Here is a 250,579-nt window from a genome sequence, read left to right on the forward strand (position 1 = left end):
CGGATCCTCCCGCTGATGTCCAGGGGCCGCCGGAGAGGTGAATATAACAATATTTTTTATTTTAATTCTTTATTTTACACTTCCGATACCGATACCCGATATCACAAAAATATCGGATGTCGGTATCGGAATTCCGATACCGCAAGTATCGGCCGATACCCGATACTTGCGGTATCGGAATGCTCAACACTACTCACCAGATATAGAGTTAACTTATCTTCCGACCCTCCAACCGTACTCTATGGTGGACACTTTCCTCCTTCTCCCAACGTGTTTCGTTGTGCTTATCAGGGGAGTACCATGGGGCCAGTATGATCATGTCATCAAGGACACTGTCGTTACACGTAACGTATAAGTTTACTTACATTATAAGTATAAGTATTCATAACGCATAATGTTTGTTCTAAGCACCTTGCACTATGTTATTTTGTGTGTTATTTTTGTTCCATGTTTTAAGGATATTTATTAAAATTTAATTTTTAATCCAAAAACACTGATATTTTCTATTGCTTGGATTATACCACAGGCTAAACCAAATTCTTGGGCTGTCTAGCATGAACTGCGCGTTTGAGATCTCCCCAGAGTGGCTCAATTATATTGAGATCAGGAGACTGAGATGGCCACTCCAGAACCTTCACTTTGTTCTGCTGTAGCCAATGACAGGTCGACTTGGCCTTGTGTTTTGGATCATTGTCATGCTGGTACGTCCAAGTACGTCCCATGTGCAACTTCTGGGCTGATGAGTACAAAGTTGGCTCCAGTATTTGCCAATAACATGCTGCATTCATCTTTCCTTCAACTTTGTCCAAATTTCCGGTGCCTTTGTAGCTCACACATCCCCAAAACATCAGCGATCCACCTCCGTGCTTTACAGTAGGAATGGTGTTCCATTCATTATAGGCCTTGTTGACCTCTCTCCAAATGTAACAATTATAATTATGGCCAAAAAGTTCAATTTTGGTTTCATCACTCCAAATTACATTGTTCCAGAAGTTTTGAGGCTTGTCTCTGTGCAGTTTTGCATATTGTAGGAGAGATACTTTGTGGCATTTGAAAAGTAATGGCTTTCTTCTGGCAATTTAACCGTGCAGCCCATTTTCTTCAAGGGCTTCCTTACTGTACATCTTGAAACAGCCACACCGCTAGTTTTCAGATAGTCCTGTATTTCAGCTGATGTTATTTGTGGGTTTTTCTTTGCATCCCGAACAATTTTCCTGGCATTTGTAGACAACATTTTTGTTGATCTCCCTGACTGTGGTTTTGTCTTTAACAAAACCAAAGAAAAGACAATGTGTGCATAAACCCTAATGAAAATAAATAAGTAAAAAAGTAAGGTCATTAAATAACATAGCATATTTAGTAAACACCGTTTTTGATTAAAAAAGCATAAAACTGTACCACCGCGACAAGTTATACCCAACTGGGACAGTACCTACACTCTCTAATGTTAAAACCTAGTGTGAACAATGGTAGAGAGTCATGGCATCTGAACTGGACACCCAGCTTTGGAGGGACTATATATGAACTGCCCAGCTCAGTGAAAAGGTGGCCACACTCTATTTGTACTGAATACAAAAATACTGAAGAAAAACAGAAAACTGAGCCGGTGTATGACTTGAAAACATGCATGATAAAAAAGCATGTTCACACTGGCCATGGAAACAAACAAAACCAAAGAAAATACATAAACCCTAATGAAATTAAATAAGTAAGAAAGCATGTGCATTAAATAACATAGGGTATTTAGTAAAAAACTGTTCTGATCAAAAAAGCATAAAACTGTCCCACCGCAACACTGTTTTTCCATGGTTTTGTTTTTACAGAGCCCCTGATTTTTCATATGTTAATCACAGTCCTTGGATATCTTTTTGTATCTCTTTCCTGATTTATACAGTTCATAGTAACATAGTAACATAGTAACATAGTTAGTAAGGCCGAAAAAAGACATTTGTCCATCCAGTTCAGCCTATATTCCATCATAATAAATCCCCAGATCTACGTCCTTCTACAGAACCTAATAATTGTATGATACAATATTGTTCTGCTCCAGGAAGACATCCAGGCCTCTCTTGAACCCCTCGACTGAGTTCGCCATCACCACCTCCTCAGGCAAGCAATTCCAGATTCTCACTGCCCTAACAGTAAAGAATCCTCTTCTATGTTGGTGGAAAAACCTTCTCTCCTCCAGACGCAAAGAATGCCCCCTTGTGCCCGTCACCTTCCTTGGTATAAACAGATCCTCAGCGAGATATTTGTATTGTCCCCTTATATACTTATACATGGTTATTAGATCGCCCCTCAGTCGTCTTTTTTCTAGACTAAATAATCCTAATTTCGCTAATCTATCTGGGTATTGTAGTTCTCCCATCCCCTTTATTAATTTTGTTGCCCTCCTTTGTACTCTCTCTAGTTCCATTATATCCTTCCTGAGCACCGGTGCCCAAAACTGGACACAGTACTCCATGTGCGGTCTAACTAGGGATTTGTACAGAGGCAGTATAATGCTCTCATCATGTGTATCCAGACCTCTTTTAATGCACCCCATGATCCTGTTTGCCTTGGCAGCTGCTGCCTGGCACTGGCTGCTCCAGGTAAGTTTATCATTAACTAGGATCCCCAAGTCCTTCTCCCTGTCAGATTTATCCAGTGGTTTCCCGTTCAGTGTGTAATGGTGATATTGATTCCCTCTTCCCATGTGTATAACCTTACATTTATCATTGTTAAACCTCATCTGCCACCTTTCAGCCCAAGTTTCCAACTTATCCAGATCCATCTGTAGCAGAATACTATCTTCTCTTGTATTAACTGCTTTACATAGTTTTGTATCATCTGCAAATATCGATATTTTACTGTGTAAACCTTCTACCAGATCATTAATGAATATGTTGAAGAGAACAGGTCCCAATACTGACCCCTGCGGTACCCCACTGGTCACAGCGACCCAGTTAGAGACTATACCATTTATAACCACCCTCTGCTTTCTATCACTAAGCCAGTTACTAACCCATTTACACACATTTTCCCCCAGACCAAGCATTCTCATTTTGTGTACCAACCTCTTGTGCGGCACGGTATCAAACGCTTTGGAAAAATCGAGATATACCACGTCCAATGACTCACCGTGGTCCAGTCTATAGCTTACCTCTTCATAAAAACTGATTAGATTGGTTTGACAGGAGCGATTTCTCATAAACCCATGCTGATATGGAGTTAAACAGTTATTCTCATTGAGATAATCCAGAATAACATCCCTCAGAAACCCTTCAAATATTTTACCAACAATAGAGGTTAGACTTACTGGCCTATAATTTCCAGGTTCACTTTTAGAGCCCTTTTTGAATACTGGCACCACATTTGCTATGCGCCAGTCCTGCGGAACAGACCCTGTCGCTATAGAGTCCCTAAAAATAAGAAATAATGGTTTATCTATTACATTACTTAGTTCTCTTAGTACTCGTGGGTGTATGCCATCCGGACCTGGAGATTTATCTATTTTAATCTTATTTAGCCGGTTTCGCACCTCTTCTTGGGTTAGATTGGTGACTCTTAATATAGGGTTTTCATTGTTTCTTGGGATTTCACCTAGCATTTCTTTTTCCACCGTGAATACTGTGGAGAAGAAGGTGTTTAATATGTTAGCTTTTTCCTCGTCATCTACAACCATTCTTTCCTCACTATTTTTTAAGGGGCCTACATTTTCAGTTTTTATTCTTTTACTATTGATATAGTTGAAGAACAGTTTGGGATTAGTTTTACTCTCCTTAGCAATGTGCTTCTCTGTTTCCTTTTTGGCAGCTTTAATTAGTTTTTTAGATAAAGTATTTTTCTCCCTATAGTTTTTTAGAGCTTCAGTGGTGCCATCCTGCTTTAGTAGTGCAAATGCTTTCTTTTTACTGTTAATTGCCTGCCTTACTTCTTTGTTTAGCCACATTGGGTTTTTCCTATTTCTAGTCCTTTTATTCCCACAAGGTATAAACCGCTTACACTGCCTATTTAGGATGTTCTTAAACATTTCCCATTTATTATCTGTATTCTCATTTCTGAGGATATTGTCCCAGTCTACCAGATTAAGGGCATCTCTAAGCTGTTCAAACTTTGCCTTCCTAAAGTTCAATGTTTTTGTGACTCCCTGACAAGTCCCCCTAGTGAAAGACAGGTGAAACTGCACAATATTGTGGTCGCTATTTCCTAAATGCCCAACCACCTGCAGATTTGTTATTCTGTCAGGTCTATTAGATAGTATTAGGTCTAAAAGTGCTGCTCCTCTGGTTGGATTCTGCACCAATTGTGAAAGATAATTTTTCTTGGTTATTAGCAGAAACCTGTTGCCTTTATGGGTTTCACAGGTTTCTGTTTCCCAGTTAATATCCGGGTAGTTAAAGTCCCCCATAACCAGGACCTCATTATGGGTTGCAGCTTCATCTATCTGCTTTAGAAGTAGACTTTCCATGGTTTCTGTTATATTTGGGGGTTTGTAACAGACCCCAATGAGAATTTTGTTACCATTTTTCCCTCCATGAATTTCAACCCATATGGACTCGACATCCTCATTCCCTTCGCTAATATCCTCCCTTAAAGTGGACTTTAGACAAGACTTTACATAGAGACAAACCCCTCCTCCTCTCCGATTTTTACGATCCTTTCTAAACAGACTGTAACCCTGTAAGTTAACTGCCCAGTCATAGCTTTCATCTAACCATGTCTCGGTTATTCCCACTATGTCAAAGGTACCTGTAGATATTTCTGCTTCAAGTTCTTCCATCTTGTTTGTCAGGCTTCTGGCGTTTGCGAGCATGCAGTTTAGAGGATTTTGTTTTGTTCCAATCTCCTCACTGTGGATTGTTTTAGAAATGTTCTTACCTCCCTTCTGAGTATGTTTTCCTGGGTCGTCTTTGTTCGAGTCTAATGTTTTTCTTCCCGTCCCCTCTTCTTCTAGTTTAACGCCCTCCTGATGAGTGTAGCGAGTCTTCTGGCGAATGTGTGTTTCCCAGGTTTGTTGAGGTGTAGTCCGTCTCTGGCGAGGAGTCCATCGTACAAGTAATTCACACCGTGGTCCAGGAATCCGAATCCTTGTTGTCTGCACCATCGTCTTAGCCAGTTGTTTGCATCAAGGATCCTGTTCCATCTCCTGGTGCCATGCCCATCTACTGGAAGGATAGAAGAAAAAACTACCTGTGCATCCAGTTCCTTTACTTTCTTCCCCAACTCTTCAAAGTCCTTGCAGATTGTCGGTAGGTCCTTCCTTGCCGTGTCATTGGTGCCAACATGTATCAGAAGAAATGGGTGGACGTCCTTGGAGCTGAAGAGCTTTGGTATCCTATCGGTCACATCCTTGATCATCGCACCTGGAAGGCAGCATACTTCTCTTGCAGTTATGTCCGGTCTGCAGATGGCTGCTTCTGTGCCTCTCAGTAGTGAGTCTCCCACCACCACCACTCTTCGTTGCTTCTTGGCTGTACTTTTTGCTGTCACTTGTTGCTGTGTGCCCTTTTCTTTTTTGCTTGCTGGTATTGCTTCATTCTTAGGTGTGCCATCTTCGTCCTCTACAAAGATTTGATATCGGTTCTTCAGTTGTGTGGTTGGTGATTTCTCCATGGTCTTCTTGCTTCTTTTGGTCACATGCTTCCACTCATCTGCTTTTGGAGGTTCTCTGACACTTTTTGCACCTTCTGTGACCAGTAGAGATGCTTCTGTTCTGTCTAGAAAGTCTTCATTCTCTTTGATGAGTTTCAAAGTTGCTATTCTTTCTTCCAGACCCCGCACCTTTTCTTCTAAAAGGGCCACTAGTCTACACTTCTGACAGGTGAAATTGGATTCTTCTTCTGGTCGATCTGTGAACATGTAGCACATGCTGCAGCTCACCATGTAGGTTGTCACATCTGCCATGTTGCTCCTAGATCCTGCTGACTTGCTGTGTGTTTTCCTTCTTGTGTAATCTACTCAGCCAAGCTCTCTTGCAATAATGTCCTACAGGCAAAAATTCGCGCGCCGTAAGGCGCGCGGTTTGGTGATGCTTTCGAAGCAGCTGGTCCCGGCTGTACCCAACGATCTTCTAGCTTAGGGAGACTTCGCTTCTCCCAGAAGGCACCTGAAATATGCAAATTAGCCTCCTGAAGCTTGAATCCCTGGTTTGGTGATGCTTTCGAAGCAGCTGGTCCCGGCTGTACCCAACGATCTTCTAGCTTAGGGAGACTTCGCTTCTCCCAGAAGGCACCTGGAATATGCAAATTAGCCTCCTGAAGCTTGAATCCCTGGTTTGGTGATGCTTTCGAAGCAGCTGGTCCCGGCTGTACCCAACGATCTTCTAGCTTAGGGAGACTTCGCTTCTCCCAGAAGGCACCTGGAATATGCAAATTAGCCTCCTGAAGCTTGAATCCCTGGTTCAACTACCTTTTTCTGTAGATTCATTGACATTTCTTTTCTTTTCTCATGATTCACAATCCAGAAATGTCAGTGGCTGGATGAAAGATTCAAGAGTCTGTCTGGATCCAGAAACTCACTCAGCTTTTATGCACACACACACACTGATTACAAGCAAACAGGTCACAGGTGAGGATGTTTCCTTTAGCAGCCATTCAAACCCATTTGTATCAACTCCTGTGCATGTTATCAGACCAAAATCACCAGGGTATGTGAAATTTTAATCAGGGCATTTGAATATTTTGAGTTGTCATTATGATTTTAAAAAATAAAACACAGTAGTCTGACAATATATGGTTTCACCTAACCACTAACCATGAGTGGAGAAAAAGTTTTACTGTTATCATTCATATTCTCTGAAAAAAAGGCCAAGAAAGCAAAAATTCTGCCACGTTATGTAAACTTTTGAGCACAGCTGTATCTTTTACTCTATGATGTTATTGACAGAATAATTATTTTGGGCCGATGGGTGAGACCTCTTTAACATAGACTAGATGCTACAAACAATTTGAAAGTGAGATATCCTCTAATGTATGACTTTAGTTACAGATCTGTTGACTAGTGATGAGTAGTGTTGAGCGATACCGTCCGATACTTGAAAATATCGGTATCGGATAGTATCGGCCGATACCCGAAAATTATCGGATATCGCCGATACCGATATCTGATACCAATACAAGTCAAAGGGACACCAAGTATCGGAAGGTATCCTGATGGTTCCCAGGGTCTGAAGGAGAGGAAACTCTCCTTCAGGCCCTGGGATCCATATTAATGTGTAAAATAAAGAATTAAAATAAAAAATATTGATATATTCACCTCTCCGGCGGCCCCTGTGTTATGAAATGTAATTCAGCACCGCAATGGACAAAGGGGTCAGTGCACATACAGTGACCTGGCAATAACCCAAAAAATAAGAACGAGCTCTGAGACGTGGGAACTCTGTTGACCGCAATCCCTAATCCTCTCCAACACAACTAGAGGCAGCCGTGGATTGCGCCTAACGCTACCTATGCAACTCGGCACGGCCTGAGAAACTAGCTAGCCTGAAGATGGAAAATAAGCCTACCTTGCCTCAGAGAAATACCCCAAAGGAAAAGGCAGCCCCCACATATAATGACTGTGAGTTAAGATGAAAAGACAAACGTAGAGATGAAATAGATTTAGCAAAGTGAGGCCCAACTTCCTGAACAGAGCGAGGATAGAAAAGGCAACTTTGCGGTCAACACAAAACCCTACAAAATCCACGCAAAGGGGGCAAAAAGACCCTCCATACCGAACTAACGGCACGGAGGTACACCCTCTGCGTCCCAGAGCTTCCAGCTAGCAGAAAAAACAAATTGACAAGCTGGAATAGAAAAAACAGCAAACAAATAGCAAAGAGGAACTTAGCTATGCAGATAAGCAGGCCACAGGAACACTCCAGGAGGAAACAGGTCCAACACTAGAACATTGACTGGAAGCCAGGATCAAAGCACTAGGTGGAGTTAAGTAGGGTAGCACCTAACGACTTCCCCATATCACCTGAGGAAGGAAACCCAGAAGCCGCAGTACTACTTTCCTCCACAAACGGAAGCTCACAGAGAGAATCAGCCGAAGTACCACTTGTGACCACAAGAGGGAGCTCTGCCACAGAATTCACAACAGTACCCCCCCTTGAGGAGGGGTCACCGAACCCTCACCAGAGCTCCCAGGACGACCAGGATGAGCCATATGAAAGGCACGAACAAGATCGGGAGCATGGACATCAGAGGCAAAGACCCAGGAATTATCTTCCTGAGCATAACCCTTCCACTTAACCAGATACTGGAGTTTCCGTCTAGAAACACGAGAATCCAAAATCTTCTCCACAATATACTCCAACTCCCCCTCCACCAAAACCGGGGCAGGAGGATCAACAGATGGAACTACGGGTGCCACGTATCTCCGCAACAATGACCTATGGAATACGTTATGTATGGAAAAAGAATCTGGAAGGGTCAGATGAAAAGACACAGGATTAAGAACCTCAGAAATCCTATACGGACCAATAAAACGAGGTTTAAACTTAGGAGAGGAAACCTTCATAGGAATATGACGAGAAGATAACCAAACCAAGTCCCCAACCCGAAGTCGGGGACCCACACAGCGTCTGCGATTAGCGAAACGTTGAGCCTTCTCCTGGGACAAGGTCAAATTGTCCACTACATGAGTCCAAATCTGCTGCAACCTGTCCACCACAGTATCCACACCAGGACAGTCCGAAGACTCAACCTGCCCTGAAGAGAAACGAGGATGGAACCCAGAGTTGCAGAAAAACGGTGAAACCAAGGTAGCCGAGCTGGCCCGATTATTAAGGGCGAACTCAGCCAAAGGCAAAAAGGACACCCAGTCATCCTGATCAGCAGAAACAAAGCATCTCAGATATGTTTCCAAGGTCTGATTGGTTCGTTCGGTCTGGCCATTAGTCTGAGGATGGAAAGCCGAGGAAAAAGACAAGTCAATGCCCATCCTACCACAAAAGGCTCGCCAAAACCTCGAAACAAACTGGGAACCTCTGTCAGAAACGAAATTCTCTGGAATGCCATGTAAACGAACCACATGCTGGAAAAACAATGGCACCAAATCAGAAGAGGAAGGCAATTTAGACAAGGGTACCAAATGGACCATCTTAGAGAAGCGATCACAGACCACCCATCTGACATCTTTTGAGAGACGGGAAGATCTGAAATAAAGTGATCTCTGAGGTTCATTGTTCGGTGTTGGCTGGTCATCCTGGAATCTTTGGTACCAGAGAGTTAGTGGCTAGATCCTTTTGGTGGCCGTCTCTGTCGCGGGATGTGCGTTCTTTTGTGCAGTCCTGTGGGATTTGTGCTCGGGCTAAGCCCTGCTGTTCTCGTGCCAGTGGGTTGCTTTTGCCCTTGCCGGTCCCGAAGAGACCTTGGACACATATCTCTATGGATTTTATTTCAGATCTTCCCGTCTCTCAAAAGATGTCAGTCATTTGGGTGGTCTGTGATCGCTTTTCTAAGATGGTCCATCTGGTACCCTTGTCCAAGTTGCCTTCCTCCTCTGATTTGGTGCCATTGTTCTTCCAGCATGTGGTTCGTTTGCATGGCATTCCAGAGAATATCGTTTCTGACAGAGGTTCCCAGTTTGTTTCGAGGTTTTGGCGAGCCTTTTGTGGTAGGATGGGCATTGACTTGTCTTTTTCCTCGGCTTTTCATCCTCAGACTAATGGCCAGACCGAACGAACCAATCAGACCTTGGAAACCTATCTGAGATGCTTTGTTTCTGCCGATCAGGATGACTGGGTGTCCTTTTTGCCTTTGGCTGAGTTCGCCCTTAATAATCGGGCCAGCTCGGCTACCTTGGTTTCGCCATTTTTCTGCAATTCTGGGTTCCATCCTCGTTTCTCTTCAGGACAGGTTGAGTCTTCGGACTGTCCTGGTGTGGATACTGTGGTGGACAGGTTGCAGCAGATTTGGACTCATGTAGTGGACAATTTGACCTTGTCCCAGGAGAAGGCTCAACGTTTCGCTAATCGCAGACGCCGTGTGGGTCCCCGACTTCGTGTTGGGGATCTGGTTTGGTTATCTTCTCGTCATATTCCTATGAAGGTTTCCTCTCCAAAACCTGGAGCCTGGGGGCTCTGGTGAGGGTTCGGTGACCCCTCCTCAAGGGGGGGTACTGTTGTGAATTCTGTGGCAGAGCTCCCTCCTGTGGTCACAAGTGGTACTTCGGCTGATTCTCTCTGGGAGCTTCCGTTTGTGGAGGAAACTGGTACTGCTGCTTCTGAGTTTCCTCCCTCAGGTGATCTGGTGAGGTCGTTAGGTGCTTCTCTACTTAACCCCACCTAATGCTTTGATTCATGCTTCCTGTCAATGTTCCAGTGTTGGACTTGTGTTTCTCTGGATCATTCCTGTGGCCTGCTGCTCTGCATAGCTCAGTGCTTCTTTGCTATTTGTTGCTATTTTTTCTGTCCAGCTTGTCTATTTGTTTTGCTGGAAGCTCTGGGACGCAAAGGGTGTACCTCCGTGCCGTTAGTTCGGTACGGAGGGTCTTTTTGCCCCTTTGCGTGGTTTTCTTTAGGGTTTTGTGTAGACCGCAAAGTTATCTTTCCTATCCTCGTTCTGTCTAGAATATCGGGCCTCACTTTGCTGAATCTATTTCATCCCTACGTTTGTCTTTTCATCTTACTCACAGTCATTATATGTGGGGGGCTGCCTTTTCCTTTGGGGTATTTCTCTGAGGCAAGGTAGGCTTATTTTTTCTATCTTCAGGCTAGTTAGTTTCTCAGGCTGTGCCGAGTTGCATAGGTAGCGTTAGGCGCAATCCACGGCTGCCTCTAGTTGTGTTTGGAGAGGATCAGGGATTGCGGTCTGCAGAGTTCCCACGTCTCAGAGCTCGTTCTATGATTTTGGGTTATTGTCAGATCACTGTATGTGCTCTGACCTCCATGTCCATTGTGATACTGAATTGCCTCTTATAACAGCCATGGCAACCCCAACACTACCACATCATGCAGATTTTGCAACACCAGAAAGCGATTAACCTCCTGATGTGCAGGAGCCATGCACATGGTCAACTGGGTCCAGTACTGAGGCTTATTTTTGGCCAATGGCGTAGCATCAATTCCTCTCAATGGAATAGGACACTGCAAGGGCTCCAAGAAAAACCCACAACGCCTAGCATACTCCAAGTCCATCAAATTCAGAGCAGCGCCTGAGTCCACAAATGGCATGACAGAATAAGATGACAAAGAGCAGATCAAGGTAGCGGACAGAAGAAATTTTGACTGTACCATACCAATGGTGGCAGACCTAGCGAACCGCTTAGTGCGCTCAGGACAATCAGAGATAGCATGAGTGGAATCACCACAGTAGAAACACAACCCATTCAGACGTCTATGTTCTTGCCGTGCAACTCTGGTCCAAGTCCTATCGCACTGCATAGGCTCAGATTTAGGCTCAGGTAATACCGCCAAATGGTGCACAGATTTACGCTCGCGCAAGCGTCGACCGATCTGAATGGCCAAAGACATAGACTCATTCACACCAGCAGGCATAGGAAATCCCACCATGACATCCTTAAGGGCTTCAGAGAGACCTTTTCTGAAAATAACTGCGAGCGCACCTTCATTCCACTGAGTGAGTACAGACCACTTTCTAAATTTCTGACAATATACCTCTATATCATCCTGACCCTGACACAGAGCCAGCAAATTCTTCTCTGCCTGATCCACTGAATTAGGCTCATCGTACAGCAATCCGAGCGCCAGGAAAAACGCATCAATATTACTCAATGCAGGATCCCCTGGCGCCAGGGAAAATGCCCAGTCCTGAGGATCGCCACGCAAAAAAGAAATAACAATCCTCACTTGTTGAACTGGATCACCAGAAGAGCGAGGTTTCAAGGCCAGAAACAGTTTGCAATTATTTTTGAAATTCACAAACTTCGCTCTATCACCATAAAACAAATCAGGAATAGGAATTCTTGGTTCTAACATAGGCTTCTGAACCACCAAATCTTGAACCTTTTGTACATTTATAACGAGATTATCCAATGAAGAGCATAGACCCTGAATATCCATGTCCACACCTGTGTCCTGAATTACCCAAATGTCTAGGGGAAAAAAAAAGGCAAAACACAGTGCAAAGGAAAAAAAAATGGTCTCAGAACTTCTTTTTTCCCTCTATTGGGAATCATTAGTACTTTTGGCTTCCAGTACTGTTATGAAATGTAATTCAGTACCGCAATGGACAAAGGGGTCAGTGCACATACAGTGACCTGGCAATAACCCAAAAAATAAGAACGAGCTCTGAGACGTGAGAACTCTGTTGACCGCAATCCCTAATCCTCTCCAACACAACTAGAGGCAGCCGTGGATTGCGCCTAACGCTACCTATGCAACTCGGCACGGCCTGAGAAACTAGCTAGCCTGAAGATGGAAAATAAGCCTACCTTGCCTCAGAGAAATACCCCAAAGGAAAAGGCAGCCCCCACATATAATGACTGTGAGTTAAGATGAAAAGACAAACGTAGAGATGAAATAGATTTAGCAAAGTGAGGCCCAACTTCCTGAACAGAGCGAGGATAGAAAAGGCAACTTTGCGGTCAACACAAAACCCTACAAAATCCACGCAAAGGGGGCAAAAAGACCCTCCGTACCGAACTAACGGCACGGAGGTACACCCTCTGCGTCCCAGAGCTTCCAGCTAGCAGAAAAAACAAATTGACAAGCTGGAATAGAAAAAACAGCAAACAAATAGCAAAGAGGAACTTAGCTATGCAGATAAGCAGGCCACAGGAACACTCCAGGAGGAAACAGGTCCAACACTAGAACATTGACTGGAAGCCAGGATCAAAGCACTAGGTGGAGTTAAATAGGGTAGCACCTAACGACTTCCCCATATCACCTGAGGAAGGAAACCCAGAAGCCGCAGTACCACTTTCCTCCACAAACGGAAGCTCACAGAGAGAATCAGCCGAAGTATCACTTGTGACCACAAGAGGGAGCTCTGCCACAAAATTCACAACACCCCTAGACATCACCGCGGGTAACCGGCAGGCTTCTTTGTTTAAAATGAGCACGTTTAGGACCCGAGAATGACGTCGCAGCTTCTGAATGGTCGCGTGCCGCTCATGTGACCGCCACGCGACCAATCAGAAGCCGCAACGTCATTCGCAGGTCCTAAATTCCTAGAATGAGGAGTTTAGTGCCTGAGAATGACATCGCGGCTTGTGATTGGTCGCGTGGCGGTCACATGAGCGGCACGCAACCAATCAGAAGCCGTGACGTCATTCTCAGGTCCTAAACGCGCTCATTTTAAACAAAGAAGCCTGCCGGTTACCAGCGGTGATGTCCAGGGGCCGCCGGAGAGGTGAATATATCAATATTTTTTATTTTAATTCTTTATTTTACACATTACTTTGGATCCGATACTGATTCCTGATACCACAAAAGTATCGGAACTCAGTGTTAAGGACTGGCGGAACGCACCAAGTACGAGATGAAATAGAACTAGGTGCGTTCGCAGTCCGAGGTCCACCGTGCAGGTAAAAACCCTGCTGCTAGTAAGACGGACTATATGGCGGTACTATAAGTATACACGCACGGGTTAACTTCACCCTGCGTGAAGGAAGCAATCCTGTTGCGTCACAGGACCGCGGTACCGCACATAGAGCGCGAGCAAGAAGTCAGCAAACTCAACCCCAACTAGGATTGAAGTCCGATTAGACACTTGCTGGCACAACACCGCAACTGGGTGTGTAAGGAAACTAAATAATAATATAAAGGCACAAGAGTGCGTGCGGTGCCACACTGAAGGACGCCACTAACCACCCAGGCTTGGGTCAGGAAAGCGCAGAGCAAGCGCACGGCGCCGTACAGGCGGACACAGCAACTGGTAGCTGTAATGTGTGCTACGTGCTGTAGGATAAGTCGGGCGCTAGATAGCAACCATACACCTTCCGCGAACAGACATTCAATAGGGAAGGTTATTTAAAGAGCGACTTTCACTCACAACACACACACATATTTACAAGACATTACTAGCGCGCATGGCCATGCGGTCATGTGCAGTTTATATAGCTGCAACACAGGAAACAGCTACAGAAGTTTTGCCCTTTCAGGACCTGCCAAAAGGACCAATGGGATGTGCTGCAGTACCTGAGCATGTGACCCTCGATCTCCAACGGGAGATCCTGCCCTGGGCATGCTCAGACAGAGAACTGGCTTCAATGGCAGAAGCAGGAAAAGCAGCAGTAACTCTTCGCACAGAGTCAGACTGAGCGAGACGCTGGGATCGATGTCCCTGCTGAGCAGACTCCACTGTGGCTAAAAAAGAATGGGAGACCGCAGCGGAGACGGATCGAGATTCCCCCTGTGCAGCAGAGGAAACTCGACTCCTAACATTACCCCCCCTCCTAGGGCCCCCCCTCCTTGGGCCTCGCTACGTTCGAAGGCAGCAATGAGCTGCGGAGCCCGAATGTGCTCAACAGGCTCCCAGGACCTGTCCTCGGGGCCATAACCCTTCCAGTCTACCAAATAAATTTTTTTGCCACTTACCACCTTGCACCCCAAAATAGCGTTCACCTCATAATCGTCCGTAGACGAACCCGATGTCCCAGCAGATGACTCGGAAAACCGGGACATATACACGGGTTTCAAGAGGGACACATGAAAGGTGTCGGTGATACCCAGGCGTGGCGGAAGGGCCAAACGATAGACCACAGGATTAACCTGCTCGAGGACCTTGAATGGACCCAAGTAGCGAGGAGCAAATTTAGTGGACTCAACTCGCAGCCTGATGTTACGGGCGGAGAGCCACACCAAGTCGCCAGGAGCAAAGGTCGGAGCGGGGCGCCGATGAGCATCGGTGGAGGACCTCATTCTCTCCTTAGAGGCCCGAATGGCATCCTGAGTGCAGTCCCAAATATCCCGTGCCTCCACAGCCCAGTCTGCTACCCTGGAGTCGGCGGAAGACACGGGCATAGGCACAGGTACCCGTGGATGCTGACCATAGTTGAGGAATGGGGTTTGTCCAGTGGAGTCGGCTACGGCGTTGTTCAGTGCAAACGCTGCCCATGATAGCAAGGATGCCCAGTCATCCTGCCTGGCTGAAACAAAATGTCGCAGGTATGTGACCAAGGTCTGGTTGGCCCTCTCTACCAACCCATTCATCTCGGGATGATATGCGGAAGAGAGATTCAACTCAATACTGAGAAGACGACAAAGCTCTCTCCAGAACCGAGACGCAAACTGGGGAACCCGGTCACTGACAATTTTGTCAGGCATACCATGTAGGCGGAAGATATGTTTAATGAACAACGCTGCCAAGGCCCGTGCAGAAAGTAACCGTGGTAGCGGCACCAAATGCACCATTTTTGAGAAATGATCGGTGATGACCCAAATGATGGTACAGCCGCGAGACTTGGATAAACCCACAGCAAAGTCCATCCCGACCATCTCCCAGGGCCTATCTGCCACCGGCAAGGGATAGAGCAACCCAGCTGGCCTTTGACGCGGAGATTTATTTTTGGCGCAGGAGACACACGCCAGAATATAATCCTTGACATCCCGGACCATATGCGGCCACCAGTACGTCCTCGCCAGTAGCTCAGATGTCCTCTTTGTCCCAAAGTGTCCACCCACCCTGGACGAATGAGCCCAAGAGAGAACCTCCGGTCACAAATTAATGGGCACAAAAGTCTAGCGAAACCGGCGCTATGGTCCTCAGGCTCTCGGAAGGGACAATAAGCTGAGGCTCCTCTTCCTCCTCCTCAGTTGTCATAAGGGAGCGAAAGAGAGCGTCAGCACGGATATTCTTCTCCCTGGCGAGATAATGAAGGGAAAAGTGGAACCGGGAGAAGAACAGGGACCATCTGGCCTGGCGAGAATTTAGCCGTTGGGCTGTTTGCAAATAGACCAAATTTTTGTGGTCCGCGTAAACTTGGAAGGGAAACCGCGCACCTTCCAGAAGGTGTCTCCACTCCGAAAAGGCCAACTTCATTGCTAGCAACTCCCTGTCACCGATGGAGTAGTTTCTCTCCGCTGGCGTGAAGGTCTTAGAGAAGAAGAAGCATGGATGCTTCCGACCTTGAGCATCCTTTTGATAGAGGACTGCTCCAGCACCAACGGACGAGGCATCCACCTCCATTAGGAATGGCTTATCCACATCGGGACGATGTAAGATGGGAGTGCTAGCAAAGTGGGACTTAATAGAAGTTAAGGCCTTGGAGACCTCTTCCGACCACAATTTGGGATTCGCTCCCTTCTTGGTGAGGGCTACCAAGGGAGCTACCAGAGTTGAGAAGTGGGGAATGAACTGGCGGTAATAGTTTATGAACCCCATAAAGCGCTGCACCGCTTTAAGAGAATGGGGCTCTTGCCAGTCCATCACAGCCTGTAGTTTGGCAGGATCCATAGCCAATCCCTGGGCGGAGATGATATAGCCCAGGAAAGGTAAGGACTCCTGCTCAAACATACACTTCTCCAACTTCGCATAAAGGGAGTTTGCCCGTAGGAGGTCGAAGACTCTGCCAACATCTCTCCGGTGGGAGTCAATATCTGGAGAAAAGATGAGAATATCATCCAGATAGACTACAACCGAGGTGGAAAGCATATCCCGGAAGATGTCGTTGACAAAGTCTTGGAAAACGGCAGGTGCATTACAGAGCCCGATGGGCATCACCAGATACTCATAGTGCCCATCTCTGGTGTTAAATGCCGTTTTCCATTCGTCCCCCTCACGGATGCGAATCAGGTTATAAGCACCCCGCAGATCTAGTTTAGTAAACACTCTAGCTCCCCGAAGCCTATCGAAAAGCTCAGATATCAAAGGCAAAGGGTACTTGTTCTTAACGGTGATAGCATTAAGACCCCTGTAGTCTATGCATGGACGTAGTTCTCCATTCTTCTTCTGCACGAAAAAGAACCCTGCCCCAGCAGGTGATGCTGACTTCCTGATGAACCCTCTTGCCAGATTCTCTTGAATGTACTGAGACATTGCCTCCGTTTCCGGGAGAGATAATGGATAGACTCGACCCCCGGGAGGCTCAGCACCAGGCAAGAGATCAATAGGACAGTCATAGGGGCGATGGGGCGGAAGGGTCTCCGCTGCCTTTTTGGAGAACACGTCTGCATAAGACCAATATTGCTTGGGGAGAGAGGAAAGATCTGCGGGTAGCTCTGTAGTAGCAACCTGAACGCACTCTCGATGACACCTGTTCCCACAAGATTCACCCCATCCCAGAATTCTGCCTGAGGACCACTCGATGTGAGGAGAGTGGTACCGTAACCAAGGTATCCCCAAGAGAACCTCATCAATTCCCTCAGGAATGACGAGTAGAGATATAATCTCCTGATGAGATGGTGACATGGACAGAGTAAAAGGGATAGTTTGATGTGTAATCTGTGCGGGCAGTGTCGACCCATTCACCACTCGTACCGTTACTGGTTGAGATAGCATGACCAGAGGAATTGCGTGACGTTGGGCGAAGGCTGAAGACATAAAATTGCCCTCCGCCCCAGAATCCACGCAGAGTTCTACCGAGTGAGAGGATGAGCCCAATGTTATTGTCCCCTTAAAGGACAATTTGGAGGCAAACGTCGCCGTGTCTAGTGCACCTCCACCAACTACCACTAGACGCTGACGTTTCCTCGACCGCTGGAGACATCTGGAGGCAAGATTTCCTGACTGTTGGCAAAGATGACAAATCTGGAGTGCACGAGCGGTCCGGGACTTAGATCCCGCTCGTGACTCTACCACAGGCTCATGGGGCTCAAGAGCCTGGTCTGGAGATTCCAAAGGTTTGGCGAAGGTGGGAGCCAGCCGAAACCTCTGCCTACACTGGGCTCGCTCTAACCTCCGCTCGTGAAAACGGAGATCAATACGAGTGGATAGAGTTATTAATTCCTCCAGTGTGGCGGGAATCTCCCTAGTGGCCAGGGCGTCCTTAACGTGGTCAGCCAGCCCCCTCCAAAATATTGGAATGAGGGCTTTATACAACCACTCCAGCTCAGATGCTAAGGTGTGGAAGTGGACGGCAAAATGACTGACCAAGGACGAGCCCTGAGTAAATGCCAACAATTGGAGCGCCATATCATGGGTGACACGAGGTTCTAAAAAGACCTGTTTCAGAGTGCTCAGAAACAATGGAGCACTCTGCACCACATGATCGCTACGCTCCCATAGCGGCGTAGCCCACTGCAACGCCCTGTCCGATAGAAGAGACACTATAAATCCCACCTTAGCCCGCTCTGTAGGGAAACGAGAGGCCAGAAGCTCGAGATGGATAGAGCACTGACTCACGAAACCCCTACAAGACTTACTGTCACCAGAGAATTTCTCTGGAAGCGGGAGGCGAGTTAGAGTCGGGACAGGATCAGCAGTGGACAAGGTGGCTGCAGCAACACTAGCAGTCTGAACAGTGACAGCAGTGACATCCACAGCTGAGGTTGAACGCTCAAGAGCCGCCAACCGTCCCTCCAGCTGCTGGATGTACCACTGTGAACGCTGATCGTCCATCATTTACTAGCCAGACCTTGGCGCTAGTATTATGTTAAGGACTGGCGGAACGCACCAAGTACGAGATGAAATAGATCTAGGTGCGTTCGCAGTCCGAGGTCCACCGTGCAGGTAAAAACCCTGCTGCTAGTAAGACGGACTATATGGCGGTACTATAAGTATACATGCATGGGTTAACTTCACCCTGCGTGAAGGAAGCGATCCTGTTGCGTCACAGGACCGCGGTACCACACATAGAGCGCGAGCAAGAAGTCAGCGAACTCAACCCCAACTGGGATTGAAGTCCGATTAGACACTTGCTGGCACAACACCGCAACTGGGTGTGTAAGGAAACTAAATAATAATATAAAGGCACAAGAGTGCGTGCAGTGCCGCACTGACGGACGCCACTAACCACCCAGGCTTGGGTCAGGAAAGCGCAGAGCAAGCGCATGGCGCCGTACAGGTGGACACAGCAACTGGTAGCTGTAATGTGTGTTACGTGCTGTTGGATAAGTCGGGCGCTAGATAGCAAACATACACCTTCCGCGAACAGACATTCAATAGGGAGGGTTATTTAAAGAGCGACTTTCACTCACAACACACACACATATTTACAAGACAATACTAGCGCATGGCAGTAGTGTATAAGCGGGTGGTTTCGTCAAACTCAATCTGACAGGTGCCCCGCCCCTATCAAAGTGTATCAAAGTGTGTAACCCCTCCCCTCCCCTTGTTTGACGGCTGGTATCCAGCTGTCCCTCCTTGTTTGATTTCCCCTTTTGATATAGTTTAATATAGTTTAATTTGTTGTAGTTTTGATATTATTCCCGTATTTTGTGGAATAACACATGTTTATAATTATAGCCTAGTCGTGTATTTATTTTACACGTGGTTTATAACACCTTTCTCATTTGTTTATAATAGATTTTATACGTATCCCCGAGTTTGATTCTGTAAGCTTTTGTTTTATTCACAGTGTATTCATATAGTGGAGAACTTAAAGCTGTTTATATGTGTCTCTACTGAACACTATGGTGAACATTAACTAAATGTTTATTTTCCCAAACAGAGAATCTGCTGTGGGTATTTGCAGTGTATTCATATAGTGGAGAACTTAAAGCTGTCTATTTGTTTTTGTAAATGGTGAACACTAACTAAATGGTGAACATTATCTAAATTAGGTTAACTGCGGTTCAGAGGTTCATAACACCTAGGTCAAGCAATTGTTGTTGTATTTGCGTACCCCATAAATGTTTATTTCCACAAACAGAAAAGTTATTGTGTCCTGAAGATGGCATCTGAGGTTATTTGTTATCTACTGAGGCCATTGCAAGCTGTGTTTATTCACATTGTAGCAGGTTTTATCCTTGTGGCTGCCTTATATACACAGAAGAGATATGCACCAATGTCACAACACAAGTTATAATATGACCCAATGTTACAATACAAGTAAGAAGCGGCGTGTTTTATACGAATAAAAACCAAAGACACGATATTGTAAAAAAAATTTAAAAGATTTATTTCTCACGATAAAACAGCATCTCAAAGACATTTCAACACTATAAAAAATTCTTACAGAATATAAAAAGTAAAAACATTACAATACAGTAATATGACAGTACAGTAACAGTACAATGATCAATTACACTTCTTACAAAATAATTAATATAGCGTTACAAGGCGTGTACAGCATTTATCCAGTACATTCTTTACATCGTGAGCCACATGGTTTGTAGCAGCGGTAGAGACCTTTTTTTAGGTAGCAAAGTTCCACGTGTGGTACCTAATGACGGGGAATGTAAAGATTGAATTGTACGGGGTGACGCCGCTAACTTCAGCGGTGTAGATACAGAGCGTGTCTCACTGTTGGTAATTTTTAATTCATCTAAAAGCTTCCTAGTAGCGGGGTTACCCACAACTGTAGACGGCATATTTAGCTCTGACATAGCCTGCATAAATGAATCCCAACCCGGCGGTAAATTTCTACTGTTCAGAGCATGACTCTGCGTTGTACTACGTACCAAATCCAGTAAGTTAGACCCTGGTATTACGGATCCTTTGAAAATAAATTCAGCATTATTATTCCATGCTGTGACATTTTTATTCTGCAGCAGCCTGTTTAGTAAAAATTCAGCATTCTTTTTATATCTTTGGTTTATATGGCCGACAATTTCAGCGATCTCATGATTTTTATCAGAGTCGGTATTTGGCAATTGCTGCTGACCAGGATCAGGAGGGCTAACGAGATTTAAAGCCGTTACTTCTTTTGAGCTGTGCCTCGTATGTACCAAGTAGCGTTGTAGCACAGCGCTATACATTTTAATTTTCACATCATCGGGAATGTCACGACGCTGTAAAATGTCGCTAATCTCACCATCAAGGCGCCGAATAACACTGTCGCGTATGTTATCTGTAGTACCGGGTCTTAGTTTGTCTAGCTCCTGTTTGGGGACTAGATACATTTTCGTTGTATGCTCCATTATCTTCCGGCGATCAGGCTTGTTATTATTGGGATTGCAAAAGCTAAAAGAGGACCGATAAACCCGCCGGCCTGTTTTAGTAGGCGCTTCTTTTTCTTTATGGGCTGAGACCTGTCGCCAGTGATTTTTGCACTTTATTAACATACAACACACAAGAAATAGACATTTAGAACTTATTTATGATTAATATGCGATTATTAGGCATTTAGGACTTATGTTATCATGTTTTTGCACTTTATTAATATGCGGTTATTAGTCATTTAGGACTTATGTTATCATGTTTTTGCACTTTATTAATATGCTGACCACATAGGTCAGGGATTTTTTGTACTTTATTAATATGCGGGCCACAAACACTTCTGCACCCACGGGCGCTTCTCAACCAACCATGCATCCGGTACTCATCAGGCACTGTGAAATAATGCAAAAATACATCTGTGCGCGGCTGTCGGCATCAACATTGTGCTATTATAAGTTTATGGTTCTGTAAAGAACACGCAACACATACAGAACTCACACACACACACAAATACACACAGCACACAACACGCACACATTTCTCAAAATGCCATACACTTCAGAATATATTTGCAATTCACTACGCATGTAACACATATTTCTTCGCCCCACACGCATTTAACAGTCTTTCATATGTATCGCAGAAAGATTTTAGTTCCAACTGCGGGTCAGCGGCTTAAAGAAAAGTTATTGTGGCCTTGATTCTGGGGTAACACATGTTTATAAATATAGCCTAGTCGTGTATTTATTTTACACATGGTTTATAACACATTTCATGGCCTTGATTCTGGGGTAACACATGTTTATAAATATAGCCTAGTCGTGTATTTATTTTACACATGGTTTATAACACATTTCATTTGTTTTTGTTGTTTGATTGTCATGTAAGAAGCGTTGTGTTTTATACGAATATAAAAGTGACACATTCCCATATATTATTACAGCTTTCATTAATTCTACATTATTTTAGCACATATTAATTTTACACTATTAATTTTACAGGAGCCTGTGCTGCCTATAATTTGACTCCTTTTTATACAAAGACATCTAACATATACAGACTTTTAATATTTTTGTGTAAAATCGCGGTCAGACAGGCACAAACACACACACACACACACACACGCACACAACACAGAACCACACACAACAAACACACAGAACCCACACACACACACACACACACACACACACAAGAAATAGACATTTAGGACTTATTTATGTTATTATCTTTATGCACTTTGAATGTGCTGTCTATAATTTGACTCTATCCTTGTTTTGTTGAAAATAACTGGACATACATAAGAAACCGGGCAATATATCTTTATAGAAATAACACTTCTGCACTCTTTGTGTATTTCTATCAGTTTTATTCAGGCATTTATAACACAACATGTTTGATATTGGTAATTTGATTCTGGGAACACATTTTAAGTTACTGCTGCACATGTATTACTGTTTTTCTTGTTTTTTGTGTAAAATTTCGTTGTTGGTTTACAAAGACATTTCTTTGAGAAATGTGTAGCATAACCAATTACCCATCACGGCCACTAGATGGCAGAATATCATATTAATTATTCTGGGATAACATTTCTCTTTGTGCCTATTAATTTTACAGGAGCCTGTGCTGCCTATAATTTGACTCCTTTTTATACAAAGACATCTAACATATACAGACTTTTAATATTTTTGTGTAAAATCGCGGTCAGACAGGCACAAACACACACACACACACACACGCACACAACACAGAACCACACACAACAAACACACAGAACCCACACACACACACACACACACAAGAAATAGACATTTAGGACTTATTTATGTTATTATCTTTATGCACTTTGAATGTGCTGTCTATAATTTGACTCTATCCTTGTTTTGTTGAAAATAACTGGACATACATAAGAAACCGGGCAATATATCTTTATAGAAATAACACTTCTGCACTCTTTGTGTATTTCTATCAGTTTTATTCAGGCATTTATAACACAACATGTTTGATATTGGTAATTTGATTCTGGGAACACATTTTAAGTTACTGCTGCACATGTATTACTGTTTTTCTTGTTTTTTGTGTAAAATTTCGTTGTTGGCTTACAAAGACATTTCTTTGAGAAATGTGTAGCATAACCAATTACCCATCACGGCCACTAGATGGCAGAATATCATATTAATTATTCTGGGATAACATTTCTCTTTGGGCATTTCTATCAGTTTTATTTATGCTTTTATAACACAACATGTCTGCTATTGTTAATTTGATTCGGGGATAACACATGTTTATAAAAATAACGCTATAGCAAGCGGTAATGTCAAATTCTGAAAATAGCCATTTTATATTGAATTACTAACATTTTTCTATTTTAGCGCTGACACAGCCACATATATTATTCCAGCTTTCTTTAATTCTGCATTATTTTATCACATGATGAAAATAGTCATTTATATTGAATTACTGCAGCTCGCGGCGCGTTACCACTGGACTCGTTTCTCAATTAATTTCCCAGCTGACGACGCTATCTATAATTCTGCGTATACCTTAGGCGTGTATTTACATGACAGTGTAATTATTTCTCACAATAAAACAACAGCTCAAATTTTAAGTTAGCTAACAGCATAATGATGACAAATGCATCTTTGCGGAATCTGATAACGACACGCTGAACAAAGGACGGAGCCTGACAAATACACACAACACACAACACGCACATATTATGAAAAATGACAACCATTGTATGTGATTTAAAAGACTTTAGTTAGATTTATCAGGGGTGATTTAGTTTGAAAGCACGCAACTCCTCGGTAATGTCATGTGTTGGACACGCATTTAACAGTCTTTCATATGTATCGCAGAAAGATTTTAGTTCCATCTGTGCGAGTTTGCTTTGAGCGTACTGCGCAGACATGTCAGTAAACATTTTGACATGGTCAGCATCCCACGAAGGACGACATGTGTAAGGTGTATGTACAGCAACTTTCTGCTTTCTACCTACACGGCGTCGGGATACGGTTCGTTTCTTTAGAGGTAATACAGGGGCAAAAACGCTAGAAAAGTCTGCAAGAGCAGTATCTGCAGATTGCACAGTCTGGCACACAGGTATATTGAGGGGCTCTGTGGGTGACCACAGACCCTCGGAGAGCTGTTCAATTTCTCTGTTTTCAGGCGTAACTTGGGGTATGGCGCTTGTGCTATTGGCGGGCCGAGTTATGCGGGGCCTAGCGTTCGGCGCTGCACGTTTCTCTCTTGAAACGTTCGTATATTTCTGATGTGAAATCTTGGGGCTTGGATTCCCGGGTTGTTTTGGTGCAGCGTAGCATTCATCACGATCCACAACACAGATGGGCGAGAGAGATGTTGTTCGCACCGCCGTATTAGCTCTTTGTGGTTGATTCTCTTCAGTGTCGTAATTACGCCGGTGCAAAACTCGTTGTTGAAGAGGCGACGTATCTAAAAGAAAAGATACAAGTGGCGGTTAGCCGCGAAACGGCGCAAAATTGGAAAAGCTAAACGGCGACGCATAGCTATGATCATACGTAATATTTGAAAAGTTAATGGGGACAGGTAGCCATGAAATCATTGTAACAATATTTACATAAACCTGTATAGAGCAGTCCAGATATATACTTACAAGTATGAAGCGGGAATTGTCCCACATCAGCTCCTGGTTTAACGGGAGGCGCAATGCTCAAACTCGCAGAGGCGGGAATATTCTCTTTTTCAAGCTGTATTTTCCGGGCAACTAGATTAGCGGGTGTAAGTAAAAATATAACGATTAGCGAACACAGAATTGATTTTCTACACAAAACTGCAGCGGTGAGAAGAATATATATATATATATATATATATATATATATATTCAAAAATGAATTTTCTGACAGTTAGCTAGCAGCTGTAAGTAAATATGAGTATTACACAAAAGTGAGAATCGACTGTATTTCAAGTGAACAGATACCTTTTCTATTCTTGAAACATCGGCGTAACGAGTTGCCGCGTCTTTTAGGCGCATCGGGTTTCGCTGAAGTTGCAGGGTTCTTGACATCTATGATCTCCACGTCTGAACCCAGCGTATCGCGTGGTTCGGGAACACACCAGTTTTCAGCCATAGCGTCAGATGTCTCCGTGTCAGTATCTGTATGAGAAATTGCGCGTAGTTCGTGTTTACATACAAAGGATTAAAGCAACTGATATAGTATAATATAGTTTTATGGTATAAACATATTTGCGGTGTAAATTAATATAGCAAGACTTATGCCGCTATATATTAATAATTCAGTATTATATTGACGGCTACCGCTATTATTTGTTTTATTAATTTAATCATATATTTATTATGCCATAATTTGTGTAATACAATAGTTAATAGATGCTATAGTTTTACGCCATAAACAGTATATATTAACATAGATAATATATATATATATATATATATATATATTTAGCTTTCTTACATGTGATACATGAAAGATAAATATCTTTGTACCGTGTTACAATGACATTTTTCCCTATCTAAAAGCAAAAAGGTGCTCCTAATTACCCATGATGAGATGAAGAGCAGGCCCATTATCGGCTATCGGCGCCACGGCTTCAATGCGCGCATAATTCTGCGTTATGAAATTATTGCGCCAATCGGGCGACATACACGGCTCTTAAATAAGAAAGAATGCATGAATATATAATTAATATAATTTACTTATAATATAATGACACAATCAGAATGAGTCAATACTCTGTACATTATACGCGTATAATACCGAGTTAATACATGCATTAATTGCATGTATGACTGTGTTCTGGGTGTTACAGCTCTCCGAGGGTCTGTGGTCACCCACAGAGCCCCTCAATATACCTGTGTGCCAGACTGTGCAATCTGCAGATACTGCTCTTGCAGACTTTTCTAGCGTTTTTGCCCCTGTATTACCTCTAAAGAAACGAACCGTATCCCGACGCCGTGTAGGTAGAAAGCAGAAAGTTGCTGTACATACACCTTACACATGTCGTCCTTCGTGGGATGCTGACCATGTCAAAATGTTTACTGACATGTCTGCGCAGTACGCTCAAAGCAAACTCGCACAGATGGAACTAAAATCTTTCTGCGATACATATGAAAGACTGTTAAATGCGTGTCCAACACATGACATTACCGAGGAGTTGCGTGCTTTCAAACTAAATCACCCCTGATAAATCTAACTAAAGTCTTTTAAATCACATACAATGGTTGTCATTTTTCATAATATGTGCGTGTTGTGTGTTGTGTGTATTTGTCAGGCTCCGTCCTTTGTTCAGCGTGTCGTTATCAGATTCCGCAAAGATGCATTTGTCATCATTATGCTGTTAGCTAACTTAAAATTTGAGCTGTTGTTTTATTGTGAGAAATAATTACACTGTCATGTAAATACACGCCTAAGGTATACGCAGAATTATAGATAGCGTCGTCAGCTGGGAAATTAATTGAGAAACGAGTCCAGTGGTAACGCGCCGCGAGCTGCAGTAATTCAATATAAATGACTATTTTCATCATGTGATAAAATAATGCAGAATTAAAGAAAGCTGGAATAATATATGTGGCTGTGTCAGCGCTAAAATAGAAAAATGTTAGTAATTCAATATAAAATGGCTATTTTCAGAATTTGACATTACCGCTTGCTATAGCGTTATTTTTATAAACATGTGTTATCCCCGAATCAAATTAACAATAGCAGACATGTTGTGTTATAAAAGCATAAATAAAACTGATAGAAATGCCCAAAGAGAAATGTTATCCCAGAATAATTAATATGATATTCTGCCATCTAGTGGCCGTGATGGGTAATTGGTTATGCTACACATTTCTCAAAGAAATGTCTTTGTAAGCCAACAACGAAATTTTACACAAAAAACAAGAAAAACAGTAATACATGTGCAGCAGTAACTTAAAATGTGTTCCCAGAATCAAATTACCAATATCAAACATGTTGTGTTATAAATGCCTGAATAAAACTGATAGAAATACACAAAGAGTGCAGAAGTGTTATTTCTATAAAGATATATTGCCCGGTTTCTTATGTATGTCCAGTTATTTTCAACAAAACAAGGATAGAGTCAAATTATAGACAGCACATTCAAAGTGCATAAAGATAATAACATAAATAAGTCCTAAATGTCTATTTCTTGTGTGTGTGTGTGTGTGTGTGGGTTCTGTGTGTTTGTTGTGTGTGGTTCTGTGTTGTGTGCGTGTGTGTGTGTGTGTGTGTTTGTGCCTGTCTGACCGCGATTTTACACAAAAATATTAAAAGTCTGTATATGTTAGATGTCTTTGTATAAAAAGGAGTCAAATTATAGGCAGCACAGGCTCCTGTAAAATTAATAGGCACAAAGAGAAATGTTATCCCAGAATAATTAATATGATATTCTGCCATCTAGTGGCCGTGATGGGTAATTGGTTATGCTACACATTTCTCAAAGAAATGTCTTTGTAAACCAACAACGAAATTTTACACAAAAAACAAGAAAAACAGTAATACATGTGCAGCAGTAACTTAAAATGTGTTCCCAGAATCAAATTACCAATATCAAACATGTTGTGTTATAAATGCCTGAATAAAACTGATAGAAATACACAAAGAGTGCAGAAGTGTTATTTCTATAAAGATATATTGCCCGGTTTCTTATGTATGTCCAGTTATTTTCAACAAAACAAGGATAGAGTCAAATTATAGACAGCACATTCAAAGTGCATAAAGATAATAACATAAATAAGTCCTAAATGTCTATTTCTTGTGTGTGTGTGTGTGTGTGTGTGTGTGTGGGTTCTGTGTGTTTGTTGTGTGTGGTTCTGTGTTGTGTGCGTGTGTGTGTGTGTGTGTGTGTTTGTGCCTGTCTGACCGCGATTTTACACAAAAATATTAAAAGTCTGTATATGTTAGATGTCTTTGTATAAAAAGGAGTCAAATTATAGGCAGCACAGGCTCCTGTAAAATTAATAGTGTAAAATTAATATGTGCTAAAATAATGTAGAATTAATGAAAGCTGTAATAATATATGGGAATGTGTCACTTTTATATTCGTATAAAACACAACGCTTCTTACATGACAATCAAACAACAAAAACAAATGAAATGTGTTATAAACCATGTGTAAAATAAATACACGACTAGGCTATATTTATAAACATGTGTTACCCCAGAATCAAGGCCATGAAATGTGTTATAAACCATGTGTAAAATAAATACACGACTAGGCTATATTTATAAACATGTGTTACCCCAGAATCAAGGCCACAATAACTTTTCTTTAAGCCGCTGACCCGCAGTTGGAACTAAAATCTTTCTGCGATACATATGAAAGACTGTTAAATGCGTGTGGGGCGAAGAAATATGTGTTACATGCGTAGTGAATTGCAAATATATTCTGAAGTGTATGGCATTTTGAGAAATGTGTGCGTGTTGTGTGCTGTGTGTATTTGTGTGTGTGTGTGAGTTCTGTATGTGTTGCGTGTTCTTTACAGAACCATAAACTTATAATAGCACAATGTTGATGCCGACAGCCGCGCACAGATGTATTTTTGCATTATTTCACAGTGCCTGATGAGTACCGGATGCATGGTTGGTTGAGAAGCGCCCGTGGGTGCAGAAGTGTTTGTGGCCCGCATATTAATAAAGTACAAAAAATCCCTGACCTATGTGGTCAGCATATTAATAAAGTGCAAAAACATGATAACATAAGTCCTAAATGACTAATAACCGCATATTAATAAAGTGCAAAAACATGATAACATAAGTCCTAAATGCCTAATAATCGCATATTAATCATAAATAAGTTCTAAATGTCTATTTCTTGTGTGTTGTATGTTAATAAAGTGCAAAAATCACTGGCGACAGGTCTCAGCCCATAAAGAAAAAGAAGCGCCTACTAAAACAGGCCGGCGGGTTTATCGGTCCTCTTTTAGCTTTTGCAATCCCAATAATAACAAGCCTGATCGCCGGAAGATAATGGAGCATACAACGAAAATGTATCTAGTCCCCAAACAGGAGCTAGACAAACTAAGACCCGGTACTACAGATAACATACGCGACAGTGTTATTCGGCGCCTTGATGGTGAGATTAGCGACATTTTACAGCGTCGTGACATTCCCGATGATGTGAAAATTAAAATGTATAGCGCTGTGCTACAACGCTACTTGGTACATACGAGGCACAGCTCAAAAGAAGTAACGGCTTTAAATCTCGTTAGCCCTCCTGATCCTGGTCAGCAGCAATTGCCAAATACCGACTCTGATAAAAATCATGAGATCGCTGAAATTGTCGGCCATATAAACCAAAGATATAAAAAGAATGCTGAATTTTTACTAAACAGGCTGCTGCAGAATAAAAATGTCACAGCATGGAATAATAATGCTGAATTTATTTTCAAAGGATCCGTAATACCAGGGTCTAACTTACTGGATTTGGTACGTAGTACAACGCAGAGTCATGCTCTGAACAGTAGAAATTTACCGCCGGGTTGGGATTCATTTATGCAGGCTATGTCAGAGCTAAATATGCCGTCTACAGTTGTGGGTAACCCCGCTACTAGGAAGCTTTTAGATGAATTAAAAATTACCAACAGTGAGACACGCTCTGTATCTACACCGCTGAAGTTAGCGGCGTCACCCCGTACAATTCAATCTTTACATTCCCCGTCATTAGGTACCACACGTGGAACTTTGCTACCTAAAAAAAGGTCTCTACCGCTGCTACAAACCATGTGGCTCACGATGTAAAGAATGTACTGGATAAATGCTGTACACGCCTTGTAACGCTATATTAATTATTTTGTAAGAAGTGTAATTGATCATTGTACTGTTACTGTACTGTCATATTACTGTATTGTAATGTTTTTACTTTTTATATTCTGTAAGAATTTTTTATAGTGTTGAAATGTCTTTGAGATGCTGTTTTATCGTGAGAAATAAATCTTTTAAATTTTTTTTACAATATCGTGTCTTTGGTTTTTATTCGTATAAAACACGCCGCTTCTTACTTGTATTGTAACATTGGGTCATATTATAACTTGTGTTGTGACATTGGTGCATATCTCTTCTGTGTATATAAGGCAGCCACAAGGATAAAACCTGCTACAATGTGAATAAACACAGCTTGCAATGGCCTCAGTAGATAACAAATAACCTCAGATGCCATCTTCAGGACACAATAACTTTTCTGTTTGTGGAAATAAACATTTATGGGGTACGCAAATACAACAACAATTGCTTGACCTAGGTGTTATGAACCTCTGAACCGCAGTTAACCTAATTTAGATAATGTTCACCATTTAGTTAGTGTTCACCATTTACAAAAACAAATAGACAGCTTTAAGTTCTCCACTATATGAATACACTGCAAATACCCACAGCAGATTCTCTGTTTGGGAAAATAAACATTTAGTTAATGTTCACCATAGTGTTCAGTAGAGACACATATAAACAGCTTTAAGTTCTCCACTATATGAATACACTGTGAATAAAACAAAAGCTTACAGAATCAAACTCGGGGATACGTATAAAATCTATTATAAACAAATGAGAAAGGTGTTATAAACCACGTGTAAAATAAATACACGACTAGGCTATAATTATAAACATGTGTTATTCCACAAAATACGGGAATAATATCAAAACTACAACAAATTAAACTATATTAAACTATATCAAAAGGGGAAATCAAACAAGGAGGGACAGCTGGATACCAGCCGTCAAACAAGGGGAGGGGAGGGGTTACACACTTTGATACACTTTGATAGGGGCGGGGCACCTGTCAGATTGAGTTTGACGAAACCACCCGCTTATACACTACTCATGGCCGTGCGGTCATGCGCAGTTTATATAGTTGCAGCACAGGAAACAGCTACAGAAGTTTTGCCCTTTCAGGACCTGCCAAAAGGACCAATGGGATGTGCTGCAGTACCTGAGCATGTGACCCTCGATCTCCAACGGGAGATCCTGCCCTGAGCATGCTCAGACAGAGAAAAGCAGGACTTAGGTCCAGAAACGTCCACTCGCCGCTGCCAAGCACTGGCTTCAATGGCAGAAGCAGGAAAAGCAAGACGCTGGGATCGATGTCCCTGCTGAGCAGACTCTACTGCGGCTGGAGAAGAATGGGAGACCGCAGCGGAGACAGATCGAGATTCCCCCTGTGCAGCAGAGGAAACTCGACTCCTAACACTCGGTATCGGAATTCCGATACCGCAAGTATCGGCCGATACCCGATACTTGCGGTATCGGAATGCTCAACACTAGTGATGAGCTAATTTGTTCAGAAAACAATCGTCAAATATAAATTCGTCACACATATGGCACATTCGGATTTGTGATCGGAAACACAAGCAAAATGTTATAAAATCGTTAAAAATGTGTGACATTCAGTAAAAAGTGCAGGAAAATATTTGCATTGCCACAAAAGTATTTTCAGCACTTTAGCAACGATAATGGTGGTGTATCATGAGCATTTTGCACATAATTAATGATGGGAGGGGGTTTACAGAGCTAACTTTATGTGTGCACATTGTGGCTAGCCAATCAGGGTGCAGGAAACACCCACAGAGCCCTGACACAACAGCTTGTGTCATTGGCTGCTGAAATCACATGTCCCTCACCATATAAATAGCGGACAACTTGTCTTAGCGCCATTTTGACACTGTAACAGCACAGAGAGGCTGCTCCTGACACTGGCACTGTTAGCAGCAAGATTTTAGCTAGTTAGCTAGGCGATTGTATGTCAGTCAGATAGTGTAGCTAGCTAGTGTCCCGTGTGGCTGTGAAATTTACCTTCCAGCATTTTTTTGGGGACATTACTGAGGTCCACAGACAAAGCCAGCAGGGCATGTCCTACAAATGTGTTGTGCACTGCTTCTATTGTGCTCCATGCAGAAGTATAGCATTCTAAATATTTTATTTTCACTAGCTAAATGTGAAACAGCCTGCTGTATTCTACCTTTCATTTAGTGTTGTGGTGATAGGAACCTGTCTGCAGACCTAAGGCACATTTAAAAAAAATCAATTTTTCCGTTGCAAAGCGTTAGACAGCCCGCCGTATCACACTTTGTCATTTTGTTGGGTTGAAATTAATCTGTAGAGGCCTGGTACAGAGGCCACAAAAAATTCTTCAGTTCCTAGTGTCATACAGTAGGGAACCTGACTTTAAAATAGTTTGCAGCATCTAGTGTGTTAAAGAGGCCTGGTCCAAAGTGGTCCAAACCAACTCAAGTAATCTGCCAACTTAGTAAAAAAAAACTGAGTTGAGGTAAAAAGTGCAATAATTTGACTACTGCATGTATGAACTTTCACATGCGCAAACAACATGTGTTACTGTGGGAATCCCACTGCACTAAAATGTGGACCAGTGGACCTCAACAACCATCAGCCGCCCCATCAATCACATCTGCTGCTTCTTCCTCCTTCTCTAAAACTGTGCCAACTATTGAGACGCACGTCTTCGACCACAGAAACTTGGGTTCTTAACTCGCTCCAGTCACGCACACCGAAAGCGCACAGTCAGCTATAATGTAAATGGACATGCCAGCTCTTTTTGACCAATCTCAGAGAACAAGCAACCCACAAATTTCTCAATCCACTGTAACATCTCTGCCTGCACCTCTCTCATGGTCCAGCTGTTTTTCCAGTTCACCGTACTCTGCCCTATCTCAGCACTGCAGCCTGCCCCCAGTTCCGCAGTTATAGTCAAAAAGATTGTTTCCTCCTAAGCCTGACAAAGTTAAGAGGTGGAAATCCATCATCTCCAAACTGTTGGCCATGAAAACATTGCCTTTCCGCCTGGTAGATGCAGACGGTTTCTGAAAATTGATGGCTGGTGCAGTCCCCTAGTACCAAGTGGCCAGTTGCCATTACTTTTCTAAGAAAGCTGTGTGTGCACTACACCCGCATGTAACATAGTAACATAGTTAGTAAGGCCGAAAAAAGACATTTGTCCATCCAGTTCAGCCTATATTCCATCATAATAAATCCCCAGATCTACGTCCTTCTACAGAACCTAATAATTGTATGATACAATATTGTTCTGCTCCAGGAAGACATCCAGGCCTCTCTTGAACCCCTCGACTGAGTTCGCCATCACCACCTCCTCAGGCAAGCAATTCCAGATTCTCACTGCCCTAACAGTAAAGAATCCTCTTCTATGTTGGTGGAAAAACCTTCTCTCCTCCAGACGCAAAGAATGCCCCCTTGTGCCCGTCACCTTCCTTGGTATAAACAGATCCTCAGCGAGATATTTGTATTGTCCCCTTATATACTTATACATGGTTATTAGATCGCCCCTCAGTCATCTTCTTTCTAGACTAAATAATCCTAATTTCGCTAATCTATCTGGGTATTGTAGTTCTCCCATCCCCTTTATTAATTTTGTTGCCCTCCTTTGTACTCTCTCTAGTTCCATTATATCCTTCCTGAGCACCGGTGCCCAAAACTGGACACAGTACTCCATGTGCGGTCTAACTAGGGATTTGTACAGAGGCAGTATAATGCTCTCATCATGTGTATCCAGACCTCTTTTAATGCACCCCATGATCCTGTTTGCCTTGGCAGCTGCTGCCTGGCACTGGCTGCTCCAGGTAAGTTTATCATGTAGCAGACATCACCATTCCTTGGCTAAATCTCTGTCTGCCAGGGTGCATTTCACCACAGACACTTGGACGAGTAAGCATGGCCAAGGGCGTTACATCTCGCTGATGGGGCACTGGGTGACTCTGCTGGCTGTGGGGGCAGGAGCTGCTCCACAAGTCTTGGAATCCCCAAGACTTACAGGACAAACTTCTATATTTAACACTTCCTCCACTGCTTCAGTCTTCTCCTCTATCCCCTCTAGGGCCTCCACCTGCTCTCTCAACCTCTGCCTTAATGAGACAGATGTTCCAACAGTGCAGAGCGAATCCCCACCACCTCTACAATGCGCAGCCAGGGCTCACCGAAATCAGGCACTATTAAAATTGATAAGCCTTGGAGATCGCAGTCACACAGCTGAAGAGCTGTGGGCAGCTCTCCAGCCTGAGTTTGACCAATGGCTGTCTCCACTGAACCTGCATCCAGGGAAGGCCGTGTCCAATAACAGTGCTAACCTGGTGGTGGCTCTACAGCGAGTCAATCTCACACACGTGCCTTGCATGGCTCACGTCCTCAACCTGATGGTACAGCGCTTTCTCTGCCACTATGCTGGCCTGAGTGAGCTGCTCTAGAAAACATGTAAGCTTTGTGCTCATTTCCGCCCTTTGCACCCCTCTGCTCATCGACTGCATCAACTCAGAGGTTGTTGTCCTTGCCAGTTAACAAGTTCATATGCGATGTGCCGACAGGGTGGAATTTCACTCTGCACATGTTGCAGTGAGCAGCAATGAGAGCTGATGCAGTATGTCATGTCGTATAGCCTGGGCCAATGCAGTACAGACATAGCACATAACATGTTTACACCTCTGTACCCTTCTGCACAGTATTGAACCTAATATAAAAAAAGAATTAGCCTGATCGCTTAATGGCGTAACAAGAAAGAAAGTCAAAACGCCAGAATTACGTTATTTTGGTCGCCGTAACATTGCAGTAAAATGGAATAACCGGCGATCAAAAGATTGTATCTGCACCATGATGGTATCAATAAATTCATCAGCTTGGCGCACAAAAAATAAATCCTCAACCAACTCGAGTTCACGAAAAATGGAGAAGATACGGGTTTTGAAATATGGCACAATTTTTTTTTAACTAACTTTGGAATTTTTTTTCACCACTTAATAAAAAAAAATCTAGACATGTTTGGTGTCTATGAACTCGCCAAGACCTGGAGTATCATGAGGGCAGGTCAGATTTAGTGAACATAGTAAAAAAGCAAAACAAAATTGTGGAATTGTTTTTTTTTTTTATAGCAATGTTTTCCTTGTTTTCCAATACACGATATGTTAAAACCAATGGTGTCGTTCAAAAGTACAACACGATCAGCAAAAAACAAGCCTCACATAAAGGCCGGCGTCACACACAGCGTAAAACAATACGGTCCGTATATTACGGCCGTAATACGCTGAAAAGTCCCGAAAAAAGTGGTCCGTAGCTCCTCCGTAGGCAGGGTGTGTCAGCGTTTTTTGCGCATGGCATCCTCCGTATGTAATCCGTATGGCATCCGTACTGCGTGGTTTTCTCGCAGGCTAGCAAAACCAACATACCGCTATAGAAGTGATCCATGTGTCCCAAAAAGAAAAGAAAATATATATATACTGTATATATATATATATATATATATATATATATATATGTGTGTGTCAGTAGACACATATATTAGAGAGAAAAGCCGGTAATTCAGTGCGGTGTACAGTAAAATCACACTGACAGCTTACAGTAGAATAGGTAGAATAAATGTGTACACATAGAATAGGTATATATATATATATATGTCAGTGAGACACATATATGTATATATATTAATATTTATTCCAGCGCTAGACAGCTTGAAAGCCGGTAATTCAATTACCGGCTTTTTCCTTCTCCTTCCTAAAACCCGACATGATTTGAGACATGGTTTACATACAGTAAACCATGTCTTCTCTCCATTTTTTTTGCAGATTCCACACTACTAATGTCAGTAGTGTGTATCTGCAAAATTTGGCCGTTCTAGCTCTTAAAATAAAGGGTTAAATGGCGGAAAAAATTGGCATGGGCTCCCGCGCAATTTTCTCCGCCAGAGTAGTAAAGCCAGTGACTGAGGGCAGATATTAATAGCCTGGAGAGGGTCCACGGTTATTGGCCCCCCCCTGGCTAAAAACATCTGCCCCCAGCCACCACAGAAAAGGCACATCTGGAAGATGCGCCTATTCTGGCACTTGGCCACTCTCTTCCCATTCCCGTGTAGCGGTGGGATATGGGGTAATGAAGGGTTAATGCCACCTTGCTATTGTAAGGTGACATTAAGCCTAATTAATAATGGAGAGGCGTCAATTATGACACCTATCCATTATTAATCCAATACTAGTAAAGGGTTAAATAAAACACAAACACATTATTTAAAATTATTTTAATGAAATAAAAACAATGGTTGTTGCAGTATTTTATTCAACGCCCAATCCAGTCACTGAAGACCCTCGTTCTGTGAGTAAAAAAACATAATAAACCAACAATATACTTACCCTCCGCAGATCTGTAACGTCCAACGATGTAAATCCTTCTGAAGGGGTTAAAACATTTTGCAGCAAGGAGCTGTGCTAATGCAGGCTGCTCCTCGCTGCAAAACCCCAGGGAATGAGGCTAAAAATAGATCAAGGATCTATATTTAGCTTTATTTGCGGTGAGGCGCCCTCTGCTGGCTGTTCATAGATCGTGGGAAATTACCTAGAAAGCTCCCTGGCTTTCTAGGTAATTTCCCACGATCTATGAACAGCCAGCAGAGGGCGCCTCACCGCAAATAAAGCTAAATATAGATCATTGATCTATTTTTAGCCTCATTCCCTGGGGTTTTGCAGCGAGGAGCAGCCTGCATTAGCACAGCTCCTTGCTGCAAAATGTTTTAACCCCTTCAGAAGGATTTACATCGTTGGACGTTACAGATCTGCGGAGGGTAAGTATTTTGTTGGTTTATTATGTTTTTTTACTCACAGAACGAGGGTCTTCAGTGACTGGATTGGGCGTTGAATAAAATACTGCAACAACCATTGTTTTTATTTCATTAAAATAATTTTAAAAAATGTGTTTGTGTTTTATTTAACCCTTTACTAGTATTGGATTAATAATGGATAGGTGTCATAATTGACGCCTCTCCATTATTAATTAGGCTTAATGTCACCTTACAATAGCAAGGTGGCATTAACCCTTCATTACCCCATATCCCACCGCTACACGGGAATGGGAAGAGAGTGGCCAAGTGCCAGAATAGGCGCATCTTCCAGATGTGCCTTTTCTGGGGTGGCTGGGGGCAGATATTTTTAGCCAGGGGGGGGCCAATAACCGTGGACCCTCTCCAGGCTATTAATATCTGCCCTCAGTCACTGGCTTTACTACTCTGGCGGAGAAAATTGCGCGGGAGCCCACGCCAATTTTTTCCGCCATTTAACCCTTTATTTTAAGAGCTAGAACGGCCAAATTTTGCAGATACACACTACTGACATTAGTAGTGTGGAATCTGCAAAAAAAATGGAGAGAAGACATGGTTTACTGTATGTAAACCATGTCTCAAATCATGTCGGGTTTTAGGAAGGAGAAGGAAAAAGCCGGTAATTGAATTACCGGCTTTCAAGCTGTATAGCGCTGGAATAAATATTAATATATATACATATATGTGTCTCACTGACATATATATATATATATATATATACCTATTCTATGTGTACACATTTATTCTACCTATTCTACTGTAAGCTGTCAGTGTGATTTTACTGTACACCGCACTGAATTGCCGGCTTTTCTCTCTAACAGCGCTGCGTATTTCTCGCAAGTCACACTGCTTGTCCGTGTGTAATCCGTATTTTTCACGCTTCCATAGACTTTCATTGGCGTATTTCTTGCGCAGTACGGTGACAAACGCAGCATGCTGCGATTTTGTACGGCCGTAGAAAGCCGTATAATACTGATCAGTAAAATACGGCAAATAGGAGCAGGGGCATAGAGAATAATTGTGCCGTATTTTTTGCGAGTTTTACGGACGTAGATTCTGCGCTCTTACGTCCGTAAAACTCGCATGTGTGACGGCGGCCAAAAAGTTATGGCTCTGGGAAGAAGGGGAGCAAGAAATGAAAATGCAAAATCAAAACTACCTCTGGTCATTAAGGGGTTAAAGGGCACACCCATCGTAATTATGTACAGTTTACAAGGAAAGGAAGAATCAATTTTTTTTTAAGGTAGTCCATGACGATTTACATGTTATTTTTTTTTTGCAGAAGTAAAGAAATATTTTGTAGTAGTTCACTAAAAATTAAATTTGTAATGTGTCAATTATGATTCCTTTCAAAAGTGGGAACAATGCCCTTTCGCCTTAAGAATGAAGATCTGAAAGCATGCATTTCCAACAGTCAACGTTTTGCTTGATTCTAATGATATACTTGTTAACCCACAAGAATTCCAGCGTCCAATTTAATAATAATATTTATTTTCATATAGTGTTAAAATATTCCGCAGCGCTTTACAGGAAAATATCATTGCTGTCCCTGATAGGGATCACAATCTAGATTCCCTATCCGTATGTCTTTGGAACGTGAAAGGAAACCGGAGTACCCGGAGGAAACCCACGCGAACATCGGGAGAACATAGAAACTCCTTGCAGATGTTGTCAGGACTCTGAACATTTTTTACTTTTTGTGCATTACTGCCCTTTTCCAACATGGCGTCCTTGGTCTCATGTGCACTTGTCTCCCTGCTATAAAACTCCACCCCAGCCTTCAGTCTGTGCTAGATTATTCTGCTCTGCATCCAGCTCCGGATTACTCCCTGCACCTGCACCTGCACCTGCACCTGCACCTGCACCTGCACCTGCACCTGCACCTGCACCTGCACCTGCACCTGCACCTGCACCTGTGAACCTGTGAACCTGTGTTGGAGATCCTTCCACTCTGCGCTGAGTTCCTGCTGCATACACCAGTGTTCAGTAATCCTCCTTCATCTGCTGCTCACGTTACTTCCATCTGCATTTGCTGGACATGTAAGCTGTTTCTGCTCTGCAAAACCTGAGACCATTACCCAGGCCTCCCTGCTTGAGCTAAGATATGATTTGAACTGCCTTATAGCATATCTATCTGTGTCTGGACTAAGTCAAGGATCTATTCGTGTCAAGTTTCCTCAAGAATAACTGTGCTTCATAGACTTTCTGGTTGCTTGCATCTACCTCTGAAGTTTTCTATTGACTGCTAAGCTGCGTTTATTATTTGCACCAAGTGTTGTGGATTTGAGTTTCTCTCTGCACCTGTTTGAATCACCGTGTGTTAATATAAACTTTACCACTTATAAAACTGTGTCCTGTTGTCTTGTTCCACGCAAAGAGTCTCCTGAATTATCCCCTATAATTATTACAGGATACTCTAGCCATAAAAAAAGAGACTGCTGGAACAATGACTGCAGAGAGCAGATTAGAGCAGGTGTTTTCCATAATTAGATCACTGCAGAAAGATGTGGAAGGTCTGCAAAAGCAGTTTGGAAGCTTTGAACACAATCAACAAGTGTTTGGACAAACTTTGCAGGACTTAAGCACCCGTATGGCAGCCCAGGAAAACAAACTTTCTGGCATAGAGTCCCAGTATGGATGGGCTTTTCAGGACATAAGCATGCAAATAGCTGCACAAGTGACTTTACCCTCTGGGCAACCGCCACCAGCTAGCCCACCTAAGTTGCCCCCATTCAGATTTAATGGTGATCACAACAAATTTTGTGGCTTTGTGAATCAATGTATGCTATATTTTTGATGGCATGCTGACCTTTTTCCTACTGATAGATCCAAAGTATTGTGTGTAATAATGCTACTGACCTCACGAGCACTCACCTGGGCGAATCCGATGATTGAGTCTCGTGACCCACGGTTAAATGACTTGGATGATTTCTTGGCCGCTATGGCATTAATGTTTGATGACCCTAATCGCCGTGCAACTGCTGAATATGCTTTGTTGTCTTTACGCCAGGCTAAACGTTCTGTTATTGAGTATGCCACTGAATTCAGGAGATTGGCAGTAGATACTAATTGGGACAGTTATGCACAATTGCCTATTTTTAAAAGGGGTCTGTCTAGTATTATAAAAGATGAACTAGCTCGCTCAGTCACCACAAGAACTAGAGACATTTATACAGCATTGTGTGCGCATAGACATTCGCCATACTGAGCGTGGGCAGGAGAAATTTCTAATCGTATTTCTAACTTTACCCTTCCTTCCAAAGAGCCTGCAGGTAAAACATCTTGGGAGGTGGAGGAGGTGCCCATGCAAATTGATTCCATTCAGAGACGCGAGATCAATGAGCGCCGGGAGCATCGCCTTCGTGAAAGTCTATGTTTCTACTGCGGCCAGTCTGACCACTTCTTGATCAATTGTCCTAAGTGTCCTAGACGGCCTAACAAGGTGCTAGCAGCAATAGGGGAGTATGACAACTGTGATGATGAATCTGACATCTCTGAATGTAGCCTGCCTTTAAACGCTTTATTCCATTCACTTTCTATGACTTCACCCCCCAAGGAGCTGAAGGAAAAGAACTCTCACTGTTCTCTCCCTATTAAGATCCTGTGTTCAGGAAAGTGGATTTCCAGTTCAGCTATGATTGACTCTGGTGCAGGTGGCAATTTCATGGATATCGCATTTGCCAAGGAACATGGTATTAAAATTCAGCAAAGAGCCTCTCCAATTACCATGGAAAGAGTGGATGGGTCACCTTTAATCTCTGGGCCTGTGGATCAGGAGACCGTACCCCTTGAAATTTTGTTGGAGCCTAATCATCAGGAGCAACTTTCTTTCTTGCTAATTTCTTCTCATTTTCTGGCGATTTTTGGCATTCCTTGGTTGCATTCTCAGAACCCAATTATCAACTGGGAGACAAAGGAGATTATCTTTCCAACAAGGAGCAACTCAGCATTAACAGAAGCTGTCCCTGAGTCCACGGCTACGGAACCACATGTACAGGTATCTCCTTTAGCTCCAGAATATAAAGAGTTCTCTGACCTCTGTGACAAGAAGAATGCAGATCAACTTCCTCCACACAGGCATTATGACTGTTCCATTGAGTTGCTTCCTGGGGCAGATATTCCTTTTGGTCACGTATACCCTTTGGCGGCACCTGAGCTTCAAGCCTTAAAGGCGTATATTGATGAAAATCTGGCCAAAGGCTTCATACGTCCTTCTTCCTCACCAGAAGGGGCACCCATTTTTTTTTTTTTGTAAAGAACAAGGATGGGACCCTGAGACCCTGTGTTGACTATTGGGAACTCAATAAGGTAACCGTACGAAACCGTTACCCTTTGCCTCTGATTCCCGAATTACTGGAAAGAGTCCGCCATGCTAAGGTGTTCTCTAAGCTGGATCTTCGTGGGGCTTATAATTTGGTGCGTATTCGTCCAGGGGATGAGTGGAAGACAGCATTCAGATGCCAGTATGGACACTGAATCTCTTGTGATGCCCTTCGGGCTTTGTTACGCCCCTGCAGCATTTCAACACCTTGTTAATGACCTCTTCAGAGATTTGTTGGACCAGTTTGTGGTGATCTATTTGGACGATATACTAATCTTTTCTGACTCTCTACAGGAACATGAAGAACATGTCAAAACTGTTTTAAGACGTCTGAAAGAGAACCAACTGTATATCAAGCCGGAGAAATGCAAGTTCCATCGTTCTGAGATACAGTTCTTGGGTTATATCATCTCTCCCCAGGGGCTGAACATGGAATCTGGTAAGATTTAGGCTATCCTTGACTGGCCGGCACCCAAGAACGTTAAGGAGGTCCAACGTTTTATTGGTTTTGCAAATTTCTACAAACGCTTCATTCAAAATTTTTCTGATATTGTCCGTCCCATTACTTCCTTGACAAAGAAGGAATAGCCCTTTAAGTGGTCATCACAGGCTCAAGAAGCTTTTGATCGGCTGAAGATCTGTTTCACATCAGCACCGCTGTTGATACACCCAGATCCAACACATCCTTTCATCGTGGAGGTGGACGCTTCTGATAATGCTTTGGGGGCTATTCTCTCCCAAAGAACTGGAGAGAAGGGTCTGCTACATCCTTGTGCTTTCTTTTCACGTAGACTAACCTCAGCAGAGAAGAATTACGACATGGGAGACAAGGAATTGCTGGCTATTATTGCGGCTTTCAAAGAATTGAGGAATCATCTGCAAGGAGCTGCACAACAGATCATAGTGTTAACTGACCATCGCAATCTAGAGTTCCTTAGATCCGCTAGATGTCTTTCTCCTCGTCAGGCTCGTTGGAACTTATTCTTAAATCAACTTAACTTTGTTATCTCGTACCGTCCAGGTTCTCGTAATGGGAAGGCTGATGCTTTATCCCGAATCCATGCTGCGGATTCCGTACCTGGAGCCCCGTCCAAGACCATTCTATCTGATGCCAATTTCATTGGAGTTATCCATGATCAGGACTTGTGGAAGGAGTGCAGGGAGGCCTATGAAGGTGATGTATTTCTGGCCAACCCACCTGTGGATATTAATCTTGTCTTTAAGGGTGGCATGTGGTTCAGAGATCGACGCATCTACGTCCCGGAGGTCGTCTGTCTGCAGATCCTCAAGTTGGTACATGACTCAAAGTTGGCTGGTCACAGGGGGGTACAGAAGACACAAGAGTTCCTGAGCCGATTCTTCTGGTGGCCAACTTGCCTGAAGGATACCAAGGACTATGTTCTCTCTTGCAAGGTATATGCCCGTTACAAGACTCCTCATGTGGCACCTACGGGTCTTCTACAACCATTACCTGTTCCATCCCACCCTTGGGGGTCTATATCAATGGACTTTATTGTGGAGCTGCCTACATCGGGGGGCATGAATACAATCATGGTGGTAGTGGATCGCTTGACTAAAGCTGCTCATTTTGTTCCGTGCACCGGCCTCCCCTCTGCTAAAGATACAGTGAACTTGGTTATACAGAATGTCTTTCGGTTGCAAGGGGTGCGGGATGAGATCATCTCTGACCGTGGAGTACAGTTTACTTCAAGATTCTGGAAGGGGTTTTGCTCTGCACTCAATATTAATGTCTGTCTCTCTTCTGCTTACCATCCCCAGACAAATGGTCAGACTGAGCGTACCAACCAGACGCTGGAACAATATCTAAGATGCTATGTCGGCCATCTCCAGGATGATTGGTTGGAGTTGTTGCCGTTAGCGGAATTTTCATATAACAATTCTCAGAGCGCCTCCACTAAATTTACACCTTTCTTTGCCAATCTGGGTTATCATCCGTGTATTTTACCTAGGTCTCCAATTAATTCTCTGGTTCCAGCAGTGGAGGAAAGGCTGACTGCGAAGAGACAAAATCTGGAGGTTCTGAAGGAATCCCTGACCACGGCTCAAGAACGTTATAAGAGATCGGCTGATAGATTCCGTAAACCTGCACCCATGTTCAAGGTAGGAGATTCCGTTTGGTTAGCAACTAAGAATCTGAAGTTAAATGTTCCTTCACAAAAACTTGGACAGAAATTCATTGGCCCTTTCAAGATCAACGGCATTGTGAGCTCTATGGCCTGCCGGCTGAAGCTACCTAGGACAATGAAGGTACACCCAGATTTTCATGTATCTTTACTAAAGCCTGTATCTCCTAATACCTTCCAGGGACGTGTTGTGCCACCTCCGCAGCCTGTGGTGATTGTTGGCAAGAACAATTCGTGGTGGAGGAAATTATTGATTCCAGGATTCGCAGGAATCGGCTCCAATATCTGATAAGATGGCAGGGATATCCCCCTGAGGAAGACTCTTGGGAACCTGTCGAAAACATCAATGCCTAACAAAAGATTTCTCGTTTTCATCAGAGATTCCCTGAGAAACCAGGTCCAGGATCGTCCTGAGGCCGCTTCTAAGGAGGGAGTAATGTCAGGACTCTGAACCTTTTTTTACTTTTTGTGCATTACTGCCCTTTTCCAACATGGCGTCCTTGGTCTCATGTGCACTTGTCTCCCTGCTATAAAACTCCACCCCAGCCTTCAGTCTGTGCTAGATTATTCTGCTCTGCATCCAGCTCCTGATTACTCCCTGGCCTTGCACCTGCACCTGCTCCTGTGAACCTGTGTTGGAGATCCTTCCACTCTGCCCTGAGTTCCTGCTGCATACACCAGTGTTCAGTAATCCTCCTTCATCTGCTACTCGTGTTACTTCCATCTGCATTTGCTGGACATGCAAACTGTTTCTGCTCGGCAAAACCTGAGACCATTAACCAGGCCTCCCTGGTTGAGCTAAGATATGATTTGAACTGCCTAATAGCATATCTATCTGTGTCTGGACTAAGTCAAGGATCTATTCGTGTCAAGTTTCCTCAAGAATAACTGTGCTTCATAGACTTTCTGGTTGCTTGCATCTACCTCTGAAGTTTTCTATTGACTGCTAAGCTGCATTTAATATTTACACCAAGTGTTGTGAACCCAGGACTCCAGTGCTGCAAGGCTGCATTGCTAACCACTAGGGTTGAGCGAAACGGGTCGAACATTTTCAAAAGTCGCCGACTTTTGGCTAAGTCGGGGTTTCATGAAACCCGATCCGACCCCTGTGCGGGGTCGGCCATGCGGTACGCGACTTTCGCGCCAAAGTCGCGTTTCAATGACGCGAAAAGCGCCATTTCTCAGCCAATGAAGGTAAACGCAGAGTGTGGGCAGCGTGATGACATAGGTCCTGGTCCCCACCATCTTTGAGAAGGGCATTGCAGTGATTGGCTTGCTGTCTGCGACGTCACAGGGGCTATAAAGAGGCGTTCCCGCCGACCGCCATCTTACTGCTGCTGATCTGAGCTTAGGGAGAGGTTGCTGCCGCTTTGTCAGAAGCAGGGATAGCGTTAGGCAGGGTCCATTAACCACAAAACCGCTTGTGCTGCAGCGATTTGCACTGTCCAACACCACCCTCGGTGTGCAGGGACAGTGGAAGTTCTTTTTTTTTTTTTTCCCCCTCAGCGCTGTAGCTCATTGGGCTGCCCTAGAAGGCTCCCTGATAGCTGCATTGCTGTGTGTACGCCGCTGTGCAAACCAACTGCTTTTTTCAAAGCACAAATCCTCTTGTTCCTTCCTTTCTGCACAGCTATCTTGTTTGTTTGTCCACACTTTTTATTTCATTTGTGCATCAGTCCACTCCTTATTGCTGCCTGCCATACCTGGCTGAGATTACTGCAGGCAGGGAGATAGTAGCTGCCTGCCATACCTGGCTGAGATTACTGCAGGCAGGGAGATAGTAATTGTAGGACATTCCCTTTTTTTTTTTTTTTTTTTTGGGTGGGAGATTAAGATTGGCAATTTGGCATTTCTGCTAGAGTGCCATCCCTGTGTGTGCCATCTCTCTCACATAGTGGGCCATAGAAAGCCTTTTCATTTTTCTGTATTTTTTTTTGTGGGGTGTATAAATTCTCCCTGATAAAAATACAGTGGGAGATTAATATTAGCCTTTGGGCTTGTGTGCCAGTCCTGAGTGTGCCATCTCTCTCACAAATAGTGGGCCATAGAAAGCCTATTTAATTTTTTTTTGGGTTTTATAAATTTTCCCTGAAAAAAGGGAGATTAATATTGGCCTCTGGGCTTGTGTGCCAGTTGTGAGCGTGCCATCTGTGCCAGCCCTGAGCGTGCCATCTCTCTCACAAATAGTGGGCCATAGAAAGCCTATTTAATTTTTTTTTTGGTTTTATAAATTTTCCCTGAAAAAAGGGAGATTAATATTGGCCTCTGGGCTTGTGTGCCAGTTGTGAGCGTGCCATCTGTGCCAGTTGTGAGCGTGCCATCTCTCTCACAAATAGTGGGCCATAGAAAGCCTATTTAAATATTTTTTTGGTTTTATAAATTCTCCCAGAAAAAAAGGGAGATTAATATTGGCCTCTGGGCTTCTGTGCCAGTCCTGAGCGTGCCATCTGTGCCAGTCCTGAGCGTCCCATCTCTCTCACAAATAGTGGGCCATAGAAAGCCTATTTTTTTTTTTTGGGGGGTTTTAGAAATTCTCCCTGAAAAAAAAAGGGAGATTAATATTGCCCTTTGGGCTTGTGTGCCAGTACTAAGCGTTCCATCTCTCTCTCTCTCTCAGTCAGTGGGCCATAGAACGCCTATTTTTGGTTTTATTTGTTTTCTAAATTCTCCCTGAAAAAATCATTTTATTTTATTTGGTTTCTAAATTCTTCCTGATAAAATCATATTTTTTTTATTATTTTTTTTTCTAAAGTCTCCCTGAAAAAAAAAAAAAAAAACAACCAAAAAAAACAGTGGGAGATTAATATTGGCCTTTCTGCTTGTGTGCCAGTCTTGACTCCTGGGTGTGCCATCTCTCTCTCTCTCTCTCTCTCTCTCTCTCTCTCTCTCCAATTGTGGTCCATAGAAAGCCTATATTTTTTTTCCTTGATTTGGGTTCCAAAATCTACCAGAGAAAATAACTACATCAATCATTGGTAGAAAAATATTGGCCTCTGGGCTTGTGTGCCACTCCTGACTCCTGTGTGCGTCATCTCTCAGTCAGTGGGCCATAGAACGCCTATTTTTGTTTTTATTTGTTTTATAAATTCTCCCTGAAAAAATCATTTTATTTTATTTGGTTTCTAAATTCTTCCTGATAAAATCATATTTTTTTTATTATTTTTTTTTCTAAAGTCTCCCTGAAAAAAAAAAAAAAAAAAACAGTGGGAGATTAATATTGGCCTTTCTGCTTGTGTGCCAGTCTTGACTCCTGTGTGCGTCATCTCTCAGTCAGTGGGCCATAGAACGCCTATTTTTGGTTTTATTTGTTTTATAAATTCTTCCTGAAAAAATCATTTTATTTTATTTGGTTTCTAAATTCTTCCTGATAAAATCATATTTTTTTTATTATTTTTTTTTCTAAAGTCTCCCTGAAAAAAAAAAAAAAAAACAACCAAAAAAAACAGTGGGAGATTAATATTGGCCTTTCTGCTTGTGTGCCAGTCTTGACTCCTGGGTGTGCCATCTCTCTCTCTCTCTCTCTCTCTCTCTCTCTCTCTCCAATTGTGGTCCATAGAAAGCCTATATTTTTTTTCCTTGATTTGGGTTCCAAAATCTACCAGAGAAAATAACTACATCAATCATTGGTAGAAAAATATTGGCCTCTGGGCTTGTGTGCCATTCCTGACTCCTGTGTGCGTCATCTCTCAGTCAGTGGGCCATAGAACGCCTATTTTTGTTTTTATTTGTTTTATAAATTCTCCCTGAAAAAATCATTTTATTTTATTTGGTTTCTAAATTCTTCCTGATAAAATCATATTTTTTTTATTATTTTTTTTTCTAAAGTCTCCCTGAAAAAAAAAAAAAAAAAAACAGTGGGAGATTAATATTGGCCTTTCTGCTTGTGTGCCAGTCTTGACTCCTGTGTGCGTCATCTCTCAGTCAGTGGGCCATAGAACGCCTATTTTTGTTTTTATTTGTTTTATAAATTCTTCCTGAAAAAATCATTTTATTTTATTTGGTTTCTAAATTCTTCCTGATAAAATCATATTTTTTTTATTATTTTTTTTTCTAAAGTCTCCCTGAAAAAAAAAAAAAAAAAAACAGTGGGAGATTAATATTGGCCTTTCTGCTTGTGTGCCAGTCTTGACTCCTGTGTGCGTCATCTCTCAGTCAGTGGGCCATAGAACGCCTATTTTTGGTTTTATTTGTTTTATAAATTCTTCCTGAAAAAATCATTTTATTTTATTTCGTTTCTAAATTCTTCCTGATAAAATCATATTTTTTTTATTATTTTTTTTTCTAAAGTCTCCCTGAAAAAAAAAAAAAAAAACAACCAAAAAAAACAGTGGGAGATTAATATTGGCCTTTCTGCTTGTGTGCCAGTCTTGACTCCTGGGTGTGCCATCTCTCTCTCTCTCTCTCTCTCTCTCTCTCTCTCTCTCCAATTGTGGTCCATAGAAAGCCTATATTTTTTTTCCTTGATTTGGGTTCCAAAATCTACCAGAGAAAATAACTACATCAATCATTGGTAGAAAAATATTGGCCTCTGGGCTTGTGTGCCATTCCTGACTCCTGTGTGCGTCATCTCTCAGTCAGTGGGCCATAGAACGCCTATTTTTGTTTTTATTTGTTTTATAAATTCTCCCTGAAAAAATCATTTTATTTTATTTGGTTTCTAAATTCTTCCTGATAAAATCATATTTTTTTTATTATTTTTTTTTCTAAAGTCTCCCTGAAAAAAAAAAAAAAAAACAACCAAAAAAAACAGTGGGAGATTAATATTGGCCTTTCTGCTTGTGTGCCAGTCTTGACTCCTGGGTGTGCCATCTCTCTCTCTCTCTCTCTCTCTCTCTCTCTCTCTCCAATTGTGGTCCATAGAAAGCCTATATTTTTTTTCCTTGATTTGGGTTCCAAAATCTACCAGAGAAAATAACTCCATCAATCATTGGTAGAAAAATATTGGCCTCTGGGCTTGTGTGCCACTCCTGATTCCTGTGTGCGTCATCTCTCACTCAGTGGCCCATAGAAAGCATATAGTTTGTTACATTTGTTTTCTAAATTCTCCCTGCAAAAATCTATTTTTTTTTTTTTTTTTTGGTGTTTCTAAAGTGTTCCTGAAAAAAATAAAAATAAAAAAAAAATAATAGTGTGACATTAATATTAACATTTGTGCTTCAGTGACAGTCCTGCGTGTGGGGCATCTCTCTAATTTGCAGCCACCAAAAACAGAGTGTGTAACATTGGGCCTGATTTTCGCTGTGGTCTCACCAACCTGTAAAGGGGTAGCTAAATCATACTGAAGTTATAGCTCACCGTGTAAGTTGTGTGACTGCAACAAATAACGTTAGTTTGGTTACGTTTTTAAAACAATGAGGAAGTCTAGTGGAAGAGGTCGTGGCCGGGGGCGTTCATTGTCAGCTGGTAATGAGGGTAGTGGTAGTGGTGGAGCATCAGGTGGTCGTGGGGAAAAAAATATTGCACCTAAGTCTGGAGCTGTGGAGCCAGGTTCGTCGTCCGGCTACACAAGGCCTCGAACGCTCCCTTTTCTGGGATTAGGAAAACCGCTTTTAAAGCCGGAGCAGCAAGAGCAAGTTTTGGCTTATCTTGCTGACTCAGCCTCTAGCTCTTTTGCCTCCTCTCGTGAAACTGGTAAAAGTAAAAGCAGCGCGTCGTTAGTGGATGTTCACGGTCAGGGACAAGTCACTTCCTTGTCCTCTTCAGCAAAAACAACAACAGAGAAGAATGCAGCAGGCGACACAACGGGTTACTCCATGGAGCTCTTTACACATACCGTCCCTGGCTTAGAAAGTGAAGCAGTTAACAGTCCATGCCCATTACAAGTTGAATCTGACATGGAGTGCACTGACGCACAGCCACAGCCAGACTACTATGCTGGTCCTTTGACTCAGACCACAACATTGCCCTCGCAGGGTGCTGATCAAGAATCAGACCCTGATGAGACTATGTTGCCCCATCATGAACGCTATACCACCAAACGACACGGTGACACAGACGAAGTTGCGCAGGAGGTACAAGAAGAGTTATTAGATGACCCAGTTCTTGACCCCGATTGGCAGCCATTGGGGGAACAGGGTGCAGGCGGCAGCAGTTCTGAAGCAGAGGAGGAGGAGGGGCCGCAGCAGGCATCAACATCGCCACAGGTTCCATCTGCCGGGCCCGTATCTTGCCCAAAACGCGTGGCAAAGCCAAAACCTGGTGGAGGACAGCGTGGCCATCCGGTTAAAGCTCAGTCTGCAATGCCTGAAAAGGTATCCGATGCTAGAAAGAGTGCAGTCTGGCATTTTTTTAAACAACATCCAATTGATCAGCGCAAAGTCATCTGTCAAAAATGTTCTACTTCCTTAAGCAGAGGTCAGAATCTGAAAAGTCTCAATACTAGTTGCATGCATAGACATTTAACCACCATGCATTTGAAAGCTTGGACTAACTACCAAACGTCCCTTAAGGTTGTTGCACCCTCGGCCAATGAAGCTAGTCATCAACGCAACATCCCTTCCGGCAGTGTAGGACCACCATTTAGCGCACCACCTGCTGTATCTGTGCAGGTATCTTTGCCAGGCCAAAGCAGTCAGGGTCAGGGAATCACCAGTTTCGTAGTAGGAAACACTGCATCTAGGGCACCGGCGGCAACAATACCATCTCCCACCGTCTCTCAGTCTGCCATGTCCACCGGCACCCCCGCTAGTTCCACGATCTCCAGCTCTCCAGTCCAGCTCACCCTACATGAGACTATGGTTAGAAAAAGGAAATACTTAGCCTCGCATCCGCGTACACAGGGTTTGAACGCCCACATAGCTAGACTAATCTCGTTAGAGATGATGCCCTACCGGTTAATTGAAAGCGAAGCTTTCAAAGACCTGATGGACTACGCTGTACCACGCTACGAGCTACCCAGTCGACACTTTTTTTCCAGAAAAGCCATCCCAGCCCTCCACCAGCATGTTAAAGAGCGCATCGTCCATGCACTCAGGCAATCTGTGAGCACAAAGGTGCACCTGACAACAGATGCATGGACCAGTAGGCATGGCCAGGGACGTTACGTGTCCATCACGGCACACTGGGTAAATGTGGTGGATTCAGGGTCCACAGGGGACAGCAAGTTTGGGACAGTTCTGCCTAGCCCACGGTCTAGTAAACAGTTGTCTGTAGCCGTTCGCACCCCCTCCTCCTCCTCCTCCTCCTCGTCCTCCTGCAGAAGCAAGAGCTCGTCCACAGACCGCAGTCGCACAAACACTCCATCCGCACCTGCCACTGTTGCACACCAGGTCTCCCATTATGGGGCAGCTACTGGCAAACGTCAGCAGGCTGTATTGGCTATGAAGTGTTTGGGCGACAATAGACACACCGCGGAAGTTCTGTCCGAGTTCTTGCAGCAAGAAACGCAGTCGTGGCTGGGCACTGTAGATCTTGAGGCAGGCAAGGTAGTGAGTGATAACGGAAGGAATTTCATGGCTGCCATCTCCCTTTCCCAACTGAAACACATTCCTTGCCTGGCTCACACCTTAAACCTGGTGGTGCAGTGCTTCCTGAAAAGTTATCCGGGGTTATCCGACCTGCTCCTCAAAGTGCGTGGACTTTGCGCACATATCCGCCGTTCGCCTGTACACTCCAGCCGTATGCAGACCTATCAGCGTTCTTTGAACCTTCCCCAGCATCGCCTAATCATAGACGTTGCAACAAGGTGGAACTCAACACTGCACATGCTTCAGAGACTGTGCGAACAGAGGCGGGCTGTTATGTTTTTGTGGGAGGATACACATACACGGGCAGGCAGTAGGATGGCAGACATGGAGTTGTCAGGTGTGCAGTGGTCGAAGATTCAAGACATGTGTCAAGTCCTTCAGTGTTTTGAGGAATGCACACGGCTGGTTAGTGCAGACAACGCCATAATAAGCATGAGCATCCCCCTAATGCGTCTGCTGATGCAAAGTTTGACGCACATAAAGGATCAGACGTCTGCACCAGAGGAAGAGGAAAGCCTTGATGACAGTCAGCGATTGTCTGGTCAGGGCAGTGTACATGACGAGGTACCGGGCGAAGAGGAGGTGGAGGATGAGGAGGATGATGGGGATGAGTATATTTTTAATGAGGAAGCTTTCCCGGGGGCACGGGAAATTGGTGGCGTGGCAAGGCCGGGTTCTGGTTTTTTGAGGGACACAAGTGACGTAGATTTGCCTGCAACTGCCCCTCAACCAAGCACAACCGCAGATTTGACAACGGGAACTTTGGCCCACATGGCGGATTATGCCTTGCGTATCCTCAAAAGGGACACACGCATTACAAAAATGATGAACGATGACGATTACTGGTTGGCCTGCCTCCTTGATCCTCGCTATAAAGGCAAATTGCAAAATATTATGCCACATGAGAACTTGGAACTAATATTAGCAACAAAACAATCAACTCTTGTTGACCGTTTGCTTCTGGCATTCCCTGCACACAGCGCCCGTGATCGTTCTCACACGAGCTCCAGGGGCCAGCAGACCAGAGGTGTTAGAGGGGCAGAAATCAGAAGTGGCGTTGGCCAGAGGGGTTTTCTGACCAGGTTGTGGAGTGATTTTTCTATGACCGCAGACAGGACAGGTACTGCAGCATCAATTCAAAGTGACAGGAGACAACATTTGTCCAGTATGGTTACAAACTATTTTTCATCCCTTATCGACGTTCTCCCTCAACCGTCATTCCCATTTGATTACTGGGCATCCAAATTAGACACCTGGCCAGAATTGGCAGAATATGCATTGCAGGAGCTTGCTTGCCCGGCAGCTAGTGTCCTATCAGAAAGAGTATTCAGTGCTGCAGGTTCAATACTAACAGAAAAAAGGACTCGTCTGGCTACCCAAAATGTAGATGATCTAACCTTCATTAAAATGAACCACAACTGGATTTCAAAATCTTTTGCCCCACCCTGCCCGGCTGACACCTAGCTTTCCTATGAAAAGGTCTTGCCTGTGGACTATTCTGAATGACTTTTCCAATCTCGTAATTTTCTTCACCTGATTGTCCAGCATACGACATGTTTCCACCTCACGAAATGGCCAAACTCCCCACACGGGGCCGTGCTATCGCCACTTTGCGCTTGGACCCTTGAGAGTGCTGTTTGTCTGAAGAGGTGGGTGTGGCCGCTTTTGGTCGACGGCACTGCCACTGGGTCCCTCATAGTACAATAAAGTGTCTCTGGCGGTGGTGGTGCGCACCCAACGTCAGACACACCGTTGTAATATGAGGGGCCCTGTGCCTGTACCGCCGGCCACAAGACAGTTCCCCCCCCAGCTCAAACAGTGCTCTAACACTAGCAAAATTATCTCTCACAGCTTCACCAATGTGTAGTCTAGGCGCTGACATCCTTCAATGCCTGGCACTGACAATACCATTGTTTTGACATTTTTGTTATGTTAGGCCTTCGAAGCCTGTCTGCGGTCCCTTCTTTCTACAACTACTACACTGACCAGGCCACTGCTGGCCGTGTTACCCTGGAACCAATTTAAAAGTGCCTACAGTCAGCCCAATTTTGTTATGTTAGGCCTTCGAAGACTGTCTGCCGTCACTCCTTCCACTAGACTTCCACTGACCATACACTGCTGCCCATGTACCCCTGGAACCAATTTAAAGTGCCTACAGCCAGCCCAATTTTGTTATGTTAGGCCTTCGAAGCCTGTCTGCGGTCACTCCTTCCACTAGACTTCCACTGACCAGACCACTGCTGCCCGTGTACCCCTGCAACCAATTTAAAAGTGCCTACAGCCAGCCCAAGTTTGTTATGTTAGGCCTTGGAAGCCTGTCTGCGGTCACTCCTTCCACTAGACTTCCACTGACCAGACCACTGCTGCCCGTGTACCCCTGGAACCAATTTAAAAGTGCCTACAGCCAGCCCAAGTTTGTTATGTTAGGCCTTCGAAGCCTGTCTGCGGTCACTCCTTCCACTAGACTTCCACAGACCAGACCACTGCTGCCCGTGCACCCCTGGAACTAATTTAAAAGTGCCTACAGCCAGCCCAAGTTTGTTATGTTAGGCCTTGGAAGCCTGTCTGCGGTCACTCCTTCCACTAGACTTCCACTGACCAGACCACTGCTGCCCGTGTACCCCTGGAACCAATTTAAAAGTGCCTACAGCCAGCCCAAGTTTGTTATGTTAGGCCTTGGAAGCCTGTCTGCGGTCACTCCTTCCACTAGACTTCCACTGACCAGACCACTGCTGCCCGTGTACCCCTGGAACCAATTTAAAAGTGCCTACAGCCAGCCCAAGTTTGTTATGTTAGGCCTTCGAAGCCTGTCTGCGGTCACTCCTTCCACTAGACTTCCACAGACCAGACCACTGCTGCCCGTGTACCCCTGGAACCAATTTAAAAGTGCCTACAGCCAGCCCAAGTTTGTTATGTTAGGCCTTGGAAGCCTGTCTGCGGTCACTCCTTCCACTAGACTTCCACTGACCAGACCACTGCTGCCCGTGTACCCCTGGAACCAATTTAAAAGTGCCTACAGCCAGCCCAAGTTTGTTATGTTAGGCCTTCGAAGCCTGTCTGCGGTCACTCCTTCCACTAGACTTCCACAGACCAGACCACTGCTGCCCGTGTACCCCTGGAACCAATTTAAAAGTGCCTACAGCCAGCCCAAGTGTGTTATGTTAGGCCTTGGAAGCCTGTCTGCGGTCACTCCTTCCACTAGACTTCCACTGACCAGACCACTGCTGCCCGTGTACCCCTGGAACCAATTTAAAAGTGCCTACAGCCAGCCCAAGTTTGTTATGTTAGGCCTTGGAAGCCTGTCTGCGGTCACTCCTTCCACTAGACTTCCACTGACCAGACCACTGCTGCCCGTGTACCCCTGGAACCAATTTAAAAGTGCCTACAGCCAGCCCAAGTTTGTTATGTTAGGCCTTCGAAGCCTGTCTGCGGTCACTCCTTCCACTAGACTTCCACAGACCAGACCACTGCTGCCCGTGTACCCCTGGAACCAATTTAAAAGTGCCTACAGCCAGCCCAAGTTTGTTATGTTAGGCCTTGGAAGCCTGTCTGCGGTCACTCCTTCCACTAGACTTCCACTGACCAGACCACTGCTGCCCGTGTACCCCTGGAACCAATTTAAAAGTGCCTACAGCCAGCCCAAGTTTGTTATGTTAGGCCTTGGAAGCCTGTCTGCGGTCACTCCTTCCACTAGACTTCCACTGACCATACACTGCTGCCCATGTACCCCTGGAACAAATTTAAAAGTGCCTACAGCCAGCCCAAGTTTGTTATGTTAGGCCTTCGAAGCCTGTCTGCGTCCCGTTCTTTCAACTACAACTACACTGACCAGGCCACTGATGGCCGTGTTCCCTTGGAACCAATTTTAACTTGCCTACAGCCAGCCCTATGTTATTATGTTAGGCCTTCGAAGCCTGTCTGCGTCCCGTTCTTTCAACTACAACTACACTGACCAGGCCACTGATGGCCGTGTTCCCCTGGAACCAATTTTAACTTGCCTACAGCCAGCCCAATGTTAGGCCTTTGATGCCTGTCTGCCGTCACTCCTTCCACTAGGCCTCCACTGACCTGTCTATTGCTGCCCGTGTACCCCTTGAACCAACATCATTAAATATAAAAAAAATTAATTTGATTATAAAAAATAAGATCGTGTTGAGATCTCAAATGCAGACATTTTAACAATCAAAACAAACACACAACAAATATCTGGAACTGTACTACAAAGGTCCAACAGCTACAATTTCTTTCTCCTGCAAGAAGTTAACTGAAAGTTTTTTGGAGTTGTTAACACAGATATGGCATCCACCGAGTGTTGTCCTGTCGCGTCTCCTTTAAATTATTTCCAATAAGATGTTAAACTATTAATTTAATAAAATCAATAATTAAAAAAAAATTGAGTAAGTCAAAAGCACATTGCAAATAAACATTAATTACAAATCAAGAAGCATGGCGCGTCAGAGGGTGAGTAGATACCGAATAAGAATATAATCACCCTCGGACGCGCAATGCTTATTTACAACAGCCTTCCTTCCTAAGAATCAGCCCTTCCGTGGTGTAGAGAGAGGTTGTGTTACACTCCAAGGTGTTCCCCAGGTTGCCTTTCCTGAGCTTCGATCTTCCGGCTCTCGTTTAGTAGCTGTTGGAAACTACGCTGCATTAGGCCTACTAATTGTGTATGGGTGAAACAGTGGCGCATCTGCGGTCCCTCCTTCCACTAGGCCTCCACTGACCTGTCTACTGCGGCCCGTGTACCCCTTGAACCAACCTAATAAAATATTTAAAAAATTAATTTGATTATAAAAAATAAGATCGTGTTGAGATCTCAAATGCAGACATTTTAACAATCAAAACAAACACACAACAAATATCTGGAACTGTACTACAAAGGTCCAACAGCTACAATTTCTTTCTCCTGCAAGAAGTTAACTGAAAGTTTTTTGGAGTTGTTAACACAGATATGGCATCCACCGAGTGTTGTCCTGTCGCGTCTCCTTTAAATTATTTCCAATAAGATGTTAAACTATTAATTTAATAAAATCAATAATTAAAAAAATAATTGAGTAAGTCAAAAGCACATTGCAAATAAACATTAATTACAAATCAAGAAGCATGGCGCGTCCGAGGGTGAGTAGATACCGAATAAGAATATAATCACCCTCGGACGCGCAATGCTTATTTACAACAGCCTTCCTTCCTAAGAATCAGCCCTTTCGTGGTGTAGAGAGAGGTTGTGTTACACTCCAAGGTGTTCCCCGGGTTGCCTTTCATGAGCTTCGATTTTCCGGCTCTCGTTTAGTAGTTGGTGGAAACTACGCTGCATTAGGCCTACAAATTTGGTATGGGGTGTAGAGACAGGTTGTGTTACACTCCAAGGTTTTCACCAGGTTGCCTTTCCTGAGCTTCGATCTTCATGCTCTCGTTTAGTAGGTGTCGGAAAGTAGGCTGCATTAGGCCTAAAAAATGGGGAATGGGGTGGAGAGAGATGGTGTGTTACACTCCAAGGTGTTCCCCAGGTTTCCTTGCCATTGCTTCGGTCTTCCGACTCTCGTTTAGTAGTTGTAGAAAAGTACACAGCATTAGGCCTACAAAATGGGTATGGGGTGGAGAGAGATGGTGTGTTACACTCCAAGGTGTTCCCCAGGTTGCCTTTCCTGAGCTTCGATCTTCATGCTCTCGTTTAGTAGGTGTCGGAAAGTAGGCTGCATTAGGCCTAAAAAATGGGGAATGGGGTGGAGAGAGATGGTGTGTTACACTCCAAGGTGTTCCCCAGGTTTCCTTGCCATTGCTTCGGTCTTCCGACTCTCGTTTAGTAGTTGTAGAAAAGTACACTGCATTAGGCCTAAAAAATGGGTATGGGGTGGAGAGAGATGGTGTGTTACACTCCAAGGTGTTCCCCAGGTTGCCTTTCCTGAGCTTCGATCTTCATGCTCTCGTTTAGTAGGTGTCGGAAAGTAGGCTGCATTAGGCCTACAAATTGGGTATGGGGTGGAGAGAGATGGTGTGTTACACTCCAAGGTGTTCCCCAGGTTTCCTTGCCATTGCTTCGGTCTTCCGACTCTCGTTTAGTAGTTGTAGAAAAGTACACAGCATTAGGCCTACAAAATGGGTATGGGGTGGAGAGAGATGGTGTGTTACACTCCAAGGTGTTCCCCAGGTTGCCTTTCCTGAGCTTCTATCTTCAGGCTCTCATTAAATTGTGGTTAAATGGAACAACTGCATTTGGCGTACTAGTTGGTTTGGGGCCTACTATCGGTGTCTGCCACTCCTTGCTGTTCTCCTGGTTTCCTGTCCTGAAATACCATTTTCAGCCTCTCGTTAAGTAGTTGTTAATGTTAGACTGCATTTGGCCTACTAGTTGGGTTGGGGCCTACTATCGGTGTCTGCCACTCCTTGCTGTTCTCCTCCACTGAACAAAGCTGTGCCGCCTGTTTACTACGGTTGCCAATTTTGAACTGCATTTCGACTACTTACTGATTTGGCCCTACTCTCTGTGTCAGCCTCTCATTCCAGTTGTCCTCCACTGCAATGCCCCCTGGTTATTCCTGTGTTACCAATTTTGAACTGCATTTAGCCCACTTTCTTCTTTGGGCCTATATCTGTGTTTCCACTTCATCGTGCCCATTGCCCAGCCAGTGATAGATGAGTCTGCTGGTACATTGACCCATAACGCAACATTCCCCGTGCACGCTACACAACAACATTGTGACCCTGCTGAAAGTCAGGTTGCTCTTCCCGCATACCATACCACCTTACACGGGGACAAAGAGGAAGGTGCAGTTGAAAGTGCAGGTTCCTTCATCAGGTGGGGGGAGGAATACTAGTTGGCGACGTCACTGGCACAGGGCCTCTCATAGTACGCAAAAGTGTTGCTGCCGGTGGGAGGCGCCCCCGCCGTGCAAACACACCGCTGTACTTTGAGGGGCCCTGTGCCAGTGCCAATGCCAACGAGTGGGCCCCCCCTGCTTGCTCAGGTTCACAGCACTTGCAAAGTTGAAATACTTACCTCTCCCTCCTCCACTGCCGTGACGTGGTCCAGATTTCCTGGGCCCACTAATTACTTGAACCAGCCCTACCCCCCACAACTTTAGCCAAATGACCCCCAATTTCAAATGCCTTCCAATTATTATAAGGTAAATTACGCTTGACAAGCTTCATTAAGAAGAATGGATGGTTTTGACATTAAAATGGGCACTCTAGGTGTTTTCCTGGCCCCCACTCACTGCCGACTATGCTGCCCCATTGACTTGCATTGGGTTTCGTGTTTCGGTCGATCCCGACTTTACGTCATAATCGGCCGATTTCACTCGACCCGACTTTGGACATAGTCGGGTTTCGCAAAACCCGGCTCGACTCTAAAAAGGTCAAGGTCGCTCAACTCTACTAACCACTGATCCACCGGCATGACCAAGGGTCTTCTTGGTTCTCTTCCCCACCTTCTCTCTTGATGGTCAGTGTCATCATCTTTGTCAGATATTTCACACTGATGGGTAGTCTAATACCCCGTCTTTGACTGGAATAGCTCAGTGTCCTTCTTCACATGCAATTCCTGCTGCTCATCCTGCTCTTTCACTTCTACGGCTGATTCTTGCTTTATATTGCTATATTACAAAGAAATAGATATATAAAAAAACTTTGCATAAGCACACAGTGTAATCACGGAGTTGAAAAAATATCCATCTGCTTCCAAAATCCAGAAAAATTCTTTCAACCACATATTTCATCAACAGAATATTATATCGTTGCTAAACATTCTACTTTTATTGATCATTTCCCGTAGAGATTTTTTGATGTCCTTATTTCTCAGACTGTAGATAATGGGGTTGATCAATGGGGTGAATACAGTATATAGAAGTGATAGGAGTTTACTAAAGTTTAAGGTCTCCTCTCCTTTAGGAAACAGATAAACACTTAATAGAGTAAAGTAGAAGATGGAGACTACAATGAGGTGGGAGCTACAGGTGGAGAAGGCTTTCTGTCTACTGATATTAGACTGGAACCGTACGATGGTGACAACTATATTAATATAAGATATTATAATCACTGTGAGAGGGATGAAGAGGATTGGGAAACACATTATGAAGACCTCCAACTCAATAGCGTAAGTGCTAGAGCAGGCTCTTTCTAGTAAAGGAGCAAGATCACAGAAAAAGTGGTCAATAATATTCGGTCCACAAAACGTCAGCATCGATATTGTTATACAGTCCATCAGTGTAATAGAAAAACCCAGCACCCAACAGATGGCAGCCAACATCACACAGCGGTCACTTGTCATGGTAGAGGTATAATGGAGGGGATTACAGATGGCCACATATCTGTCGTAGGACATCACCGTGAGGAGGAAACATTCAAAAGCTTCTGCTGCACAGAAAAAATAAAACTGAGTGATACAACCAATAACAGTAATGGACGCCCCATTATTCAGTAGGATGTGAAACATGTTGGGGACAATATCTGTGGTCAATAAGATGTCACTGATGGACAGTTGTGAGATGAAGAAGTACATTGGAGTGTGGAGGTTCTTGCTGGTGGACACCAGGGTGATGATCAGGAGATTCCCACACATTGTTCCACAGTAAACCACCAGGAGAATACACAACAAGAAAATAGTTGAGCGTTGGCCATTTTGAAATCCTAATAGGAAAAATTCTGAATTCACAGTCAGATTAATCTCCTGAATAAATAGCAAAATAAAATGTCATTAGCTATAATATCATACAGTGCAAAGCCAGGAATACCGTAACGGTGACATCATGGAGCTATTGGTGGGCACAGTACTGGTGGTATTAGGATAGTTCTAGTAAGTCATAGTCATTATTGCATCTGGGTGTTTAGACAGGATAACGTGGAAGATTAGGGATTCAGACTCCTGTACCTACATCATATCCTGGATATAGATTAACCATAACAAGCATTAGTTATTATACCTTAAGTTATATATAAATAGACACTAATCATTATTAATATTGCTGCTCCCCCAATCTCTCATTGTTTTTCATTTTTTACTGTGATTCTCTGTTCCTGATATTTGGTTTTCTCTTCCTTGTGTATAAATCTGGTCTGTTTAGAGCTGACCTTAACTCTTTTCTCTGAGAGTCTTCCTACAGACCAATTGGATAAAGAGACTAGATTTACAGTGTCTATCGGAAATTTGGTCACCACTGATTCTACTATGGCTTTACGTGTTCTTATCAGAATGGGTACATTGAAGGCAGTGTTGAGCCCTAGGGTTGAGCGAAACGGGTCGAAAATTTTCAAAAGTCGCCGACTTTTGGCAAGGTCGGGTTTCATGAAACCCGACCCGACCCCAGTGTGGGATCGGCCATGAAGTCGGCGATCTTTTGAATCTGGAATCGGAATTCCGAGACCGATTCCCGATATGTTTAAGATATCAGGAATTGTATCGGAATTCAGATTTAAGTGTAAAATAAAGAATTAAATAAAAAATATCACTATACTTACCCTCTGACGCGCCCTGGTAGTAACCGGGAACCTTCCTCCTTTGAATCAGCGCTTCCAGGACCTTGCGGTGACGTCGCGGCTTGTGATTGGTCGCGCGGCAGCCCATGTGACCGCTCGTGCGACCAATCAGAAGCCGTGACGTCACCGAAGGTCCTTCAAGCACTGATTCTTAGGAAGGAAGGCTGTCGGAAAGAAGCAGGGCGCGTCCGAGGGTGAGTATATACCTAATAGGAATATACTCACCCTCGGATGCACCCTGTTTCTTTCCGGCAGCCTTCCTTCCTAAGAATCAGTGCTTGAAGGACCTTCGGTGACGTCACGGCTTCTGATTGGTCGCGCGAGCGGTCACATGGGTCGTCGCGCGACCAATCACAGGCCGCGACGTCATCTAAGGCCCTTCATGCGCTGATTCGAAGGAAAGAAGACTGCCGGTTAGTACCAGGGCGCGTCAGAGGGTGAGTATAGCAATTTTTTTTATTTTAATTCTTTATTTACACTTAAATATGGATCCCAGGGCCTGAAGGAGAGTTTCCTCTCCTTCAGACCCTGGGAACCATGGAAACCCAATGCAACGCATTGGGTTTCGGGTTTCGGCCGACCCTGACCCCGACTTTTTTATAGGATCGGCCGATTTCACTCGACCCGACTTTTGAAAAAGTCGGGTTTCGTGAAATCCGACCCGATCCTATAAAGGTAAAGGTCGCTCAACCCTATTGAGCCCCATTCCGCCAGAATATGGCAAGAACTATTGACAAATTACAATATGTCCTTCATACCTTTAAAATATAGAGGTCAGTCAATTAGGAAAATTGATAGAGCCTTGAAGGTTTTCTCAAGTATAGTCATGAAAACCATCAATCACTATAGTAAAACCAGCTTTTATGACAACCACCCTAATAAAGTAATTCCAATATTAATCGATTTTGAAAAAGATAAGTGCATGGGATTTATCAGCCTCTGACAACACAAATTGATAGCACCTCAGATAACAGCCCTCAAGCATCAAGCAACTGGTATATGTCAATGTCAACTATTTAGAGGAGACTGCAATGAGCAGGAATTTATGATTAAAATGTTGCAAAGAAGCCACTGCTGAGGTTCACAACACAAGAACTGGACATTTGATCTGTTGAAATTGTTACTGTGGTCTGTTGGTTTATAGTAAGAGCTTTTTGGTGCCAACAGCCATGTCTTTGTAAGATGCAGAAAAGGTGTGTAGATGGTTTCTACACATGCCATGCCAATGGAGGGGAGTTGTAAATGGAACGCCGGCCTGGGCCGTGGGGTACTCGGTACTTAAAGGGATGTGTCACGGTGGCGGTGACCCGGTCCATGGCCGTGTGGCCCATGTTAAGGGAAAAGTCTTTAAAGGGGTGAGTGAAATAATAAAGTGACGTCACCTGTGGTGTTCGGTCAGGGATGACCAACGCTGCTTAAAGGGGTCCACTGGAGTGATGTTATGGCAGCTGGGATGGTATGGCTTCCCACAGGTGAAGCTGGGTCCCTAGGGCTCCCGACTTAGTAGGGACAGGTGGTAGGTAGTGTAGAAAGAAACGGAGGACATGGGGTTGCAGTCTCTTTACCTCTTTACTGTGTGATTCAGTCAGCCACTGTCCAGGGTACCAGATCACAGGTGCTGGTGGTGGTCTGGCCAGCTTGGAAGCATCTCAGGAATCCCCCTAACCAGGTGGAGTTGAAAGCCTTCCTTCTAGTGCTATGTTTTTGTAGTCCCTTGCTGCCTTGGGCCTCACACAAGGTCCTCACGTTCTCACTGCCCCCCAGGTTGGTAGTACACTAACCCGTACGACAGGTAACTTGAGCCTTTTTACAGGATCTCTATCACGACCTGGGCTCTATCTGCTACTGTGTCCTCAGGTGTTAATGGTGGACAGGTAACCTGAAATCTAGCTGTCTGCCTGACATTACCCCCACAACCTCAGTCTTCCTGCTACCGGTATCTGCGCACAGCGTGGAGAAAGCTCACTAGCAGCTTCTCTCTCCAGCTCTTCACTTCGCCTTTTGCTTTTTTCCCTCCTATCAGTCTATTTCAAGTTGCTCTGCTCTCTTTCTATCCTTTCCAAGAGCTGCAGAATAACTCGTCTGCATGGCCCCAGCTTTCCTTCCTTACTCCTCACTCTCCTCTCACCAACTGACTAATTCTCCCCAACTGCCTACCAACTGGTTAGCCACTGACTCCTCCTCCCGACCAGAGAGAGCAGCTCCACTGAAGTCAGGTGAAGAGCTCCCCCTTCTGGGCTGGAGTCAGAACGGTGTTGTGTGTGCTGAATACCTGTTAAAGTTAAAGGGATCCTTCCTCACTTCCAAGCATGACATCTCTCTCCCCATGAGGAAAGCAATGCAACTCTAGCAACCAGTTACCTGGGGTGTTACATAAAGGGATGATATAGTAGGGATAGGGTGCATAACTTTAGACATTATTGGTTGTTTATTACAAATTCAAGGCTCATTTTACTAGCACGGCTGCAACAATATGCCATGCCATTTGGTTTGCACTTAGTAGAACCATCATGTGTGTTGGAACAGGGCAATGACCCAGAGAACACTTCTAGGCTATGTAAGAGCTATGTGAACAAGAAGTAGAAGCATGGATTGATGCAACGGATGATGTGGCCTCCACAATACCTGACCTCAACCCAATTGAGATGGTTACAAGGAAAGAGGATAAGACGGTTGGGACTGAACAACGAAGGAAAATCAGCCAACATTGCTAAGAATCTTTGGGAACTCCTTCAAAAACCTGTTAAAAAGCCATCCTAGATATCAACATGATGAAACTGCTTGGGAGAATGCCAAGGTTCATAAAGATATCACAAGAGTAAAAGGGCCTGTTTTGAGGCATCTGAGGTTTACCATATATTCTAAATTGTTTTACTCATGTTTCTTTCCTCCATTCTTATTTACCTTTGTTGTGTCGCTGTCTTTAGCTTGAATTTACAATATGCTCATTCAAGGAAAATAGGGAAAACTATTACATGAACATTTGTGCTCCAACCTTTTACTAGTTTTGTACATAAAGTGAAAAAGGGGCATAACTCAGGAACAGAGAGGAGCAGGAACAAAAAAAGTAAGAAATAAATATGCAAATTTACATCAGGCAAAAAAATTACATGTATATGGCAAATGATAGGTCATCTCTAATGGATAATCGTCAGAGAATAATTTATCATTAGCTAAGCATACACTCTCTGTGGAAGTACAGGTTAACCAGGCAAGACTAATTTTACATAAGCAGATCATTTGAAGTTAGAAGGTACAAATTTGCAAAAATTATTCCCAAAATTTGATTTTCAGTGAATAAACTCATTGTGAATTTCAATACTGTTTCGTCACAGGGCCGCGATACCGCAGAGTGAACGCTAGTGTTTGGTCACAGGACCCTGCCCCAAGGACATGGAGTTAGAGACTCTCTAGACTCACCAGTGCTCGGCGCCGCAACAACGTTGCCTGGGAGAAACCTAACTAATAAAGATTTAGCGCACTGAGTGCACGCAGCGCCGCTCTGGCGGATGCCACTAACCACCCTAGCTAAAGATAGGAAAAGGGCACTAGCTGCGCACAGCACCGCACTGGCGGATGCTGCTTATTTGACACTGCATGCTCATGCCTTGTGCTGGATGACACAATCTGGTGCTAGTCAAACTCAACCACATGAAACAACACTAGGGAGTGGGTTGATTAGGAGCTTTCATCGGATATCTAACACACATACACAATTTTAGTTTTATACTAGCGCATGGCCGAGCTGCCATGCAAACCTTTTATAGCTGCGTTCTTACAGGACCTTCCCAGTGGTCTAATTAGGGCCGCTTCAGGAACTAAACATATGACCCTCCAATGACAGGTCATCCCACGGGCATGCTCAGTTGACCGAAAGCAGAACTTAGTCCCTGGAGCTTCTGTTCGCCGCTGATTACTGCTGGTTACAATAGCTGAACCTGGAAGGGCAGCAGACTACCTCAGACTACCATGATTATTGCCAGTGTAACTTTTTGTTTTAACCCCTTTCTGACATGTGACGTACTATCCCATCGAGGTGGGGTGGGCCCAGATGCCCACCGACGGGATAGTACGTCATAGCAATCGGCCGCGTTCATGGGGGGAGCGTTGCCGTTGCGGCCAGGTGTCAGCTGACTATCGCAGTCGATGTGCTGCCCTTAGTACTGTATGAAAGGTTTTCCAAATTCAGAAGTTCTTCCCTATCTTCTGGATACCGCAGGGTGTCAGCTGATTAGTACAGGTGACATCAGATACTATGTGCGGACACATGTCACAGACCACTTCTGGCACAATAACCCCCAAAACACTGCGATCAAACATGATCGCAGTGTTCCAGGGGCATAGGGAAGCATCGCGCAGGGAGGGGGCTCCCTGCTAGCTTCCCTGAGACTCTTGGTACAACACGATGTGCTCGCGTTGTACCGAGCGTCTCCTCCCTGCAGGCCCCGGATCCAAAACGGCCGTGGGGCTGCATCTGGGTCCTGCAGGGAGGTGGCTTACCAGCGCCTGCTCAGAGCAAGTGCTGTTAAGCCTGCAGCCCTGCTTGTCAGATTTCTGAACTGACACAGTGCTCTGCAAAGTGTCAGATCAGCGATCTGTCACTATAACATGATGTCTAAAAAAAAAAAAAAAAAAATTCAGATCTGTAAAAAAAGTTAAAAAAAAATTCCTAAATTAGAAAAAAAAAAATATATATATTGTTCCCATAAATACATTTATTTATCTAAATAAAAAAAAACAATAAAAGTACACACATTTAGTATCGCTGCGTCTGTAATGACCCGACCTATAGAACTGTCCCACTAGTTAACGCCTTCAGTCAACACCGTAAAAAATAATAAAAAAAGAGGCAAAAAACAACGCTTTATTACAGCCGAACAAAAAGTGGAATTACACGCAATCAAAAAGACTTATATAAATAACCATGGTACCGCTGAAAGCGTCATCTTGTCCCGCAAAAAATGAGCTGCGATACAGCATCATCAGCGAAAAAATAAAAAAGTTATAGTCCTCAGAGTAAAGCGATGCAAAAATAATTATTTTTTCTATAAAATAGTTTTTATCGTATAAAAGCGCCAAAGCATAAAAAAAGATATAAATGAGGTATCGCTGTAATCATACTGACCCGAAGAATAAAACTGCTTTATCCATTTTACCAAACGCGGAACAGTATAAACGCCCCCCAAAATAAATACATGAATAGCTGGTTTTTGGTCATTCTGCCTCACAAAAATCAGAATAAAAAGCGATCAAAAAATTTCACGTGCCGGAAAATGTTTCCAATAAAAACGTCAACTCGTCCCGCAAAAAACAAGACCTCACATGACTCTGTGGACCAAAATATGGAAAAATTATAGCTCTCAAAATGTGGTAATGCAAAAAATATTTTTTGCAATAAAAAGCGTCTTTCAGTGTGTGACGGCTGCCAATCATAAAAATCCGCTAATAAACCCACTATAAAAGTAAATCAAACCCCCCTTCATCACCCCCTTAGTTAGGGAAAAATTAAAAAAATTAAAAAATGTATTTATTTCCATTTTCCCATTAGGGTTAAGGCTAGGGTTAGGTTTAGGGTTAGGGCTAGGGTTAGGGTTGGGGCTAGGATTAGGGTTGGGGTTAAGGTTTGGGTTTGGATTACATTTACGGTTGGGATTAGGGTTAGGGGTGTGGTTAGGGTTGGGATTAGGGTTAAGGGTGTGTTTGGGTTGGGGTTTCAGTTAGAATTGGGGGTTTCCACTGTTTAGGCACATCAGGGGTTCTCCAAATGCAACATGGCGTCCCATCTCAATTCCAGTCAATTTTGCATTGAAAAGTCAAACTGCATTCCGTCCCTAGCGAGCTCTGCCATGCGCCTAAACAGTGGTTTACCCCCACATACGGGGTATCGCCGTACTCAGGACAAAATGCTCAACAACTTTTGAGGTCCAATGTCTTCTCTTACCCTTGGGAAAATAAAACAAATTGGAGCTGAAATAAATTATTTGTGAAAATAAATTAAACATTCCAAAAATTCCTGTGAAACACCTGAAGGGTTAATAAACTTCTTGAATGTGGTTTTGAGCACCTTGAGAGGTGCAATTTTTAGAATGGTGTCACACTTGGTTATTTTCTATCATAAAGACCCCTCAAAATGACTTCAAATGAGATGTGGTCCCTAAGAAAAAATGGTGTTGTAGAAATGAGAAATTGCTAGTCAAATTTTAACCCTTACAACTCCCTAACAAAAAAAAATTTTGTTTCCAAAATTGTGCTGATGTAAAGTAGACATGTGGGAAATGTTACCTATTAAGTTTTTTGTGTGACATATCTCTGTGATTTGAGGGCATAATAATTAAAATTGGGAAAATTGCAAAATTTTCAAAATTTTCGCCAAATTTCTGCTTTTTTTCACAAATAATCGCAGGTAATATCAAAGAAATTTTACCACTGTCATGAAGTACAATATGTAACATAGTAACATAGTAACATAGTTAGTAAGGCCGAAAAAAGACATTTGTCCATCCAGTTCAGCCTATATTCCATTATAATAAATACCCAGATCTACGTCCTTCTACAGAACCTAATTGTATGATACAATATTGTTCTGCTCCAGGAAGACATCCAGGCCTCTCTTGAACCCCCCGACTGAGTTCGCCATCACCACCTCCTCAGGCAAGCAATTCCAGATTCTCACTGCCCTAACAGTAAAGAATCCTCTTCTATGTTGGTGGAAAAACCTTCTCTCCTCCAGACGCAAAGAATGCCCCCTTGTGCCCGTCACCTTCCTTGGTATAAACAGATCCTCAGCGAGATATTTGTATTGTCCCCTTATATACTTATACATGGTTATTAGATCGCCCCTCAGTCGTCTTTTTTCTAGACTAAATAATCCTAATTTCGCTAATCTATCTGGGTATTGTAGTTCTCCCATCCCCTTTATTAATTTTGTTGCCCTCCTTTGTACTCTCTCTAGTTCCATTATATCCTTCCTGAGCACCGGTGCCCAAAACTGGACACAGTACTCCATGTGCGGTCTAACTAGGGATTTGTACAGAGGCAGTATAATGCTCTCATCATGTGTATCCAGACCTCTTTTAATGCACCCCATGATCCTGTTTGCCTTGGCAGCTGCTGCCTGGCACTGGCTGCTCCAGGTAAGTTTATCATTAACTAGGATCCCCAAGTCCTTCTCCCTGTCAGATTTACCCAGTGGTTTCCCATTCAGTGTGTAATGGTGACATTGATTCCTTCTTCCCATGTGTATAACCTTACATTTATCATTGTTAAACCTCATCTGCCACCTTTCAGCCCAAGTTTCCAACTTATCCAGATCCATCTGTAGCAGAATACTATCTTCTCTTGTATTAACTGCTTTACATAGTTTTGTATCATCTGCAAATATCGATATTTTACTGTGTAAACCTTCTACCAGATCATTAATGAATATGTTGAAGAGAACAGGTCCCAATACTGACCCCTGCGGTACCCCACTGGTCACAGCGACCCAGTTAGAGACTATACCATTTATAACCACCCTCTGCTTTCTATCACTAAGCCAGTTACTAACCCATTTACACACATTTTCCCCCAGACCGAGCATTCTCATTTTGTGTACCAACCTCTTGTGCGGCACGGTATCAAACGCTTTGGAAAAATCGAGATATACCACGTCCAATGACTCACCGTGGTCCAGCCTATAGCTTACCTCTTCATAAAAACTGATTAGATTGGTTTGACAGGAGCGATTTCTCATAAACCCATGCTGATATGGAGTTAAACAGTTATTCTCATTGAGATAATCCAGAATAACATCCCTCAGAAACCCTTCAAATATTTTACCAACAATAGAGGTTAGACTTACTGGCCTATAATTTCCAGGTTCACTTTTAGAGCCCTTTTTGAATATTGGCACCACATTTGCTATGCGCCATTCCTGCAGAACAGACCCTGTCGCTATAGAGTCCCTAAAAATAAGAAATAATGGTTTATCTATTACATTACTTAGTTCTCTTAGTACTCGTGGGTGTATGCCATCCGGACCCGGAGATTTATCTATTTTAATCTTATTTAGCCAGTTTCGCACCTCTTCTTGGGTTAGATTGGTGACCCTTAATATAGGGTTTTCATTGTTTCTTGGGATTTCACCTAGCATTTCATTTTCCACCGTGAATACCGTGGAGAAGAAGGTGTTTAATATGTTAGCTTTTTCCTCGTCATCTACAACCATTCTTTCCTCACTATTTTTTAAGGGGCCTACATTTTCAGTTTTTATTCTTTTACTATTGATATAGTTGAAGAACAGTTTGGGATTAGTTTTACTCTCCTTAGCAATGTGCTTCTCTGTTTCCTTTTTGGCAGCTTTAATTAGTTTTTTAGATAAAGTATTTTTCTCCCTATAGTTTTTTAGAGCTTCAATGGTGCCATCCTGCTTTAGTAGTGCAAATGCTTTCTTTTTACTGTTAATTGCCTGTCTTACTTCTTTGTTTAGCCACATTGGGTTTTTCCTATTTCTAGTCCTTTTATTCCCACAAGGTATAAACCGCTTACACTGCCTATTTAGGATGTTCTTAAACATTTTCCATTTATTTTCTGTATTCTTATTTCTGAGGATATTGTCCCAGTCTACCAGATTAAGGGCATCTCTAAGCTGTTCAAACTTTGCCTTCCTAAAGTTCAATGTTTTTGTGACTCCCTGACAAGTCCCCCTAGTGAAAGACAGGTGAAACTGCACAATATTGTGGTCGCTATTTCCTAGATGCCCGACCACCTGCAGATTTGTTATTCTGTCAGGTCTATTAGATAGTATTAGGTCTAAAAGTGCTGCTCCTCTGGTTGGATTCTGCACCAATTGTGAAAGATAATTTTTCTTGGTTATTAGCAGAAACCTGTTGCCTTTATGGGTTTCACAGGTTTCTGTTTCCCAGTTAATATCCAGGTAGTTAAAGTCCCCCATAACCAGGACCTCATTATGGGTTGCAGCTTCATCTATCTGCTTTAGAAGTAGACTTTCCATGGTTTCTGTTATATTTGGCGGTTTGTAACAGACCCCAATGAGAATTTTGTTACCATTTTTCCCTCCATGAATTTCGACCCATATGGACTCGACATCCTCATTTCCTTCGCTAATATCCTCCCTTAAAGTGGACTTTAGACAAGACTTTACATAGAGACAAACCCCTCCTCCTCTCCGATTTTTACGATCCTTTCTAAACAGACTGTAACCCTGTAAGTTAACTGCCCAGTCATAGCTTTCATCTAACCATGTCTCGGTTATTCCCACTATGTCAAAGTTACCTGTAGATATTTCTGCTTCTAGTTCTTCCATCTTGTTTGTCAGGCTTCTGGCGTTTGCAAGCATGCAGTTTAGAGGATTTTGTTTTGTTCCAATCTCCTCGCTGTGGATTGTTTTAGAAATGTTCTTACCTCCCTTCTGAGTTTGTTTTCCTGGATCTTCTTTGTTCAAGAAAACAATGTCAGAATCACCAGGATCCGTTGAAGCGTTCCAGAATTATAACCTCATAAAGAGACAGTCGTCAGAAATGTAAAAATTGGCCCGGTCATTAACCTGCAAACCACCCTTGGGGGTAAAGGGGTTAACATACATTTTGGATACAAGTATATTGTTTTAGTCATTTTTAACACTTAGAAAATCTAGGAAAAATATGTAATCAACCATAAATACTTGCCAGGGTCGTTGTGACAGTCAAAATGAGCGTAATAATAGTGTGATGTGTATATGCCTCCTATGTGACAATCTAAACAGGTGTGACAAAACAAATCTGGGCACTTAAATGCTTTGCTTTACTATATTATTATTTTGGCAATTTTTGCTTAAAGCAGATTAATGCCCCTTGTCCAGCCATAGTGTAAGGATCGGGAGTTCATGTAAAGCTGCAGGAACCAGTTAACTGCCTAAGTATGTAGCAGTACAGACACAGAGGGCTATTAACTGCATAAAGCATATGAGAACATGATGCGAGGAACCTGATTATGGTTTAAGTTTTTTAAATAGGCCACACAGGGATATGTAGGTTAATGCGTTGACGCTGTAAGCCAGTCTGAGCAAATACGATTTTAGGGTACGCTTAAAACCGTGGAGAATGGGGATTAATCATATTAACCTAAGTAGTGCATTCCAAAGAATTGGCACAGCACGTGAAAAGTCTTGGAGACCGGAGTGGGAGGTTCTGATTATTGAGGATGCTAACCTGAGGTCATTATCGGAGCGGAGGGCACGGTTATGGTGGTAGACTGATACCAGGGAGGAGATGTAGGGTGGTGCTGAGCCATGGAGTGCTTTGTGGATGAGGGTAGTAGTTTTGTACTGGATTCTGGAGTGGATGGGTAGCCAGTGTAATGACTGGCACAGGGTAGAGGCATCGGTGTAACGGTTGGTGAGGAATATAATCCTGGCTGCAGCATTCAGGACAGATTGGAGCAGGGAGAGTTTGTTAAGAGGGAGGCCGATTAGTAGAGAGTTACAATAGTCCAGACGAGAATGAATAAGAGAAACAGTAAGAGTTTTTGCAGAGTCGAAAGTAAGAAAAGGGCGAATTCTAGAAATGTTTTTGATGTGCAGATAAGAGCGAGCCAGTGATTGGATGTGGGGGGTGAATGAAAGCTCAGAATCTAGTATCACCCCAAGGCAGCGGGCATGTTGCTTTGGAGTAATGGTGGAACCGCACACGGAGATGGCAATGTCAGGTAAAGGTAGGTTAGTAGAGGGAGAGAACACGAGGAGTTCAGTTTTTGACAGGTTCTGTTTCAGATAGAGGGAGGACATGATGTTAGAGACAGCGGTAAGACGATCACTGGTGTTTTCTATAAAGGCAGGCGAGATGTCAGGAGAAGAAGTGTATAATTGGGTGTCATCAGCATAGAGATGGTACTGGAAACCAAATCTACTGATTGTTTGTCCAACACGGGCAGTATACAAAGAGAAGAAGAGGGGGACTTGGACTGATCCTTGAGGAACCCCAACAGCAAGGGGAAGATGAGAGGAGGAGGAACCTGCAAAAGATGCAGTGAAAGAGCGGTCAGAGAGATAGGAGGAGGACCAGGAGAGAATGGTGTCCTTGAGGCCGATGGAGTGTAGCATACCGTGCCGCACAAGAGGTTGGTACACAAAATGAGAATGCTTGGTCTGGGGGAAAATGTGTGTAAATGGGTTAGTAACTGGCTTAGTGATAGAAAGCAGAGGGTGGTTATAAATGGTATAGTCTCTAACTGGGTCGCTGTGACCAGTGGGGTACCGCAGGGGTCGGTATTGGGACCTGTTATCTTCAACATATTCATTAATGATCTGGTAGAAGGTTTACACAGTAAAATATCGATATTTGCAGATGATACAAAACTATGTAAAGCAGTTAATACAAGAGAAGATAGTATTCTGCTACAGATGGATCTGGATAAGTTGGAAACTTGGGCTGAAAGGTGGCAGATGAGGTTTAACAATGATAAATGTAAGGTTATACACATGGGAAGAAGGAATCAATGTCACCATTACACACTAAATGGGAAACCACTGGTTAAATCTGACAGGGAGAAGGACTTGGGGATCCTAGTTAATGATAAACTTACCTGGAGCAGCCAGTGCCAGGCAGCAGCTGCCAAGGCAAACAGGATCATGGGGTGCATTAAAAGAGGTCTGGATACACATGATGAGAGCATTATACTGCCTCTGTACAAATCCCTAGTTAGACCGCACATGGAGTACTGTGTCCAGTTTTGGGCACCGGTGCTCAGGAAGGATATAATGGAACTAGAGAGAGTACAAAGGAGGGCAACAAAATTAATAAAGGGGATGGGAGAACTACAATACCCAGATAGATTAGCGAAATTAGGATTATTTAGTCTAGAAAAAAGACGACTGAGGGGCGATCTAATAACCATGTATAAGTATATAAGGGGACAATACAAATATCTCGCTGAGGATCTGTTTATACCAAGGAAGGTGACGGGCACAAGGGGGCATTCTTTGCGTCTGGAGGAGAGAAGGTTTTTCCACCAACATAGAAGAGGATTCTTTACTGTTAGGGCAGTGAGAATCTGGAATTGCTTGCCTGAGGAGGTGGTGATGGCGAACTCAGTCGGGGGGTTCAAGAGAGGCCTGGATGTCTTCCTGGAGCAGAACAATATTGTATCATACAATTAGGTTCTGTAGAAGGACGTAGATCTGGGGATTTATTATGATGGAATATAGGCTGAACTGGATGGACAAATGTCTTTTTTCGGCCTTACTAACTATGTTACTATGTTACTATGTTACTATAGTGAGGAGGAGCTGAAGATCCACAGTGTCGAATGCTGAGGAGAGATCTAAGAGAGTTAGCATGGATTAGTGACCATTAGATTTATCTGTTAGTAGATTATTAGAGACTTTAGTGAAGAAGTTTCAGTAGAGTATGAAGAGCTGAAACCAGATTGAAGAGGGTTGAGGAGAGAGTTACCTGAGAGATAGCGGATAAGACGGGAGTGGAGCAGGCATTCGAGGAGCTTAGAGATGAAGGGAAGATTAGAGACAGTGGTTCAAAGTTCAGATCAGCATCCGAACTGGACTCCGAACCCAATAATAGTTGATGGAGACATGAACTTTGTTGTTTTAAAATGGCTGTAAATAAGTAATAGTGTGGGCGATAAAAACTGCAAAATGAATCTGAATAAATATGACAGAATTAAAAAAAATTAAAATCTCATTTCTGCGTTTGTGACTTTCATCTTTACTCACAGTCATTACATGTGGGGGGCTGCCTATTCCTTTGGGGAATTTCTCTGAGGCAAGGTAGGCTTTATTTTCTTCTGTAGGGCTAGCTAGCACTTAGGCTGTGACGAGGCGCCTAGGGAGCGTCAGGAACGCTCCACGGCTATTTCTAGTGTGTGCGATAGGATTAGGGCTTGCGGTCAGCAGAGCTCCCACATCTCAGAGCTTGTCCTGTATGAGTTTAACTATCAGGTCGGGTGCTCCTAACCACCAAGTCATAACAGTCTGTGATCTATTAGAGTACCCAAGTCTTTTTCAAAAGTGCTACTGCTTATTTTTATTCGTCCTATTCTGTTGAAATAATTTTAGTTTTTCTTGCCCAGGTATAGAATCTTGCATTTCTCCCTGTTATATACTGTTCTATTGGTCGCTGCCCATTTTTCAAGCTTATCTAAATGCTTCTGAATCTTCCTGGGTATTCTCTGGTGTTAGCCATGCCTCCCAGCTTTGCATCATCTGCAAATTTGATCAATTTAACTTCCGTAATGAAACACACTGGGGCCAGGACATAGCCTTGTGGTACCTCACTTGAAACATTATTCCAATTGGATGTGCAACTGTTTTTTTACCATTCTTTGATTGTGATCATGTTGTTAAGGAACTGCAACACAGAACTTGGATAGAAGGGGGAAAACTGACCCTGCACTGAGACTAGGCTGATACCCTACGATGGAGTGGGTGACCCATTCCTTGCGAATAGACCCACCGACGATCCTAGGTTAATCTCAGCGAAGACCTATAGATAGAGGGAAGGAGGTCCCTAAAACATCTAAGGACTAGGTATAAAAAACAGGTCACTTCCTAAAAAAAAAACCCAAGAAGGCTGCAGAAACCAACTGAAAACAGAAACTAAGGATAGCAGAACAAGAGGTCCCAGAACTGCTAAAAATCCAACACAGAAAGCTATCAAAGCACCTAGCCAGAACTCTAACGGATTAACACTGTTGTCCAGCAGGGAATGGGAGGCAGGTGCTGGGTAATAAAGGGTGATACAATCACCTGACCTAAGACAACCCAGCACCAGGGGAAAAAGACCAGCAGCCAGAAAACCACAACAAGATGGCAGATGGTCAAAACAAAACAGATTCTAACACATTGAGCCAGTTATGACTCCACCTAACCATAGCCTTGTCCATTCGATACTTGGTAATTTTTTCAATACAAATAGTCCGATATATTTTATCAAATGCTTTGCTAAAGTCAAGATTTACGATTTTACCGCATTTCCCTGATCCATCCAATCAGTGATTCCATCATAGAAGGAAATTAGATTAGTCTGATATGACCTGTTTGCTAGAAACTTATCCTGGCTCTGGTTAATAACTGTATTCTTATCCAAGTACTGACATACATGCTGTTTAATCATTTGTTTAACCCCTTCCCGACCTCCACCGTACTATTACAGCGGAGGTCGGGTCCCCTGCTTTGATGTGGGCTCCGGCGCTAAGCCCACCTCAAAGCCAGGACATATCAGCTGTTTTGAACAGCTGACATGTGCCCACAATAGCAGCGGGTGAAATCGTGATTCATCTGCTGCTATTAACCAGTTAAATGCCGCTGTCAAATGCTGACAGCAGCATTTAACCGGTGCGTCCAGCCACACGGCCGGGAATGATTAACTCGCCGACCCCCGTCACATGATAGGGGGTCGGCGATGCGTCTGGATGGTAACCATAGAGGTCCTTGAGACCTCTATGGTTACTGATGCTGGCCTGCTGTCAGCACCACCCTGTGGTCAGCGCTCATAGCAAAGCTGCATTTCAGCTACGTAGCAGCGATCTAATGATCGCTGCTATATAGCAGAGCCGATCGAGTGGTTCCAGCTTCTAGCTTCCCATGGAGGCTATTGAAGCATGGCAAAAGTTAAAAAAGTTTTAAAAAATATATTGGTGGACCCTATATTAAGGGTCACCAATCTAACCCAAGAAGAGGTGCGAAACCGGCTAAATAAGATTAAAATAGATAAATCTCCGGGTCCGGATGGCATACACCCACGAGTACTAAGAGAACTAAGTAATGTAATAGATAAACCATTATTTCTTATTTTTAGTGACTCTATAGCGACAGGGTCTGTTCCGCAGGACTGGCGCATAGCAAATGTGGTGCCAATATTCAAAAAGGGCTCTAAAAGTGAACCTGGAAATTATAGGCCAGTAAGTCTAACCTCTATTGTTGGTAAAATATTTGAAGGGTTTCTGAGGGATGTTATTCTGGATTATCTCAATGAGAATAACTGTTTAACTCCATATCAGCATGGGTTTATGAGAAATCGCTCCTGTCAAACCAATCTAATCAGTTTTTATGAAGAGGTAAGCTATAGACTGGACCACGGTGAGTCATTGGACGTGGTATATCTCGATTTTTCCAAAGCGTTTGATACCGTGCCGCACAAGAGGTTGGTACACAAAATGAGAATGCTTGGTCTGGGGGAAAATGTGTGTAAATGGGTTAGTAACTGGCTTAGTGATAGAAAGAAGAGGGTGGTTATAAATGGTATAGTCTCTAACTGGGTCGCTGTGACCAGTGGGGTACCGCAGGGGTCAGTATTGGGACCTGTTCTCTTCAACATATTCATTAATGATCTGGTAGAAGGTTTACACAGTAAAATATCGATATTTGCAGATGATACAAAACTATGTAAAGCAGTTAATACAAGAGAAGATAGTATTCTGCTACAGATGGATCTGGATAAGTTGGAAACTTGGGCTGAAAGGTGGCAGATGAGGTTTAACAATGATAAATGTAAGGTTATACACATGGGAAGAGGGAATCAATGTCACCATTACACACTGAACGGGAAACCACTGGGTAAATCTGACAGGGAGAAGGACTTGGGGATCCTAGTTAATGATAAACTTACCTGGAGCAGCCAGTGCCAGGCAGCAGCTGCCAAGGCAAACAGGATCATGGGGTGCATTAAAAGAGGTCTGGATACACATGATGAGAGCATTATACTGCCTCTGTACAAATCCCTAGTTAGACCGCACATGGAGTACTGTGTCCAGTTTTGGGCACCGGTGCTCAGGAAGGATATAATGGAACTAGAGAGAGTACAAAGGAGGGCAACAAAATTAATAAAGGGGATGGGAGAACTACAATACCCAGATAGATTAGCGAAATTAGGATTATTTAGTCTAGAAAAAAGACGACTGAGGGGCGATCTAATAACCATGTATAAGTATATAAGGGGACAATACAAATATCTCGCTGAGGATCTGTTTATACCAAGGAAGGTGACGGGCACAAGGGGGCATTCTTTGCGTCTGGAGGAGAGAAGGTTTTTCCACCAACATAGAAGAGGATTCTTTACTGTTAGGGCAGTGAGAATCTGGAATTGCTTGCCTGAGGAGGTGGTGATGGCGAACTCAGTCGAGGGGTTCAAGAGAGGCCTGGATGTCTTCCTGGAGCAGAACAATATTGTATCATACAATTATTAGGTTCTGTAGAAGGACGTAGATCTGGGTATTTATTATGATGGAATATAGGCTGAACTGGATGGACAAATGTCTTTTTTCGGCCTTACTAACTATGTTACTATGTTACTATGTTAATATGCAAAAAAAATAAAAAATATATAAAAGTTTAAATCACCCCCCTTTCGCCCCATTCAAAATAAAACAATAAAAAAATCAAACCTACACATATTTGGCATCACCGCATTCAGAATCGCCCGATCTATCAATAAAAAAAGGATTAACCTGATCGCTAAACGGTGTAGCGAGAAAAAAAATCGAAACGCCAGAATTACGGTTTTTGGTTGCCGCAACATTGCATTAAAATGTAATAACGGGCGATCAAAAGAACATATCTGCACAAAGTGGTATCCTAAAAAACGTCAGCTTGGCACACAAAAAATAAGCCCTCACCCGACCCAAGATCACGAAAAATAGAGACGCTGTTAGGAGTCGAGTTTCCTCTGCTGCACAGGGGGAATCTCGTTCCGTCTCCGCTGCGGTCTCCCTTTCTCCTCCAGCCGCAGTGGAGTCTGCTCAGCAGGGACGTCGCTCCCAGTGTCTTGCTCGCTCTCACTCTGTACAGAGAGTTACTGCTGCTTCTTCAGCTCCTGCCATTAAAGTCAGTGCTGGTCAGCGGCGAGCGGACTTCCCTGGGACTAAGTCCTTGTTTGCGCACACTGAGCATGCCCAGAGCAAGATCTCCCGTTGGAGATCGAGGTTCATGTGCTCTGGCTCTGCAGCGCATTCCATTGGTCCTCTTGGCAGGCCCTGGAAGGGCAAAGTTTCTGTGGCCACTTCCTGTCCTGCAATTATATAAACTGCGCATGACCGCACGGCCATGCGCTAGTGTACAATTGAATACGTGTGTTTGTTGTGAGTGCAAGTCGTTCATTAAATACCCCTACCCTATTGTATGACTGTTCGCGTATGGAGTATGGCTGCTATCTAGCGCCCGACAAATCACTCAACGTGTCACACACGTATCAGCGTCTATTGCTGTGACCGCCAGTGCGGCGCCACGCGCCAGTAGTGCGCTTCCTGACCCACGTCTGGGTGCTTAGTGGTGCCTGCCAGCACGGCACAGTTCGCACTTCGGTGCTCTAATTATAAGAGTTGCCTAACACACCCTGTTGCGGTGTTGTGCCAGCAAGGGTCTAATCGGACTTCAATCCTAGTTGGGGTTAAGTTCGCTGACTGCTTGCTCGCCTTCTATGTGCGGTACCGCGATCCTGTGATGCAACAGGATCGCTTCCTTCACGTTGGGTGAAGTTTAACCCACGCGAGTATACTTATGAGTACCGCCATATAGTCCGTCATTACTCAGCAGCAGGTTCCATCTCTGCACGGTGGACCCCGGGCTACGAACGCACCGTACACTATCAGTCTTATTATTTGGTGCGTTCCGCTAGCCCTAACATTACACTAGCGCCAGGGTCTGGCTAGTGATGACGGACAAACAGCAATCCTTCCGGTATATCCAGCAGCTGGAGGGTAGGTTGGCGGCTCTCGAGAGCGCGACCTCAGCTGTGGATGTTACCGCAGTTGCTGTACAGGCTGCCAGCGTGGCTGCAGCAACTTTGTCCATTGCCACCCCTGTTCCGACATTTTCTCGCCTCCCGCTGCCAGAAAAATTTTCTGGTGATAGCAAATTTTGTAGGGGATTCGTGAGTCAGTGCTCTATTCACCTCGAGCTCCTGGCTGCACGTTTTCCCACAGAGCGGGCTAAGGTGGGATTTATTGTGTCTCTATTCTCGGACAGGGCGTTGGAATGGGCTACGCCGCTGTGGGAGCGTGGCGATCATGTGGTGCAGAGTGCTCCTCTGTTTTTGAGCACTTTAAAACAGGTCTTTTTAGGACCTCAAGTCACCCATGACACTGCGCTCCAACTGCTGGCATTAACTCAGGGTGAGTCCTTGGTCAGTCATTTTGCCGTCCAATTCCGCACTTTAGCATCAGAGCTGGATTGGTCGGATAAAGCTCTTATCCCCATATTTTGGAGGGGGCTGGCTGACCATGTAAAGGACGCTCTGGCCACTAGGGAGATTCCTGCCACACTGGAGGAGTTAATAACAGTCTCCACTCGAATTGACCTCCGGTTTGAGCGGAGGTTAGAGCGAGCCCAGTGTAGGCAGAGGTTTCGGCTGGCTCCTACTTTCGCCAAACCTCTGGAATCTCCGGTCCTGGTTCCTGATTCACATGAGGCCAGGGAAGTGTCACAAGCGGGACCTAAGTCCCAGACCGCTTGTGCACTCAGGGTCTGTCATGTTTGTCAGCAGTCTGGACATTTAGCCACCAGATGTCCTCAGCGGTCGAGGAAACGTCAGCGTCTAGTGGTCGTAGGTGGAGGTACACTAGACACGGCGACGTTTGCCTCTAAATTGTCCTTTAAGGGGACAATTACTATAGGCTCATTCTCCCACTCGGTAGAGCTCTGCGTGGATTCTGGGGCGGAGGGCAATTTTATGTCTTCTGCCTTCGCCCAACGCCACGCAATACCTCTGGTTATGCTAGCTCAACCTGTAACAGTACGAGTGGTGAATGGGTCGACTCTGCCCTCACAGATAACTCACCAGACCATCCCTTTTACTCTGTCCATGTTGCCATCTCATCAGGAGATTATTTCTCTGCTCGTCATTCCAGAGGGAATTGATGAAGTCCTGTTGGGAATACCTTGGCTACGGTACCACTCTCCTCATATCGAGTGGTCCTCAGGCAGAATTCTGGGATGGGGTGAATCTTGTGGGGGTTGGTGTCAGAGGGAGTGCGTTCAGGTAGCTACAACTGAGGTACCCACAGATCTTTCCTCTCTCCCCAAGCAGTATTGGTCGTATGCAGACGTATTCTCCAAAAAGGCGGCGGAGACCCTTCCGCCCCATCGCCCCTATGACTGTCCTATTGACCTCTTGCCTGGTGCTGAGCCTCCCCGGGGTCGAGTCTATCCGCTATCTCTCCCGGAGACGGAGGCAATATCACAGTACATCCAGGAAAATCTGGCAAGAGGGTTCATCAGGAAGTCAGTATCACCTGCTGGGGCAGGGTTCTTCTTCGTGCAGAAGAAGAGTGGGGAATTGCGTCCATGCATAGACTACAGGGGTCTTAACGCCATCACCGTTAAGAATAAATACCCTTTGCCTTTGATATCTGAACTGTTTGATAGGCTTCGGGGAGCAAGGGTATTTACTAAATTAGATCTGCGGGGTGCTTACAACCTGATTCGCATCCGTGAGGGGGACGAATGGAAGACGGCTTTTAACACCAGGGATGGGCACTATGAATATCTGGTGATGCCCTTTGGGCTCTGTAATGCCCCAGCCGTTTTCCAAGACTTTGTGAATGATATCTTCCGGGATATGCTTTCCACCTCGGTCGTAGTCTATCTGGATGATATTCTCATCTACTCTCCAGATATTGACTCCCACTGGAGAGATGTTTGCAAAGTCTTCGACCTCCTACGGGCAAACTCCCTCTATGCCAAGTTGGAGAAGTGTATGTTTGAGCAGGAGTCCTTACCTTTCCTAGGCTACATCATCTCAGCCCAGGGATTGGCTATGGATCCTGCCAAGCTACAGGCTGTGATGGACTGGCAGGAACCCCATTCTCTTAAAGCGGTGCAGCGCTTTATGGGGTTCATCAATTATTATCGCCAGTTCATCCCGCATTTCTCAACTTTGGTAGCTCCCTTGGTTGCCCTCACCAAGAAGGGGGCGAATCCCAAATTGTGGTCTGAGGAGGTCTCCAAGGCTTTTATCTCTATAAAGTCACACTTCGCTAGCGCTCCCATTCTTCATCGCCCCGATGTTGATAAGCCATTTATCATGGAGGTGGATGCCTCTTCTGTTGGTGCTGGAGCAGTCCTCTTCCAAAAGGATGCTCAAGGTCGGAAGCATCCTTGCTTCTTTTTCTCCAAGACCTTCGCACCAGCAGAGAGGAATTATTCCATCGGGGACAGGGAGTTGCTAGCCATAAAGTTGGCTTTCTCGGAGTGGAGACATCTCTTGGAGGGAGCACGTTTTCCCTTCCAAGTCTTCACAGATCACAAAAATTTGGTGTATCTGCAGACAGTTCAGCGGTTGAATTCTCGCCAGGCCAGATGGTCCTTGTTCTTCTCCCGGTTTCATTTCACCCTCCATTTCCTTTCTGGGGAGAAGAACATTCGGGCCGACGCTCTCTCTCGCTCCGTTGTGTCATCTGCGGAGGAGGAGGAGGAGCCTCGGCTTATTGTCCCCACCGAGAGTTTGAGAACCGTGGCCCCGGTTTTGCTGGAGTCTGTGCCCCCGGGCAAGACTTTTGTTCCGTCTAGCTTGCGACCGGAGGTTCTCTCTTGGGCGCACTTGTCCAGGGTGGGTGGACATTTTGGTACTAAAAGGACATCAGAGTTACTGGCGAGGACATACTGGTGGCCGCATATGGCTCGTGATGTCGCGGAGTACGTTCGGGCATGTGTCTCTTGCGCCAGGAACAAGACTCCTCGGCAACGGCCAGCTGGTTTGCTTTATCCTCTGCCCGTGGCTGACAGGCCCTGGGAGATGGTCGAGATGGACTTTGTGGTTGGCTTACCCAAGTCTCGTAATTGCACCATTATCTGGGTGATCACCGATCATTTTTCCAAAATGGTGCATTTGGTGCCTCTTCCACGGCTACCATCTGCACGGGCGTTGGCTGTCTTGTTTATCAAGCATATCTTTCGCTTACACGGTATGCCAGACAAAATTGTTAGTGACCGGGGTCCCCAGTTTGCGTCTCGATTCTGGAGGGAGCTATGTCGTCTACTCAGTATTGAGTTAAATCTCTCTTCGGCATATCATCCCGAGACGAATGGGTTGGTAGAAAGGGCCAACCAGACTTTGGTCACATATCTGCGACATTTTGTTTCTGCCAGACAGGATGACTGGGCATCCTTGCTACCGTGGGCAGAGTTTGCACTTAACAACGCCGTAGCCGACTCCACCGGTCAGACTCCATTCCTCTTAAATTACGGCCAGCATCCGCGTGTTCCTGTGCCCATGCCTGTGTCTTCCGCTGATCCCAGGGTGGCAGACTGGGCTGTGGAGGCACGGGACATTTGGGATCGCACGCAGGATGCCATTCGGGCCTCCAAGGAGAGAATGAGGTCCTCCGCCGATGTTCATCGGCGCCCCGCTCCGACTTTTGCCCCTGGCGACTTGGTGTGGCTCTCCGCCCGTAACATCAGGCTGAGAGTTGAGTCCACTAAGTTTGCTCCTCGCTACTTCGGTCCCTTCAAGGTTCTCGAACAGGTTAATCCTGTGGTCTACCGCCTGGCTCTTCCTCCACGCTTGGGTATCACAGACACCTTTCATGTGTCCCTCTTGAAACCCGTATACATGTCCCGGTTTTCCGAGTCATCTGCCGGGACATCGGGTTCGTCTACGGACGATTACGAGGTGAACGCTATTTTGGGGTGCAAGGTGGTACGCGGCAAAAAGTTTTATTTGGTGGATTGGAAGGGTTATGGTCCAGAGGACAGGTCTTGGGAGCCTGCTGAAAACATTCGGGCCCCACAGCTCATTGCTGCCTTCGAGCGTAGCGAGGCCCAAGGAGGGGGGGACCCTAGGAGGGGGGGTAATGTTAGGAGTCGAGTTTCCTCTGCTGCACAGGGGGAATCTCGATCTGTCTCCGCTGCGGTCTCCCATTCTCCTCCAGCCGCAGTGGAGTCTGCTCAGCAGGGACGTCGCTCCCAGTGTCTTGCTCGCTCTCACTCTGTACAGAGAGTTACTGCTGCTTCTTCAGCTCCTGCCATTAAAGTCAGTGCTGGTCAGCGGCGAGCGGACTTCCCTGGGACTAAGTCCTTGTTTGCGCACACTGAGCATGCCCAGAGCAAGATCTCCCGTTGGAGATCGAGGGTCATGTGCTCTGGCTCTGCAGCGCATTCCATTGGTCCTCTTGGCAGGCCCTGGAAGGGCAAAGTTTCTAAGGCCACTTCCTGTCCTGCAATTATATAAACTGCGCATGACCGCACGGCCATGCGCTAGTGTACAATTGAATACGTGTGTTTGTTGTGAGTGCAAGTCGTTCATTAAATACCCCTACCCTATTGTATGACTGTTCGCGTATGGAGTATGGCTGCTATCTAGCGCCCGACAAATCACTCAACGTGTCACACACGTATCAGCGTCTATTGCTGTGACCGCCAGTGCGGCGCCACGCGCCAGTAGTGCGCTTCCTGACCCACGTCTGGGTGCTTAGTGGTGCCTGCCAGCACGGCACAGTTCGCACTTCGGTGCTCTAATTATAAGAGTTGCCTAACACACCCAGTTGCGGTGTTGTGCCAGCAAGTGGTCTAATCGGACTTCAATCCTAGTTGGGGTTAAGTTCGCTGACTGCTTGCTCGCCTTCTATGTGCGGTACCGCGATCCTGTGACGCAACAGGATCGCTTCCTTCACGTTGGGTGAAGTTTAACCCACGCGAGTATACTTATGAGTACCGCCATATAGTCCGTCATTACTCAGCAGCAGATTCCATCTCTGCACGGTGGACCCCGGGCTACGAACGCACCGTACACTATCAGTCTTATTATTTGGTGCGTTCCGCTAGCCCTAGCAGACGCTACAGGTAACAGAACATTGCGCAATTTTTTTCTTGTTAGCAAAGTTTGGAATTTTTTTTTTACCACTTAGATAAAATGTAACCTAGACATGTTTGGTGTCTATGAACTCATAATGACCTGAAAAATCATAATATCATTTTTTTTTTCCCGTTTTCTAGTACACAACATGCTAAAAACAATGATGTCGTTGAAAAGTGCAACTTGTCCCACAAAAACAAGCCCTCAGATGGCCATATTGACAGAAAAATAAAAAATATGTTTGCGGGCATTGAAAAAGTTAGTTACCCGTCCATGGAGGAAATCTGGGAAACCTGTTGCTTAAACGGGAAGTGATATGGATTATGCTCACTGGCGCAATGGGTCTATTGGGCTTTAACGACAGGGAGGATATGTCGGTGCTTTTGCATTGAATTGAAGTGTTTGGGGTTCAGTTATATGTTAGTATATTTGGCCTCGGTATTTGATTGGTTTAAAAATGGGTTTATTATTCCTGTTTAAGTGCCATTTTGATTGTTCAGGATTATGTGTAATGACATTGTTTTTAATGTGTGCAATTTTATTGTTTTGTATTTCGTAGTGTGTGGGAGGGGCTTGGCGTGTGGGGGGAGTGTATTGTGGCCGGTATATCTCTCCCCCCCTCAATTCCCTTAACATACTGACCCGTAGAAGCGCAAGCACAGCGCGATATGGCCATCATTTGTTCCTGCTCAAAGCAACTCCTTTTCTTCACCCTCACGACCATGGAATTTTAATGAAGATTGAATAAAATTGGGATTTTAAGATCGGCGAGTGCCTTCTTCATAATTTTGTATGCAATGATGACTTTGTGCATTTTTTCTGAAGAGCACCCGTGATCTCTGTGTGTGTGCTGAAGATAATTTGATTCGTTATACGGCACCTGGGTTCCAGAGTAACCACCTCAGTTTTTCCAGGCAGTGCCGTTCAGCTTTTTTCATTTCTTTTTTGTAGAAAAATAAAAAAGTTATGGCTCTGTGAAGGAGGGGAATGTAAAACGAAAACGCAAAAACGGAAAAGGACAAGGTCGTGAAGGGGAAAGATCTTTTCCTGGTATAGAAGTAAGACTCACTAGCCTGTAATTTCCTGGCTCCGTCTTCTCTTCTTTTTTGAAGATAGGGACAACATTTCTCCTTGTCTAAATAATATTGAATCAGGCGGTAGAGGTCAAAGTGGATGAGGAGTTGGAGTACATGGAAAAGGCAATACTATTTTTATTTATTTTTGGAGGGTTCCCTGAAAACAGGCAGTGTAATAATATGCTGGCAATTCTGTCTCTGTAGAAAGGCCATGTAATACTCTGCACTTTTTGGGGTAAAAGAAAAATGAGGAGAGCATCAAATAGGGGATATGGCCATGTCCCTGGTGTTGGTGTAGTTGCTGTAGGAAGATAGAGGACGAGGTCAATCTGTGTCTGCCTCTCGCCCAAACTAAAAACATTCCTTCGGTGCACACAGGCAACAAGACGTTCTGTGTAATTTTATAGGCCCGAGTACAACTGGATGAATGGTGATGCCAAAACCTGTACAGGTGTTTTTAGATTGGTAAAATATTGCTTAAAAACAGGCAGTGAATTGTTTTGCTTCACAAGTATAATGGTATAATGTCTGTATACTCTTGTTGGCCTCGTCCTCTGCCCAGGAGATGTAGAATGATAAGATTATGTTCTATGTATGGACAGCCATTACACAGTACACTGATGGAGCAGATTTTTAAGATTATCTCAGTGCAGGAATATTTTTTAAACACAAAAATTGTGGAATTTATTTTTATTTCAAGATCTATTAAATAAACAATGTGTTGTTCATGGGAAACCCCCTTTAAGGCAGTTTCATTAAATTAAAACATTAATAAAATTAAAAAACAAAAAACAAAACCAGTGTTGGAGTACTACTCTCTTGGCTCTTCCACCTACACATCCATGTCCATCTCTTCCTCCTCTTGGACCTCTTTCTCCTGGGTCTACATTATAATTTGCTTTTCAGATAATCCTATGTACTTTTAAGTCAGTTCCATAAAATAAAAAAAATGATAATTTGAAGAAAACATAATAAAAAAACCACTGTTGGACAACTCCTCCCTTGCCTCTTCCACCTACACCACCACATCCACCTCCTGGATCTACATTGTCATTTTTGGTTTGGTTAGTTCTATGTTATTTGAAATCAGTTTAATAAAAAAATAAAAAACAAAAAAAAAAGAGAAAAAAAACAAAAACCATGTTGGATCACTCCTCCTTTGCCTCATTTTCTTACATCACCACAATTACTCCCACCTCCATCTCCTCCACTTCTGGGTCAAGCTTCTTATTTTTTATTTATCTTTTATTCTATGTTATGTTAAGTCATTTTCCTACCCTTTTGTTTGCAGGGCAATTGTCCAGCATTTAACCCGATTTTGCTTCCTTTTGCAGCCCCCTCCTAGTCCTTACTATGACCAATTTACCGCCATTTTAAAGCACCAAGCTGTTGACTTCTATTGGGTTAGAGTGCAAGTTCAGTGTCACGTTCGAATATCGAACCGAACTTTGAACTACAGTTCAGCCGAACCTGACAAACCCGAACATCCACTGTTCCGCTCATCTCTAATCAAGACATGAAAATTGAAGTTAAAGGTTTTATGGCACAAACCAGATGCTGTGCTGTCATTGCTCATGGCTGTACCCAAAAGCCATAGGAAGCACTTACAACAATGTAGTGTTCACAATATCATTGTCAATCAACTAAAAAAATCAGCTCTGACTGGATCTGCGCACATCCTACACCAGTGTTCCCCAACTCCAGTCCTGAAAAGCCACCAACAGGTCATGTCTTCACGATTACCTTAGCATTGCCCAGGTGATGATTGCAGCACCTGGACAGGCAATACTTCCATTATTTGTGCAATACTATGGAAATCCTGAAAACATGACCTGTTGGTGGCTCCTAAGGACTGGAGTTGGGGAACACTGGTGTAGGATGTGCGCAGATCCTACACTAATACTTTACAACATCCTGGATTTTTGTGAAGAACCCAATGATGGCCAACAGTCACTAGTGATCTGGCAGAGGAAATGTACAATAACAACAATACTACTACTACTAATAATAATATAGCAATGATTATATCAGTAAAAAAAACTATTATAAAATTATTGCGTTTTCTCACAAAAGAAGTGTACTTACATCAGATTTCATGATTTTCCAATATATTCAAGCCTCTATTATTTTGAATGATGCTGTAATCTCCTGTTTGCTTGAAAATATTCCTATGAATAAAGTTTTGTAATCATGAGTAATCAAGCAGACTTAAAATAAGATAAAGTGAATTTCGTGGTGATCCTCCATGAGGCAATTAGACACAGGCCACAATCACACGGTCAGTATTTGGTCAGTATTTTACATCAGTATTTGTAAGCCATAGCCAGGAGTGGGCGATAAATACAGAAGTGGTGACGTGCTTCCATTATACTTTTCCTTTGATTATTCCACTTCTGATATTATTATTCCACTTCCGCCCCCTGAGGAAGGATTACACCGAAACGCGCGTCGGGGTGGGTTCGAGTCGGCGTGGTCTCCTGCACATACTATCATGTGTATACTGTGATGCCATATAACATATTGTCCACTTGGACTAATATTTATTTATGTATTTTGCATGCATTTAGCGTGATATGTTTCTTGTGGCAGTACATACCTTGTTTGTATGCAGTATTTACCACCCTGCTTTTTGTTTCCATGCTGGATGTTTTTATGTATCCCCCATTTTTACTCCCATATTCTTTGCTGTTTGCTTGTATTTATAATAAATTCTTTCTTTTGCATATACTTTGGACAATGGCACTAGTTTCTTTCAGTGGTTTTGTCACTTCTGATATTGCCTTACAAATACCGATGTAAAATCCTGAACGTGCGAATGTAGCCTTAAAGTAGTGAAGCCATCTGTCCTGATCCTGTGTCTTCCTTAGAGGGAATATGGAAGCTGCACTGTTTCTAGATTTCTATTCACTTCTACGGGAATTACAAATCAGATTATTGCATAATTCATCTCACTCCAATAGTTCTATAGCCACAACCACTTCTAACTAGCCCAGTGATACAAAGGTTCTAACACCAACAATTAATGAGACTGATGTAACAACAGCAGAACCACAAATCCTGAAGATAAAGATGGGACACCTGAAGGAACTGGACACATCCAAGGATAAGTGGACAAGTAAATACAAAATTAGTATAAAAACTCCTCTATCTACACAGCTGATTGGTCATCAACCAATGACATGATGAAAAAACATAAAGATCTAATAAAATAGCATGATAAAGGAGCATAGGAGCAGAGGAAGACTCAAAAATGCAGAATACAGTCATATGTGCCACCACCGGGTTATAGACCAGCAAATATTATAACATAATATAGTTTCCAAATAATATTTTATCCCCTGACATACCTTGTGCTATTCATTACTGGTGTGTTCTTACAGGACTTTGGGCCCCTCAGTCAGTCGGGCCAGGGTGTGACTGATACATCTGATGTCCTGCCATGATCATGGATCTTTCTACTTTCCGAGGGAACAGAACAATTTCCCCATCGTTTCCTCTGTAAGACACAGACAAGACAATGTTATTATTCCGACTCCTCTTTATAAGGATTTTACATCACCAGCCACAGACGTACCATAGAGATTTCTGTACATATGGGAAAAATACAGAATTACGTAATTTACCTTTACAATTAAGGACAAGAATAAAAAAAACGAAAAAGTAAATGATATAACTGGCACCATAACTAAATCAGCAAATGTTGGCGCCTGATACAGTCTACAGAGTGACCTTTCATCCAAATCAAAATCCCCCAAAAATGGGATTGGGAAGTTTCTTCAGACGAGGGCTGTGCCCAAAACATTGAAATTGATTAATATAATACTAAGTCGTAGCTAGTGATCAGCAAATTAGTTCACAATACGATCGCCAACCAGAAATTCAACTCTAATATGTCACATTCGGCTTCGTGATCAGACACAGGAGCAACATTTTATAAAATCGGGAAAAATCATTACTATTCAGAAAAAAGTGCAGTAAAATATTTGTGTTGCCATAAAAGTATTTTCATCACTTTGGCTGCGATAATGTCGGTGTATCATGAGCGTTTGTCCCGTGTTTGATGAGGGGAGGGCGTTTGCAGAGCTCAGAGGCGCGGTGTTCTTGCAAACAGTAATTTTTTTCTAGCTTTAGTTGTGCACATTGCGGCTAGCCAATCAGGGAGCAGGAAACATCCGCAGTGTCCTGACACAATGGCCAGATTCTGAGAAATTCTTCTGAGAGATGTGACTTTTCTCGGGCGACTGCGAGCTACTAATTTTACGCTTGGGTGGCAATAGTCATGGCATCTTACCAGCCTGAGGAGGCTGAGGTTGGTTTCATATTCGTCAGTTTCTTACTCAGCAATTTTTTCATTTCTGTTTTTTATAGGTTTAACAACAAAAAATAATCATCACAATAATAAAACACAACGCAGCGAGGTGCCCTGATGTGAATACACTTAAAAACAGCTACAAAAACATTCAAACTGGCACCAAAATGGGCATCAAAGAGCGTTGATGAAAGGGTTAAAGGACTTTGGGCCACTGATACCACAGTGCAAACAAATAGAACAGGGAGCCCCACATCAAAATCAGGTCTCTTCAGCCTGGCTCAAATGGGTTCTGGGCACCAGAATTGGCATCAAAGTGGGCAAACAGCCCATTTTCACATATTTCAATAAGTAACTGATGCTCTTAAGGGGTTAAATACCTTTGTGCCACTGATACCACAGGGAATACATATAGAATATGGAGCCCCACATCAAAAGCAGGTCTCTTCAGCCTGGCCTAAATGGGTTCCGGGCATCAGAACTGGCATCAAAGTGAGCAAATGGCCCATTTTCACAGATTTGATTAAATATCTGATGTTTTTAAGGGCTTAAATGATTTTGGGCCACTGATACCACAGTGCATACATATAGAATATGGAGCCCCACATCAAAACCTGTAATTCCCATCCTGGCCCAAATGGGTTCTGGGCACCAGAATTAGCATCAGAATTGGCAAACAGCCCATTTTCACATATTTGAATATGTAACTGATGTTTTAAAGGGGTTAAATGCCTTTGGGCCACTGATACCTCAAGGAATACATATAGAATAGGGAGCCACACATCAAAGCAGGTCTTTTCAGCCTGGACCAAATGGGTTCCGGGCATCAGAACTGGCATCAAAATGGGCAAACAGCTCATTTTCACAGATTTGAATAAGTAACTGATGCTCTTAAGGGGTTAAATGCCCTTGGGCCACTGATAGCACAGTGCATACATATAGAACAGGGAGCCCTACATCAAAAACAGGTCTCTGCAGCCTGGCCCAAATGGGTTATGGGCACCAAAACTTGCATCAAAGTGGGCAAACAGCCTATTTTCACAGATTTGAATAAGTAACTGACGTTTTTAAGGGGTTAAATTACTTTGGGCCACTAATACCACAGTCCCGGCGGCCATCTTACGTCAAGCCACACCGGCACCTACACCTACCGCCTTTTTAAGTAAGGGCACACGTCACCGAGCAGCCATTTTAGCTTTGGTAGCATCTGGCATATTCACAAATGGGGATGAGGACAAAGATGAAGATGCGGAAGATGGGATTAAGGAGGAAAAAGTAGAAACCGTCCACCCTCCAACCACATCCTCACAGCAAGAAACAGACACAAGCAGTGAAACAAACCCAAGAGACAGTACAACCGCAGCGGCCCACTACACACCACTAATTTCTATACCCTACTACGTAGATGAGAGCCCAGACAGGACAAAGTCCAAAAGGGGTTCAGACCACCTCCGCATTAGAATAGAGCACCCATCCGTATCAGTTTATTCTCTACCAGACGCAGCATCCGCAACGTGAGCTGAAAGCCCCAGTAAGCTGCTACTCTGGTAAACAGTTTGCCAGACACGGAAGGGCACCCTATGCCTTTCTACAGGAAGATGAGTCAGATACATAAGACACATGCTGCCTCATGGATAGACCTGATTGGACTAGCAGAAATTAAAGCAGGTGACTTCTTCTGGCCCGTTATGGAACCGGCCTTGAGGCCCATAAGAGGTCTACCTGAATACTATCAGTCCTTACCATCAGGACAGGACTTCCTTGACAAGCTCCGGCTTTGGGCTAAGGACCGCCTGGCAGACCAAGTTACCTCCCTGCAGGACACAATGCAGGAGAAAGTTGAGTATGTGGAAAAATTTTACCACAGGCTAAATCATATGTTTATTGATCTAGGATTTGCTCTACTTGACAAAGCCCATCACCAAATTTGGGTGCAGGCCTGTGTGCAGGGTCTCCGAGAGCCAATACGCAAGCAGCTGCAGACCACAAGGCCAGAGTACCGAAAGCTAGATTCAGAAGTGCTCCATACAGTAGCAAAAGGAGTAGAGCTGAATCAACCAGCCAGACCCCGTACCACTCTTCTGTTCTCCCAAGATCCTTCGGACACTGCAAAACCACACAGGCCTAGGGCCATCTGCTACAACTGTGGCAAAATAGGACACCTTAAAAGGAACTGCAGATCAGTTCCACTCAAGAGGGGGCCATGGCAGCAGCAGCAGCCCACCCAGGGGCCACCTGGACCCCATCCACAATAGGACATTGGCCAGCCAGATCCACTGCACACACCATTCATACTCTTACACTCCACAAAACAGCCGAGTGGACCAACGCCTACCATCCAGCTAGAGGTTGAGTGTAAACCCCTTAATTTCCTGGTGGATACCGGTGCAGCCAGAAGTGTAATCAGGAACGTTGACTTACCCGATCCAGACTGCCTCACAGATGAAGTAGTGCCTTGTGTGGGGGGGATGGTAACACGCGGTACACTCCAGTGACCAGACCCCTTCACATTGGCCTACAACACACAAAAAGTATGTGTTAGGGGTCGAGTTCCCGCTTCTGCATAGGGGGAATCTCGGTCCATTTCTGCTGCAGTCTCCCATTATTCTCCTGCCACAGAGAAACCTGCTCAGCAGAGATGTCGGTCCTTGCGTCTGGCTCAGTCTCACTCTGCGCTTAGGCTTGCTGTTGCTTCTCCAGCTTTTGCCATTAAAGCCAGTGCTGGGCAGCAGTGAGTGGACGCTTTTGAGACCAAGTCCTGCTTTTTCCCTTCTGAGCATGCCCAGGGTGAGATCTCCCATTGGAGATCGAGGGTCACAAGCTCAGATGCTGCAGCGGTTCCCATTGGTCCTCCTAGAGGGTCCTGAAAGGGCTAACTTCTGTGGCAGCTGCCCATTGGTCCTTTATTGGAAGGTCCTGAACATACTGCAGCTATATAAGCTTTGTATGACCGCACGGCCATGCGCTAGTGTACAATTGTATACGTGTGTTTGTTGTGAGTGCAAGTCGTTCATTAAATACCCCTACCCTATTGCATGACTGTTCGCATAAGGTGTATGGCTGCTATCTAGCGCCCGACTAACCACTCAACGTGTCACACACGAATCAGCGTCTATTGCTGTGACCGCCAGTGCGGCACCACGCACCAGTAGTGCGCTTCCTGACCCACGTCTGGGTGCTTAGTGGTGTCTGCCAGCACGGCACTGTTCGCACTTCGGTGCTCTAACTATCAGTTACCTAACACATCCAGTTGCAGTGTTGTGCGCAAGTAGTCTGAACGGACTTCAACCCTGAGTCTTGGAATTGAGTTCGCTGACTCCTTGCTTGCACTCTTTAGTGCGGTATTGCGGACCTGTGGCTTTACAGGGTTCGCTTCCATCGCCATATAGTGCTGCCATTTACTAGCAGCAGGTTTTCACCTGCACGGTGGACCCCGGACTGCGAACGCACCTATTAATATTTCATCTTATACTTGGTGCGTTCCGCCAGTCCTAACAGAATGCTGTCTCAACTAATAGTTTCACCACCTACCCCGTCAACCTATTAGGATCGAATCTACTCTCAAAACTCCAAGCCAGCATTCTGTATCACGAGGATGGAACTGTAACTCTTACAACCCCACTCTCACCGGAGCACTCTGCAGAAAAGTACGGTCTCTTCTCTTTACAGGACACACCTGTGGATTCTGTGGACATTGAACTGATGGCACTGATCCCAGACTCGCTGTGGGCGTGCGGACCAGAAGATATTGGAAGGCTCAAAGTCCAGCCTGTGAAAGTGGAACTAAAACCAGGAGCTCTGTTGCCACGGAAACTGCAATACCCACTCTCCATGTCACAATCTGATGCCATCACGCAACAACTTAAAATCTACCTGGAAAATGGAGCAATCATCCCTACCAAGTCACCGTGCAACACCCCTTTGTTTCCAGTAAAGAAGAAAACACCTAAAGGACAGCCTACAAAGTTCCGCATGGTACATGACCTGCGTGCTATCAATGAGGCCACAGTGTTGAACACACCCATCGTGCCCAACCCACACACACTGCTTTCATCAATTCCACCTACCTCTCCATGGTTCATGGTGATTGACCTGGCCAATGCCTTCTTCAGTATGCCTCTACATCCTGACAGCCAGTACCTATTTGCTTTCACACATGAGGGTCGGCAATATACTTGGACTGTGATGCCACAAGGGGCACAAAATAGCTCCTCTATGTTCACCCAAGCCATGACAGCGGTCCTGGAACCCTGGAAGATGACACATCCCACTACAACCCTCCTACAGTATGTGGATGACCTCCTCCTATGTGCTGGCAACCTTCCAGATGCACAGACGGAGTCCATTTCCTTACTTCAGTTCCTGGCCAACAATAGATGCAAGGAATCTAAAGACAAGCCACAGTTCTGCAAGGAAAAAGTCATGATTTTGGGACACTGCATCTCCCATCAGACCAAACACATGACTGAAAACAGGAAAACAGCTGTCCAGAGCATACCTCTGCCAACCAAGCCTCCACAGCTGCAGTCTTTCCTTGGATTTGTATCCAACTGCCGCCCATGGATCCTGGATGCCTCTCTCCACATGCATCCCCTTTATGACTGCCTGCCTCAAAAACACTCCTTTCCTTCTGACCAAGGAAGCCATTGATGGATTCTACATGCTAAAGGCTGCTATCACAGCCTCTCCTGCCCTGGGACTCCCAGACTACAGCAAATTATTCTGCCTATTCATCATGGAGAAGCAAGGCCATGCAACTGGAGTTCTCACTCAGCTCCACGGAGGCAGACAACGGCCTCTTGAGTACTACTCTGCCAGACTCAACCCAGTGGCCCATGGAGCCCCAACCTGCATGAGAGCCGTGATTGCAACACATCTGCTACTGGACAAGACTTCTGATATCATCCTAGGCCACGAACTGAGGATAATGGCACCCCATGACATTACAGCCATCCTGGCCCAGACACAGCCAAAGCACCTGTCTGCTGCCCGCCATCTACACCTACAATGCTCTCTTTTTCTTCTTGACAGCGTCTCCATTTCCAGATGTGATGTCCTTAACCAAGCTACTCTCCTACCTCTGCCAAGAGGGGAGGAGAGTGAAACCCATATCTCTGACATAAAGATGGAAGAGTTGCTCGACTCTGAAATGGCTCAGCATGATTGTCTCGCTCTAATGAGACAGGAAACCTCCGGATTTTACTCGGTCACTGATGTACCTTTGGAAGATCCTGACCTGACGCTCTTCATGGATGGATCAAGGTATGCAGACCAAGAAGGCCGCTTTCACACTGGTATAGCAGTGGTCACAGAAGATTCAGTGCTACTAGCACATCCATTGCCTCAATCCGTCTCTGCACAGGAGGCAGATGTGAGGGCCTTGACAGAAGCATGCAAAATGTCTACCCAACGCAAAGCTACAATCTACTCTGACTCATGCTACGCTTATGGCGTATGTCACGACTATGGACCAATCTGGAAAGCTAGAGACTTCATCACAGCAAATGGAACACCGGTCAGACACCACAAAGCCATACAGGAACTGATGGAGTCCTTATTGATGCCAGAAAGAGTTGCAGTGGTAAAAATAAAGGCACACACTGGAGGCACTTCAAAGGAAGCAGTGGGCAACAGACTGGCTGATGTTACAGCAAAGGAAGCAGCTTTATTACCACTGGATGAAGAAACATCTCACCGGTACTCTCTCATGGACTCAGAAACAGAAGAAAAGAAACAATCCTGGGAAAAGATGCTTTCTACACTCCAGAAGCAGGCACCCAAGAAAGAGACAGAAAAATGGACCCAAGATGGAGCCACACAGGATGAAAGACACCTGATGATGATCAAAGGAAAACCCTGTCTACCAAGAGTCCTCTACCCTATGGTGGCCAAATGGGCCCATGGCACCACTCACCAGTCCAAGATCAAGATGCACAATCTTGTCCGCCAGTACTACCATGCCCCAGGCTTCTCTACAGTAGCCGCCAACATCACAAAGGGATGTCTTGTCTGTGCCCGATGCAATCCGGGAAAAACAGAAAAGATACCCCAGAAATGCACACCCAAACCCCTATATTCTTTCCAGCGCATCCAAATAGATCACATACAAATGTCGTACTCAGGGGGGTTCGAGTATGCCTTAGTGGTGATAGACATATTCTCAGGGTGGCCAGAAGCCTTTCCAGTCAAAAACCACTCCCAAGAAACTTCTCTCTGAGATAGTGTGCATTTATGGGCTCCCAGAAACCATAGAGAGTGACCAAGGGCCTGCATTCACTGCCAACCTCACAAAAGAGATATGGGATGCACTCGGGACCGAGTTGGCTCTTCACACTCCATATCACCCACAAAGCAGTGGCAAGGCTGAGAGGTTAAATGAGACACTGAAGTGTAAAATGCTGAAAGCAGCACCAGAAACAGGGAAACCATGGCATGAGAGTCTCCCTCTTGCACGATTTAGTGTCATACACACACCATCTGGTTCTACCAAACTTAGCCCATATGAAATCCTATGCTCCCAGGTTAGGATTGTACTTCCCAAAGCAGTTGTCTATGCAGTATGTCACTTTGACTAAGTTTGTAATTGAATTGGCTACGCACTTGACTAAAATACATTCTCGAGTCTCTTCATCTATTCCAGATCCTGAGGACCTAGAAGGAACTCACCAGATCTAGCCCAGTGATTGGGTTCTAACCAAGAGGTTCAACAGACGTACCCTTGAGCCCAGATACGACGGCCCGTACCAAGTCAAGCTTGAAGGAAAGTCCACATGGATCCATGCTTCCCACTGCAAGAAGGTGCCAGATCCAGATCCAGAGGCCAGTGGCAGCTGCCACCTTTCATCCATCTGATACTTATCATTTATCTAGCCCCAGCAGTAGCTGGTAACCAAGGGGCTATCTCCCATGAAGAGGGGATAGTGACTTTCTGGTACAATGTCTCCACCCCCAGAGTCACATATCAATTTGATTATTGCCTCATAGTTGAATGCCCAGGCCCCATGGGACAGTTTGATATCTGGCTAGGCACTCAATTCAACTGTGTCACCACAGCTGAAAGGGGGGAAGGGTCAAACTGTGAGGATTGGACACTTGTTGGGTGGCACACCGGAGAAAGTAATTGGGGATATCAACCAGTCCCAGCCCTGCAACGCACAGACAAATGGGGAGCCAGCTTAATCACCTGTATTACTCTGACCAAAGCCCCATTCAAAGGCCAAAGAGGCTTTCTGGGCCTTTCTCCCAATCCCTGCTACCCACTGTCCCAAGGAGGGGTGCATAGTTCTCTACCTTACTATTGACAATCCCTCAGAAAATGGCCATGGATTATATGTACTAGGCTCCAGTACAAAGATTGGTAGAGGAGGGGAAGGTGACAAAATGGGAAAATTTCGACTGAGAAATCTTGACTCCTGGCCTAGCTCTGAAAATGTAGAGATAGATGAACCAATACCAGGAGCCAAATTCCTATTAGATCTGACCTTTGAGGACAAACTTGCCGTAGAAACAGGATTCTCTGTCTCCAATGTCTGGCTCGAGTGGGTAAGATACACTGTTACTAATACAAATCGCTCCTCATGCATAGCCTGTACCACCGCCAGACCTCATTTAGGCACAGTACCTTTCCAAATAGACCCACAGGTAGACGAAAAGGGATTCTTATGTGCCCTATCCCTGTACATGAATACCCAACCAGGTAACTCACATAAACGCCAAACTGTATCTCACTTATACCCACCTTACCAAAGTAATGAACCAACTGGCCATGGGATTACCCCCTATCAAGGGAACTACACCTGTTTTGAGAGAAAAGGTCCTGGACGACAGGTAGATAACCTACCATCTGTATATTGTAGTTGCCAAATAATCCCGGTCCACAAAGATGTTCTATGCAATGATTCTTTGTTGGTAGGCCAAATCTACCAATTGCCCGAAGTGTATTGGCTATGTGGGGACATGAAAATCAGACCTAGACTTACTATCCCGTGGAAAGGACAGTGTGTCATGATAAAAGCCCTTATGCCCTTTGATATATTTGATCTACCTAGCTGGGACCAAGTACTCCAAGAAGACCACCTGCCCCAAAAAGTAAAAAGGGAGCTACAAGGTTCTTTTGACCCCCACATCTACATAGACTCCATTAGGGTCCCACAGGAAGTGCCTAACGAGTTCAAAGCCAGAAATTAGGTAGCAGCTGGGTTTGAGTCAATTTTTCCCATCATTGGGGTGAATAAGAATGTAAAATGGATAAATTACCTATACTATAATCAGCAGAGATTTGTTAATTTTACTAGAGCTGCTAGAAGGGACTTATTGAGCAACTAGGTACGACATCCATCATGGCCTTCCAGAACAGGATGGCCCTAGACATGATCCTAGCAGAAAAAGGTGGAGTCTGCAAAATGATAGGTGCTAGCTGTTGTACTTACATACCTAACAACACTGCTCCAGATGGAAGCATATCCAGAGCACTTAAAGGCCTTACTGACCTATCAAAAGAATTAGCCCAAAATTCAGGGGCAAAGGATCAATGGGACACCTGGTTTGGGTGGTGGGATGGGTGGCAAAGAGCACTAACAAAGTTTGAAATAGCTATATTATGTGTTTTAATTATATTAGCCTTATCCCCTTTACCCCCAAGGGTGGTTTGCACGTCAATGACCAGGCCAATTTTTACAATTCTGACCACTGTCTTTTTATGAGGTTATAACTCTGGAACGCTTCAACGGATCCCGGTAATTCTGACATTGTTTTCTCGTGACATATTGTTCTTCATGATAGTGGTAAAATTTCTTTGACTTTACCTGCGTTTATTTCTGAAAAAAAACGGAAATTTGGCGAAATTTTCGAAAAATTAGCAATTTTCCAACTTTGAATTTTTATGCAATTAAATCACAGAGATATGTCACACAAAATACTTAAAAAGTAACATATCCCACATGTCTACTTTACATCAGCACAATTTTGGAACCAAAAATTTTTTTTTGTTAGGGAGTTATAGGTGTTAAAATTTGACCAGCAATTTCTCATTTTTACAACACCATTTTTTTTTAGGGACCACATCTCATTTGAAGTCATTTTGAGGGGTCTTTATGATAGAAAATAACCAAGTGTGAAACCATTCTAAAAACTGCACCCCTCAAGGTGCTCAAAACCACATTCAAGAAGTTTATTAACCCTTCAGGTGTTTCACAGGAATTTTTGGAATGTTTAAATAAAAATGAGCATTTAACTTTTTTCACAAAAAATTTACTTCAGCTCAAATTTGTTTTATTTTACCAAGGGTAACAGGAGAAATTGGACCCCAAAAGTTGTTGTACTATTTATCCTGAGTACGCTGATACCCCAAGTGTGGGGGTAAACCACTGTTTGGGTGCATGGGAGAGCTCGGAAGGGAAGGAGCGCCGTTTGACTTTTCAATGCAAAATTGACAGGAATTGAGACGGGACGTTTGGAGAGCCACTGATGTGCCTAAACATTGAAACCCCCCACAAGTGACACCATTTTGGAAAGTAGACCCCCTAAGGAACTTATCTAGAGGTATGTTGAGCACTTTGACCCACCAAGGGCTTCACAGAAGTTTATAATGCAGAACCGTAAAAAAAAAAAAACAATCATATTTTTTCACAAAAAACATATTTTGGCCCCCAATTTTTTATTTTCTTAAGGGTAAGTGAAAAAATTAGACCTCAAAAGTTGTTGTACAATTTGTTCTGATTATGCTGATACCCCATATGTGGGGGTAAACCACTGTTTGGGCGTATCGGAGAGTTTGGAAGGGAAGGAGCGCCGTTTGACTTTTCAATGCAAAATTGACAGGAATTGAGATGGGACGCCATGTTGCATTTGGAGAGCCACTGATGTGCCTAAACATTGAAACACCCCACAATTGAAACCATTTTGGAAAGTAAACCCCCTAAGGAACTTATCTGGATGTGTGGTGAGCACTTTGACCCACCAAGGGCTTCACAGAAGTTTATAATGCAGAGCCGTAAAAATAAAACAAAATTTTTTCCCACATAAATTATATTTTAGCCCCCAGTTTTGTATTTTCCCGAGGGTAACAGTAGATATTGGACCCCAAAAGTTGTTGTCCAGTTTGTTCTGAGTACGCTGATACCCCATATGTGGGGGGAACCACCGTTTCGCGCATGGGAGGGCTTGGAAGGGAAGGAGCATCATTTGGAATGCAGACTTAGATGGATTGGTCTGCAGTCATCACATTGCGTTTGCAGAACCCCTAATGTACCTAATCAGTAGAAACCCCCCACAAGTGACACTGTTTTGGAAAGTAGACCCCCTAAGGAACTTATCAGGATATGTGGTGAGCACTTTGAGCCACCATGGGCTTCACAGAAGTTTATAATGCAGAGCAGTAAAAATAAAACAACATTTTTTTCCCACAAAAATTATTTTTTAGTCCCCAGTTTTGCATTTTCCCGATGGTAACAGGTGAAATTGGACCCCAAAAGTTGTTGTCCAATTTGTTCTGAGTACGCTGATACCCCATATGTGGGGGGAACCACCGTTTGAACGCATGGCAGAGCTCGGAAGGGAAGGAGCATCATTTGGAATGCAGACTTAGATGGATTGGTCTGCAGTCATCACATTGCGTTTGCAGAACCCCTAATGTACCTAAACAGTAGAAACCCCCCACAAGTGACCCCATATTGGAAACTAGACCCCCCAAGGAACTTATCTAGATGTGTTGTGAGAACTTTGAACCCCCCAAGTGTTTCACTACAGTTTATAACGCGGAGCCGAGAAAATAAAAAATCCTTTTTTTTCCCACAAAAATTATTTTTTAGCACCCAGTTTTGTATTTTCCCGAGGTAACAGGTGAAATTGGACCCCAAAAGTTGTTGTCCAATTTGTTCTGAGTACGCTGATACCCCAAATGTGGGGGGAACCACCGTTTGAGCGCATGGCAGAGCTCGGAAAGGAAGGAGCATCATTTGGAATGCAGACTTAGATGGATTGGTCTGCAGGCATCACATTGCGTTTGCAGAACCCCTAATGTACCTAAACAGTAGAAACCCCCCACAAGTGACCACATATTGGAAACTAGACCCCCCAAGGAACTTATCTAGATGTGTTGTGAGAACTTTGAACCCCACCAAGTGTTTCACTACAGTTTATAACGCAGAGCCTAGAAAATAAAAAATCCTTTTTTTCCCCACAAAAATTATTTTTTAGCCCCCAGTTTTGTATTTTCCCAAAGGTAACAGGAGAAATTGGACCCCAAAAGTTGTTGTCCAATTTGTCCTGAATACGCTGATAACCCAAATGTTGGGGTAAACCCCTTTTTGGGCACACGGGAGAGCTCGGAAGGTAAGGAGCACCGTTTTACTTTTCAACGCAGAATTGGCTGGAATTGAGATCGGACGCCATGTCGCGTTTGGGGAGCCCCTGATGTCCCTAAACAGTGGAAACCTCCCAATTATAACTGAAACCCTAATCCAAACACACCCTTAACCCTAATCCCAACGGTAACCCTAACCACACCTCTAACCCAGACACACCCCTAACCCTAATCCCAACCCTATTCCCAACCGTAAATGTAATCCTAACCCTAACTTTAGCCCCAACCCTAACCCTAACCCTAACTGTAGCCTTAACCCTAGCCCTAACCCTAATGCTAGCCCTAACCCTAACCCTAACCCTAACCCTAACCCTAATGGGAAAATGGAAATAAATACTTTTTTTAATTTTGTTATTTTTCCCTAACTAAAGGGGTGATGAAGGGGGGTTTGATTTACTTTTATAGCGGGTTATTTAGTGGATTTTTATGATTGGCAGCCGTCACACACTGAAAGACGCTTTTTATTGCAAAAAATATTTTTTGCATTACCACATTTTGAGAGCTATAATTTTTCCATATTTGAGTCCACAGAGTCATGTGAGGTCTTGTTTTTTTGCGGGACGAGTTGACGTTTTTATTGGTAACATTTTCGGGCACGTGACATTTTTTGATCGCTTTTTATTCCGATTTTTGTGAGCCAGAATGACCGAAAACCAGCTATTCATGAAGTTCTTTTGGGGGAGGCGTTTATACCGTTCTGCGTTTGGTAAAATGGATAAAGCAGTTTTATTCTTCAGGTCAGTACGATTACAGCGATACCTCATTTATATCTTTTTTTATGTTTTGGCGCTTTTATACGATAAAAACTATTTTACAGAAAAAATAATTATTTTATTCTGAGGACTATAACATTTTTATTTTTTCGCTGATGATGCTGTGTGGCAGCTCATTTTTTGCGGGACAAAATGACATTTTCAGCGGTACCATGGTTATTTATATCCGTCTTTTTTATCGCGTGTTATTCCACTTTTTGTTCAGAGGTATGATAATAAAGCGTTGTTTTTTGCCTCTTTTTTTTTTTACGGTGTTCACTGAAGGGGTTAACTAGTGATATAGTTTTATAGGTGGAGTCGTTACGGACGCGGCGATACTAAATGTGTGTACTTTTATTGTTTGTTTTTTTATTTAGATAAATAAATGTATTTATGGGAATAATATTTTTTTTTTTTCATTATTTAGGAATTTTTTTTTTTTTTTTACACATTTGGAAAAATTTTTTTTCACTTTTTTACTTTGTCCCAGGGGGAAACATCACAGATCGGTGATCTGACAGTTTGCACAGCACTCTGTCAGGTCACCAATCTGACTTACAGTGCTGCAGGCTTACCAAGCGCCTGCTCTGAGCAGGCACTTGGTAAGCCACCTCCCTCCCTGCAGGACCCGGATGCCGCGACTATCTTGGATCCGGGCCTGGAGCAGGGAGGGAGGTAGGGAGACGCCTCACATCGTGTTGCTGCGGGGGTCTCAGGGAAGCCCGCAGGGAGCCCCCTCCCTGCGCGATGCTTCCCTATACCTCCGGCACACCGAGATCATGTTTGATCACGGTGTGCCGGGGTTAATGTGCCGGGGGCGTCCCGTGACCGCTCCTGGCACATTGTGCTGGATGTCAGCTGCGACCGATCGCTATGACATACTATCCCGTTGAGGGTCAGATAGGCCCAAGGTACCTCGACGGGATAGTACGTCTAAGGTCAGAGACGGGTTAATTCTATGCTGCTTAGCTCCATGCCTTAAATGATGATGATGAAAACCATGGAAACCACAGTGATGACCATGCATGCTGATTTTGAAGATCCCATGGACGAAAGATGCTGCTGTGAGACCATGAGAGGAATGCCATATCCACCACCCCTGGAATATGTCTGCCTGAAGCACACCGATGAGGGAGAGACTAGGATCTGACTTCCTCCTGTGCAAAGTCTATTAGGAGGGGTGTTGCGAATTCTGTTATCGAACTTCCTCCTGTGGTCATGAATGGTACTTCGGCGAGTTCTGTCCATGGACTCCCTCTGGTGGCTGTGAGTGGAGCTGCTGCTTCTGAGGTTCCTTCCACAGATGACGGAGTTTATTCTTTGGCTGGCTGCTCTATTTAACTCCACTCAGATCGTTACTCCATGCCAGCTGTCAATGTTCTTGTACTGGTTCAGTTCGCTCTTGGATCTTTCTGGTGACCTGTCTACTCCAGCAGAAGCTAAGTCCCTGCTAGTTAATTATTTGTTCATTGTTTTCTTGTCCAGCTTGCTATCATGATTTTGTCTTGCTAGCTGGAAGCTCTGGGATGCAGAGTGGCACCTCCGCACCGTGAGTCGGTGCGGAGGTCTTTTTGCACACTCTGCGTGGTCTTTTTGTAGTTTTTTGTGCTGACCGCAAAGATACCTTTCCTATCCTCAGTCTGTTTAGTAAGTCTGGCCTCCCTTTGCTGAAACCTGTTTCATTTCTGTGTTTGTGACTTCATCTTAACTCACAGTCAATATATGTGGGGGGCTGCCTTTTCCTTTGGGGAATTTCTCTGAGGCAAGGTAGGCTTTATTTTCTATTTCTAGGGTTAGTTAGCTCTTAGGCTGTGTAGAGGCATCTAAGCCGAGTTAGGTACGCTCCACGGCTATTTCTAGTTGTGTGATAGGATTAGGGGTTGCGGTCAGCAGAGTTTCCACTTCCCAGAGCTTGTCCTGTGTGAGTTTAACCATCAGGTCGTTCCAGGTGCTCCTAACCACCAGGTCCATAACAGTACAGCTTGCCCAAAGTATTAAAGCATCTCAATAGAGGGAAAAGAGAAGTTCTGAGACCATTTTTTTTTCTCTGCAGTATGTTTTGTCTTTCTTTTCCCCTTAACCTCTGGGTGGTTCAGGACACAGGTGTAGATATGGACATTCAAGGTCTGTCCTCTTGTGTAGATCATCTCACTGCAAGGATACAAAACATTCAAGATTTTGTGGTTCAGAATCCGATGTTAGAGCCTAGAATTCCAATTCCTGATTTGTTTTCTGGGGATAGATCTAAGTTCCTGAATTTCAAAAATAATTGTACATTGTTTCTAGCTTTGAAACCCCGCTCCTCTGGTGACCCCGTTCAACAAGTAAAAATCATTATTTCTTTGTTTGCGTGGTGACCCTCAAGACTGGGCATTTTCCCTTGCGCCAGGAGATCCTGCATTGCGTGATGTAGATGCGTTTTTTCTGGCGCTTGGATTGCTTTATGATGAACCTAATTCAGAGGATCAGGCAGAGAAAATCTTGCTGGCTTTGTGTCAGGGTCAGGATGAAGCGGAGGTGTATTGTCAGAAGTTTAGAAATTGGTCTGTACTTACTCAGTGGAATGAGTGTGCCCTGGCGGCAATTTTCAGAAAGGGTCTTTCTGAAGCCCTTAAGGATGTCATGGTGGGATTTCCCACGCCTGCTGGTCTGAATGAGTCTATGTCCTTGGCCATTCAGATCGATCGGAGCTTGCGTGAGCGCAAAACGGTGCACCATTTGGCGGTATTCTCTGAGCATAGGCCTGAGCCTATGCAGTGTGATAGGACTTTGACCAGAGTTGAACGGCAAGAACACAGACGTCGGAATGAGCTGTGTTTTTACTGTGGTGATTCCACTCATGCTATCTCCGATTGTCCTAAGCGCACTAAGTGGTTCGCTAGGTCTGCCACCATTGGTACGGTACAGTCTAAATTTCTTTTGTCCGTTACTCTGATTTGTTCTCTGTCATCCTATTCTGTTATGGCATTTGTGGATTCAGGCGCTGCCCTGAATTTGATGGACTTGGAGTTTGCCAGGCGCTGTGGTTTTTCTTGGAGCCCTTGCAGTATCCTATTCCACTGAGAAGAATTGATGCTACGCCTTTGGCCAAGAATAAGCCTCAGTACTGGACTCAATTGACCATGTGCATGGCTCCTGCACATCAGGAGGATATTCGCTTTTTGCTGCTGCATAATCTGCATGATGTGGTCGTTTTGGGGTTGCCATGGCTACAGGTCCATAATTCAGTATTAGATTGGAAATCTATGTCTGTGTCCGGCTGGGGTTGTCAGGGGGTACATGGTGATGTTCCAGTGTTGTCAATTTCGCCTTCCACTCCTTCTGAAGTCCCTGAGTTTTTATCAGATTACCGGGATGTATTTGAAGAGCCCAAATCCGGTGCCCTACCTCCTCATAGGGATTGCGATTGTGCTATTAATTTGAGTCCTGGTAGTAAGTCTCCTAAGGGCCGACTGTTTAATTTATCTGTGCCAGAGCATGCCGCTATGCGGAGTTATATAAAGGAATCCTTGGAGAAAGGTCATATTCACCCGTCGTCATCACCGTTGGGAGCAGGGTTCTTTTTTGTGGCCAAGAAGGATGGCTCTTTGAGACCTTGTATTGATTACCGCCTTCTTAATAAGATCACAGTCAAATTTCAGTACCCTTTGCCGCTGCTGTCTGATTTGTTTGCTCGGATTAAGGGGGCTAGTTGGTTCACCAAGATAGATCTTCGAGGGGCGTATAATCTTGTGCGAATTAAACAGGGCGATGAATGGAAAACAGCATTTAATACGCCCGAGGGCCATTTTGAGTACCTGGTTATGCCATTCGGGCTTTCTAATGCTCCATCTGTGTTTCAGTCCTTTATGCATGACATCTTCCGAGAGTACCTGGATAGATTCATGATTGTATATTTGGATGATATTTTGGTCTTTTCGGATGATTGGGAGTCTCATGTGAAGCAGGTCAGAATGGAGTTCCAGGTCCTTCGTGCGAATTCCTTGTTTGTGAAGGGGTCGAAATGTCTCTTTGGAGTTCAGAAGGTTTCATTTTTGGGTTTCATTTTTTCCCCTTCTACTATCGAGATGGATCCTGTTAAAGTTCAGGCCATTTATGATTGCACTCAGCCGACATCTGTGAAGAGCCTGCAGAAGTTCCTGGGCTTTGCTAATTTTTACCGTCGCTTCATCGCTAATTTTTCTAGTGTTGCTAAACCGTTGACTGATTTGACCAAGAAAGGTGCTGATGTGGTCAATTGGTCCTCTGCGGCTGTAGAGGCTTTTCAGGAGTTGAAGCGTCATTTTTCTTCTGCCCCTGTGTTGTGCCAGCCAGATGTTTCACTCCCGTTTCAGGTTGAGGTTGATGCTTCTGAGATTGGAGCAGGGGCTGTTTTGTCGCAAAGAAGTTCTGATGGCTAGGTGATGAAACCATGTGCCTTCTTTTCTAGAAAATTTTCGCCTGCTGAGCGCAATTATGATGTTGGCAACCGAGAGTTGTTGGCCATGAATTGGGCATTCGAGGAGTGGCGACATTGGCTTAAAGGAGCCAAGCATCGCGTGGTGGTCTTGACAGATCACAAGAATTTGACTTATCTTGAGTCTGCCAAACGGTTGAATCCTAGACAGGCTCGATGGTCGCTGTTTCTCTCCCATTTTGATTTTGTGGTTTCGTACCTTCCGGGCTCTAAGAATGTGAAGGCTGATGCCCTGTCAAGGAGTTTTGTGCCTGACTCTCCGGGTGTTCCTGAGCCGGCGGGTATTCTCAAAGAGGGGGTAATTTTGTCTGCCATCTCCCCTGGTTTGCGGCGCGTGCTGCAGAAATTTCAGGCTGATAGACCTGACCGTTGTCCAGCGGAGAAACTGTTTGTCCCTGATAGATGGACTAGTAGAGTTATCTCTGAGGTTCATTGTTCGGTGTTAGCGGGTCATCCGGGAATCTTTGGTACCAGAGATTTGGTGGCTAGATCCTTTTGGTGGCATTCTTTGTCACGGGATGTGCGTTCTTTTGTGCAGTCCTGTGGGACTTGTGCTCGGGCTAAGCCCTGCTGTTCTCGTGCCAGTGGGTTGCTTTTGCCCTTGCCGGTCCCGAAGAGGCCCTGGACGCATATTTCAATGGATTTTATTTCAGATCTCCCTGTCTGTCAAAGGATGTCGGTCATTTGGGTGGTTTGTGATCGCTTCTCTAAGATGGTCCATTTGGTACCCTTGTCTAAATTGCCTTCCTCCTCTGATTTGGTGCCATTGTTTTTCCAGCATGTGGTTCGTTTGCATGGCATTCCGGAGAACATCATCTCGGACAGAGGTTCCCAGTTTGTTTCGAGGTTTTGGCGGTCCTCTTGTGCTAAGATGGGCATTGATTTGTCTTTTTCTTCGGCTTTCCATCCTCAGACAAATGGCCAAACCGAACGAACCAATCAGACTTTGGAAACATATCTGAGATACTTTGTTTCTGTTGATCATGATGATTGGGTGTCCTTCTTGCCTTTGGCTGAGTTCGCCCTTAATAATCGGGCCAGCTCGGCTACTTTGGTTTCGCCCTTTTTCTATAATTCTGGTTTCCATCCTCGTTTCTCTTCAGGGCAGGTTGAGCCTTCGGACTGTCCTGGTGTGGATACTGTGGTGAACAGGTTGCAGCAGATTTGGACTCATGTGGTGGACAATTTGACATTGTCCCAGGAGAAGGCTCAACGTTTCGCCAACCGCCGGCGCTGTGTTGGTCCCCGACTTCGTGTTGGGGATTTGGTTTGATTGTCGTCTCGTCATGTTCCTATGAAGGTTTCCTCTCCTAAGTTTAAGCCTCGTTTCATTGGTCCGTATAAGATTTCTGAAGTTCTCAATCCCACTTCCCAGAGCTTGTCCTGTGTGAGTTTAACCATCAGGTCGTTCCGGGTGCTCCTAACCACCAGGTCCATAACAGAGGGGGTCGATCTACTAGATATGGGTCGTCTCGTGTATATGGTGAAGATTAGTTGGTTAGTTATGCTCCAGTTTAGTCCAGGAGGACAGATCGATAGACTCGATGAGATTAGGGTTTTGATTCTGCATATCTCCAAAGGAGGGACTGTTAAGGAGGGAATGTATGGCATATGAAAATATACTGGAATCAAACTTATATGGACGCTTTTGCTTAATATTAGAATCATGTACCTTTAAGGTTTTCTGATTCACTGTTACAAGACTAAATTCTGTTTATTACTCTGTACCAGGATGTACCAAGATACACCTAATTTCCAGATGGACTTTAAGAGAGGCTGTGTAAATCCCCTACTCTTATCAAGAGTAAATGTACCTGCACATAGGTGAATTGAACCCCTATAAACCAAAGATAAGTAAAATGCGAGCATAGACAGATGTCAGCCTGACACAAAGCAGCTATTAGGGCGATAACGGTACAGAAATAGACTAAAAGTAATAAACATTAGAATAATGATCATAGTAATAAAGATAATGACATAGAACATGTAAGATCAAAAGTGATTTTGTGATAATTGTTAACTTGGAAAAAAACAATGATGTAATGTGCTGAGACTGCCTGATATCTCCTATAAAAGGAGGCAATCTGCGGAGGAATAAATTGGGCAAGAAGCATTTGAGACATGATCCACTGAGTCTTGCGTGTTCTTTCCTCCGTGCATGTACCTTCTCTTTCAGAGAACCAATTTGGCCACAGACAATTAAGACGGGTCGCACCCTAGTGTGACAGAATTATCAATACAAACTCCTTGCAGATGTTGTCTTTGGTGGGATTTGAACCAAGGACTCCAGCGCTGCAAGGCTGCAGTGCTAAGCACTGGTTCACCGGCATGACCAAGGGTATTTTTGGTTCTCTTCCCACCTTCTCTCTTGATGGTCAGTGTCATCATCTTGGTCAGGTGCTTCACACTGATGGGTAGTCTGTTATGGACCTGGTGGTTAGGAGCACCCAGAACGACCTGATGGTTAAACTCACACAGGACAAGCTCTGGGAAGTGGGAGCTCTGCTGACCGCAACCCCTAATCCTATCACACAACTAGAAATAGCCGTGGAGCGTACCTAACACGACCTAGACGCCTCTTCACAGCCTAAGAGCTAACTAGCCCTAAAGATAGAAAATAAAGCCTACCTTGCCTCAGAGAAATTCCCCAAAGGAAAATGCAGCCCCCCACATATATTGACTGTGAGTTAAGATGAAAGTCACAAACACAGACATGAAACAGGTTTCAGCAAAGGGAGGCCAGACTTTCTAAACAGACTGAGGATAGGATAGGTATCTTTGCGGTCAGCACAAAAAACTACAAAAGACCGCGCAGAGTGTGCAAAAAGACCTCCGCACCGACTCACGGTGCGGAGGTGCCACTCTGCATCCCAGAGCTTCCAGCTAGCAAGGCAAAATCATGATAGCCAACTGGACAAGGAAACAATGAACAAATAATAACTAGCAGGGACTTAGCTTCTGCTGGAGTAGACAGGTCACCAGAAAGATCCAAGAGCGAACTGAACCAGTACAAGAACATTGACAGCTGGCATGGAGTAACCATCTGAGTGGAGTTAAATAGAGCAGCCAGCCAAAGAATAAACTCCGTCACCTGTGGAAGGAACCTCAGAAGCAGCAGCTCCACTCACAGCCACCAGAGGGAGTCCATGGACAGAACTCACCGAAGTACCATTCATGACCACAGGAGGGAGTTTGAAAACAGGATTCACAACAGTACCCCCCCTTGAAGAGGGGTCACCGAACCCTCACCAGAGCCCCCAGGCCGATCAGGATGAGCCAAATGAAAGGCACGAACTAGATCGGCAGCATGAAAATCAGAGGCAAAAACCCAGGAATTATCTTCCTGACCATAACCCTTCCACTTGACGACGTACTGGAGTTTCCGTCTCGAAATACGAGAATCCAAAATCTTCTCCACCACATACTCCAACTCCCCCTCGACCAACACCGGGGCAGGAGGATCAACGGAGGGAACCATAGGCGCCACGTATCTCCGCAATAACGACCTATGGAACACATTATGGATGGCAAAAGAAGCTGGAAGGGCCAAACGAAATGACACAGGATTGAGAACCTCAGAAATCTTATACGGACCAATGAAACGAGGCTTAAACATAGGAGTGGAAACCTTCATAGGAACATGACGAGATGACAACCAAACCAAATCCCCAACACGAAGTCGGGGACCAACACAGCGCCGGCGGTTAGCGAAACGTTGAGCCTTCTCCTGGGACAATGTCAAATTGTCCACCACATGAGTCCAAATCTGCTGCAACCTGTCCACCACCGTATCCACACCAGGACAGTCCGAAAGCTCAACCTGCCCTGAAGAGAAACGAGGATGGAAACCAGAATTACAGAAAAAAGGCGAAACCAAAGTAGCCGAGCTGGCCCGATTATTAAGGGCGAACTCAGCCAAAGGCAAGAAGGACACCCAATCATCCTGATCAGCAGAAACAAAGCATCTCAGATATGTCTGCAAAGTCTGATTAGTTCGTTCGGTTTGGCCATTTGTCTGAGGATGGAAAGCCGAAGAAAAAGACAAATCAATGCCCGTCTTAGCACAAAAGGACCGCCAAAACCTCGAAACAAACTGGGAACCTCTGTCCGAGACGATGTTCTCCGGAATGCCATGCAAACGAACCACATGCTGGAAAAACAATGGCACCAAATTTGAGGAGGAAGGCAATTTAGACAAGGGTACCAAATGAACCATCTTAGAGAAGCGATCACAAACCACCCAAATGACCAACATCCTTTGAGAGACAGGGAGATCTAAAATAAAATCCATGGAAATATGCGTCCAGGGCCTCTTCGGGACCGGCAAGGGCAAAAGCAACCCACTGGCACGAGAACAGCAGGGCTTAGCCCGAGCACAAGTCCCACAGGACTGCACAAAAGAACGCACATCCCGTGACAAAGAAGGCCACCAAAAGGATCTAGCCACCAAATCTCTGGTACCAAAGATTCCAGGATGACCCGCCAACACCGAACAATGAACCTCAGAGATAACTCTACTAGTCCATCTATCAGGGACAAACAATTTCTCCGCTGGACAACGGTCAGGTCTATCAGCCTGAAACTTCTGCAGCACACGCCGCAAATCAGGGGAGATGGCAGACAAAATTACCCCCTCTTTGAGAATACCCGCCGGCTCAGGAACACCCGGAGAGTCAGGCACAACACTCCTTGACAAGGCATCAGCCTTCACATTCTTAGAGCCCGGAAGGTACGAAACCACAAAATCAAAATGGGAGAAAAACAGCGACCATCGAGCCTGTCTAGGATTCAACCGTTTGGCAGACTCGAGATAAGTCAAATTCTTGTGATCCGTCAAGACCACCACACGATGCTTGGCTCCTTCAAGCCAATGTCGCCACTCCTCGAATGCCCACTTCATGGCCAACAACTCTCGATTGCCAACATCATAATTGCGCTCAGCAGGCGAGAATTTTCTAGAAAAGAAGGCACATGGTTTCATCACCGAGCCATCAGAACTTCTTTGCGACAAAACAGCCCCTGCTCCAATCTCAGAAGCATCAACCTCAACCTGAAACGGGAGCGAAACATCTGGCTGGCACAACACAGGGGCAGAAGAAAAATGACGCTTCAACTCCTGAAAAGCCTCTACAGCCGCTGAGGACCAATTGACCACATCAGCACCTTTCTTGGTCAAATCAGTCAACGGTTTAGCAACACTAGAAAAATTAGCGATGAAGCGACGGTAAAAATTAGCAAAGCCCAGGAACTTCTGCAGGCTCTTCACAGATGTCGGCTGAGTGCAATCATAAATGGCCTGAACTTTAACAGGATCCATCTCGATAGTAGAAGGGGAAAAAATGAAACCCAAAAATGAAACCTTCTGAACTCCAAAGAGACATTTCGACCCCTTCACAAACAAGGAATTCGCACGAAGGACCTGGAACACCATTCTGACCTGCTTCACATGAGACTCCCAATCATCCGAAAAGACCAAAATATCATCCAAATATACAATCATGAATCTATCCAGGTACTCTCGGAAGATGTCATGCATAAAGGACTGAAACACAGATGGAGCATTAGAAAGCCCGAATGGCATAACCAGGTACTCAAAATGGCCCTCGGGCGTATTAAATGCTGTTTTCCATTCATCGCCCTGTTTAATTCGCACAAGATTATACGCCCCTCGAAGATCTATCTTGGTGAACCAACTAGCCCCTTTAATCCGAGCAAACAAATCAGACAGCAGCGGCAAAGGGTACTGAAATTTGACTGTGATCTTATTAAGAAGGCGGTAATCAATACAAGGTCTCAAAGAGCCATCCTTCTTGGCCACAAAAAAGAACCCTGCTCCCAACGGTGATGACGACGGGCGAATATGAGCTTTCTCCAAGGATTCCTTTATATAACTCCGCATAGCGGCGTGCTCTGGCACAGATAAATTAAACAGTCGGCCCTTAGGAAACTTACTACCAGGAATCAAATTAATAGCATAATCGCAATCCCTATGAGGAGGTAAGGCACCGCATTTGGGCTCTTCAAATACATCCCGGTAATCTGACAAAAACTCAGGGACTTCAGAAGGAGTGGAAGGCGAAATTGACAGCAATGGACATCACCATGTACCCCCTGACAACCCCAGCCGGACACAGACATAGATTTCCAATCCAATATTGGATTATGGACCTGTAGCCATGGCAACCCCAAAATGACCACATCATGCAGATTATGCAACACCAAAAAGCGAAGGCTTATTCTTGGCCAAAGGCGTAACATCAATTCCTCTCAATGGAATAGGATACTGCAAGGGCTCCAAGAAAACACCACAGCGCCTGGCAAACTCCAAGTCCATCAGAGAGCAAATCAGAGTAACGAACAAAAGAAATTTAGACTGTACCGTACCAATGGTGGCAGACCTAGCGAACCACTTAGTGCGCTTAGGACAATCGGAGATAGCATGAGTGGAATCACCACAGTAAAAACACAGCCCATTCCCCATTCCGACTTCTGTGTTCTTGCCGTTCAGCTCTGGTCAAAGTCCTATCACATTGCATAGGCTCAGGCCTATGCTCAGAGAATACCGCCAAATGGTTCACAGCTTTTCGCTCACGCAAGCGCCGATCGATCTGAATGACCAAGGACATAGACTCATTCATACCAGCAGGCGTGGGAAATCCCACCATGACATCCTTAAGGGCTTCAGAAAGACCCTTTCTGAAAATTGCCGCCAGGGCACACTCATTCCACTGAGTAAGCACAGACCACTTTCTAAACTTCTGACAGTACACCTCCGCTTCATCCTGACCCTGACACAAAGCCAGCAAGATTTTCTCTGCCTGATCCACTGAATTTGGTTCATCATAAAGCAATCCAAGCGCCAGAAAAAACGCATCTACATCACGCAATGCAGGATCTCCTGGCGCAAGGGAAAATGCCCAGTCTTGAGGGTCACCACGCAACAAAGAAATAATGATTTTTACTTGTTGAACGGGGTCACCAGAGGAGCGGGGTTTCAAAGCTAGAAACAGTTTACAATTATTTTTGAAATTCAGGAATTTAGATCTATCCCCAGAAAACAAATCAGGAATTGGAATTCTAGGCTCTAACATCGGATTCTGAACCACAAAATCTTGAATGTTTTGTACCCTTGCAGTGAGATGATCCACACAAGAGGACATACCTTGAATGTCCATATCTACACCTGTGTCCTGAACCACCCAGATGTTAAGGGGAAAAGAAAGACAAAAAACACTGCAGAGAAAAAAAAATGGTCTCAGAACTTCTCTTATCCCTCTATTGAGATGCATTAATACTTTGGGCCAGCTGTACTGTTATGGACCTGGTGGTTAGGAGCACCCGGAAAGACCTGATGGTTAAACTCACACAGGACAAGCTCTGGGAAGTGGGAGCTCTGCTGACCGCAACCCCTAATCCTATCACACAACTAGAAATAGCCGTGGAGCATACCTAACATGACCTAGACGCCTCTTCACAGCCTAAGAGCTAACTAGCCCTAAAGATAGAAAATAAAGCCTACCTTGCCTCAGAGAAATTCCCCAAAGGAAAAGGCAGCCCCCCACATATATTGACTGTGAGTTAAGATGAAAGTCACAAATAGAAAAATGAAACAGGTTTCAGCAAAGGGAGGCCAGACTTACTAAACAGACTGAGGATAGGAAAGGTATCTTTGCGGTCAGCACAAAAAACTACAAAAGACTGCACAGAGTGTGCAAAAAGACCTCCGCACCGACTCACGGTGCGGAGGTGCCACTCTGCATCTCAGAGCTTCCAGCTAGCAAGGCAAAATCATGATAACCAGCGGGACAAGGAAACAATGAACAAATAACTAGCAGGGACTTAGCTTCTGCTGGAGTAGACAGGTCACCAGAAAGATCCAAGAGCGAACTGAACCAGTACAAGAACATTGACAGCTGGCATGGAGTAACGATCTGAGCGGAGTTAAATAGAACAGCCAGCCAAAGAATAAACTACGTCACCTGTGGAAGGAACCTCAGAAGCAGCAGCACCACTCACAGCCACCAGAGGGAGTCCATGGACAGAACTCGCCGAAGTACCATTCATGACCACAGGAGGGAGTTCAAAATCAAAATTCACAACAGTAGTCTAATACCCCATCTTTGACTGGAATAGCTCAGTGTCCTTCTTCACATGCAATTCCTGCTGCTCATTCTGCTCTTTCACTTCTACGGCTGATTCTTGCATTATATTACAAAAAAATAGATATATAAAAAAAACTTTGTATGAGCACACAGTGTAATCACTGAGTTGAAAAAAAATCCATCTGCTTTCAAAATCCAGAAAAATTCTTTCAACCACATATTTTATCTAGGGAATATTATATCGTTGCTAAACATTCCACTTTTATTGATTAGTTCCCGTAGAGATTTTTTGATGTCCTTATTTCTCAGACTGTAGATAATGGGGTTGATCAATGGGGTGAATACAGTATATAGAAGTGATAGGAGTTTACTAAAGTTTAAGGTCTCTTCTCCTTTAGGAAACATATAAACACTTAATAGAGTAGAGTAGAAGATGGAGACTACAATGAGGTGGGAGCTACAGGTGGAGAAGGCTTTCTGTCTACTGAGATTGGACTGGAACCGTGCAATAGTGACAACTATATTAATATAAGATATTATAATCACTATGAGAGGGAGGAAGAGGATTGGGAAACACATTATGAAGACCTCCAACTCAAAAGCGTAAGTGCTAGAGCAGGCTCTTTCTATTAAAGGAACAAGATCACAAAAAAAATGGTCAATTATATTCGGTCCACAAAACATCATCATCGATATTGTTATACAGTACATCAGAGTAATAGAAAAACTCAACATCCAACAGATGATGGCTAATATCACACAGCGGTCACTTGTCATGGTAGACGTGTAGCGGAGGGGATTACAGATGGCCACATATCTGTCGTAGGACATCACTGTGAGGAGGAAACATTCAAAAGCTTCTGCTACACAGAAAAAATAAAACTGAGTGATACATGCATTAACAGTAATGGACGCCCCATTATTCAGTAGGATGTGAAACATGTTGGGGACAATATCTGTGGTCAATATGATGTCACTGACGGACAGTTGTGAGATGAAGAAGTACATTGGAGTGTGGAGGTTCTTGCTGCTGGACACCAGGGTGATGATCAGGAGATTCCCACACATTGTTCCACAGTAAACCACCAGGAGAAGACAGAACAAGAAAATAGTTGAGCGTTGGCCATTTTGAAATCCTAACAGGAAAAATTCTGAATTCACGGTCAGATTAATCTCCTGAATAAATAGTAAAATAAAATATCATTAGCTTTAATATCACACAGTGCAAAGCCAGGAATACCGTAATGGTGACATCATGAAGCTATTGGTGGCCACAGTACGGGTGGTATTAGGATAGTTCTAGTAAGTCATAGTGATTATTGCATCTGGGTGTTTAGACAGGATAACGTGGAAGACTAGGGATTCAGACTCCTGTACCTACATCATATCCTGGATATAGATTAACCATAACAAGCATTAGTTAATATACCTTAAATTATATATAAACAGACACTAATTATTATTAATATTGCTGCTCCCCCAATCTCTCATTGTTTCTCATTTGTTACTGTGATTCTCTGTTCCTGATATTTGGTTTTCTCTTCCTTGTGTATAAATCTGGTCTGTTTAGAGCTGACCTTACCTCTTTTCTCCGAGAGTCTTCTTACAGACCACTTGGATAAAGAGACCAGATTTACAGTGTCTATCGGAAATGTGGTCACCACTGTGGATGCCAAAACCTGTACAGGTGTTTTTAGATTGGTGAAATATTGCTTAAAAACAGGCAGTGAATTGTTTTGCTTCACAAGTATAATGGTATAATGTCAGTATACTCTTGTTGGCCTCGTCCTCTGCCCAGGAGATGTACAATCATAAGACTATGTTCTATGTGTGGACAGCCATTACACAGTACACAGATGGGGCAGATTTTTAAGATTATCTCAGTGCAGGAACATTTTTTAAACACAAACATTGTGGAATTTATTTTTATTTCAAGATCTATTAATTAAATAATGTGTTGTTCATGGGAAACCCCCTTTAAGACAGTTCCATTAAATTAAAACATTAATTAAAAACAAAACCAGTGTTGGAGTACTACTCTCTTGGCTCTTCCACCTGCACATCCATGTCCATCTCTTCCTCCTCTTCGACCTCTTTCTCCTAGGTCTACATTATAATTTGCTTTTCAGATAATCCTATGTACTTTTAAGTCAGTTCCATAAAATAAAAAAATGAAAACAATTTGAAGAAAACGTAATAAACAAAAAACAGACTTGGACAACTCCTCCCTCGCCTCTTCCACCTACACCACCACATCCACCTCCTGGATCTACATTGTAATTTTTGGTTTGGTTAGTTCTATGTTCTTTGAAATCAGTTTAATAAAAAATTTAAAAAAAAAAAGAGAAAAAAAACAAAAACCATGTTGGATCACTCCTCCTCTGCCTCATTTTCTTACATCACCACAATTACTCCCACCTCCATCTCCTCCACTTCTGGGTCAAGCTTCTTATTTTTTATTTATCTTTTATTCTATGTTATTTTAAGTCATTTTCCTACCCTTTTTGTTTGCAGGGCACTTGTCCAGCTTTTACCCAGATTTTGCTTCGTTTTGCAGCCCCCTCCTAGTCCTTACTATGACCAATTTACAGCCATTTTAAAGCACCAAGCTGTTGACTTCTAATGGGTTAGAGTTAGTGTTGAGCATTCCGATACCGCAAGTATCGGGTATCGGCCGATATTTGCGGTATCGGAATTCCGATACCGAATTCCGATACTTCCCGCGTATCGGATCCGGAATCGGAAGTTCCCAGAATTCAAATTGAACGCAGCAGCCAATGAGGAATGAATGAAAGTGTGGGCACATCCTGTTTAGCATGGTGGGCATGTAAGTACTGGCAAGGCTGGGATTGGCTGCTGAAATGATGTCACTCTGCACTATAAAAAAGCGCTGCCGCCATTTTGCGCTCACTCTGCTGTGATTTCAGTTAGGGACAGGACGCTGTGTTCTAACTGAGGGCCAGTTGAGCTTGCTAATTGCTTTATTTTCCTTTCCAAAGGCTAATTTAGCAAAACGCTGTGTGTTCTTCACTGTTCACCTTGCTCTTGCCTTGCAGCGCTGTTTTAACAGCGTTCTGCAAGGTCTCTGTGTGTGTGTGTGTGTGTGCAGCTCACTCTGTAGTCTGTGTGCAGCCATATACCCGGTTGTATTCAGCTCAGGGGGGGTTCACACTGCCTCACACAGTTGTTCTTTTTTGCTCTTAGTGCAGCCTGCTGCACATTTTTTCTCAAATTTCCTATTAGTGTTTTTCCACCCGTCTCCAGCTAAATTGTGGAAAAACACTACATAGAATAACCTAGAGGGGGTTTTTAGGGCCTTGCAGCGCCGTTTACGGCTGTCTGCACGATCTCCGTGTGAGCCCAGCTTGCCCTGCAGTCTGTGTGCAGCCATAGCCGGTTGGATTCAGCTCAGGGTTCGTTACTGGCTCATACCTTGAGAAAAATTTTCCTTTTTTTCAAATAGTGCAGCCTGTTTAAAATTTGAAAAAAAAAATTCCTATTAGTGTCTTTCCACTCGTATCCAGCTAAATAGTGGAAAAACACTATATAGGATAACCTAGAGGAGGGTTTTTTGGCCTTGCAGCGCCGTTTACGGCTGTCTGCACGGTCTCCGTGTGAGCCCAGCTCGCCCTGTAGTCTGTGTGCAGCTATAGCCGGTTGGATTCAGCTCAGGGTTCGTTACTGGCTCATACCTAGAGAAAAATTTTCCTTTTTTTGAAATAGTGCAGCCTGTTTAAAATTTGAAAAAAAAAAAATTCCTATTAGTGTCTTTCCACCAGTCTCCAGCTCAATTGTGGAAAAACACTACATAGGATAACCTAGAGGGTTTTTTTTGGGCCTTGCTGCGCCGTTTACGGCTGTCTGCACGGTCTCTGTGTGAGCGCAGCTCGCCCTGTAGTCTGTGTGCAGCCATAGCCGGTTGGATTCAGCTCAGGGTGCGTTACTGCCTCATACCTTGAAAAACAATTTCCTTTTTTTCAAATAGTGCAGCCAGTTTAAAATTTGAAAAAAAACATTCCTATTAGTGTCTTTCCACTTGTATCCAGCTAAATAGTGGAAAAACACTATATAGGATAACCTAGAGGAGGGTTTTTTGGCCTTGCAGCGCCGTTTACGGCTGTCTGCACGGTCTCCGTGTGATTCAAACTAGCTCTGTAGCCCGATCTGCACCAAAAAAAAAGTTAAGTTCACCAAACACAACTTAACACTTGTGTAGGCCACATTTGAAAAATAATAAAGTTTAGTCCACAATTTACAACATTAGTGTTTCTTACACCTGTTAGGAGGAGCATTACAGGAATAAGCACACTAAGGCCTTAGTACTTTTCTGCTTATCTTTATCTGTCAACCAAGATGAAGAGGGCAGGGAGTAAGGCACGTGGGCGTGGGCGCGGAGCAGGGAGAGGAGCAGGGAGAGGACGTGGTGATTCTGTGCCTGCTGCGGGCGCCGGTGACTCGTCGTCACTCAGTTTCAGCAGGGAACAGTCCTTCATGCGCAGCTTTGTCGGAGAGCGCCGTGCACCGCTGCTGCGTGAAGACCAAATTGAAGCCGTTGTCGGGTGGATGGCAGCTAACGCCTCGGCATCGACTTCAGTTAGTGCCACATCCTCTCAGGCACAGAGCACTGGAGAGCAGCCATCTGTCTCTTCACCACCTGCCAAATTGGCCAGGCAGTCAGAGAGCCCAGGACAGGAGCCGTCTCTACTTCTGTTCTCTGAATCTCTTGGCTTGGAAACAGGGGGCCAGCCAAGCAGCATTGGAGAAATGGAAGAAGAGGCAGTGTGCAGTGATGCCCAACACCTTTTTCTCTCTGACTCTGAAGAGGCAGGTGGGCCAGTGCCTCCGGTGACCACAGCGCAGTACGCATCTGATGATGAAACTCAGGTGCCGCTTTCTCGTGCGTACTGTGCTGCTGAGACTACCCAGGAGGAGCAGTTGGTGGCAGAGGGTAGTGGAGATGATGAGGTCCTTGACCCATCGTGGCGTGAGGAACAGGAAGGTGGTGGGAGCAGCTCAGAGGAAGAGCTTCCTCTTACGGGCCAAAGAGGGAGAGGGAGGGGGAAGACTGCGGAGCCTGTAGCCTCCACTTTGGCACCCGTTAGGAGCCTGTCTCTTTCCAAAGCCAAAAAGGGCGCTCCCAAGACTTGCAGTGCCTGGTCCTTTTTTGACACAGTTGCAGATGACATTTGTTTTGTCAAATGCAAGCTGTGTCATCATAAAGTAAAAAGAGGGAAAAATGTCAGCAACCTCAATACCACAAATATGTGGAAACATGTGCGGACCAGGCACGCGGTGGAGTTACAGAAACACACTGAAGATGTAGGCCAACCAACAGCGGCAGCTACCACCTCTTCAGCTCGTGTTGCCTCTTCCTCCAGCTCACGCACAGCTGGTTTGGCTTCCTCCCAGAGACCTTGTGTAATTCCACCCACAGCACCACCTTCCCAGTCATCCTCACACTCCCAGTCTACTCTACAGCCATCGGTAGTACAGGCATGGGAGAAAAGGCGGGCATTCTCGGCCAACCACCCCCGAGCACAGGCTCTGAATGCAGGCATTGCCAAACTGTTGTCCCTGGAAATGCTCTCGTTCAGGCTGGTGGAGACTGACAGCTTCCGTGACTTGATGGCATTGGCAGTCCCACAGTACAAGGTGCCCAGCCGCTTTTACTTCAGCAGGCAGGCTGTCCCTGCCCTGCACAGGTATGTTGAGGCAAACATAAAACATGCGCTACTGAACGCCGTCAGTAGCAAGGTCCACCTCACCACCGATGCGTGGACCAGTCAGCATGGACAGGGGCGATATGTTTCCCTCACTGCCCATTGGGTTAATGTTGTTGAGCCAGGTACAGATCGTGCGAGTGGCGCAGGACGTGTCCTGCCCACTCCAAGGATTGCAGGAATCCAGTCTGTTCGCATCGACTCCTCCTCTTACACCAGTTCCTCTGATTCCTCTCTGCAGGATCCGTCACAGTCCACCCCCACATGGACCCGTGAACGTTTACCTATGACCGAAATGAGCACAGCCGTGGCCAAACGTCAGCAGGCCGTCTTGAAACTAGTTTCATTGGGGCATCGAAGCCACACAGCGCAGGAGCTCTGGAATGCCATAAAGCAGGAGAGCGATGTGTGGTTACTGCCAGCGAATCTCCAGCCAGGCATGGTAGTGTGTGACAATGGCCGAAATCTGGTGGCAGCTTTGGCCCTTGGCAACCTCACTCACATCCCATGTCTGGCACATGTGCTCAATTTGGTTGTGCAGAGTTTTCTGAGGGACTATCCGGATCTTGATGCCCTGCTGCACAAGGTCCGCCTAGAGTGTGCTCACTTGCGGCGTTCCAGCTTGGCCAGATCCCGCATTGCTGCTCTGCAGCGCCGATTCCGCCTTCCGGAATACCGCATCATATGTGACCTACCTACCCGGTGGAATTCCACGTTACATATGTTGGAGCGGTTGTGTGAGCAGCAGCAAGCAGTTATGGAGTACCAGCTGCATCAGGCGCAAAGAAGTCGCAGTCAGCGCCGATCAGACTTCACAACCACAGAGTGGGCCACTATGAAGGACGTCTGCCAGGTTTTGCGTCCTTTTGATTATTCCACGCGGATGTCAAGTGCAGATGATGCACTAGTCAGCATGACTGTCCCCCTTATCTGCCTGCTTCAGCAAACTTTGCAAGGGTTAAGGGATGATGTGGTGGAAGAGGTGGAGGATGAGGAGTCACCTTTTCCATCAGCTTCTGGAGAGTCAGCGCCACGTGGTTCCTCACAAAGGGGTACGCAGGGGCCAATTTGTGAGGAGGATGAGGAGGAGTCAATGGAGGAGGAAGAGCTCCGTCCAGAGGAGGGAGCGACACAATTGTCCAGTGGTCAGTGTGTACAGCGAGGGTGGGGTGATGACGAGCGGGCAGAGATCATGTCTCAAGCAGGGGACAGCGTTTCTGGGCCAGTTGGCACTCTGCAGCACATGGTGGATTTCATGCTGCAGTGCCTGAGAAACGACCGCCGCATCGACCACATTCTCAACATGCCTGATTATTGGGTGTTCACCCTCCTCGATCCTCGCTACCGGGACAACGTCCAAAACCTCATCCCTGCGTTGACCCGGGAGCGTAAATTGCGGGAGTACCACGACACACTGGTGAATTCCATCATCTTCTCCTGTCCAACTGAGAGGAGTGCTGCTAGTGCTTTACAAAGCAGCTCAGTGCGTCGAGGCAGTGGGGGAGGCTCTGCCCAAAGAGGGAGCAGAAGCAGTGCCTCTGCCCAAGGCAAGCCCAGTATGGCACAACTCTGGCACACTTTTGTGTGCCCGCCCCAAATGTCTACACCATCACCGGCGGCTCCAGTCAGCAGGAGGCAACGGTTCCGTCAGATGGTGACAGACTACATGGCTTGCCCTCTTACTGTACTCCCAGACGGCTCTTCCCCGTTCAAGTTTTGGGTCTCTAAGCTGGATACATGGCCAGAGCTAAGCCAGTATGCATTGGAGGTGCTGGCTTGCCCTGCGGCTAGTGTCTTATCGGAACGTGTCTTTAGTGCCGCAAGTGGTGTACTAACAGACCGTCGCATGCGACTATCCTCCGATAACGTTGACCGGCTTACTTTCCTGAAAATGAACCAGGCCTGGATCTCGCAGGAATTTGCCACTCCTCTGCCTGATTAAGTAATTGGGTGTCATCCAGGTCTCCTGCTGTGTTCATCTTTCTACCACCTGAACTGCTATTCCTGGGCTCCAACACCGCCAGTTGCGGCTCAGAAGTGCAGGCTGCACAGTAAAAACATACGACCCAGTGTTATTGGGTTTCAGTAACGTCAGCTGATCCCCAGCTGTGTAGCCGGCAATGTGTCCTGCGACCGCCACGCTGGCACAACAACCTAAATGTAAGGGAACCTGTCCCCCCCCCCGTCGTTTGTTACTGAAAGAGCCATCTTGTGCAGCAGTAATGCTGCACAAGGAAAAGGTAGCTCATTTTTTTTAGCTCTTTGCACACGCAGAACTTAACACTTATAAAACGTGTTCACTGATACCGTTATACCGTCCCGGAGCTGGGACTTTCCTTCGTAATGTGACGCAGCACAGCCGTCATTCCTACCCCCTTGGTGCCATGCGCTGCCTCCTCAGCGTTGTTTTAAGCTGTCACGGAGCCTGCGCTGTTCTGTTATCCCTTGGGCATGCCCTATTTGCGCTGCCTGTCTTCTGACATAATTTGGTGTCAGGCTGGCTGCGCCTGTGCGGCCGCGGTGCCCGAGATCCCGCCTCGCAGTGTCTTCTGATTGAGTCACACTGCGGGCCTGGGATCCATGGGCATGCGCAGTGCATATCTTCCCCTCGGGCTCTCGCTCATTTCCCTCCACCTTCTTTAGACTGTGCGCCGTCAGCTGATCCCTAGCATGCCACGGCCGTGACACCGCACAGTCTGAAGAAGAGGGAAGGAGGGGAGTGAGAGTCGAGGTTATGCACTGTGCATGCCCATGGTTCCAAGGCCCGCAGTGGGATTACGTTAGATGAGACTGCGAGGTGGGATCTGGAGCAGCGTGGACGCACAGGCACTGACAGCCTGACACCAAATTATGTCAGAAGACAGGCAGCGCTAATTGGGCATGGCCAAGGGCTAACAGAACAGCGCAGGCTCCGTGACAGCTTAAAACAACGCTGAGGAGGCAGCGCACGGCATCAAGGGGATAGGAATGACAGCTGTGCTGTGTCCCATTACGAAGGAAATTCGCACCTCCGGAACGGTTTAACAGTATAAAGGGACACATTTTTAGTGTTTACTTCGGTGTTTGCAAGGAGCATAATTAAAAGAGCAACCTTTTCCTTTTGCATCCTTAGTGCTGCACAAGATGGCTCTTTCAGCTACAAACGTCTTGGGGGGGGGGGTTAAAGGTATCCTTTCAACTTGCTCCAATCAGGCTTCGGCCTACAATCTGTTCCTCTGCTCCTCCTGCTGTCCCTGGGCTCTAACACCGCCAGTTGGTGCCTGGAAGTGCTGTGTGCACAGTCAACAGTCGCTCCTCTGTTATTGGGGTTCAGTAACGTCAGCTGATCCCCAGCTGTGTGTGCGGCAATACCTCCAATCTGCTCCTCCTGCTGTCCCTGGGCTCTAACACCGCCAGTTGGTGCCTGGAAGTGCTGTGTGCACAGTCAACAGTCGCTCCTCTGTTATTGGGGTTCAGTAACGTCAGCTGATCCCCAGCTGTGTGTGCGGCAATACCTCCAATCTGCTTCTCCTGCTGTCCCTGGGCTCTAACACCGCCAGTTGGTGCCTGGAAGTGCTGTGTGCACAGTCAACAGTCGCTCCTCTGTTATTGGGGTTCAGTAACGTCAGCTGATCCCCAGCTGTGTGTGTGGCAATACCTCCAATCTGCTCCTCCTGCTGTCCCTGGGCTCTAACACCGCCAGTTGGTGCCTGGAAGTGCTGTGTGCACAGTCAACAGTCGCTCCTCTGTTATTGGGGTTCAGTAACGTCAGCTGATCCCCAGCTGTGTATCCGGCAATGTGTCATGCGACCGCCACGCTGGCACAACTAAAATGTAAGGGGACCTTTCCCCCCCCCCCCTAGGCGTTTGTTACTGAAAGAGCCACCATGTGCAGCACTAATACTGCACAAGGGAAAGGTCGCTCTTGAAATTATGCTCCTTGCAAACGCTGAACTACACACTCATGTAATGTGTCCCCTCACACCGTCCAACCGTCCCGGAGGTGGGACTTTCCTTTGTAATGTGACGCAGCACAGCCGTCATTGCTACCCCCTTGGCACCGTGCGCTGCCTCCTTAGCGTTGTTTGATTCCGTCATGGACCCTGCGCTGTTATGTTATCCCTTGGCCATGCACAGTTTGCGCTGCCCGTCCTCTGACATCATTTGTTGTCGTCCTGGCTGCGCCTGTGCGTCCACGCTGCCCGAAATCACACCTCGCAGTGTCGTCTAATGTGATCCCACAGTGGGCCTGGTATCCATGGCCATGCGCAGTGCATATACTAGCCTCTCACTCCCCTTCTTCACGCTTCTTCAGACTAGGCGGCGTCAGCTGATCCCTAATAGCATGCCACGGCCGTGACGCCGCACAGTCTGAAGAAGCAGGAAGGAGGTGAGTGAGAGGCGATGATATGCACTGCGCATGCCCATGGATCCCTGGCCCGCAGTGGGACTACATTAGATGACACTGCAAGGTTGGATCTCGGGCAGCTTGGACGCACAGGCACTGCCAGCCTGACACCTACATGATGTCAGAAGACGGGCACCGCTAACTGTGCATGGCCAAGGGATAACATTACAGTGCGGGCTCCGTGACAGAACCAAACAACGTTGAGGAGGTGGCGCCCGGCACCAAGGGGGTTGGAATGACGGCTGTGCTGTGTCACATTACAAAGGAAAGTCCCACTTCCGGGATGGTTTGACGGTGTGAGGGGACACATTATATGAGTGTGTACTTCAGCGTTTGCAAGGAGCATAATTTTCGGAGCCACCATTTTCCATCTGCAGTATTACTGCTGTACAAGATGGCTCTTTCAGCAACAAATGCCTGGGGGGGGGGGTTAAAGGTTCCCTTTCAACTTGCTCCACTGCAGGCTTCGGCCTACACTTTGCTCCTCTTTGATTCCCTGGGTTTCCACACTGTCAGTTGCCACCTGGAAGTGTTGTCTACACAGAAAAAACACTAGGTGATGTGTCAGTGGGGTTCAGCACCGCCAGCTGTTCCCCTGCTGTGTAGTCGGCAACGTGTCCAGCACAAGCCACGCTGGCACAACAGAACAAAAGCTGCCACCAGTGCAGGCTTCGGCCTACACTCTGCTCCTCTCCTCCTCCTGCTGACCCTGGGCTCAAACACCGCTAGTTTTTGCCCGGAAGTGCTAGCTGCACAGAGAAAAACACCAGCCAATGTGTTAGTGGGGTTCAGCAACGCCAGCTGTTCCCCTGCTGTGTAGCCGGCAACGTGACCTGCAAACGCCATGCAGGCACAGGAACTGAAATTAAAGGGAACCTGGCCCCACCCCCCCAGGTGTTTCTATGTATAACAGCCACCTAGTACAGCAGTACTGCTGCATTTGTACAAGGTGGCTGACTTTTTCTCCTTGCCCACGTGGAACTCAACACGTACAAAATGTGTCTCATTGAGACCATTCCACTGTCCCTGAGGTGTGACTTTCCTTTCTAATGATACGCAGCACCCCCCTTGGTAGCGTTTCCCGTCTTTTGTCATCATGGTTAGCTGGCTGCGCCTGTGCATCCGCCCTGCTAGAAACAACGCCCCTCGTTGTCATATTTATTTTGTCAGCGAGGGTGTGGTTTATGGGCACGAGCAGTGCATATGTTCGCCTGTCTTAACTCATCTCCTTCCGCCTTCTTCAGACTGTGCGGCCTCCTGGCCGTGGTAGGCGATAAGGGATCAGCTGAGGCCGCCCAGTCTGGAGCAGGTGTAAGGACATGTGTAAGCGGCAAACCTATTTACTGCACAAGGCCACGAATCCCAGCCACGCAGTGTGATTTTTTGAAAACACACTGTGGGTCTGGGATTCATGTCCATCGCTAACCGCAACGGCCGACATGAAATGAGGTCAGAAGACAGGAAGCGCTCACAGCGCATGGCCAAGGGATCACAATAGCGCAGACTCCTGTACAGCAAATAACAACGCTCAGGAATCTGCGCCCAGTACCTAGGTGCAAATTTTGACACCTGTGCTGCGTCTCCTTAAAAAGACAAGTCACGCCTCCACAACTGTTTGACAGTATAATGGGCTAAATAGTGTACGTGTTTTAGTCAGCGTGTGCAAGGAGCAAAACAAACAGAGCAACCTTTTACTTGTGCAGCATTAATGCTGCACAAGGTGTGGCTCTTGTACCTTGCAACACCTGAGGGGGAGTTAAAGGTAACCTTTGAAATTGGTTCAACTAGGCTTCGGCCTACACTCTGCTCCTCTCCTGCTGACCCTGGGCTCAAACACCGCCAGTTTCTGCCCGGACATGCTAGCTGCACAGAGAGAAACACCAGCCAATGTGTTAGTGGGGTTCAGCACCGCCAGCTGTTCCCCTGCTGTGTAGTCGGCATCGTGTCCAGCACAAGCCACGCTGGCACAACTGACCAAAAGCTGCCACCAGTGCAGGCTTCGGCCTACACTTTGCTCCTCTCCTCCTCCTGCTGACCCTGGGCTCAAACAACGCCAGTTTCTGCCCGGACATGCTAGCTGCACAGAGAAAAACACCAGCCAATGTGTTAGTGGGGTTCAGCACCGCCAGCTGTTCCCCTGCTGTGTAGCTGGCAACGTGTCCTGCAAACGCCACGCAGGCACATGAACTGAAATTGAAGGGAGCCTGCCCCCCACCCCCCCAGGTGTTTCTATGTATAACAGCCACCTTGTACAGCAGTACTGCTGTATTTGTACAAGGTGGCTGACTTTTTCTCCTTGCACACGTGGAACTCAACAAGTACAAAATGTGTCTCATTACAGACCATTACAATGTCCCTGAGGTGTGACTTTCCTTTTTAATGACACGCAGCACCCCCATTGTTAGCGCTGCCCGTCTCCTGACATCATTGGTTGGCTGGCTGTGCCTGTGCGTCCCCCCTGCCCGACACAACGCCCCCCGTTGTCTCATATATTTTGACTGCGAGGGTGTGATTGATGGGCACGAGCAGTGCATATGTTCCCCTGTCTTCACTCCCCTCCTTCCGCCTTCTTCTGACTGTGCGGCCTCATGGCCGCGGCATGCGATAAGGGATCAGCTGAGGCCGCCCAGTCTGAAGCAGGTGTAAGGACATGTGTGAGCGGCGAACATATTTACTGCACAAGGCCACGAATCCCAGCACCGCAGTGTGACTTTAGGAAAAGCCACTGTGGGTCTGGGATTTATGGCCATCGTTAACCGCACCGGCCAACATGAAATGAGGTCATGAGACGGCCTGCACTAACAGGGTATTGCCAAGGGATAACACAAGAGCGCAGTTTCCTGTACTGCAAATAACAACGGTAAGGAATCTGCGCACAGCACCTAGGTGTAAATTTGTACACCTGTGCTGCGTCTCCTTAAAAAGACTAGTAGTCACGCCTCCACTACTGTTTGACAGTATAATGGGCTAAATAGTGTACGTGTTTAATTCAGCGTGTGCAAGGAGCAAAATTAAATAGAGCAACCTTTGACTTGTGCATCATTAATGCTGTTCAAGGTGTGGCTCTTGTACCTTGCAACACCTGAGGGGGGGGTTAAAGGTAACCTTTGAAATTGGTTCAACTAGGCTTCGGCCTACACTCTGCTCCTCTACTCCTCCTGCTGACCCTGGGCTCAAACACCGCTAGTTTTTGCCCGGAACTGCTAGCTGCACAGAGAAAAACACCAGCCAATGTGTTAGTGGGGTTCAGCAACGCCAGCTGTTCCCCTGCTGTGTCGTCGGCAACGTGTCCAGCACAAGCCACGCTGGCACAACAGAACAAAAGCTGCCACCAGTGCAGGCTTCGGCCTGCACTTTGCTCCTCTCCTCCTCCTGCTGACCCTGGGCTCAAACAACGCCAGTTTCTGCCCGGACATGCTAGCTGCACAGAGAAAAACACCAACCAATGTGTTAGTGGGGTTCAGCACCGCCAGCTGTTCCCCTGCTGTGTAGCTGGCAACGTGTCCTGCAAACGCCACGCAGGCACATGAACTGAAATTGAAGGGAGCCTGCCCCCCACCCCCCCAGGTGTTTCTATGTATAACAGCCACCTTGTACAGCAGTACTGCTGCATTTGTACAAGGTGGCTGACTTTTTCTCCTTGCACACGTGGAACTCAACAAGTAAAAAATGTGTCTCATTACAGACCATTACAATGTCCCTGAGGTGTGACTTTCCTTTTTAATGACACGCAGCACCCCCATTGTTAGCGCTGCCTGTCTCCTGACATCATTGGTTGGCTGGCTGTGCCTGTGCGTCCCCCCTGCCCGACACAACGCCCCCCGTTGTCTCATATATTTTGACTGCGAGGGTGTGATTGATGGGCACGAGCAGTGCATATGTTCCCCTGTCTTCACTCCCCTCCTTCCGCCTTCTTCTGACTGTGCGGACTCATGGCCGCGGCATGCGATAAGGGATCAGCTTAGGCCGCCCAGTCTGAAGCAGGTGTAAGGACATGTGTGAGCAGCGAACATATTTACTGCACAAGGCCACGAATCCCAGCACCGCAGTGTGACTTTAGGAAAAGCCACTGTGGGTCTGGGATTTATGGCCATCGTTAACCGCAACGGCCAACATGAAATGAGGTCATGAGACGGCCTGCACTAACAGGGTATTGCCAAGGGATAACACAAGAGCGCAGTTTCCTGTACTGCAAATAACAACGGTAAGGAATCTGCGCACAGCACCTAGGTGTAAATTTGTACACCTGTGCTGCGTCACCTTAAAAAGACTAGTAGTCACGCCTCCACTACTGTTTGACAGTATAATGGGCTAAATAGTGTACGTGTTTAATTCAGCGTGTGCAAGGAGCAAAATTAAATAGAGCAACCTTTGACTTGTGCATCATTAATGCTGTTCAAGGTGTGGCTCTTGTACCTTGCAACACCTGAGGGGGGGGTTAAAGGTAACCTTTGAAATTGGTTCAACTAGGCTTCGGCCTACACTCTGCTCCTCTACTCCTCCTGCTGACCCTGGGCTCAAACACCGCTAGTTTTTGCCCGGAAATGCTAGCTGCACAGAGAAAAACACCAGCCAATGTGTTAGTGGGGTTCAGCACCGCCAGCTGTTCCCCCGCTGTGTAGCCGGCATCGTGTCCAGCACAAGCCACGCTGGCACAACCGACCAAAAGCTGCCACCAGTGCAGGCTTCGGCCTACACTTTGCTCCTCTCCTCCTCCTCCTGCTGACCCTGGGCTCTAACACCGCTAGTTTTTGCCCGGACATGCAATCTGCACAGAGAAAAACACCAGTCAATGTGTCAGTGGGGTTCAGCAACGCCAGCTGTTCCCCTGCTGTGTAGCTTGCAACGTGACCTGCAAACGCCACGCAGGCACATGAACTGAAATTGAAGGGAGCCTGCCCCCCACCCCCAGGTGTTTCTATGTATAACAGCCACCTTGTACAGCAGTACTGCTGCATTTGTACAAGGTGGCTGATGTTTTCTCCTTGCCCACGTGGAATTCAACACGTACAAAATGTGTCTCATTAGAGACCAATGCTAATGTCACTGAGGTGTGACTTTCCTTTTTAATGACACGCAGCACCCCCATTGTTAGCGCTGCCCGTCTTCTGACATCATTGGTTGGCTGCCTGTGCCTGTGCGTCCGCCCTGCCCGACACAACGCCCCTCGTTGTCTCATATTTTGGATGCGAGGGTGTTATTGATGGGCATGTGCAGTGCATATGTTCGCCTGTTTTAAGTCACCTCCTTCCGCCTTCTTCAGACTGGGTGTCCTCATGGCCGCGGCATGCGATAAGGGATCAGATGAGGCCGCCCAGTCTGAAGCAGGTGTAAGGACATGTGTGAGCGGCAAACATATTTAGTGCACCAGGGCACGAATCCCAGCACCGCAGTGTGATTTTTTAAAAACACACTGTGGGTCTGGGATTCATGTCCATCGCTAACCGCAACGGCCAACATGAAATGAGGTCATAAGACAGGAAGCGCTCACAGCGCATGGCCAAAGGATCACAAGAGCGCAGACTCCTGTACAGCAACTAACAACGCTCAGGAAGCTGCGCCCATGCAAAAAGGTGTTGTTTTCGACACCTGTGCTGCTTTTCTTTAAAAAGACAAGTCACGCCTCCACTACTGTTTAACAGTATAATGGGCTAAATAGTGTACGTGTTGCATTCAGCTTGTGCAAGTAGACAAATTAATAGAGCAACCTTTTACTTGTGCAGCATTAATGCTGCAGAAGGAGTGGCTCTTGTACTTTGTAACACCTGAGGGGGGGTTAAAGGTAACCTTTGAAATTGGTTCAACTAGGCTTCGGCCTACACTCTGCTCCTCTCCTCCTCCTGCTGACCCTGGGCTCTAACAGCGCTAGTTTTTGCCCGGAAATGCTAGCTGCACAGAGAAAAACACCAGCCAATGTGTTAGTGGGGTTCAGCACCGCCAGCTGTTCCCCCGCTGTGTAGCCGGCATCGTGTCCAGCACAAGCCACGCTGGCACAACCGACCAAAAGCTGCCACCAGTGCAGGCTTCGGCCTACACTTTGCTCCTCTCCTCCTCCTGCTGACCCTGGGCTCAAACACCGCCAGTTTTTGCCCAGAAGTGCTAGCTGCACAGAGAAAAACACCAGCCAATGTGTTAGTGGGGTTCAGCAACGCCAGCTGTTCCCCTGCTGTGCAGCTTGCAACGTGACCTGCAAACGCCACGCAGGCACATGAACTGAAATTGAAGGGAGCCTGGCCCCCACCCCCAGGTGTTTCTATGTATAACAGCCACCTTGTACAGCAGTACTGCTGCATTTGTACAAGGTGGCTGATGTTTTCTCCTTGCCCACGTGGAACTCAACACGTACAAAATGTGTCTCTTTGAGACCATTCCACTGTCCCTGAGGTGTGACTTTCCTTTCTAATGATACGCAGCACCCCCCTTGGTAGCGCTTCCCGTCTTCTGACATCATTGGTTGGCTACTTGCGCCTGTTCGTCCGCCCTGCCTGAATAAAATGCTCCTCGTTGTCTTAATTATTTTGACTGCGAGGGTGTGATTGATGGGCACGAGCAGTGCATATCTTCGCCTGTCTTAACTCATCTCCTTCCGCCTTCTTCAGACTGTGCAGCCTCATGGCCGCGGCATGCGAGAAGGGATCAGCAGAGGCCGCCCAGTCTGAAGCAGGTGTAAGGACGTGTGTGAGCGGCCAAAATATTTACTGCTCAAGGCCACGAATCCCAGCACCGCAGTGTGGCTTTATGAAAAGACACTGTGGGTCTGGGATTTATGGCCATCGTTAACCGCACCGGCCAACATGAAATGATGTCATAAGATGGGCAGCGCTAACAGGGCATTGCCAAGGGATAACACAAGAGCGCAGACTCCTGTACAGCAAATAGCAACGCTCAGGAAGCTGCGCCAAGCACCAAGGCGTTATTTTGGACACCTGTGCTGCGTCTCATCAAAAAACCAAGTCACGCATCCACTACAGTTTGACTGTAGAATGGGGTAAATTGTGTATGTCTTTCATTCAGCGTGTGCAAGTAGACAAATTAATAGAGCAACCTTTCACTTGTGCAGCATTAATACTGCACAAGGTGTGTCTCTTGTACTTTGTAACACCTGAGGGGGGGGTTAAAGGTTTCCTTTGAAATTGGTTAAACTAGGCTTCGGCCTACACTCTGCTCCTCTCCTCCTCCTCCTGCTTCAACACGGGCTCTAACATTGCTAGTTTTTGCCCGCAAGTGCTAGCTGCACAGAGAAAAACACACGCCATTGTGTTAGTGGGGTTCAGCAACGCCAGCTGTTCCCCCAGTGTGTAGCCGGCAAAGTGTCCTGCAAACGCAACGCAGACACAAAGCTGCCTCCAGTGCAGGCTTCGGCCTACACTCATCTCCCCCTGCTTACCCTTTGCTCCAACACCGCTAGTTGGGGCTCTAGGAAGACAATCTTTAATAGGCAAGGCAACGCATCTGGGTTCCAGCACCGCCAGCTGGTTCTCGGCAGTGTTCTTGTCACAGGTACTCCCTCGTGCCAAGCCTGGTTTCAGCACCGTCAGCTGTTTCCGGGTTGTGTCAACTTCACTGAGACGCCTATGCTTGCCCCGTCGTGGTGCGGTCGAGTTAGCCAACTCCAGGGTGCCTCCAGTTTAGGAGCTTCCTATGTGGGCTGCGTGAACTGGTAGTCAAGGCTGGTTCTGTAGTGCCAGTAGGCCCAGCTCCCCCTGTAGGACTGTTGGGGTTCGGTAACTGCGGCTGCCTCGCGGCCTAGCTGTTCTCTCCTCTCCTGTGGACCTTCGGGTCCACCACCTGGTTCCAGCACCGTCAGCTGGTTCCGGGCCGAGCCTATGGCTTAGGTGCCTCCTCCTGGGTATCCGAGTTCCGCCAACGCCAGGCGGTCCTTGGTAGTGCTTTTAAGCGCGGGCACCTACAGCTTAGTAACCGGGTTCCAGCACCGTCAGCTGGTCCTCGGTCGTGCCATTGGCTCTTGCACACTGGGGCAACGCATCCGGGTTCCAGCACCGCCAGCTGGTTCTCGGCAGTGTTCTTGTCACAGGTACTCCCTCGTGCCAAGCCTGGTTTCAGCACCGTCAGCTGTTTCCGGGTTGTGTCAACTTCACTGAGACGCCTATGCTTGCCCCGTCGTGGTGCGGTCGAGTTAGCCAACTCCAGGGTGCCTCCAGTTTAGGAGCTTCCTATGTGGGCTGCGTGAACTGGTAGTCAAGGCTGGTTCTGTAGTGCCAGTAGGCCCAGCTCCCCCTGTAGGACTGTTGGGGTTCGGTAACTGCGGCTGCCTCGCGGCCTAGCTGTTCTCTTCTCTCCTGTGGACCTTCGGGTCCACCACCTGGTTCCAGCACCGTCAGCTGGTTCCGGGCCGAGCCTTTGGCTTAGGTGCCTCCTCCTGGGTATCCGAGTTCCGCCAACGCCAGGCGGTCCTTGGTAGTGCTTTTAAGCGCGGGCACCTACAGCTTAGTAACCGGGTTCCAGCACCGTCAGCTGGTCCTCGGTCGTGCCATTGGCTCTTGCACACTGGGGCAACGCATCCGGTTTCCAGCACCGCCAGCTGGTTCTCGGCAGTGTTCTTGTCACAGGTACTCCCTCGTGCCAAGCCTGGTTTCAGCACCGTCAGCTGTTTCCGGGTTGTGTCAACTTCACAGAGACGCCTATGCTTGCCCCGTCGTGGTGCGGTCGAGTTAGCCAACTCCAGGGTGCCTCCAGTTTAGGAGCTTCCTATGTGGGCTGCGTGAACTGGTAGTCAAGGCTGGTTCTGTAGTGCCAGTAGGCCCAGCTCCCTCTGTAGGACTGTTGGGGTTCGGTAACTGCGGCTGCCTCGCGGCCTAGCTGTTCTCTCCTCTCCTGTGGACCTTCGGGTCCACCACCTGGTTCCAGCACCGTCAGCTGGTTCCGGGCCGAGCCTTTGGCTTAGGTGCCTCCTCCTGGGTATCCGAGTTCCGCCAACGCCAGGCGGTCCTTGGTAGTGCTTTTAAGCGCGGGCACCTACAGCTTAGTAACCGGGTTCCAGCACCGTCAGCTGGTCCTCGGTCGTGCCATTGGCTCTTGCACACTGGGGCAACGCATCCGGGTTCCAGCACCGCCAGCTGGTTCTCGGCAGTGTTCTTGTCACAGGTACTCCCTCGTGCCAAGCCTGGTTTCAGCACCGTCAGCTGTTTCCGGGTTGTGTCAACTTCACAGAGACGCCTATGCTTGCCCCGTCGTGGTGCGGTCGAGTTAGCCAACTCCAGGGTGCCTCCAGTTTAGGAGCTTCCTATGTGGGCTGCGTGAACTGGTAGTCAAGGCTGGTTCTGTAGTGCCAGTAGGCCCAGCTCCCCCTGTAGGACTGTTGGGGTTCGGTAACTGCGGCTGCCTCGCGGCCTAGCTGTTCTCTCCTCTCCTGTGGACCTTCGGGTCCACCACCTGGTTCCAGCACCGTCAGCTGGTTCCGGGCCGAGCCTTTGGCTTAGGTGCCTCCTCCTGGGTATCCGAGTTCCGCCAACGCCAGGCGGTCCTTGGTAGTGCTTTTAAGCGCGGGCACCTACAGCTTAGTAACCGGGTTCCAGCACCGTCAGCTGGTCCTCGGTCGTGCCATTGGCTCTTGCACACTGGGGCAACGCATCCGGGTTCCAGCACCGCCAGCTGGTTCTCGGCAGTGTTCTTGTCACAGGTACTCCCTCGTGCCAAGCCTGGTTTCAGCACCGTCAGCTGTTTCCGGGTTGTGTCAACTTCACTGAGACGCCTATGCTTGCCCCGTCGTGGTGCGGTCGAGTTAGCCAACTCCAGGGTGCCTCCAGTTTAGGAGCTTCCTATGTGGGCTGCGTGAACTGGTAGTCAAGGCTGGTTCTGTAGTGCCAGTAGGCCCAGCTCCCCCTGTAGGACTGTTGGGGTTCGGTAACTGCGGCTGCCTCGCGACCTAGCTGTTCTCTCCTCTCCTGTGGGCCTTCGGGTCCACCACCTGGTTCCAGCACCGTCAGCTGGTTCTAGGCAGTGTCTTTTGCTCTTGTACCTTCTGCTCCCCATCCTGATTCCAGTAACGTCAGCTGGTTCCGGGCAGAGCCTTTGGCTTAGGTGCCTCCTTCTGGGTATCCAAGTTCCACCAACGTCAGGTGGTCCTTGGTAGTGCTTTCAGGCACGGGTACCTCCTGCTTAGTAACCGGGTTCCAGTAACGTCAGCTGGTCCTCGGTAGTTCCATTGGCTCTTGGACCTTCGGCTACCCATCCGGGTTCCAGTACCGTCAGCTGGTTCTCGGCAGTGTCTTTTGCTCTTGTACCTTCTGCTCCCCATCCTGGTTCCAGTAACGTCAGCTGGTTCCGGGCAGAGCCTTTGGCTTAGGTGCCTCCTTCTGGGTATCCGAGTTCCGCCAACGTCAGGCGGTCCTTGGTAGTGCTTTTTAGCACGGGTACCTCCTGCTTAGTAACCGGGTTCCAGTAACATCAGCTGGTCCTCGGTAGTTCCATAGGCTCTTGAACCTTCGGGTAGCCATCCGAGTTCCAGTTCCATCAGCTGGTTCTTGGCATTTTCTCAGCCTTCTTGTACCTTCTGCTACATTTCCAAGTTGAAGACCCTAAAGTCGACGACCCGGAAGACCACCCCGATGACGACGACGACGACGACCCGGAAGACCACCCCGATGACGACGACGACGACGGCGGAGACGACGACGGAGACGACGACGGCGGAGACGACGACGGCGGAGATGACGACACTGAAGACGACGACCCTGGAGACGACGACATGGAAGACCGAGAAGCAGAAGAACAAGAGGCTGCAGAACAAAGAGCAGAAGAACATTAAGCATAACACTTAATATCAGAGCAAAAGATATTATCTAAATTATATGCAGAAGAAGACTAAGCAGTGTATGGGGGTGAGTCCGTTCCTCCTCGTGGTGCCCCTGGATAAAGCCGGATGCTGCAGGCCAAACTGAACGCGGACAAATGTAACTTTTGTGACTGGCAGAACGGAAGGTGTAATCTTCCAACTTTTATAGATAACAACTACGGGAATGCCTGTCACAAATGAGAATATGATGAAGAAGTAGAATAGGAAGAATAATAACAGTGGAATAAAAAGAATATGTAGAATAGGAAGAATAATAATAGTTGAAGAAAATGAATATGAAGAATGTAATAAAAAAAAAAAATAGGTAGAAGATGAAGAAGAAGATGAATAAGGTGAAGAAGTTGATGTCAAAGATGCTGATGATGATGAAGATGAAAGTGTGGGAAAAGGAAAAAAAAGAAGGGGAAGGTCGTGGAATAGTGAAACATCAATATCTGACAAAATAAAAAAAAATTTACATAGTCAATATCTTTTTCAATCCGAACGTCTTTAAAAAAAAAAAAATCATGCTATTCTATTTGATTGGACTAATCCTCATTGCCTTTAATGTCTCCGCCACCTCCCCCATACATCCTACATTATTCTTAGTTGTTTTCCTTCATGTAGAATGAACCTACAAGGAAAGAAAGGGTTTATTTTAATTCCGATATTTTGGTCCCATTGACTTGCATTGGGATCGGGTATCGGTATCGGCGATATCCGATATTTTTTGAATATCGGCCGATCCAAACCGATACCGATACTTTCCGATATCGGAAGGTATCGCTCAACACTAGTTAGAGTACAAGATCAGTGTCAAGTTCGAATATCGAACCGAACTTTGAACTACAGTTCGGCCGAACCTGACAAACCCGAACATCCACGGTTCCGCTCATCTCTAATCAAGACATGAAAATTGAAGTTAAAAGTTTTATGGCACAAACCAGACGCTGTGCTGTCATTGCTCATGGCTGTACCCAAAAGCCATAGGAAGCACTCACAACAATTCAGTGTTCACAAAATCATTGTCAATCAACTAAAAAAATCAGCTCTGACTGGATCTGCGCACATCCTACACCAGTGTTCCCCAACTCCAGTCCTGAAAAGCCACCAACGGGTCATGTCTTCACGATTACCTTAGCATTGCCCAGGTGATGATTGCAGCACCTGGACAGGCAATACTTCCATTACTTGTGCAATACTGTGGAAATCCTGAAAACATGACCTGTTGGTGTCTCTTAAGGACTGGATTTGGGGAACACTGGTGTAGGATGTGCGCAGATCCTACACTAATACTTTACAGCGTCCTGGATTTTTGTGAAGAACCCAATGATGGCCAACAGTCACTAGTGATCCGGCAGAGGAAATGTACAGTAACAACAATACTAATAATAGTAATATAGCCACGATTATATCAGTAAAAAAAACTATTATAAAATCATTGCGTTTTCTCACAAAAGAAGTGTACTTACATCAGATTTCATGATTTTCCAATATATTCAAGCCTCTATTATTTTGAATGATGCTGTAATCTCCTGATTGCTTGAATATATTCCTATGAATAAAGTTTTGTAATCATGAGTAATCAAGAAGTCTTGAAATAAGATAAAGTGAATTTCGTGGTGATCCTCCATGATACAATTAGACATAGGCCACAATCACACGTTCAGTATTTGGTCAGTATTTTACATCAGTATTTGTAAGCCATAGCCAGGAGTGGGCGATAACTACAGAAGTGGTGACGTGCTTCCATTATACTTTTCCTTTGATTATTCCACTTCTAATATTATTATTCCACTTCCGCCCCCTGAGGAAGGATTACACCGAAAACGCGCGTCGGGGTGGGTTCGAGTCGGCGTGGTCTCCTGCACATACTGGCACGTGTATACTGTGATGCCATATAACATATTGTCCACTTGGACTTGTATTTATTTATGTATTTTGCATGCATTTAGCGTGATATGTTTCTTGTGGCAGTACATACCTTGTTTGTATGCAGTATTTACCACCCTGCTCTTTGTTTCCATGCTGGATGTTTTTATGTATCCCCCATTTTTACTCCCATATTCTTTGCTGTTTGCTTGTATTTATAATAAATTCTTTCTTTTGCATATACGTTGGACAATGGCACTAGTTTCTTTCAGTGGTTTTGTCACTTCTGATATTGCCTTACAAATACCGATGTAAAATCCTGAACGTGTGAATGTGGCCGTAAAGTAGTGAAGCCATCTGTCCTGATCCTGTGTCTTCCTTAGAGGGAATATGGAAGCTGCACTGTTTCTAGATTTCTATTCACTTCTACGGGAATTACAAATCAGATTATTGCATAATTCATCTCACTCCAATAGTTCTATAGCCACAACCACTTCTAACTAGCCCAGTGATACAAAGGTTCTAACACCAACAATTAATGAGACTGATGTAACAACAGCAGAACCACAAATCCTGAAGATAAAGATGGGACACCTGAAGGAACTGGACACATCCAAGGATAAGTGGACAAGTAAATACAAAATTAGTATAAAAACTCCTCTATCTACACAGCTGATTGGTCATCAACCAATGACATGATGAAAAAACATAAAGATCTAATAAAATAGCATGATAAAGGAGCAGAGGAGCAGAGGAAGACTCAAAAATGCAGAATACAGTCATATGTGCCACCACCGGGTTATAGACCAGCAAATATTATAACATAATATAGTTTCCAAATAATATTTTATCCCCTGACATACCTTGTGCTATTCATTACTGGTGTGTTCTTATAGGACTTTGGGCCCCTCAGTCAGTAGGGCCAGGGTGTGACTGATACATCTGATGTCCTGCCATGATCATGGATCTTTCTACTTTCCGAGGGAACAGAACAATTTCCCCATCGTTTCCTCTGTAAGACTCAGACACGACAATGTTATTATTCCGACTCCTCTTTATAAGGATTTTAAATCACCAGCCACAGACGTACCATAGAGATTTCTGTACATGTGGGAAAAATACAGAATTACGTAATTTACCTTTACAAATAAGGACAAGAATAAAAAAAACGAAAAAGTAAATGATATAACTGGCACCATAACTAAATCAGCAAATGTTGGCACCTGATACAGTCTACAGAGTGACCTTTCATCCAAATCCCCCAAAAATGGAAAAAGGAAGTTTCTTCAGACGAGAGCTGTGCCCGAAACATTGAAATTAATTAATATAATACTAAGTCGTAGCTAGTGATCAGCAAATTAGTTCACAATACGATCGCCAACCAGAAATTCAACTCTAATATGTCACATTCGGCTCCGTGATCGGATACAGGAGCAACATTTTATAAAATCGGGAAAAATCATTACTATTCAGAAAAAAGTGCAGTAAAATATTTGAGTTGCCATAAAAGTATTTTCATCACTTTGGCTGCGATAATGACGGTGTATCATGAGCGTTTGTCCCGTGTTTGATGAGGGGAGGGCGTTTGCAGAGCTCACAGGCGCGCCGTTCTTACAAACAGTAATTTTTTTTCTAGCTTTAGGTGTGCCCATTGCGGCTAGCTAATCAGGGATCAGGAAACATCCACAGTGTCCTGACACAATGGCCAGATTGTGAGAAATTCTTCTGAGAGATGTGTTGTGAATTCTGTGGCCAAGCTCCCTCCTGTGGTCGTGAGTGGTACTGCGGCTGGTTCTGTCTATGAGCTTCCTTTGGTGGATGAGAGTGGTACTGCGGCTTCTGAGTTTCCTTCCTCAGGTGATGAGGTTAAGTCGTTAGGTGCTGTTCTATTTAACTCCACCTGGTGCTTTGATCCTGGCCTCCAGTCAATGTTCTAGGATTGGTCTTGTTTCCTCCTGGATCATTCCTGTGGCCTGTCTATCCTGCATAAGCTAAGTTCTGCTTGTGTTATTTTTGTTTGCTATATTTTCTGTCCAGCTTGCTATATTGGTTTTTCTTGCTTGCTGGAGGCTCTGAGACGCAGAGGGAGCACCTCCGTACCTTTAGTAGGTGCGGAGGTTCTTTTTGCCCCTCTGCGTGGTTGTTTGTAGGTTTTTGTGCTGACCGCAAAGCTATCTGTCCTATCCTCGGTCTATTCAGTAAGTCGGGCCTCACTTTGCTAAATCTATTTCATCTCTGTGTTTGTATTTCATCTTTACTCACAGTCATTATATGTGGGGGGCTGCCTTTTCCTTTGGGGAATTTCTCTGAGGCAAGGTAGGCTTATTTTTCTATCTTCAGGGCTAGTTAGTTTCTCAGGCTGTGCCGAGTTGCATAGGGAGCGTTAGGCGCAATCCACGGCTACCTCTGGTGTGGTGTGATAGGATTAGGGATTGCGGTCAGCAGAGTGTTAGGAGTCGAGTTTCCTCTGCTGCACAGGGGGAATCTCGATCCGTGTCTGCTGCGGTCTCCCATTCGGTATCGGCCGCAGTGGGCTCTGCTCAGCGGAGACGTCGCTCCCAGCGTCTCGCTGGGGCTGATTCGGTGCATAGGGTCGCTACTGCCTTTTCTGGCTTTCCTATGGCACCCTGCACTGATCTGCGGTGAGCGAGCCTCTCTGGGACTAAGTCCTTGTTTACTCACACTGAGCATGCCCAGGGCAGGGTCTCCCATTGGAGGTCGAGGGCCACATGTTCGGTCACATGCTCAGGTGCTGCAGTACATTCCATTGGTCCTTCTTGAAGGTCCTGAAAGGGCAAAACATGCTCAGGTACTGCAGCACTTTCCATTGGTCCATCTGGAAGGTCCTGAAAGGGCAAAAACTTCAGTAGCAGCTTCCTGTGCTGCAACTATATAAACTGCGCATGACCGCACGGCCATGCGCTAGTATTGTCTTATGTTATGTGCTTTGCGCCAGTGTGGTCACATGTGAGTGTGTTCAGGGACCCGGCTGAAATAAGCCCCTAGAATGCTGGCTCCTCCGGCGAGGAGATTGAGTCTGAGTGTATTCAGGGACCCGGCTGAAATAAGCCCCTAGAATGCTGGCTCCTCCGGCGAGGAGTTTTGTGTGTTTGTGTGACCACTGACTGCTCTCTGTTTGGGCAGTTAGCCTGTGCCTCTGTGGAGTCTAACAGGGCACAGTGCTTTCCTTTCACGGCTACTCAGTGAATTAACTGAGTTAGTCTATACCGCCATATAGCTCCGCCGTTTGCTAGCAGCAGGTACTCCTGCACGGTGGACCCCGGGCTGCGAACGCACCAATATCAATAAACATCTCTATTTACTCGGTGCGTTCCGCTAGCCCTAACAGAATACTAGCGCCAGGGTCTAGCTAGTAAATGGCGGACATTCAGCAATCTTTGCGGTATATCCAGCAGCTGGAGGGTAGGTTGGCGGCTCTCGAGAGCTCAACCTCAGCTGTGGATGTTACCGCAGTTGCTGTACAGGCTGCTAGCGTGGCTGCAGCAACCTTGTCCACTGCCACCCCTGTTCCGACGTTATCTCGCCTCCCGCTGCCAGAAAAATTTTCTGGAAATAGCAAAACTTGTAGGGGATTCGTGAGTCAGTGCTCTATTCACCTCGAGCTCCTGACTGCACGTTTTCCTACAGAGCGGGCTAAGGTGGGATTTATTGTGTCTCTTTTGTCGGACAGGGCGTTGGAGTGGGCTACGCCGCTGTGGGAGCGTGGTGATCATGTGGTGCAGAGTGCTCCGTTGTTCCTGAGCACTCTGAAAAAGGTCTTTTTAGGACCTCAAGTCACCCATGACACAGCGCTCCAACTACTGGCATTAACTCAGGGTGAGTCCTTGGTCAGCCATTTTTCCGTCCGCTTCCGTACTTTAGCTTCCGAGCTGGAGTGGTCGGATAAAGCCCTTATTCCCATATTTTGGAGGGGCCTGGCTGACCACATTAAGGATGCTCAGGCCACTAGGGAGATTCCTGCCACACTGGAGGAGTTAATAACTGTCTCTACTCGCATTGACCTCCGTTTTAACGAGCGGAGGTTGAAGTGAGCCCAGTGTAGGCAGAGGTTTCGGCTGGCTCACACCTTCGCCAAACCTTTGGAATCTCCAGTCCAGGCATCCGAGTCACATGAGGCCTTAGAGGTGACACGAGCGGGATCCAAGTCTCAGTCTGCCCGTGCACATAAGGTCCGTCATGTTTGCCAGCAGTCAGGACACCTTGCCTCCAAGGGTCCTCAGCGGTCGGGGAAACGTCAGCGTCTAGTGGCAGTTGGAGGAGGTACACTAGACACGGCGACGTTTGCCTCAAAGTTGTCCTTCAAGGGGACAATTACCATTGGCCCATCCACTCTTATGGTCGAACTATGCGTGGATTCTGGGGCAGAGGGTAACTTTATGTCTTCCGCTTTTGCCCAGCGTCACGCAATACCCTTGGTGATGCTCGCCAAGCCAGTAACCGTTCGAGTGGTAAATGGGTCAACACTACCTTCACAGATTACCCACCAAACCATTCCTTTCACGCTATCTGTGTCTCCATCACATCAGGAGATAATCTCCCTATTAGTCATTCCTGAGGGAATTGATGAGGTCCTGTTGGGGATACCATGGCTTCGCTACCATTCTCCTCATATTGAGTGGTCCTCTGGGAGAATTTTGGGATGGAGTAAATCCTGCGAGGGTAGATGTCTGAGGGAGTGCATTCAGGTTGCTACTACACAGGTACCCGCAGATCTTTCCTCTCTCCCCAAGCACTATTGGCCCTATGCAGACGTGTTCTCCAAAAGAGCTGCGGAGACCCTTCCGCCTCACCGCCCCTATGACTGTCCTATTGACCTCTTGCCTGGTGCTGAGCCTCCCCGGGGTCGAGTCTATCCGTTATCTCTCCCGGAGACGGAGGTAATGTCCCAGTACATCCAGGAGAATCTGGCAAGAGGATTCATTAGGAAGTCAGTGTCACCGGCAGGGGCAGGGTTCTTCTTCGTACAGAAGAAGACTGGAGACTTACGTCCATGCATAGACTACAGGGGTCTTAACGCCATCACCATTAAGAACAAGTACCCACTACCCCTGATATCTGAGCTGTTTGATAGGCTACGGGGAGCGAGGGTATTTACAAAGTTAGATCTGCGGGGTGCTTACAACCTGATTCGCATCCGTGAGGGGGATGAATGGAAGACGGCTTTTAACACCAGGGATTGGCACTATGAATATCTGGTGATGCCCTTCGGGCTCTGTAATGCCCCAGCCGTTTTCCAAGACTTTGTGAACGATATCTTCCCTGATATGCTCACCACCTCGGTCGTAGTCTATCTGGATGATATTCTCATCTTCTCTCCAGATATTGACTCCGATCGGAGAGATGTTCGCAAAGTCTTCGACCTCTTACGGGCAAACTCCCTCTACGCCAAGTTGGAGAAGTGTGTGTTTGAGTAGGAGTCCTTGCCTTTCCTTGGTTATATCATCTCTGCCCAGGGTTTGGCTATGGATCCTGCCAAGCTACAGGCTGTAATGGACTGGCAGGAACCCCATTCTCTTAAAGCAGCGCAGCGCTTTATGGGGTTCATTAATTACTATCGCCAGTTCATTCCACACTTCTCAACTTTGGTAGCTCCCTTGGTTGCCCTCACCAAGAAGGGAGCAAATCCCAAGTTGTGGTCATAGGAGGTCTCCAAAGCCTTTCTCTCGATCAAGTCACACTTCGCTAGCGCTCCCATCCTACATCGCCCCGATGTTGATAAGCCATTTATCTTGGATGTGGATGCCTCTTCCGTTGGTGCTGGAGCAGTCCTTTTCCAAAAGGATGCTCAAGGTCGGAAGCATCCTTGCTTCTTCTTCTCCAAGACCTTCACACCAGCGGAGAGGAATTATTCCATCGGGGACAGGGAGTTGCTGGCCATGAAGTTGGCTTTTTCGGAGTGGAGACATCTCTTGGAGGGAGCTCGCTTTCCCTTCCAAGTCTTCACTGACCACAAGAACTTGGTGTATCTGCAAACGGCCCAGCGGCTGAATTCTCGCCAGGCTAGATGGTCCCTGTTCTTCTCCCGGTTCCATTTTACTCTCCATTTCCTCTCCGGGGAGAAGAACGTTCGTGCTGACGCTCTCTCCCGCTCCGTGGTGTCATCAGAGGAGGAGGAGGAGGAGCCTCGGCTTATCGTCCCTTCTGAGAGCCTGAGAACTGTAGCTCCGGTTTCGCTAGAGTCTGTGCCCCCGGGCAAGACTTTTGTACCAGCTAACTTGCGACCGGAGGTTCTCTCTTGGGCTCACTCCTCCAGAGTGGGTGGGCATTTTGGGACCAAGAGGACATCTGAGCTTCTGGCGAGAACATACTGGTGGCCGCATATGGCCCGAGATGTCAAGGACTATATTCAGGCGTGTGTTTCTTGCGCCCAGAATCGGTCTCCTCGGCAACGGCCTGCTGGGTTGCTTTACCCTCTACCGGTGGCAGACAGGCCCTGGGAGATGGTCGGGATGGACTTTGTGGTGGGTCTACCCAAGTCGCGTGGCTGCTCCATTATTTGGGTTGTCACCGACCATTTCTCCAAGATGGTGCATTTGGTGCCGCTTCCTCGGTTACCCTCAGCAAGGGCCTTGGCGGTGTTGTTCATTAAACACGTTTTCCGATTGCATGGTATGCCTGATAAGATTGTCAGAGATCGGGGTCCCCAGTTCGCATCTCGGTTTTGGAGAGAGCTCTGCCGTTTACTCAGCATAGAGTTAAACCTCTCCTCTGCATACCATCCCGAGACGAATGGGTTGGTGGAGAGAACCAACCAGACTCTGGTGACATATTTGCGACATTTCATCTCTGCTAGGCAGGATGACTGGGCATCTTTGCTTCCTTGGGCGGAATTTGCCCTGAACAACGCCGTAGCCGATTCCACTGGTCAAACTCCTTTTCTCCATAATTACGGCCAGCATCCGCGTGTCCCTGTGCCCATGCCCGTGTCATCCACTGATTCTAGGGTGGCAGACTGGGCGGTGGAGGCACGTGACATCTGGGACCGCACACAGGATGCCATCCGGGCCTCCAAGGAGAGAATGAGGGTTTCGGCTGATAAACACCGGCGCCCCGCTCCGGTCTTTGCTCCTGGCGACTTAGTGTGGCTCTCCGCCCGTAACATCAGGCTGCGAGTTGAGTCCACTAAGTTTGCTCCTCGCTACATTGGCCCGTTTAAGATTCTGGAACAGGTCAACCCTGTGGTCTACCGTTTGGCTATTCCTCCACGCCTTGGTATCACCGATACTTTCCACGTTTCCCTCTTAAAGCCCGTTCATTTGTCCCGGTTTTCCGAGTCATCTGCTGGGACATCGGGATCATCCACGGATGAGTTTGAGGTGAATGCTATTGTGGGGTGCAAGGTGGTACGTGGCAAGAAATTTTATCTAGTGGACTGGAAGGGTCACGGCCCAGAGGATAGAACCTGGGAGCCTGTGGAGCACATTCGGGCTCCGCTGCTTATCGCAGCTTTTGAGCGTAGTGAGGCTCAAGGAGGGGGGGCCCTAGGAGGGGAGGTAATGTTAGGAGTCGAGTTTCCTCTGCTGCACAGGGGGAATCTCGTTCTGTGTCTGCTGCGGTCTCCCATTCGGTATCGGCCGCAGTGGGCTCTGCTCAGCGGAGACGTCGCTCCCAGCGTCTCGCTGGGACTGATTCGGTGCATAGGGTCACTACTGCCTTTTCTGGCTTTCCTATGGTACCCTGCACTGATCTGGGGTGAGCGAGCCTCTCTGGGACTAAGTCCTTGTTTACTCACACTGAGCATGCCCAGGGCAGGGTCTCCCATTGGAGGTCGAGGGCCACATGTTCGGTCACATGCTCAGGTGCTGCAGTACATTCCATTGGTCCTTCTGGAAGGTCCTGAAAGGGCAAAACATGCTCAGGTACTGCAGCACTTTCCATTGGTCCTTCTGGAAGGTCCTGAAAGGGCAAAAACTTCAGTAGCAGCTTCCTGTGCTGCAACTATATAAACTGCGCATGACCGCACGGCCATGCGCTAGTATTGTCTTATGTTATGTGCTATGCGCCAGTGTGGTCACATGTATGTGTGTTCAGGGACCCGGCTGAAATAAGCCCCTAGAATGCTGGCTCCTCCGGCAAGGAGATTGAGTCTGAGTGTATTCAGGGACCCGGCTGAAATAAGCCCCTAGAATGCTGGCTCCTCCGGCGAGGAGTTTTGTGTGTTTGTGTGACCACTGACTGATCTCTGTTTGGGCAGTTAGCCTGTGCCTCTGTGGAGTCTAACAGGGCACAGTGCTTTCCTTTCACGGCTACTCAGTGAATTAACTGAGTTAGTCTATACCGCCATATAGCTCCGCCGTTTGCTAGCAGCAGGTACTCCTGCACGGTGGACCCCGGGCTGCGAACGCACCAATATCAATAAACATCTCTATTTACTCGGTGCGTTCCGCTAGCCCTAACACAGAGTTTCCACGTCTCAGAGCTCGTCCTATGTTTTTGGTAAATGTCAGGTCACTTTGTGTGCTCTGAACTTCAAGGTCCATTGTGGTTCTGAATTACCTGTTCATAACAGTACTGGAGGCCCAAAGTAGTAATGCTTCTCAATAGTGTGAAAAGAGAAGTTCTGAGACCATTTTTTTTTCTTTGCACTGTGTTCTGTCTTTCTTTTCCCCTTTACATCAGGGTGGTTCAGAACACAGGTGTGGACATGGACATTCAGGGTCTGTCCTCTTTGATGGATAATCTCACTATAAGAGTACAGAACATTCAAGATTTAGTGGTTCAGAATCCTATGTTAGAACCTAAAATTCCTATTCCTGATTTATTTTCTGGAGATAGAGCTAAGTTTTTGAATTTTAAAAATAATTGTAAACTATTTCTGGCTTTGAAACCCCGCTCCTCTGGTGACCCAGTTCAACAAGTTAAGATCATTATTTCTTTATTACGTGGCGACCCTCAAGACTGGGCATTTTCCCTTGCGCCAGGAGATCCTGCATTATGTAATATTGATGCGTTTTTTCTGGCGCTCGGGTTGCTGTACGACGAACCTAATTCAGTGGATCAGGCAGAGAAAAATTTGCTGGCTCTGTGTCAGGGTCAGGATGAGATAGAGATTTATTGTCAGAAGTTTAGAAAGTGGTCCGTGCTCACTCAATGGAATGAATGTGCACTGGCAGCTATTTTAAGAAAGGGTCTCTCTGAAGCCCTTAAGGATATCATGGTGGGATTTCCTATGCCTGCTGGTCTGAATGAGTCTATGTCTTTGGCCATTCAGATCGGTCGACGCTTGGTGAGCGTAAATCTGTGCACCATTTGGCGGTATTATCTGAGCATAAACCTGAGCCTATGCAGTGCGATAGGACTTTGACCAGAGTTGAAAGGCAAGAACACAGACGTCAGAATGGGCTGTGTTTCTACTGTGGTGATTCCACTCATGCTATCTCCAATTGTCCTAAGCGCACTAAGCGGTCCGCTTGGTCCGCCACCATTAGTACGGTACAGTCGAAATTTCTTTTGTCCGTTACTTTGATCTGCTCTTTGTCATCGTATTCTGTCATGGCATTTGTGGATTCAGGCGCTGCCCTGAATTTGCTGGACTTGGAGTTTGCTAGGCGCTGTGGGTTTGTCTTGGAGCCCTTGCAGTGTCTTATTCCATTGAGAGGAATTGATGCTACGCCTTTGGCCAAGAATAAGCCTCAGTATTGGACCCAGCTGACCATGTGCATGGCTCCTGCGCACCAGGAGGATATTCGCTTTCTGGTGTTGCATAATCTGCATGATGTGGTCGTGTTGGGGTTGCCATGGCTACAAATCCATAACCCAGTATTAGATTGGAAATCAATGTCTGTGTCCAGCTGGGGTTGTCAGGGGGTACATGGTGATGTTCCATTTCTGTCTATCTCATCATCCACCCCTTCTGAGGTCCCAGAGTTCTTGTCTGATTACCGGGATGTATTCGATGAGCCCAAGTCCAATGCCCTACCTCCGCATAGGGATTGTGATTGTGCTATCGAGTTGATTCCTGGTAGTAAGTTTCCTAAGGGTCGACTGTTTAATTTATCTGTACCTGAGCACGCCGCTATGCGGAGTTACGTGAAGGAGTCTTTGGAGAAGGGTCATATTCGCCCGTCATCGTCGCCATTGGGAGCGGTGTTCTTTTTTGTGGCCAAGAAGGATGGTTCGCTGAGACCTTGTATTGATTACCGCCTTCTAAATAAAATTACAGTCAAATTTCAGTACCCCTTGCCGCTGCTGTCTGATTTGTTTGCTCGGATTAAGGGGGCTAGTTGGTTCACCAAGATAGATCTTCGTGGTGCGAATAATCTTGTGCGTATTAAACGGGGCGATGAATGGAAAACAGCATTTAATACGCCCGAAGGCCATTTTGAGTACCTGGTTATGCCATTCAGGCTTTCTAATGCTCATCAGTGTATCAGTCCTTTATGCATGACATCTTCCGAGAGTACCTGGATAAATTCCTGATTGTATACTTGGATGATATTTTGGTCTTCTCGGATGATTGGGAGTCTCATGTGAAGCAGGTCAGAATGGTGTTCCAGGTCCTGCGTGCTAATTCTTTGTTTGTGAAGGGGTCAAAGTGTCTCTTTGGTGTTCAGAAGGTTTCATTTTTGGGGTTCATTTTTTCTCCTTCTACTATCGAGATGGACCCTGTTAAAGTTCAGGCCATTTATGATTGGACTCAGCCAACATCCCTGAAGAGTCTGCAGAAGTTCCTGGGCTTTGCTAATTTTTATCGTCGCTTCATCAATAATTTTTCTAGTATTGCTAAACCGTTGACTGATTTAACCAAGAAGGGTGCTGATGTGGTCAATTGGTCTTCTGCTGCTGTGGAAGCTTTTCAGTAGTTGAAGCGTCGTTTTTCTTCTGCCCCTTTGTTGTGCCAGCCAGATGTTTTGCTTCCGTTCCAGGTCGAGGTTGATGCTTCTGAGATTGGAGCAGGGGCTGTCTTGTCGCAGAGAAGTTCTGATTGCTCGGTGATGAAACCATGCGCCTTCTTTTCCAGGAAATTTTCGCCTGCTGAGCGAAATTATGATGTTGGCAATCGAGAGTTGCTAGCCATGAAGTGGGCATTCGAGGAGTGGCGTCATTGGCTTGAAGGAGCTAAGCATCGCGTGGTGGTCTTGACTGATCACAAAAACTTGACTTATCTCGAGTCTGCCAAACGGTTGAATCCTAGACAGGCTCATTGGTCGCTGTTTTTCTCCCGTTTTGACTTTGTGGTTTCGTACCTTCCGGGCTCTAAAAATGTGAAGGCGGATGCCCTGTCTAGGAGTTTTGTGCCCGATTCTCCGGGTTTGCCTGAGCCGGCGGGTATTCTCAAAGAGGGGGTAATTTTGTCTGCCATCTCCCCTGATTTGCGGCGGGTGCTGCAAAAATTTCAGGCTAATAGACCTGACCGTTGCCCAGCGGAGAAACTGTTTGTCCCTGATAGGTGGACGAATAAAGTTATCTCTGAGGTTCATTGTTCGGTGTTGGCTGGTCATCCTGGAATCTTTGGTACCAGAGATTTGGTGGCTAGATCCTTTTGGTGGCCGTCTCTGTCGCGGGATGTGCATTCTTTTGTGCAGTCCTGTGGGATTTGTGCTCGGGCTAAGCCCTGCTGTTCTCGTGCCAGTGGGTTGCCCTAGCCGGTCCCGAAGAGGCCTTGGACACATATCTCTATGGATTTTATTTCGGATTTTCCCGTCTCTCAAAGAATGTCGGTCATTTGGGTGGTTTGTGATCGCTTCTCTAAGATGGTCCATTTGGTGCCCTTGTCTAAATTGCCTTCCTCCTCTGATTTGGTGCCATTGTTTTTCCAGCATGTGGTTCGTTTACATGGCATTCTAGAGAACATCATTTCTGACAGAGTTTCCCAGTTTGTTTTGAGGTTTTGGCGAGCCTTTTGTGCTAGGATGGGCATTGATTTGTCTTTTTCCTCGGCTTTCCATCCTCAGACAAATGGCCAGACTGAACGAACCAATCAGACCTTGGAAACATATCTGAGATGTTTTGTTTCTGCTGATCAGGATGATTGGGTGTCCTTTTTGCCTTTGGTCGAGTTCGCCCTTAATAATCGGGCCAGCTCGGCTACTTTGGTTTTGCCGTTTTTCTGCAATTCTGGGTTCCACCCTCGTTTCTCTTCAGGGCAGGTTGAGTCTTCAGACTGTCCTGGTGTGGATACTGAGGTGGATAGGTTGCAGCAGATTTGGACTCATGTAGTGGACAATTTGACTTTGTCCCAGGAGATGGCTCAACGATTCGCTAACCGCAGGCGCTGTGTGTCACCGACTTCGTGTTGGGGATTTGGTTTGGTTGTCATCTCGTTATATTCCTATAAAGGTTTCCTCTCCTAAATTTAAGCCTCGTTTCATTGGTCCATATAGGATTTCTGAGGTTCTTAATCCTGTGTCTTTTCGTTTGACTCTTCCGGCTTCTTTTTCCATCCATAACGTGTTCCATAGGTCATTGTTGCGGAGATACGTGGCACCTGTGGTTCCATCTATTGATCCTCCTGCTCCGGTTTTGGTTGAAGGGGAATTGGAGTATATTGTGGAGAAGATTTTGGATTCTCGTGTTTCGAGACGGAAACTCCAGTATCTGGTTAAGTGGAAAGGTTATGGTCAGGAAGATAATTCCTGGGTCTTTGCCTCTGATGTCCATGCTGCCGATCTGGTTCGTGCCTTTCATGTGGCTCATCCTGGTCGGCCTGGGGGCTCTGGTGAGGGTTCGGTGACCCCTCCTCAAGGGGGGGGTACTGTTGTGAATTCTGTGGCCAAGCTCCCTCCTGTGGTCGTGAGTGGTACTGCGGCTGGTTCTGTCTGTGAGCTTCCTTTGGTGGATGAGAGTGGTACTGCGGCTTCTGAGTTTCCTTCCTCAGGTGACGAGGTTAAGTCGTTAGGTGCTGCTCTATTTAACTCCACCTGGTGCTTTGATCCTGGCCTCCAGTCAATGTTCTAGTATTGGTCTTGTTTCCTCCTGGATCGTTCCTGTGGCCTGTCTATCCTGCATAAGCTAAGTTCTGCTTGTGTTATTTTTGTTTGCTATTTTGTTTTGTTATATATTTTGCTAATGACCTCAGGTTAGCATCCTCAATAATCAGAACCTCCCACTCCCGTCTCCAAGACTTTACACGTGCTGCGCCGATTCTTTGGAATGCACTACCTAGGTTAATACGATTAATCCCCAATCCCCACAGTTTTAAGCGTGCCCTAAAAACTCATTTGTTCAGACTGGCCTACCGCCTCAATGCATTAACCTAACGATCCCTGTGTGGCCTATTTATAATAAAAAAAAAAAAAAAAAAAAAAAGGTTCCTCGCATCATGTTCTCATACACTTTATGCAGTATTAGCCCTCTGTGTCTGTACTGCTACATACTACATACTTAGGCAGGTAACTGGTTCATGCAGCTTTACATGAACACCTGAGCCTTACACTATAGCTGGTCCGAATAACTAAAGCAATTGTTACCATCCACCTCTCGTGTCTCCCCTTTTCCCCATAGTTTGTAAGCTTGCGAGCAGGGCCCTCACTCCTCCTGGTATCTGTTTTGAACTGTATTTCTGTTATGCTGTAATGTCTATTGTCTGTACAAGTCCCCTCTATAATTTGTAAAGCGCTGCGGAATATGTTGGCGCTATATAAATAAAATTATTATTATTATTATTATTATTATTTTCTGTCCAGCTTGCTATATTGGTTTTTCTTGCTTGCTGGAAGCTCTGAGATGCAGAGGGAGCACCTCCGTACCGTTAGTCGGTGCGGAGGGTCTTTTTGCCCCTCTGCGTGGTTTTTTGTAGGTTTTTGTGTTGACCGCAAAGCTATCTTTCCTATCCTTGGTCTATTCAGTAAGTCGGGCCTCACTTTGCTAAATCTATTTCATCTCTGTGTTTGTATTTCATCTTTACTCACAGTCATTATATGTGGGGGGCTGCCTTTTCCTTTGGGGAATTTCTCTGAGGCAAGGTAGGCTTATTTTTCTATCTTCAGGGCTAGTTAGTTTCTCAGGCTGTGCCGAGTTGCATAGGGAGCGTTAGGCGCAATCCACGGCTACCTCTAGTGTGGTGTGATAGGATTAGGGATTGCGGTCAGCAGAGTTTCCACGTCTCAGAGCTCGTCCTATGTTTTTGGTAAATGTCAGGTCACTTTGTGTGCTCTGATCTTCAAGGTCCATTGTGGTTCTGAATTACCTGTTCATAACAGAGATGTGACTTTTCTCGGGCGACTGCGAGCTACTATTTTTACGCTTGGGTGGCAATAGTCATGGCACCTTACCAGCCTGAGGAGGCTGAAGTTGGTTTCATATTCCTCAGTTTCTTACTCAGCAATATTTTCATTTCTGTTTTTTATAGGTTTAACAACAAAAAATAATCATCACAATAATAAAACACAACGCAGCGAGGTGCCCTGATGTGAATACACTTAAAAACAGCTACAAAAACATTAAAACTGGCACAAAAATGGGCATCAAAGAGCGTTAATGAAAGGGTTAAATGACTTTGGGCCACTGATACCACAGTGCATACAAATAGAACGGGGAGCCCCACATCAAAACCAAGTCTCTTCAGCCTGGCCTAAATGGGTTCTGGGCACCAGAACTGGCATCAAAGTGGGCAAACAGCCCATTTTCACAGATTTGAATAAGTAACTGATGTTTTAAAGGGGTTAAATGACTTTGGGCCACTCATTTGACTCTTAAAATACACAGAAAGTGATGCATTGCATGAAACCCAAGTCCCTCCAGTCTGGCCCAAATGGGCTATGGGCACCAGAAATGGCATCAAATTGGGCAAGCAGCCCATTTTCACATATTTGAATAAGTAACTGATGCTCTTAAGGGGTTAAATGCCTTTCGGCCACTGATACCACATGGAATACATATAGAACAGGGAGCCCCACATCAAAAACAGGTCCCTCCAGACTGGCCCAAATGGGTTCTGGGCACCAAAACTGGCATCAAAATGGGCAAACAGCCCATTTTCACAGATTTGAATAAGCAACTGATGCTCTTAAGGGGTTAAATGCCTTTGGGCCACTGATACCACAGTGCAGACATATAGAATATGGAGCCCCACATCAAAATCATGTCTCTTCAGCCTGGCCCAAATGGGTTCTGGGCACCAGAATTAGCATCAGAATTGGCAAACAGCCCATTTTCACATATTTGAATAAGTAACTGATGTTTTTAGGGGGTTAAATGCCTTTTGGCCACTGATACCACAAGGAATACATATATAACAGGGAGCCACACATCAAAAGCAGGTCTCTTCAGCCTGGCCCAAATGGGTTCTGGGCACCAGAATTGGCATGAAATTGGGCAAACAGCCCGTTTTCACAGATTTGAATAAGTGACTGATGGTTTTAAGGGGTTAAATGACTTTAGGCCACTAATACCACAGTGCATACATATAGAACAGGGAGCCCCACATCAAAAACAGGTCTCTGCAGCCTGGCCCAAATGGGTTATGGGCACCAAAACTTGCATGAAAATGGGCAAACTATTTTCACAGATTTGAATAAGTAACTGACGTTTTTTAGGGGTTAAATGACTTTGGGCCACTAATACCACAGCATATACATAGAGAACAGGGAACCACACATAAAAAACCAGAACCCTTCAGCAAGGCCAAAAATGGTTTCTGGGCACCAGAATTGGCATCAAAGTGAGCAAACAGCCCATTTTCACATATTTGAATAAGTAACTGGTGTTTTTAAGCAGTTAAATGACTTTGTGCCACTAATACCTCAATGCATACATATAGAACAGGGAGCCCCACATTAAAATCATGTCTCTGCAGCCTGGTCCAAAAGAGTTCTGGGCACCAGAATTGGCATGAAAGTGGGCAAACAGCCCGTTTTCACACATTTGAATATGTAACTGATGTTTTTAAGGAGTTAAATGCCTTTGGGCCACTAATACCACAGTGCATACATATAGAACAGGGAGTCCCACATCAAAACCAGGTCTCTGCAGCCTGGTCCAAATGGGTTCTGGGCACCAGAATTGGCATCAACGTGAGCAAACAGCCCATTTTCACAGATTTGAATAAGTAACTGATGTTTTTAAGGGGTTAAATGCCTTTGGCCACTAATATCACAGTGCATACATATAGAAATCGAGCCCCACATCAAAACCAGGTCTCTGCAGCCTGGCCCAAATGGGTTCTGGGCACCAGAATTGGCATAAAAGGGAGCAAACTGCCCATTTTCACATACTTGAATAAGTATCTGATCTTTTAAAGGGGCTAAATACCTTTGGGCCACTGATACCACAGTGCATACATATAGGATAGGGAGCCACACATCAAAACCACTTCTCTCAAGCCTGGCCCTAAAGGGTTCTGGTCACCAGAACTGGCATCAAAGTGGGCAATTAGCCCATTTTCACTGATTTGAATAAGTAACTGATGTTTTTAAGGGGTTAAGTGACTTTGGGCCACTGATACCATACTGCATACATATAGAACAGGGAGCACCACATCAAAGCCTCGTCTCTTCAGCCTGGCCCAAATGGGTTCTGGGCACAAGAATTGGCATCAAATTGGGCAAGCAGCCCATGTTCACAGATTAGAATGCGTATCTAATGTTTTTAAGGGGTTAAATGCCTTTGGGCCACTGATACCACAGTGCATACATATAGAACAGGGAGCCCCACATCAAAAATAGGTCCCTGCAGCCTGGCCCAAAAAGGTCCTGGGCATCAAAACTGGCATCAAAGTGAACAAACAGCCCAATTTCACAGATTTGAATAAGTAACTGATGTTTTTAAGGGGTTAAATGCCTTTGGGCCACTGATACCACAGTGCATACATATAGAACATAGAACCCCACATCAAGACCAGGTATCTCCAGCCTGGCCCAAATGGGTTCTGGACATCAGAACTGGCATTAAAATGGCAAACAGACCATTTTCACAGATTTGAATATGTAACTGTTGTTTTTAAGGGGTTAAATTACATTGGACCACTCCTAAAATACACAGACAGTGATGTCCTGCATCGAAACCCAGTTCTTTCCAGCCTGGCCCAAATGGGTTCTGGGCACCAGAATCGGCATAGAAGTGAGCAAACTGCCCAATTTCACATATTTGAATAAGTAACTGATCTTTTTAAGGGGCTAAATGCCTTTGGGCCACTGATACCACAAGGAATACATATAGAACAGGGAGCACCACATTAAAAACAGGTCCCTCCAGCCTGGCCCATTAGGTTCTGGGCACCAGAATTGGCATGGAATTGGGCAAACAGCCCATTTTCACATCTATATATATAATCATCTAAGGGGCACTTCTGTCTGTTTGTCTGTCTGTCACGGAAATTGGAATTTGGCCGTCCACGACCAATCAGCGATGGGCACAGTTCGGCCACAAAATGGCCGCTCCCTTCTCCCCTGCAGTCAGTGCCCCCACCATACTCCCCCCCAGTCAGCGCCCGCCACCCACATAGTGTTTTAGCAGTCCGTTAAACCGACTGCGTTACACTGCGGCATAACGCGGTGCAACGCAGTCTGTTAACGCTGCTATTAACACTGTGTGATGGACTTTTTACTATTGATGCTGCCTATGCAGCATCTACTATATAATTGTCTAAGGGTCACTTCCGTCTGTCTTTCTGTCTGTCACAGATATTCATTGTTTGCGGCCTCTGTCTGTCTTGGAAATCCAAGTCACTGATTTGTCGTGACAAAATGCCCACGACCATTGCTACGACCAATCAGCTCCGGTGGCAAAATGGTCGCTCCTTCCTCCCCGCAGTCAGTGCCCGCACCATACTCCCCTCCAGTCAGCCCTCACACAGGGTTAATGGCAGCGTTAATGGACCGTGTCATGCCACAGTGTAACGCACTCCATTAACACTGCTATTAACCCTGTGTGACCAACTTTTTATTATTGATGCTGCGTATGCAGCATCAATAGTAAAACGATCTAATGTTAAAAATAATATTAAAAAAAAAGGTTATTCTCACCCTCCGATGTGGCGTGCTGTCCTCGGCAGTGCAAGCGGCAGGTTCTGGTGCCAAGGATGCTATGCGAGAAGGACCTTCCATGACGTCACGGTCATGTGGCCGCGACATCATCACAGGTCCTGCACTCATACCAACCCTGGGACCTGCGACCGGAAGCTGCCGTGTGCACCGCACACAGGTGCCAGGACTACAAGGGGCCTTCGGAAGGTGAGTATATGTTTATTTTTTATTTTAAGTCTTTTTTAACCTTGCATATAGTGCCCACATTGCTATATACTACGTGGGCTGTGTTACATACTGCGTGGGCTACGTTATATACTACATGGCTCCTATGTACTACGTGGGCAATGTTATATACTGTGTGGGCTGCGTTATATACTACATGGCTGCTATATACTATGTGGGCAGTGTTATATACTATGTGGGCAATGTTATATACTGTGTGGGCTGCGTTAAATACTACATGGCTGCTATATACTACGTGGGCAGTGTTGTATACTGTGTGGGCTGCGTTATATACTACATGGCTGCTATATTGTACGTGTGCAATGTTATATACTATGTGGGCAGTGTTATATACTGTGTGGGCTGTGTTATATACTGCATGGCTGCTATATACTACGTGGCCAGTGTTATGTTATATACTGTGTGAGCTGTGTTATATACTGTTTGGGCTGTGTTATATACTGCATAGCGACTGTTATATACTGCATGGCCTGTATTAACGCATCGGGTATTCAAGAATATGTCGTGGCCTGTGCTATATACTATGTGGCTGCTATATACATACATGTTCTAGAATACCCGATGCATTAGAATCGGGCCACCATCTAGTCAATAGTAAAAAGTAGGGTTGAGCGACTTTCATTTTTTAGGATCGAGTCCGGTTTCACAAAATCGGTCGGATGAAATCGGCCGATTATTGCGAAAAGTCGGGGATCGACCGAAACACGAATCCCAATGCAAGTCAATGGGGAATTAAAGTCGGCAGTGAAAACACCTACAGAGCCCATTGTAATGTCAAAAACATAAATTCTTGTCACTTAAGCTTGTCAATCTTAATTTACCTTATAATAATAGTTAGGCATTGAGAATTGGGGGTCATTTGGCTAAAGTTGTGGGGGGTAGGGCTGGTTCAAGTTTTTGTGGGCCCAGGAAACGCGGACTACGACACGGTGGTGGAGCAGGGAGAGGTAAGTATTAAAACTTTGCAAGTGCCCGGAACCCGAGCAAGCAGGGGCGGCCCACTTGCATTGGCACTGGCACAGGGCCCCTCAAAGTATGGCGGTGTGTTTGACGGCGGGGGCGCCTCCCACCGGCAGAGACACTTTTGCGTACTATGTGGGGCCCTGTGCCAGTGACGTCGCCAACGAGTATTCCCCCCCCACCTGATGAAGGAACCTGCACTTTCATCTGCACCTTCCTCTTTGTCCCTGTGTAAGGTGGTATGGTATGCGGGAAGAGCAACCTGACTTTCAGCAGGGTCAGATTCTGGTTATGTAGAGTGCAAGGGGAATGTAGTAGTCTGGGTCAATGTACCAGCAGACTCATGTAGCAGTGGCTGGGCAATGGGCAGGATGAGGAGGAAACACAGATATGGGCCCAAATAATAAAGTGGGCTAAATGCAGCTCAAAATTGGTAACAGGACTAACCAGGGGGCATTGCTTTGTTCAGTGGAAGAAAACTGTAATGAGAGGCTGACACAGTGAATAGGCTCAAGTAATAAAGTGGGCCAAATGAACTTCAAAATTGGTAACTAGAGTAAACAGGCGGCACTGCTTTGTTCACTGTAGGAGAACAACAAGCAGCGACAGACACCGTTAGTCCGCCCAACCAAACAAGTAGGCCAAAGCAGTTTAATATCTGATATAGGCCTAAAGCCTGAAGATTGAAGCTCAGATGTGTTCAGTCAAGAACACCAAGCAATGTCAGAAACCTTTATTAGTCCAAACCAAATAAGTAGTAATGCAGGGTAATATGTCCTCTAGGCCGAAAGCCTAAAGATTGAAGCTCAGATGTGTTCAGCGGATAACACCAAGCAGCGTCAGACACCCTTATTAGGCCCAACCAAACAAGTAGTTTAACCCCTTCATGACCTTGGTATTTTTCGTTTTTCCGTGTTCGTTTTTCATTCCCCTCCTTCCCAGAGCCATAACTTTTTTATTTTTCCGTCAACTTGGCCATTTTGGGGCCTTTTTTTTGCGGGACGAGTTGTACTTTTGAACGACATCATTGGTTTAAGCATGTCGTGTACTAGAAAACGGGAAAAAAATTCCAAGTGCGGTGAAATTGCAAAAAAAGTGCAGTCCCACACTTGCTTTTTGTTTGGCTTTTTTGCTAGGTTCACTAAATGCTAAAACTGACCTGCCATTATGATTCTCCAGGTCAGTACGAGTTCATAGACACCTAACATGACTAGGTTATTTTTTATCTAAGTGGTGAAAAAAAATTCCAAACTTTGCTAAAAAAAAAAAAAAAAAAATTGCGCCATTTTCCGATACCCGTAGTGTCTCCATTTTTCGTGATCTGGGGTCGGTTGAGGGCTTATTTTTTGCGTGCCAAGATGACGTTTTTAATGATAGCATTTCGGTGCAGATACGTTCTTTTGATCGCCCGTTGTTGCATTTTAGTGCAATGTCGCGGCGACCAAAAAAACGTAATTCTGGCGTTTTGAATTTTTTTTCCCGCTACGCTGTTTAGCGATCAGGTTAATGCTTTTTTTTAGTTGATAGATCGGGCGATTCTGAGCGCGGCGATACCAATTATGCATAGATTTTATATTTTTTTTATTGATTTATTTTGATTGGGGCGAAAGGGGGGTGATTTAAACTTTTATATTTTTTTTATTTTTTTAACAATTTTTTCAACTTTTTTTTTTTACTTTTGCCATGCTTCAATAGCCTCCATGGGAGGCTAGAAGCAGGCACAACTCGATCGCCTCTGCTACATAGCAGCGATCTGCTGATCGCTGCTATGTAGCAGAAATGGAGGTGTGCTGTGAGCGCCGACCACAGGGTGGCGCTCACAGCCACCGGCGATCAGTAACCATAGAGGTCTCAAGGACCTCTATGGTTACAATGGAGACGCATCGCCGACCCCCGATCATGTGACGGGGGTCGGCGATGACGTCATTTCTGGCCGCCCGGCCGGAAGCGGTGGTTAAATGCCGCGGTCTGCGTTTGACAGCGGCATTTAACTAGTTAATAGGTGCGGGCAGATCGCGATTCTGCCCGCGCCTATTACGGGCACATGTCAGCTGTTCAAAACAGCTGACATGTCCCGGCTTTGATGCGGGCTCAGCGCGGAGCCCTACATCAAAGCAGGGGATCTGACCTCGGACGTACTATCCCGTCCGAGGTCAGATAGGGGTTAAAGGGAAGTTTACTATCTGACACCGGATGAAAATTGAGGCTCAGCTTTGTTGAGTGGAGGACAACTGTAATGGGAGGCAGACACAGTTAGTAGGCCTTAATAAGTAATTAGGCAAAATGCAGTTCAAAATTGTTAAGTGGAGTGCACAGGCTTTGTTCAGCGGAGGACAACTGTAATAAGTGGCTCAGAGAGACAGAGTAGGCCCACAATTAAAAAAGGTGGCTAATTGCAGTTCAAAGTTGGTACGAGGAGTACACAGGCAGCATAGCGTGGTTAAGCGGAGGAGGACAAGTGTAATTAGTGGCTTTGACACACTGAGTAGGCCTAAAATAAAAAAGAAGGCTATATTCAGTTCACAATTGGTAAGAGGACTACAGAGGCGGCATTACTGGGTTCAGCGGTGGAGGACAACTGTTGTGAGAGTCTGACACAGTTACTAGGCCCAAATAAGTACGTTGGCAAAATGCTGTTCAAAATTGGTAAGTGGAGTACACAGGCGGCATAGCTTTGTTCAGCAGAGGACAACTGTAATAAGTGGCTCAGACAGACAGAGTAGGCCCACAATTAAAAAAGGTGGCAAATTGCATTTCAAAATTGGTAAGAGGAGTACACAGGCGGCATAGCGTGGTTCAGCGGAGGAGGACAAGTGTAATTAGTGGCTCTGACACACTGAGTAGACCTAAAATAAAAACAAAGGCTATATTCAGTTCACAATTGGTAAGAGGAGTACACAGGTGGCTTTGCTGGGTTCAGCGGTGGAGGACAACTGTTGTGAGAGTGGGACACAGTTACTAGGCACAAATAAGTACGTCGGCAAAATGCTGTTCTAAATTGGTAAGAGGAGTATACAGGCGGCATAGCTAGGTTCAGCGGAGGAGGACAACTGTAATAAGCGGCTCAGACAGACTGAGTAGTCCTAAAATAAAACAGTTGGCTGAATGCAGTTCCAAATTGGTCACAGGAGGACACAGGTGACGTAGCTTGTTCAGGACTTTTGTAATGTTTTTCCCAGACAGACAGACAGACAGACAGACAGAGGCTTAAATTAAAAAAGGTGGCTTCATGCAGTTCAAACTGCTAGCAGGACTAACCAGGCGACCGAGCTTGTTTCAGGGGGGGACAGTTGCAATGTGTGGCGCAGACAGACAGACAGACAGACAGAGGCGTAAAATAAAAAAAGGAGGCTTCATGCAGTTCTAAACTTCTAGCAGGACTAACCAGGCAGCCTAGTTTGCTTCTGCGTGGGAGGACAACTGTTATGAGAGGCTGACACAGTTACTAGGCACAAATAAGTAAGTAGGCTACATGCAGTTCACAATTGGTAACAGGAGTACACAGGTGGCATAGCTTTGTTCCGCGGAGGACAACAGTTATAAGTGGCTGACACAGTTAGTAGGCCAAAAAACTAAAGTTGGCTAAATGGCTGCCAAGGAATTGGTCATAACATAATAACATAGTAACATAGTTAGTAAGGCCGAAAAAAGACATTTGTCCATCCAGTTCAGCCTATATTCCATCATAATAAATCCCCAGATCTACGTCCTTCTACAGAACCTAATAATTGTATGATACAATATTGTTCTGCTCCAGGAAGACATCCAGGCCTCTCTTGAACCCTTCGACTGAGTTCGCCATCACCACCTCCTCAGGCAAGCAATTCCAGATTCTCACTGCCCTAACAGTAAAGAATCCTCTTCTATGTTGGTGAAAAAAACTTCTCTCCTCCAGACGCAAAGAATGCCCCCTTGTGCCCGTCACCTTCCTTGGTATAAACAGATCCTCAGCGAGATATTTGTATTGTCCCCTTATATACTTATACATGGTTATTAGATCGCCCCTCAGTCGTCTTTTTTCTAGACTAAATAATCCTAATTTCGCTAATCTATCTGGGTATTGTAGTTCTCCCATCCCCTTTATTAATTTTGTTGCCCTCCTTTGTACTCTCTCTAGTTCCATTATATCCTTCCTGAGCACCGGTGCCCAAAACTGGACACAGTACTCCATGTGCAGTCTAACTAGGGATTTGTACTGGTGGCATAGCGAGGTACAGGGGTGTGCTCCTCTGCAGAGTTGCAGACAGTGGTATTTGGCGCAAAGTATTAAGGGGTGTAAATGGAGGCCAGGGCCCCTGTATATTTTAACTATCCTCTATCTTTGCCACAATTTGTAATGGCAGTGCCATTTAAGGATTTAACAGCACAGACTACACAGTGGTGGAGCAGGGGGAGGTAAGTATTGCAAGTGGTAGAGCACTGTTCGAGCTGGGGGGAACACACTCTCGTGGGCGGCGGTACTGGCACAGGGCCCCTCATATTACGATGGTGTGTCTGACGTTGGTTGTGCACCATCACCATCAGAGACACTTCATTGTACTATGTGGGACTCTGTGCCAGTGCCGTCGCCCAAGAGTTGGCACACCCACCAGTCCAGGCAAACGGCACTCGCATGGGTGCTTGCGCCAGGTGGTGACCACGGCCCTGTGGGGGGAGTCAGCCCATTTCGGGATGTATACAAATGGCCTATGGTGGGCATTCGGCACCTGCAATTGGCGGAATAGGAGCAGTCAGTAAGAGGAGGCAAAAAATAGGAAATTTTTCTGGCAAGCTACGTGACAGCAGGGGAAGGTGAGGCAAAATAATTTGAAATTTATGATTGGTTCATTTTAATGAAGGTTAGGTCATCAACATTTCGGGTAGCCAGACGTGTCCTTTTTTCGGTCAGTATTGAACCAGCAGCACTGAAGACTCTTTCTGAGAGCACACTAGCTGCTGGGCAAGCAAGCTCCTGCAATGCATATTCTGCCAATTCTGGCCAGGTGTCTAGTTAGATGCCTAGTGATCAAATGGGAATGACCTGTGAGGGAGAACTTCGATAATGGCTGAAAAATAGTTGGTAACCATACTGGACAAATGCTGTCTCCTGTCAGTTTGAATCGATGCAGCAGTACCTGTCGTGTCTGCGGTCATTGCGAAATCACTCCACAACCTGGTGAGAAATCCCCTCTGGCCAACGACACTTCTGATGTGTGCACCTCTAACACCTCTGCCATGTTGCCCCCTGTTGTGAATTCCGCTCTTGGGTTCCCTCCGGTGGTTGTAAGTGGCACTTTTGTGAGTTCTGCTCTTGGGCTCCCTCTTGTGGTTTCAAGTGGTATGGCTGCTCCTTGGAGTTAGCTGTCATCAGCTGCCTCCACTTATCGTCTCTTCTGCTCGGCTTTTTAGGCCTGGCTCTTTTCTTCAGCCAGTGCCACTTGTAAATGGTTCCTGGTTGGATTCACATCTCTTTGGATTTCCCTGTTATCCTGACCAGTTCAGCAAAGCTAAGTTTTTGCTTGCTCTTTTCTGTCCATAGATTGTGGACTTATCCATTCTGTGCTTTCTATGTTTGTCCAGCTTATCAGTATGAATTAATTCTGTCTTGCTGGAAGCTCTGGGAAGCAGATTTACCCTCCACACCTTTAGTCAGGTGTGGAGATTTTTTTGTAAACTCTGCGTGGATTTTTGTAGTGTTTTATACTGACCGCACAGTATTCCATCCTGTCCTATCTATTTAGCTAGACTGGCCTCCTGTGCTCATCCTGGTTTCATTCTTTGTATGTCTTTTCCCTCTCCACTCACAGTCATTATTTGTGGGGGGCTAATCTATCCTTTGGGGATTTTCTCTGAGGCAAAATAGCTTTCCTGCTTCTATCTTTAGGGGTAGTTAGCTCTTAGGCTGTGACGAGATGCCTAGGGAGAGTTAGGAGCATTCCACGGCTACTTCTAGTGTTGTGTTGAGCTTAGGGACTGCGGTCAGTACAGTTACCACTTCCTTCAGAGCTCATTCCATGTTGCTCCTAGACCACCGTATCATAACAGCCCCCTACAGCTCGTGTGAGAACCATCAGCGCCGCTGTGTGCTGGGAATGTCAGAACCAACCGGTCTACAAGAGTTGCTTGTTTGGTAGCCAATATTTGCTCTAGGTTCTCATGTGGAATGATACTTTGTAATTTGCCTTTGTATCGTGGAGGCAGGTTAACCACCAGTAATTGTCATCGGTCATCATTTTAATAATGCGGGGGTCTTACATAGTAACATAGTAACATAGTTAGTAAGGCCGAAAAAAGACATTTGTCCATCCAATTCAGCCTATATTCCATCATAATAAATCCCCAGATCTACGTCCTTCTACAGAACCTAATAATTGTATGATACAATATTGTTCTGCTCCAGGAAGACATCCAGGCCTCTCTTGAACCCCTCGACTGAGTTCGCCATCACCACCTCCTCAGGCATGGTTATTAGATCGCCCCTCAGTCGTCTTTTTTCTAGACTAAATAATCCTAATTTTGCTAATCTATCTGGGTATTGTAGTTCTCCCATCCCCTTTATTAATTTTGTTGCCCTCCTTTGTACTCTCTCTAGTTCCATTATATCCTTCCTGAGCACCGGTGCCCAAAACTGGACACAGTACTCCATGTTCGGTCTAACTAGGGATTTGTACAGAGGCAGTATAATGCTCTCATCATGTGTATCCAGACCTCTTTTAATGCACCCCATGATCCTGTTTGCCTTGGCAGCTGCTGCCTGGCACTGGCTGCTCCAGGTAAGTTTATCATTAACTAGGATCCCCAAGTCCTTCTCCCTGTCAGATTTACCCAGTGGTTTCCCGTTCAGTGTGTAATGGTGATATTGATTCCTTCTTCCCATGTGTATAACCTTACATTTATCATTGTTAAACCTCATCTGCCACCTTTCAGCCCAAGTTTCCAACTTATCCAGATCCATCTGTAGCAGAATATTATCTTCTCTAACCCATTTACACACAATTTCCCCCAGACCAAGCATTCTCATTTTGTGTACCAACCTCTTGTGCGGCACGGTATCAAACGCTTTGGAAAAATCGAGATATACCACGTCCAATGACTCACCGTGGTCCAGCCTATAGCTTACCTCTTCATAAAAACTGATTACATTGGTTTGACAGGAGCGATTTCTCATAAACCCATGCTGATATGGAGTTAAACAGTTATTCTCATTGAGATAATCCAGAATAACATCCCTCAGAAACCCTTCAAATATTTTACCAACAATAGAGGTTAGACTTACTGGCCTATAATTTCCAGGTTCACTTTTAGAGCCCTTTTTGAATATTGGCACCACATTTGCTATGCGCCAGTCCTGCGGAACAGACCCCGTCGCTATAGAGTCCCTAAAAATAAGAAATAATGGTTTAACTATTACATTACTTAGTTCTCTTAGTACTCGTGGGTGTATGCCATCCGGACCCGGAGATTTATCTATTTTAATCTTATTTAGCCGGTTTCGCACCTCATATAGGGTTTTCATTGTTTCTTGGGATTTCACCTAGCATTTCATTTTCCACCGTGAATACCGTGGAGAAGAAGGTGTTTAATATGTTAGCTTTTTCCTCGTCATCTAAAACAATTCTTTCCTCACTATTTTTTAAGGGGCCTACATTTTCAGTTTTTATTCTTTTACTATTGATATAGTTGAAGAACAGTTTGGGATTAGTTTTACTCTCCTTAGCAATGTGCTTCTCTGTTTCCTTTTTGGCAGCTTTAATTAGTTTTTTAGATAAAGTATTTTTCTCCCTATAGTTTTTTAGAGCTTCAATGGTGCCATCCTGCTTTAGTAGTGCAAATGCTTTCTTTTTACTGTTAATTGCCTGTCTTACTTCTTTGTTTAGCCACTTTGGGTTTTTCCTATTTCTAGTCCTTTTATTCCCACAAGGTATAAACCGCTTACAGTGCCTATTTAGGATGTTCTTAAACATTTGCCATTTATTATCTGTATTCTTATTTCTGAGGATATTGTCCCAGTCTACCAGATTAAGGGCATCTCTAAGCTGGTCAAACTTTGCCTTCCTAAAGTTCAGTGTTTTTGTGACTCCCTGACAAGTCCCCCTAGTGAAAGACAGGTGAAACTGTACAATATTGTGGTCGCTATTTCCTAGATGCCCGACCACCTGCAGATTTGTTATTCTGTCAGGTCTATTAGATAGTATTAGGTCTAAAAGTGCTGCTCCTCTGGTTGGATTCTGCACCAATTGTGAAAGATAATTTTTCTTGGTTATTAGAAGAAACCTGTTGCCTTTATGGGTTTCACATGTTTCTGTTTCCCAGTTAATATCCGGGTAGTTAAAGTCCCCCATAACCAGGACCTCATTATGGGCTGCAGCTTCATCTATCTGCTTTAGAAGTAGACTTTCCATGGTTTCCGTTATATTTGGGGGTTTGTAAAAGACCCCAATGAGAATTTTGTTACCATTTTTCCCTCCATGAATTTCGACCCAAATGGACTCGACATCCTCATTCCCTTCGCTAATATCCTCTCTTAAAGTGGACTTTAGACAAGACTTTACATAGAGACAAACCCCTCCTCCTCTCCGATTTTTACGATCCTTTCTAAACAGACTGTAACCCTGTAAGTTAACTGCCCAGTCATAGCTTTCATCTAACCATGTCTCGGTTATTCCCACTATGTCAAAGTTACCTGTAGATATTTCTGCTTCTAGTTCTTCCATCTTGTTTGTCAGGCTTCTGGCGTTTGCGAGCATGCAGTTTAGAGGATTTTGTTTTGTTCCAATCTCCTCGCTGTGGATTGTTTTAGAAATGTTCTTACCTCCCTTCTGAGTATGTTTTCCTGGGTCTTCTTTGTTCAAGTCTAATGTTTTTCTTCCCGTCCCCTCTTCTTCTAGTTTAACGCCCTTGTTTTAGGATACGCAAGGCATACTCTGCCATGTGGGCCAAAGTTCCAGGTGTCAATTCACTGCTTGTGCTGGGTTGTGGAGCACTTTCTTGAAAATCTACATCACTTGTGGCCCAGAAAAGGAGGAGGACCAGGAGCATATAGTAAAGGTATATATAAGAAGATCTTTATTTATACAAAACATTAAAATCTGGACATCAGTAATCATAACTAGGGTTGAGCGAAACGGGTCGAACATTTTCAAAAGTCGCCGACTTTTGACAGTCGGGTTTCATGAAACCCGATCCGACCCCTGTGCGGGGTCGGCCATGCGGTAAGCGACTTTCGCGCCAAAGTCGCGTTTCAATGACGCGAAAAGCGCCATTTCTCAGCCAATGAAGGTAAACGCAGAGTGTGGGCAGCATGATGACATAGGTCCTGGTCCCCACCATCTTAGAGAAGGGCATTGCAGTGATTGGCTTGCTGTCTGCGGCGTCACAGGGGCTATAAAGGGGCGTTCCCGCCGACCGCCATGTTACTGCTGCTGATCTGAGCTTAGGGAGAGGTTGCTGCCGCTTCGTCAGAAGCAGGGATAGCGTTAGGCAGGGTCCATTAACCACCAAACCGCTTGTGCTGTAGCGATTTGCACTGTCCAACACCACCTTCGGTGTGCAGGGATAGTGGAAGCTACATTTTTTTTTTTTTTTCTCAGCGCTGTAGCTCATTGGGCTGCCCTAGAAGGCTCCCTGATAGCTGCATTGCTGTGTGTACGCCGCTGTGCAAACCAACTGCTTTTTTCAAAGCACAAATCCTCTTGTTCCTTCCTTTCTGCACAGCTATCTTGTGTGTTTGTACACACTTTTTATTTAATTTGTGCATCAGTCCACTCCTTATTGCTGCCTGCCATACCTGGCTGAGATTACTGCAGGGAGATAGTAATTGAAGGACAGTTCCTTTTTTTTTTTTTTTGTGGGAGATTAAGATTGACATTTCTGCTAGAGTGCCATCCCTGTCTGTGTCATCTCTCACTCAGTGGGCCATAGAAAGCCTATTTATTTTTTTGCTTGATTTGGGTTCTAAAATCTACCTGAAAAAATCACTACATCAATCAGTGGGAGAAAAATATTGGCCTTAGGGCTTGTGTGCCACTCCTTACTCCTGTGTGTGCCATCTCTCACTCAGTGGGCCATAGAAAGCCTATTAATTTTTTGCTTGATTTGGGTTCTAAATTCTACCTGAAAAAATCAATAAATCAATCAGTGGGAGATTAATATTGGCCTTTGGGCTTGTGTGCCAGTCCTGAGCGTGCCATCTCTCTCACAAATAGTGGGCCATAGAAAGCCTATTTATTTTTTTGGTTGATTTGGGTTCTAAATTCTACCTGAAAAAATCAATAAATCAATCAGTGGGAGATTAATATTGGCCTCTGGGCTTGTGTGCCAGTCCTGAGCGTGCCATCTCTCTCACAAATAGTGGGCCATAGAAAGCCTATTTATTTTTTTGGTTGATTTGGGTTCGAAATTCTACCTGAAAAAATCAATAAATCAATCAGTGGGAGATAAATATTGGCCTCTGGGCTTGTGTGCCACTCCTGACTCCTGTGTGCGTCCTCTCTCACTCAGTGGGCCCTAGAAAGCCTATTTTTTGTTTTATTTGTTTTCTAGATTCTCCCTGAAAAAATCATTTTATTTTATTTGGTTTCTAAATTATTCCTGAAAAAATCATTTTTTTTTTATTTTTTTTTTCTAAAGTCTCCCTGAAAAAAAAAAAAAAATCAAATCAGTGGGAGATTAATATTGCCCTTTCTGCTTGTGTGCCAGTCTTGACTCCTGGGTGTGCCATCTCTCTCTCTCCAATTGTGGGCCATAGAAAGCCTATTAATTTTTTTGCTTGATTTGGGTTCCAAAATCTACCTGAAAAAATCACTAAATCAATCAGTGGGAGAAAAATATTGGCCTCTGGGCTTGTGTGCCACTCCTGACTCCTGTGTGCGTCCTCTCTCACTCAGTGGGCCCTACAAAGCCTATTTTTTTTTATTTGTTTTCTAAATTCTCCCTGAAACAATCATTTTATTTTATTTGGTTTCTAAATTCTTCCTGAAAAAATCATTTTTTTTTATTATTTTTTTTTCTAAAGTCTCCCTTTTAAAAAAAAACAAACAAATCAGTGGGAGATTAATATTTACATTTGCGCTTCAGTGACAGTCCTGCGTGTGTGGCATCTCTCTCATTTGTTGCCACCAACAACAGAGTGTGTAACATTGTGGCTGATTTTCGTTGTGGTCTCACCCACCTGTAAAAGGGTAGCTAAATCATACTGAAGTTATAGCTCACCGTGTAAGTTGTGTGACAGCAAAAAATACCGTTAGTTTGTTAACGTTTTTAAAACAATGAGGAAGTCTGGTGGAAGAGGTCGTGGCCGGGGGCGTTCATTGTCAGCTGGTAATGAGGGTAGTGGTAGTGGTGGAGCATCAGGTGGTCGTGGGAAAAAAAATATTGCACCTAAGTCTGGAGCTGTGGAGCCAGGTTCGTCGTCTGGCTACACAAGGCCTCGAACGCTCCCTTTTCTGGGAGTAGGAAAACCGCTTTTAAAGCCGGAGCAGCAAGAGCAAGTTTTGGCTTATCTTGCTGACTCAGCCTCTAGCTCTTTTGCCTCCTCTCGTGAAACTGGTAAAAGTAAAAGCAGTGCGTCGTTAGAGGATGTTCACGGTCAGGGACAAGTCGCTTCCTTGTCCTCTTCAGCAAAAACAACAACAGAGAAGAATGCAGCAGGCGACACAACGGGTTACTCCATGGAGCTCTTTACACATACCGTCCCTGGCTTAGAAAGTGAAGCAGTTAACAGTCCATGCCCATTACAAGTTGAATCTGACATGGAGTGCACTGATGCACAGCCACAGCCAGACTACTATGCTGGTCCTTTGACTCAGACCACAACATTGCCCTCGCAGGGTGCTGATCAAGAATCAGACCCTGATGAGACTATGTTGCCCCATCACGAACGCTATACCACCGACCGACACGGTGACACAGACGAAGTTGCACACGAGCTACAAGAAGAGGTAATAGATGACCCAGTTCTTGACCCCGATTGGCAGCCATTGGGGGAACAGGGTGCAGGCGGCAGCAGTTCTGAAGCGGAGGAGGAGGGGCCGCAGCAGGCATCAACATCGAAACAGGTTCCATCTGCCGGGCCCGTATCTTGCCCAAAACGCGTGGCAAAGTCAAAACCTGTTGGAGGACAGCGTGGCCATCCGGTTAAAGCTCAGTCTGCAATGCCTGAAAAGGTATCCGATGCTAGAAAGAGTGCAGTCTGGCATTTTTTTAAACAACATCCAATTGATCAGCGCAAAGTCATCTGTCAAAAATGTTCAACTACCTTAAGCAGAGGGCAGAATCTGAAAAGTCTCAATACTAGTTGCATGCATAGACATTTAACCACCATGCATTTGCAAGCTTGGACTAACTACCAAACGTCCCTTAAGGTTGTAGCACCCTCGGCCAATGAAGCTAGTCATCAACGCAACATCCCTTCCGGCAGTGTAGGGCCACCATTTTCTGCACCACCTGCAGTATCTGTGCAGGTTTCTTTGCCAGGCCAAAGCAGTCAGGGTCAGGGAATCACCAGTTTCGTAGTAGGAAACACTGCATCTAGGGCACCGGCGGCAACAATACCATCTCCCACCGTCTCTCAGTCTGCCATGTCCACCGGCACCCCCGCTAGTTCCACGATCTCCAGCTCTCCAGTCCAGCTCACCCTACATGAGACTATGGTTAGAAAAAGGAAGTACTTAGCCTCGCATCCGCGTACACAGGGTTTGAACGCCCACATAGCTAGACTAATCTCGTTAGAGATGATGCCCTACCGGTTAGTTGAAAGCGAAGCTTTCAAAGCCATGATGGACTACGCTGTACCACGCTACGAGCTACCCAGTCGACACTTTTTTTCCAGAAAAGCCATTCCAGCCCTCCACCAGCATGTTAAAGAGCGCATCGTCCATGCACTCAGGCAATCTGTGAGCACAAAGGTGCACCTGACAACAGATGCATGGACCAGTAGGCATGGCCAGGGATGTTACGTGTCCATCACGGCACACTGGGTAAATGTGGTGGATGCAGGGTCCACAGGGGACAGCAAGTTTGGGACAGTTCTGCCTAGCCCACGGTCTAGGAAACAGTTGGCTGTAGCCGTTCGCACCCCCTCCTCCTCCTCCTCATCCTCCTGCAGAAGCGAGACCTCGTCCACAGACCGCAGTCGCACAACCACTCCATCCGCAGCTGCCACTGTTGCACACCAGGTCTCCCATTATGGGACACCTTATAAATAAACAGAAGCTGATGCCAAACTTTAAATATTTAAATAAGAATATCTTTATTCAATACATCGATAAAACCATATCAAAGTGGAGATACATATGCATACAAGATAGTGCTGCCATATACAGGTAACTAGTAACAGGACCATATAAACAATATCCAAGTAAACGTAGTTGTTAATTCATACTGACATAGAGGCACATATAAAGAGCCCTTACAAAGACAATATAAAGATTCAAGTGAGGTCTATTATGCTATAGAGAGGGTATATAAATAAAGTTTTGCACCATATTCATAGCTGCATGCCTAATCTAAATTCCCTTCAAGTTAGCACAATCCAATAAGTAAAGCCAATAGTAGAACCATAGCTATCTCAAGTAAATACTAATATGTATACTAGCCTCACACAAACCTCAATGCCAGCTCAGATAGATAAATAAAGTTTAATACATAACCTGTATATGCGGCACCTTCCCCGAAGCGCGTTTCGCGTTCCGCTTCTTCTAAGGGGGTCTGTATAGTGTGTATCATTCGCTCGTTCTATTTATAGCCCACCTAATGCATTGGTGACAGCGGTATAGTAATGGCGCTCGCGTTCATGTTCCGGGACGCCGCGCCTGCGCAGATCGGCGTCCAACGTCATCCATCCACACCCCCATCCGACGCGTAGATGACGCGTAGACGAGTAGATCTAATACAACCTAAACTGAAAAAAGCCCAAGAAGAACCACAGGTAAGATTTATATCCACTTATAGTGGAAAATGGGCTGATATGAGACAAGCCCTTGGTAAATATTGGGCCATATTGAAAACCGACTCCACCATCTCTAAACATGTGAGTGATAGTCCATCTATCACTTACAGAAGGTCTCGTAACCTCAAAGACATGTTGGTACATAGTTACCATGCTGGGGATGATATGAACAGAGCCTTTGGATCAAAAGGACCCAAATGGGGGTTTTATCCATGTAACAACTGCATTGCCTGTCCAAATATGCAAAAAGCGCTAACATTTAAATCTAGCGATGATCTGAAAACATTCACGATCACCCAACATATCACGTGTGATACTATAGGCGTAATATACTATGCCACCTGTCCGTGCCGGAAAATCTATGTGGGCCTGACATCTAGGCAACTCAAAATCCGAGCGAGAGAACATTATAGGGATATAGTTAATGCACGTGAGGTAGAGGATGTTTCAGAGTTAAAACCAGTACCGAGACATTTTAAACTTGTCCACGACTGTAATGCGAAGCTTTTGAAAATTTCTGGCATTGATAAAGTGTTTATAGGGACAAGAGGTGGCAACTGGAGAAAAACTCTGGCCCAGTTAGAGGTGAGATGGATTATGAAAATCAACTCCATCCAACCGCATGGTTTAAATGAAGTCCTTAGTTTTGCCCCTTTCCTGTAGTCTGTTGTTGTTTTTTAGCTCATGTTTTTATTTTACGGTTTTAATATATTCTCTTTATTTTTTAGTTTTATATGCCATCTATTTATATTATGAACTATTCTGCCCCTATGATGACCGGGAGGAAATATTTCTGGAGGGTTCTGGAAGGACTAGTCTATGATGCTTGGATACCATTCAAAACTAAGGAGAAGAGTATACATGTTAAAGACCTTGGGAATACTCATTTGGTGTTGTGCAATTTGACTACTATGTATATATACGCATTAATTTTTTCTAACCATGTGTGTGCCATTGTTATATGGCTTTTTAGATGTCAGTACATATATTCGTGTTTTTTTTTTTTTTTTTCACAGTTTTATACACTCTTGTTAGGTGTATGAGAATATATATTTTTATATAGTTTTGCAGATTTTTGCAGTTTTTGTATATTTGCACTCTTTATATTTTCTTAAAAATGTGTGTTCATATACCCTGTTCCACTTTTGGTTTTTAATAGTGATCATATAGGTATTTTATGCACTGTTTAGCACTTTACAGTATATCTAATGTATTGTCTATCACTTTAGATAATTGTATATAGATAGATGTTTATATGTTTGCACATATTTGTGTATTTATTCATATCTGCACTTGTAGTATTATATAGTTATGCTGTATATGTTATGCCTTTTGAATGAGTAAAAATAGAGTGATCTGATGCACTGTCAAGCACTTTATTATATGTCTTATGCACTGTTAGTCACTTTAGTACAATGTTCATATATAGATGCAGTGTAATACTGTAAGATCTGCATATTCTTAGCTGGTATTTCCAACGTCTCTAGGATAGATTTATATTTATATAGTCTGTCCCTTATAATTAGATGTAGTCACCATAGTTTTCCTTTGGTTTAGTACCTGCGGGCAATGAATCAAGTGTAGCCGCGGTATGACTTACTAGTTTAGCGCCCGTCAGACCTATTTGTCTAGATTGTCTGTTTGTTTCCTCCAGTGGTGAGTGCGCTCCGTCTGTGTCCGGATGCCGGCGTCTCCGTGGTTACGCGTCTTTGCGCGTCGTCTTCTCCGCCCCTCAATTCTGACGCGTCGGATGGGGGTGTGGATGGATGACGTTGGACGCCGATCTGCGCAGGCGCGGCGTCCCGGAACATGAACGCGAGCGCCATTACTATACCGCTGTCACCAATGCATTAGGTGGGCTATAAATAGAACGAGCGAATGATACACACTATACAGACCCCCTTAGAAGAAGCGGAACGCGAAACGCGCGTCGGGGAAGGTGCCGCATATACAGGTTATGTATTAAACTTTATTTATCTATCTGAGCTGGCATTGAGGTTTGTGTGAGGCTAGTATACATATTAGTATTTACTTGAGATAGCTATGGTTCTACTATTGGTTTTAATTATTGGATTGTGCTAACTTGAAGGGAATTTAGATTAGGCATGCAGCTATGAATATGGTGCAAAACTTTATTTATATACCCTCTCTATAGCATAATAGACCTCACTTGAATCTTTATATTGTCTTTGTAAGGGCTCTTTATATGTGCCTCTATGTCAGTATGAATTAACAACTACGTTTACTTGGAAATTGTTTATATGGTCCTGTTACTAGTTACCTGTATATGGCAGCACTATCTTGTATGCATATGTATCTCCACTTTGATATGGTTTTATCGATGTATTGAATAAAGATATTCTTATTTAAATATTTAAAGTTTGGCATCAGCTTCCGTTTATTTATAAGGTGTACTTGAATTTGGGAAGTGCCATATGTGTAGCCAATCCCTTTATAGGAGTCTCCCATTATGGGGCAGCTACTGGCAAACGTCAGCAGGCTGTATTGGCTATGAAGTGTTTGGGCGACAACAGACACACCGCTGAAGTTCTGTCCGAGTTTTTGCAGAAAGAAACGCAGTCGTGGCTGGGCACTGTAGATCTTGAGGCAGGCAAGGTAGTGAGTGATAACGGAAGGAATTTCATGGCTGCCATCTCCCTTTCCCAACTGAAACACATTCCTTGCCTGGCTCACACCTTAAACCTGGTGGTGCAGTGCTTCCTGAAAAGTTATCCGGGGTTATCCGACCTGCTCCTCAAAGTGCGTGGACTTTGCTCACATATCCGCCGTTCGCCCGTACACTCCAGCCGTATGCAGACCTATCAGCGTTCTTTGAACCTTCCCCAGCATCGCCTAATCATAGACGTTGCAACAAGGTGGAACTCAACACTGCACATGCTTCAGAGACTGTGTGAACAGAGGCGGGCTGTTATGTTTTTGTGGGAGGATACACATACACGGGCAGGCAGTAGGATGGCAGACATGGAGTTGTCAGGTGTGCAGTGGTCGAAGATTCAAGACGTGTCAAGTCCTTCAGTGTTTTGAGGAATGCACACGGCTGGTTAGTGCAGACAACGCCATAATAAGCATGAGCATCCCCCTAATGCGTCTGCTGATGCAAAGTTTGACGCACATAAAGGAGCAGGCGTCTGCAGCAGAGGAAGAGGAAAGCCTTGATGACAGTCAGCCATTGTCTGGCCAGGGCAGTGTACAGGACGAGGTAGCGGGCGAACAGGAGGAGGAGGACGAGGAGGATGATGGGGATGATTATATTTTTAATGGGGAAGCTTTTCCGGGGCCAGTGGAAATTGTTGGCGCGGCAAGGCCGGGTTCTGGTTTTTGGAGGGACACAAGTGACGTGGATTTGCCTGAAACTGCCCCTCAACCAAGCACAACCACAGATTTGAGAACTGGAACTTTGGGCCACATGGCGGATTATGCCTTACGTATCCTCAAAAGGGACACACGCATAACAAAAATGATGAACGATGACGATTACTGGTTGGCCTGCCTCCTTGATCCTCGCTATAAAGGCAAATTGCAAAATATAATGCCACATGAGAACTTGGAACTAATATTAGCAACCAAACAATCAACTCTTATTGACCGTTTGCTTCTGGCATTCCCTGCACACAGCGCCCGTGATCGTTCTAACACGAGCTGCAGGGGCCAGCAGAAATCAGAAGTGAAGTTGGCCAGAGGGGTTTTCTGACCAGGTTGTGGAGTGATTTTGCTATGACCGCAGACAGGACAGGTACTGCAGCATCAATTCAAAGTAACAGGAGACAACATTTGTCCAGTATGGTTACAAACTATTTTTCATCCCTTATCGACGTTCACCCTCAACCGTCATTCCCATTTGATTACTGGGCATCAAAATTAGACACCTGGCCAGAATTGGCAGAATATGCATTGCAGGAGCTTGCTTGCCCGGCAGCTAGTGTCCTATCAGAAAGAGTATTCAGTGCTGCAGGTTCAATACTAACAGAATAAAGGACTCGTCTGGCTACCCAAAATGTAGATGATCTAACCTTCATTAAAATGAACCACAACTGGATTTCGAAATCTTTTGCCCCACCTTGCCTGGCTGACACCTAGCTTTCCTATGTAAAGGTCTTGCCTGTGGACTATTCTGAATGACTTTTCCAATCTCGTAATTTGCAGCACCTGATTGTCCAGAATACGACATGTTAACACCTCCCTAAATGGCCAAAGTCCCCACACGGGGCCGTGGTATCGCCACTTGGCGCCAGCACCCGTGAGAGTACTGTTTGTCTGAAGAGGTGGGTGTGCCCGCTTTTGGTCGACGGCACTGCCACTAGGTCCCTCATAGTACAATAAAGTGTCTGGCGGTGGTGGTGCGCACCCAATGTCAGACACACCGTTGTAATATGAGGAGCCCTGGGCCTGTACCGCCGGCCACAAGACAGTCCCCCCCAGGTCAAACAGTGCTCTACCACTTGCAAAATTTTCTCTCACAGCTCCACCAATGTTTAGTCTATGCGCTGACATCCTTCAATGCCTGGCACTGTCAATACCATTGTATTGACATTTTTCTTATGTTAGGCCTTCGAAGCCTGTCTGCGGTCACTCCTTCCACTAGGCCTCCACTGACCTGTGTACTGCTGCCCGTGTTCCCCTGGAACCAATTTTAAATTGCCTACAGCCCAATTTTTGTTATGTTAGGCCTTCGAAGCCTGTCTGCGGCCCGTTCTTTCCACTACTACTACACTGACCTGGCTACTGCCGCCCGTGTTCCCCTGGAACCAATTTTAAATTGCCTACAGCCAGCCCAATTTATTATTTTAGGGCTTCGAAGCCTGTCTGCGGTCCCTCCTTCTACTAGGCCTCCACTGACCTGTCTACTGCCGCCCGTGTTCCCCTGGAACCAATTTTAAATTGCCTACAGCCAGCCCAATTTATTATGTTAGGGCTTCGAAGCCTGTCTGCGGTCCCTCCTTCCACTAGGCCTCCACTGACCTGTCTACTGCTGCCCGTGTTCCCCTGGAACCAATTTTAAATTGCCTACAGCCAGCCCAATTTATTATGTTAGGGCTTCGAAGCCTGTCTGCGGTCCCTCCTTCCACTAGGCCTCCACTGACCTGTCTACTGCTGCCCGTGTTCCCCTGGAACCAATTTTAAATTGCCTACAGCCAGCCCAATTTATTATTTTAGGGCTTCGAAGCCTGTCTGCGGTCCCTCCTTTTACTAGGCCTCCACTGACCTGTCTACTGCCGCCCGTGTTCCCCTGGAACCAATTTTAAATTGCCTACAGCCAGCCCAATTTATTATGTTAGGGCTTCGAAGCCTGTCTGCGGTCCCTCCTTCCACTAGGCCTCCACTGACCTGTCTACTGCTGCCCGTGTTCCCCTGGAACCAATTTTAAATTGCCTACAGCCAGCCCAATTTATTATGTTAGGGCTTCGATGCCTGTCTGCGGTCCCTCCTTCCACTAGGCCTCCACTGACCTGTCTACTGCTGCCCGTGTTCCCCTGGAACCAATTTTAAATTGCCTACAGCCAGCCCAATTTATTATGTTAGGGCTTCGAAGCCTGTCTGCGGTCCCTCCTTCCACTAGGCCTCCACTGACCTGTCTACTGCTGCCCGTGTTCCCCTGGAACCAATTTTAAATTGCCTACAGCCAGCCCAATTTATTATGTTAGGGCTTCGAAGCCTGTCTGCGGTCCCTCCTTCCACTAGGCCTCCACTGACCTGTCTACTGCTGCCCGTGTTCCCCTGGAACCAACATCAGAAAATATAAAAATAAGTATTTTGCTTATAAAAAAGAAAATACTGGAGAGATATCAAATGCAGACATTTTAACATTAAAAACAAACACATACAACAAAAATCTGGTACAGTACTAAAAATGGCCACCAGCTACAATAACTTTCTCCTGCAAGTAGTTAACTGAAAGTTTTTTTCAATTTAAAACACAGATATGGCATCCACCGAGTGTTGTCCTGTCGCGTCTTCTTTATATTATTGCCAAGAAGATGCAAAACAATGAAAATAATAAAATCATTATTTACCAAAAAAATAGAGTAAGTCAAAACCACATTGCAAATAAACATTCATTACAAATAAAGAAGCAGGGCGCGTCCGAGGGTGAGTATATACCTAATAAGAATATAATCACCCTCGGACGCGCCCTGCTTCTTTCCGACAGCCTTCCTTCCTAAAAATCAGCCCTTCCGTGGTGTAGAGAGAGGGTGTGTTACACTCCAAGGTGTTCCCCAGGTTGCCTTTCCTGAGCTTCGATCTTCATGCTCTCGTTTAGTAGTTGTCGGAAAGTAGGCTGCATTAGGCCTACAAATTGGGTATGGGGTGGAGAGAGATGGTGTGTTACACTCCAAGGTGTTCCCCAGGTTTCCTTGCCATTGCTTCGGTCTTCCGACTCTCGTTTAGTAGTTGTAGAAAACTACACTGCATTAGGCCTCCAAATTGGCTATGGGGTGGAGAGAGATGGTGTGTTACACTCCAAGGTGTTCTCCAGGTTTCCTCGCCATTGCTTCGATCTTCAGACTCTCGTTTAGTAGTTGTAGAAAACTACACTGCATTAGGCCTACAAAATGGGTATCGGGTCGAGAGAGATGGTGTGTTACACTCCAAGGTGTTCCCCAGGTTTCCTTGCCATTGCTTCGGTCTTCCGACTCTCGTTTAGTAGTTGTAGAAAACTACACTGCATTAGGCCTACAAAATGGGTATGGGGTGGAGAGAGATGTTGTGTTCCACTCCAAGGTGTTCTCCAGGTTGCCTTTCCTGAGCTTCTATCTTCAGGCTCTCGTTAAATTGTGGTTAAATGGAACAACTGCATTTGGCGTACTAGTTGGTTTGGGGCCTACTAACAGTGTCTGCCGCTCCTTGCTGTTCTCCTGGTTTCCTGTCCTGAAATTCCGTTTTCAGGCGCTCGTTAAGTAGTTGTTAATGTTAGACTGCATTTGGCCTACTAGTTGGGTTGGGGCCTACTATCGGTGTCTGCCACTCCTTGCTGTTCTCCTCCACTGAACAAAGCTGTGCCGCCTGTTTACTACGGTTGCCAATTTTGAACTGCATTTCGACTACTTACTGATTTGGGCCTACTCTCTGTGTCAGCCTCTCATTCCAGTTGTCCTCCACTGCAATGTCCCCTGGTTATTCCTGTGTTACCAATTTTGAACTGCATTTAGCCAACTTTATTGTTTGGGCCTATATCTGTGTTTCCTCCTCATCCTGCCCATTGCCCAGCCAGTGATAGATGAGTCTGCTGGTACATTGACCCATAACGCAACATTCCCCGTGCACGCTACACAACAACATTGTGACCCTGCTGAAAGTCAGGTTGCTCTTCCCGCATACCATACCACCTTACACGGGGACAAAGAGGAAGGTGCAGATGAAAGTGCAGGTTCCTTCATCAGGTGGGGGGAGGAATACTAGTTGGCGACCTCACTGGCACAGGGCCTCTCATAGTACGCAAAAGTGTTGCTGCCGGTGGGAGGCGCCCCCGCCGTGCAAACACACCGCTGTACTTTGAGGGGCCCTGTGCCAGTGCCAATGCCAACGAGTGGGCCCCCCCTGCTTGCTCAGGTTCACAGCACTTGCAAAGTTGAAATACTTACCTCTCCCTGCTCCACTGCCGTGACGTTGTCCAGATTTCCTGGGCCCACTAATTACTTGAACCAGCCCTACCCACCACAACTTTAGCCAAATGACCCCCAATTTCAAATGCCTTCCAATTATTATGAGGTAAATTACGCTTGACAAGCTTCATTAAGAAGAATGGATGGTTTTGACATTAAAATGGGCACTCTAGGTGTTTTCCTGGCCCCCACTCACTGCCGACTATGCTGCCCCATTGACTTGCATTGGGTTTCGTGTTTCGGTCGATCCCGACTTTACGTCATAATCGGCCGATTTCACTCGACCCGACTTTTGAGATAGTCGGGTTTCGCGAAACCCGGCTCGACTCTAAAAAGGTCAAGGTTGCTCAACTCTAATCATAACATGTATTCCACAACATCACATAAAAAAGGAGGGAAAAACACAAACCCTAAACCTCGCCACCCCTACACTATATCCCCTTGAGGAAGCGGCGTGTTAGCGCCGGAAACGTGCGTCGGGGCCAATCCACCGGCGGGATTCCCTCACCTCTCCCCCCTCTGCATGGGTAAGCGTTTTGAGTTTCTGCTGCTGCGACATGGGCTATTAATTGTAGCCATTATGGTGCACTTGCCCTAGAATTTTTGCTGTGTCCTGTCACAGCAGCAATTTCCTCTTTTTCTCTTTCCATGCCATTACCTTCAGTTATATGGAGCTTACTGCTCATAGCTATCAACATGCTCATCATCTATAGTGTAGGGGTGGCGAGGTTTAGGGTTTGTGTTTTTCCCCCCTTTTTTATGTGATGTTGTGGAATACATGCTACGATTACTGATGTCCAGATTTTAATGTTTTGTATAAATAAAGATCTTCTTATATATACCTTTACTATATGCTCCTGGTCCTCCTCCGTTTCTCTATCTAGTCTTTGGAGCAATTGTAAATATAATCTGCGTTATCACTAGGGTTGAGCGAAACGGATCGTTCATTTTCATAAGTCGCCGACTTTTGGCAAAGTCGGGTTTCATGAAACCCGAACCGATCCCTGTGTGGGGTCGACCATGCGGTACGGGACCTTCGTGCCAAAGTCGCGTTTCAATGACGTGAAAAGCACCATTTCTCAGCCAATGAAGGTGGACGCAGAGTGTGGGCAGCGTGATGACATAGGTCCTGGTCCCCTCCATCTTAGAGAAGGGCATTGCAGTGATTGGCTTGCTGTCTGCGGCGTCACAGGGGCTATAAAGGGGTGTTCCCGCCGACCGCCATGTTACTGCTGCTGATCTGAGCATAGGGAGAGGTTGCTGCCGCTTCGTCAGAAGCAGGGATAGCGTTAGGCAGGGTACATTAACCCCGAAACCGCTTGTGCTGCAGCGATTTCCACTGTCCAACACCACCTTTTGTTGCAGGGACAGTGGAAGCTACATTTTTTTTTTCCCCCTCAGCGCTGTAGCTCATTGGGCTGCCCTAGAAGGCTCCCTGATAGCTGCATTGCTGTTTGTACGCCGCTGTGCAAACCAACTGCTTTTTTCAAAGCACAAATCCTGTTGTTCCTTCCTTTCTGCACAGCTATCTTGTTTGTTTGTCCACACTTTTGATTTAACCCCTTCCCGACCTGTGACACAGCGTATGCGTCATGAAAGTCGGTGCCAATCCGACCTGTGACGCATATGCTGTGTCACAGAAAGATCGCGTCCCTGCAGATCGGGTGAAAGGGTTAACTCCCATTTCACCCGATCTGCAGGGACAGGGGGAGTGGTAGTTTAGCCCAGGGGGGGTGGCTTCACCCCCTCGTGGCTACGATCGCTCTGATTGGCTGTTGAAAGTGAAACTGCCAATCAGAGCGATTTGTAATATTTCACCCATTATAACGGGTGAAATATTACAATCCAGCCATGGCCGATGCTGAAATATCATCGGCCATGGCTGGAAATACTAGTGTGCCCCCACCCCACCCCACCGATCGCCCCCCCAGCCCCCCGATCTGGCCGGTACACTGCTCCGGCTCCCCTCCATCCAGTGCTCCGCTCCCCCCCGTGCTCTTGTCCGCTCCCCCCGTGCTCCAATCACCCCCCCGTGCTCCAATCACCCCCCCTGCATTCAGATCCACCCCCCCGTGCTCCGTTCCAGCCCCCCCGTGCTCCGTTCCACGCCCCCCGTGCTCCGTTCCACGCCTGCCGCGCTCCGATTCCCCCCCCCGTGCTCTGATCCCCCCCCCGTGCTCCGATCCCCCCCCCGTGGCCCTCCCCCAACCCCATCATACTTACCGATCCAGCCGGGGTCCCGTCCGTCTTCTCCCTGGGCGCCGCCATCTTCCAAAATGGCGGGCGCATGCGCAGTGCGCCCGCCGAATCTGCCGGCCGGCAGATTCGTTCCAAAGTGCATTTTGATCACTGAGATAGATTATATCTCAGTGATCAAAATAAAAAAATACATGACCCCCCCCCCCCCTTTGTCACCCCCATAGGTAGGGACAATAAAAAAATAAAGAAAATTTTTTTTTTCACTAATGTTAGAATAGGGTTAGGGGTAGGGGTAGGGCTAGGGTTAGGGCTAGGGGTAGGGTTAGGGGTAGGGTTAGGGCTAGGGTTAGGGCTAGGGTTAGGGGTAGGGCTAGGGTTAGGGGTAGGGTTAGGGCTAGGGTTAGGGTTTCGGTATGTGCACACGTATTCTGGTCCTCTGCGGATTTTTCCGCTGCGGATTTGATAAATCCGCAGTGCTAAACCGCTGCGGATTTATGGCGGATTTACCGCGTTTTTTTCTGCGCATTTCACTGCGGTTTTACAATTGCGATTTTCTATTTGAGCAGTTGTAAAACCGCTGCGGAATCCGCACAAAGAAGTGACATGCTGCGGAATGTAAACCGCTGCGTTTGCGTGCAGTTTTTCCGCAGCATGTGTACAGCGATTTTTGTTTCCCGTAGGTTTACATTGAACTGTAAACTCATGGGAAACTGCTGCGGATCTGCAGCGTTTTCCGCAGCGTGTGCACATTCCTTTAGAATTAGGCTATGTTCACACGGTGCGGATTTGGCTGCGGATTGGCTGCTGCGGATTCGCAGCAGTATTCCATCAGGTTTACAGTACCATGTAAACATATGAAAAACCAAATCCGCTGTGCCCATGGTGCAGAAAATACCGCGCGGAAACGCTGCGTTGTATTTTCCGCAGCATGTCAATTCTTTGTGCGGATTCCGCGGCTTTTTACACCTGTTCCTCAATAGGAATCCGCAGGTGAAATCCGCACAAAAAACACTGGAAATCCGCGGAAAATCCGCAGGTAAAACGCAGTGCCTTTTACCCGCGGATTTTTCAAAAATGGTGCGGAAATATCTCACACGAATCCGCAACGTGGGCACATAGCCTTAAGGTTAGGGTTGGAATTAGGGTTGTGGTTAGGGTTGTGATTAGGGTTATGGCTACAGTTGGGATTAGGGTTAGGGGTGTGGGGGGGTTAGTGTTGGAGGTAGAATTGAGGGGTTACCACTGTTTAGGCACATCAGGGGTCTCCAAACGCAACATGGCGCCACCATTGATTCCAGCCAATCTCGTATTCAAAAAGTCAAATGGTGCTCCCTCACTTCCGAGCAGTGAAGTGTGCCCAAACAGTGGTTTACCCCCACATATGGGGTATCAGTGTACTCAGGATAAACTGCGCAACAATTACTGGGGTCCAATTTCTCCTGTTACCCTTGTGAATCTAAAAAAATGCTTGCTAAAACATCATTTTTGAGGAAAGAAAAATGATTTTTTATTTTCACGGCTCTGCGTTGTAAACGTCTGTGAAGCACTTGGGGGTTCAAAGTGCTCACCACATATCTAAATAAGTTCCTTGGGGGGTCTAGTTTCTAAAATGGGGTCACTTGTGGGGGGTTTCTACTGTTTAGGCACACCAGGGGCTCTGCAAACGCAATGTGACGCCCGCAGACCATTCCATCAAAGTCTGCATTTCAAAAGTCACTACTTCCCTTCTGAGCCCCGACGTGTGCCCAAACAGTGGTTTACCCCCACACATGGGGTATCAGCGTACTCAGGAGAAACTGGACAACAACTTTTGGGGTCCAATTTCTCCTGTAACCCTTGGGAAAATAAAAAATTCTGGGCTAAATAATTATTTTTGAGGAAAGAAAACGTATTTATTATTTTCACGGCTCTGCATTATAAACTTCTATGAAGCACTTGGGGGTTCAAAGTGCTCACCACACATCTAGATAAGTTCCTTTCGGGGTCTAGTTTCCAAAATGGGGTCATTTGTGGGGGGTTTCTACTGTTTAGGCACATCAGGGGCTCTGCAAACGCAACGTGACGCCCGCAGAGCATTCCATCAAAGTCTGCATTTCAAAACGTCACTACTTCAATTCCGAGCCCCGGCATGTGCCCAAACAGTAGTTTACCCCCACATATGGGGTATCACCGTACTCAGGAGAAAATGGACAACAACTTTTGGGATCCAATTTCTCCTGTTACCCTTGGGAAAATAAAAAATTCTGGGCTAAATAATTATTTTTGAGGAAAGAAAACGTATTTATTATTTTCACGGCTCTGCATTATAAACTTCTATGAAGCACTTGGGGGTTCAAAGTGCTCACCACACATCTAGATAAGTTCCTTTTGGGGTCTAGTTTCCAAAATGGGGTCACTTGTGGGGGGTTTCTACTGTTAAGCCACATCAGGGGCTCTGCAAACGCAACGTGACGCCCACAGAGCATTCCATCAAAGTCTGCATTTCAAAATGTCACTACTTCAATTCCGAGCCCCGGCATGTGCCCAAACAGTGGTTTAACCCCACATATGGGGTATCAGCGTACTCAGGAGAAACTGGACAACAACTTTTGGGGTCAAATTTCTCCTGTTACCCTTTGTAAAATAAAAAATTGCAGGCTAAAAGATCATTTTTGAGAAAATAATTTTTTTTTTTATTTTCATGGCTCTGCGTTATAAACTTCTGTGAAGCACTTGGGGGTTCAAAGTCCTCACCACACATCTAGATTAGTTCCTTTGGGGGTCTAGTTTCCAAAATGGGGTCATTTCTGGGGTATCTCCAATGTTTAGGCACACAGGGGCTCTCCAAACGTGACATGGTGTCCGCTAATGATTGGAGCTAATTTTCCATTTAAAAAGCCAAATGGCGTGCCATCCCTTCCGAGCCCTGCCGTGCGTCCAAACAGTGGTTTACCCCCACATATGGGGTATCAGCGTACTCAGGACAAACTGGACAACAATATTTGGCATCCAATTTCTCCTATTATCCTTGGCAAAATAGGAAATTCCAGGCTGAAAAATCATTTTTGAGGAAAGAAAAATTATTTTTTATTTTCATGGCTCTGCGTTATAAACTTCTGTGAAGCACCTGGGGGTTTAAAGTGCTCAATATGCATCTAGATAAGTTCCTTGGGGGGTCTAGTTTCCAAAATGGGGTCACTTGTGGGGGAGCTCCAATGCATAGGCACACAGGGGCTCTCCAAACGCGACATGGTGTCCGCTAACAATTGGAGCTAATTTTCCATTCAAAAAGTCAAATGGCGCGCCTTCCCTTCCGAGCCCTGCCGTGTGCCCAAACAGTGGTTTACCCCCACATATGAGGTATCGGCGTACTCGGGAGAAATTGCCCAACAAATTTTATGATCCATTTTATCCTACTGCCCATGTGAAAATGAAAAAATTGAGGCGAAAATAATTTTTTTGTGAAAAAAAGTACTTTTTCATTTTTACAGATCAATTTGTGAAGCACCTGAGGGTTTAAAGTGCTCACTAGGCATCTAAATAAGTTCCTTGGGGGGTCTAGTTTCCAAAATGGGGTCACTTGTGGGGGAGCGCCAATGTTTAGGCACACAGGAGCTCTCCAAACGCGACATGGTGTCCGCTAACGATGGAAATAATTTTTCATTCAAAAAGTCAAATGGCGCTCCTTCCCTTCCGAGCCTTACCATGTGCCCAAACAGTGGTTTACCCCCACATATGAGGTATCGGCGTACTCAGGAGAAATTGCCCAACACATTTTAGGATCCATTTTATCCTGTTGCCCATGTGAAAATGAAAAAATTGAGGCTAAAAGAATTTTTTTGTGAAAAAAAGGTACTTTTTCATTTTTACGGATCAATTTGTGAAGCACCTGGGGGTTCAAAGTGCTCACTATGCATCTAGATAAGTTCCTTGGGGCGTCTAGTTTCCAAAATGGGGTCACTTGTGGGGGAGCTCCAATTTTTAGGCACACGGGGGCTCTCCAAACGTGACATGGTGTCCGCTAAAGAGTGGAGCCAATTTTTGATTCAAAAAGTCAAATGGCGCTCCTTCCCTTTCAAGCCCTGCCGTGCGCCCAAACAGTGGTTTACCCCCACATATGAGGTATCAGCGTACTCAGGACAAATTGCACAACAACTTTCGTGGTTCAGTTTCTCCTTTTACCATTGGGAAAATAAAAAAATTGTTGCTAAAAGATAATTTTTGTGACTAAAAAGTTAAATGTTCATTTTTTCCTTCCATGTTGCTTCTGCTGCTGTGAAGCACCTGAAGGGTTAATAAACTTCTTGAATGTGGTTTTGAGTACCTTGAGGGGTGCAGTTTTTAGAATGGTGTCACTTTTGGGTATTTTCAGCCATATAGACCCCTCAAACTGACTTCAAATGTGAGGTGGTCCCTAAAAAAAATGGTTTTGTAAATTTCGTTGTAAAAATGACAAATCGCTGGTCAAATTTTAACCCTTATAACTTCCTAACAAAAAAAAAATTTGTTTCCAAAATTGTGCTGATGTAAAGTAAACATGTGGGAAATGTTATTTATTAACTATTTTGTGTCACATATCTCTCTGGTTTAACAGAATAAAAATTCAAAATGTGAAAATTGCGAAATTTTCAAAATTTTCGCCAAATTTCCGTTTTTATCACAAATAAACGCAGAATTTATTGACCTAAATTTACCACTAACATGAAGCCCAATATGTCACGAAAAAACAATCTCAGAACCGCTAGGATCCGTTGAAGCGTTCCTGAGTTATTACCTCATAAAGGGACACTGGTCAGAATTGCAAAAAACGGCAAGGTCTTTAAGGTCAAAATAGGCTGGGTCATGAAGGGGTTAATTTGTGCATCAGTCCACTCCTTATTGCTGCCTGCCATACCTGGCTGAGATTACTGCAGGGAGATAGTAATTGTAGGACAGTCCCTGTTTTTTTTTTTTTTGTTTTGTTACATCTCTTCAAGCCACCTTCTGCCACAGAAAATATACTCTAATACAGTGGCCCACATTTATTCACTAGTATCCCTGAATAAAAAAAAAAAGGGTGCAGATTACAATTGGCAAATCTGCATCAGTGGCAGTCCTGTGTGTGGCATCTGTGTCCCATTTTCTGGCACAGAAAACATACAGTCTAACAGTGGGCCTGATTTCTTGCCAATTCTCCCAGAAATAAAAAAAAAATAGTGGGATATTAATATTGGCATTTGTGCTTGAGTGCCAGTCGTGTGTGCCATCTCTCTCAAATTGTGGGGCACAGAAAGCCTAGTGTCTATAATACTGTTTTATTTTTTATTTTTTTTAATTCTCCCTGAAAAAAAAAAATTAGTGGGAGATTAATATTGGCATTTGTGCTTGAGTGACAGTCCTGCGTGTGTGGCATCTCTCTCATTTTGTGTCACAGAAAACCGAGTGTGTAACATTGTGCCTGATTTTCCTTGCAGTCTCACCCACTTATAAAGGGATATCTAAATCCTACAGAAGTTTGAGTTCACCTTGTAAGTTGTTTTACAGTAACAAATACCGTTACTTTGGTTACGTTTTTCAAACAATGAGGAAGTCTGGTGGAAGAGGTCGTGGCCGTGGGCGTTCATTGCCAGCTGGTAATGATGGTAGTGGTGGTGGAGCATCAGGTGGTCGTGGGAAAAGCAATATAGCACCTAAGTCTCGAGTTGTGGAGCCAAGTTTGTTGACTGGCTACACAAGGCCTCGAACGCTCCCTTTTCTGGGAGTAGGAAAACCGCTTTTAAAGCCGGAGCAGCAAGAGCAAGTTTTGGCTTTCCTTGCTGACTCTGCCTCTAGCTCTTTTGCCTCCTCTTCTGAAACTGGTAAATGTAAAAGCAGCGCGTCGTTAGTGGATGTTCACGGTCAGGGACAAGTCGCTTCCTTGTCCTCTTCAGCAAAAACAACAACAGAGAAGGATGTGTCAGGCGACACAACGGGTTACTCCATGGAGCTCTTTACACATACCGTTCCTGGGTTAGAAAGTGAAACAGTTAACATGCCATGCCCATTACAAGTTGAATCGGACATGGAGTGCACAGATGCACAGCCACAGCCAGACTACTATGCTGGTCCTTTGACTCAGACCACAACATTGCCCTCGCAGTGTACTGATCCAAAATCAGACCCTGATGAGACTATGGTGCCCCGCCACGAACGCTATACCACCGGCTTACACGGTGACACAGACGAAGTTGCACACGAGATAGAAGAGGAGGTCATAGATGACCCAGTTGTTGACCCCGATTGGCAGCCATTGGGGGAACAGGGTGCAGGTGGCAGTAGTTCTGAAGCAGAGGAGGAGGGGCCGCAGCAGGCATCAACATCGCAACAGATTCCATCTGCCGGGCCCGTATCTGGCCGAAAACGCGTGGCAAAGCCAAAACCAGTTGGAGGACAGCGTGGCCATCCGGTTAAAGAAGCTCAGTCTGCAATGCCTGAAAAGGTATCCGATGGTAGAAAGAGTGCAGTCTGGCATTTTTTTAAACAACATCCAAATGATCAGCGCAAAGTCATCTGTCAAAAATGTTCAACTACCTTAAGCAGAGGTCAGAATCTGAAAAGTCTAAATACAAGTTGCATGCATAGACATTTAACCACCATGCATTTGCAAGCCTGGACTAACTACCAAACGTCCCTTAAGGTTGTAGCACCCTCGGCCAATGAAGCTAGTCAGCAACGCTACATCCCTTACATCACTGTAAGCCCACCATTTCCCGCACCACCTGCAGTATCTGTGCAGGTTTTGTTGCCAGGCCAAAGCAGTCAGGGTCAGGAAATCACCAGTTTCATAGTAGGAAACACTGCATGTAGGGCACCGGCAAGAATACCGTCTCCAACCATCTCTCAGTCTGCCATGTCCACCGGCACCCCCGCTAGTTCTACGATCTCCAGCTCTCCAGTCCAACTCACCCTACATGAGACTCTCGTTACAAAAAGGAAGTACTCATCCTCGCATCCGCGTACACAGGGTTTGAACGCTCACATTGCTAGACTAATCTCGTTAGAGATGATGCCCTACCGGTTAGTTAAAAGCGAAGCTTTCAAAGTCCTGATGTACTACGCTGTACCACGCTACGAGCTACCCAGTCGACACTTCTTTTCGAGAAAAGCCATCTGTTATGGACCTGGTGGTTAGGAGCACCCGGAAAGACCTGATGGTTAAACTCACAGGACAAGCTCTGGGAAGTGGGAACTCTGCTGACCGCAATCCCTAATCCTATCACACACACTAGAAATAGCCGTGGAGCGTACCTAACAGGCCTAGACGTCTCGACACAGCCTAAGGGCTAGCTACCCCTAGGGATAGAAAGTAAAGCCTACCTTGCCTCAGAGAAATTCCCCAAAGGAAAAGGCAGCCCCCCTCAAATAATGACTGTGAGTTAAGATGAAATACACAAACACAGGAATGAAAGAGGTTTCAGCAAAGGGAGGCCAAACTACCTAAACAGACTGAGGAAAGAAAAGGTACCTTTGCGGTCAGCACAAAAAATTACAAAAGACCACGCAGAGTGTGCAAAAAGACCCCCGCACCGACTCACGGTGCGGAGGTTGCCACTCTGCCTCCCAGAGCTTCCAGCCAGCCAGACAGAAACCTATTAGCAAGCTGGACAAGAAAACAAGAACAACAAAATAAACTAGCAGGGACTTAGCTTCTGCTGGAGTAGACAGGTCACCAGAAAGATCCAAAAGCGAACTGAACCAGTACTGGAACATTGACAGGTGGCATGGAGTAACGATCTAGGTGGAGTTAAATAGAGCAGCCAGCCTAAGAATTAACCAGGTCACCTGTGGAAGGAACCTCAGAACCAGCAGCTCCACTCACAGCCACCAGAGGGAGTCCATGGACAGAACTCGCCGAAGTACCATTCATGACCACAGGAGGGAGTTCCAAAACAGAATTCACAACAGTACCCCCCCTTGAGGAGGGGTCACCGAACCCTCACCAGAACCCCCAGGTTGATCAGGACGAGCCAAATGAAAGGCATGAACCAGATCAGCAGCATGAACATCAGAGGCAATAACCCAGGAATTATCTTTCTGACCATAACCCTTCCACTTGACCAGGTACTGGAGTTTCCATCTCGAAATACGAGAATCTAAAATCTTCTCCACCACATACTCCAACTCCCCCTTGACCAACACCGGGGCAGGAGGGTCAGCGGAGGGAACCATAGGCGCCACGTATCTCCGCAACAACGACCTATGGAACACATTATGGATGGCAAAAGAAGCTGGAAAGGCCAAACGAAATGACACAGGATTAAGAACCTCAGAAATCTTATAAGGACCAATGAAACAAGGCTTAAACTTAGGAGAGGAAACCTTCATAGGAATATAACGAGACGACAACCAAACCAAATCCCCAACACGAAGTCGGGGACCAACACAGCGACGGCGGTTAGCGAAACGTTGAGCCTTCTCCTGGGACAATGTCAAATTGTCCACTACGTGAGTCCAAATTTGCTGCAACCTGTCCACCACAGAATCCACACCAGGACAGTCCGAAGGCTCAACCTGCCCTGAAGAAAAACGAGGATGGAAACCAGAATTACAGAAAAAAGGCGAAACCAAAGTAGCCGAGCTGGCCCGATTATTAAGGGCGAACTCAGCCAAAGGCAAGAAAGACACCCAATCATCCTGATCAGCAGAAACAAAGCATCTCAGATATGTTTCCAAAGTCTGATTGGTTTGTTCGGTTTGGCCATTTGTCTGAGGATGGAAAGCCGAAGAAAAAGACAAATCAATGCCCATCTTAGCACAAAAGGCTCGCCAAAACCTCGAAACAAACTGGGAACCTCTGTCCGAGATGATGTTCTCCGGAATGCCATGCAAACGAACCACATGCTGGAAAAATAATGGCACCAAATCAGAGGAGGAAGGCAATTTAGAGAAGGGTATCAAATGGACTATCTTAGAGAAGCGATCACAAACCACCCAGATGACCGACATCCTTTGAGAGATAGGGAGGTCTGAAATAAAATCCATGGAAATATGCGTCCAGGGCCTTTTCGGGACCGGCAAGGGCAAAAGCAACCCACTGGCACGAGAACAGCAGGGCTTAGCCTGAGCACAAGTCCCACAGGACTGCACAAAAGAATGCACATCCCGTGACAAGGAAGGCCACCAAAAGGATCTAGCCACCAAATCTCTGGTACCAAAGATCCCGGGATGACCAGCCAACACCGAACAATGAACCTCAGAGATAACTCTACTAGTCCATCTATCAGGGACAAACAGCTTCTCCGCTGGACAACGGTCAGGTCTATCAGCCTGAAACTTCTGCAGCACCCGCCGCAAATCAGGGGCGACGGCAGACAAAATTACCCCCTCCTTGAGAATACCAGCCGGCTCAGGAACATCCGGAGAGTCAGGCACAAAACTCCTTGAAAGGGCATCAGCCTTCACATTCTTAGAGCCCGGAAGGTAAGAAACCACAAAATCGAAACGGGAGAAAAACAGCGACCATCGAGCCTGTCTAGGATTCAACCATTTGGCAGACTCGAGATAAGTCAAATTCTTGTGATCCGTCAAGACCACCACGCGATGCTTGGCTCCTTCAAGCCAATGTCGCCACTCCTCGAATGCCCACTTCATAGCCAACAACTCTCGGTTGCCAACATCATAATTACGCTCGGCAGGCGAAAACTTTCTAGAAAAGAAAGCACATGGTTTCATCACCGAGCCATCAGAACTTCTCTGAGACAAAAAAGCCCCTGCTCCAATCTCAGAAGAATCAACCTCGACCTGAAACGGGAGTGAAACATCTGGCTGGCACAACACAGGGGCAGAAGAAAAACGACGCTTCAATTCCTGAAAAGACTCAACGGCCGCAGAAGACCAATTGACCACATCAGCACCTTTCTTGGTCAAATCAGTCAACGGTTTAACAACACTAGAAAAATTAGCGATGAAGCGACGGTAAAAATTAGCAAAACCCAGGAACTTCTGCAGACTCTTCACAGATGTAGGCTGGGTCCAATCATAAATGGCCTGAACTTTAACAGGGTCCATCTCGATAGTAGAAGGGGAAAAAATGAAGCCCCAAAATGAAACCTTCTGAACTCCAAAGAGACATTTAGACCCCTTCACAAACAAGGAATTAGCACGAAGGACCTGGAACACCATTCTGACCTGCTTCACATGAGACTCCCAATCATCCGAAAAGACCAAAATATCATCCAAATATACAATCATGAATCTATCCAGATACTCTCGGAAGATGTCATGCATAAAGGACTGAAACACAGATGGAGCATTAGAAAGCCCGAATGGCATCACCAGGTACACAAAATGGCCCTCGGGCGTATTAAATGCTGTTTTCCATTCATCGCCCCGTTTAATACGCACAAGATTATACGCCCCTCGAAGATCTATCTTGGTGAACCAACTAGCCCCCTTAATCCGAGCAAACAAATCAGACAGTAGCGGCAAAGGTTACTGAAATATGATCGTGATCTTATTAAGAAGGCGGTAGTCGATACAAGGTCTCAAAGAACAATCCTTCTTGGCAACAAAAAAGAAGCCTGCTCCCAACGGTGACGACGACGGGCGAATATGCCCTTTCTCCAAGGACTCCTTTATATAACTCCGCATAGCGGCGTGTTCTGGCACAGATAAATTGAACAGTTGGCCCTTAGGAAACTTACTACCAGGAATCAAATTAATGGCACAATCACAATCCCTATGAGGAGGTAGGGCACCGGACTTGGGCTCATCAAATACATCCCGGTAATCCGACAAAAACTCCGGGACTTCTGAAGGAGTGGAAGACGAAATTGACAGCAATGGAACATCACCATGTACCCCTTGACAACCCCAGCTGGACACAGACATAGATTTCCAATCCAATACTGGATTATGTACCTGTAGCCATGGCAACCCCAAAACGACCACATCATGCAGATTATGCAACACCAAAAAGCGAATATCCTCCTGATGTGCAGGAGCCATGCACATGGTCAACTGAGTCCAGTACTGAGGCTTATTCTTGGCCAAAGGCGTAGCATCATTTCCTCTCAATGGAATAGGACACTGCAAGGGCTCCAAGAAAAAACCACAGCGCCTGGCAAACTCCAAGTCCATCAAATTCAGGGCAGCGCCCGAATCCACAAATGCCATAACAGAATAGGACGACAAAGAGCAAATCAGAGTAATGGACAAAAGAAATTTAGGCTGTACCGTACCAATGGTGGCAGACCTAGCGAACCACTTAGTGCGCTTAGGACAATCAGAGATAGCATGAGTGGAGTCACCACAGTAAAAACACAGCCCATTCTGACGTCTGTGTTCTTGCCGTTCAGCTCTGGTCAAAGTCCTATCACACTGCATAGGCTCAGACCTATGCTCAGAGAATACCGCCAAATGGTGCACAGCTTTGCGCTCACACAAGCGCCGATCGATCTGAATGGCCAAGGACATAGACTCATTCAGACCAGCAGGCATGGGAAATCCCACCATAGCTTCCTTAAGGGCTTCAGAAAGACCTTTTCTGAAAATTGCCGCCAGGGCACACCTGTACTGTTATGGACCTGGTGGTTAGGAGCACCCGGAAAGACCTGATGATTAAACTCACAGGACAAGCTCTGGGAAGTGGGAACTCTGCTGACCGCAATCCCTAATCCTATCACACACACTAGAAATAGCCGTGGAGCGTACCTAACAGGCCTAGACGCCTCGACACAGCCTAAGGGCTAGCTACCCCTAGGGATAGAAAGTAAAGCCTACCTTGCCTCAGAGAAATTCCCCAAAGGAAAAGGCAGCCCCCCACAAATAATGACTGTGAGTTAAGATGAAATACACAAACACAGGAATGAAAGAGGTTTCAGCAAAGGGAGGCCAGACTACCTAAACAGACAGAGGATAGAAAAGGTAACTTTGCGGTCAGCACAAAAAACTACAAAAGACCACGCAGAGTGTGCAAAAAGACCCCCACACCGACTCACGGTGCGGAGGTTGCCACTCTGCCTCCCAGAGCTTCCAGCTAGCCAGACAGAATCATATTAGCAAGCTGGACAAGAAAACAAGAACAACAAAATAAACTAGCAGGGACTTAGCTTCTGCTGGAGTAGACAGGTCACCAGAAAGATCCAAAAGCGAACTGAACCAGTACTGGAACATTGACAGGTGGCATGGAGTAATGATCTAGGTGGAGTTAAATAGAGCAGCCAGCCTAAGAATTAACCAGGTCACCTGTGGAAGGAACCTCAGAACGAGCAGCTCCACTCACAGCCACCAGAGGGAGTCCATGGACAGAACTCGACGAAGTACCATTCATGACCACAGGAGGGAGTTCCAAAACAGAATTCACAACAGCTATCCCAGCCCTCCACCAGCATGTTAAAGAGCGCATCGTCCATGCACTCAGGCAATCTGTGAGTACAAAGGTGCACCTGACAATAGATGCATGGACCAGGACCAGGCATGGCCAGGGACGTTACGTGTCCATCACGGCACACTGGGTGAATGTGGTGGAGGCAGGGTCCACAGGGGACAGCAATATTGGGACAGTTCTGCCTAGCCCACGGTCTAGGAAACAGTTGGCTGTAGCCGTTCGCCCCCCCTCCTCCTCGTCCTCCTGCAGAAGCGAGAGCTCGTCCACAGACCGCAGTCGCACAACCACTCCATCCGCAGCTGCCACTGTTGCACATCAGGTGTCCCATTATGAGGCAGCTACTGGCAAGCGTCAGCAGGCTGTATTGGCAATGAAGTGTTTGGGTGACAACACACACCGCGGAAGTTCTGTCCGATTTCTTGCAGAAAGAAGCGCAGTCATGGCTGGGCACTGCACATCTTGAGGCAGGCAAGGTAGTGAGTGATAACGGAAGGAATTTCATGGCTGCCAAAGCCCTCTCCCAATTGAAACACATTCCTTGCCTGGCTCACACCTTAAACCTGGTGGTGCAGTGCTTCCTGAAAAGTTATCCGGGGTTATCCGACCTGCTCCTCAAAGTGCGCAGACTTTGCTCGCATATCCGCCGTTCGCCCGTACACTCCAGCTGTATGCAGAACTATCAGCGGTCTTTGAACCTTCCCCAGCATCGCCTAGTCATCGACGTTGCAACAAGGTGGAACTCAACACTGCACATGCTTCAGAGACTGTGCGAACAGAGGTGTGCTGTTATGTATTTGTGGGAGGATACACATACACGGGCAGGCAGTTGGATGGCAGACATGGAGTTGTCAGGTGTGCAGTGGTCGAAGGTACAAGACGTGTGTCAAGTCCTTCAGTGTTTTGAGGAATGCACACAACTGGTTAGTGCAGACAACGCCATAATAAGCATGAGCATCCCCCTAATGCATCTGCTGATGCAAAGTTTGACGCACATAAAGGAGCAGGCGTCTGCAGCAGAGGAAGAGGAAAGCCTTGATGACAGTCAGCCATTGTCTGGTCAGGGCAGTGTACAGGACGAGGTAGCGGGCAAACAGGAGGAGGAGGATGAGGAGGAAGATGAGGATGAGTATTTTTTTAATGAGGAAGCTTCTCCGGGGCCAATTGAAATTGGTGGCGTGGCAAGGCCGGGTTCTGGTTTTTTGAGGGACACAAGTGACGTAGATTTGCCTGTAACTGCCCCTCAACCCAGCACAACCGCAGATTTGACAACTGGAACTTTGGCCCACATGGCGGATTATGCCTTACGAATCCTCAAAAGGGACCCACGCATTATTAAAATGATGACCGATGACGATTACTGGTTGGCCTGCCTCCTTGATCCTCGCTATGAAGGCAAATTGCAAAATATTATGCCGCATGAGAACCTGGAACAAATATTAGCAACCAAACAATCAACTCTTGTTGACCGTTTGATTCAGGCATTCCCAGCACACAGCGCCGGTGATGGTTCTCACACAAGCTGCAGGGGGCAGCAGACCAGAGGTGTTAGAGGTGCACAAATCAGAAGTGGCATTGGACAGAGGGGTTTTCTGACCAGGTTGTGGAGTGATTTTGCTATGACCGCAGACAGGACAGGTACTGCAGCATCAATTCAAAGTGACAGGAAACAACATTTGTCCAGTATGGTTACTAACTATTTTTCATCCCTTATCGATGTTCTCCCTCAACCATCATTCCCATTTGATTACTGGGCATCCAAATTAGACACCTGGCCAGAATTGGCAGAATATGCATTGCAGGAGCTTGCTTGCCCAGCAACTAGTGTGCTATCAGAAAGAGTATTCAGTGCTGCTGGTTCAATATTAACCGAAAAAAGGACTCGTCTGGCTACCCAAAATGTTGATGATCTAACCTTCATTATAATGAACCATTACTGGATTTCGAATTATTTGGCCCCACCTTTCCCGGCTGACACCTAGCTTTCCTATGAAAAGGTCTTGCTTGTGGACTGGTCTGACTGAGTTTTCCAATCTCGTTATTTGCAGCAGCTGTTTGTCCAGCATACGACATGTTTACACCTCCCTAAATGGGCAAACTCCCCCCACTGGGCTGTAGTCTCGCCACTTGGTGCAAGCACCTGTGAGAGTGCCGTTTGTCTGAAGAGGTGGGTGTGCACGCTTTTGGTCGACGGCACTGCCACTGGGTCCCTCATAGTACAATAAAGTGTCTCTGGCAGTGGTGGCACGCAACCAACGTCAGACACACCGTTGTAACATGAGGGGCCCTGGGCCTGTACCGCCGGCCACAAGACAGTTCCCCCCAGCTCAAACAGTGCTCTACCACTTGCAAAATTATCTCTCACAGCTCCACCAATGTTTAGTCTATGCGCTGACATCCTTCGATGCCTGGCACTGACAATACCAATGTGTTGACATGTATGATGCTACTTAAAATAGTCAGGGGCAGTGTCCTATATTTACACCAGTAAATACTTAGCGCCAAATTACTAGGTCTGAAACTCAGCAGAGGAGCCCACCCCTGTACCTAAGTATGCCACCCTTTTGTTTTTTGGTTTTGTTGTATTGCGAGACATTAACATCTATTTATTTTTTGGGAGTACTAACTGTCAGACACTCATTACAATCGGCCTCCGCTGACAACACCAATGCTGCCTGTGTACCCCTGCAAGATAATTCCAAGTGCATAGAGCCTACTTTTTTATGTTAGGCGTACTAAGTCTGTCTGCGGTCCATAATAGAAATTGTCCTTCACTGACCACACCACTGCTGCCCGTGTACCCCTGGAACCTATTTTAAAGTGCCTACAGCCTATTTTTCTTATGTTAGGCCTACTAAGCCTGTCTGCGGTCCCTCCTTCCAATAGTCCTCCACTGACCAGACCAATGCTTGCCGTGTACCCCTGGAACCTATTTTAAATTGCATAGAGCATCCTTTCTTTAATTGTAGGCGTACTAAGTCTGTCTGCGGTCCATAATAGAAATTGTCCTTCACTGACCACACCACTGCTGCCCGTGTACCCCTGGAACCTATTTTAAAGTGCCTACAGCCTACTTTTCTTATGTTAGGCCTACTAAGCCTACCCCTGGAACCAAGTTGAAAGTGCATAGAGCCTACTTTTTTCTTTATTTTATATTTATAAAGCCCAGATGAACTACGCTGTACCACGGTAAGAGCTACCCAGTCGACACTTCTTTTGCGAGAAAAGCCATCCCAGCCCTCCACCAGCATGTAAAAGTCTGCATTGTCCATGCACTCAGGCAATCTAAGAGTAGAAAGGTGCACCTGACAACAGACGCATGAACCAGTAGGAATGTCCACAGAAGGTTACGTGTCCGTTACGGCGCACTGGGTTAATGTGGTGGACGCATGGTCCTACTAAGTCTGTCTGCAGTCCCTAATTCAAATTGTCCTCCGCTGACCACACCAATGCTGCCTGTGTACCCCTGTAACCTTTTTTAAACTGCATTGAGCCAAATTTTTTGTTTAAGGCCTACTACCTGTGTCTGTCTGCGCCACTCAATACAGCTGTCCTCCTCTGAAAAATGCTGAGCGTCAATTGTCTGGTTTTCAGCCTATAGGAATTTGAAAACTGCATTGGGGCTACTACTTCGGAAGGGCCTACTAACGGTGTCTGCCTCTCCAAGGTGTTCTCCTGGTAGCATTTCCTGAGCTTCAATTTTCAGGCTCTCGTTGAAGAGTTTTTTAATTTAAAAACTGCAGTGGGCCTACTTGTTTGGTTGGGTTCTAGAAACGGTGTCTGCCGCTCCATGCTGGTTCTCCACTGAACAAACCAGTGCCGCCTGTTTACTTCTGTTTCCAATTTTGAACTGCATTTAGCCTACTTACTGATTTGGGCCTACTCACTGTGTCAGCCTCTCATTACAGTTGTCCTCCACTGAACAAAGCAATGCCCCCTGGTTAGTCCTGTTACCAATTTTGAACTGCATTTAGCCCACTTTATTCTTTGGGCCTATATCTGTGTTTCCTCCTCATCCTGCCCATTGCCCAGCCAGTGATAGATGAGTCTGCTGGTACATTGCCCAAGACCACTACATTCCTCTTGCACGCTACACAGCCAGAATCTGACCCTGCTGAAATTCAGGTTCCCCTTCCCACATACCATACCACCTTACAAGGGGACAAAGAGGAAGGTGAAGATGAAAGTGCAAGTTCCATCATCAGGTGGGGGGGCATACTCGTTGGTGACGTCACTGGCACAGGGCCCCTCATTGTACGCAAACGTGTCGCTGCCAGTGGGAGGCGCCCCCGCCGTGCAAACACACCGCCGTACTTTGAGGAGCCCTGTGCCAGTGCCAATGCCAACGAGTGTGCCCTCCCTGCTTGCTCAGGATCACAGCACTTGCAAATTAAATGCTTACCTCGCCCTGCTCCACTGCCGTGATGTGGTCCAGATTTCCTGGGCCCACAAAATACTTGAACCAGCCCTACCCCCAACAACTTTAGCCATATGACCCCCAATTTCCAATGCCTAACTATTATTGTAAGGGAAATTAAGATTGACAAGCTTCAGTAAGAAGAATGGAGGTTTTTGCCATTAAAATGGGCACTCTAGGTGTTTTCCTGGCCCCCACTCACTGCCGACTATGCTGCCCCATTGACTTGCATTGGGTTTTGTGTTTTGGTCGATCACGACTTTACGACATAATCGGCTGATTTCACTCGACCCGACTTTTGAGATAGTCGGGTTTTGCGAAACCCGACTCGACTCTAAAAAAGTCAAGGTCGCTCAACCCTAGTTATCACTATATACACTAAGTATTTTTTCCCAGATTTTTTTGTTATGTATTCGCAATTCCGGTTATTATCACTTGTGGCCTGCAAAAACACTGTACTTGACCTTGCAATGCCACCAGTTTCTGTTGCCCGCTGAGAAGCATCCTCCTCCCATAAATAGTCATCCCCATCATCCTCCTCGTCCTCCTCCTCTTCATCCGCCACCTCATCCCGGAGACTTCCCTGACCAGACAATGGCTGACTGTCATCAAGGCTTCCCTCCTCCTCGGACGCAGACGCCTGCTCCTTGATGTGCGTCAACCTTTGCATCAGCAGACGCATTAGTGGGATGCTAATGCTTATGATGGCGTCGTCTGCACTTACCAGTCATGTGCATTCCTCAAAACACTGGAAGACTTGACAGAGGTCTTGGAGCTTCGACCACTGCACACCAGACAACTCCATGTCTGCCATCCAACTGCCTGCCCGGGTATGTGTATTCTCCCAGAATTACATGACAGCAAGCCTCTGTTCGCACAGCCTCTGAAGCATGTGCAGTGTAGAGTTCCACCTTGTTGCAACGTCGATTATTAGGCGGTGCTGGGGAAGATTCAATGATCGCTGATGATTAAGCTTACGGCTGCAGTGTACGGGCGACCGGCGGATGTGCGCGCAAAGTCTGCGCACCTTCAGGAGCAGGGCTGGTAAATCAGGGTAATTCTTGATGAAGCACTGCACCACCAGGTTCAAGGTATGAGCCAGGCAAGGTATGTGTTTCATTTCGGAAAGGGCTATGGCAGCCATAAAATTCCTTCCGGTATCACTGACTACCTTGCCTGCCTCAAGATGTACAGTGCCCAGCCATGACTGAGTTTCTTGCTACAAGTACTCGGCCAGTACGTCCGCGGTGTGTCTGTTGTCACCCAAACACTTCATTTGCAGCACAGCCTGCTGACGCTTCCCACTAGCTGTTCCATAATGTGACACCATGGGTGCAACACTGGCAGCTGCGGTTGGAGTGGTCGTGCGACTGCGCTTTGTGGATGAGCTTTCGCTTCTGGAAGAGGAGGAGGCGGAGGAGGGGCAAATGCCTACAGCCAACTGTTTCCTAGTCCGTGGGCTAGGCAGAACTGTGCCACTATGGCTGTCCCCTGTGTACCCACCACATTAACCCAGTGCGCTGTGATAGACACGTAATGTCCCTGGCCATGCCTACTGGTCCATGCATCTGTTGTGAGGTGCATCTTTTTAATGACTGATCGCCTGAGTGCATGGACGATGTGGTCTTTGACATGCTGGTGGAGGTCTGCGATGGCTTTTCTCGCAAAGAAGTGTCTACTGGGTAGGTCTTAGCATTGTACTGCATAGGCCATCAGGGCTTTGAAAGCTTCGCTTTCAACCAACCGGTAGGACATCATCTCTAACGAGATTAGTCGAGCAATGTGGGCGTTCAAACCCTGTGTACGCGGATGAGAGGAAGAGTACTTTCTTTTCCTATCGAGAGTCTCTTGTAGGCTGAGCTGGACTGGAGAGCTGCATATGGTGGAACTAGCGGGGGTGCTTGTGGACATGGCAGATTGAGAGAGGCTTGGTGATGGTATTCTTAAGGTGGGCCTACCTACAGTGTTTCCAACCAAGAACCTTGTGATTCCCTGACTGCTTTGGCCTTGCGACAATACCTCCACATTTGTTACTGGTGGTGTCATAACCGGTGGGCTTATAGTGAGGGAAGCAATGTTGCATTGCTGACTAGCTTCAATATGATCAGGTGCACCCAAGTTACAGGACGTTTGGTAGTTAGTCCCTACTTCCAAGTGCCTGCTGGTTAGATGTCTACGCATGCACGTTGTATTTAAATTTTGAACACTCTTCCCTCTGCTAAAGGTCTTGGAGCATTTCTTACATATAACTTTGGACTGATCATTCGGATCTTGGTTGAAAAATTGCCACACTGCACTGGTCCTACTATGGAATACCTTTTCAGGATTTGCACCCAGTGCTACTGTCACCGGATTGCAACCCTGTCCTTCACCTGTTGTGGTTTTTGAGACACGTTTTTGGCCTGATGCGGGCCTGCCAGATGACAGCTTTTGCGATGTAGATGGCTGCTGCACATCATCCTCCTCTGATTCTGAGCTACAGCCAGCGGCACCCTCTTCCCCCAATGGCTGCCAATATGGGTCAACAACTGGGTCATCTATCACCTCCTCTTCAATGTCATGTGCACCGTCCTCTGTGTCACCGTGTAAGGTGCTATAGCGTTCAGGACTGGGCACCATTGTCTCATCAGGGTCAGATTCTGGCTCAGTACACTGTGAGGGCAATGTAGTGATCTGAGTCAATGGAACAGCATAATAATCAAGCTGTGGCTGTGCATCTGTGCACTCCATGTCTGATTCATCCAGTAATGGGCTTTTAAAAATTTCCCTCTCTAACCCAGGCACGGTATGTGTAAAGAGCTCCATGGAGTAAAGTGTAGTGTTGCCTGCCGCATCCTTCACTTTTGGTTTGCGTGAAGGACACAAGGAAGCAACTTTTTCTGGACCTGGAGCAGCCACTGACGACTCGCTGGTTTTAGTTTTCGAATCTTCTGAAGAGGAGGTGAAAGAGCTAGAGGCTGAGTCAGCAAGGAAAGCCAAAACTTGTTCCTGCTGCTCTGGCTTTAAAAGCTGTTTTCCAACTCCCAGATAAGGTAGCCTTCAAGGCCTTGTGTAGTCAGACAATGATGCTGCCTCAACACCTCGAGCCTTTGGTGCTATCTTGCTTTTCCCAGTACCACCAGATGCTCCACTACCACCACCACCATCAGTACCAGCTGGCAACGACCGCCCACGGCCTCTTCCACCAGACTTCCTTATTTTTGCAGAAATGTTAGAAAAAGAACAACCGTTATATGCTACTTTTAAACAAGGTAGAAGGTGTAGAAAAACTTTTGGAGAATTTAGATCTCCCTTATTTTGGGTGAGACTGCAGGAAAAACAGGCCCTGTGTGTTAAACTACACACAATGTACAAAGCTGAACATGGGTGGCAGATATACGCCAAACAGAACTCACGTTAATCCACTTAGAGGCAAATTAAAGCACCCCTTTTCTCTTAGTGGGAGACTGCAGGACAAAACAGGCCCTGTAAATTACACCACACAATGTACAAGGCAGAACGTGGCTGGCAGATATACGCCAAGCAGAACTCACGTTAATCCACTTAGTTGTAAGGATTTGGACTGTACATCTGTTCCTGTCTGCTGTTGCCCTCAGTTCGGTTACTTTCGCCCTTATCTAAGATGGAGTCACTGGCCTCACGGGGGCCATCTTGCTTCCTGTCAGACTTTCCCTGTTCCTGTCTGTGGTGTATATAAGGGAGCTCTGTATATTACTCATTGCTTGAGTATCTTGTTCCTGGACTTGTGATCAAGCTGGAAGAACTGCTATCTTGCTGGTTCTTCATTACCTTGGGATGCCCCGTCTGTCTCCGGATCTACATCTCTTCATCGTAAGACTTGTTTCCCTGGATCTGCTCTGCACTCCTCTCTGCTGCTGGACTGCTCCCTGCTAGGAGGCCGGGCCTGGTCTCCAGGTTCTGGACCTGACATACTTGGACTTCCACGGTCTGTACACGTGCTTACTGCTTATCCAGCTCTGTCTGCTACTAACTTGCTGTGTCACAGCTGTTTACCTGCATGCCATCATAAATATTCTTGAACTCTTAACCTGTTGTCTCTCGGCCTCTTTTCTGACCCATGATACTGATCTCCACTGCACTTAGCACTAAGTTTATAACACTAGTGGCAATTTAAAGCCCCCCCTTTTTTAGTGGGAGACTGCAGGACAAAACAGGCCCTGTAAATTACACCACGCAATGTACAAGGCAGAATGTGGCTGCCAGATATATAAAAAAATACAAGAGCTGTAGTAGAATTTCAATCTCCCTACAATGATCAAAGGACAAGTATGGCAGCAATAAAAAGGACTGCTGCACACAAAAGAGTGTGGACAAAGAAACAAGAGAACTGTGCAGAAGGAAGCAACAGGATTTTTGCTTTGAAAAAAGCAGTTGGTTTGCACAGCGGCGTACACACAGCAATGCAGCTATCAGGGAGCCTAAGAAGCTACAGAGCTGATGCACCCCCCAAAGAAACGCACTGTCCCTGCAAAGAAAAGGTGGTGTTGGATAGTGGAAATCGCTACAGCACAAGCGGTTTGGGGGTTAATCTTCTCTCCCTAACTATATCCCTTCTTCTGACGAAGCTGCAGCAACCTCTCCCTATGCTCAGATCGGCAGAAGTAAGATGGCTGTCAGCATGTACACCCCTTTATAGCCCCTGTGACGCCGCAGAAAGCAAGCCAATCACTGCCATGCCCTTCTCTAAGATGGTGGGGACCGAGACCTATGTCATCACGCTGCCCACACTCTGCGTGCACCTTCATTGGCTGAGAAATGGCGCTTAAAGCGTCATACGAAACACGACTTTGGCGCACAGATCGCCGACCTCATGGCCGATATCACAGTGGAATCGGGTTGGGTTTCACGAAACCCGACTTTTCCAAAAGTCGGCGATTTATGAAAATGTTTGATCCGTTTCGCTCAACCCTAGCAAAAAGATATAATGTTAAAAATAATAATAAAAAAAATAAAAAATAGTGCTATTCTCACTATTGAGCCGTCCACCGATGCAAGCGGCGAGGCTGCCGCCAGCTTTCATTCCCAAAGATGCATTGCGAAATTACCCAGATGACTTAGCGGTCTCGCGAGATCGCTAAGTCATCTGGGTAATTTTGCAATGCATCTCTGGGAACGGAAGCTGGCGGCAGCCTCGCACGCATAGAGATAACTTTAGTGGACGCCGGAGAGTGACTATATAACTATGTTTTATTTTAATTCTTTTTTTTAACTGAGATAGGGTGTCCACACTGCTGTATACTACTCGGGCTGTGTTATATACTGCATGACTGATATATACTACGTGGGCAGTGTTATATACTGTGTGGGCTGCTATTTACTGCGTGGACTGTGCTCTATACTACGTGGCTGCTATATACTACATGGCTGTAATATACCATGTGGCTGTGCTATATACTATGTGGCTGCTATATACTATGTGGCTGCTACATACTATGTGGTTGCTATATACTACGTGGCTGTGCTATATAATTCGTGGCTGTGCTATATACTACGTGGCTGCTATATACTATGTGGCTGTGCTATATACTATGTAGCTGTGCTATATACTACGTGGCTGTAGTATATATACTACGGGCTATGCTATATACTATGTGGCTGTGCTATATACTACGTGGCTGTGCTATATATTATGTGGCTGCTATGTACTACATGGCTGCTATATACTACGTGGCTGTGCTATATACTACGTGACTGTGCTATATACTACATACTACATGGTTGTGCTATATACTACGTGGCTGTGTTATATACTACGTGGCTGTACTATATCCCCCCCCCGAAACACGGACATACAGCGCCCCGAACCCCTGACATCCTGCGACCAATCAGCAACAGATGCAGTCCAGCCGCGAATTGAAGTGATATTTAAACCATGTTTCACTGATTGGTCGCGGCTGGCCGGGCGTGACCAATCAGCGATATTGGCACGGTATTTAAAGACTGCTTCAGTGATTGGTACCGGCCGGCCATGAGCTACCAATCAGCGATATTGACGTGGTATTTAAACACCGCTTTGGTCATTGGTCGTGCCCGGCCAGCCACGACCAATCAGCGATATTGGCACGGGATTTAAACACCGCTTCAGTGATTGGTCGCAGCCGGCCATGAGCTACCAATCAGCAATATTGGTGCTGTGTTTAAACACCACTTCGGTCATTGGTCGTGCCTGGCCGGCCACAACCAATCAGCGACTGGCACGTCCAGCTGCGAATTGGCGCCAGATTTGAACCACGCTTCGCTGATCAGCCATCCGGGGGCAACCAATCAGCGATATTAGAACAGAATTTAACCCCCTCTCACAGCGCGACAAACATACATACATACATATTCTAGAATACCCGATGCGCTAGAATCGGGCCACCATCTAGTATTTGAATAAGTACCTGATGTTTTTAAGGGGTTAAATGACTTTGGGCCACTGATCTGAGACTTAAAATACACAATATTCTGCCACCGATATACGTGGATGAGATGTGTCTGAGGGATGTCATCACAAATCGCTATATAAACAATGGCGGGTAGCGTTATTCGCTAAACTGTGCTCCTAGTCCTTATCAGCTGCGCGTGGTGATCCGGAAGTATGATGCAGTGATACATTCAACAGGTTTATTTACAGTACCTTGGTGAGATGAGGTGAGAGTGAGGAGTGTAGGTTAGAGCTGTTATAGAATCACCAGATAGAGATAATAGAAGCTCCAGGTTAGAGGTAACAAGAGAATCCTTCTCCAGCTCTGCAGCACATGTGTATTCCAAGATGGCACAGAGTACAAAACAGGAAGAGAAGGAAAAATATAGGAGGAGCTATGACAGAAAGGTATTGTGGGAAAGTACCATAACAAAATATTACAGTGTAATACAGCAAAGGACAGTAGATGGCAGCAAAGTATAACAAATACAATAAATGATAGAACTAGGTATATTAGCATTACATAAATGTCCATGTATGACTGAAAGTCTATCAGAATAAACTGAACAGCACACTCCCTGTCTGAAATCCTCGGATTTCACTATACCAAACAGTCTCAAATTGGAAGTGTTTACCGAAAGTACATGGAGGGATACCTCAACCTGTAAGATAAAAACAACGCATGCAATGCAACAATAACATATTGTATAACAAGATAGACGAATGTCTATAACGAGTTCTTGAAGTAATCCAACGGACAACCCATCTTCGAATTGGAGTAGCCGCGCTAGGCCAAACTGTCTCCAACCCATTTGTAATCCAAAGGTTGAAGTTCCTTGAAAGAGTGCCTACTGATTGGATGGATAATCAATCTTCAACCGGTATGAGTAAGATAATCTCTGATATAGGCCTAATGAAAGATTTGGGGTCACCTTGCTTAGTAACTGTCACTTATACCTTGCGTACCTTGCCATTGTCACTTGGAAAGGTTTTAGATATACAGTCATGGCCAAAAGTATTGACACCCCTGCAATTCTGTCAGATAATACTCAGTTTCTTCCTGAAAATGATTGCAATCACAAATTCTTTGGTATTATTATCTTCATTTAATTTGTCTTAAATGAAAAAACACAATAGAGAATGAAGCAAAAAGCAAAACATTGATCATTTCACACAAAACTCCAAAAATGGGCCAGACAAAAGTATTGGCACCCTCGGCCTAATACTTGGTTGCACAACCTTTAGCCAAAATAACTGCGACCAACCACTTCCGGTAACCATCAATGAGTTTCTTACAATGCTCTGCTGGAATTTTAAACCATTCTTCTTTGGCAAACTGTTCCAGGTCCCTGATATTTGAAGGGTGCCTTCTCCAAACTGCCATTTTTAGATCTCTCCACAGGTGTTCTATGGGATTCAGGTCTGGACTCATTGCTGCCACCATAGAAGTCTCCAGTGCTTTCTCTCAAACCATTTTCTAGTGCTTTTTGAAGTGTGTTTTGGGTCATTGTCCTGCTGGAAGACCCATGACCTCTGAGGGAGACCCAGCTTTCTCACACTGGGCCCTACATTATGCTGCAAAATTTGTTGGTAGTCTTCAGACTTCATAATGCTATGCACACGGTCAAGCAGTCCAGTGCCAGAGGCAGCAAAGCAACCACAAAACATCAGGGAACCTCCACCATGTTTGACTGTAGGGACCATGTTCTTTTCTTTGAATGCCTCTTTTTTTCTCCTGTAAACTCTATGTTGATGCCTTTGCCCAAAAAGCTCTGCTTTTGTCTCATCTGACCAGATAACATTCTTCCAAAATGTTTTAGGCTTTTTCAGGTAAGTTTTGGCAAACTCCAGCCTGGCTTTTTTATGTCTCGGGGTAAGAAGTGGGGTCTTCTTGGGTCTCCTACCATACAGTCCCTTTTCATTCAGATGCCGACGGATAGTACGGGTTGACACTGTTGTACCCTTGGACTGCAGGGCAGCTTGAACTTGTTTTGGCTGTTAGTCGAGGTTCTTTATCGACCATCCGCACAATCTTGCGTTGAAATCTCTTGTCAATTTTTCTTTTCTGTCCACATCTAGGGAGGTTAGCCACAGTGCCATGGGCTTTAAACTTCTTGATGACACTGCGCACAGTAGACACAGGAATATTCAGGTCTTTGGAGATGGACTTGTAGACTTGAGATTGCTCATGCTTCCTCACAATTTGGTTTCTCAAGTCCTCAGACAGTTCTTTGGTCTTCTTTCTTTTCTCCATGCTCAATGTGGTACACACAAGGACACAGGACAGAGGTTGAGTCAACTTTAATCCATGTCAACTGTCTGCAAGTGTGATTCAGTTATTGCCAACACCTGTTAGGTGCCATAGGTAAGTTACAGGTGCTGTTAATTACACAAATTAGAGAAGCATCACATGATTTTTCGAACAGTGCCAATACTTTTGTCCACCCCCTTTTTTATGTTTGGTGTGGAATTATATCCAATTTGGCTTTAGGACAATTCTTTTTGTGTTTTTTCATTTAAGACAAAATAAATGAAGATAATAATACCAAATAATTGGTGTTTGCAATCATTTTCAGGAAGAAAATTAGTATTATCTGACAGAATTGCAGGGGTGCCAATACTTTTGGCCATGACTGTAAGTCCCATAGGCCATGCGTTTCTTTCCTCCTTCTGGTCTTTCATGAGGATAATATCTCCTACTTGTAAATTTGGTTTTACTTGTTGCCATTTTCTTCATTTTTGGAGAAGTGTCAGGTACTCCCTCTTCCATCTATTCCAGAAACAATTAGCCAGATGTTGCACATTTTTCCACCGTTTCTGATATTTGTTACCGGACACAGAGTTTTTAGGCGGGTTAGGAACAGTTCCAAGTTTCTGGGTGAGGAGAGTTGCCGGAGTGAGAATTGTAGGAGATTCTGGATCTGTAGATATGGGTACAAGAGGTCTTGAGTTTACTATAGCAGAGACTTCTGCTAAGAAAGTGGTCAAGGTCTCGTGAGTGAGTCTTGAAAGATTTGAGTCCATCAGCATAGATTCCAGTATCCGACGAGTAATGCCTATTATTCTTTCCCATGATCTGCCCATATGGGAAGCATGAGGAGGACTGAAGACCCAGGACCAGCCATTGGTTATCAAGAAGTTCTGGACTGATGTTGAATTCAGTTGTAGTTCTCGTCAGGCACCTGCAAAGTTTGTTCCACAATCAGATCTTAATTGCTTTACTGGTCCTCTGATGGAGAAGAATCGTCTTAGGGCATTGATGAAACTGGAGGAATCCATCAACTCTTTCACTTCTATGTGTATTGCTCGTACACTGATGCACGTGAACAACACTGCCCAACGTTTACTTTCCACATGCCCGCCTCTGGTCCGACGTGCAGCAACTGCCCATGGGCCAAAAACGTCCAAGCCAACATAGGTAAATGGAGGCTCTGTGCTTGTCCTATCAGCAGGCAAATCAGACATCTGTTGTTGTTGCAGTTTTCCTCTTGTCTTATGACACTGAACACAATGATGAAATAAATGGGAAGCCGGTCTCTTTGCTCCCACAATCCAGAAGCCTGCAGCTCTTAAGGCTCCTTCAGTGAAGTGTCTGCCTTGATGTTTGATTTTTTCATGGTAATGTCGTATTAGTAGAGTGGTGATATGATGATCACCAGGAATAATTAGAGGATTCTTTTCTGCCTCATCCAATTTAGCTTTGTTTAAACGACCACCAACTCTCAATAAACACCTCTCGTCTATTACTGGGTTTAGGTTGACAATGGGGCTGTTTTTAGGAACGTCTTGTTTATTACATATACTTTCCAGTTCCTTGTGAAAAACATTCTGCTGCAGTTTGCGTATCACAATGTCTTCTGCAGAGAGAGGCTTATGGCAGATATGCCATCCGTGACAATCAGTGTTACTGTCCTTATTGAGATAGCATTATACAATGTGTACTAACCTTGCAATGGCATGAACCAGCCTCGTCCATCTTGAGAAGCGATCAAAACGCCGACAGTCCAAGCCAACCTTCTCCTTGAATTTGGTGATGAAGGTGCTGACATCAGGACGGATCTCTGGGTCGACATCTGGATCCTGAAGGTTGAAGCTGTCTTCAATGGCAGTCTCTTTGCATTGGTCGTGAAGGAACTCTGGTCCTGTTAACCAAGACGAGCTTGTGAAGGCACCAATAGACACTGGTCTAGTAGCAAGGTCCGCAGGGTTAAGATGGGATGGGACGTGCTGCCATTGCTGGGGTTTGGAGGATTTCCTGATCCTTTCCACTCGGTTACTGACATAGACATAGAAGCATTTTGTCTGGTTGTATATGTAGCCCAGAACTACCTTACTGTCTGTGTAGAATTTTGTGTCATCCACGTGAATAGCTAGTTCACTCTGTATGAAGTCTGCAATCTCTATGGCTAGTACAGCCCCACAGAGCTCGAGTCTGGGTATGGTGTGCTCTGGTTTAGGAGCCAGTTTAGCCTTTCCAAACAGAAATCCCACATGGGCTTCATTGTTAGAGTCTACAACCTTCAAGTAAGCGGCAGCGGCAATAGCTTGAGTGGAGGCATCAGCGAATACATAAATCTCTTTCCTTTGACTCGTAGTTAAGGATGCTGGAGTGTAACAACGTGGTATGTGGATCTTATCCAAGGTGCAAAGAGATTCTCTCCACAACTTCCACTTTAGTTGTTTGTCAGCAGGGAGTGGTATATCCCAGTCCTTAATGCACTCTGAGAGTTGTTTCAGCAGGAGCTTGCCTTGTATCGTCAGGGGTACGACAAACCCCAATGGATCATATAGACTGTTCACCACTGACAGAACCCCACGCTTAATAAATGTTTTTTCTGCACCACTAACCTGAAAGCTGAAGGAGTCCTTTAGCACGTTCCACCTCAGGCCTAGGATTCTTTGTACTGGTGGATTGTCTGGGCCTAGATTCAAGTCCCTAAATTCTGCGGTGTGATCATTAGGGTGAAAGGCCTTCATGACAACAGCACTATTGGAGGCAATTTTATGCAAACCTAAATGAGCTTTAGAAAGCATACCTTGTGTCCGTTTGAGCAGATCTGTGGCTTCTTCCGCTGTGGGCAGAGATTTAAGACTGTCGTCCACGTAGAAGTCCTTTTCAACGAACTGTTGGGCATCCTTCCCGAACTCTGCTGCACCAGCGAAGGCGGTCCTACGTAGGCCGTATGTAGCGACTGCAGGAGGACTGTTTCCGAACACGTACACCTTCATGCGGTATTCGACCATTTCCTTGTTGGTGTCGTTGTCTTGGTGCCATAGAAAACGAAGATAATTTCTGTGATCTTGTTGCACATTGAAACAATGGAACATTTGTTCGATGTCGGCGGTAATGGCGACTGGTTCCTTTCTGAATCTCATGAGCACTCCCACTAGGTTGTTAGTCAGGTTCGGACCAGTGAGGAGAACGTCATTCAGAGATACACCGTCATGTTTGGCGCTTGAATCGAACACCATTCTGATTTATGTCGGCTTTCTTGGATGATACACTCCAAAGGAAGGTAGATACCAGCATTCTTCATCAGCTTGCAATGGTGGAGCTGGCTCTGCGTGATCATTGCGAAATATATTGTCCATAAAAGCTATGAAATATTCCTTCATTTCAGGCTTGTTCCTTAATGCTCTCTGCAGTGAGATGAATCTAGATAAGGCCTGCTCTCTGTTGTTAGGAAGCCTGGTCCTTGAAGCCTTGAAGGACAAGGAAGCAACCCAGCGGTCAGATTCATTTTTGAAGAATCCACTGTCCATGATTTTAAGAAACTCCTTGTCTTTTATGGATAAGGCGACTTTGTTGTCATCTTTTGTTGTGTGAAACACTGTTCTCCCTAAGTCATCGCCGTGGGGAGAGGGAATGATGTCAGGCTCCTGGATGCAATCAGAGAACCTTTCTTTCACATGGCTTAAAGTGAGTTGCGCGACCATTTTGGAGCACATGCGTTTTGCAGGTGTTGACTTCAGATGCCGTGTGACTCCTATCCAGACATACATCGCCCACGATTACCCAGCCTAGGTCAAGTCTTTGGGCTTATGGAGCATCATCTGGGCCATTGCATTGTTGGCGCACCTTGTGGACCTTCAGAATATCCCTCCCGAGTAAGATTAGAATATCAGCATTTGTGTCCAGAGGAGGAATTTCATTAGTCAGGTGCCTTAAGTGGCGATGATGAAGCGCAGCTTCCGGAGTGGGAATCTCCTCCCTGTTGTCAGGTATCTGGTCACATTCAATTAGGGTTGGCAAGGGTATATGCATGTTTCCCTTGATTGAAGAGACTATGTACCCAGAGGCTCTCCTGCCAGAAGTCTCAATACGACCAGAGCAGGTGTTGAGGATGTATGGAGTTGTTTGTCCCTTTATGTCGAAGATCTCAAAGAATTTGGGCCTTGCTAGAGATCGGTTACTTTGCTCGTCTAATGTGGCGTACATTTTGGAGGCCTTTTCGGGTTGTCCTTCTGGATAGACCTAAACCAGACATACCTTGGCACAGCATTTAGGAACAATCCCTTCTCCACATACCTCAGTACATGAGGAGGAAACAGCAGTTGTAGTTGGGTCAGGGATTTGTGGCTTCCCGCCATGCTTTTGAGCAGGGTTGGATGCTGCAGAAGGTTGTGAGTTGTGTGGAGCTGGCATGGGATGCATGGCTGTGACGTGTTTATCACTGCTGCATTCAGTGCGCTTAATTGCGTCCTTACAGTCCTTAGCGAGGTGGTCTGAGGAGGTGCAACACTTATAACATATCCCAAGCTCCTTGAGGGTATCTTTACGCTCCTGCAAAGTCCTTGCTCTGAATCCACTGCATTCTTTAAGTGGGTGATGCTTTTTGTGGATAGGGCACATACGGTTACTGTTCATGACTTTAGGAGCAACATTATTTGTTTTAGTGAAGACAGGTATAGTAAGTGGAACATCAGTCTTTCTCACGGATACTGTGTTCCTTGAATCTCTACGTTTGGCAATGTTATCATACCTTGTAGATGATGATGATTCTGGTGGAGTAAGCTCAGTGAAGTCGAAGCTGGGATCATTCTTCTTCCGAGCTTGGTCACTGATGAACCTGGAAACATGTGAAAAGGAGGGAAAGGAAAAATTATGCTGCCTTTTATACTGTGAGCCGTGGTCTGCCCATTTATCCTGTGTGGCAACTTGGACACAATTGGATTAACGCCATGAGCAGTTTCTAGGTAGCTCAGTCCTGGGAGACGTGGGTCTAATTTTGCTAATTCTATTTCCTTTAGCAGGTCACTCAGATCTTGAAATTTTCTATTGTCCTTGTTAGTTATCTTTGGGAAGGTTTACAGTCTTTTAAATAAAGCACATTCTATGGCTTCTGAGCTACCGTAGGTTTGTTCCAGTCTCTCCCAGGCTGCAATAAGACCTGCATCTAAATAATCCACATGAACTGCCCTTATTGTCTTTATGCGCTCTGCTGATTCAGGGCCTAACCAGTTAACAAGCAAATCCAGTTGTTCCTTGCCGGTGAGATTAAGGTCTTGGATCACTGCTTGAAAGGTGGATTTCCAGGTTCTATAATTCTCGGCACGATCATCAAACTTTGAGAGACTAATGTTACTATGTTGAGAGACTTACTATGAAGAGGTAAGCTATAGGCTGGACCACGGTGAGTCATTGGACGTGGTATATCTCGATTTTTCCAAAGCGTTTGATACCGTGCCACACAAGAGGTTGGTACACAAAATGAGAATGCTTGGTCTGGGGGAAAATGTGTGTAAATGGGTTAGTAACTGGCTTAGTGATAGAAAGCAGAGGGTGGTTATAAATGGTATAGTCTCTAACTGGGTCGCTGTGACCAGTGGGGTACCGCAGGGGTCGGTATTGGGACCTGTTCTCTTCAACATATTCATTAATGATCTGGTAGAAGGTTTACACAGTAAAATATCGATATTTGCAGATGATGCAAAACTATGTAAAGCAGTTAATACAAGAGAAGATAGTATTCTGCTACAGATGGATCTGGATAGGTTGGAAACTTGGGCTGAAAGGTGGCAGATGATTGGTCTCGTGCCGCTCATGTGACCGCCACGCGACCAATCAGAAGCCGCGACGTCATTCCTCAGGTCCTAAACTCCTCATTCTAGGAATTTAGGACCTGAGGAATGACGTCGCGGCTTCTGATTGGTCGCGTGGCGGTCACATGAGCGGCACGAGACCAATCAGAAGCCGCAACGTCATTCCTCAGGTCCTATACTCCTCATTCTAAGAATTTTGGACCTGAGGAATGACGTCGCGGCTTCTGATTGTTCGCGTTGCGGTCACATGAGCGGCACGCGACCAATCACAAGCCGCGACGTCATTCTCAGGTCCTAAACGCGCACATTTTAAACAAAGAAGGCTGCCGGTTACCAGCGGTGATGTCCAGGGGCCTCCGGAGAGGTAATTATATCAATATTTTTTATTTTAATTCTTTATTTTACACATTAATATGGATCCCAGGGCCTGAAGGAGAGTTTCCTCTCCTTCAGACCCTGGGAACCATCAGGATACCTTCCGATACTTGGTGTCCCATTGACTTGTATTGGTATCGGGTATCGGTATCGGCGATATCCGATACTTTTTGGGTATCGGACGATACTATCCGATAATGATACTTTCAAGTATCGGACGGTATCGCTCAACACTAGCTGTTGCTTCTTCCTTTTCTGCTTGGAGTATTTTTAATTTCCTTTGAGCTTCCATTTCATTTCTTTGAGCCTCCATTTCATTTCTTTGAGCTTCCATTTGGGTTTTTAATTCAAATTCAGCCTCCTTCTTAGCAAAGGAGCTTTTTACTCTAGCTTCCTCTGCAGCTGCATGGATCTCCAGTAGCTTGTCGGAAAATGTTGACTTCCTGGAGTGAGATGATCTGGAAGACCAAGCTGTGATTTTGGCCGATGTTGTGCGATGTGACCTAACCTCTTGGAGGTGAGCGATGCAGAGTTCTGCTTTATCCTGGGCATCAGTTAGTTCTGCTGGGGCATCTTCCATGTCAAATTTGCTCAGGAATGTGATGTACTTTTCAGACAGTCTCTGGTAGCGATCATAGGCGGCAGATAAACTCTTCAATGTGGCGGTTAAAACTGCAGCATCACTGTGATAGCGTGGAAGAGCTGATAAATAGTAATCAACTCTGCCTCATGAATGTTCTAGGTTATCATGGAACTCGTCTCTCATAGTCTCAAAGTTCTCTCTGGCCTTTTGTGTCGGCTTGGTTACATGTCTGGGTTAGAGTTGAGCGACCTTGACCTTTTTAGAGTCGATCCGGGTTTCGCGAAACCCGACTATCTCAAAAGTCGGGTCGAGTGAAATCGGCCGATTATGACGTAAAGTCGGGATCGACCGAAACACGAAACCCAATGCAAGTCAATGGGGCAGCATAGTCGGCAGTGAGTGGGGGCCAGGAAAACACCTAGAGTGCCCATTTTAATGTCAAAACCATCCATTCTTCTTAATAAAGCTTGTCAAGCGTAATTTACCTTATAATAATTGGAAGGCATTTGAAATTGGGGGTCATTTGGCTAAAGTTGTGGTGGGTAGGGCTGGTTCAAGTAATTAGTGGGCCCAGGAAATCTGGACCACGTCACGGCAGTGGAGCAGGGAGAGGTAAGTATTTCAACTTTGCAAGTGCTGTGAACCTGAGCAAGCAGGGGGGGCCCACTCGTTGGCATTGGCACTGGCACAGGGCCCCTCAAAGTACAGCGGTGTGTTTGCACGGCGGGGGCGCCTCCCACCGGCAGCAACACTTTTGCGTACAATGAGAGGCCCTGTGCCAGTGACGTCGCCAACTAGTATTCCTCCCCCCACCTGATGAAGGAACCTGCACTTTCATCTGCACCTTCCTCTTTGTCCCCGTGTAAGGTGGTATGGTATGCGGGAAGAGCAACCTGACTTTCAGCAGGGTCACAATGTTGTTGTGTAGCGTGCACGGGGAATGTTGCGTTATGGGTCAATGTACCAGCAGACTCATCTATCACTGGCTGGGCAATGGGCAGGATGAGGAGGAAACACAGATATAGGCCCAAAGAATAAAGTTGGCTAAATGCAGTTCAAAATTGGTAACACAGGAATAACCAGGGGGCATTGCAGTGGAGGACAACTGGAATGAGAGGCTGACACAGACAGTAGGCCCAAATCAGTAAGTAGTCGAAATGCAGTTCAAAATTGGCAACCGTAGTAAACAGGCGGCACAGCTTTGTTCAGTGGAGGAGAACAGCAAGGTGTGGCAGACACCGATAGTAGGCCCCAACCCAACTAGTAGGCCAAATGCAGTCTAACATTAACAACTACTTAACGAGCGCCTGAAAACGGAATTTCAGGACAGGAAACCAGGAGAACAGCAAGGAGTGGCAGACACCGATAGTAGGCCCCAAACCAACTAGTACGCCAAATGCACTTGTTCCGTTTAACCACAATTTAATGAGAGCCTGAAGATAGAAGTTCAGGAAAGGCAACCTGGAGAACACCTTGGAGTGGAACACACCATCTCTCTACACCCCATACCCAATTTGTAGGCCTAATGCAGTGTAGTTTCCAAGAACTACTAAACGAGAGCCGGAAGATCGAAGCTCAGGAAAGGCAACCTGGAGAACACCTTGGAGTGGAACACACCATCTCTCTACACCCCATACCCAATTTGTAGGCCAAATGCAGTGTAGTTTCCAACAACTACTAAACGAGAGCCGGAAGATCGAAGCTCAGGAAAGGCAACCTGGAGAACACCTTGGAGTGGAAAACACCATCTCTCTACACCCCATACCCAATTTGTAGGCCTAATGCAGCGTAGTTTCCAACAACTACTAAACGAGAGCCGGAAGATCGAAGCTCAGGAAAGGCAACCTGGAGAACACCTTGGAGTGGAACACACCATCTCTCTACACCCCATACCCAATTTGTAGGCCTAATGCAGTGTAGTTTCCAAGAACTACTAAACGAGAGCCGGAAGATCGAAGCTCAGGAAAGGCAACCTGGAGAACACCTTGGAGTGGAACACACCATCTCTCTACACCCCATACCCAATTTGTAGGCCTAATGCAGCGTAGTTTCCAACAACTACTAAACGAGAGCATGAAGATCGAAGCATTGGCGAGGAAACCTGGGGAACACCTTGGAGTGGAACACACCATCTCTCTACACCCCATACCCAATTTGTAGGCCTAATGCAGCGTAGTTTCCAACAACTACTAAACGAGAGCCGGAAGATCGAAGCTCAGGAAAGGCAACCTGGAGAACACCTTGGAGTGGAACACACCATCTCTCTACACCCCATACCCAATCTGTAGGCCTAATGCAGTGTAGTTTCCAAGAACTACTAAACGAGAGCCGGAAGATCAAAGCTCAGGAAAGGCAACCTGGAGAACACCTTGGAGTGGAACACACCATCTCTCTACACCCCATACCCAATTTGTAGGCCTAATGCAGTGTAGTTTCCAAGAACTACTAAACGAGAGCCGGAAGATCAAAGCTCAGGAAAGGCAACCTGGAGAACACCTTGGAGTGTAACACACCATCTCTCTCCACCCGATACCCATTTTGTAGGCCTAATGCAGTGTAGTTTTCTACAACTACTAAACGAGAGTCGGAAGACCGAAGCAATGGCAAGGAAACCTGGGGAACACCTTGGAGTGTAACACACCATCTCTCTCCACCCCATACCCAATTTGTAGGCCTAATGCAGCCTACTTTCCGACAACTACTAAACGAGAGCATGAAGATCGAAGCTCAGGAAAGGCAACCTGGGGAACACCTTGGAGTGTAACAAACCCTCTCTCTACACCACGGAAGGGCTGATTCTTAGGAAGGAAGGCTGTCGGAAAGAAGCAGGGCGCGTCCGAGGGTGATTATATTCTTATTAGGTATATACTCACCCTCGGACGCGCCCTGCTTCTTTATTTGTAATGAATGTTTATTTGCAATGTGGTTTTGACTTACTCTATTTTTTTGGTAAATAATGATTTTATTATTTTCATTGTTTTGCATCTTCTTGGCAATAATATAAAGAAGACGCGACAGGACAACACTCGGTGGATGCCATATCTGTGTTTTAAATTGAAAAAAACTTTCAGTTAACTACTTGCAGGAGAAAGTTATTGTAGCTGGTGGCCATTTTTAGTACTGTACCAGATTTTTGTTGTATGTGTTTGTTTTTAATGTTAAAATGTCTGCATTTGATATCTCTCCAGTATTTTCTTTTTTATAAGCAAAATACTTATTTTTATATTTTCTGATGTTGGTTCCAGGGGAACACGGGCAGCAGTAGACAGGTCAGTGGAGGCCTAGTGGAAGGAGTGACCGCAGACAGGCATCGAAGGCCTAAAATAATAACACATGGCTGTAGGCAATTTTAAATTGGTTCCAGGGGTACACGGGCAGCAGTGGTGTGGTCAGTGGAGGCCTAGTGGAAGGAGTCACCGCAGACAGGCATCGAAGGCCTAAAATAATAACACATGGCTGTAGGCAATTTAACCCCTTAGTGACCGAGCCAAATTTTTGAAATCTGACCAGTGTCAATTTATGTGGTAATAACTCTGCAACGCTTCAACAAATCCCAGTGATTTTGAGATTGTTTTTTCGTGACACATTATACTTTATGATAATGGTAAATTTTGTTCAACATTTTTTGTGTTTATTTATAAAAAATATCAAAAATTTTAGAAAAATGTTAAAAAATTAGCAATTTTCTAAATTTGAATGATTATCCCTTTATTCCAGATAGTCATACAACAGCAAACCATTAATAAATAACATTTCCCACATGTCGGCTTTACATCAGCACCATTTGTAAAATGTTATTTTATTTTGTTAGCATTTTAGGAGGTTTAAAAATGTAGCAACAATTTTTCATTTTTTCAAAGAAATTTACAAAATTTATTTTTTTAGGGACTTATCCATGTTTGAAGTCACTTTAGTGGTCCCATATATTGGGAAACCCACAAACGTGACACCATTTTAAAAACAGCACCCCCTGACATATTGAAAACAGCTGTCAGGTAGTTTATTAACCCTTCAGGTGCTTTACAGGAATTAATGCAAAGTGGTATGACAGAAATGAAAATGTGTATTTTTTCCACCTAAATGCCTCTAACTTCTGAACAGATTACTACAGCCGTCAGACTCTAAGGCCGCTATTTGGTCATGAATTGCCATGGCAAACATTAGGACAACAAAATCATGATCTGAGGGCACCAATTGTGACAAAGAAGAAGCCCCCATACTCTGTTATCCATTTATAATGATGTAGTCACTATTGACAGCAGCATCTAAGGGGATAAACAGATTTAGATGGTGCAAATACTGATCGTGGCTGATGCAGCAAGTTGTCAGCTATAGTGTACAACCAACAGATGATGGATTGTCATCTGTATGGGGAGGCTATTCTCTTATATCTCAGGTCAGTTAAAAGACGTATTGGCGGTCATTAAGGGGTTAAAATTGGTTCCAGGGGAACACGGGCGGCAGTAGACAGGTCAGTGGAGGCCTAGTGGAAGGAGGGACCGCAGACAGGCTTCGAAGCCCTAACATAATAAATTGGGCTGGCTGTAGGCAATTTAAAATTGGTTCCAGGGGAACACGGGCAGCAGTAGACAGGTCAGTGGAGGCCTAGTGGAAGGAGCGACCGCAGACAGGCTTCGAAGCCCTAACATAATAAATTGGGCTGGCTGTAGGCAATTTAAAATTGGTTCCAGGGGAACACGGGCAGCAGTAGACAGGTCAGTGGAGGCCTAGTGGAAGGAGGGACCGCAGACAGGCTTCGAAGCCCTAACATAATAAATTGGGCTGGCTGTAGGCAATTTAAAATTGGTTCCAGGGGAACACGGGCAGCAGTAGACAGGTCAGTGGAGGCCTAGTGGAAGGAGGGACCGCAGACAGGCTTCGAAGCCCTAACATAATAAATTGGGCTGGCTGTAGGCAATTTAAAATTGGTTCCAGGGGAACACGGGCAGCAGTAGACAGATCAGTGGAGGCCTAGTGGAAGGAGGGACCGCAGACAGGCTTCGAAGCCCTAACATAATAAATTGGGCTGGCTGTAGGCAATTTAAAATTGGTTCCAGGGGAACACGGGCGGCAGTAGACAGGTCAGTGGAGGCCTAGTGGAAGGAGGGACCGCAGACAGGCTTCGAAGCCCTAACATAATAAATTGGGCTGGCTGTAGGCAATTTAAAATTGGTTCCAGGGGAACACGGGCAGCAGTAGACAGGTCAGTGGAGGCCTAGTGGAAGGAGCGACCGCAGACAGGCTTCGAAGCCCTAACATAATAAATTGGGCTGGCTGTAGGCAATTTAAAATTGGTTCCAGGGGAACACGGGCAGCAGTAGACAGGTCAGTGGAGGCCTAGTGGAAGGAGGGACCGCAGACAGGCTTCGAAGCCCTAACATAATAAATTGGGCTGGCTGTAGGCAATTTAAAATTGGTTCCAGGGGAACACGGGCAGCAGTAGACAGGTCAGTGGAGGCCTAGTGGAAGGAGGGACCGCAGACAGGCTTCGAAGCCCTAACATAATAAATTGGGCTGGCTGTAGGCAATTTAAAATTGGTTCCAGGGGAACACGGGCAGCAGTAGACAGGTCAGTGGAGGCCTAGTGGAAGGAGGGACCGCAGACAGGCTTCGAAGCCCTAACATAATAAATTGGGCTGGCTGTAGGCAGTTTAAAATTGGTTCCAGGGGAACACGGGCAGCAGTAGACAGGTCAGTGGAGGCCTAGTGGAAGGAGGGACCGCAGACAGGCTTCTAAGCCCTAACATAATAAATTGGGCTGGCTGTAGGCAATTTAAAATTGGTTCCAGGGGAACATGGGCAGCAGTAGACAGGTCAGTGGAGGCCTAGTGGAAGGAGGGACCGCAGACAGGCTTCAAAGCCCTAACATAATAAATTGGGCTGGCTGTAGGCAATTTAAAATTGGTTCCAGGGGAACACGGGCGGCAGTAGACAGGTCAGTGGAGGCCTAGTGGAAGGAGGGACCACAGACAGGCTTCGAAGCCCTAACATAATAAATTGGGCTGGCTGTAGGCAATTTAAAATTGGTTCCAGGGGAACACGGGCAGCAGTAGACAGGTCAGTGGAGGCCTAATGGAAGGAGGGACCGCAGACAGGCTTCGAAGGCCTAACATAAGAAAAATGTCAATACAATGGTATTGACAGTGCCAGGCATTGAAGGATGTCAGTGCATAGACTAAACATTGGTGGAGCTGTGAGAGAAAATTTTGCAAGTCGTAGAGCACTGTTTGACCTGGGGGGGGGACTGTCTTGTGGCCGGCGGTACAGGCCCAGGGCCCCTCATATTACAACGGTGTGTCTGACGTTGGGTGCGCACCACCACCGCCAGACACTTTATTGTACTATGAGGGACCTAGTGGCAGTGCCGTCGACCAAAAGCGGGCACACCCACCTCTTCAGACAAACAGTTCTCTCACGGGTGCCGGCGCCAAGTGGCGATACCACGGCCCCGTGTGGGGACTTTGGCCATTTAGGGAGGTGTTAACATGTCGGATGCTGGACAATCAGGTGCTGCAAATTACGAGATTGGAAAAGTCGTTCAGAATAGTCCACAGGCAAGACCTTTACATAGGAAAGCTAGGTGTCAGCCGGGCAAGGTGGGGCAAAAGATTTCGAAATCCAGTTGTGGTTCATTTTAATGAAGGTTAGATCATCTACATTTTGGGTAGCCAGATGAGTCCTTTTTTCTGTTAGTATTGAACCTGCAGCACTGAATACTCTTTCTGATAGGACACTAGCTGCCGGGCAAGCAAGCTCCTGCAATGCATATTCTGCCAATTCTGGCCAGGTGTCTAATTTTGATGCCCAGTAATCAAATGGGAATGACGGTTGAGGGAGAACATCGATAAGGGATGAAAAATAGTTTGTAACCATACTGGACAAATGTTGTCTCCTGTCACTTTGAATTGATGCTGCAGTACCTGTCCTGTCTGCGGTCATAGCAAAATCACTCCACAACCTGGTCAGAAAACCCCTCTGGCCAACGCCACTTCTGATTTCTGCCCCTCTAACTCCTCTGGTCTGCTGGCCCCTGCAGCTCGTGTGAGAACGATCACGGGCGCTGTGTGCAGGGAATGCCAGAAGCAAACGGACAACAAGAGTTGATTGTTTGGTTGCTAATATTAGTTCCAAGTTCTCATGTGGCATTATATTTTGCAATTTGCCTTTATAGCGAGGATCAAGGAGGCAGGCCAACCAGTAATCGTCATCGTTCATCATTTTAGTTATGCGTGTGTCCCTTTTGAGGATATGTAAGGCATAATCCGCCATGTGGGCCAAAGTTCCAGTTCTCAAATCTCCGGTTGTGCTTGGTTGAGGGGCAGTTTCAGGCAAATCCACGTCACTTGTGTCCCTCCAAAAACCAGAACCCGGCCTTGCCGCGCCACCAATTTCCAGTGGCCCCGGAAAAGCTTCCTCATTACAAATATAATCATCCCCATCATCCTCCTCGTCCTCCTCCTCCTCTTCGCCCGCTAACTCGTCCTGTACACTGCCCTGGCCAGACAATGGCTGACTGTCATCAAGGCTTTCCTCTTCCTCAGCTGCAGACGCCTGATCCTTTATGTGCGTCAAACTTTGCATCAGCAGACGCATTAGGGGGATGCTCATGCTTATCATGGCGTTGTCTGCACTAACCAGCCGTGTGCATTCCTCAAAACACTGAAGGACTTGACACATGTCTTGAATCTTCGACAACTGCACACCTGACAACTCCATGTCTGCCATCCTACTGCCTGCCCGTGTATGTGTATCCTCCCACAAAAACATAACAGCCTGCCTCTGTTCGCACAGTCTCTGAAGCATGTGCAGTGTTGAGTTCCACCTTGTTGCAAAGTCTATGATTAGGCGATGCTGGGGAAGGTTCAAAGAAAGCTGATAGGTCTGCATACGGCTGGAGTGTACGGGCGAACGGCGGATATGTGAGCAAAGTCCACGCACTTTGAGGAGCAGGTCGGATAACCCCAGATAACTTTTCAGGAAGCACTGCACCACCAGGTTTAAGGTGTGAGCCAGGCAAGGAATGTGTTTCAGTTGGGAAAGGGAGATGGCAGCCATGAAATTCCTTCCGTTATCACTCACTACCTTGCCTGCCTCAAGATCTACAGTGCCCAGCCACGACTGCGTTTCTTTCTGCAAGAACTCGGACAGAACTTCCGCGGTGTGTCTGTTGTCGCCCAAACACTTCATAGCCAATACAGCCTGCTGACGTTTGCCAGTAGCTGCCCCATAATGGGAGACCTGGTGTGCAACAGTGGCAGCTGCAGATGGAGTGGTTGTTCGACTGCGGTCTGTGGACGAGCTCTCGCTTCTGCAGGAGGACGAAGAGGAGGAGGAGGGGGTGCGAACGGCTACAGCCAACTGTTTCCTAGACCGTGGGCTAGGCAGAACTGTCCCAAACTTGCTGTCCCCTGTGGACCCTGCATCCACCACATTTACCCAGTGTGCCGTGATGGACACGTAACGTCCCTGGCCATGCCTACTGGTCCATGCATCTGTTGTCAGGTGCACCTTTGTGCTCACAGATTGCCTGAGTGCATGGACGATGCGCTCTGTAACATGCTGGTGGAGGGCTGGGATGGCTTTTCTGGAAAAAAAGTGTCGACTGGGTAGCTCGTAGCGTGGTACAGCGTAGTCCATCAGGGCTTTGAAAGCTTCGCTTTCAACTAACCGGTAGGGCATCATCTCTAACGAGATTAGTCTAGCTATGTGGGCGTTCAAACCCTGTGTACGCGGATGCGAGGCTAAGTACTTCCTTTTTCTAACCATAGTCTCATGTAGGGTGAGCTGGACTGGAGAGCTGGAGATCGTGGAACTAGCGGGGGTGTCGGTGGACATGGCAGACTGAGAGACGGTGGGAGATGGTATTGTTGCCGCCGATGTCCTAGATGCAGTGTTTCCTACTACGAAACTGATGATTCCCTAACCCTGACTGCTTTGGCCTGGCAATGAAACCTGCACAGATACTGCAGGTGGTGCGGAAAATGGTGGCCCTACACTGCCGGAAGGGATGTTGCGTTGCTGACTAGCTTCATTGGCTGAGGGTGCTACAACCTTAAGGGACGTTTGGTAGTTAGTCCAGGCTTGCAAATGCATGGTGGTTAAATGTCTATGCATGCAACTTGTATTGAGACTTTTCAGATTCTGTCCTCTGCTTAAGGTAGTTGAACATTTTTGACAGATGACTTTGCGCTGATCAATTGGATGTTGTTTAAAAAAATGCCAGACTGCACTCTTTCTAGCATCGGATACCTTTTCAGGTATTGCAGACTGAGCTTTAACCGGATGGCCACTCTGTCCTCCAACAGGTTTTGGCTTTGCCACGCGTTTTGGGCAAGATACGGGCCCGGCAGATGGAACCTGTTGCGATGTTGATGCCTGCTGCGGCCCCTCCTCCTCCGCTTCAGAACTGCTGCCGCCTGCACCATGTTCCCCCAATGGCTGCCAATCGGGATCAAGAACTGGGTCATCTATTACCTCTTCTTGTAGCTCGTGTGCAACTTCGTCTGTGTCACCGTGTCGGTCGGTGGCATAGCGTTCGTGATGGGGCAACATAGTCTCATCAGGGTCTGATTCTTGATCATTACCCTGCGAGGGCAATGTTGTGGTCTGAGTCAAAGGACCAGCATAGTAGTCTGGCTGTGGCTGTGCATCAGTGCACTCCATGTCAGATTCAACTTGTAATGGGCATGGACTGTTAACTGCTTCACTTTCTAAGCCAGGGACGGTATGTGTAAAGAGCTCCATGGAGTAACCCGTTGTGTCGCCTGCTGCATTCTTCTCTGTTGTTGTTTTTGCTGAAGAGGACAAGGAAGCGACTTGTCCCTGACCGTGAACATCCACTAACGACGCGCTGCTTTTACTTTTACCAGTTTCACGAGAGGAGGCAAAAGAGCTAGAGGCAGAGTCAGCAAGATAAGCCAAAACTTGCTCTTGCTGCTCCGGCTTTAAAAGCGGTTTTCCTACTCCCAGAAAAGGGAGCGTTCGAGGCATTGTGTAGCCAGACGACGAACCTGGCTCCACAGCTCCAGACTTAGGTGCAATATTTTTTTTCCCACGACCAGCTGATGCTCCACCACTACCACTACCCTCATTACCAGCTGACAATGAACGCCCCCGGCCACGACCTCTTCCACCAGACTTCCTCATTGTTTTAAAAACGTAAACAAACTAACGGTACTTGTTGCTGTCACACAAATTACATGGTGAGCTATAACGTCAGTATGATTTAGCTACCCCTTTACAGGTGAGTGAGACCACAACGAAAATCAGGCACAATGTTACACACTCTGTTGTTGGTGGCAACAAATGAGAGAGATGCCACACACGCAGGACTGTCACTGAAGCACAAATGTAAATATTAATCTACCACTGATTTGATTTTTTTTTTTTTTTTCAGGGAGACTTTAGGAAAAAAAAATAATAGAATAAAATGATTTTTTCAGGAAGAATTTAGAAACCAAATACAATGAAATGATTTTTTCAGGGAGAATTTAGAAAACAAATACAACAAAAAAAGGCTTTCTATGGCCCACTGAGTGAGAGATGACGCACACAGGAGTCAGGAGTGGCACACAAGCCCAGAGGCCAATATTTATCTCCCACTGATTGATGTAGTGATTTTTTCAGGTAGATTTTGGAACCCAAATCAAGCTAAAAAAATAATAGGCTTTCTATGGCCCACAATTGGAGAGAGAGAAAGAGATGGCACACCCAGGAGTCAAGACTGGCACACAAGCAGAAAGGGCAATATTAATCTCCCACTGATTTGTTTTTTTTTGTTTTTTCAGGGAGACTTTAGGAAAAAAATAATAGAATAAAATTATTTTTTCAGGAAGAATTTAGAAACCAAATAAAATAAAATGATTTTTTCAGGGAGAATTTAGAAAACAAATAAAACAAAAAAAGGCTTTCTATGGCCCACTGAGTGAGAGATGACGCACACAGGAGTCAGGAGTGGCACACAAGCCCAGAGGCCAATATTTATCTCCCACTGATTGATGTAGTGATTTTTTCAGGTAGATTTTGGAACCCAAATCAAGCTAAAAAAATAATAGGCTTTCTATGGCCCACAATTGGAGAGAGAGAGATGGCACACCCAGTAGTCAAGACTGGCACACAAGCAGAAAGGGCAATATTAATCTCCCACTGATTTGTTTTTTATTTTTTTTTCAGGGAGACTTTAGGAAAAAAACTAATAGAATAAAATGATTTTTTCAGGAAGAATTTAGAAACCAAATAAAATAAAATGATTTTTTCAGGGAGAATTTAGAAAACAAATAAAACAAAAAAAGGCTTTCTATGGCCCACTGAGTGAGAGATGACGCACACAGGAGTCAGGAGTGGCACACAAGCCCAGAGGCCAATATTTATCTCCCACTGATTGATGTAGTGATTTTTTCAGGTAGATTTTGGAACCCAAATCAAGCTAAAAAAATAATAGGCTTTCTATGGCCCACAATTGGAGAGAGAGAGATGGCACACCCAGTAGTCAAGACTGGCACACAAGCAGAAAGGGCAATATTAATCTCCCACTGATTTGTTTTTTATTTTTTTTTCAGGGAGACTTTAGGAAAAAAACTAATAGAATAAAATGATTTTTTCAGGAAGAATTTAGAAACCAAATAAAATAAAATGATTTTTTCAGGGAGAATTTAGAAAACAAATAAAACAAAAAAAGGCTTTCTATGGCCCACTGAGTGAGAGATGATGCACACAGGAGTCAGGAGTGGCACACAAGCCCAGAGGCCAATATTTATCTCCCACTGATTGATGTAGTGATTTTTTCAGGTAGATTTTGGAACCCAAATCAAGCTAAAAAAATAATAGGCTTTCTATGGCCCACAATTGGAGAGAGAGAGAGAGATGGCACACCCAGGAGTCAAGACTGGCACACAAGCAGAAAGGGCAATATTAATCTCCCACTGATTTTTTTTTTTTTTTTTTTTTTCAGGGAGACTTTAGGAAAAAAAATAATAGAATAAAATGATTTTTTCAGGAAGAATTTAGAAACCAAATAAAATAAAATGATTTTTTCAGGGAGAATTTAGAAAACAAATAAAACAAAAAAAGGCTTTCTATGGCCCACTGAGTGAGAGATGACGCACACAGGAGTCAGGAGTGGCACACAAGCCCAGAGGCCAATATTTATCTCCCACTGATTGATGTAGTGATTTTTTCAGGTAGATTTTGGAACCCAAATCAAGCTAAAAAAATAGGCTTTCTATGGCCCACAATTGGAGAGAGAGAGAGAGAGATGGCACACCCAGGAGTCAAGACTGGCACACAAGCAGAAAGGGCAATATTAATCTCCCACTGATTTTTTTTTTTTTTTTTTTCAGGGAGACTTTAGGAAAAAAACTAATAGAATAAAATGATTTTTTCAGGAAGAATTTAGAAACCAAATAAAATAAAATGATTTTTTCAGGGAGAATTTAGAAAACAAATAAAGCAAAAAAAGGCTTTCTATGGCCCACTGAGTGAGAGATGACGCACACAGGAGTCAGGAGTGGCACACAAGCCCAGAGGCCAATATTTATCTCCCACTGATTGATGTAGTGATTTTTTCAGGTAGATTTTGGAACCCAAATCAAGCTAAAAAAATAATAGACTTTCTATGGCCCACAATTGGAGAGAGAGAGAGAGATGGCACACCCAGGAGTCAAGACTGGCACACAAGCAGAAAGGGCAATATTAATCTCCCACTGATTTGTTTTTTTTTTTTTTTTCAGGGAGACTTTAGGAAAAAAACTAATAGAATAAAATGATTTTTTCAGGAAGAATTTAGAAACCAAATAAAATAAAATGATTTTTTCAGGGAGAATTTAGAAAACAAATAAAACAAAAAAAGGCTTTCTATGGCCCACTGAGTGAGAGATGACGCACACAGGAGTCAGGAGTGGCACACAAGCCCAGAGGCCAATATTTATCTCCCACTGATTGATGTAGTGATTTTTTCAAGTAGATTTTGGAACCCAAATCAAGCTAAAAAAATAATAGGCTTTCTATGGCCCACAATTGGAGAGAGAGAGAGAGATGGCACACCCAGGAGTCAAGACTGGCACACAAGCAGAAAGGGCAATATTAATCTCCCACTGATTTTTTTTTTTTTTTTTTTCAGGGAGACTTTAGGAAAAAAACTAATAGAATAAAATGATTTTTTCAGGAAGAATTTAGAAACCAAATAAAATAAAATGATTTTTTCAGGGAGAATTTAGAAAACAAATAAAACAAAAAAAGGCTTTCTATGGCCCACTGAGTGAGAGATGACGCACACAGGAGTCAGGAGTGGCACACAAGCCCAGAGGCCAATATTTATCTCCCACTGATTGATGTAGTGATTTTTTCAGGTAGATTTTGGAACCCAAATCAAGCTAAAAAAAATAATAGGCTTTCTATGGCCCACAATTGGAGAGAGAGAGAGAGATGGCACACCCAGGAGTCAAGACTGGCACACAAGCAGAAAGGGCAATATTAATCTCCCACTGATTTGTTTTTTTTTGTTTTTCAGGGAGACTTTAGGAAAATAAAATAATAGAATAAAATGATTTTTTCAGGAAGAATTTAGAAACCAAATAAAATAAAATGATTTTTTCAGGGAGAATTTAGAAAACAAATAAAACAAAAAAAGGCTTTCTATGGCCCACTGAGTGAGAGATGATGCACACAGGAGTCAGGAGTGGCACACAAGCCCAGAGGCCAATATTTATCTCCCACTGATTGATGTAGTGATTTTTTCAGGTAGATTTTGGAACCCAAAACAAGCTAAAAAAATAATAGGCTTTCTATGGCCCACAATTGGAGAGAGAGAGAGAGATGGCACACCCAGGAGTCAAGACTGGCACACAAGCAGAAAGGGCAATATTAATCTCCCACTGATTTTTTTTTTCTTTTTTTTTCAGGGAGACTTTAGGAAAAAAAATAATAGAATAAAATGATGTTTTCAGGAAGAATTTAGAAACCAAATAAAATAAAATGATTTTTTCAGGGAGAATTTAGAAAACAAATAAAACAAAAAAAGGCTTTCTATGGCCCACTGAGTGAGAGATGACGCACACAGGAGTCAGGAGTGGCACGCAAGCCCAGAGGCCAATATTTATCTCCCACTGATTGATGTAGTGATTTTTTCAGGTAGATTTTGGAACCCAAATCAAGCTAAAAAAATAATAGGCTTTCTATGGCCCACAATTGGAGAGAGAGAGAGAGATGGCACACCCAGGAGTCAAGACTGGCACACAAGCAGAAAGGGCAATATTAATCTCCCACTGATTTTTTTTTTTTTTTTTCAGGGAGACTTTAGGAAAAAAACTAATAGAATAAAATGATTTTTTCAGGAAGAATTTAGAAACCAAATAAAATAAAATGATTTTTTCAGGGAGAATTTAGAAAACAAATAAAACAAAAAAAGGCTTTCTATGGCCCACTGAGTGAGAGATGACGCACACAGGAGTCAGGAGTGGCACACAAGCCCAGAGGCCAATATTTATCTCCCACTGATTGATGTAGTGATTTTTTCAGGTAGATTTTGGAACCCAAATCAAGCTAAAAAAATAATAGGCTTTCTATGGCCCACAATTGGAGAGAGAGAGAGAGATGGCACACCCAGGAGTCAAGACTGGCACACAAGCAGAAAGGGCAATATTAATCTCCCACTGATTTGTTTTTTTTTGTTTTTCAGGGAGACTTTAGGAAAATAAAATAATAGAATAAAATGATTTTTTCAGGAAGAATTTAGAAACCAAATAAAATAAAATGATTTTTTCAGGGAGAATTTAGAAAACAAATAAAACAAAAAAAGGCTTTCTATGGCCCACTGAGTGAGAGATGACGCACACAGGAGTCAGGAGTGGCACACAAGCCCAGGGGCCAATATTTATCTCCCACTTTTTTTTTTTTTGTTCCAGGGAAAATTTATAAACCCAATAAAAAAATTAATAAATAGGCTTTCTATGGCCCACTATCTGAGAGAGAGAGAGAGAGATGGCACGCATAGGACTGGCACACAAGCCCAAAGGCCAATATTAATCTCCCTTTTTTTTTCAGGGAGAATTTATAAAACCAAAAAAAAAAAAATAAATAGGCTTTCTATGGCCCACTATTTGTGAGAGAGATGGCACACTCAGGACTGGCACACAAGCCCAGAGGCCAATATTAATCTCCCACTTTTTTTTTTTGTTCCAGGGAAAATTTATAAACCCAATAAAAAAAATAATAAATAGGCTTTCTATGGCCCACTATCTGAGAGAGAGAGAGATGGCACGCTTTGGACTGGCACACAAGCCCAAAGGCCAATATTAATCTCCCACTGATTGATTTATTGATTTTTTCAGGTAGAATTTAGAACCCAAATAAAGCAAAAAAAAAAAAAATGGGCTTTCTATGGCCCACTGAGTGAGTGATGATGCACACAGGAGTCAGGAGTGACACACAAGCCCTGAGGCCAATATTTTTCTCCCACTGATTGATGTAGTGATTTTTTCAGGTAGATTTTAGAACCCAAATCAAGCAAAAAAATAAATAGGCTTTCTATGGCCCACTATTTGTGAGAGAGATGGCACGCTCAGGACTGGCACACAAGCCCAGAGGCCAATATTAATCTCCCACTTTTTTTTTTTTTGTTCCAGGGAAAATTTATAAACCCAATAAAAAAAATAATAAATAGGCTATCTATGGCCCACTATCTGAGAGAGAGAGATGGCACGCTTAGGACTGGCACACAAGCCCAAAGGCCAATATTAATCTCCCACTGATTGATTTATTGATTTTTTCAGGTTGAATTTAGAACCCAAATAAAGGAAAAAAAAAAATGGGCTTTCTATGGCCCACTGAGTGAGTGATGATGCACACAGGAGTCAGGAGTGGCACACAAGCCCTGAGGCCAATATTTTTCTCCCACTGATTGATGTAGTGATTTTTTCAGGTAGATTTTAGAACCAAAATCAACCAAAAAATTAAATAGGCTTTCTATGGCCCACTGACTGAGAGATGGCACACACAGGAGTCAAGAGTGGCACACAAGCCCTGAGGCCAATATTTTTCTCCCACTGATTGATGTAGTGATTTTTTCAGGTAGATTTTATAACCCAAATCAAGCTAAAAAATTAATAGGCTTTCTATGGCCCACTGAGTGAGAGATGGCACACACAGGGATGGCACTCTAGCAGAAATGTCAATCTTAATCTCCCACAAAAAAAAAAAAAAACAGGGAATGTCCTTCAATTACTATCTCCCTGCAGTAATCTCAGCCAGGTATGGCAGGCAGCAATAAGGAGTGGACTGATGCACAAATTAAATAAAAAGTGTGTACAAACAAAAAAGATAGCTGTGCAGAAAGGAAGGAACAAGAGGATTTGTGCTTTGAAAAAAGCAGTTGGTTTGCACAGCGGCGTACACACAGCAATGCAGCTATCAGTGAGCCTTCTAGGGCAGCCCAATGAGCTACAGCGCTGAGGGAAAAAAAAAAAAAATGTAGCTTCCACTGTCCCTGCACACCGAAGGTGGTGTTGGGCAGTGGAAATCGCTACAGCACAAGCGGTTTGGTGGTTAATGGACCCTGCCTAACGCTATCCCTGCTTCTGACGAAGCGGCAGCAACCTCTCCCTAAGCTCAGATCAGCAGCAGTAACATGGCGGTCGGCGGGAACTCCCCTTTATAGCCCCTGTGACGCCGCAGACAGCAAGCCAATCACTGCAATGCCCTTCTCTAAGATGGTGGGGACCAGGACCTATGTCATCACGCTGCCCACACTCTGCTTTTACCTTCATTGGCTGAGAAATGGCGCTTTTCGCGTCATTGAAACGCGACTTTGGCGCGAAAGTCGCGTACCGCATGGCCGACCCCGCACAGGGGTCGGATCGGGTTTCATGAAACCCGACTTTGCCAAAAGTCGGCGACTTTTGAAAATGAACGATCCGTTTCGCTCAACCCTAGTCTGGGTCGTACATCTTGTTCTGCAGTAAGTGTTCTGCAGCATCTATGGTGTTGGGAACCTGATGTGCTTCACTTGCAGATGGGTCCACGGTGCCTTTTGTGGACATGTTTTAGCTAAGATGGCGGATGATTAAGGCTTGCTAGCAGACAATGCATATGCACACAGACACTGTAAACTATGTCTCCTGTTACTATTCTGCCACCGATATACGTGGATGAGATGTGTCTGAGGGATGTGATCAGAAATCGATATATAAACAATGGCGGGTAGCGTTACTCGCTAAACTGTGCTCCTAGTCCTTATCAGCTGCGCGTGGTGATCCGGAAGTATGATGCAGCGATACATTCAACAGGTTTTATTTACAGTACCTTGGTGAGATGAGGTGAGAGTGAGGAGTGTAGGTTAGAGCTGTTATAGAATCACCAGATAGAGATAATAGAAGCTCCAGGTTAGAGGTAACAAGAGAATCCTTCTCGAGCTCTGCAGCACATCTGTATTCCAAGATGGCACCGAGTACAAAACAGGAAGAGAAGGAAAAAGATAGGAGGAGCTATGACAGAAAGGTATTGTTGGAAAGTACCATAACAAAATATTACAGTGTAATACAGCAACGGCAAGTAGATGGCAGCAAACTATAACAAATACAATAAATGATAGAACTAGGTATATTAGCATTACATAAATGTCCATGAATGACTGAAAGTCTATCAGAATAAACTGAACAGCACAACCTCAGTCCTGTTAGTTTGTTGTATATCAGCCAGCCACATTCTGCCACTTACATTGTGTTGTTTTATACCCAGGGCCTAAGTTTTGGTTCTGTCTTCCCCCCAAAAAAGGGAGATTTAAATTCTCAACAAGTTTATATACACCTTCTACCTTGTTTTACAGTACCATATAACGGTTGATATTTTGGTTAGATTTTCAAAAAAATGAGGAAGTCTGGTGGAAGAGGCCATGGGCGGAGGTTGCCAGCTGGTACTGATGGTGGTGGTGCATCTGGTGGTAGTGGGAAAAGCACAATTGCACCAAAGGCTGGAAGTATTGAGCCAGCGTCATCGTCTGTGTACACAAGGCCTCGAAGGCTCCCTTATCTGGGAGTAGGAAATCAGCTTTTAAAGCCGGAGCAGCACGAAAAAGTATTGGCTTTCCTTGCTTACTCAGCCTCTAGTTCTTTTGCCTCCTCTTTAGAAAGTTCCAAATATAAAAGCAGCATGTCATCAGTGGATGCTCCCGGTCAGGAACAAGACGTTTCCTTGTGTCCGTCACCCAAACCAAAAGTAAAGGATGCATCAGGCCACAGAACAGGTTACTCCATGGAGCTCTTTACACATACTGTGCCTGGATTAGAAAGGGAAATTGTTAACTGCCCATTACAAGATGAATCGGACATGGAGTGCACTGATGCACAGCAACAGCTAGATTATTATGCTTTTCCATTGACTCAGATCACTACATTGCCCACGCAGTGTACAGAGCCAGAATCTAACCCTGATGAGACTATGGTGCCCCATCCCGAACGCTATAGCACCTTACACGGTGACACAGAGGAAGGTGCACATGACATTGAAGATGAGGTGATAGATGACCCAGTTGTTGACCCAGATTGGCAGCCATTGGGGGAAGAGGGTGCCGCATTTAGCCTACTTTCTTATTTGGGCCTAGTAACTTTGTCTGCCAGTCATTACAGTTGTCCTCCACTGAATAAAGCAATGCCGCCTGTTTAGTCCTGTTACCAGTTTTGAACTGCATTTAGTCTACTTTTCATTTTGGGCCTAGTAACTATGTCTGCCAGTCAATACAGTTGTCCTCCACTGAACAAAGCAATGCGGCCTGTTTAGTCCTGTTACCAGTTTTGAACTGCATTTAGCCTACTTTCTTATTTGGGCCTAGTAACTGTGTCTGCCAGTCATTACAGTTGTCCTCCACTGAGCAAAGCAATGCCGCCTGTTTAGTCCTGTTACCAGTTCTGAACTGCATTTAGTCTACTTTCTTATTTGGGCCTAGTAACTGTGTATGCCAGTCATTACAGTTGTCATCCACTGAACAAAGCAATGCCGCCTGTTTAGTCCTGTTACCAGTTTTAAACTGCATTTAGCCTACTTTTCATTTTGGGCCTAGTAATTATGACTGCCAGTCATTACAGTTGTCCTCCACTGAACAAAGCAATGCTGCCTGTTTAGTCCCGTTACCAGTTTTGAACTGCATTTAGCCTACTTTCTTATTTGGGAATAGTAACTGTGTCTGCCAGTCATTACAGTTGTCCTCCACTGAACAAAGCAATGCCGCCTGTTTAGTCATGTTACCAGTTTTGACCTGCATTTAGCCTACTTCCTTAATTGGGCCTAGTAACTGTGTCTGCCAGTCATTACAGTTGTCCTCCACTGAACAAAGCAATGCCGCCTGTTTAGTCCTGTTACCAGTTTTGAACTGCATTTAGCCTACTTTTTATTTTGGGCCTAGTAACTGTGTCTGCTAGTCATTACTGTTGTCCTCCACTGAGCAAACCAATCTCGCCTGTTTAGTCCTGTTACAAGTTTTGACCTGCATTTAGCCTACTTTCTTATTTGGGCATAGTAACTGTGTCTGCCAGTCATTACAGTTGTCCTCCACTGAACAAAGCAATGCTGCCTGTTTAGTCTTGTTACCAGTTTTCAGCTGCATTTAGCCTACTTTCTTATTTGGGCCTAGTAACTGTGTCTGCCAGTCATTACAGTTGTCCTCCACTGAGCAAACCAATGCTGCCTGTTTAGTCCTGTTACCAGTTTTGACCTGCATTTAGCCTACTTTCTTATTTGGGCCTAGTAACTGTCTGCCAGTCATTACAGTTGTCCTCCACTGAACAAAGCAATGCTGCCTGTTTAGCCCTGTTACCAGTTTTCAACTGCATTTAGCCTACTTTCTCATTTGGGCCTAGTTACTGTGTCTGCCAGTCATTACAGTTGTCCTCCACTGAACAAAGCAATGCTGCCTGTTTAGTCCTGTTACCAGTTTTGAACTGCATTTAGCCTACTTTCTTATTTGGGCCTGGTAACTGTGTCTGCCAGTCATTACAGTTGTCCTCCACTGAACAAAGCAATGCTGCCAGTTTAGTCCTGTTACCAGTATTGAACTGCATTTAGCCTACTTTCTTATTTGGGCCTAGTAGCTGCGTCTGCCAGTCATTACAGTTGTCCTCCACTGAACAAAGCAATGCCGCCTGTTTAGTACTGTTACCAGTTTTGAAATGCATTTAGCTTTCTGTAATATTTGGGCCTACTAACTGTGTCTGCCACTCATTACAGTTTTCCTCCACTGAATAAAGCAATGCCGCCTGTTTAGTCCTGTTACCAGTTCTGAACTGCATTTAGTCTACTTTCTTATTTGGGCCTAGTAACTGTGTATGCCAGTCATTACAGTTGTCCTCCACTGAACAAAGCAATGCCGCCTGTTTAGTCCTGTTACCAGTTTTGAACTGCATTTAGCCTACTTTTCATTTTGGGCCTAGTAATTATGACTGCCAGTCATTACAGTTGTCCTCCACTGAACAAAGCAATGCTGCCTGTTTAGTCCCGTTACCAGTTTTGAACTGCATTTAGCCTACTTTCTTATTTGGGCATAGTAACTGTGTCTGCCAGTCATTACAGTTGTCCTCCACTGAACAAAGCAATGCCGCCTGTTTAGTCATGTTACCAGTTTTGACCTGCATTTAGCCTACTTCCTTAATTGGGCCAAGTAACTGTGTCTGCCAGTCATTACAGTTGTCCTCCACTGAACAAAGCAATGCCGCCTGTTTAGTCCTGTTACCAGTTTTGAACTGCATTTAGCCTACTTTTTATTTTGGGCCTAGTAACTGTGTCTGCTAGTCTTTACAGTTGTCCTCCACTGAGCAAACCAATCTCGCCTGTTTAGTCCTGTTACAAGTTTTGACCTGCATTTAGCCTACTTTCTTATTTGGGCATAGTAACTGTGTCTGCCAGTCATTATAGTTGTCCTCCACTGAACAAAGCAATGCTGCCTGTTTAGTCTTGTTACCAGTTTTCAGCTGCATTTAGCCTACTTTCTTATTTGGGCCTAGTAACTGTGTCTGCCACTCATTACAGTTGTCCTCCACTGAGCAAACCAATGCTGCCTGTTTAGTCCTGTTACCAGTTTTGACCTGCATTTAGCCTACTTTCTTATTTGGGCCTAGTAGCTGCGTCTGCCAGTCATTACAGTTGTCCTCCACTGAACAAAGCAATGCCGCCTGTTTAGTACTGTTACCAGTTTTGAAATGCATTTAGCTTTCTGTAATATTTGGGCCTACTAACTGTGTCTGCCACTCATTACAGTTTTCCTCCACTGAATAAAGCAATGCCGCCTGTTTAGTCCTCTTACCAATTTTGAACTGCATTTAGCCTACTTTATAATTTGGGCCTATATCTGTGTTTCCTCCTCATCCTGCCCATTGCCCAGCCACTGCTAGATGAGTCTGCTGGTACATTGACTCAGACCACTACATTCCCCTTGCACTCTACACAGCCAGAATCTGACCCTGCTGAAAGTCAGGTTCCACTTCACACATACTATACTACCTTACACGGGGACAAAGAGGAAGGTGCAGATGAAAGTGCAGGTTCCTTCTTCAGGTGATGGCATACTCATTGGTGACATCACTGGCACAGGGCCCCTCATAGTAAGCAAAAGTGTATCTGACAGTGGGAGGCGCCACCCGCAGTCAAACACACCGCCGTACTATGAGGGGCCCTGTGCCAGTGCCAATGCCAACAAGTGCCCCCCCCTGCTTGCTCAGGATCACAGCACTTGCAAAGTTGCAATTCTTACCTCTCCCTGCTCCACTGCTGTGACGTATTCCGAGTTTCCTGGGCCCACGAAAATCTTGAGCCAGCCCTACCCCCCACAACTTTAGCCAAATGACCCCCAATTTTCAATGCCTAACTATTATTATAAAGTAAATTAAGATTGACAAGCTTAAGTAATAAGAATTGATGTTTTTGGCATTAAATTGGGCACTGTAGGTGTTTTCCTGTCCTCCACTCACTGCCGTCTTTGATTCCCCATTGACTTGCATTGAGTTTTGTGTCTGTAAGATGCGCTGATTCCGCCACTTAGCCCCTCTCTTACCACTCCCGTGTAGCGGTGGGATATGGGGTAATAAGGGGTTAATGTCACCTTGCTATTGTAATGTGATATTAAGCCAGGTTAATAATGGGGAGGCATCAATAAGACGCCTATCCATTATTAATCCAATACTAGTAAAGGGTTATAAAACACGCACACATTAGGAAAAAAGTATTTCAATATTCTTCATTTAACCATAATTACCATACTTCAGCGCCTGCAAAAAGTGTAAAATAATAAACCGTATACTACCTGTCTGCCGTAGTCCAATTAATAACGAGTGTTCAATGACGATCTCCCCTATAGACCAGTGACATCGGGTGATGTCACTGCTCTATAGGACCCACAGGGACACACTGAGAGGAGACAATGTCTCCTGCAGTGCATCACTGAGAGGTTACTAGAGTTTAATGTCTCACTTTATGGCAATTGCTGCGTGGGAAAATTTTTCACACAGCAATGCCAAAAGTGAGGCTAGGGACAATTTTTTACAGTGGTGGAGGAATACAGTGCAGAAGGATAGCTTCCTCCCGTCATTGTATTCCTGGAGCCTCTAGAGAGCGGTCGCACCAGCTAATCCTGCCGTTCTCCACAGGAGATCGTCAAGGGACACTCGTGGATTTCTGCGGATCAGGGAGTATATTGGTTGTTTGTTATTTTAATGTTTTTTACAGATGACACTGGCTTCAGGGATCAAAATGACAAGTGATGGTGTGTATGTACTCTATGTTATATGTGCTGTACAGTCCTGGCCAAAAGTATTGACACCCCTGCAATTCTGTCAGATAATACTCAGTTTGCAAATGATTGCAATCACAAATTATTTGGAATTATTATCTTCATTCAATTTGTCTTAAATGAAAAAACACAAAAGAGAATGAAGCAAAAAGCAAAACATTGATCATTTCACACAAAACTCCAAAAATGGGCTAGACAAAAGTATTGGCACCCTCAGCCTAATACTTGGTTGCACAACCTTTCGCCAAAATAATTGTGACCAACCACTTCCGGTTACCATCAATGAGTTTCTTACAATGCTCTGCTGGAATTTTAGACCATTCTTCTTTGGCAAACTGCTCCAGGTCCCTGATATTTGAAGGGTGCCTTCTCCAAACTGCCATTTTTAGATCTCTCTACAGGTGTTCTATGGGATTCAGGTCTGGACTCATTGCTGGCCACCTTAGAAGTCTCCATTGCTTTCTCTCAAACCATTTTCTAGTGCTTTTTGAAATGTGTTTTTGGTCATTGTCCTGCTGGAAGATCCATGACCTCTGAGGGAGTCCCAGATTTCTCACATTGGGCCCTGAGTTATGCTGCAAAATTTGTTGGTAGTCTTCAGACTTCATAATGCCATGCACACGGTCAAGAAGTCCAGTGCCAGAGGCAGCAAAGAAAACCCAAAACATCAGGGAACCTCCGCCATGTTTGACTGTAGGGACCGTGTTCTTTTCTTTGAATGCCTCTTTTTTTCTCTTGTAAACGCTATGTTGATGCCTTTGCCCAAAAAGCTCTACTTTTGTCTCATCTGACCAGAGAACATTCTTCCAAAATGTTTTAGGCTTTTTCAGGTAAGATTTGGCAAACTCCAGCCTGGCTTTTGTATGTCTCGGGGTAAGAAGTGGAGTCTTCCTGGGTCACCTACCATAAAGTCCCTTTTCATTCAGATGCCGACGGATAGTACGGGTTGACACTGTTGTACCCTCGGACTGCAGGGCAGCTTGAACTTGTTTGGATGTTAGTCGAGGTTCTTTATCCAACATCCTCACAATCTTGCGTTGAAATCTCTTGTCAATTTTTCTTTTCCATCCACATCTAGGGAGGTTAGCCACAGTGCTATGGGCTTTAAAGTTCTTGATGACATTGCGCACGGTAGACACAGGAACATTCAGGTCTTTGGAGATGGACTTGTAGCCTTGAGATTGCTCATGCTTCCTCACAATTTGGTTTCTCAAGTCCTCAGACAGTTCTTTGGTCTTCTTTCTTTTCTCCGTGCTCAATGTGGTGCACACAAGGACACAGGACAGAGGTTGAGTCAACTTTAATCCATGTCAACTGTCTGCAAGTGTGATTTAGTTATTGCCAACACCTGGTAGGTGCCACATGTAAGTTACAGGTGCTGTTAATTACACAAATTACAGAAGCATCACATGATTTTTCCAACCAATACTTTTGCCCACCCCCTTTTTTATGTTTGGTGTGGAATTATATCCAATTTGGCTTTAGGACAATTCTTTTTGTGTTTTTTCATTTAAGATTTAAGATTAAGCATGGAGAAAAGAAAGAACACCAAAGAACTGTCTGAGGACTTGAGAAACAGCCCCGCACTGTGCATAATGCATAACACACTGCGGGGCTGGGATTCACTAGCTGGGTGGCCGCACAGGCGCAGTCTGCAACACAGCACGTGAGGTCAGATGGCCCATGCTCACTGCGCCTGCCCCAGGCAGAAGAGAACAGCGCAGGCACGGGCTTTCATAGCAAAACAGCGCGCAGGGGGCAGCGCCCAGTGCCCCAGAATATATGAGTGACGGCAGTGTGGCGTTTCCAGCAGGGGGGTTAAGACATGCCTCCAGGTCTAAAGAAAAGTATTTTGGCAAAATTATTAAACACTTTATTTTGGCAATAACTGCACCAAAAACTAAAAGAGCCACCTAGTTAGAATGTAGCATTACTGCTGCACAAGTTGGTTCTTTTAGTTTATAACGGCTGGAGGGGGGTGACAGAGGCCCTTTAAGCTTAATGTTTTATAAAAATAGTTTTTTGGCAACAGCTATTTCAGTTTCATATATCTAATAACTGTTGGACACAGTAATGTTTCTGCCTTGAAATGAGGTTTATTGTACTAACAGAAAATGTGCAATCTGCATTCAAACAAAATTTGACAGGTGCACAAGTATGGGCATCTCACCAGAAATGTGACATTAATATTTAGTAGATCCTCCTTTTGCAAAAATAACAGCCTCTAGTCGCTTCTTGTAGCTTTTAATGAGTTCCTGGATCCTGGATGAAGGTTTTTTGACCATTCCTCTTCACAAAACAATTCCAGTTCAGTTAAGTTTGATGGTCGCCGAGCTTGGACAGCCCTCTTCAAATGTTCCCACAGATGTTCAATGATAATCAGGTCTATGGACTGGGATGGCCATTCCAGAACAGTGTAATTGTTCCTCTGCATGAATGCCTGAGTAGATTTGGAGCGGTGTTTTGGATCATTGTCTTGCTGAAAGATCCATCCCCTGCGTAACTTCAACTTTGTCACTGATTCATGAACATTATTGTCAAGAATCTGCTGATACTGAGAGGAGTCCATGGATCCCTCAACTTTAACAAGATTCCCGGTGCCGACATTGGCCACACAGCCCCAAAGCATGATGGAACCTCCACCAAATTTTACTGTGGGTAGCAAGTGTTTTTCTTGGAATGCTGTGTTTTTTGCCCGCCATGCATAACGCCTTTTTGTATGACCAAACAACTCAATCTTGGTTTCATCAGTCCACAGGACCTTCTTCCAAAAAGAAATTGGCTTCTCCAAATGTGCTTTTGCATACCTCAGCCGACTCTGCTTGTGGCGTGCTTGCAGAAACGGCTTCTTTCGCATCACTCTCCCATACAGCTTCTCCTTGTGCAAAGTGCGTTGTATAGTTGACCGATGCACAGTGACACCATCTGCAGCAAGTTGATGCTGCAGCTCTCTGGAGGTGGTCTGAGGATTGTCCTTGACTGATCTCACCATTCTTCTTCTCAGCCTTTCTGATGTTTTTCTTGGCCTGCCATTTCTGGCCTTAACAAGAACTGTACCTGTGTTCTTCCATTTCCTTACTATGTTCCTCACAGTGGAAATTGACAGGTTAAATCTGAGACAGCTTTTTGTATCCTTCCCCTGAACAACTATGTTGAATAATCTTTGTTTTCAGATCATTAGACAGTTGTTTTGAGGAGCCCATGATGCCACTCTTCAGAGGAGATTCAAACAGGAGAACAACTTGCAAGTGGCCACTTTAAGTAGCATTTCTCATGATTGCATACACCTGGCTATGAAGTTCAAAGCTCAATGAGGTTAGAAAACAAAAAAAAAGTGCTTTAGTAAGTCAGTAAAAAGTAGGTAGGAGTATTTAAAACAAGAAAATGATAAGGGTGCCCATACTTATGCACCTGTCAAATTTTGTTTGAATGCAGATTGCACATTTTCTGTTAGTACAATAAACCTCATTTCAAGGCAGAAACATTACTGTGTCCAACAGTTATTAGATATATGAAACTGCAAAAAAACAATTTTTATAAAACATTAAGCTTAAGATTAATAGGGGTGCCCAAACTTTTTCATATAACTGTATATATGTAGTATGTATGTGGTATGTATGTTGTATGAAAGTAGTATGTTGTATGTATGTAGTATGCTTGTAGTATGTACAGTACAGACCAAAAGTTTGGACACACTTTCTCATTTAAAGATTTTTCTGTATTTTCATTACTATGAAAATTGTACATTCACACTGAAGGCATCAAAACTGTGAATTAACACATAAGGAATTATATACTTTACAAAAAAGTGTGAAACAGCTGAAAATATGTCTTATATTCTAGGTTCTTCAAAGTAGCCACCTTTTGCTTTGATGACTGCTTTGCACACTCTTGGCATTCTCTTGATGAGCTGCAAGAGGTAGTCACCGGAAATGGTTTTCACTTCACAGGTGTGCCCTGTCAGGTTTAATAAGTGGGATTTCTTGCCTTATAAATGGAGTTGGGACCATCAATTCTGTTGTGCAGAAGTCTGGTGGATACACAGCTGATAATCCTACTGAATAGGCTGTTAGCTGCTTTTTTCTTGCCATAATACAAATTCTAAGTAAAGAGAAATGAGTGGCCATCATTACTTTAAGAAATGAAGGTCAGTCAGTCCCCAAAAATTGGGAAAACTTTGAAAGTGTCCCCAAGTGCAGTGGCAAAAATCATCAAGCGCTACAAAGAAACTGGCTCATATGAGGACCGCCCCAGGAAAGGAAGACCAAGAGTCACCTCTGCTTCTGAGGATAAGTTTATCCGAGTCACCAGCCTCAGAAATCGCAGGTTAACAGCAGCTCAGATTAGAGACCAGGTCAATGCCACACAGAGTTCTAGCAGCAGACACATCTGTACAACAACTGTTAGGAGGAGACTTTGTGCAGCAGGCCATCATGGTAAAATAGCTGCTAGGAAACCACTGCTAAGGACAGGCAACAAGCAGAAGAGACTTGTTTGGGACAAAGAACACAAGGAATGGACATTAGACCAGTGGAAATCTGTGCTTTGGTCTGATGAGTCCAAATTTTAGATCTTTGTTTCCAACCACCGTGTCTTTGTGCGATGCAGAAAAGGTGAACAGATGGACTCTACATGCCTGGTTCCCACCGTGAAGCATGGAGGAGGAGGTTTGATGGTGTGGGGGTGCTTTCCTGGTGACACTGTTGGGGATTTATTCAAAATTATAGGCATACTGAACAAGCATGGCTACCACAGCATCTTGCAGCGGCATGCTATTCCATCCGGTTTGCGTTTAGTTGGACCATCATTTATTTTTCAACAGGACAATGACCCCAAACACACCTTCAGGGTGTGTAACGGCTATTTGACCAAGAAGGAGAGTGATGGCGTGCTACGCCAGGTGATCTGGCCTCCACAGTCACCAGACCTGATCCCAATTGAGATGGCTTGGTGGTAAGCCAACAGAAAAAACAGAAAACTGACAGCACTCACAGTACTGGGGCGCCCGTTCAACATTCGGGGAACCGTCCCGAATATAGCCAGATCAATCAAAGAAGAATGAACAGCGCTCCATCCAGGTGTAGAAATCTTTAAAATTAGCTTTATTAAGCCATGACACAGCAACGTTTCGACCACCACTTGGTCTTTGTCAAGCATACAATACAGCATAGGGGGCCATCTTAAATAGTGTGGATGCCACACAGTGCACCAATCACCACCAGATGCCGCCCACACAAAACAATTAACAAATATCACATAAAATAACAGACATCGGTAATCTATATATAGTAACATTATCAACGGACACCCTTATTGAAGATAAAAAACCCACTCTTCACCATATATATGCACAGATCTTCTTGTACTCTTCATGGATCGGCGAGCCGCTGCTTCCTGTATCTTCGTCACCATGGGAACACTCGGCTAATCGGATGTATCGGACCATCCCGGTATCCAATCCAGGTGTATTGCTCCAGAGTGAAGAAGCACCCTATCATGCCTTCCGGTACATATTGTCCCGCAAAAACCGCCCAATCCAAAGTGCACTACTTTCTAAACAATCTCAGTACCCGTACATTACTTCCGGGTTACTGGGGTTCACCCAGCACGAAGTGAGAGAGCGCAGGCGCATAGAGCACAAGGCGAGCCACTACCACATGACCGCGGCCGGGGTCCGCCCCATGACAACGGGCGCACGCGCAACCTCCCGGCCACCCAGTGTATAGGCGCCGTAGAGGTGCGCAGGCGCACCACGTCTGGGACAAGCCACCGCCGCAGGACCGAAGCGCCGGCCCGCCCACGTAATCCAACGTGCATGCGCAGCCCATCACACTATACAACACCCTAACAGTAAGTGCACAGGGAGCTACTGCACTAATGCGCAGGCGCATCAAAGCCAGGAGAAGACCCAAAAAGGGCTCCTCCTAGAGGCCCAGACGCGCGAGCGCAGATACCACAGGCTTCACCCATCCACCTGTAAGGGAGAATACATATATGCAAAAGAGATATCCATCCCTATTTACAATATATCATATAGAGAAGAACCTACTACCCCCACGCAATGCGGTATACAACAAAAGCAAAAAACGGCAAAGAAGTGAGAAAACACACCCTATTACAAATATGCAGTACAATGAGACAGTCGGACAGCATGGAAGGAGAAAAATTATCAATAAACATCCGTTCATTAATCGATTCTATAAGAAAATCCTCTATTCAATATCGAATTCATCCCATCCAGCCACCGACTGTCCCATAGCACCTGCAAGAAATAAAAACACGACATTAGAAAAAATGTCATCAAATCCAATGTCAGAATAAAAACAAACGAACACTGATGAACCTGCTGCCCCAAGGGGTAAAGATCATATTAGACACAAGATAATAGATTAAAGTCCAAATTCAAACCCTTAGGTTGCAAAGACCCCAATGTGTAGATCCATCTCATCTCCTTTGTCTTGAGTATCTGTGCCCTGTCCCCTCCTCTCCTCAACGGGGGGACACTATCAATAACTCTGAATCGAAGCTGATTCACAGAATGCCTCAACTCTAGAAAGTGTTTTGGAACCGGTAGATCCGTCAAACCCGTCCTAATAGTGCTTTTATGTTTACTAATTCGGATCTTAACTGCTGTGGTAGTCTCACCCACATAAGTCAAGCCACATGGGCATATAATCATATATACCACGTAGCTTGACAAACAGGTGTATCTCTCCTTCAGGAAATTTTTTTTGCCAGTATGGGGGTGATAAAAAAATTCACCCTTCAGCATATTGTTACAACAGGCACAACCCAGGCACGGGAAATTACCATGCCTGGCCGTGCCAAGCAACCGCTGAATATGTGTCTTATCGGTGCCAATATCAGACCTCACTAGTCGATCCCCCAGATTCCGACCCCTCCTGAACGACATCATGGGAAAAGACCTAAAGCCTACAATGGACGGAAGTCCCCGTTGAAGGAAAGCCCAATGTTTCTTTAAAACCCGCCCAATTTGATTACTGGCAGAGTTATAAGTAGACACAAAGGGGATACGTTCACAAGGCTGTTTACTCGATGGCATACTACGAATGCTCTCACGTGATAAATTACGGGCCCTTGCTTTAAACACATTCACCTCCACTCTTGGATATCCCCTCTTCAGGAATTTAGCACACATTTCCTCCAGACGTAGGTCCACCCTCTACTCATCCGATACAATGCGTCTAACACGCAAAAGCTGGCTCCACGGTAGGGAGCCCACCATCTTCCTGGGGTGATTGCTGTTAAAAAGCAAAAGGCTGTTCCTATCTGTCTCCTTAACGTAGATATCCGTCTTCAATACTTCCCCATCCTTGTATACCAGAGTATCCAAAAACTGTATTTGGGTGATAGAATGGGTAAGGGTAAATTGTAATTCGGGGTATACACTATTGAGCTCCCCCCAAAAATCATCCAATCCCTTAAGGTCACCATCCCATATCACAAAAATATCATCAATGTAGCGCCACCAGGCTCTGACGTGGCGCCAGAGGATTGAATTGTACACAAACCTGCCCTCGAATACCGCCATATAGATGTTTGCATAAGTGGGGGCCACATTGGACCCCATGGCGGTACCCCTCAGCTGAAGGAAATACTCATCCCCAAAGAGGGATGCGTGGGGGTAATAGGTTCTTCTCTATATGATATATTGTAAATAGGGATGGATATCTCTTTTGCATATATGTATTCTCCCTTACAGGTGGATGGGTGAAGCCTGCGGTATCTGCGCTCGCGTGTCTGGGCCTCTAGGAGGAGCCCTTTTTGGGTCTTCTCCTGGCTTTGATGCGCCTGCACGTTAGTGCAGTAGCTCCCTGTGCACTTACTGTTAGGGCGCTGTATAGTGTGATGGGCTGCGCATGCGCGTTAGATTACGTGGGCGGGCCGGCGCTTCGGTCCTGCGGCGGTGGCTTGTCCCGGACGTGGTGCGCCTGCGCGCCTCTATGGCGCCTATACACTGGGTGTCTGGGAGGTTGCGCGTGCGCCCGTTGTCATGGGGGCGGACCCCGGCCGCGGTCATGTGGTAGTGGCTCGCCTTGTGCTCTATGCGCCTGCGCTCTCCCACGTCGTGCTGGGTGAACCCCATTAACCCGGAAGTAATGTACGAGTACTGAGATTGTTTAGAAAGTAGTGCACTTTGGATTGGGCGGTTTTTGCGGGACAATATGTACCGGAAGGCATGATAGGGTGCTTCTTCACTCTGGCGCAATACGCCTGGATTGGATACTGGGATGGTCCGAAACATCCAATTGGCCGAGTGTTCCCATGGTGACGAAGATGCAGGAAGCAGCGGCTCGCCGATCCATGAAAAGTACAAGAAGATCTGTGCATATATATGGTGAAGAGTGGGTTTTTTATCTTCAATAAGGTAGTCCGTTGATAATGTTACTATATATAGATTACCGATGTCTGTTATTTTATGTGATATTTGTTAATTGTTTTGTGTGGGCGGCATCTGGTGGTGATTGGTGCACTGTGTGGCATCCACACTATTTAAGATGGCCCCCTATGCTGTATGGTATGCTTGACAAAGACCAAGTGGTGGTCGAAACGTTGCTGTGTCATGGCTTAATAAAGCTAATTTTAAAGATTTCTACACCTGGATGGAGCGCTGTTCATTCGTCTTTGATTGGCTTTGGGTAAGCTTGACCGCAGAGTGATGGCAAAAGGGCCAACAAGTGCTAAGCATCTCTGGGAACTCCTTCAAGATTGTTGGAAGACCATTCCTGGTGACTACCTCTTGAAGCTCATCAAGAGAATGCCAAGAGTGTGCAAAGTAGTCATCAAAGCAAAAAGGTGGCTACTTTGAATAACCTAGAATATAAGACATATTTTCAGTTGTTTCACACTTTTTTGTAAGTATATAATTCCACATGTGTTAATTCATAGTTTTGATGCCTTCTGTGTGAATGTACAATTTTCATAGTCATGAAAATACAGAAAAATCTTTAAATGAGAAGGTGTGTCCAAACTTTTGGTCTGTACTGTATGTAGTATGTGTTACGGGTCGAGTTCCTGTCTCTGCACAGGGGGAATCTCGGGCCATCTCTGCTGCGGTCTCCCATTCTTCTCCTGCCGCAGTGGAGCCTGCTCAGCAGAGACGTCGATCCCAGCGTCTCGCTCAGTCTGACTCTGTGCTAAGAGTTACTGCTGCATTTCCTGCTTCTGCCATTGAAGTCAGTGCTGGGTAGCGGCGAACAGACGCTTCTGGGACTAAGTCCTGCTTTTCACGTTCTGAGCATGCCCAGAGTAAGATCTCTCAATGGACATTGAGGGTCACATGATCAGATACTGCAGCTAAGGTCATTGGTCCTTCTAGGTGCTAGGACTAAGTCCTGCTTTGCACTCTGAGCATGCACAGGGCAAGATCTCTCAGAGGAGATCTAGGGTCACATGCTCAGGTACTGCAGCAACTCCATTGGTCCTTCTTTGAGGGTCCTAAACGTGCTGCAATTATTTAAGGCTCGCATGGCCGCACAGCCATGTGCTAGTATCGTCTTTTGTTATGTGCTTTGCGCCAGTGTGGTCACGTGAGAGTGTGTTCAGGGACCCAGCTGAAATAAGCCCCTAGAATGCTGGCACCTCCGGCAAGGAGTTTTGTGTACATGCGTGACCACTGACTGCTCTCTGCTAGGGCAGTTAGCCTGTGCCTCTGTGGAGTCTAACAGGGCAGAGTGCTTCTCTTTCACGGCTACTCGGTGAATTAACTGTGTTAGTCTATACCGCCATATAGTACCGCCGTTTGCTAGCAGCAGTTACTCCTGCACGGTGGACCCCGGGCTGCGAACGCACCAATATCAATAAACATCTCTATTTACTCTGTGCGTTCCGCTAGCCCTAACAGAATGTATGTAGTATGTATGCAGTGTTTTATTTTTTTTTTACATTCAACACATTAGCCGGATGATGGGACTTCTACTGTCCCATCATTGGCTAATGTGTCAATCACTGCCATTGTAGCAGGCATAGCCAATGGGACTTGTAGTCCCATCGGATGATGCCTGAACACAAACACACAGACCCCCGAGAGGCCCGTACAGACCCCCCGGCAGGCCATACGGACTCCCGGCAGGCTGCACAGACCCCCAAGAGGCCCGTACAGACACCCGGCAGGCCGCACAGACCCCAGCAGGCTGCACAGACCCCTGAGAGGCCCGTACAGACCCCCGAGAGGCCCATACAGACCCCCGGCAGGCCACACAGACCCCCGGCAGGCCACACAGACCCTCGAGAGGCTATCACAGACCCCCGGCAGGCCGCACAGACCCCTGGCAGGCCCGCACAGTCCCCCGGCAGGCTGCACAAACCCCCGGCAGGCCCGTACAGATCCCTAGCAGGCACGCACAGACCCCCCATTGTCACGCGCTGACTCCGCCCGAACACGCATACATGCAGTCTCCACCCACGCACCACCCACATGCCATAATAAAGCATCATTACACTATAGGAACTTCCAATTCCGGTATCCGATATCTTAAAAGTATCGGAACTCAGTATCGGAAATCCGATACAGCGAATATCGTCCGATACCCGATATTTGCAGTATCGGAATTCTCAAAACTAGTTATGACACATATATCAAGGCTGATATCACCACCCGGCGCAAGCGGGCAAGTGCCGGGGTCCACACGCTGTCAGGGACATGACATACTTTGGGGCTCGTAAGTAATGGGGCCCAGTGCCAGCGCCGAAACAATTGAAAACAATGATGAGTGAGGGAGCCATCTGCTGATGCTCACTCTCTCATCATTCCCCTTCTGCATCTGAGCTTTGAGACATTTTAGCGCAGACGGCATAATGACATCACCACAGTGCATCCTCTGTGCCAAGCAGTGCAGAAGATCAGAATACATTGAGAAGACCAGAGCAGCAGGGAACACAGATAAGTATTATATGGGGCCCATTATACTGCATGAAGTAATATATGGGGCCTATTAAACTGCATGAAGTAATAAATGGGGACTATTCTACTGTATGATCATTATATGGGGCTCATAATACTATATGTAGGACTATGTGGTTCTCATAATACTGTATGGAGGACTATGTGGTGCCCATAATACTGTATGGAGGACTATATGGTTCCCTTAATACTGTATGGAGGACTATGTGGTGCCCATAATACTGCATGGAGGACTATATGGTGCCCAGAATACTGTATGGAGGACTATATGGTGCCCATAATACTGTATGGAGGACTATGTGGTGCCCATAATACTGTATGGAGGACTATATTGTGCCCATTATACTGTATGAAGGACTATGCTGTTCCCATAATACTCTATGGAGGACTATGTGGTGTCCATAAGGCCGGCGTCACACTACCGTGTTTTACGGACGTAAGAGAGGTGCTGAAAATACGGATTACATACGGTACACTGCTTCTCTATGGCCCAGCTCCTATCAGCCGTATTTTACTGATCCGTATTATACGGTCTTCTACGGCAGTAGAAAATCGCAACATGCTGCGTTTGTCACCGTATTGCGCAAAAAATACGCCAATGAAAGTCTTTGGGGGCCAGAAAAATACGGATTACACACGGACCAGCAGTGTGACTTGCGAGAAATACGCAGCGGTGTTAGAGAGAAAAGCGGGCAATTCAGTGCGGTGTACAGTAAAATCACACTGACAGCTTACAATAGAATGGGTAGAATAGATGTGTACACATAGAATAGGTATATATATATATATATATATATGTCATTGAGGCACATATATATATATATATATATATATTAATATTTCATCCAGCGCGAGATAGCTTAAAAGCCGGTAATTCAATTGCTGGCTTTGCTATCTCCTTCCTAAACCTGACATAATATAAGACATGGTTTACATACAGTAAACCATGTCATATCCCCATTTTATTTGCATATTCCACACTACTAATGTTAGTAGTGTGTATGAGCAAAATTTGGGCGCTCTAGCTATTAAATTAAAGGGTTAAATGGTGGAAAAAATTGGCGTGGGCTTTACTACTCTGCCAGAGTAGTAAAGCCAGTGACTGAAGGCAGATATTAATAGCCTGGAGAGGGTCCATGGTTATTGCCCCCCCCCCCAGCTAAAACCATCTGCCCCCAGCCACCCCAGAAAAGACACATCTGGAAGATGCGCCTATTCTGGCACTTGGACATTCTCTTCCCATTCCCGTGTAGCGGTGGGTGTCACGGCGTCTAACAAGCTGGGGTACCTCTTTCAGTACCATCCCGTGTTTCAAGAGGTCCTCTCTGCTTTTGCTGGATTCTGAATGAAGGACGCTGGCTGGAATTCCTTGATTACGTGAGAGCATATAAAAGCTGACTGCTACCCCACGTATTTCCAGTCTAAAAGAACTCACTTTATTTACAGGACACAGAATATATAACACAGATACACAGGGCAGGCCAATAGAAAGAGCAGGCCAGACATAAATTACAATAGCCGCAGGGGGCCGGAGCCTACTGATATTTACTGGAGGAATTACAAAGGTGGGGGAGTACAGAAGGGGGATATCTTGTCCTTTCTGCCCAGGTGCGCAGCCTGTGGACTGATGCATTTCACATGGAAACTATTATACATACATATACTGCATAACATTCTTGGTGCTGGGGGGTTCTGTAACACGGCTCCCCTTTTCAGCGACACGATCGGCATACACAGTCTGATCCTTAACGGATCGGATTGGGGATGACCGAAGTTTATGGGGTTGGTACAAGTTCCGTTTGTCGACTTAGTCCATCGGTGTTACCGTTTTGTTTGCCGGGTCTGTAGTGGATGGTGAAGTCCAGAGGTTGTAGGGCTAAACTCCACCGCAGTAATCTGGCATTGTCTCCAGAGACCCGATTAAGCCAGACTAGGGGATTATGGTCCGTTAGGAGGGAAAACTGTCGTCCATACAAATATGGTTGTAACTTTTTGAGTGCCCATACTATTGCCAGGCACTCCTTCTCGATGGCCGCATAGCTCACTTCATGGGGCAGTAGTTTCTGACTCAGGTAAGCTACCGGGTGTTCTTGGCCGTCCGGCCCGACTTGGCTTAGTACTGCCCCCAATCCAAACATAGAAGCATCTGTGTGAACAAGGAAATGTTTAGTTGGATCAGGTGCGGCCCATACAGGGGTATTGGTGAGGACGTCCTTTAGCTGGCAGAAGGCTTCCTCACACTCTGGGGTCCAGGTTACCTGGCGGGGTTGGTTCTTATGGGTCAGATCAGTGAGGGGCTTGGCCACGCTGCTGTAATTGGGAATGAATTTCCTGTAATACCCCGCTGTCCCTAGAAATGCCATGACCTGGGTTTTAGTGCGTGTGGTGGGCCTTTTGGCTATGGCCTCAATCTTGGCTGGTTCTGGTCTCTGTTTCCCACTTCCCACCCAATGCCCTAAATACTGAACCTCTGCCTTGCCCACGTGACACTTGTTTGGGTTCAGGGTGATTCCGGCCTTGTGGATACTGTCTAATACTGTCTCTAGGTGATTTAGATGCTCTTCCCATGTCACGCTGTAGATGGCGATGTCGTCCAGGTAGGCACACGCATAGTCCTGGAGACCATCCAGAAGCCGGTCAGCCAGCCTGTGGAAGGTCGCCGGGACAGTCTTCATCCCTAATGGAATAACTCGAAACTGGAATAAGCCAAATGGGGTGACAAATGCCGACTTGGGAATAGCATCTGGACTAAGGGGAATCTGCCAGTAGCCTTTGCATAGATCGATGGTGGTCAAATACTTTGCCCCTGCCAGCAAGTCTAACAAGTCATCCACACGCGGCATGGGATACGCATCCATCACTGTTTTCTCATTGAGCTTATGATAGTCTACACAAAACCGTGTACTCCCATCCTTCTTGGGCACTAACACTACGGGGGATGCCCAGGGACTATCTGACTCTTCAATGACCCCTAAACGCAACATCTCTTGTATCTCTTGTTGCATCCCTTCTCGTACAGACTCAGGGATGCAGAAGGGGGGTTGTCGCAGGGGGATCTGATCCTGGGTCTCAACCTTGTGTTGTGCCAGATGAGTGTACCCGGGTTTCCCCGAAAACATCCTGTGTCGCTGCCTCAACAACTCCTCCGCCTGCTGTCTCTCCCGGGGACCTAAGTCTTCACCCCAGTGTACCTGGTCCCATGTTTTAGACTGAGTCATCTCCCCTAAGACATCAGGCAAGGAAAGTCCGGCTAAATCCTCTGCTTCAGGTGCACAGATGGCCACTACCTCTTCAGGGCGTTCCCAATAGGGCTTCAGCATATTCACGTGGAACATGCGGATAACACTGGGGTCGTCACAATCGGCGACATTATAGGTGGTGTCGGCTATTTTCCCCACTACCTGCCATGCAGCTTGGAACTTGTTCTGCCTAGTGGGCTCTAACACCAGGACCTTCTGCCCTATTTCCAAGGTGCGCTCTCTGGCCCTCCGATCGTACCAGACGCACTGGTGCCGCTGGGCCACCTGCATGTTCCCACGTACAGCCTGGGTCAGCTCCTGTAGGTGGTCCCGGAATTCCAGCACATAGGGTACAATAAGTAACCCTTCTATGATGCCCTCCCCTTCCCAGTGTTCTAGCACTAAGTCTAGGGGTCCCCTTACCTGTCTCCCGTATACCAGTTCAAATGGGGAGAACCCCGTGCATTCTTAGGGCACCTCTCAATAGGCAAACAGGAGGTGAGGCAAGAATTTCTCCCAGTCCCTGTAGGTCCTGGTAAAAGTTCTAATGAGTTGTTATAACGTCCCGTTAAAGCGTTCATACAACCTATTAGTTTGCGGGTGGTACGGGGTGCTTCTAATGGACTTTACGCCGCACAGCTTTCACAGTTGGTTGGTCACCTCTGCTGTAAAGTGGGTACCCTGGTCTGAGATAATCTCCCGGGGAAATCCAACCCGTGATTAAACCTGGAGCAGGGCAGCCGCCACTGTCTCTGCCAGTATATTAGGTAACGCAACCGCCTCTGGATACTGTGTGGCATAATCTACCACTGTCAATATATACCTTTTCCCTGACAGACTGGGTTTGGCTAACGGCCCTATCAGATCGACCGCTACTCGGCTAAATGGTTCCTCCACAATGGGGAGGGGGCGTAATTTGGCCTTGCATCGATCTCCCCTCTTGCCAATGCGCTGGCAACTGTCACAGGTCTGGCAGTATTGATGAAAATCATAGGTTACCCCGCGGCCAAAAGAAGTTTTGTGTCAGATGATGCCTGGTGCGACTGACGCCAAAGTGCCCGGCCAAGGGTATGTCATGAGAGATTTGCAGTAACTCCTGCCTATACTTCTTGGGAACTACCAGCTGTCATTTTATAGTGGGGCTCGTCCCTGTGTGGTGCTGCTCTTTGATCCGATAGAGGAGTCCCTGCTTCCATATAAACTGTTCCCCTTCCAGTACCCCTCTCCCCTCCTGTGCCTTCCCACGATATCCCTCCAGTGAAGGATCCTCAAGTAACTCCCTCTTAAATTCATCTGGGGTGGCCCAACAAATGTGTCTGGCTATGTGAATACGTGTAGGGCTGGGATGTCTTACCTGGGCCTCCTCTGAGTGTGATTCCGCGTCCGCAGCTCGAGCTTGTCTCCGGGTGGTCACAGGATATGTCTCAGCCAAAGGGGCAACCGAGAAGGCAGACAACATGGGCCCCAAGTCATTTCCCAGCAAAACATCTGCAGGCAAATCCTCCATCAAGCCGACCTCAACAAGGCCCTCCCCAACTCCCCAGTTCAGGTGAGTCGATGTATGGCTCCCCCTGCTACACGGACTGCCACTGTCCGGTCTGTCTTCTCTTGGTCCCGTACGAGATGAGGCTTCATAAGGGTCAAAGTTGCTCCGGAATCTCTTAGTCCCTGCATGCGTTTCCCATTAACCCACACGACCTGTAGATGCTGTTGTCGATTATCTGCCCGGGCTGCCTGCACAGGGTCTACTTCATGCAGCACTTCCTCCATGTCTTCCACCCCTTGGTTAGTTGTAGCCCCCAATGCCGGGTCAGCTTTGCCTTGGTAGCAGTGTACAGCGGCCCGGCGGAAGGTAGCTGTTCCCGCCTTTGGCCACCGGGTATGCTGAGTCCAGTTGGGACATTGTCTTTGCAGGTGGCCCAGCTGACGGCAGGTGTGGCATCGCGCCCCAGGGGAACTGTGGTAGGCTGGGTTTCTAGCTGATCCCCCTACAATCTTCGGTGGTTTGGGGCCCTCCAGGTCCATGGGCAGACCCCTAGTGACCATCTTTGATCCTGACAACTGAGGCCTCCTGGCATCACGATGCCAGACGAGCGGCTTCCTCAAGAGTCATTGGCCGCCTGTCCCGAAGCCATTCCTGTGTCTCGGGGTTTAGTCCATTAAAGAATCGTTCTAACAAGAAGAGCTGGAGGACGTCCTCCTTAGTGGTTGCTTGGCTCCCTTGTACCCACTGTAGCAGTGACCGCCGTAATTTACAGGCCCATTCAGCGTGGGTATCGGTTACTCGTTTTATAAGTCCGGGGAACTTTTGGCGGTATGCCTCTGGTGTCAGCGCATGCCAGGCCAAGATCACTTCTTTGATCCGCTCATAGTCCATACAGTCCTCATCAGGTACCGTGCGATAGGCGTCCACTGCCCGGCCTGTCAGCTTGCTGGCCAGAATCTGAACCCGTTCCTCTGGCTTCACTTGATGAAGGGCACACTGCCGCTCAAAGTCCTGCAGAAAGCCATCAATGTCTTCCTCTGCCTCCCCCAACTGTCAGAAGGCATTACTGGATCTTTTTGTGGCTTACTGTTGAAGGTACCTGGGCAGAAGCCAGAGCTCCCCCTGCTCGCTGACTCTCCTCTCTCCGCTCTGCCATCTCCATCTTGGCCAGCTCCACTTTGGTCCGCTCTGCCATCTCCATTTCGGCTAGCTCTATCCTGGTCCGCTCGGCCATCTTTTCCTTCAGATCAGTACGCACATCAGCCATCACCTCTCGTATGATCTCTACTGCAGGGTTTGGCCCATAGAACGCCAGTCTGTTCTTTACCTCCCTCTGGAATTCAGTCTCCTTCATGTTCACATTGGGGGGCGCTGCACTGTCGTGTTCCATGATGACTGCTATCAAATCCGCTTTTGTTTTGTTGCTGGCGATTAACCCTCGGGCTTCCACCAGATCTTTTAATGTAGTCCTCTTTAACTTCTCGTAGTTGTCTTCCATTCATTCCATTCCTCCTGTAGAAGGGGTATCAGATCCCGCTGTCTGCCACCAGTGTAACGGGGTCTAACAAGCTGGGATACCTCTTTCAGTACCACCCCG

General features: G+C 45.7%; 2 protein-coding genes across 2 annotated transcripts; both read right to left on the reverse strand.

The window, feature by feature from the left end:
• Positions 1 to 58,157: 58,157 nt before the first annotated feature.
• LOC138674773 (olfactory receptor 2D2-like) lies at positions 58,158 to 89,195 on the reverse strand. The gene is made up of 3 exons (XM_069762591.1): positions 89,162 to 89,195; positions 59,441 to 59,535; positions 58,158 to 59,108 (listed from the first exon to the last, which is right to left on the reverse strand). The coding sequence occupies exons 1-3, from the start codon at positions 89,193 to 89,195 to the stop codon at positions 58,158 to 58,160; spliced, it is 1,080 nt and encodes a 359-aa protein (XP_069618692.1).
• A 23,776-nt stretch (positions 89,196 to 112,971) lies between these two features.
• On the reverse strand, positions 112,972 to 227,601 carry LOC138674774 (olfactory receptor 2D2-like). The gene is made up of 6 exons (XM_069762592.1): positions 227,507 to 227,601; positions 208,423 to 208,637; positions 206,604 to 206,831; positions 205,582 to 205,709; positions 114,258 to 114,362; positions 112,972 to 113,925 (listed from the first exon to the last, which is right to left on the reverse strand). Exons 1-6 carry the CDS (start codon positions 227,599 to 227,601, stop codon positions 112,972 to 112,974), a joined length of 1,725 nt encoding a protein of 574 aa, XP_069618693.1.
• Positions 227,602 to 250,579: the final 22,978 nt, after the last annotated feature.

Source organism: Ranitomeya imitator, chromosome 4, assembly GCF_032444005.1.
Source record: "Ranitomeya imitator isolate aRanImi1 chromosome 4, aRanImi1.pri, whole genome shotgun sequence".
NCBI classification, from domain to species: Eukaryota; Metazoa; Chordata; class Amphibia; order Anura; family Dendrobatidae; genus Ranitomeya; species Ranitomeya imitator.

What these genes read in the sequence shown, in the direction of transcription:
- LOC138674773 (XM_069762591.1), bottom strand. Translation starts at nt 89,195, where the DNA reads ATGGCCGCCGGGACTGTGGTATTAGTGGCCCAAA. An exon ending in TGTGGTATTAGTGGCCCAAA is followed by an intron (nt 59,536 to 89,161) that starts GTAATTTAACCC and finishes ATTGGTCTGTAG; the next exon opens with GAAGACTCTCAGAGAAAAGA. An exon ending in ATCAGGAACAGAGAATCACA is followed by an intron (nt 59,109 to 59,440) that starts GTAAAAAATGAA and finishes CTATTTATTCAG; the next exon opens with GAGATTAATCTGACTGTGAA.
- LOC138674774 (XM_069762592.1), bottom strand. Translation starts at nt 227,601, where the DNA reads ATGTCCACAAAAGGCACCGTGGACCCATCTGCAAGTGAAGCACATCAG. An exon ending in CACTTACTGCAGAACAAGAT is followed by an intron (nt 208,638 to 227,506) that starts GTACGACCCAGA and finishes ACATGTTTCCAG; the next exon opens with GTTCATCAGTGACCAAGCTC. An exon ending in TCTGCTCAAACGGACACAAG is followed by an intron (nt 205,710 to 206,603) that starts GTATGCTTTCTA and finishes CTTGGTTAACAG; the next exon opens with GACCAGAGTTCCTTCACGAC.